This window comes from Sciurus carolinensis, chromosome 11 (genome assembly GCF_902686445.1).
Source record: "Sciurus carolinensis chromosome 11, mSciCar1.2, whole genome shotgun sequence".
NCBI lineage: Eukaryota > Metazoa > Chordata > Mammalia > Rodentia > Sciuridae > Sciurus > Sciurus carolinensis.
Window position 1 is genome coordinate 1,066,274 of NC_062223.1, and position 280,360 is coordinate 1,346,633.

At 56.4% G+C, this 280,360-nt stretch overlaps 4 protein-coding genes across 26 annotated transcripts; 1 reads left to right on the top strand and 3 right to left on the bottom strand.

The window, feature by feature from the left end:
* Positions 1-1,367: 1,367 nt before the first annotated feature.
* Positions 1,368-28,839, bottom strand: Tollip (toll interacting protein). 2 transcript variants are annotated; one of them, XM_047516038.1, is made up of 6 exons: positions 28,669-28,838; positions 19,485-19,634; positions 15,306-15,488; positions 14,202-14,354; positions 12,901-12,991; positions 1,368-4,098 (listed from the first exon to the last, which is right to left on the bottom strand). In XM_047516038.1, exons 1-6 carry the CDS (start codon positions 28,699-28,701, stop codon positions 3,884-3,886), a joined length of 825 nt encoding a protein of 274 aa, XP_047371994.1. In that variant the 5' UTR covers positions 28,702-28,838; the 3' UTR covers positions 1,368-3,883. The 2 variants fall into 2 exon arrangements, with proteins under 2 accessions (XP_047371994.1, XP_047371995.1); XM_047516039.1 differs by lacking the exon at positions 14,202-14,354 and having other exon boundaries at positions 28,669-28,839.
* A 65,313-nt stretch (positions 28,840-94,152) lies between these two features.
* Positions 94,153-147,178, top strand: Brsk2 (BR serine/threonine kinase 2). Of its 18 annotated transcripts, none has more exons than XR_007104069.1 (22): positions 94,155-94,562; positions 123,605-123,699; positions 125,834-125,919; positions 128,093-128,233; positions 128,517-128,633; positions 128,862-128,895; positions 128,989-129,057; positions 129,129-129,275; positions 130,644-130,675; positions 130,969-131,133; positions 131,295-131,392; positions 131,464-131,614; positions 133,488-133,553; positions 135,365-135,425; positions 136,115-136,322; positions 136,869-136,917; positions 139,693-139,816; positions 141,252-141,432; positions 141,505-141,594; positions 141,789-141,883; positions 143,943-143,990; positions 145,435-147,178. XR_007104069.1 is itself a non-coding variant. In XM_047519118.1 (21 exons), exons 1-21 carry the CDS (start codon positions 94,469-94,471, stop codon positions 145,222-145,224), a joined length of 2,274 nt encoding a protein of 757 aa, XP_047375074.1. In that variant the 5' UTR covers positions 94,153-94,468; the 3' UTR covers positions 145,225-147,178. The 18 variants fall into 18 exon arrangements, 14 of the variants coding, with proteins under 14 accessions (XP_047375074.1, XP_047375077.1, XP_047375075.1 ...); XR_007104067.1 differs by lacking the exon at positions 145,435-147,178 and adding an exon at positions 145,055-145,127; XR_007104068.1 differs by lacking the exon at positions 145,435-147,178 and adding an exon at positions 145,007-145,060.
* Positions 147,179-152,393: 5,215 nt separating this feature from the next.
* Mob2 (MOB kinase activator 2) lies at positions 152,394-214,453 on the bottom strand. Of its 4 annotated transcripts, none has more exons than XM_047519633.1 (5): positions 214,361-214,453; positions 159,907-160,067; positions 159,621-159,714; positions 153,909-154,033; positions 152,394-153,417 (listed from the first exon to the last, which is right to left on the bottom strand). In XM_047519633.1, the coding sequence occupies exons 1-5, from the start codon at positions 214,375-214,377 to the stop codon at positions 153,107-153,109; spliced, it is 708 nt and encodes a 235-aa protein (XP_047375589.1). In that variant the 5' UTR covers positions 214,378-214,453; the 3' UTR covers positions 152,394-153,106. The 4 variants fall into 4 exon arrangements, with proteins under 4 accessions (XP_047375589.1, XP_047375587.1, XP_047375588.1 ...); XM_047519631.1 differs by lacking the exon at positions 214,361-214,453 and adding an exon at positions 201,455-201,555; XM_047519632.1 differs by lacking the exon at positions 214,361-214,453 and adding an exon at positions 193,459-193,499.
* Positions 214,454-230,474: 16,021 nt separating this feature from the next.
* On the bottom strand, positions 230,475-246,365 carry Dusp8 (dual specificity phosphatase 8). Of its 2 annotated transcripts, none has more exons than XM_047518663.1 (7): positions 246,345-246,365; positions 241,038-241,344; positions 239,522-239,660; positions 235,077-235,243; positions 234,332-234,491; positions 234,052-234,175; positions 230,475-233,863 (listed from the first exon to the last, which is right to left on the bottom strand). In XM_047518663.1, the coding sequence occupies exons 2-7, from the start codon at positions 241,266-241,268 to the stop codon at positions 232,801-232,803; spliced, it is 1,884 nt and encodes a 627-aa protein (XP_047374619.1). In that variant the 5' UTR covers positions 241,269-241,344; positions 246,345-246,365; the 3' UTR covers positions 230,475-232,800. The 2 variants fall into 2 exon arrangements, with proteins under 2 accessions (XP_047374619.1, XP_047374618.1); XM_047518662.1 differs by lacking the exon at positions 246,345-246,365 and adding an exon at positions 245,636-245,985.
* Between the last annotated feature and the right edge of the window lie 33,995 nt (positions 246,366-280,360).

The following is a 280,360-nucleotide window of genomic DNA, read 5'->3' on the forward strand; positions in this document are numbered from 1 at the left end:
AGGGCACCCCGACTGCCTGGAGCCCAGGGGCCTGGCTGCTGGCTGCCTGCTGTGGAAGACACCTCCCAGTGCTTGCAAACGTCGTGTGGCAAGTGCTTGCTTGGCAGCCCATGTCAACCACATGTTCCTCCAGGAAGCTGTGCTTTTGCATCTACCCCCCGGGATGACACCCGTGGGTCTCAGAGGCTTCCTGGGCTGCATACAAGCATGGACCAAACCCCAAGTCAGCAGGGAGGATGGAGTCATGAACTCCCAATGCCCTGGCAAGGCCCGTGCCCACAGGTGGGTGTTTCCACACACTTGGGACAAAGGTGCCACATCTCCAATGTCTGTGCTTGTTCAGGGTCTGATCCTGCTCCAGGCCTGTTACCAGTTAATGCCCTGTACATTTCAGGGCATCAGACCTCTGTGCCCATCCACAAAGGGATGCCAATGGAGTGCCTCCCAGTGCTGGCACTGTGCCACATCCTGAGAAAAAGGCAGCAAATGGAGACCAAGTCCTCCTCCCAGTCCACTGCCGTCCGGCGCATCCCCTCCCCCAATATTTTACTTGGGGGCTTCCCAGCTTTCCTGTGGACCCAGCTCTGCACTTGGAAAAGTGTATTTGTGTTTTCCCTGGTGCTCGGTATTGTGTCACAAGAGCGTCAGAGCTCTTCAGGGTCAGTGGTCCCTGCCCCTCTGCAACACGCCCAGCACTGAGGCACACTCCACCCTTCTCAGCCGTCTTCAGAGTCCTGGTTGAAGATCACACTTCAGAACACCAGACTCAGGGGAGGCAGGGCCCCCAGCTGACGTGACAGTGGTGCTCACTGTGCCACGGTGGCCTGCTCCACCCGTCCCGCCCGCTTCAAGGAGAGGTCAGTGCCACTAGCCAGCAGAGAAGATGCTCACCACGACCTGAGGCTGAGGCAGCACTTCCTGCCCCAGGCTTGTTGGGAAGGCACACGGGGGCTGTTTCTGAGCATGGCGAGTGTGGGCTCTGCCCCACTGCTTCCAGGGTGATGCTCGCTCCTTGACTGGGCTCACTGGTGGTACCCAGTTCTGGCACACTACCAGGTCAAAGTGGTCTGGAAGGAAGAAGTTACGAAAAATGATACAGAAAGACACTTGGCAACGGGAGCCATAACAACTATGAGCCATGCCTACTGCCACCGTCACAGAGCCATACCCCGATCTCCTGCCTCTAGTGAAAACAAAAAGGCGGCCAGGCTAAGCCTTTATAGTTCTGCCTCCCCACTCACTTTGAGGGTCTCCCCCATGCGACCCTATAACTAGTGGCTATCACTGAATGCACTGCTGATTCTGCCTGGGTCATCACCACTGCACACCCAGGGGCCTCCTTAAAAAACACTCGAGAGCGAAGATGGTAAACTTTCCCTTAGAGGACTTTATTTCTCTATTTTTGTACGGACTGTTTATTAAATAAGAAGACTGAAAAGTAAAAATATATTTTACAATCAAAGAAAAATCTGGTTATGGACCTTCCCCACACAGCAAATAACCAGGGACACAAAGTTCTGAGACAAGCCCACCAACACCCACACAGCGGGTTTCAGCTGATGGCAGATGGCCATAGAGGGAAGAGGCAGCCTCGAGAGGATGCGGCGTAATCAAACCACACACAGTCCTTTTCATCACACACAGAGGCGGAAGCCAGAGGGCACCCGAGCCAGAGCACACACTGGGGCTGGCAGGGCAGGCCAGCCTCACTGAACATGGGGTGTGGCTCTGCCAATGGCCTGCATCCTCAAACATAGGGACAGGAGTGGCCAGACCCGGCAAGGGCCAGCCCTCAGCCAGGAGCCGGTGTGTGTCTGCCCTGACCTCTGCGACCTCTGCCTTTGAGCTGGGTCAAAACATTCCTTCCAAGTATGGCAACCTTTCACAGATACTAGACACAGGACGCGACCAGGCGGAGTAAGCAAGAACTGAGACCTGACACCCCCCTGCCCTGGACTCCCAACAGGAGACAGCGCACACAGAATGGAAGAAGTCTCACTTAACCAAAGTCTTCATAAAATGTGGTCTGTTTTCAGTCTATTAAAAAAATAAAGCATTCATGAAAAAGGAAAGGAACAGACCACAGTAAGTTCTAAGTCATATTAAAACTGCCATTCTCCTCAGAGTGCCAACCCATAAGTGTTGCCTCCACGGGCACTGCAGTGGCAGCTCTGGGGTTGGCTCTGGTGACGCTCTCCCTGGGACATGCCCTGCAGAAGCACAAACACGACACAGACAGCGATGTTAAGGCAGAAGCCAGGCACTGCAGCCACACCTGGGTCCTGGACGTGGGTGCTGCAGGCTGGCGAGCCCTGTGCTAAGTCTGCGGACAGCACTGAGCCAGCCGCCTGGGGAAGGCCTGTCCTGCCCACCACGCCTCCCACACAGGCCCGCACAGCCTGGAGTGGGGGACTTCAGCGGCTGGCAAGTTGGAGCAAGTGCTGGAGTCCACCCAACAGTGCATCTCGGTCCTCTCCACCTCCAATCCTTATTAAGAATCCACAGGGGCACCACCATCCTGCCTCAGGGTTACGGAAATGCACTCATGAACAATGCATCTGAAAAAAGTACCCCAAGGTAGCAGAAAGCACTGCTCTCTAGCAAAGCTTCAAACCTACATTTTTAGAAGGAAAGAGGCTGAACCTTTAAGCACTTTCTCCATCTAAATGTTTCATGAAGTTGGAAATGTTAGGCTTCACCTTCATACCTGTATCTCACAGCCAAAGCCTGGGTGCAAACACTTGGGAGAAGGAAAAGCAACTGCAGTTCAATGCAGAGGGCGGCAGTGCAGCCTGCAGCCATGCTGCTAGCTTCTCAGCACATGGCGAGCCTGAGTTGGGCCTAACACCAGGTGTCGCCCAGTCCTCCCCCTCAGCAACGCTGCAGCAGAACACCAGCTAGCCACACACCAGGGGCACGCGGCAGGCACGAGCAGCTCCAGCCTGAGAGGTCTGCAGACACTAAAGCCAGCTGGGTTTCTCCTCTACCACCACGGACGACAGTGCTGGTGCACAGCACTAACCCATGTCACGACAGCAGCAGCCAGGGACCAGAACAGTGGGACAGCAAACGCAGCGCAGCGCCCACTTTCCTCACTCCCAGTGGTGAGGGCCTATCAGGAAGAGAAGGCCCAGTGTAGCTCCAATGGAGTCAGAGAGCAGCCTCCAGCAGGCAAGGGCCAAGGCAGAGCTTGGCCACTACTCGGGCTCCCTTCATGTACCAGGTGTGTACTCAGCTTGGGACTGGAATCTGTCACTGAGGCCTGGAGGGATGGTGACCAGAGAGTCAGGCAAGAGGTCAGGCCTGCTGGCCGACACCAGGAAACATGGCTCACTTGCCTGGCACCAGGTGAGCAGCCTGGGCTCACACACAGCATCAGAAGGACGTGAGCTTTTGGCTTCAAGGTTGTAAAAATGGCCCATAAGTCAGCACATGTGGATTCTGTGCTCTTTACGCTCCTAGGTCAATCCCCACCAGGCTGAATAATTATGCCACTTGTCAACTCAGAAAGACGCTCAGCAATGTCAAACACCCTGGCAGAAGCAGCTGCTTTCTACGAGAATGCTTTCCAGAACAGTGTGAGAAGGGGAAACGCAGGTCCCCAAGCAACAGGAGCAGGGGTCTGTGCAGTGACGCTGCCACACCATCACTGCCAACCCGGACGAGGAGGGAGCTGCCCGACCCCTACCCACAGTCAAGAGGACTGCTGGAAACTGAGAACCCACATGCATCCCAAGAAAGGCAGGAGGGGGCAGCACAGACGACCAAGGAAGGGGTGCGTGGGTGGTCTTCATAGGATTCTTGTTGGGATGGTGACCCGGGGGAACCTTGGGTTACCAAGTCCAAAGGGCTGGTGGCGAGAGGCCATGGGCAGCAGGCAGGTCTAGGACTCTTCACCCATCTGCAGCAGGGAGTTGATGGCGGCGTCCTTGTTCCCTCTCTGGGCTTCCAGCACAGAGCGGATCACCTCCCTGTCCATGTTGGGGAACATGTCCTGGATGGCCTTCAGGTCCTCCTCACTACAGCGGGGCTGAGCAGTCACAGCTGGCGCAGGCATAGCCACAGGCACCATGCCAGGGCTACAGACAGTGGGCATTCCTGAAGACAGAAGATTGAGTGTGGGAGAGTGTCAGTGTCACAGAAGTGCAGTGTCTGTTTCTGCTTAAGAAGAAACAACACTTGCCTGGCTCCTGTGGGGACAGGCAATCTCAAGTTTCCTTGAACACTGACCTGCAGGCACACCCACGGCCCAGCAGCCCCCACACCCTCCACAGGCAGGCTGGGCTATCTTCTCCACTGGTGACAATTTGTAAAAGTCACAGGTTCCAAATCTCACATGAACTTACTTCACAATTACAGGTGACCACACATTCTGACCCTCCAAGACCTCAGGGACTCCCACTCCAGACGTGAATCCTGCCTGACAGAGGTCCCAACGCAGGTCTCAGTCTGGAGATGAGCAGAGTACCATGCCTGCCCCTTCACCAGGCATCCCTTAAATCTCGTGTCTACTGCCATCGGACACTAGTATGCCCTCCGCAGTAGGGCAAGGACATCAGTGAGGGAGAACAGCATGGCAAGCCCCCAGTAGCCATCAGGGCCACACACTGACCCCAGGACAAGCATCACACACACCAAGACCACCAAGCAAATGCTCCCCAAGTCTCAAAGCAGCCAGCAGCACGAGTGCCCTCAGGGAGGCTCTGCCAGGCACCTACAGCAGCTCTGCATGGTTAGCCTCAGGCCCACGCTGGGAGAGGCTGCCACAGAGGATCACAGAACTGGGACAGCTGAGCTCGCCCCTGCTACCCTGAGAGAGGCCAGCCTAGGATACAGGAAGTGCTGGCAGGGCTGGGTGACTAACAGTGACAGTTCCCTTTGGATTTCTGTCTAAGTTACAAGGGGTCACATCCTCATCGATTCTTTAAGGCTTTAAGTGTGAACAATCCTCCCAACCAGGTTCAAGGGAACAAATGTTTGAATAATTTCAGGACACAGCTTTCGCCCCTGGCTAAATTCAGAAGACCCTCAAGGCAGCATCCTGAGGCAAAATTGGCAATGAGACCCTAAGAAGTGCCGATGGGGTGGAATGGGCTGCGGGCCACTCCAGGGGCTGTATGCCTCCCCCAGTACTCCTACCGAACCAGCCAGCCTCCCAGCAGGGAAGGAACACAGAAAACCACCACTTCCCACAGCCCCCCAGGACTGGGCCCTGGCCTTGCCACAAGCTCCCCTTCACGCCAGTGCCTGCCTGGCTGATCTGAGACAGGCTGTGACACGCTCAGCACCCTGTACTGCTCACAAGAAGGGGGGAGACCACAGCAGGGGCAGTAGCACACAACTGTCATCCCACTGGGGTGGCCACAGTGGATGGCACCCTCCCCACTCAGCAAGTGCCAGCTCAGGAAGGACAGTGTTGCCATCACATTCAGGAATGACCTGACTCAGGAGACACTGGGCATCAACTTCTACCAGGGTAGGGCACTTCAGCACCAGCCAATACTACCAGGACAACTAAGGAAGGACCCAAACTTCCATAACCTGGGAGAAGTAGCTAAGTCCAGGACAGAGGCAGGGAAGGCACACGAGCTGGGTGCTTCCAGTGGTGCCGGAGTCAGGAAGCACTCAGAGGTGAGACACATCAGAGAGAGTGTCCAGACTGCAGCCAAACATGGAGTCACTGGGTGACAATGCAGTAACAAACCACAGTCCAGGGAGAAGAACCAACCGGACCCACACGGCTACAGCAAAGTCAGCGGACAGCTCAGGCTGATGCCAAACAGGCAGCAGTGGTGACCACAAGCAGATACCAAGAGAGTGTCCAGGCTCAGTCCTCTAAGGTGCAAAGGCAGTCATCTTGCCTCCCACACCAGCATGTAGGACTGAGCAGCAATGCTGAAGGTGGGCAGCTTTCCAGGGCAGAAGCTGGGCATGCCCACAGGGATGGTACATGAGGGGCAGCACAGCTGTGGGGCAGATGGTGACACCACAGGGTCTGCCACAAGGTCCTGGACACACCCCAAGTCTTGGGCCAGGACCTGGATGCTGCCCTGAGATGTCAGGTAGGGTCTCATAAGCAGGCGGCACCATCTACTCTGTGGCAGTCCCCAACATGGATGCTGTCCAGAGCAGTGGGATTTCCTCACTTAAAGGAGATGCACACTCCCCTGGGGGCAAAGGTAGGCACCAGGGGACTATGGTCTCCAAAGATTCTGGCAAGACATTCTTTTTTCTGTTTTGTGACTTTTCTATAAGAAGCTGTTTCAAAATTCAAAAATATACATCCAAAGAAGAGTTCGAAGTCTCTGTTTACAAAAAACCTAGCCTTTCCTAAAATAAACATTTTAGGGCAAACTTTAAACACATTTGCAAAGAGAATTAAGGATAGAAGGCAGAAAAAGACAAATAACATTTCCTTATTCAGAAGGTGATTTTCTATTAACCAAATATGCTTTGGTGTTGTTAACTAAAGTAGACAAAATTATATCATTCCCCCCACCAAAAAATGTTCAGGTCCTGACCTCCGGTGCTATGAATGATGGGGCTGTATTTGGAAACAGGGTCCTTGCAGATGTACCTGAGCTGAGCTGAGGCCATGGAGCATGATGGGCCCTTGTTCAAGACAGGAGGAGGACAGCCTCAAACCTCAGACATTGAAGATAAAATATTTAATCTTTAAAACAAAGTTGACCAAATAGAGAAGATGGTAAGAAATCATGAACAGAATCTCCAAGAATTATGGGATATCACGAAAAGACCAAGTTTAAGAATTATTGGGTTTGAGGAAGGCACAGAGAGACAAACCAAAGGAATGAACAACCTATTCAATGAAATAATATCAGAAAATTTCCCAAATCTGAAGAATGAAAGGAAAATCAACTACAAGAGGCTTATAGGACTCCAAATGTACAAAATTACAACAGACCCACACCAAGGCACATTATAATGAAAATACCTAACATACATAATAAAGATAGAATTTTAAAGGCTGCGAGAGAAAAAAATCAAATTACATTCAGGGGGAAACCAATACAGATATCAGCAGATTTCTCAACCAGACCCTAAAAGTTAAAAGGACCTGGAACAACATTTCTTAGCTCTGAAAGCAAATGGATGCCAACCAAGAATCTTACAACCAGCAAAACTTACCTTCAGATTTGACGACAAAATAAAATCCTTCCATGATAAACTAAAGCTAAAAGAATTTACAAATAGAAAGCTGGCACTACAGAACATTGTCAGCAAAATATTCCAAGAGGAAGAAATGAAAAACAATGATGTAAGTTAGCAAAGGGAAGAACTACCCTAAAGGAACAGCCAAATAAAGGAGAAACCAAGTCAAGTTAAAAAACCAAAAATAAGCAAAAATGACCAGGAATACAAATCACATCTCAATAATAACCCAGAGTATTAATGGCCTGAACTCATCAATCAAAAGACACAGACTGGCAGACTGTTTAAAAAGAAAGACCCAACAATATGCTGCCTTCAAGAGACTCTCTCATAGAAAAAGATACCCACAGACTAAAGGTGAAAGGATGGGAAAAAACATACCATGCACATGGACTAAGCAAAAAAGCGGGGGTATCTATCCTCATTTCAGATAAAGTGGAATTCAAGCCAAAGTTAGTCAGAAGTGATAAAGAAGGACATTTCATACTCCTTAAGGGAAGCATAAATCAGCAAGACATAACAATCATAAATATTTATGCCCCAAACAATGGCTCATCCATGTACGTCCAACAAATCCTTCTCAATTCCAGGAACCAAATACACCACATATGTATGACTTTAACATACCTCTCTCACCAATGGACAGATCTTCCAAACAAAAACTGAACAAAGAAACCACAGATTTCAATAACACAATCGATAATTTAGACTTCACAGACATATATAGAATATTCCATCCATCAATGAGCAAATACACTTTCTTCTCAGCAGCACATGGATCCTTCTCTAAAATAGACCATATGTTATGCCACAAAGCTGCTCTTAGCGAATACAAAAAGACAGAGATACTACCTAGAATTCTATCAGATCATAATGGAATAAAATTAAAAATCAATGACAAAATAAAAAGCAGAAACTACTCCAACACCTGGAGATTAAATAATATGCTATTGAATGATGCATGGATAACATAAGACATCAGGGGGGAAATAAAAAAATTCTTAGCGGTAAACAAGAACAAAGATACAACATATCAAAATCTCTGGGACACTATGAAAGCAGTACTAAGAGGAAAATTCACTTCATGGAGCGTATTTAATAAAAGTAGAAAAAGTCAACAAATAAACGACCTAATGCTACAGCTCAAAGCCCTAGAAAAAGAACAGATCAACACCAAAAAGTAGTAGAAGACAGGAAATAGTTAAAATCAGAGCTGAAATCAATGAAATTGAAACAAAAGAAACAATTGAAAAAATAGACAAAATAAAAGTTCGTTCTTTGAAAAAATAAAATTGATAAGACCGTAGCCACACTAACAAAGAGGAGAGAGAAAACTCAAATTACTAAAATTCGGGATGAAAAAGGAAGTATCACGATAGACATGACTGAAATGCAAAACCTAGTTAGAAGTTATTTTGAAAATCTATACTCCAACAAAATAGAAAATCTCGAAGACATCGACAGGTTTCTAGAGACATATGATCCACCCAAACTGAATCAGGAGGACATATGCAATTTAAATAGATCATTCTCAAACAATGAAATAGAAGTAATCACCAAAAGCCTACCAACAAAGAAAAGTTTGGGACCAGATGGATTCTCAGCCGAGTTCTACAAGACCTTCAAAGAAGAGCTCAGTCCAATACTCCTCAAAGTATTCCATGAAATAGAAGAGGAGGGAACGCTTCCAAATTCATTCTATGAAGCTAATATCACCCTGATACCAAAATCAGACAGAGACACATCAAGGAAAGTAAATTTCAGACCAATATCCCTAATGAACATAGATGCAAAGATTCTTAACAAAATTTTAGCAAATCCCATACAAAAACATATTAAAAAGATACTGCACCATGATCAAGTGGGTTTCAACCCAGGGATGCAAGGTTGGTTCAACATCCGGAAATCAATAAATGTGATTCACCATATCAACAGACTTAAAATTAAGAATGACATGATTATTTCAATAGATACAGAAAAAGCATTTCATAAAATATAGCACCCCTTCATGCTCAAAACACTAGAAAAAATAGGGGTAGTGGGAACATACCTCAACATTATAAAGGCTATCTATGCTAAGCCCACAGCCAACATCATTCTAAATGGAGAAAAACTGGAGTTTTGTTGCCTAAAAACTGGAACAAAGCAGGGATGTCCTCTTTCACCACTTCTGTTCAACATCATCCTTGAAATTCTAGCCAGAGCAATTTGACAGACCAAAGAAATTAAAGGGATATGAACAGGAAAAGAAGAATTCAAACTATCTCTATTTGCCGAGGACATGATTTTATATTTAGAAGATCCAGAAAATTCCAGAAAACTTCTAGAACTCATAAATGAATTCAATAAAGTAGCAGGATATAAAATCAATGCTCATAAATCTAATGCATTTTTATTCATAAGTGATGAATCCTCTGAAAGAGAATTTAGGAAAACTACCCCATTCACAATAACCTCAAAAAAAAAAAAAAAAAAAAAAAAAAAAAACTTGGGAATTAATCTAAAATCACCTCTAAAAGAGGTGAAAGACCTCTAACAATGAGAACTACAGAACACTAAAGAAAGAAATTAAGAAAACCTCAGAAGATGGAAAGATCTCCCATGTTCTTGGATAGGCAGAATTAATAATGTCAAAATGGCCATACTACCAAAAGTGCTATACAGATTCAATGCAATTCCAATTAAAATTCCAATGACCTACCTCATAGAAACAGAGCAAGCAATCATGAAATTCATTTGGAAAAATAAGAGACCCAGAATAGCTAAAGCAATCCTTAGCAGGAAGAGTGAAGCAGGATGTATCGCAATACCAGATCTTCAACTACACTACAAAGCAATAATAACAAAAACAGCATGGTATTGGCACCAAAATAGACAGGTAGATCAATGGTACAGAATAGAGGATACAGAGACAAACCCACATAAATACAGTTTTCTCACACTAGACAAAGGGGCCAAGAACATACAATGGAGAAAAGTTAGCCTCAACAAATGGTGCTGGGAAAACTGGAAATCCATATGCAACAGAATGAAACTAAACCCCTATCTCTCACCCTGCACAAAACTCAACTCAAATGGATCAAAGACCCTGGAATCAGACCAGAGACCCTGCAGATTATAGAAGAGAAAGTAGGTCCAAATCTTCAGCATGTTGGCTTAGGATCAGACTTCCTTAACATTACTACCAAAGCACAAGAAATTAAAAAAAGGAATCAATAACTGGGACAGATTCAAACTAAAAAGATTTTTCTCAGCAAAGGAAACTATCAGCAATGTGAAGAGAGAGCCTACAGAGTGGGAGAAAATCTTTGCCACACATACTTCAGAAAGAGCACTAATCTCCAGAATCTATAAAGAACTCAAAAAACTTTACACCAAGAATACAAATAACCCAATCAACAAACGGGCTAAGGAAATGAGCAGACACTTTACAGAAGAAGATCTACAGCAATCAATAGACATGGAAAAATGTTTAACCTCCCTAGTAATAAGAGAAATGCAAATCAAAACTACCCTAAGATTTCATCTCACCCCAATTAGAATGGCGATTATCAAGAATACAAGGAACAACAGGTGTTGGCGAGTATGTGGGGAAAAAAGTACACTCATACATTGCTGGTGGGGCTGCAAATTAGTGCAGCCACTCTGGAAAGCAGTGTGGAGATTCCTTAGAAAACATGGAATAGAATCACCATTTGACCCAGCTATCCCACTCCGCGGCCTATACCCAAAGGACTTAAAAACAGCATACTACAGTGATGCAGCCACATCAATGTTCATAGCTGCTCAGTTCACAATAGCTAGATTGTGGAACCAACCTAGATGCCCTTCAATTGATGAATGGATAAAGAAACTGTGTATATATATACAATGGAATATTACTCAGTCATAAAGAAGAATAAAATTATGGCATTTGCAGACAAATGGATGAAGTTGGAGAATATCATGCTAAATGAGATAAGCCAATCCCAAAAACCAAATGCCGAATGATCTCTCTGATAAGAAGATGATGATACATAATGGGGGGTGGGAGGGAGGCAAGAATGGAGGAAGGATGGATTATATAGAGGAAAGAGGGGTGGGAGGCGTGGGGGGAAGGGAAAAATAACAGATTGAGACAAACATCATTACCCTATGTACATGTATGATTACACAAATGGTACGACTCTACTTCATGTACAACCAGAGAAACAAGTTGTACCCCATTTGTTTACAATGAATCAAAATAAATAAATTAAATTAAAAAAGAGACAGGAGGAAACACACCAAAGGGGAGGAGGTCCTGGAGGGACACAGACGTGGAGGCAGGAGGGCCCTCCTTTGGGGCCTCTGGAGGATGTGACCCTGCCAGAGCTTGTTCTGGACTTCTGGCCTCAGGAATTGAAAGAGAACATTTCTGTATTTGAGGTCCCCAACCTCTCCCACCTGTGGCCCTGGTTGCAGCAGCCCTAGGACATGAAAAGCCCGTGTTCCCTACAGGTTCCTGCCCCTGTCCCCAGACCTCTAACTCAGGATAACAGGGCAACAGAAATCTCACACAAACAGGACCGCATGCCCTGGATGGAGCACTGCTGAGGTCCAAGACCAGGCCCTCCAGGCCTCAGGGCCCTGGCACTGAGTCTGCCAGGTCCCAAACTTCCATCTGGGTCTCTTGAGAGGGCCAGTTTCCCTGCTGAGACATCCTCTGTTCACTTGCCAAGGTTCTCTCCTTGAGCTCTTGACAACCACGGCTGCTTTAAAGCACCTGGGTCACAATGGGTCGCTGGGTCAGCCTCGTGCTTGGGTCTTGGCAGACATTCCAGACGTGGCAAGGTCCTGCCCTGGGCTCTGAAGAGCGCTGCCCTAGGTTCTCAACAAGAGCCTCATCACAGGCAGAGGCTCCCAGGTGTGCACGGGCTCCGTCCACAAGCCCCGTGTCCTCTTGTAAGGGCTGGCTGCAGCACGTGCGGGGCTGACGAGCCCTCCGCTCTGACTGGGCAGGATCCCAAGGGCCCCACACTGCTCGTCCGCCAGCACCTCTGTCCTGTGCCAGCCTGGAGCAGCACCACTGGTGTCTCCTGAGCCCAGGACCCTCCCAAATGCCCCTGCCCCACAGATCCTCCACTCCCACTGCCCCAGTCTCTGGCCTTTGCCCCTTCAGGGCAATGGAACCCCTGGCCTCTGCTCAGAACTAAGCTCCCTGGACTGTGGCAGAGAACCAGGATGACTTGGTCTTTCCCTGCCTAGTGGATGATACTGGAACACAGTTATCATCCTGTGCACCTTGACCAATTTCATGGCTATTCTGGTATGAAGGCCAGCTAGGCACCACTGTTGTCCTGGCCCCAGGTGGAAGGTAACCAAAGGTTACCATGAAAACTCAGAAGCACAGAAGCATACAAAGGTACCTTCCAGCTCGGTACGAGAGCCACCATGATGGCTAACATACAGGCAAGCATGGCAGCAGACACAACGCCAAAAGGCAGGGGTGCGCTTCACCAGCAGGAACTTGTCTACCACACCAGGCACTACGCGAGCTCGTGCCCACACCTGCAAAACTCACAATTAGGGAACACACAGACTGCTTCCTACATCGCGTATCAAGTTCCAAGGCAACCTGGACCCTGCTTCGGAAGGTCGTCTGCAAGGCACCACCCTCACCGTTCTACAGGGGCCCCAGCCCCGCGTGCATGCTGAGGCCCCTCCCCCACTTTCCTACTTTTATCAAAGCAGCAGCAGCACACAAACCTGCTATGGGTACATAGCCAACGCCCTGCTGGTACACAGTTGGCATCAGAACCACAGGCTGGGGTGGCATCATCATGGCAGCTGGCAGTGACTGAAACACATCAAAGACAATCATGGGGTCAGGGAAGAAGGACTACACCACGTGTCAAAACTTCTCTACTTCCAGCCTCACAGAGCCCGGACACAAGACCCAAGAAAGTGGAGCCCAGCATAGGTGCTACGGCCTCGTGCCAGCACACCACCTCCCCTGGGCCGGGAGAACACAGGGTGGGTGGCCTGCACAGGAGGTGCTGTGGACGTGCAGCACTAGGTGATGGGGTACAAGGGAGAGCGCAGGCCTAAGAAGGCACGTCTATGTACTTTAGGGTCTGTTTCTGAGAGCTCACGTCTACACCAGCGGCTTCTCTCTGCAGTCCTAGAGTTCAGTTCAAAACAAAGAATGTGCTGGGCATGGCACACTCATGATCCCAGTGGCCGGGAGGCTGAGGCAGGAGCACCGCAAGTTCAAAGCCAGCCTCAGCAACTTAGTGAGGCCCTAAACAAGTCCAGTGAGACCCTGTCTCTCAAATACAGAAAGGGCTGGGGATATGGCTCAGTGGTTACGCACTCCTGGTTTCAATCCCTGGTACAAAAACAAAAACAAAAACAAAAACCCTACCAAAACAAAAGTAAAACAAAGCCCCTGAACGGGTAAGTAAACAACGATAGTGTGCTCTATGCAGAGGCCTGTTAGAGACAGGAGACAAAACACTCAAGCGACCACAGACTATGCTGGGGTCCAGGACATTCTCTGAACATTGAGCAGTAAAGGCAGGGGGCCAGAAGGTGTCACTGCAGTGCCACGTCATCATACATGTAGGCTGGCCACGCTCCCTCCCACTCTCATAGCTTAAAAGTTTAAAATAACAAAAAAGAAAAATCCCCAGGTGACACAAAAGAGATGAGGGTGCCCAAGAGCCCAGACCCCAGTCCAAGATCCCAGGAGCCACAGCTGCCCCAAGGGTGGGAGTGGGCAGCAGCCAGGGGGCCGAACATGCTGGGCCTGCTGCTCCACAGAGCCGGGCCTCTGCTCTCACCCACGCTACCCAATGTCTTTGCCCAGACGCCTCGCCTCTTGGCGGCCAGTCACGGCCTCCTGGGGAAGGACCCACAGGCCCAGAACCTGAGGCAGTGTACCAGGCCTGGCTGGCTGCGTCACATCACTCACAGGGCTAGACCCCAGGCCCCAGGGCCTACAGGGACAGTGGAGGCTCCCCAGAGCAGGCTGCTCCCCCTGCGGACTGGCCGGCGGGCATGCTCACCGTGTAGGACATGACCAGGTTGATCATGCCTTCCTTGTCATCCCCCTGCCTCCCGCTCAGGCTGTACCACTCATCCTCCACCTGGCCCTGCTTCAGGGACTCGGGGATGGTGATGTGGGTCCAGGCAATGCGGTCATCCATGGAGAAGGCTCGCTGAGGATGAGAGGAGACCCCATCAAGGCCCACTGGTGACCCACATGACAGAAACCAGAGCTCTCCCTGCTGCTGCATGACCCCTGCACCAGCTGGCATCTGCATCTCGCCAGCAGGACAGAGTCCCTCCCAGCCTTCCTGAGGGAGCCTCCTGTCCAGTCAGATCTCAGACCCTCCACAACTGTCTGAGAGGCCCAGAGGCCAGCTCTCTGCACCTCCTGCCTAGTCACCACCACAGGATGGACCAGGCTCTCAGCAGACGAGGGAGTCTCCCCAGGGCTGCTAGCTCTCCCCTGCTACACCCACATGCCTACTGTTCCTCCCCAGCCCCCAGTGGGCTGATCCTTACTCCACTAGATACCACCTCTGCACCCCTGTGCACGGCAAGCACCAGACCAGAGGACAGTGCCGAGCTGCCACTTACAGCCCTACTCTGTTCCCTGTGTGCTCCCCTGTGGGCCAAAGGAAGAAGAAGGCAGAAGAGGCTAAGAGGAAGAAAGACTGAAGAAGGAGGGTGAGGGGAGGCTGCATCCCAGCTCCTCCTGGCCCTTGCCCTGCAGCCCCAGCCTTTGAGGCATGTGTGGCCTGAGCCAAACCTCAAAGGAGACTCCTGTAGCCACCTGAGCTTCCTGACTGGCCCTCAAAAGTGCTGCATACCTGGCTACTAACTTGGCCACTTGGATACTACTGGTGGACTCTGTGCCTTGCATCAGCAGGAACAGTATTACTACCAGCAAGCAACAGAATATAACTGGCTTGAAACTCAACCTACTGGTGAACAGCTGTCCACAAAGTGACAAGTGTTTGTGTTACTGGCAAAGTTTCCAAATAGATGCTGTCAAAGGAGCGGGAAAGCAGGGAGAGCTGAGGCCTGCAGCACAGTCACCTAGATCAGGTGTACAGGTCACCTAAAGTCAGTGGAGCAACCCGAAATGATGGTGTGCTGCTCACCTCGTCAAAGATCTCAAGGTAGAGTGAGTCCACGCCTGGGGGCACTGTGCACTGGATGACCTTGTTCCAGCGAGGGTTCTTGGCGCCATTGTGGGCTGTGGGTGTCTCGTACACCGCGTAGCCTAGGCGCAGGCGGCAGTAGGGGTCCATGCGTGTCATGCCGTAATTCTTTGCCAACTTTGCCTGAAATGAGTCAAGTTCAGCAAGATGAGTGCCCACCATCCACTGACACAAGAAAAGAGAGGGGCTGTGTGACTGCCCACCTCTATCAACTCTCCACGGAGGCATTTTGCTGGCATGAACTTCAGCCACCAGAGCTCAAGGTGCCAGGAGCAGGAACCACTGATGAGCATGCCCGCTGCCGTAACAAAGTGCCAAGGCCATGCCCAACCAAGGATGCCCACTCCACAGGTACGTCTCCAGCGTCCTCCTCAAAGGGGCCGAGGGGGAAGGTGAAAGGGAGGATGCCCTCAAAGGACTGAGTCACCCCAGAACCTGGTGACACCTACTGCAAAGGTTTCAGGATACTGTGGCCAGGGCTGCCTGGGGCTCCTGCTTCTTCTCTTCAGGAATGGGGTGTCGGCAGCAACTTGAGCCCTGTTCCATTACAGCATGGGCTCACAGGGACAAGAAGTGGTGGCTTTCCTGTGCCACAGGTCTCTGAATCACAGACCACAAGGCCCTGACTTCAGGCCAGATGGTCTGCTCAGCTGGAGTAAGTGTGTTACAAGGAGCAACACCAGCAATAACTATGAATGAGACGAGATGCTGGCAGATCACTATACAGCAAACAGGAACTCAAAGCGCATCAAGGTTTAAGTTTAAGACCCAAAGCTATAAAACCTCTACCAGAAAGCAGGAGAAAATCATAGCACTGCATTAGGCAAAAATCCCTTAGATATGAGCAGGAAAAAACCTTAAAAATAGGACTTCATCAGAATTATGAATACCCATTCATAGAAAGAAACAAGAAAATGAGGGGACCAGCCAAGGCAGGGAGAAATACTTGCAAATATCACATATGTGATAAAGCACTTGTATCCAGAACCTAGAAACTATTGACTCTCAATAAGACACACAACTCAATTAAAAAATGAGCAAAAGATCTGAAGAGATACTGATAGGAGGCACAACAAAGAATGGGCAATATCACAGGCCATCAGAGGGATGCACAGTAAAACTCCAACCACACAGAGACCACTACAAACCTATTAGGATGACTACAATGGAACAAAACAAGACAACATCAGACCAAGCCCCATGCTAAGTGCTAACAAGAGGAGGAGGAAGGCTGGGAGGAGGAAGGCTGCTGGAGCTCTACGTGCTATGGGCAGCAAAGCAAGGTGGCACAGCCACTAGGGAACCTGCCATATGAGCTCCCCGTCCCCACCCCCATAAACTAAAGTGCAGACTTTGGTTCACACAGAACGCCACCTGCAAATGTTCAGGGAAGCTTCAGCCCTACTGCCAAGAACTGGAAACACCCTGTGTTCCCCAAGCAGGTGGACAAACAATGGTGGTGTGGCCACACAGGGGTGGGCAGCCTACACACTTGGGCAACACAGCAGACACTGTACTCCAGACGCACCAGCTCCGACCACAGGTCAGGTGGCTGTGCGGTGCTGACTGCGAGGCGGATGGAGGGAAGGTTTCGAGGTGTTGGAGATTCTTCAGTCATGCTTACACTCATCAAAAACTCACTCAAGTGCACAAAGCAAAAATGAATGCATTCTATCATGCTAAGTGAAAGAAGCTGATCCCCAAAACCAAAGGCCGAATGCTTTCTCTGATAAACGGAAGCTAATCCATAGTAGGAGGTGGACAGTGAAGAATGAAGGAAATTTGGATTGGATTGTGCCGAGGGGAGTGAGTGGAGGGGAGGGGATGTGGGGATGGGAAGGAGGTGGAGTGAGATGGACATTATTACCCTGTATACATGTCTGATCAAACCACTGGTGTGACTTAGCACCATGTGTAGCCAGAGGAAGGAAAAGTTATGCTCCATTTGTGTACAATGTGTCAAAATGAATTCTACTGTCACATATAACCAATTAGAACAAATTTTAAAAATTTCTTTTAAAATGAATGCATTCTAACATGTCAATATTCTCAATGGAGGCTGACTTTTGGAAAATAGTGCAACTACTGCAAAACCTGCCACCTGCTCACCCTTTCCAGCCATCTCATTTCTTTCTTTCCCCTCTGAAACACCAAAAAAGCCTTTCCACACTGCCTGCAGACCCTTCTGGCTCACCCCATGCACTTTCTTGCTTGATCTGATGCTACAACAGAGCTCACCAAGGACACCACTACAGGCACCTCTGAGCCCAGCTCACCTCTGTCAGGACAGACCTCCTCTCCCCAGGTTCCTGGACTGGGCATCCAGCCCCAGCTGGAGTTCTAGCCACAACCCCTCTTCTGAGCATGGGCCTCTCCCCTCAAGTCCCTGGCAGCAAGATCTGGGTCCCAGCCTCCATGTATCCACTCACTTTAAATTGTCCTCAAGTGAACTGTGACTCTCCTTCCTCACCATTTTGGTTGACCCACTCTGCTCTCCCGGGGCCAGCCATCCAGGCCCTCCTTCCCTCACACCTTGCACACTCTACCAAGCCTGGCTGGGTGTCCCTTCTCAGCATGCAAGAGAAGATCAGCACGAGGTGCGTGCAGTGGCTCACAGCCCATGCTGGGGGACAGGGCACGGGGGCGAGAGATGGAGAGAAATTTTTTGGCCTCCACTTCTAGGAGGAGGATTACAGGACTGGGGAATTGGGAGGTCACACCTACAGGACTGAGAAGAAGGCAAGGCTGGACACAAGTTCCACTGGGGTATGTGGTGTGTAAGATGACCACTGGACACCAGGGAGATCAGGGCCCTGGTCTGTACCAAGGGATACATCTTTGGCTAGGATCTGCACATGGATGCTCACACACATGGGCTATTGGAGCTGCTTGGCCCTGTGAGTGGCTAGGAGGAGGAAGAATACAGACACGACCCTTCTGGGGGTCCCAGGAGATGACCACAAGAATCCAACAGGGCACCACTGAGCAGCCTTCCAGAAGCTGAGGGAAGTCTATCAAAAGGGAATAGGAGGACTGGGGTTGTAGCTCAGTGGTAGAGTGCTTGCCTAGCATGGGCGAGGCACTGGGTTCGACCCTTATTACCACATCCATCCATCCATACATACATACATAAATTGAAGGTTAAATTCATTAAAAAAGAAAAAATGGAGGAGGAGGAGAACAGGAGGATCAGGAATGGTTCTCAGCAGTGCTCTTATTAATGATGGCAGGCCTAGGCTGCAGCAGGGGGGCTCCAGGACTCTGGAGAGAGGAGACAGGCCAGAGGTGGTGGGCACCTCTGAGGCTCAGCCAGCCCTGGTATTTGTACTGTGAGGCAGGGCACCTGCAGTTACCCTGTCCTACCAGGTAGCAGTGCTCAGGAGGCACCAGCTATAAGTGGGAAGCAACACATTATTTTAGAACATACACCTGAGCAGATGTTTGAGACGAGTCATGAGGAAAGGAGGCTGGCTGTGAACAGCCTAGCACAGACTGTGGCTCAGCACCCAGTGCAGCTGAGTAGTCCGCTGGGCACACGTTATCTGAGGGCCTTCCTACAGTCCTGCCGCTCCACTCTCCGCCTGTGTCCATGGCTTTGCAGGACATTCTGAATGGTCAATAATTAGCTTTTTTCCAACAGTGCACTTCAGCTTTCATATGAAAGTCTCTTGAGCAACCCACAGACATATACTGTCTGTCAGTATGGAGCTGTAGGGCTGAGCAGGTGCCACTGACTGCAGGGCAGCAGTGCAGGGGTCAGTGGGAGCCACCCACATGGCACATGCTGGTGGGGCCATGGGCAATGCCAGCTCCCCCCACTGCTCTGAGGATCAGGCTCTCCTCAAGGAGTAGTGTCAGCAAGAAGCAGAAACCCACCAACATTCAGCCTAATTATTTTAATTAATTTAGGCAGAACCTTGGGAAATCATTAATAATTTTCATATGTGTTTTTTTCCCACATTGGATAGGTGTTTCAGGAAAAACTGGAGCCAGAAAAATTTCATTTGTTCACATGGGAAACAAGGCATAAAGGCCAAAATCCACATCCCCGTACCTAATCATGACATGCCTCTTCTCCCACCCATGCCACTGCCCGCAGTAAAGAGACCTGATACCCACCTGCACCACAGTTATGCTGAGGCGGCCCACAGTGCCGACTGCCCCTCCGTACTGCAGCTGCTGGGCGGCCTGGGCGTCCAATTGGACCTGCTGCTGCTGCTGCGTGGGCGTGATGCGGAGGAAGTCCTGTGGGAGCTCACCGATGTATACCTTGGGGCAAGGAGAGAAGTCAGGCCTGCAGGTCAGAGCAGGGCACCGAGCAAGCCTGCAGCACTCTCCCTATATGCCAGGACCAGTGTCCAGCCTCCCTCGCCTGTGTCCTGATCAAGCCCCAGACTGGGCTCAATCTCAGTTTCTCCATCTGTGAGTGAGAGCCAGGGAACCAGGGTTTCCAGCCTGATCCTTGCCAAGATTTCCAGGCTTAGGAAGTTCTCAAAGGCATATCAGAGCTCAGGTAAGCTTAGACCATGTTTCAGCCACTAACACCGGATTCTCATTCTCAAAAAAGGCCCACTAGATGGTGTCCTGGAGTCTCCCCACACTTCACGTCTGTGCCCATGATCCATTTCTCCTGGTACCATATCTAAAAGCCTGGGCACTACATGTCACTGGGTCAAACAAATGAGATGAAATTGGAACTCTGGATCTGAAGTTATTTGGAAAACCCCTTGTCTGATAAACTTTAAGTATTTCCACTTGAAGCATCTCAAATTTAAGAGGGGCCTGGAGGACAACAAACAGCACACAGATTCAGAAGGCCTCACTGCTCTGTTTTGGTCTCTCACCCAAACCTGCTGACCCACTTGCCCAGCCTTGAGGACAGGTGGGAGAAGGAAGGCCTAGGCTGGAGGACAGGAAGACATACACTCCAGAGCGGGGATTCTCCAAGACCTAAAGGGCTCCAAGAAAATAAGAGTTTCCAAGAAAAACAGAGGAGACCAAAGCAAGATTCAGAAGGGACAGACTCCTAAAGGGGGTCCTGGTTAAGGCTCACACCCAAGTCAAGAAGAGGTCAGGATCAACCAGGAAGTGAAGACCTGGAGGTATGTCTGGAGCCAAGGCACCAGTGGCTTCACAGCAAGGCTACCCTGGAATTGGTCCACCTGCCTGGGGTCCACAGTGAGAGTGCCCAGGAACAAAAGATTGGCCAGGGCAGCTCTGGAGTAAGCACACGCTTCCTGGGCAGCACATGCCCCTAGCTGCAGGAAGGTGTGCCACCTGAAGAAGGATACTGCTCTTCCTGTGCACAGATGGGACACAATCTGCAGTATCATGACCAAGAAGTACCCACAACCAAGGTCCGCTGAGGAAGCCTGTCCACCCCCAAAATTCCTGCAGAAGGGAGGGCAGGCAGGTCTGGCTGCTGGAGGAGAAGCTCAAGCACGAATGGGTCCAGACACCTGCCAGCATCAGTGTTGCCTGTGGTGTTCTACTGGCCAGGATGCATGCTCAACAGAAGCCCAAGTGTCACAGAAGCAAGTGTGTTCCCTGAAAACTGCTACAGGGAGCGCTTTGGGGCCCAGGAGCCACAACACCCTGTGTCTCCACTGTGCAAACCAGACATCCATGCCTGCTTGTGGTGGGCTTCCACTGACATGAGACAGGCAGGCTTCCATAAGTCTTACAGGTGGCTGAACTCCCAACATGCGCGGCAAGCACCTCTCCCCAGTGGCTCTGGCCATGGAAGTCCTGTCTGACTTCCCCTCTGGGTGTCCAGAGAACACAGACCAGTCAGAGGTCCACAACAATGGGAGGGCAAGGTTGTCTCCATCAGGAGTGTCTGAGCAACCCTGCCCCCCTGGAGCAGCAGCTCCTGCTGAGGACAGCACACAACCTTCACACCTCAAAGGCTCTAGCACAGGCTGGGCCCAAGAGGGACCTCACCCTCACAGAAGCTCCTGCTGGAAAGGGACTGCCACCTGTGAGGCCTCTGTTGCCAGGTGACAGCTGCAACTCCCTAGATGCGCAGCAGCCTCTCCTGGGACACTTCAATGGGTTACAGCAAGTCTGGGCAGAGCCTTGAGAAAGGCCCCATGACAGGAGATGCCTGTTCCTGCTGGCACATGGGAAATGCTGATACCTCCCACAGGGGCTCAGGGCTCACAGTCTCCCAGGCATCTAGACCACACTCTTGCAGTCTTCACACAGCCCGTATCTCCAGGCTCCGTCACCAGCATTGTCTACTCACCATGAATAGATTATTTTGCAGAAACAGACTCATATTAGCCAGGCACAGTGGTGCACAGCTATAACCCCAGCAACTTGGGAGGCTAAGGCAGGAGGATTATAAGTCTAAGCCCAACCTGGGCAACTGTGTGAGACCCTGTCTCAAAATAAAAAAATATAATGGGCTGAGAATTGGGAATGTAGCTCAGTATAGAGCACCCCATGGTTCAATCACCATATAGGAAGGAAAGAAGGAAGGAAGGAGGAGAGGGAGGGAAGAAGGGAAGGAGGGGGTAGGGAGGGAAAGGAAAGGAAGAGATGAGATGAGAAGAAAAGATAGAACAGCCAAGTTCTTGGAGTCAACACACAAAGGCTAAATTTCCACCTACTGATCTGAGAAAATGCCTACCACATGCCATATACTACAGCTCTAGGGCTGTAGCAGAGAACACCTGCACCTCCTGGGGACGTGCCCGGTGTAAGAAGACAGGTCAGCAGGTGCCCCAGAACTGGTCAGGGTATGTGGGTAGTCCTGGCAGCTGCTGCAGACATGGGAGTCAGAAAAAGTTGCTCAGAGGGAACCACACTGATTCTCTCCTTCATCAATCTCTTGTCTATCCCCTTCTTAGGAACGGGACCTCTAGGCAGTGGGATTCCCTTTAATTGTATTCTTCTGGGTCTTCATTATAGAATGGGACTGCTTTTCAATGGGGGAAAGGCATATTTAAAGAGCAGCTGTACTGCTACCTTTCAATAGACTTCTTTCACCTTCAAGTTACAAACAGGAAGGTTAACAAGGAGAGTGAGCATGACTGGGCAGGGAAGGGGAGCAGAGTCTATTCCCAGTAGAGAAAACCACCCACTCTGCCTAGGCCATGTGACCATGTCTCACACTGGGAACATGCTGCAGAACCCTGCCCAGTCTGCCTTTTCCAACCATCAGGAATCCCCCCAAAAACAAGAGAAGCCTGAGACTCCCAGGTTACAGGAGATGCAGCCAACACACACGAGAAGTGAAGGGCAGGGATCCCAACAGATAAAGGGAGCAAGCAGAACGTGGAGCTGACAGGCGTGGCCCAAGGCCAGCCATGTTCACAGTGATGGGCATGCTGACATTAAGTGAACTAGATGAGGGTCACTGGGGACTCTCTACCATCTCTGGAGCTTTTCTTTAAATACAAAATTATTCCAAACTCAGCTCATTAGAAAAAAATTTCAACTTAACCTAAAGAAAGGAAGGAGAGGGGTGTCAGTCATCACCCAACAAGGAAACTGGTTATGCAACCAACACACTGTCCACAGGAGAAAGACAAGCTTGCCTGCTGGTGCAAATCCCTGATGATTTCTCAATTTAGAATGAATTCGTCCAAATGAGGACACATTTCTACACCTTAAAAAGCTACCACTGCTAGCAAAATAAGTTAATGCTTCACAAGTCATGGGTGGGTTCAGGTGCTGACGCAAATCCTCTCAAATTAGTGGCAGTTCTGGAGAATGTCATGAATAATCATGTACTTCAAATTTATTTTTAAAATTCAGTGCTAATCCTAAAATGTATTTTTGCCATATTATGATGGAGATGTTTGAATGGTCACATGAAAATATATGCTTTATTCTAGCTCAAAGATTTGGGAATATAAAAAGACAGTGATTAAACTTGAAAATAAGCACAAAATGGATCTGTTTTATACAGTTTTGCTTAAAGTTACAAAATAAATATACTAAGTCCAATAGTAACAAATAATTTTAAATCCCTTTGTTAAGATCCAAAAATTCCACTTCTAGGGACCAGTCCTGTGGAAACACTTGCTCACAGGTGTGTGAGCACAGGTATGTTTGCTGCCTCTGCTTGGGAAAAGGAACAATCACCTGGGGTGCCCAGTTCCCCCAGCCAGGAGCAACTACATGACACAGACCTACACAGCCCTGAAAAGGAATGAGGTGCTCCTGTGCTCCCAACCTGACAAGGAGACGCCTGGGTCCCTGATGGAAGAAGAGAGGGAGGGCAGAAGGAACATGCTGGGCCTCACACCTGGTGCTGCCTGGTACCTGGCCACGGAGAGAGCACAGAGCAGTGAACCAGTGAGGAGGTTGTCTGACTCCACTCCTGGATGTACTTGAAAGGCAGCACCCACAAGATTTCCTGGCAGATGGAGGAGACAAGGCTGTCCCAAGGCTTTTGTCCTGAGCAATGAAGGGAGGAGTTGTTCACCTGCATGTCTGGAACATTCCAGGGGAAAGCAAAGAGCTTCTGGACTAGAGGTTCTGAGTTCAGGAAAGAGGTAGGAGGGGACAGTCACCGTCACCAGCACGCAGGAAGCCATTGCACCAAGGAGACCTCCAAGGGAATGAGGGAAAACTGGCCAGGTGCATGTGGTGTGGAAGCATCTGTGGTGGCTGATACAGAGCCAGGGGCTGCTGCCCCTGGTACACTTTCCAGAGCCAGAGCCCACTGGGGATCTCTGAACACAAGACAAGCTGCTGCTGTCCCTTCCTACCAGTTTCACAGCCATGCTGCCTCTCTGTCTCTTGCAGGTTCCCAGCCCCACAAACCAACCTGTACCCAGCTCCACTGTCTAGTTGGTGTGAAAGCAAAAATGGTACAGGGACCTTGCCACAGTAAGAGCCAAGTTTCTGACAAATGAAAACTAATCCATAGGGACCTAGCACACATCAGTCCCCAGACCAGGCCAGGCGCAGGCACTGCCCACACACCAACTCCACCCATCTTCACTCCAGTTCTGAAAAACTTTTGTGAATGGTGACCAGATCAAAGACCGAGAGTTATTGCTGCACTTAAAGTCTCAAATAATTTACACATCTAAAATCTCAATGGGCAAAAGAGAAGCAATGACTCGCAAGAGAGGCCGGGCACAGGTTTGAAAGGCAGGAGGCAGACAGAAACCACCCTTCAACAAACCAAGAGGAGAAGCAAATACCAACCAGACTCAACACACAGCAGAGCCAGTCCTCAGGAATTAAGGTCTGAAGGAACTTGAAGCAAAGGCAAAGGGATCCCGATGGAAGGTCTGGACACAAGGAAGAGAAGAGAGCAGCATGTACTTCAGCAAATCTCAACAAGCACTGACTGCATAAAAATGCTGCTGCACCCTGTGGGAGGGTCAAAAAAGAATGCAGGAACTGTAACACGGAGCACGCACAGCACCTGGACTGGGAAGAGCTCATTCAAGAATGCACCGAGGTCCTGGCACTGCCAGGCATGGTGACTATGAAGATTGACTTAAGAACCTCGTAACTTTGCATGTTAATATTTCTAGGGTAACCACTCAAGAGAACAAAACACATTACATATTTTCCAAACCAGTACAGAATTTAGTAATAAACTGATTTTTTTAAACCTATGTATGGTAAATCCAAAAAAAAAACAGAATAAAAGCACAAAAGTATAAAAAATATGTGTACATATGTATGTAACAATAAAAACTAATAGGTTCAGTAAAAAAGATTCAAACTTCTTAAATTCAACTTCTTTTTTTTACGAGGGATACTGGAGAGTGAACCCAGAGATGCTCTACCACTGAACTATATTCTCAGCCCTTTTTAGTTTTTGAAACAGGGTCTCACTAAATTGCTGAGGCTGGCCTTAAACTTGCAATCCTCCTGCCTCAGTCTCCCAAGTCACTGGGACTAAGGTTTGCACTAACACACCAGACCTAGATATTTGGCTTCTTCAGAATATATCAGTGGGCTGGGAATTTAGTTCAGTGGTAGAGCACTTATCTACCATGCATGAGGCCTGGGTTTTATTCCCAGTACTATAAAAAAGAAAAAGAGTGTGGCTGTTTGCTGTTGATGATGGACATATCTTAAACATAGATTCTGAGCAAACTGTAAGTCAAAGAAAAACACACACACATGCACACCAAATAAATACTCCCTAGATAGAAGACAGAGTAGCCATCCTAGTATCAGACAAATGAGCAAAGATGAAAGGCCAGCAAGGACACCACTTCGTGGCCATGGTCCCACTTACTGGAGGATCAGCAATGCTAAGTATGCATGTACAATTAACTTGGCCTCAGAGTCCCAAGCAGACATTCACAGCAGCCAGAGACACAGGCCAATGACCCAGCTGGTGAGCATGCCCTGCCTGCTCAGGACCTGCCCATGAGCAAGTCACCAGGGATGAAGGCCACAGACTCAGGCATGGAGGCTTAAAAATCATGGGCTCTTGGTACACTCAAAAAAGAGAAAGCCAATACAAACCTCAAAAGAAAACCAACTGCTTCCTCTATCCCTACAAAGTAAAGGGAAAGACCTGGGCAATTGGCCTTGCTTGTCCCGCCACACACTCCTTCAGGACAGACAGACAGCTCTGGCTGGCAGCAAGGCTCACCTTTACCAACAGCCCAGCTCAGAAACAGAGAATGGAATACCATTTTCGAAAACCACCCCATGCCATCCCTAATGAAGCTACACGTTCAGCAGGTCACCAATGAAGTCAAGACCAACACAGTCCTAGACAGGACTGCGCCTCCAAGGACCATCCAAGAGACACTCAGAGACAAGGGTAGAGCTGGCCACCTCCAGCTGCCTCACTGATCAACCACCATCTCCAACAGCAGGTCAAGATGAACCCCACACTGACCCCTCCTGACATGAATGCTAGCCTGGCTTAAAGCAGGTCTCCTGCCTACATACCCACATACCCACAGAGAAGCAGGACTCTCTGTCACTTGCCATTGCGACCCTTTGGAGCTTTCTAATAGACTAGGGTAGAAGAAAGATAGTAATTCCAAAGCACTGGCATTTTTCAAAAGTGAGGCAGATGCAATACAGGGTGTGGCATCCCTTAGTGGCTATTCAGGAAAAACTACCCTGAAGATGTACGTGCTGTTCTCCTGAAGCAAGAACTGCACTGGTTCTGCTAACACAAGCAAAGACTCCTCCCTTCAGACCTGCAGGATGTTGGGTATACACAGTCCTCCCCTCACCACCCCCAGCCCAGAGAAGGGACAAAGGGCCCTCCCAGACCCTGTCAGAGTGTCTGCTCCCCTTTACAGCCTGCAGGACTCTGCCTGGTACTCCATCCCCATCCATGGGAGGCAGTAGCCACAGAGTTAGCTTCCTAAGCACGAGTTCAGGCTCCCAGGCTGGAGGACCTGAACCATTACCTAAACCCCACCCGGGGCTGACACACAGGAGGCTGCCTGCCAGGGCTTAGGGCTGACCAGACACACGCACTGTATCACAGGTTCTTTTTGTTTGGAAGCCTAGCATCCTGTTAATCTTCACATCTCCATAACTCCATTTCTTGTAACAGAAAAAGTAGGGATATAATAAATATCAATACATTATGGCAAAGGTAAGAATTATATTGGACCCTAGTCACTGTCCCGACAGGGGCTGTGAGCAGGTCAACTAGAAGTAGCAGCTGTTGGGAAAGGTGAAGCAGCAGAGAGCATGTGCCTAACAAACCCATGGAAACACTGTTGCTGGCCAGATAAGGCTCAAGGGCCACATTCAGCCTTCCATCTATAAGATAGCCTGCTCAAGGCTGAACAACACATCCCCTTCTCCACCTCCAGAACTCATGCTTCCAATGGCTCCCCTCCTGACCCACCTGCACTCCTATTCCCCTTTCAAGCTGGGGAGCAAACTTTCATAGCACCTAACTCCTGAGTTAAGGCCTGGCTCGTTGGAGTCACCACTTACAGTACCTGTTCCTGTGCTACGCACCTGTGGTTCACTAAGCCATAGCTGCCCTGAATGCCATGGTCACTCACACTGTTGAATGGGTAAGTCACCATGTACCCCAAGTAGAGTCAAAGAACCCAGTCACTAATGCTGCCTTCTTAGAGCCCTGACTCAATGTTACTACATGCTTGCAGGTCATTAGGGTAACCCCAAAACACTTGCTGTGTCTGTACATAATACATATAGGTAACATATGAACCCCAAAACACTGAACAAGTAGAAAACTGCACCAAGCCGCAGTACTGGGCACCACAGATCCACCAAGTCTGAACATTGCCTGCACTCCCAATCGCTTGCCAGTGTGCAGGTTACGCCAGTTCACGTGGTCACAGCAGCAGAGATGGCTACCCTCACTAACAGTGAAGGCTAACCATTAACGGTTGCTCGCTTCATTCCAGACACAGAGTGCACCAGTATACTAATTTGAACTCAGTCCCACACCATACTGCGTTGGTTCCCTGGAGGTCAGGACAATTCCAGACCACACAGCAAGGAAGGGGCTGTCCTGCTGGCCACTTGCCTCAGTGGAGGATGTGAACAGTGGCAAGTACTGGTTCTCCCACATCTCTGTTGAGCAAGTCAAGTAGAAATGAGAAAACTGCCAACGCGACCAATCTGCTGTTGTCCCTAGGGTGGCTCTAGATGAAGACAAGGGAACAGTGAACACGGGGGCAACCCTGACTGTACTGCCTCTGGAACGCTCCCACACCAAGTGTGGTAAGTGTTAGGAGGTTCACATCAAAGGCCTCGCAAAGAGTCCACGGCAAAGAGTCTGCGCTCATCCAAGAAACACAAACAACAGTCAACACGCGGCTGTGAGGGTGGGGAGCCTAGGAACCCCAGCCTCTCGAGTGCGTTCAGTGAAGGGACGCTGCGGCAGCCTCGGCCGCGGCCCGGTCGGCTGGCAGGAGCTCTGCGGAGACCATCCACGCCAGCTCTCCAGAGGACCCGGCACCCCTGGGGAAACCCAAGCCCCGGCTCCAGAGAAAATTCGAGTTGGAAGGGTCTTCCAACTTCCCTGCTCCCACCCTCTCATCTGCAGATGAAGAAACGGGCTCGGAAAGGAGGCTACTAACTGGGCCCGAAAGGCGGTCCCCACGCCCTCGCTGTGTGCGGAGAGGACAGGGGGCACTGGAGTCCGCCCGGCGTGGGGCCCTGAGGGCGCCTACTCCGGCCTCCCACGCGCCCAGCCCCTGCGTGGGTCCAGCCCCACCCCGAGCTTCCGCCCAGCTCGGCGGGCGCCCGCGAGGGCCAAGGAGAGCCGGCGCCCGGCCGCCCGCGCCGCCGAGGGCAGAGGCGACCCGAGGCCCCTCCCGCCGCCGGAGGTCGCCGCCCCCGCCCGGCCCTCTCGGGGCCTCACCGGCCCGCGCTGCGTGCTGACGGTGGTCGCCATAGTGGTGCGGCGGCCCCCGCGCCTCGCCGACCGGACAGTGACGCGCAGGACGAGCTCTTCCGCGCCGCCGGAGCCTGCGAGCCGACGGTTGTACCCGAGGCAGCCGCCGTCTGTCAGCTGACGGCCGCGGTGCCCCGCCCCCGGGGCGCTCACTGCGCAGGCGCCGCGCAGGCACCGCCCCTTCCGGCTTAACTGCGCACGCGCGATCCAGGCTGGGGCGGGACCGGGACCAGTTCCCGGCAGGCGCCTGCGCAATGACTCTCTCCCTACCCCGCCGCCCTGCGTGACTCCCTCTCGCCTGCCTTCTGCGCATGCCCACCCACGGCCTGTCTGCCGCGGAGCGGGGGACTCCTTACTTCCGGCAGGTCAGGCCCCAGGCTGGGCGTGGCGATGCCACCTCCACTATCCCGAGTCTGATGCGCTGGGGAGGATGGTTTAGGATTGAGAGCAAACCACAGGGCAGCGAAACCAGCCGTCCCCGCAGCCCTAATTCCCTCAGAACCCTCTGGAGGAAGGGCGTTTACGTGGGAATGCTAAAGTGGACCCAGGGGAGACCTGCGCAGGCCTGGGGCGGTGGGGGCTTGAGGCAAGGGAAGGGTTCTCTTAGCCGGGCCACTGTTCCGACCCGCATCTTTCCAGGAAGCACTTTACCTGCAGCCCTGCCTGGCTTCAGTGGATAGGCTATGTCACAGCCTACAGCAAACCACCTGCTATCTGCAGGAGAAATGCAGGCCCGAGATAATGTCCATAAGAGGAACCCAAGTTACTCTGAAGGGGAGGCTTTTGTGACCCTTTCCTCAGACCAGATCCTGGAACTCAGGATGATGAGGATAATTCCCTCTAACCAAAAAATCTTTAAGAACAGGTTCCAATTAGAACTGATCAGAGTTGTCCTGGCGGCAGGGACTTGAAAATCTGATGCATCCTGCTGTCAGTCAAAAGTCAAGAGGTGGACCTGGGATTCTCTGGAAACTTCTCCTGGAGCCCAATAAAACTAGAGCACAGAAGAGGCACGGGGTCCCTCTCCCTTGAGAGTGTTCCTTTTCCCATCATATCCCTTCAATAAACTCATGCCTGTTACTCTGAGCGCCAAGTCCAAAATCTTTCTGAACTGATTGCAAGAATTGGGGGCCTGGGGAGGGGGGTGCTTCACACTGCACAGTTTCCAAGAAGATCCCAGCCCTGTAAGGCGGCAGGAGGGGCACAGATTTGTGGGTAAGTGAAGGAGCTGAGAGATCCCAAGCAACCACTCTGTTCTGCACATCTCCTCAGAGGATGTCTCCATCCTTACAGTTGTGACCTCCCAGTCCTCCGCAGGACTCTGCCATGGAAAAGCAGCCTTGGGTCTTTCCACCTCTTACCGTCTAGGGGTGCTGAGTTCATTGTCTCCGTTCAGCAAAGAATTGAAGAACAGGACACAGGGACAGCAAGCAAGAAGTTGGTTTATGGCAAAAGCCACAGAGACAGACGTCTCCAGAGAGAAGAGACCCCAGGGTGGGAATCTGGTGGGGAGTTTCGGCTTGTTCTTTTTATGGTCTCTGGAATTTCCTCCTCTCTTTATCTTCTCCCTGTCCACATGCTCCTCACTGTTATTGATTGGTGCCTCCACTGACCACGTGTCTGTTTTTCTATTGGGTCCCTGCTTAGGGGCACAAGTACGGAAGTATGTGACTGGGATCCCTGCTTGGGTCCACAAGTACTTTTGTCATCAGGAAGCTGACTTCATCAGGAGCCCCTTTTGTGCTCCTCTGTTCTGGCCCTGCCCGACCTCCCTTCTTGCTATCCTGCCCTGGCTTCCCAGGCCCTTCTATATCTCCCATATGCCTGGACCCATCCTCTGCATGCCACACAGGACTACGGTGTAGCATGAAGAGTGGGGTTGGGTTCTTTGTCTCCTGAATTTGAAAAATAAAATCCATGGACACATTAATGCTAACAGTTTTGCTAGAAAGGGTTGATTTATGACACATCAGATTGTGGGAGTCCCAGAGGGCAGAAAATGCATGCTGCCACTTTGGGGGCCTTCCGTTTAAGATCTCATACTCATAGGACCATGGTTTCATATTGTTTCCCAATGCAAAGTGGCGACACTGCCAATCAATAAAGTAAATAATTTGGCTCTCTGAATTAGGGTAGACAAGTGGTAGTTTATTCCAATTAAAAGAGACAGCAGTTCTGGTGTTTTTCCTGCTGGGCAAGGGGGAGTGTAGGGGAAAAAAGGTGCCTTGTGAGAGTCTAGAGTCGGCAATTTAATGTTAAAGCTAGGGGAGCTCATTTTGGTAATCTTTGGGTCCCTTTTTACAGAGATAGATTTGGGGTTTGACTCCCAGAAAGCATTCAAAAGCCCGGAGGTCCCTAGAGACATTACCTGGGCACATGGGAGAGAGAAGGTGAAAGAATTAAGGGTTGGTTGGTTGTGCACAGAGAGAAGCTGGGGGAAGCCTGCACACCAGGGCATGCATGGAGAAGAGGCATTTCTGCAGAGAGGGAGAGCGACCGCTGAGCTCGCACTGTGGAGACTGATGGGTCACCCCTCTCCTAAAGAGCTCAGTCAGACCAAGACTTCTTCTCAGGATCCAAGATTCATTATTCTCCAAGATTCTCCACCATGACCGAGTCACTCAGAAAAAGTTGGTGGAAGAAATTTCGTGCCCCGAGGGCTGCTGGGGTCGGACTCAGCACTGAGACCTTCCCTCGGCACTGGGGAGTCGCCCCATCAGCTGCTTTTAGTCCTCTCAAGCCTTCCTCTGTCCCTCGCACCAACTCTGTCCCACAAAAAAGAAACTGAAGCCAGTTAGGACCAACATTCCAAGCAGCGGGTGAAGGGGGATCAGCCCCGCCTGTCGAGCGAGCCGGTTATTTGCTCTCAAGTGGCTGACAGAGGGCTGACCTTTTGTTCCAGAGAGACAACTAAACATTTGGTGGCATTTAAGGTGCCATTGGTCTGTTTTACTCACCCTTCCATAGATCCTAGGTGAGCCCCCCAAATATGCAGCACGGAGAGTGGGGTTGGGTTCTTTATCCCATAAACTTGAAGAATAAAATCCATGGACACAAGGGTGAGAGCAAAGTAACAGGATTTATTAGAGTAATAAAAAGCAGAGCTCCCAAAGAGGGAGGGGTCCCAAGAAAGGGATACCGAAGAGGAGCTGCTGTCTAGGGATTTATACAGATCTATCGGTTCAAGGGAGTCCGCCCCTGCCCAATCCTGGGTCAGGCACGTCCACAAGGTATTCATGCAGCCCTGAGTCCAGTCAAAATACCAATCAGGCATTTTCCCTTCTTTGGAGAGGCATGGACTCTGCTCATATCAGTCCTGATTTGAAAATCGCCTTTTTTAAGTCTCTCAGCACATATCTGCAGCTGCTGTCTGTGCCCGCCGGGGCCCTCTCCCTGTCCTCACAGCCCATCTCCTCCTCCCGATGTCCAGAGGGCCACATCCTCTCCTTTCCCTCTCTTCTCAAGGACCACCTCTGCCAGTGTCGCCAGCCTTTCCCTCAGTATCGAATGTCAGACCCCTGGGTTCAGACCCTGGACGTGGCTCCACATTCCCAGCGGCTGTATCCAGTTCCCTTGCTCTAAATGCCACCTGTGTGATCCTGATGATCCTGAAATATGTCACTAGCCAGAACCTCTCTCAGACCAGATTCAGGACCTGCTTCCTCCCCAACATGGAGGGCAGATTTTAAGGTGGACCCATGATTTCTACCTTGTGGTGTCACAGGGGTGTGTGGTTCCCTCCTGCTGGTGTGGACAGAGGCTGTGACTTTCTTCTGAAGACAGAACCTGGCAGAGGTGGTCATCTGTCACTCCTGTGACTACCCTGGGCTGTGTAAGACTCTCCCGTAGCCAACTCACTCTGGAGCAGCTGCCATTTTCTGGGGTGAGAGGACTGAACTGCCATACATCCTACAACTTCAAGGAAAGGCTCCTGCCAACAATCTCAGGGAGCTGGGGTCCCTCCGCCTTCTGCAGCTGAGAGTGCAGCTCAGCAGAGGCCTCGGGTCTGGCCGCATGCTCCTGGCCAGGCCTGCAGGCCACACCCACAGAATCTAGGATCACACGTGCGTGTTGTTCTAAGCCACCAAGTTCATAGTGATCTGTGATATAGCCCAGGCAACTACTGGACCCCACATATCCACGTGGCTCAATCAGCTGCCCAAATTGTTCTCAATGAGGCCTGTGCTGTGCACCCCATTTAAAACCAGTCTTGCTGGGCGCGATGGTGCACACCTATAATCCCAGCCTCTGGAGGCTGAGGCGGGAGGAACCCACGTTCAAAGCCAGTCTCAGCAATTCAATGAGACCATAAGAAACTTAGGAACACCCTGTCTCAAAATAAAATATTAAAAGGGCTGGAGATGGGGGCTGGGGAGATAGCTCAGCTGGTAGCACAAGGCCCTGAGTTTGATCCCCAGTACCACAAAAAAAAAAAAAAAAAAAAAAGGTGGGGCCGGAGATGTGGCTCAGTGATTTAGTACGTCTGGGTTCAATCGCCAGGACAAAAAATAAATAAATAAATAAATAAAACCACAGTCTTCCCCTGGTCTTCCTCAGCATTCTCTGCCTCTACCTTGCACATTTATTCTTTTCTTCCACACAGAACCAATATCTTCTAATTATATATAATGTTCTGTTTCTATGTTAACTTTTTGTTACTATAACAAATACCAGAAATAATTGACTTAGAGACAAAAGGTTTATTGTGGAGGCTTTAGTCCATGACTGCTTGGCTCTGTTTGTTTGAACCTGTATTGGCACATGATGGCAGGGCACATGTAGCAAAATGTATCACCTCACAGCACCCGACAGGTGAAGGAGCAGAAAAGGAGGAGCCTGGGGTCCCACAATCCTCTCTGAAGGCATCCCTCACCAACATGGATACCACCCACAGGCCTCCTTCTTAAAGATTTCATCTCTTTCCAATATCTCCAGACTGGGGACCGACCTTTGACACGAGGGTCTCTGCAGTACATTCCAGACCCACATACAGCAGCTTCTCTTCTGCTGTGACTCATGTCTTCTGCGTCCACAGATGTGTTGTGCACACATGCGTGCTCTGTGTGCTGATGCTCTTCTGCTGTGACTCATGTCTTCTGCGTCCACAGATGTGCTGTGCACACATGCGTGCTCTGTGTGCTGATGCTCTTCTGCTGTGACTCATGTCTTCTGCGTCCACAGATGTGTTGTGCACACATGCGTGCTCTGTGTGCTGATGCTCTTCTGCTGTGACTCATGACTTCTGCATCACAAGTGAGTTGTGCACACATGCATGCTCTGTGTGCTGATGCTCTTCTGCTGTGACTCATGTCTTCTGCGTCCACAGATGTGCGTGCACACACGCGTGCTCTGTGTGCTGATGCTCTTCTGCTGTGACTCATGTCTTCTGCATCACAAGTGAGTTGTGCACACATGCGTGCTGTGTGTGCTGATGCTCTTCTGCTGTGACTCATGTCTTCTGCATCACAAGTGTGTTGTGCACACATGCGTGCTCTGTGTACTGATGCTCTTCTGCTGTGACTCATGTCTTCTGTATCCACAGATGTGCTGTGCACACATGCGTGCTCTGTGTGCTGATGCTCTTCTGCTGTGACTCATGACTTCTGCATCACAAGTGAGTTGTGCACACATGCGTGCTCTGTGTGCTGATGCTCTTCTGCTGTGACTCATGTCTTCTGCATACAGAGATGTGCTGTGCACACATGCGTGCTCTGTGTGCTGATGCTCTTCTGCTGTGAGTCATGTCTTCTGCGTCCACAGATGTGTTGTGCACACATGCGTGCTCTGTGTGCTGATGCTCTTCTGCTGTGACTCATGACTTCTGCATCACAACTGAGTTGTGCACACATGCATGCTCTGTGTCCTGATGCTCTTCTGCTGTGACTCATGACTTCTGCATCACAAGTGTGTTGTGCACACAGGCGTGCTCTGTGTGCTGATGCTCTTCTGCTCTGACTCATGTCTTCTCCGTCCACAGATGTGTTGTGCACACGTGCGTGCTCTGTGTGCTGATGCTCTTCTGCTGTGACTCATGTCTTCTGCGTCCACAGATGTTTTGTGCATACGTGCGTGCTCTGTGTGCTGATGCTCTTCTGCTGTGATTCATGAATTCTGCGTCCACAGATGTGTTGTGCACACATGTGTGCTCTGTGTGCTGATGCTCTTCTGCTGTGACTCATGTCTTCTGCGTCCACAAGTGTGTTGTGCACACATGCGTGCTCTGTGTGCTGATGCTCTTCTGCTGTGACTCATGTCTTCTGCATCCACTGATGTGCTGTGCACACATGCGTGCTCTGTGTGCTGATGCTCTTCTGCTGTGACTCATGTCTTCTGCGTCCACAGATGTGTTGTGCACACATGCGTGCTCTGTGTGCTGATGCTCTTCTGCTGTGACTCATGACTTCTGCGTCCACAAGTGTGTTGTGCACAGATGCGTCCTCTGTGTTCTGATGCTCTTCTGCTGTGACTCATGACCTCTGCGTCCACAGATGTGTTTTGCACACATGCGTGCTCTGTGTGCTGATGCTATTGTGCTCTGACTCATGTCTTCTGCGTCCACAGATGTGTTGTGCACACATGCGTGCTCTGTGTGCTGATGCCCTTCTGCTGTGACTCATGACTTCTGCGTCCACAGATGTGTTGTGCACATATGTGTGCTCTGTGTGCTGATGCTCTTCTCCTGTGACTCATGTCTTCTGCATTACAAGTGTGTTGTGCACACATGCGTGCTCTGTGTGCTGATTCTCTTCTGCTGTGACTCATGTCGTCTGCGTCCACAAGTGTGTTGTGCACACATGCGTGCTCTGTGTTCTGATGCTCTTCTGCTGTGACTCATGTCTTCTGCGTCCACAGATGTGTTGTGCACACATGCCTGCTCTGTGTGCTGATGCTCTTCTGCTGTGACTCATGTCTTCTGCGTCCACAGATGTGTTGTGCACACATGCGTGCTCTGTGTGCTGATGCTCTTCTGCTGTGACTCATGACTTCTGCGTCCACAAGTGTGTTGTGCACACATGCGTGCTCTGTGTTCTGATGCTCTTCTGCTGTGACTCATGTCTTCTGCGTGCACAGATGTGTTGTGCACACATACGAGTTCTGTGTACTGATGCTCTTCTGCTGTGACTCATGACGTCTGCGTCCACAGATGTGTTGTGCACACATGCGTGCTCTGTGTGCTGATGCTCTTGTGCTGTGACTCATGTCTACTGCGTCCACATATGTGTTGTGCACACATCCGTGCTCTGTGTGCTGATGCTCTTCTGCTTTGATTCATGACTTCGGTGTCCACAGATGTGTTGTGCACACATGCGTGCTCTGTGTGCTGATGCCCTTCTGCTGTGACTCATGACTTCTGCGTCCACAGATGTGTTGTGCACACATGTGTGCTCTGTGTGCTGATGCTCTTCTGCTGTGACTCATGTCTTCTGCATCACAAGTGTGTTGTGCACACATGCGTGCTCTGTGTGCTGATGCTCTTCTGCTGTGACTCATGACTTCGGTGTCCACAGATGTGTTGTGCACACATGCGTGCTCTGTGTGCTGTTGCTCTTCTGCTGTGACTCATGTCTTCTGCGTCCACAAGTGTGTTGTGCACACATGCGTGCTCTGTGTGCTGAAGCTCTTCTGATGTGCCTCATGTCTTCTGCGTCCACAAGTGTGCTGTGCACACATGCGTTCTCTGTGTGCTGATGCTCTTCTGCTGTGACTCATGTCTTCTGCCTCCACAAGTGGGTTGTGCACACATGTGTGCTCTGTGTGCTGATGCTCTTCTGCTGTGACTCATGACTTCTGCGTCCACAGATGTGTTGTTCACACATGTGTGCTCTGTGTGCTGATGCTCTTCTGCTGTGACTCATGTCTTCTGCGTCCACAAGTGTGTTGTGCACACATGCGTGCTCTGTGTGCTGATGTTCTTCTGCTGTGACTCATGTCTTCTGCGTCCACAAGTGTGTTGTGCACACATGCGTGCTCTGTGTGCTGATCCTCTTCTGCTGTGACTCATGTCTTCTGCGTCCACAAGTATGTTGTGCACACATGCGTGCTCTGAGTTCTGATGCTCTTCTGCTGTGACTCATGTCTTCTGCGTCCACATATGTGTTGTGCACACATGCGTGCTCTGTGTCCTGATGCTCTTCTGCTGTGACTCATGTCTTCTGCGTCCACAATTGTTGTGCACACATGCGTGCTCTGTGTGCTGATGCCCTTCTGCTGTGACTCAAGTCTTCTACGTCCACAAGTGTGTTGTGCACACATGCATGCTCTGTGTGCTGATGCTCTTCTGCTGTGACTCATGTCTTCTGCCTCCACAGATGAGTTGTGCACACATGCGTACTCTGTGTGCTGATGCTCTTTTGCTGTGACTCATGTCTTCTGCGTCCACAAGTGTGTTGTGCACATATGCGTGCTCTGTGTGCTGATGCCCTTCTGCTGTGACTGAAGTCTTCTACATCCACAAGTGTGTTGTGCACACATGCGTGCTCTGTGTGCTGATGCTCTTGTGCTGTGACTCATGTCTACTGCGTCCACAGATGTGTTGTGCACACATCCGTGCTCTGTGTGCTGATGCTCTTCTGCTTTGATTCATGACTTCGGTGTCCACAGATGTGTTGCGCACACATGCGTGCTCTGTGTGCTGATGCCCTTCTGCTGTGACTCATGACTTCTGCGTCCACAGATGTGTTGTGCACACATGTGTGCTCTGTGTGCTGATGCTCTTCTGCTGTGACTCATGTCTTCTGCATCACAAGTGTGTTGTGCACACATGCGTGCTCTGTGTGCAGATGCTCTTCTGCTGTGACTCATGACTTCGGTGTCCACAGATGCGTTGTGCACACATGCGTGCTCTGTGTGCTCATGCTCTTCTGCTGTGACTCATGTCTTCTGCATCCACAAGTGTGTTGTGCACACATGCGTGCTCTGTGTGCTGATGCTCTTCTTCTGTGACTCATGTCTTCTGCGTCCACAGATGTGTTGTGCACACATCCGTGCTCTGTGTGCTGATGCTCTTCTGCTGTGACTCATGACTTCTGCATCACAAATGTGTAGTGCACACATGCGTGCTCTGTGTGCTGATGCTCTTCTGCTGTGACTCATGACTTCGGTGTCCACAGATGTGTTGTGCACACATGCGTCCTCTGTGTGGTGATGCCCTTCTACTGTGACTCATGACTTCTGCGTCCACAGATGTGTTGTGCACACGTGCGTGCTCTGTGTGCTGATGCTCTTCTGCTGTGACTCATGTCTTCTGCATCACAAGTGTGTTGTGCACAGAGGCGTGCTCTGTGTGCTGATGCTCTTCTGCTCTGACTCATGTCTTCTCCGTCCACAGATGTGTTGTGCACACGTGCGTGCTCTGTGTGCTGATGCTCTTCTGCTGTGACACATGTCTTCTGTGTCCACAGATGTTTTGTGCATACGTGCGTGCTCTGTGTGCTGATGCTCTTCTGCTGTGACTCATGACTTTTGCGTCCAGAGATGTGTTGTGCACACATGCGTGCTCTGTGTGCTGATGCTCTTCTGCTGTGACTCATGTCTTCTGCATCACAAGTGAGTTGTGCAGATATGCGTGCTCTGTGTGCTGATGCTCTTCTGCTGTGACTCATGACTTCTGCATCACAAGCGTGTTGTGCACACATGCGTGCTCAGTGTGCCGATTATCTTCTGCTGTGACTCATGACTTCTGCGTCCACAGATGTGTTGTGCACACATGTGTGCTCTGTGTGCTGATGCTCTTCTGCTGTGACTCATGTCTTCTGCGTCCAAAAGTGTGTTCTGCACACATGCGTGCTCTGTGTGCTGATTCTCTTCTGCTGTGACTCATGTCTTCTGCGTCCACAAGTGTGTTGTGCACACATGCGTGCTCTGCGTTCTGATGCTCTTCTGCTGTGACTCATGTCTTCTGCATCCACAAGTGTGTTGTGCACACATGTGTGCTCTGTGTGCTGATGCTCTTCTGCTGTGACTCATGTCTTCTGCGTCCACAGATGTGTTGTGCACACATGCGTGCTCTGTGTGCTGATGCTCTTCTGCTGTGACTCATGACTTCTGCGTCCACAAGTGTGTTGTGCACACATGCGTTCTCTGTGTTCTGATGCTCTTCTGCTGTGACTCATGTCTTCTGCGTCCACAGATGTGTTGTGCACACATACGAGCACTGTGTACTGATGCTCTTCTGCTGTGACTCTTGTCTTCTGCGTGTACAGATGTGTTGTGCACACATGTGTGCTCTGTGTGTTGATGCTCTTCTCCTGTGACTCATGACTTCTGCATCCACAGATGTGTTGTGCACACATACGTGCTCTGTGTGCTGATGCTCTTCTGCTGTGACTCATGACTTCTGCGTCCACAGATGTGTTGTGCACACATGTGTGCTCTGTGTGCTGATGCTCTTCTGCTGTGACTCATGTCTTCTGCGTCCACAAGTGTGTTGTGCACACATGCGTGCTCTGTGTGCTGATGCTCTTCTGCTGTGACTCATGTCTTCTGCGTCCACAAGTGTGTTGTGCACAGATGCGTGCTCTGTGTTCTGATGCTCTTCTGCTGTGACTCATGTCTTCTGCATCCACTGATGTGCTGTGCACACATGCGTGCTCTGTGTGCTGATGCTCTTCTGCTGTGACTCATGACTTCTGCGTCCACAAGTGTGTTGTGCACAGATGCGTGCTCTGTGTTCTGATGCTCTTCTGCTGTGACTCATGTCTTCTGCGTCCACAGATGTGTTGTGTACACATACGAGCTCTGTGTACTGATGCTCTTCTGCTGTGACTCATGACCTCTGCATCCACAGATGTGTTTTGCACACATGCGTGCTCTGTGTGCTGATGCTCTTGTGCTCTGACTCATGTCTTCTGCGTCCACAGATGTGTTGTGCACACATCCGTGCTCTGTGTGCTGATGCTCTTCTGCTGTGATTCATGACTTCGGTGTCCACAGATGTGTTGTGCACACATGCGTGCTCTGTGTGCTGATGCCCTTCTGCTGTGACTCATGACTTCTGCGTCCACAGATGTGTTGTGCACACATGTGTGCTCTGTGTGCTGATGCTCTTCTGCTGTGACTCATGTCTTCTGCATCACAAGTGTGTTGTGCACACATGCGTGCTCTGTGTGCTGATGCTCTTCTGCTGTGACTCATGACTTCGGTGTCCACAGATGTGTTGTGCACACATGCGTGCTCTGTGTGCTGTTGCTCTTCTGCTGTGACTCATGTCTTCTGCGTCCACAAGTGTGTTGTGCACACATGCGTGCTCTGTGTGCTGAAGCTCTTCTGATGTGCCTCATGTCTTCTGCGTCCACAAGTGTGCTGTGCACACATGCGTTCTCTGTGTGCTGATGATCTTCTGCTGTGACTCATGTCTTCTGCGTCCACAGATCTGTTGTGCACACATGTGTGCTCTGTGTGCTGATGCTCTTCTGCTGTGACTCTTGTCTTCTGCCTCCACAAGTGGGTTGTGCACACATGTGTGCTCTGTGTGCTGATGCTCTTCTGCTGTGACTCATGACTTCTGCGTCCACAGATGTGTTGTTCACACATGTGTGCTCTGTGTGCTGATGCTCTTCTGCTGTGACTCATGTCTTCTGCGTCCACAAGTGTGTTGTGCACACATGCGTGCTCTGTGTGCTGATGTTCTTCTGCTGTGACTCATGTCTTCTGCGTCCACAAGTGTGTTGTTCACACATGCGTGCTCTGTGTGCTGATCCTCTTCTGCTGTGACTCATGTCTTCTGCGTCCACAAGTATGTTGTGCACACATGCGTGCTCTGAGTTCTGATGCTCTTCTGCTGTGACTCATGTCTTCTGCGTCCACAGATGTGTTGTGCACACATGCGTGCTCTGTGTGCTGATGCTCTTCTGCTGTGACTCATGACTTCTGCGTCCACAAGTGTGTTGTGCACACATGCGTTCTCTGTGTTCTGATGCTCTTCTGCTGTGACTCATGTCTTCTGCGTCCACAGATGTGTTGTGCACACATACGAGCACTGTGTACTGATGCTCTTCTGCTGTGACTCATGTCTTCTGCGTGTACAGATGTGTTGTGCACACATGTGTGCTCTGTGTGCTGATGCTCTTCTCCTGTGACTCATGACTTCTGCGTCCACAGATGTGTTGTGCACACATGCGTGCTCTGTGTGCTGATGCTCTTCTGCTGTGACTCATGACTTCTGCGTCCACAGATGTGTTGTGCACACATGTGTGCTCTGTGTGCTGATGCTCTTCTGCTGTGACTCATGTCTTCTGCGTCCACAAGTGTGTTGTTCACACATGCGTGCTCTGTGTGCTGATGCTCTTCTCCTTTGACTCATGTCTTTTGCGTCCACAAGTGTGTTGTGCACAGATGCGTGCTCTGTGTTCTGATGCTCTTCTGCTGTGACTCATGTCTTCTGCATCCACTGATGTGCTGTGCACACATGCGTGCTCTGTGTGCTGATGCTCTTCTGCTGTGACTCATGACTTCTGCGTCCACAAGTGTGTTGTGCACAGATGCGTGCTCTGTGTTCTGATGCTCTTCTGCTGTGACTCATGTCTTCTGCGTCCACAGATGTGTTGTGCACACATACGAGCTCTATGTACTGATGCTCTTCTGCTGTGACTCATGACCTCTGCATCCACAGATGTGTTTTGCACACATGCGTGCTCTGTGTGCTGATGCTCTTGTGCTCTGACTCATGTCTTCTGCGTCCACAGATGTGTTGTGCACACATCCGTGCTCTGTGTGCTGATGCTCTTCTGCTGTGATTCATGACTTCGGTGTCCACAGATGTGTTGTGCACACATGCGTGCTCTGTGTGCTGATGCCCTTCTGCTGTGACTCATGACTTCTGCGTCCACAGATGTGTTGTGCACACATGTGTGCTCTGTGTGCTGATGCTCTTCTGCTGTGACTCATGTCTTCTGCATCACAAGTGTGTTGTGCACACATGCGTGCTCTGTGTGCTGATGCTCTTCTGCTGTGACTCATGACTTCGGTGTCCACAGATGTGTTGTGCACACATGCGTGCTCTGTGTGCTGTTGCTCTTCTGCTGTGACTCATGTCTTCTGCTTCCACAAGTGTGTTGTGCACACATGCGTGCTCTGTGTGCTGAAGCTCTTCTGATGTGCCTCATGTCTTCTGCGTCCACAAGTGTGCTGTGCACACATGCGTTCTCTGTGTGCTGATGCTCTTCTGCTGTGACTCATGTCTTCTGCGTCCACAGATGTGTTGTTCACACATGTGTGCTCTGTGTGCTGATGCTCTTCTGCTGTGACTCTTGTCTTCTGCCTCCACAAGTGGGTTGTGCACACATGTGTGCTCTGTGTGCTGATGCTCTTCTGCTGTGACTCATGACTTCTGCGTCCACAGATGTGTTGTTCACACATGTGTGCTCTGTGTGCTGATGCTCTTCTGCTGTGACTCATGTCTTCTGCGTCCACAAGTGTGTTGTGCACACATGCGTGCTCTGTGTGCTGATGTTCTTCTGCTGTGACTCATGTCTTCTGCGTCCACAAGTGTGTTGTGCACACATGCGTGCTCTGTGTGCTGATCCTCTTCTGCTGTGACTCATGTCTTCTGCGTCCACAAGTATGTTGTGCACACATGCGTGCTCTGAGTTCTGATGCTCTTCTGCTGTGACTCATGTCTTCTGCGTCCACATATGTGTTATGCACACATGCGTGCTCTGTGTCCTGATGCTCTTCTGCTGTGACTCATGTCTTCTGCGTCCACAATTGTTGTGCACACATGCGTGCTCTGTGTGCTGATGCCCTTCTGCTGTGACTCAAGTCTTCTACGTCCACAAGTGTGTTGTGCACACATGCATGCTCTGTGTGCTGATGCTCTTCTGCTGTGACTCATGTCTTCTGCCTCCACAGATGAGTTGTGCACACATGCGTACTCTGTGTGCTGATGCTCTTTTGCTGTGACTCATGTCTTCTGCGTCCACAAGTGTGTTGTGCACATATGCATGCTCTGTGTGCTGATGCCCTTCTGCTGTGACTGAAGTCTTCTACATCCACAAGTGTGTTGTGCACACATGCGTGCTCTGTGTGCTGATGCTCTTGTGCTCTGACTCATGTCTTCTGCGTCCACAGATGAGTTGTGCACACATGCGTGCTCTGTGTGCTGATGCTCTTGTGCTCTGACTCATGACTTCGGTGTCCACAGATGTGTTGTGCACACATGCGTGCTCTGTGTGCTGATGCTCTTCTGCTGTGACTCATGTCTTCTGCGTCCACAGATGTGTTGTGCACACATGCGTGCTCTGTGTACTGATTCTCTTCTGCTGTGACTCATTATCGCGTCCCCTCTGGCCGCAGAGAGAGACACGACAAATGTCTGAAGCTTTGGAAGTTTATTGTGCACAGTTCCTCTCCTACGCTTCTCTTACCCCTAGCTTCTGCGCACTCCCAGCTTCCCTTCTCCCAGCTTCTTCCAGCTCCCGCGTACTCCCTGCTTCCAGCTTGGCTTCAACCTCCGCCTCCGCCTTCGCCGCTTCTTCCGCTTCTTCCGTCCCCCAGCTTCCCCCACCCACCAGGCTTATATACACTTCAACCAATCAGGGGAGAGTACACGAGGTAAACGCGGACAGCTGCAAGCATAGCATGGGTACACGACGGGTGCATCCTCTAGTCACATCGTTAACTAGCCAATCATTGGAATTCGCTGGTTGTTTACTGTATAGCTGGCCGCTTTTGGCTCAGCGTCAGGCGCCATCTTGACCATGCCCAAGTCTGGGGGTCCCGGGAACCCCCACAGATCCCCCTTCTTTAATATTAAACTAAGGCTCGGGACCGTGTCTGTCTTAGGCTGAGTGGTCAGCATATGTCCTTACCCGTCATCAAAGCCTGCAGAGCATGCTGCAGCTCCTGTCTTAGGTCGGTACACAGCCACCTCCTTCATTACCCGTCCTTGACTACCGGTCCAGCATCAAGAGCCATACGAATGGGGGGCTGTCGGCCTTTAGGGCGGTCATGGCCTGATGAAAAATATTTGATCTCTCTATTGGCTAGCTCATAGGTGCATGCCAAAACGAATGAAGAGAAGAAGGCCAAGGCAGAGGAGTACCACCATAGCTCCTAAGCTTGCCCGCTGTTTGACAAATCTATAAACAGAAGAAAAACCATATAGCCATATTAAATACAGAAACAATATACGTCCCAATGGAGTTACAATATGGGCAACACAAAGCAGCTCTCAGGGAATAAACGCATCCCAGTCCCAAAAGTTCTTGCAAGGTATCCACTTGTTTTTATAATGAGTCCATTCTCTGATAGAGTCTCTATGGTCTGTAAGGCTGCAGCTGCATTCTCGGCCAAATGATCGTTGTTATGGTTGTGTCAATGCTGCTACTGCAAGGACTGTGGTGGCAATGATCACGGCTGTTGCAATGTCAAAGCCTCTTCTGTTTCTTGATAATAGCACTGACAATTCTATATCTGCAACAGAAACTAGGACTGGTAGGAAGATAGAAATGTGCAAATTGCACGGGTGGCAAAAGAACCATTCCAGCATTGTGAAAGATAGCACACGGTTAGTGAACAGCCAAGAGGTGTCATTAGAAATGTTAGTTGGTAGAAACATAAAAGGGAGGAAATACACAAGCTGACGTGGGAGGAAAAGCAACATCATAGCTAGGGTCAGCAGAACGAGTTGCTCTACTCTGGGTCTGATTTGTAGTATGATTCCAATGGCAAAGTGCAGAAATTCCTCCTGTTAAAGCAAAGAAAGGCTAGAAATATCCTTGTCATCAAAAACAGCACGACCTGAAAAATCATCAGTAGAATTGACAGGCTTATAGAGGAATTGGTTAAAAGCAAGAAAAGGAAGAATAAAAAATGTGTTAGTTTAACAATGGCCCATAGGTTCCGGGTTTGCCTTTCCGTCTGAGTTTTTGTTATTGGAGGAAGGCTCAGACTCGCCACTGCGAGGAGGAGCAGCATCACTTGCATGCTGTAAAACTCTGATTAGCCTTTCTGGAATCCAGACTGGAGTCTGTTGATCCTGTGGGAAAATACAAACAGACCCTCGGACCCAACGAAGGACTGGATCCGGTCCTTTCCAACAACCTGTCAGGATATCTTTCCATTTTGCCCATACTTGAGGAGTATTATGGGGATTATAATGTCGATCAGCTGCAGAATGGCCATCCCTATCCAGAGTTAAGAAATTTAGAATGAAAAGAACTAAATTAAGTTTATCTTTAGGAGACTTGTAGGAGGCTCCTATTCCCCCTTTTTGTTTATTTAGACAATTTTTTAAAGTAAGATGTGCTCTTTCCACAATGCCCTGTCCCTGAGGATTATAGGGGATGCCAGTGACTAATTGGATGTTAAATGTTTGTAAAAACAACCGGAAGCTTTTGGAAGTATAAGCAGGACCATTATCTGTTTTAATAACTTTAGGTATGCCCCAGCCAGCAAATGCTTGTAGGCAGTGTTGAATGACATCTTTTACCTTTTCTCCAGAATGAGCGGAAGCCATAATGACCCCTGAAGCAGTGTCTACTGACACATGTACATACTTAACAGTACCAAATTCAGAAATATGGGTTACATCCATCTGCCAAATATGACCAGGCAGCAGTCCCCTGGGGTTAACTCCAAAGGATTGTACTGGAATTAAAGGAGCACAATGTTGACAATTTTTTACTATTTGTTGAGCCATACATTTAGATATAGGAAATTTTCTGCTCAAAGTAGTGGAATTTACATGAAATTTTTCATGAAAGAGTTTTGCCTGTTCCTCCATGGAAAAAACAAAAATTGATTTGGTGGCCATATCTACCAAGTCATTAGCATTGGCCAAAGGTCCTGGTAAATTAGAATGAGCTCTAATATGTCCTACATAGAATAGATGTTTACGCTGTAGGATAAGGTTTTGTAGCGTAGTAAAGTAAGAAGCTACCATGGACATGGAAGAAATATGGGGTACCGTTTCAAGAACCTGTAAAGCGTTAACAATATATAAGCTATCAGATAGAAGATTGAATGGCTGATTATCTGCTAATTTAAAGGCTAATATTACAGCTGCAAGTTCAGTAACCTGTGCGGAGTTGGGTGGAACTATTATGGTGTGAAGTTGTTTACCGATAAATACTGCACCTACTCCATTTTTGGAGCCATCAGTAAAAATGGTTACACAGTCTTTAAGAGGCTGGACACTAGTCACTTTTGGAAAAACTATGGGAGTATTTTTACAGAATTGAATCCAGGGATGTTGGGGATAATGGTTATCAAACTGAGCTGAAGTGGAACAATATAATACTGACCAATCATCATCATTATTAATTAGCCATTTAATTTGCTGAGTGGAATAAGGAGTTATAATAATAGACGGATGGATTCCAAAAACAGTAATGCAAGATTCTATTCCCTTGAATATTACCTGAGCAATAGCTTGGGGATATGATTGTAATGTTTTAGCTGGAGAGCTAGGGAGATTTATACTTTGCAGAGGTCCTCCTTGCCAAACTATGCCAAAAGGGGTATGCTTCTCTGAGATTATGATTAAACTTAATGGTTGAGTAGGATCACAACGATCAACGTAACACTGCTGAAGTCTATTCTCTACTAGCTGTAAGGATATCCGTGCTTCAGGAGTAAGTTTCCTAGGGGAATTCAAGTCAGGATTACCTTTTAATATATCAAATAAAGGTTTTAATTCCCCTGTGGATAATTTTAAATAGGATCTGATCCAGTTAATGTCACCTAAGAGTTTCTGAAAATCGTTCAAGGTATTCAATTGATCTGTCCTGATGGTCGACCTTGTTGGTCTGACTGTAGTAGCAGTGAGCCTTGTACCCAGATATTCTTGGATCTCCTCTAATTGTAATTTTTCAGGAGCTATCGTTAGTCCTCTCTTTTCTAATGCTTGAGTTATAAATTGTAATGCTTCTAACAAAACTTCTTTTTCTGGATGGCAAATAAGTATGTCATCCGTATAATGATAAATCAACAATCTCTTAAACTTTTGTCTAGTAGTTGTTAACGCTTTATCTACGTATATTTGACATATAGTAGGACTATTAGCCATACCTTGAGGCAACACGGTCCATTCGAATCTCTGGTCAGGCTGAGTGTGATTAAGAGAGGGCAAAGTAAAGGCAAATCTCCAAAAATCATTTTTGTGTAAGGGTATAGAGAAAAAGCAATCTTTTAAATCCAGAATAATAGTAGGCCAATTTTTTGGTAGTGCAGTGACAAGAGGGAGTCCACATTGGATGGGTCCCATAGGGTACATTTGTTCGTTTATGGCTCTTAAATCCTGTAATAACCTCCATTTTCCTGATTTTTTCTTTGTTAAGAATATTGGAGTATTCCAAGGAGAGGTAGAATGTTGTAAATGACCTGCTTGTACCTGCTCTTGTACTAACTTATGAGCTGCCTCTAGCTTCTCTTTTGTTAGGGGCCACTGTGGAATCCAGCGAGGCCTATCATCTTTCCATATTATAGGGATTGATGGTTTATCAGTAGCCCCTAGGAAAAACCCAATCCATGAGAATCATTTTTTGGTGGAAGTAAAGGCAGTGGTTGGGTAGATCCTTAACTATGTCTTCCTAATCCTTTTTTATCATCATAATTCATATTTTGTAACATATTTCTTACAGGAGTCCCTTGGTAAATCTGATCAGTGGTGAGTTTCATATCCATTTGCTGCAGGACGTTTCGTCCCCATAGGCTAATAGGAACGTTACAGACATATGGTTGAAATATTCCTGTGTGTCCCTCTGTATCTTTCCACGATAATGAGGAAGCACTTTGATTGGGGCTTTCTGCTACTCCTAAGCCTCTCAAGCTCTGAGCCGCTGTGATCAATGGCCAGTGCTTTGGCCAGACCATTGCGCTAATAATACTTTTGTCTGCTCCCGTATCTAATAAACCTGTAAATTCCATATTTCCCACTTTTAATTTTAGGAGGGGCCTCTGTCCCATATCCATAGTAAGGTTTATTAAAGTGGTTCCTGTTGATCCAAAACCTCCTTGTCTTTTATTTGTATTTTCACTGGGCCACAAAGAATGTCGACTGGGCAATATAAGCATTTGTGCAATGCGATCCCCTGGAGAGATGACCGTAATTCCTTTTGGTGAAGAGACCAAGGCTTTTATTTGTCCAGTGAAATCAGGATCAATAACCCCTGGGTGTACTATAAGTCCTTTTAGTGTTGAGGAACCTCTACCTAGTAATAGTCCTACACTGTTCTGTGGGATTTTTTCATGCCAATCAGTATCAATCATCTGCACCCCCATATCTGGGGTTAGTATGAGTCTGGAGGTGGCACAGATGTCCAATCCGGCACTTCCTGAGGTGGCTCTGCGCTCCCCTTCTCTGTGGGAGGATTCCACCGTCAGGGAACTTGTTGAATTACCCCGTATATTTGTTGCGGGCCCCGGGGAGGGCCCTGTCTCCCGTTTTTTTTTTTGAAGTTCAGGATTCAACCCTAGGAAATTATCCTCCCTATCTCTAATAGGCTGACAGGCACTATTCCGATGACTTCCTCTTCTGCATCTTGGACATAGCCCTGGGGCATAAGGTGTAACAGATTTTACTATAGTTATCTCTTATCTTTTGTTAGGGCATTATCTCCTTGCTGCTGATTTTGTGCATCTATTGAAGCGTATTGGCCTTCTCCTATTAACATTTCTATCGGGAAACCCTGCCACTATGTTTCTGCAAGCAGTTTCAACAGCTATTTCTTGGCACTGAGCTTCCCCAATTAGCCATTGTTCTCCAGATAACACTGCTCTGCATACCTGTCTCCAATAGTCTTAACTGCCTCTTTAAAGTTTTTCTAATGGTTGATGGTATCTCCATTTGCTCCTCAAATACGGGCAGGTTCTACAAATTTTGAAGCTCTTTTTATTAGGCTTAGGTTTCTCCTACCTTTTCCCCTTGTTCTTAAGTTTTCACTACCACTTGGTTATTTATTTTTTGGGGGTTCTTTATGTTAGACTTAGTTCCCTTTTTTCCCTTGTTCTTAGATTTTTTGAGCAATTATTTTCTAGGTCACCACCACTCAATCTTTCCTCACTTTATTCTCTTTAAGTGTTCTTTCTGTTACTATTAAATCCTGTTCATGAAGATCCCCCTTGTGGCACACTAAGCAGCTTTTCTTACTTAGCTGTTTTTTTTTTTTTTTTTTTTTCCCTTTAATGGCGACCCATTGTTTTTTAATAGTTCCCTGAGGGGTTGCTGCATTCAGACCCCATTGTTACTAATTTGAATAGCTTTAGTTATGGCAATTACAATAACAAACAGTGGCCTAGCTGCCAGGAGCAACGAGATTACTGAAAGGAAAACTATCAAGTGCGCATTAAAATTTTTATAGCGGCTCTTCACGTACTACCTAATTGGACCGCTCCAAGCGTGTTCCTACTTTCACTTTAATTAGACCGCGTTCCATGCGTCAGGACCGCTAATGGCGTGTCCCGATACCCCCCCGACCCGCGTTCTATGCGTCAGGACCCCGATACCTTTCAACCCGCGTTCTACGCGTCAGGACCGCTGATGGCGCGTCCCGATACCCACGTTCTACGCGTCAGGATCCTGATACCTTTCAACCGGACCGCACTCCGCGTGTCCCCAGGACCGCCAATGGCACATCCTGACACCCTTTAACTTTTTTATAACCGGTTTAACTTGTATACAAAAAAATTTTTTTCAAATATCTTACCTCGTTTTCTTTTATAAGGCCTTCATCTTCCCGGGTTTCGGCACCAGTTATCGCGTCCCCTCTGGCCGCAGAGAGAGACACGACAAATGTCTGAAGCTTTGGAAGTTTATTGTGCACAGTTCCTCTCCTACGCTTCTCTTACCCCTAGCTTCTGCGCACTCCCAGCTTCCCTTCTCCCAGCTTCTTCCAGCTCCCGCGGACTCCCTGCTTCCAGCTTGGCTTCAACCTCCGCCTCTGCCTTCGCCGCTTCTTCCGCTTCTTCCGTCCCCCAGCTTCCCCCACCCACCAGGCTTATATACACTTCAACCAATCAGGGGAGAGTACACGAGATAAACGCGGACAGCTGCAAGCATAGGATGGGTACACGAGGGGGGCATGCTCTAGTCACATCATTAACTAGCCAATCATTGGAATTCGCTGGTTGTTTACTGTATAGCTGGCCGCTTTTGGCTCAGCGTCAGGCGCCATCTTGACCATGCCCAAGGCTGGGGGTCCCGGGAACCCCCACAACTCATGACTTCTGCGTCCACAGGTGTGTTGTGCACACATGCGTGCTCTGTGTGCTGATGCTCTTCTGCTGTGACTCATGACTTCTATGTCCACAAGTGTGTTGTGCACACATGCGTGCTCTGTGTGCTGATGCTCTTCTGCTGTGACTCATGACTTCTGCGTCCACAGATGTGTTGTGCACACATGCGTGCTCTGTGTGCTGATGCTCTTCTGCTGTGACTCATGACTTCTGCGTCCACAGGTGTGTTGTGCACACATGCGTGCTCTGTGTGCTGATGCTCTTCTCTGTGACTCATGTCTTCTGCGTCCACAGATGTGCTGTGCACACATGCGTGCTCTGTGTGCTGATGCTCTTCTGCTGTGACTCATGACTTCTGCATCACAAGTGTGTTGTGCACACATGCGTGCTCTGTGTGCTGATGCTCTTCTGCTGTGACTCATGACTTCTGCGTCCACAGATGTGTTGTGCACACATGCGTGCTCTGTGTGCTGATGCTCTTCTGCTGTGACTCATGACTTCTGCGTCCACTGATGTGCTGTGCACACATGCGTGCTCTGTGTGCTGATGCTCTTCTGCTGTGACTCATGACTTCGGTGTCCACAGATGTGTTGTGCACACATGCGTGCTCTGTGTGCTGATGCTCTTCTGCTGTGAGTCATGACTTCTGCGTCCACAGATGTGTTGTGCACACATGCGTGCTCTGTGTGCTGATGCTCTTCTCTGTGACTCATGTCTTCTGCGTCCACAGATGTGCTGTGCACACATGCGTGCTCTGTGTGCTGATGCTCTTCTGCTGTGACTCATGACTTCTGCATCACAAGTGTGTTGTGCACACATGCGTGCTCTGTGTGCTGATGCTCTTCTGCTGTGACTCATGTCTTCTGCGTTCACAGATGTGCTGTGCACACATGCGTGCTCTGTGTGCTGATGCTCTTCTGCTATGACTCATGACTTCTGCGTCCACATATGTGTTGTGCACACATGCGTGCTCTGTGTGCTGATGCTCTTCTGCTGTGACTCATGTCTTCTGCGTCCACAGATGTGTTGTGCACACATGCGTGCTCTGTGTACTGATGCTCTTCTCTGTGACTCATGTCTTCTGCATCCACAGATGTGTTGTGTACACATGCGTGCTCTGTGTGCTGATGCTCTTCTGCTGTGACTCATGTCTTCTGCGTCCACAGATGTGTTGTGCACACATGCGTGCTCTGTGTGCTGATGCTCTTCTGCTGTGACTCATGACTTCTGCGTCCACAGATGTGCTGTGCACACATGCGTGCTCTGTGTGCTGATGCTCTTCTGCTGTGACTCATGTCTTTTGTGTCCACAAGTGTGTTGTGCACACTTGCGTGCTCTGTGTGCTGATGCCTGCGTCACACCCGAGGGTGACCAACATCCCCCAGGTGGAGAGCATGAGGGGTTTCACCAGAAATGCAGAGGGTCCGGGCACACCACAGGTGCTATAGCCGGGACCTGGGATGTCCTCCAAAGGTCCTGTGTTGAAGATTTGACCTCCAGGGCTGGGCTCTGGGGAAGTGAGCGGGTCACTGGGCGCCCATCTCCATGGATTCATCCCCTGACGGGTTCACGGTTGAATGAGCTGTTGAGAGGCGCTGAACACTGTAGGAGGAAGCAGGCCACTGGGCCTGTGTGCTGGAAGGGTCCGTCTCGTCCCCAGCCCTTTCTCGTCCCCAGCCCTCTGCTTCCAACTGCCATGTGGTACGCAACTCTTCTCTGCCACACCCTTCTGCCACAAGGCTTCCATCTTGCTCAGGTCTAAGCAATGGAGTCAGCTGACCATGGACTCTGAAACCTCAGAGTCAAAATAAATCTTTCTCCTTCAAGTTGATTTTCTCAGGTGTTTTGTCACAGTGATCAAATGCTAACTAACAAGACACTAGTAAATATTTTCAGTTTCTGAGTAGAGGGAAATGATGGAATTGCCTTAGAGAGCTTATCCACAAGCAGTAGGAACAACTCAGAAAGCAATGATATTCTATTGAATAAAAGCCATTTTCTTCAATACACAGTACGATTTTTTGCCTTTCAAATAAGGCCCATAGGACTCCTGGCCTCTGCCTGTGTGCACAGCTGGAGAAGCATTCCTCCTGCCCTTAGCGTAAACGTGTAAGAAGGTCTTATGCACTGCAAGTTCATCAGAGAGCCAAGGCTGCCAGATAACCACGTGGCCGCAGATACAAGAAGAGGCCTGCACAGGCTGAGAGGGATGGGGTGCCGGCCCTTGCAGCAAGAATTCAGCTAGTCGAGCTGGGAAATGGGTGGCAGCTACAGGTGAGTCGGTGAGAGGATGCAGAGCCCCGAGGGACTGGATGAGGGTAGGGCTCAGACTCAAGAAATCCCCGCAGTCCCGCAGGCTTGCGCTCGTGGGGAAAGCGGGTAACAGCCAGCATTGCTTCCCTGAGAGGGCAGGAGGAAGTCCACCGCAGCTGGGGAGAAGGGAACAGCAAAGACACCTTAGCCACCCGGGGAAGGGACAGAGACTCTGAAAGGACACGTGCCTGAGGGGCAGGAATATCGTGCCTGCCCAAGACAGACTGAAGCAGAACAGAGCAACCTCTCCTACTCCTACCTGCCAGGCTGGCAAGCACCACGCAGCAAGCCAAGTGGAGAGCTGCTGGGGCAGCTGTACCGGCCGGCACAGACCTCCCTGGAGATGACACGGAGGGCACCGGAACTGAGGGCACTGAGGAAAGTCTGCGGGCGCAGCAGCCACCCAGTGCCCTGAACACCAAGGGTCACTGAAGAAATGTAAAGCCTCTGGTGCATTAAGGGCAATTATAACAACAACAGACCTCAAACCCAGACCAACTCCTGTCTAGACTGACTTGAATCCCATGCTGGGCGTAGAAGAAGGAAAGGTGTGCCCATTTCTGCACAAAATCTCAGTCTCTATTAGCCTGGTGAGGTGTTTAGTTTTCAACAACAAAATCACAAGGTATGTGAAAAGGAAAGAAAAAATAATTGACCATCAAGAGGCAAAGCAATCAACAGAATAGATTCAGACAGGACATAGATGCTGGAATGTCTGGTAGAGAACTGTAAAATAACTGCTATGTTAGAGGTTTTAATGGAAAAAGTAGGTGACATGAAAGATCAAGTAATTTCAGAAAAGAAATGGAAACTATAAGACTCAAACAGAAATAGTAGAAATGGAAAATAGTAACAGAAATGAAAAATGCCTTCAATGGACACATCTTAACATAGGGAAGTAAAGAATCAGTAACCTGAAGATATGTCAATAAAAATTACCCACACTGAAAAACAAAGAAACGAAGAATGAAAAAAAAAAAAGGAGCATCCAAGATCAGTGCAATGGTGCCACATAATCAAATTTAGGCATTATTAGATTTCATTAGAAAAAGAGAGAACAGGGCTGAACAGTTGAGATATTGATGACCGAGAACTTTCCAAATTCATGATAGGCACAAACTACACAAGAAGCAATGAGCACAAAAAAATAAATAAAACACTTATTCATATCACATTTACACTGCTAATAACAAAGGCAAAAAAAAATTTTAGTATGGCCAGAGGGAAAAAAGAGATGCTTAATAATAATAATAATAATGATGATGATGGTGGTAAGAATGACAGCAGATGTCTCATTGGAAACAATGCAAGCCATGTGGCAATGCAGGCCCATCTTCAAAGGGCCAAAGGGAGGAAACAGACTCTGACGCCAACGGCACTACCCTCAACGCCACGTGGTGATGTGGTGGGAACAGTGGCTGTCCCGTGCTGGAGGTGGGCAGTGGAGGTGGAATGGAAGGGCCACGGACTTTCTGGGATGAAAGGGTCTGGGTCTTGTCTGAGTTATACCAGCAGGACACTTATCAACACCCACCCAGTTGTACCCTGATTTCCTGTGCATTTTGATGTAGATAAGTTCTATCTCAATAGTTAAATGTCTAAATCTCTTAAGAGGTCTTGCAAATTTATGAGAAAGATGAAACGGCAAAACACTGGCACAGAAACCACTGGTACGTGATGCAACGTCCACATAGAAAACCAACAAGACCACCAAGTATGAGAAAGGAGAACCGAGCAAAGCGACTCGGAACCCAGCTGTGTGCTGCCTCATTCCAGGCTCAGGCAGACACGAGCCATCCCAACCAACATCACAGCCGAAGACATGGTGAGGCAAGACTGGTCTCCGGGATGGCAGGGGCTGGCCGCGGGGTTTCCCAGTCATTTCTCCTCTGAACCTTCTTGCATTGTCTCAGACGTGAGCTTCTCGGGGACAGCTCACATCCAAACCATAACACAACACAGTGAGACTTAGAAAGGGTACCAAGTCTGGGTGAGAAACCAGGAGGTGGGAGGCTCCTGCATCCTTGAGGGAAGGGCAGTGGGTAGCAGTCCCCTGCAGCATGACATGGCCATGCCAAGTGAAGCTGAATGCGCCCCAGGAGCGCTCTCCACAGTGCATTCTGTGAACATTCCCAGCAGGCCCGGGGTGCCCTCAAAGCTGTTTGTGGCACAGGTGTTCATGTACAAGTCAGAAGCCTGCTTGAATCTTTGAATACTATGCAGTCAGGAGAAACAGCAAAGCTGATGCTTATGGAACATCTTGTGTACTTTTTTAAATTCAAAAATATATTAAGCAGCAGTTTTTAAGGTGTTGGACTCTGGGCAGTAAAGATCAACTATCCCTGAGAGACAGGAAACATAGGAGGTGAGCCCAGTGATTGTCTGTTTAGTGCCTAGGGTACTTTCAGGCTGCAGGGAGGGGAAACCAAGGTAAAGACCAGTTCTCCCTAAGCTCAGAAGGCAGGAAGGCCTGAGTTCTCAGGAAGGGGACCAGACAGGAGACAGAATGGGCAGTGGAGTCTTGCAGGGGCTCCCGGGGTATCTGCTGAGCACAGACCAGCACCCACATCTGGCAGTGCTGGAGAGGAACCATTCGGCAGGAGCTCACACATGGTCTGGAGTAGCTCCTGCTCCCACCAGCCTGGGTGGAAGACCACACAGTGGACAGAATGCCAAGCTGAGTGCTCAAGAGGGCTTGCCTTACATTACCAGAGGTGAGGGTCGCCATGCAACGAGAAGGAGATGGACACAGGCAGAGGACCTGAAAATCCTGGGAGCACATGCCTCATCACACGCTTCAAAACACGGAGCAAAACCTGATGGAGCCACCAGAAACAGACAAACAGACAAACAAACAAACCCACATGCCAGCCGGAGAGTTCAACACCGCTCTCTCAAGGTGTATCAGAACAGACATTTAGTAAGGGAAAGAGAGACTCCAACAATGCTGCCCAAAGATGTCGTCCGGCTGACATGGGCAGAAAATGTCAATCTGTAGAAGACTCTGCCCAACAACAGCAGGACACACATCTTTAAGTGCACATTGAACAGTCACCAAGGTAGAAGTTCTGGAACAGAAAACATGTCTATAATCATTCAAGTAACACTGAGTACATTCTCTGGAAAAAACAGAACTCAATTAAAAACCAACAATGAAAAGGTGTTTGGAGGTGGCTCACAATATTTGGAAACTAAATAACGTACACCTGAATGACCCACATTTCAAAGAAGAAATCAAAAGAAAAATCACACAGTGTTTAAAACTGAATAAAGATAAGAACATGGTTTGTAAAATGCAGCTAAAGCAGTACTTAGGGGGAAACCCACAGCATTAAATGCCTGAGTTAGGAAAGAAAAAAGGTCTCAAGTCACCAACATCCACATTCTCCTTTAGACATCAGAAAAAGAAAAGCAAGTCGAATTCTAAGTGAGCAGGAAAAAAGGACAAAACGGGGGACTCAGACAAAATCAGTGACCTAGAACAAAAAGACCACAGAGAAACGTCAGTAAAAACTAAAACATCGTTTAAGAAGACCAAAAAGATTAATAACCCCCTGGGTAAACTGATCAGGAAAAACAGATAGAAGGCACAAACCATCAGCACCAGGAGTGACCAGGCAGACATCACCAGGGACCCTACAGACATAAGGAGACTAAGGAGGCACGTTGCAGACAATCTCACTTAAGTTAGAGGTGCTGAAATGACAGGTGCATTCTTCAAAAGGCACAAATTGCCAAGGCTCTCTCAGGGAGGAATGGACGACCCAAACAGCCATTCCTTTATTAGAGGTGTTAAAAACCTTTCCACGTAGAAACCACAGGCTCAGATGACTTCAGTGGTGAGTTCTACAAAATTTGAGAAAGAAATAACACCGATTCTACAGAAAACATAAGAGGTGAAAATGCTTTCCAACTCATTCTATGCAGTCAGCATTACCCTGGTACCAAAACCAAATATGTTGCAAGAAAAGAAAACCACAAACTAGTATCCCTCATGAACCTAGATGCAAAATTCTTAATGATGGTTTCAGCAAATTGAATCTATCCATATATGGTGAGGATGATACATCATCATACAGCAGCATGATGGTCTACACTGGAAAATCATCAGTCAATGCAATTTACCACATTAATAAACTAAAAGAAAACACACCACCTTCTGAAGAGAGGCAGAAAAGTATTTGGCAAAACCCATTCCAGAAATTATCTCTCTGCAAAACAGGAGGAGGAGGGAGCCCCTTCAATCTGACAAAGTCACCCAGAGAAACACAAAGCCAGTGCTGCACTCCATGGGAACCAGTGAACGGGCCTCCCCAAGGCAGGAACAGGAAGAGGCTGTCTATTTCCAGCCCTCCTGCTCTGCATCCTACGGAAGCTCCTGGCCAGCACTAGCAGGCATGAAAAAGAAACAAATGTCCCAGCTCCTCGTTTACAGACGAAGAATGGCCTCTGTGGAGATTCCCACAAAACCTACACATAGCTCCGAGTTTAGCAAGGTGGCAGAGTTTAAGGGAAGTGAAGAAAAAAAGAAAAACTACTGTATTCATACAGCAATAAACATTCAGAAATTAAAATGAAACCATTTACAAGAACATCAAAGAATTCAATACTAGCCAGGTGCAGTGGCGCATGCCTGTATCTCAGCAGCTTGGGAGGCTGAGGCAGGAGGATGGCAAGTTCAAATCCAGTCTCGCCAACTTAATGAAGCCCTGTCTTAAAATAAAACATAAAAAGGGCTGGGGATAGGGCTTAGTGGTAAAGCACCCTGGGTTCAATCCGTGGTACAAATACATACATACTTACATACATACATAAATACATACTTAGGGGTAAATCTGACCAAAATGTTCAAGACATTGAACATCGTACACTGAAAATCACAAAATGCTGCTGAGAGAAATTAAAAAGTGGAAAGACGTTGTGTTCTTGTTCAGACTCAATATTTTTTAAAAGTTATTTCTCCCCAAATTGATATATGGATACACATAATCCCACTAAAACCCCAGCAAACTCTTTTCCTCCCTAAGGAATTGAATTGATGTGGAAATGCAACAGACAGAAAAATCCAGACATACTAAAATCCAGAGACACAGTGTAATCTGTAATCTCTACTTTTGGGGACTTGAGTTCAAGGCCAGCCTGGTAACAGAGAGGGAGGGAGGAAGGATCCAGAACAACTCTGAAAAAGGTCAAAACTGGAAGTCACGATACCTGATTATGAGACAGCACAGAGGCCTGGGGACAGGCCACTGTGGTACTGCCACCACACAGACCAACACGGATAACAGAACAGAGTGCTAAGTCAGAAACAGAGCCACACATAAGTGGCTAATTAGTTTTCTTTTTAATTTATTTTTATTGTAAACAAATGGGATACATGTTGTCTGTTTGTACGTGGAGTAACGGCGTACCATTTGCGTAATCATACATTTACATAGGGTAATGAAGTTTGATTCATTCTGTTATTTTTTCCTCCCCCCCACCCCTCCCACCGCTCTTTACCCTCTATACAGTCCCTCCTTCCTCCATTCTTGCCTCCCTCCCATCCGCCATTATGTGTCTTCATCTGCTTATCAGCAGTGAATTGAGCAGCTATGAACATTGATGTGGCTGTATCTCTGTAGTATGCTGATTTTAAGTCCTTTAGGTATAGGCCGAGGAGTGGGATAGCTGGGTCAAATGGTAGTTCTATTCCATGTTTTCTAAGGAATCTCCACACTGCTTTCCAGAGTGGCTGCACTAATTTGCAGCCCCACCAGCAATGTATGAGTGTACCTTTTTCCCCACATCCTCTCCAACACCTATCGTTGCTTGTATTCTTGATAATCGCCATTCTAATTGGGGTGAGATGGAATCTTAGTGTAGTTTTGATTTGCATTTCTCTTATTACTAAAGATGGTGAACATTTTTTCATATGTTTGTTGATTGCTTGTAGATCTTCTTCTGCGAAGCATCTGTTCATATCCTTAGCCCATTTGTTGATTGGGTTATTTGTATTCTTTGTGTAGAGTTTTTTGAGTTCTTTATATATTCTGGAAATTAGTGCTCTATCTGAAGTATGAGTGGCAAAGATTTTCTCCCACTCTGTAGACTCTCTCTTTGCATTGCTGATAGTTTCCTTTGCTGAGAGAAAGCTATTTAGTTTGAATCTATCCCAGTTGTTGATTCTTGCTTTTATTTCTTGTGCTATGGGAGTCCTGTTAAGGAAGTCTGATCCTAAGCCAACATGATGAAGATTTGGACCTACTTTTTCTTCTATAAGATGCAGGGTCTCTGGTCTGATTCCAAGGTACTTGATCCACAGTGAGTTGATTTTTGTGCAGGGTGAGAGATAGGGGTTTAGTTTCATTCTGTTGCATATGGATTTCCAGTTTTCCTACCACCATTTGTTGAAGAGGCTATCTTTTCTCCATTGCATATTTTTGGCACTTTGTCTAGTATGAGAAAATTGTATTTATTTGGGTTTGTGTCCGTGTCCTCTATTCTGTACCATTGATCTACCTGTCTATTTTGGTGCCAATACCATGCTGTTTTTGTTACTGTTGCTTTGTAGTACAGTTGAAGTTCTGGTATTGCGATACCCCTGTTTCATTCTTCCTGCTAAGGATTGCTTTAGCTAGTCTGGGTTTCTTATTTTTCCAGATGAATTTCATGATTGCTTGCTCTATTTCTGTAAGGTATGTCATTTTAATTTTAATTGGAATTGCATTGAATCTGTATAGCACTTTTGGTAGTATGGCCATTTTGACAATATTAATTCTGCCTATCCAAGAACATGGGAGATCTTTCCATTTTCTAAGGTCTACCTCAATTTCTTTCTTCAATTTTTTGTAGTTTTCATTGTAGAGATCTTTTACCTCTTTGGTTAGATTGATTCCCATGTATTTTATTTTTTTTTTTTTTGAGGCTGTTGCAAATGGAGTTGTTTTCCTCATTTCCCTTTCAGCTGTTTCGTCACTTGCATATAAAAATCTTTTAGATTTGTGCGTGTTGATTTTATAGCCTGCTATTTTGCTGAATTCATTGATGAGGTCTAGAAGTTTTCTGGAGGAGGTTTTTGGATCCTCTAAATATAGAATCATGTCATCAGCAAATAGTGACAGCTTAAGTACCTCTTTTCCTATTCGTATCCCTTTGATTTCTTTAGACTGCCTAATTGCTCTGGCTAGAGTTTTGAGGACAATGTTGAATAGAAGTGGTGAAAGAGGACATCCCTGTCTTGTTCCTGTTTTTAAAGGGAATGATTTCAGTTTTTCTCCATTAAGAATGATGTTGGCCATGGGCTTAGCATAAATAGCCTTTACAATGTTCAGGTATGTTCCTACTATCCCTATTTTTTCTAGTGTTTTGAGCATGAAGGGGTGTTGTATTTTGTCCAATGCTTTTCTGCATCAATTGAAATAACCATATGATTCTTATCCTTAAGTCTATTGACATGATGGATTACGTTTATTGATTTACGGATGTTAAACCATCCTTGCATTCCAGGGATGAATCCCACTTGATCGTGGTACACAATTTTCTTAATATGATTTTGGATACGGTTTGCCAATATTTTGTTAAGGATCCTTGCATCTATATTCATCAAGGATATTGGTCTAAAATTTTCTTTCCTTGATGTGTCTTTGCCTGGTTTGGGTATGAGGGTGATCTTAGCTTCATAGAATGAGTTCAGTAGGGTACCCTCCTTTTCTATTTCCTGGAATACTTTGAGAAGTATTGGAATGAGTTCTTCTTTGAAGATCTTGTAGAACTCAAATCCATCTGGTCCTGGGCTTTCCTTGGATGGTAGATTTTTAATGGCTTCTTCTATTTCATTGCTTGATACTGATCTGTTTAAATTGTGTATGTCCTCCTGGTTCAGTTTGGGAGGAGCATATGTCTCTAGAAATTTGTCAATGTCTTCGGTAGTTTCTATTTTGTTGGAATACAGATTTTCAAAGTAGCTTCTCATTATGTAATGTATCTCAGTGGTGTCTGTCGTGATATTTCCTTTTTCATCACGAATTTTAGTAATTTGAGTTTTCTCTCTCCTTCTCTTTGTTAGTGTGGCTAAGGGTTTGTCTATTTTGTTTACTTTCTCAAAGAACCAACTTTTTGTTTTGTCAATTTTTTGAATAGTTTCTTTTGTTTCAATTTCATTGATTTCAACTCTGATTTTAATTATTTCCTGTCTTCTACTACTTTTGCTGTTATTCTGTTCTTCTTTTTCTAGGGCTTTGAGCTATAATGTTAGGTCATTTATTTGTTGACTTTTCATTCTTTTCTGGAATGCACTCCATGCAATGAATTTTCCTCTTAATACCACTTTCATAGTGTCCCAGAGATTTTGATATGTTGTATCATCGTTCTCATTGACCTCTAAGAATTTTTTTATCTCCTCCCTGATGTTTTCTGTTATCCATGTTTCATTCAATAGCATATTATTTAGTCACCAGGTGTTGGAGTAATTTCTGTTTTTTATTTTGTCATTGATTTCTATTCTAAGTCCATTATGATCTGATAGAACACAAGGCAGTATATCTATTTTTTTGCATTTCCTAAGGGCTGCTTTGTGGCATAACATATGGTCTATTTTCGAGAAGGTTCCATGAGAAGAAAGTGAATCCACTCGTTGATGAATGGAATATTCTATATATGTCTATTAAGTCTAAGTTATTGATTGTGTTATTGAGTTCTATGGTTTCTTTGGTTGGTTTTTGTTTGGAAGATCTATCTAGTGGTGACAGCAGTGCATTAAAGTCACCCAGAATTATTGTGTTGTGGTCTATGTGATTCCTGAAATTGAGAAGGATTTGTTTGATGTACAGGGATGCACCATTGTTTGGGGCATATTTATGATTGTTATGTCTTCCTGATTTATTGTTCCCTTAAGCAGTATGAAATGTCCTTCTTTATCCCTTCTGACTAACTTTGGCTTGAAGTCCACTTTATCTGATATGAGGATGGAAACCCCTGCTTTTTTACTGAGTCCATGTGCGTGGTAGGTTTTTTCCCATCCTTTCACCTTTAGTCTGTGGATGTCTTTTTCTATGAGATGAGTCTCTTGCAGGCAGCATATTGTTGGGTCTTTCTTTTTAATCTATTCTGTCAGTCTATGTCCTTTGATTGATGAGTTTAGGCCATTAACATTCAGGGTTATTATTGAGATATGATTTGTATTCCCAGTCATTTGGCTTATTTTTGGTTTTTAAGTTGGCTTGGTTTCTCCTTTGAGTGGTTTTTTCTCTAAGGTAGTTCCTCCCTTTGCTGACCTCCATTGTTGTTTTTCATTTCCTCCTCACGGAGTATTTTGTTGAGAATATTCTGTAGCACAGGCTTTCTATTTGTAAATTCTTTTAACTTTTGTTGATCATGGAAGGATTTTATTTCATCTTCAAATCTGAAGGTTAGTTTTGCTGGGTATAGGATTCTTGGTTGGCAACCATGTTCTTTCAGAGCTTGAAATACATTGTTCCTTCTAGCTTTTAGAGTCTGGGTTGAGAAGTCGGCTGCTATCCGTATTGGTCTCCCCCTATATGTAATCTGATGCTTTTCTCTCATGGCCTTCAAAATCCTATTTTTATTTGGAATGTTAGGCATTTTCATTATAATGTGCCTTGGTGTGGATCTGTTGTGAATGTGTGCATTTGGTGTTCTGTAAGCCTCTTGTATTTGATTTTCCATTTCATTCTTCAGGTTTGGGAAATTTTCTGATATTATTTCATTGAATAGGTTGTTCATTCCTTTGGTTTGTACCTCTGTGCCTTCCTCAACCCCAATAATTCTTAAATTTAGTCTTTTCATGATGTCCCATAGTTCTTGGAGATTCTGTTCATGATTTCTTACCATTGTCTCTGTTTGGGCAACTTTATTTTCAAGATTAAATATTTTGTCTTCATTGTCTGAGGTTCTGTCTTCCAAGTGGTCTAGTCTTTTGGTGATGCTTTCCATTGAGTTTTTTATTTGGTTTATTGTTTCCTTCATTTCAAGGATTTCCATTTGGTTTTTTTTTTTTTTTTTTTTTTTTTTTTTTGAGAATCTCTATCTCTTCATTGAAATGATCTTTTGCTTCCTGCAGGTGCTCTTTCAGCTTCTTGGTATTATCATTCATTGCCTGCATTTGCTCTCTTATCTCATCCTTCGCTTCGCGAATCATCTTCATCATGTATAATCTGAAGTCCTTTTCTGACATTTCTTCTAACATACTGTCATTGGATTCTATTAATATAGAATCTAGATTTATTTGGTTCATTTTCTTCCCTTGTTTTTTCATGTTGTTCATGTAACTTCCCCTCTTGCAGTGCAGATCTGGGGTATTGTAGATTTCCCCCTGTACACTTATAGTGGCCCTATAGGTTTCCAAAACCCTTTCTTTAAGGGGAGATCAATATTAGCAGTGCCCAATTCAGACACTATGCAATCCTAGACCAAATAGTCCCTATGAGGACAATAACAAAATTGTCATAATAAACAGAATGAGTTCAAATATTATCTTCAGTAAAACAAACAGATTTGCAATAAGGTCTGCAGTTTCTAATGGAGGACAAAGAGGATGCAGAGGGATGTAGAATGTGACTGTTAATGGGATAAGAAAAGAATATACAGAAGTTCTAGGTAATAGAAAGGTTGAGAGTGTAATCAAAAGAAATTGGATGTTAGCATGCAAAAAAGGGAGAAAGAGACTCTGAGGGAACAGGTAAACAAAAGGAAAAGAGGGCAAGAAAAGAAAGAAATAAAAACTTAAACTTTTTCAATAAGGAGAAAAAAGAGAATCTACAGTATAACAGTCATACAGTAATGAAACCTCCCAGAGTTCAGTAGCCTGATGCATGAGAGGTACCTGACAATGATCTTCAAGCCTCCAGCAGGCATCTCAGGATGGGTTTTGCCCCACCTAAAGATCGGAGCTATGGCTTCCAGGATTATCCAAGATGGCCACTCTGGCTTCGAAATGTGTTGGCAAATGGGGAGCTGCAGCTCGGGGTGTGGACATGGTCAACAGGAGGTCCTGGAGGCAGGATGTGGTTGGTCAGGCAGGGGTCCTGGAGGTCGGGTGTGTTTGGTGTGGTTGTGGGATCCTGGAGGCCGGTTGCAATCAGTCAGTCTGGGGTCCTGGTGATAGGGCGCAGTCAGTCTGGGGGTCCTGGTGGCAGGGTGCAGTCAGTTGATGTGAGGGCCCCAGAGGCAGGGAGTGATCAGTCGAGCTGAGGGATCCTAGAGATGGGGCTCAGTCAGTCTGGCCAGGGGTCCTACAGGGCCTGGCTATTGTCTCAAAATGATGGCAGCCATGTGTAATCAAACCTGCAGGTACTGTGACAGTGAACTTCCAGGCAACAGCAGGCAGTTGGTGCTCCACCGGCAGTCGGCGATCAGTTTGCTGACTGTTGTAGGATGATCAGGTGAACCTCGTGCATTGGGTGATGGATAGGTATAAGGCAGGCAGGCAATGGACAGGCAAAAGGCAGGCAAATGGTGGATGATAGGTGCCTGACAGTGAGCAATCTGCTCTCAAAAAATGCATCGATATGCTGGCAGACCGCAGGTGATCACAGCAGACAAATGGGATAAACAGCAGGGGATCGATAAGCAGCAAAAACTGCCTTACCAAGAAACAGATATCCTCTGCTTGAAACCGGAGTTATGGAGTGACAAAGAACGCAGCCTCCCTCTAGTCCGCCATCTTGGATCTTGCTAATTAGTTTTTAAACATACTGAATTGTGGTCAAAAGAGTATGACATCAACTTTGACGCCTTGACCCCCTTCAAGTGTGCATTTCCACAGTTTTAAATGCATGCACTTTGCAAAGTTGGAATGCCCTCTGGGTAGGCCCCAGCTGCCCAGCCCACTGGCTGCCCCAGCCACTTTGCTCCGTCTCCATGTCTGTGACTCCTCTGGGGACTTGCGTGGGGAAAACCCTCCTGTGACTGGCTTGTTCACTGAGCACAGTGTCCTCAAGGTCACCCATGTCAAAATTTCCTTCCTGAGAGGTTGAGAAACATTCCACTGTGCAGACGGGCCACATCTGTGTGTCCAGCCATCTGTTGACAGGCTTCTGTCTCTGGACCGTTGTGAATAATTCCATGTTATTCACTCTCAGCCGAGAAAGGATGGTCTTTTTAGCAAATGGTGCTGGAACTCCTGGGCATCATGTGCAGAACAGTAGCCATGGTCCAAGTCACATGTCAATGAACAAGTTAACAAAGGATTACCTGTGGCTGTAAGTGCCCATACACCTTTCTGAAGGACATGAGAACATCTTTGTAATTTGGGGCTGAGTAAGGATTTCTTAGCTACAGTAGCCCCAATTTGGCTTATTTCTTAGGGGAGTGGGTACTGGGATTGAACCCAGGGACCTTAACCACAGAGCCACATCTCCAGTCTTTTTTATATTTTATTTAGAGACAGGGTCTCGGTGAGTTGTCCAGGGCCTCACTAAGTTGCTGAGGCTGACTTCGAACTTGCAATCCTCCTGCCTCAGCCTTCCAAGTTGCTGGGATCACAGGCATGCACCACCGTGCCCAGCTCCCAATGTGCTTTTTAATGAGATGTACTTCATTAAATTTAATAACGTTTACTCCTATAAAGACAGTTCAGAGAAGAAGAAAAAAAAGCAACAGACCAAGAGAATATTTGCAAATCACACATCAGATGAAGGATCATTGTGCGGAACAGAGCAAGATGCCTTCAAACTTCATAAGAAAAGCAATAGCCCAACGGGAATGGGCGGAAGGCTTGGGAGGATACTTGACCACAAAGAGAGGAAAGATGCATTAGAACTGCAATGAGCTGCCACCACACCAGACCCAGCTTCCAGCAGCACGGGAGGGGGGCCCTTGAGCCCTCCCCAAACCTGCACCCCTGCTGGGATGTCTCCTGGAAACATGGCAGCTTTCCCATGAGTCAGTGGTATCCAGAGCCACGAGGACTGGTCCCCAGGGCAGACGTTGGTGGAAGCCGCCTCAGGGCTGCTCAGAGCACATGGTCCCAAGGAGGGGGTGAGCTGGGCAGGTGCATGGCACAGAAGCACCTGTCCTCCAGCGGGACAGGACTGCAGGCTGCAGGCTGTGGTGCCTGCATGTCCCCTGCCCGTGCCCTGCCTGCTGCATGCACTGTGCTGCTGTGACAAAGACTCCAGGCCTGGCACTCAGCACAGCAGACACCCAGAGACTCTCCGACCTGGGCAGAGTCCCTGTCGGGGCTACAGGACCAGGCTCCCTGAGAGCCTGGGGGGCCTTCGCGCCTCGCCGGTTCTGGGGCCCCAGGTGTCCCAGTCTTGAGGCCCCAGACTCCAGTCTCTCCCAGGTCTTCTCATGGCCTTGTCCTCTGCCCCGGGACTTTGCCCACGTTCTCCTTCTCACTTCCATGCCCACAGGTGCACACGCAGGCACGCACACACATCTGTACGGGAACACCGCGGAGTCTGCACCTGCCAGTGCTGAGCTCAGTGTCACGCCAGCGGTCCTGGCTCCCCCTCTCACAGGCCCCGTCCTGGGCGCCCTCAGCTGGGACACAGGAGAGGGAGGCTGGGAAGAGCAGCCCTGGCCAGGCAGCTGCGGGAGCTCTGGGACCCCGGGAGGAAGGGCAGGGAAGATACAGCAGGCCCCCGTCTCTCCCTCAGGACCCTGTGTGGCACAGTCCCCTGCCATCTTCTCCCTCCCGCAGAGCCCGCCCAGCCACCCCACCACTGCAGGGCGCCTGGACCCAGACGCCACGGTCCCTCGGTCCCTCCTCCCGTCCCCTGCAGCGCCACTCAGTCGTGATCCACATGCCACCCACCGGTGTAAAGCATGCATGTCCGTGGCCTCCACACACCTAGAGCGAGGAACCCGTCACCACAATCAACTTTTGCACACTTTCATCACCCCAAAGCAGCCCTGCAGCCCTCAGTTACCCCCTGCCACCTCACCTGCCTCCTGTCTCTGCAGATCAGCCTGTTCCGGACATTTCGTGGGCCTGTCTGTGAATTCAGGCTCCGCTGTGTCTGGCTCATCTCAGCGGAGTGTCCTGGAGGTCCAGTCATATTGGAGCAGGTGTGAGAATGTCCCTCCTGCTGAGAGCTGAGTGACATCCCACGCTGCGGGTGGACTCGTATGTTTATCGGCTGATCCATCCAGGACACTTGTGTTGCTTCCACGATTGACTATTGTGGATGCTGCTGATGTGAACATCTGGACCCTGTTTTCAATTGGGTATCACTCCTTTTCAGGGCCAAATAACATTCTACCACAGGGGTATAACACATTCTCCATTAGCTGCTGGACACTGAGTTATTGTCGCTTTGGGATGTTATGAATAATGCTGCTATGAGCATGCGTGGACATGGGTTCTTGTTTCTCTTGGGTATGTTGGGAGGGCAGAATTGCCGGGACACATGGCAGCTCCGTACCTAGCATTCTGAACCACTGCCAGACTGGTCCACAGTGGCTGCACCATTTTTCATTCCCAATCCCTGGCTTCCATTTTTTAAAAACTTACTATTATGAGCCGGGCATGATGACCAGTTAAAAATGGCAAAGGATAGCTGGGCACCATGGCACATGCCTGTAATCCTGGTGACTTGGAAGGCCGAGGCAGGAGGATTGCAAATTCAAAGCCAGTGTCAGCAACTTAGTGAGACCCTGTCTCAAAATAAAACGCAAAAAGGGCTTGGGCTGTAGCTCAGTGGTTAAGTGCCCCTGGGTTCAATTCCCAGTAACAAAAAAAAAAAAAAAAAAAAAAAAAGGTGCAGAATAGCTCGGCTGGTAGAGTGTTTACCTCACAAGCACAAAGCCCTGGGTTCAATCCCCAGCACCGCGAAGTAAGAAGGAAAAAAATTTAAAAAGTTGCTCTCACGGCCACCCTAGAGGGCATAAGGGGACACGTGGTGTGGTGTGGATTCGCGTTTTCCCGATGGGTGATGCCAAGCCTCTTTTCCCTCTTTTTGGTGTGTACTGGTTATTCACTCATCTTCTTTGGAGGAAAACCTGTTCCTATCTTTTGTCTTTCTGTTTTTGTTTGTGGACTGGGCATTGAACCCAGGGGTACTTAACCACTGAGCCACATTCCTTTGTTTAAGCCCCTCTTATGTTTTATTTTGAGACAGGGTCTCGATAAGTTGCCTTGGGCCTCCCTAAGTTGCTGAGGCTGGCTGTGAACTCATGATTCTCCTGCCTCAGCCTCCTGAGTCCCTGGGATCACAGTCATGTGCCATCATGTCCAGCTAGCCTTTGCCATTTTTAACTGGGTTGTTTGTCTTAACATTGTTGAGTTCCAACAGTTCTCTCTACAACCTCCCTTTAATTTTGTTTTTATTTAATTTTTAAAAAAAATTTGACAGTACTGAGGCCTGAACCCAGGGTACTCCAACAAATGAGCCATATCCCAGTCCTTTTTATTTTATTATGAGACAGGGCCTCACTAAGTTGCTGAGACTGGCCTCAAACTTGCACTCCTCCAGCCCCAGCCTCCAAAGTCTCTGGGGTCACAGGTGTGGCCTCAGCACCTGGCAAACGTTCTAATGCTGATGAAGTCCAGTTTACCTGTTTTCCCCTTTTGTTGCTTTGCGTTTCTTGGTGTCATAACCAAGAAACTCAGGGTTATGAAGTTTACTCCCAAGTGTTCTGTGGCCTGAGGTCTTACGTTAAGGTCTCTGATTCACTCTGAGCTGACTGCTGACCATGGTATGAGGTTCGGGTCCCTTCCTAGCGACTACTGAGCTCCCTCATGCTCTGATGCTCTTCTGCCTCTGTGAAGACCCAGCCCTGGGCTGCCGCTGCATTATTGCTGTGGCGGTAAAGCTCCTGGACATGTCCATGCCCCTAGACAGCTGTAACTGCTCCCTGTGACAGGGGCTCACAGCACCTTGGAGGCTGGTGGGACCAGGTCCCATCAGATGAACGTGGGCCCCAAGGATACCCCAAGCACACAGCCAGCAGTGGCGATGCTCACCTGCTGGGCTCTGCGCTGGGGACTGCCTGACCCCCTGGGCTCTTCAGGAGAGCCAGCAGCCCTATTCCATGATGGAGAAACTGAGGCTGGCAGGCAGCAACTCGCCCATGCTCTCATGGGCAGTGAGTGGGTGACCAAGTCAGCAGGAGAGACAGACTCTGCAGGACGAGGGTGATCAGAGCCCCTCTTGCTGGGAGCCCCCAGTAGAGTGTTACGGTTGTGTCCAAAGATGTGCCAGACACCTAGTGTGTGCTATCAGCTGGCGATAGTCACATTGGGGAGTCTGCACATCGAGGCTGCTGGAACCTAGAATTCCTGCAACAGAGCTCAGGCAAAGCATCAGGTCTTCCTCTCTGAGCTGTCAGCTCATCCAGAGATGCTGCAGATGCACAGGCAGGGAACAAATGTCCTGTGCCACAAGCCTGGCTTTGTGCTTCAACTGGCATCCTTGGGCCTCCTCCAGGTGGAGCCAGCCTGTGTGTCCCTACCCGGCTGTGACTGGCCAGGGCACCCGGTGAGGTCCGCTAGGTGGCATGGTCAGTGGTGCCCTGCCCACACCAGTGTCTTCCCTGGCATCCATCTGTCCCCCACCTGTGCCAAGGCTATGCCCTCCTGCCTCAAGAGCATGCCAATGCTGGCACCGCAGCCTGTTCCTGCCACTGCCTGCTGTTCCTTCCTCTGGCCTGGGCCCCAGGTTCCAAATCCAGGGGACATGAATCAACCCCTGATTCCTCATCACTTCTCCCTCCCTAGGAAAGGCCTTGGAAACTCACCCCACAAGTCAACCCAATCAGTTGCGGCTCTGAACACGGCCAGCTTGCTGCTCTGGGAGCTGCTGCAGATGGCTCCAGGGTCGGGGCAGCCTGACCCTGGGGAACATGGAGAGGAGGGTCCCAGGCAGCCTGACCCTGGGGAACATGGAGAGGAGGGTCCCAGGCAGCCTGACCCTGGGGAACATGAAGAGGAGGGTCGGGGCAGCCTGACCCTGGGGAACATGAAGAGGAGGGTACCAGGCAGCCTGACCCTGGGGAACATGAAGAGGAGGGTCCCAGGCAGCCTGACCCTGGGGAACATGAAGAGGAGGGTCAGGGCAGCCTGACCCTGGGGAACATGGAGAGGAGGGTCCCAGGCAGCCTGACCCTGGGGAACATGGAGAGGAGGGTCGGGGCAGCCTGACCCTGGGGAACATGGAGAGGAGGGTCCCAGGCAGCCTGACCCCGGGGAACATGGAGAGGAGGGTCCCAGGCAGCCTGACCCCGGGGAACATGGAGAGGAGGGTCCCGGGCAGCCTGACCCTGGGGAACATGGACAGGAGGGTCGGGGGCAGCCTGATCCTGGAGAACATGGACAGGAGGGTCGGGGGCAGGCTGACCCTGGGGAACATGGAGAGGAGGGTCCCAGGCAGCCTGACCCTGGGGAACATGAAGAGGAGGGTTCTGGGCAGCCTCACCCTGGGGAACATGGAGAGGAGGGTTCTGGGCAGCCTGACCCTGGGGCACATGGAGAGGAGGGTCCTGGGCAGCCTGACCCTGGGGCACATGGAGAGGAGGGTCCTGGGCAGCCTGACCCTGGGGAACATGGAGAGGAGGGTCCGGAGCAGCCTGACTCTGGGGAAGTGAAGCAGCTCCTTTGGCAACCAGCCCCGTGAGTGGGAGCAGGCTCAGCCGGAAGCCATGAGCTGGGTCCTGGATACTCATGGATGTCTCCTTCCACCTGGGATCCCCAAGCCCCGGAACGTCCTGGCCTAGCTTTCTGGAGTCTAAGCTAAATGAGCAGAAGCTGGGGGTCGGTCTCTGCCATTCACATGTGGCTGCTGCTCAACCCTGTCCTCCTCCAGTGGGGAGTCCAGGTCTGGAGAGCTCTGCATGCCTCACACCCAGCCTCATGCTGGGCAGAACGTGAAGCCCACGGAGCGGCCTTCTTCCCAAAGGAACTGTTCCTGCAGCTTCTCTCGGACATGATCTTCCCAGCTCTGCCCTCCCTGGATGGTGCAGATGGCCCGAGCAAGGCGCTTCCAGGACCACAGCTGTGGTCAAGGCCCTGGACAACCTGCTGCACCCTGCTTCCTGTGGATCGTGCCCCTGCTCTGGCTTCCTTGGGATCCCTGCCTTGACTGGGGCATCTGTGGCATGGTTGAGAAGCTGAAGTGCTTCTGCCCCAGGGTCCACTCTGACACTCTAGGGCTGCTCCACACTAGCTAACTCCTCACACTTTATTGCTTTCTCCAGGCAGACTTATAAACAAAACAAAACAAAACAAAAAACACCACTCCCCCTTGGGGCTCTGCGTTCTCCTGCCGGACAAGAGGGACGCCGGCAAGTGCGGGGTCCTCCAGGGCACCCACGGTCCCACCAGCTCGCGCTGGGGCAGCTCCTGCTGGCTCCAGAGGGCGGGTGGCCAAGTCTCCAGGGCTCTGAGCTGCTGCTAACACCGCATCACTAGACACAGGAGGAGGCAGACCTGCAAGCGAGCAGATCCTAGTAAAAACAAAGGCGAGGCGGTTCAGAACTTCCCGCCACGGGTTTCCCCCGCGTTTCTGGGGCCGCCGACCGGTCGGGCGCCTGCGCATTGGCACCTCTTGCACGCCCCGGGGCATCCGCGCGGGGGACGTTGCAGGAGCCTCGGCCGGTGTTTCCTGGACTTCACACGGTGTAGGGGAGGATGTGAGCAACGCAGGTTAGACTTGGCGCTGTGCTTGTCCGTGGCTGCAGCGCTGAAAAGCGGTCTTCCGAAAAAGGGGGAAAGCGGGTGGGGAGGGCGTTTCTCAGGAAAACCGGAGGAAGGTGCAGGGGGAGGGCAGGGAAAGGGGCGGTGCTGGACGAAACCCACCGTCGTGCGCATGTACAGTAGGTAACGCATCCCACTATTATGTGTGATTATAATGCACCAATAAAAATAATTTAAAATAAATTTAAAAATAAAATTGGTCAAAAAAATTCTTCCAGCGAGAGCCTGCCTGGAGGGCCCCAGCCCTGTTAGACGGCTCTGGGTTCACTGGTCCGCAGCGTCCCACAGTGCTGCATTTGTGTACCTCCCGAGCCCTTGGGACAGCGGAGCCCTGGTGACGGCGGAGCGGGTCTCACGCTCCCCAGGGCTCGCCACCCTCCACTCGGCAGCGTTTCTCCCGTCCCCACTGACCTGATCCACGGCATTACAAACATGTTTATCCATTCATGCTCATTTGAGAATGTTCTTTGCCCTAGCCAGCTGCTGCGCGGGCCTCCACCCCTGGAGAGCAGCTCTGTCACCACCTGGCGGCCGCAGTGCAACAAACACACCTTGTCCCTGGGAGCCCGCGGCGTGGGGAGGGAAGCAGCCAGGCAGGAGGTGGACAGTGACGATTGGTTGTAGGGGAAGAGAGCACTTGGATTGCAAACTGCTTAGAAAACAAGCCCCCAACGAAGTCCCGGGGTTGGGGGGCAGGGCAAAGGCTTGTGTCATAAAATGAGAGATGAGAAGCCAGACAATTAGGGTGGATCAACAAAACACACCCCAGCAGAAAGGAATTAATAAAGGCAAAACAGAAATTTTAAAGTAGCAGGGCACAGTGGCGCAGACCTGTAATCCCAGATGTTAGAAAAACCGAAGTGCTGCAATAACTCACTGGTGCCCTCTAAAGTGGGTGGACAAAGCAAATCTTTACTTCTGGCAGCAGGGCTGCTACTGAACCTGGCTAGCAAGTCACCTGCCTTCTTATGTCTCTAACCCAGTGCAGCCCTGCCCATCACTCTGATTGGAGAAGCTTGGGATTGGCCGATTTTAGAATTAGGGCAGGCAAAAGGGAAGAGCTACAATTGAACCCAATTAAGGTTCAATAGTAGATTTGGAAAAGGAACCATCAGACTTTCTATTTCTCACACAGAGACTCAGGAGGCTGAGGCAGGAAGATTGCAAGTTGAAGCCAGCCTCAGCAACTCAGCGAGGCCCTAAGCAACTTAATGAGACCCTTTCTCAAAATAAAAAATTAAAAGGACAGGGGTTGTGACTCAGTGGTAAAGCATCCTCGGGTTCAATCCTCTATACAAAAAAAGAAAAAAGAAAATAAGTAAATAAAAAGACAAAACCAACAACCTTAGGGAAGAGGAAATGAAATGATGGATATTAAAGACTCTGTGTGTGTGTGTGTGTATGTGTGTGTGTGTGTGTCTTGGGATGAAGCCCAGGGTCTCCTGCAGCTAGGCAAGCACACTACCATTGAGCTGCACCCCTAGCCCACTATAGACCTTTTGAAAATTAGAAGACCATCCTTCACACGAGCTCATGCCAGTCAATTTGAAAATCTTGATGAAACTCATCATTGCCAAGGCAATGTCGAATATTCATTCCCTGACCCATTGGTTGCAGGAGCCAGGCTGGTGTTACACCAACCCTGCAGTGCCAGCTTTCTAAGAAACCCAGAGAGGCAGAAAACCAGGAGGAACCATGACCAGGCAGAGGGGAGATGATGGCCATTGCTCTCAAGGACACCACCGGAGTGGTGCAGTGAATTTCGAGGATTGTGCTCTGCCACCGACACAGGGACACAAAGTCAGCAAGAGGTGGACAATTCCCCCACGCCCATGCCTCCCACTGCAGACCCTGCACAGACACGCAGAGAAATACAGCACAAAGCCAGTCCCCGTGCAACCAGGCACACATGCATACCAGGGACCCGCACACAGACTTGCACAGACTTGCACGAAGACGCACCAAGAGAGCCCACCTGGTCGTACAGAGACGGAAGGACATGCCAGTGTCCAGGACCAGACCACATACAGGGGCTGGGCTGGGGTGGTGCAGCACTGGCCTAGCATGTGTGAGGCACTGGATTCGATTCTCAGCACCACATAAAAATAAGTAAAATAAAGGTATTATGTCCATCTACAACTAAAGAAGAATGCTTCTAAAAACCCACATGCAGATGTAGACGTAGACACCCATAACCGTCCACTTCACAGTGTACTATAGTCGCAGGAGTCACTCGGGAGGAAGCCGGATCCCACGATGCGGTCTCCCCGCCTCGGAAGACTGGTTCTCTTCGCTTGAATCGCACATTTCGTACGTGGGAAGACGTGTGGGGCTGCTTTCCTGCTTCCTAAACGCAAGCCAGTGAGCAGGATCGAGCAATGGGTGAAGGCAGCCGCGGGTCCAGGGTGGGCGGGGCTCCGGCCTCACTGGGCGGGGCTCTTACCTCGCAGGGCGGGGCTCTGGCCTCAGGCCCTTGATTAGTGCAGCCCAACAGGCTCAGCGTGGCCAGGCGCAAAGCCCAAGTCTGGATGGAGAGATGCCTGGGCGGCAGCGGGCTTCCATCAGCCCTACAGCAGCTGCCCAGCAACTTTCCCACGGCGTAGGGGCATTCCCTCAAGTCTGGAGAGCCGCGCGGAAGGCAGATTTGGGGCGCACGGGCATCCTCACCGCACGGAGTGTAAGTGCACTCCTCCTCCATCTTTAGTGATAATCTTTAAATTCTCTCAGAATGTCTCGCTCGGTTCTCACCCTGGTGCTCGGACATGCCTCTTGCTAGATTTATTCATAGGTCTTTGGTATTTGGGGGCACTGTCATGAATACCAATCTCCAGTTCTATTTCCAGTGGTTTGCGGCTGCTGTGTAAATAACTGACTTATGCATATTCATTTTTATGGTAGTAAAATATGCATGATATAAGATTTCCCACCTGTCCCTGTTTCAGTGCACGGTCCAGGGGCACCAAGCACACTCATCCTGCTGGACGGCCCTCACCACTTCCACATCCAGAACTTTCTCTCTCCCCAAGCTGAAACTCTGTCTCCCATATATTGACTCCGTCATAAGCACTTTAGTAGTTTGCTCAGGCTGCTGTTACAAAACGTCACAGCCTAGTGGCTTCAACCACAGAAGTTCACTGTCCTGGGTCCTGGGGGCAGGAGTCTGGGATCAAGGTGTAGCATGCTGGCAGGCAGAGGCTTCTGCCTGTGTCCTCACGTGGTCCTCTATGTCCTGATCTCCTCTCATGACCCCTCCCACTTTAACCCTATTACATCTTTTCTTTCCCTGTCTCCTCCAGGGCCACAGTCCATGGCGCTGGGGTTGGACTCGGGTTTCCATGTGCTCGGCACATCGTGTGACTGGCACCCCGCTTCCCTCTGCTTTCTCTTTCTCACAGCACCCAGCACTGAGTGCAGGCTCTGGGCAGCCTGGGTCCTGCCCCCACTCAGGGACAGCTGAGTGGCATGCAGGGCACAGGGCCGAGGCAGCTCCCTTCCATTCCTGGTTTGCTAGGTCCCCCCTTTTATCAGTGCATTATAGTTATTCATAATAGTTGGATTCGTTGTGACAAAATCATACACATGAAATTTGATTTACTCCTTTTCAACCCCTGTAACTTGCCCCTGCTTTCTTCCCCCTTTCTCCTTCCTCTATAGGTCTTGCTAGGATTTTTTTTTAACTGATGAATGAATGTTAGATTATCATCAAAAACTTTTCTGCATCTGTTGAGATAGTATGTTTTTTTTTTTTACTTTTCTCTGTTCACCTGGTGAACTTTGCTAATGAAAATTCCTCACCAGGGGTGCTCTGCCACTGAACTGCACCCCAGCCCTTTTTACATTTTGTTTCGCTAAGTTGCCCTGGAACTTGTGATCCTCCAGCCTCAGTTGGGGTTAGAAATGTGGCCCCCTCTCCTGGCTCATTGAGGAGAGCTCTGAGGTTCTTTGCTCTCCAGGTCCTGTGCTTCATGAATCTCTAGGTGGGCACTTTCCACCTTTACCACCTCTGACGTGGGGTGGGCTCTGCCAGGGCTGCCGTCTCATAGTCACCCTCGCTGGATGCTGGCTGTGGTTTGGGGTCCCCACCACAAGCAGGCGAAGGTGGGGCTCTTCTTGTGGGTGTGGCTGGAGCAGTGCGTGAACCCCAGAAGGAGATCCAGGACCATTTGGAGGGGGAAGAGGAGACCCAGCTGAAGTCTGGAGCCTGGCTCAGCACTCCGGGGGGGTTCTTCTTCTAGGCACCAGCATCAGAACTCTAAAAACCGGCTTTAGTTGCTTAGAAGACGTTCCTGCAGATGTCAGAGGCTGCTGTTATGGGAGACACTGCATGAGCCTTGGAGTCCTCTTAAGGTACCCAACTGATGCAGGAAGCCACCCAGCGACAGCAGGGGGCAGCGGGACCCAGCCTGTGTGGACCCAGCTCCTCCCGCACTGATCTAGGAATTTGAGGCAAGCTCAGCGAAGACCAGTGTGCAGAGTCCTGGCAGCAGACGTGTTCTCGGCAAGGTTCTCGTGGCAAAGCACCTGTGCGTGAACAGCTGGAAAGAAACCTGTGGGCAGCGGGACCTCACGGCTGTGAGAACACCTGAAGACCTCAACTAGGCCACTCTGCGGGAGCAACGGAGGCAGAGGCCAGACGTGTGCAAAGGGGTATTGCCAGGCAAGCGCAACCATGGGGCTTTTAGCAAGTGCTGCAGGGAGACCAGCTGCCATCCGGAAGGGAAGGCTGGACCCTCCGGGAACTCAGCCCTGACGGTGCTGGGCTGTGAGCCGTACTGACTGTATAGACTGGCCTCCAGCAGGTGCTCTGAAAACCACGATGACCTCAAGAGGGAGGAGTGGACACCCTGAGTCTGAGTCTAAGTCTCCCCTGGAAAGAAAATGAGGGAAAACAGATTTCTAGACGGGCATTGTGGGGTCTGACTCCTGTTGCTGGTTTCATCTAGCTCTCCAGGGCTGGTCTGCTCAACTTGACTGAACTTCAAAATCAAGACTTTTGTGGAGAAAATGAGGGCTTGCCGTATGCAATTGGCTGTCTATGTTCGGGGTAATTGGCTCCAGGACCCCCGAGAGCACTGAAATCTGTTCTTTAGATAAAACCGTGTATCGTTAGCACCCAACCTGCACGTGTCCTTCCCAGTACCCGTAAGCCTCTACCCACACCTCAGGCAGGGAGGTGCCACGCAGCAGCTGGTAAACCGTTTAGGGACGATGTCAGAACAGTCTGCCCATGTTCGATACTTTCCAAGGGTCCTTTTCCGTGAGTGCTTGAGTGTTGGAGGCAGAACGTGGATACGGAGGCCTCCGCACTCAGGGGTGCCTTCTGTGGCTCCAGAGCTCTGTGAGTGTCATTTCTGTATGTCTGAAACGAGGCTAGCAATGACTCTCGCGCCACGGACGCTCGCTCAGGATTCATTAGAGACACAAGAGCAGCTGTCCTCGGACTGTGAGCTGCCACCAGTGTTAGGACAGCTACTGATAAATGTCATGAACTTCCAGGTGGCCACTGCAGCTGCCCAGCTCTGCTGCTCTTCCGCTTGCCTCTGCAGTGTGTCCTCTACCCACCCCTTTCTCCACGGGGAAGAGAGCTCAGAGCGACCCAAACCTTCTCCTCACACTTACCCCTCGCCCAATAATTGCTGGTGGCCAAGCAGGTGACCTGACTTGATTCTGTATTTCTGTCTGCGGATTAGTTAGATGTTCTTCTGGAATCCGATTCCAGACCCCTGCGGCAGCTGCAGGGGCCTGCTCCGTAGTCTCTGCTCACGACACCTTCCAGGCATCACCAGCGGCTCCTGCTCCTCCTCCCAGGTGCTGAGGGGCTGAAGGCCCAAGTACCAGCACCCTCCTCCCGGCACACGTTCTGAACATGTAAGAACCAGGATGTAGTGGCCAGCCTGTGCAGCCCAGCTGGGAGTCCGGTGTGAATGTTGGTGGGCAACTATCTGGATTGCTGGGGTGAGCTGCACCCACCTCCCAACAGGGAGTCTAAATCACACATTGAGGCCACTGTCGGCAAAGGAAATGCCTATCAGGCATTGTGGGGCTGTCTCTGCACTGAGCTCCCCAGGGAAGACCCCTGCTGCCCCACAGGGAACGTTCCTCCAGTGTCGAAGGAGTCTGTGTTCTGCCAGTAGATGGGGGCAGTACTTGGCTCTTCTGTTGCAGGTGGCAGGATTCAAGTGGATCCTCACAAAGACCTCCAAGAGCTTGCCCCGCAGTTCCCTAGGGGACAGCCCATTGCCGTGCCTGGCCCTGTGGGGCCTCATGGCCTGCCTGGACAGCTTGAAGCTTGTGGCAGCCCCAGGGCAGGCTCCCTGGCCCACTCTCTGATTAGAATTCAGACGAGAGACTTTCAGTTTGACGGATTTTGTGGCGTTCCCTGGCCAGCAGCTCCGAGTCCCGTCCCTGAAGCTCTACCTGCTCTGCCTGGGCTGACAAGGAGATGACCACCTGCCATGGGGACAGTTGGTGTCCAGCTGCTGCCTCTGTTTCCTCTGCACTGCCCTCTACCTCCTGGAGGCCTGAGAGGTAGCAGGGGCCCAGTGATGTCCATGGGACCTGACCAGAGACCAAGAGGGTGAGCCTTTCAGGTGGTCACCTACCTCAAGCCTCCATGGCCTGCCCTGTGGGGGCCTCTGAGCACTTTTGGTCCCTCACATCGCCCACCTGTCCCCAGCCTCTCTCAATTCTGTGAACCCCCAGAACACCGGCTTTGCCTGCACTCTGCAGACCAGTCTGCCACTCACACCCTAGGTCCCAAGACAGGACAGAGTTGACCCTTTGCTTGTCCTTCCCACTGACCAGGGGCCTCAGAGGGGCAACAGTTCTGGAACAGTTCCAGGACGACCATGACTGGGTCCTCGTGCTGGGCCTGGACTCAGGATCCAGGAGGAGGGCTAGGGGAGAGGATCCCTCCCAGCCCCTGTGTCTGCAGGAGGGAAAGTCAGAGCTGGGTGCTCACAGGCCCTGCATTCTTAGACCTCAGTCTGTGACCAGAGAGGGCTCCATGGACGTGGAGTCCCTTCCTGCCCTGGCTGCTGGGCACCTCCTCCTGGGTCTGTGTTTGAGCAGCTCAGCCCTTGGTCTGCAGGGAGCCTCGCTGGATTTTGATCCCAGAGGTCGGGTCTTGTACAACCCACCTCGCTCACTGAGCAGGAGACAGTGTGGCCAGTGGCTCACAGCCCCTGCTGGAGCCTGTCATTGGCCAGGGCCTTCCTGAGTGTAGTCTCCCAGACCTCCACCTTCCCAGCCTCCTCTTGCAGTGGCCTGACCTGACCACTGGGGTCCCGGCCCACTCCTCCCCTTTGGAAAAGGAGGGAGGCTCCTTAGGTGCGCTGGGTTTGGGGTCCAGCTCTGGAGCTCGTGTCCCTCCTTCATACACTCACTCTGAGGGACAGGGTGGACTGGGAGTTGCCCCCAAAGACCTGTCCATGCCCTAATCCCCAGAACCCGTGAACCGGGCCTTGTGTGAAAAAAAGTGTCTTTGCCGATATAATTAAGTGGAGGACGAGTCATTCTGGACTGGGGGAGCTATGTCCATTGACAGGGTCCTCATGAGAGACAGAAGAGTCAGGTCCAGAGGAGAAGTGGTGTAGCCACAAGTCAAGGGGTGCCTGGATCCCCAGGAGCCAGAGCGGGCAGGAAGGACCCCCTGTCCCCAGAGCATCCAGAGGAAGTATGGCCGTGCCACACCTACAGACTTCCAGGCTCGGACTGGGAGAGAACAGTGGTATCTCAGTGGAGTCCCCAGTCTGTGGCCATCTCACACGAGACCCTAAGGGTGTGGCAGCAGGCCTGGGCCACTTACATGCCCTGTGCAGGGCTCTTCAACCATGCTGCTGGCACTTCCCAGCCACAGGGGCAACCATTTGGATGGGTGTTGCCAGAGACCACCTGACAGCCAGCCATGGCAGCTCCGAGCTGATGGCCAGCCACCCCTGTCGGGAGAGCGAAGTGGGCCATCCACACAGTGCGATGTCATCCTCCTTAAAAGGGAGTGAGGCTCTGACACACGTGTGGGTAAACCCAGGCAGTGCCAGGGAAGGACTCCACAGAGCGTGCCTAGAAAGGCGCCGAGGGCAGCTGGCCACCTCCCGCCTCCATCCTCGCAGTGAGGACCAAAGCACAGAAACACGCGGTGCTGAGGTCCACGGGGAGTGTCCGTGTGGTGGAAGGGCTGGCCTCATGCTGTGCTGTGAGCACTATGGATGGACGCCAGAGCCCAGGCAGGGGGAGGTGACCAGGAAGCACAACAGCCAGGCCCTCCATCCAGCGTGGTTCCTGCCCAGCCCTTCTGCACAGCTCTGGGAGTTGTATCAGCTCCTTCCCCTCCTGCCTGAGGACTCCGGATCCTCCACTGCCCAGGCTGCCCTCCTGTGCTCAGCTGCCCCATCTGTGCAGGGCTTCCTGCTCCGGCCGGAAGCAGTCTCACCACAGAGCCACCCTGCCTGCAGCCTTCCGCACGCCTGGGCTCCCCAGGGTCTGAGCGCCCCAGCCCTGGGCTCCTCTCAAGCAGCAATGTGCTCCTGGACTTGTGTGACCCTGGGCCCCACTGCCCACCTCTCGCCTGTGCCCTTGGGACACATACTTACCTCCCAAGGCTGTTTGGACGAGTGAGAGGATGCAGGTAAAGGTGTCTGAGGAACCTCAGAGCTCGGCTCAGACAGACTCGTTACTGTGAGACCTGCCACGGGTGGCGGGTCCCTGGAGTCCTGGGTTCACACTCAAGTTAGGGAATCAACAGGGACCCTCAAACGCAATTTGACAGACAATGTTATTGCAAAATAAGTGACACAAGTGAGTGCAGAAGAGTTTGGGGAGCAGCGAAGCGTGTTGAGGAAGGGTGGGTTCACCTAGGGAACCCAGGGCTTCAGGCTCAGCCCAGGAGCCTTCCTCAGGCTTGGTGACCAGCCCACTCTCCCGATGCTGCTCCCAGAAGCCCTTGCAGTCCCTGCATCCTGAGGAGGAGTAGGGAGGGTGGACAATGGGGCCCATCCAGGTCGGGGTTCCCTTCGATCACCCTGAACGCATGGGCACCCTGCCTGAGAGATACCAGCAACGTTGGAACAGAACCTGGTCCCTGACCCCTCACCTTCCTGACCTGCACACCAGGTGAGAGGTCCTTCAGACCTGTGAGTCCAGCAATGATCATCAGGGCCTCCTCAGTGCCCCTAAGTCCATCAGTGCAGAAAACAAAGCAGAAAGTGGGCACATTGGTTCTGCTCCAAGCAGCCAAGGCAGGCAGCAGCCTACACACCCAGGTCCCAAGGCCAGACTCCTCCTGACATGTGGCAGGCAGTTCATGGTGCTCAGCAAGACTGGTCTGAGAAGAGACCAGTGCTGCCCCAGGGTCAGACCCGAAAGGCCCCACCTGCTAGGAGCTGTGTGGGCCAGGTCCTGGGCAGGGCCCATGGGAACAGCCTGGAGAAGGGCACCATCCAGGCTCATTCTGTACTCTACACACGCCCTCCGTGGAGCCTTGACCCTGTGACCATGTCCTCTTGCAGGGCTGGGCAGGGCAGGAGAGGGCAGCAGCTTCGGAGGCTGGGATTTCGTTCTCTGAGCTGGCCAGCCCACCTGACCTGCTTCTAATCCGCACAGATGCGCTTGCGAGTTCAGGTCTATTAATCCCGAGTCTCTACTTCCTTGGGGGACAGCCTGCTTCTTCCACGAAATCAGCTTGCCCAGGCTCTGATCAGGAGGATTCCGCAGGGCTCCCAGGTGCCCAGAGCCAGGTCCAGGGCTGCTGCTGCAAGTCCTTCCTGGTTGCAAGTCAGGAGCTTCATCCTGGGTGGGGGTGAGCGGGGGGCACTGCTGCAGCGGCCACAGCTCAGCGAGGCGCTGCCTTCTCCAGAAATGGGAGGGGCTTCTCGGATTGGGTTCCGGCTGTGGGCGTGCAGCCACCCAGGCTGGTCAGGCAGGGCAGCAGGGCACCGCCTGCAGTGTCCCCGGGGTCCCCAGGCTGGCAGGTGGTGCACCTCACTTCAGACCCACCTGGACTCTGCAGAACGGAAAGGAAGACACCTGGTCCCTGCCCACCTTCAGGATGCAGGCTCTTTGGGACAGGACAGGACAGGATAGTCCTACAGAAGCCTCTGCTTCCCTGGCACCCTGCCTCAGCTTCAGGGCAAGGCCAGACCCCAGGCTGCCCACCCCAGGAGATGATTTCCCCTGGGGCGAGAGGGGAGGAGACTCCTGAGACAAGGCCTTGCCCCTGTTCAGAGCTCCATGTCTGACCGTCAGCTGCCTGGAGGCCACTTTTCTGGCCAGGCCCTGGCCTGAGGACAGGGGTACTGGTATGTCCTGTTGAGGCCCCAGGGTGCACTCTGAGGGAACAGAGCCTCCCCTGACAGCCCAGGGCTCCTGCCCACGGCCACCTGCCCAACCTCACTTGCTCACACCTCTGTGTGGGTGACTCACCCCCTGTGTACCTGCTCCCAGGTAGGGTTGCTGGGTCAGATGAAGGAATCCCCTTACACTGAATTTCAGGTAAATCATGAAAAATTTTCCAGCATATGCATGTCCTAAATATTGCAGGAGCTGTACTTACATGATCAAAGTCTTCCTTGTTTACCTGAAACTCAATGTAACCAGGCCTCCTGCATTTTATCTGCTGAGTCCTGCGTACAGTGCAGATATCTGGAAAGGGAATGATCGTTCTTATGTGGACAGAACCTGATCTGAATTCTCTGCAGGGGTCTCCTTTGTGGGGAGCCCCCTTGGTGCAAGACCCATGGGGACTGGGGGATGCATGACCCAGAGGCTAGTTTCCACTTCCTCCCTGAGACTCAGCCCAAGTCGTCTCAGGATCCAGGGGGAGGGGGCTACCCCCAGGGGAGCAGCAGGGAGCCCAGGCCTATCCTGAATGGGCAGCTCAAAGGCATCCTGGGAGTAGACAACCCAGTGCTGGGTGGGCTGTGTCCCTGTCTCTGAAGGGGGCGTTGTGGAGCAGATGGCATCCCCTGCTGGAACCGTTCAGAGCACAGGGTGGTGCATCTCCTCAGTACACACTCTCTCTGCAGGGCCTCAGACCTCATCCCCATCTGGATCTAGTGGATCCCAGGCTCATTTCTGCACATGCCTGTCCAGAACGGGTGCCTGGCAGGGACACACTTTTATACCCTAATGGAGGCCTGACCCCAGCCTGTGCCTGTGTCCCCCCTGGGCCCCAGAGAGGAACAGCAAATCTTCCAGAAGGAAGCTAGAAGCTGCAATGTGACAACGCAGAGGTGGATAGAGGGGCTTTCGGGGCACTGGCAGGGGAAGGGCTCTGGGGCTGGTGTGAGTCAGGCGATCACCTGCTGCCTGGGGGTCTGTGGCCCTCACGGCCACCACACAGGGTCAGGAAGGGAGCCAGGAAGGAACAGCAAGGCCCCCAGGCTTGGGGCCCCTGCCTTGGGCTCCAGAGAGACCAGAAGTGGCTGCTCCTGAAGGTGGGCTGCTGACAGCCCCCGGCCTCCCCCGCTTCCTTCTTAGCCATAAAAGCCCTTGAGCAGGAATTCTCTCTGCCACAGGAAAAGCTGTGGCCTGCTGGGTGCTCCCGCTTTGCTCGGCCTCCTAGGTCAGTGAGGGGCTGGCTCTCCACACCTCTTGGTTTGGGTGACCTTGTCGGTCTCACATGTAAGCCCAAGTGTGGTGGCCGTCACTGGCCTTGCAGCGGGTGGCTGCTGCCCTGGACTTTGCTACCCCGTGGTGCATGCTCCCCTTTCGGAGCACCCTCGTGGGACACCTCTGGGAGCAGCCAGGCAGTGAGTGCCCACAGCGGGGTGCCACAGCTGCTGCCCAGTGCCTGTCCCACCTCCCCAGCCTGTGCGTCCTCCACAGCCCCCACTTGGAGGCCCTGCACTCCTATCTCTCCACCAGAACGGCCCGGCCTGTTAGAACTGAGGTCTGAGTCTCATGCCTCATTCCCACATCAGGGCCTGTTCTGCTGACCAGAAACTAGACTCTGGTTTTAAGGGAAATTGCTTTTTAAGACCAGGGCTTGGAAAAAAGAAGGTTGCTTTTGCTGTTGTGGGCTCTGCCCTGGCGAGGACAGTCACCCAGTCCACACACAGTCCCTGCCCCACAACCCCCACTGGGCTGCTGGGATCAACCATCTGATGGAAACTGAGCCACAAACAAGCATTTGACCAAGCTCACGGGCAGGGGTGGCTGGGCATGCCCAGGTGGGCATGAAGTGGGTCCCGAACTCTGGGCCTGGCCCCTGGTCCAGTGGACAACCACGGGGTAGGGAGACAAGATGCCAGCAACACCTAGTTCCTGAGACTGGTGGGAGCTCAGAAATTCCATGGCTCAAGGAGCTCCTCTGTCCACACCATCTGGTGGGCAGCGTGGCTGCTGTCCTCTCACACCTGCCCCTTACTGTGGGTCCTCTGCCCCTCTGACAGCCTCTGGCAGACGCTGCACACAGGCCCACCCGGCTGCTCTGCCAGTGTCCAGAGGAGAGCAGGCACAGCCCTGGCCTAGGCACCTGCAGCCCCAGCCCCGACACAACCCTGTTGGCTGGGTGCCCACCTGCAGGGGTCTCTGCAAGTTGGGTAGAGAGTGGGAGGTGTGGAGACCCATGCACGGGAAGAGTCTCGGCATCCTCCACACAGCGGGGAACACGGGAGGCAGGCTGGCCCGCAGCCTCCACATGGCCCCGGTTCACCAGAAAATTGAGCTGCCTCCGTTGTTCCTCGGCACTTTCCAGCATTGCTGGGGCTCCTTGCGGGCACAGCCCGAGTGTGGGGGCACCGCCTCCTCCCCGCAGGTGGCTGCCTGCAGAGCTGCTTGGCTCCAAGCCTGGGCACCCACAAACAGGAAACACCATCTCTTTGTGCCTGGAGCATCTAAAGGAAATAGACTGCTCTTACTTTTCTTCCTGCTCAGTGCTTTTCTGTCTTGGGGAGGTCTGACTCTTCTTCCTCCCTCCAGGCGCGGGGGCGGGAAATCCTCTGGGAAACAGGCCGAGAGGCTGAGCTTGCATGGATGAGCTCGGCCGTCCCCTAGGGCAGGGATGGGGAGACCTGGTCCCCTTCACCCTCTCACGGGGTGGGACACAGGTGGAAAAGTGCTACCGGACCCTGGCAGTTTGCAACAGGAGGGTGTGTGCAGGCTGGCAGTGCTGCACTGGGCTCTGACGACAGCCGCGTCCCACCTGAAGAGCCACTGAGACCGGTCCTCACAGCAGTGGCAAAGCACACAAAGGACTTTGAGGAACTGGCTTGAACCAGCCTGTGGCCCCTTTGCACACGGCCATGAAGGTCCTGTGGCCACACTAGCCCGGTGCCTGCTCCAGGGGAGGCACCTGTGCAAGGGACAGGGTGCTGGTTCTTTGACGGGGCCATGGAGAAGGCCTGGGGACAGCACTTACCCCCACAGCCCTAGGTCAGGGTCCTGGCCCTGCAAACTGCACAGGAGACTTTGTGAGCCCCTGTGTGTGCAGTGTGCACTTGGCACTCTCGCCAATACCACACCTGCAGGCCAGGGTGGAGGCTGGGAAGGGCCTGCAGCCAGCGCAGAGCACCACAGCAGGAGGCTTCAACAGCAGCCATGGCCCCCCTCCTGGGGAAGGCAGATGCGGGATCCAACTCTCTCCTCCCTGGGTCCTCACGTGGTCCTCTATTCGCCTCGTCCTGTGCGGCCCCCAGTGGTGCGGATGAGGGCCACCCTAATGGCCTCATTTCAGCTTAACTACCTTGGGGATTCTACACGAGGCTCACAGCCGCACCCAACCATGGAAGCCTTTGCCTTTAGGGGACACAGAAGGAGCCTAATCCTGACCCATGCCCAGGACTTGGACTTTCTAAGGCCAGTTGCTTTCTGAAAAAAGAAAGGGCTGCTGAGGAGCTGGCTCCAGCTTGCAGCCCCAGGTCTCCTCCCGGGCATGGGGCAGGAGGCAGGAGGAGGACTGCATGGTTCCTTCAGAGGGGCTGTAAATCAAGGTCCTGGACCTGGGGAGGTGGGATGGAACTAAAGTCTCTCCAAGGAGCTGGGCGTATGGGAGGTGGGGCAGCAGGAAGCAGGTCCAGTAACCATGACAACCACCGAGACAGCCCTCACCCTCACCCATCTCTGGGGAAACACGTCAGGTCAAGACCAAGTGAGGGTTGTGGTATTCAAGGGGTTCTCAGAAACCAAGAAAAACAACCCTTAATCAATTCAAGTTTCATGGGAAACGCTAACTTTGCAGGAACCGAAATCCACCAGTCATTTAGGTATGGAGAATCGACACGCAGGGTTACCCTGTGATGAAGCAGGCAGCTTTCAAGAAATAGAGACTCAATCCATCGAGCCATTTAACTTTAATTATTAACATTCAACATGATTACGAGAGGTTTTCCTCCCTCGCATCTGAGGAAAGATCTGCCCTGCGCGTGGGGGCGGGAACAGTGCTTGATGTACTTCTCCTAATTCTGAAAAGCAAACAGTGATGACAATAAAAACCAAATTGAAGTCGTAAATAAACGTTCTCATTACAGACAGGAGCAGAGAGGCGGGAAGGCAGGGCAGGGGCGCCTTTCCCGTGCGCGGCGGGGACACCGATGCGGCCTGCTCATTCAACAAGTGAGTACTGAGGCAGTCGCGCTCGGGGATATTGAGCCACAACTCATCCGAGTCGGAGCACCCTCGCTTCCTGGTATTCCTGCCATCAGTCATCTGGAAGACCACACAGCGTGGGTTCTGCCCGTCGCCCTGGACTTTCCTTCTGTGTTGACTCCTGTGGCTTGCTCCAGAAAGCGTGGCAGAGGGGAAGTCCTGCGCCCGGGGCAGGGCCCGCACCGCTGCACTTGCCTGGCCTCCTTCCTCTCTCCTTCCCCAGTGGGCCGTCCCCAGCCTGCCCTCCACTCTGGCTAACCCCACTGTGCACGAGCCGGCAGGAGCCAGGACGAGGGGCGCAGAACCGGCTCTCCACAGTGGGGCAGTTCTCCCCGCTCCAGGAGCCTTCAGAAAGGGGGCCTCATTCTTTGCCCCGGGCCCTGGTACTGTGTGCCAGCGCAGGGGCACCCTGGCTGTTGGGCTCCGGGCTCCCTGCACATCCTGGGTCCCACCAAGCAGAGTGGGCACGGAGCCAAAGTCCTGGTTTTAAGGATATGATTCTCATTTTTCCTCCAGCCTGTTTTTAAACATTTTTAAATTGTGGTAAAATACACCCTAAATCCCCCACCTTTAGCAATTCCATGTATGAGATCCAGCGGCGTTCACGCTAAAGGAAAAACAAGAGGATGGTAGAGCCAGCTGGAGCCCCTGCCCTCCCAGCCTCCAACCTGAGCCTCAAGCCCAACCCAGGTTGGGTGGGGCCTCCAGGAATCTCACCTCAGAATTACTGGAAGGCGGTGGAGAGTCCTGGGCTGCAGCCTCCGCCCAGGGGCTGTGTCCCTGGTCTCGGGGGCCCCAGGTCCCATCTTTCCCAGGACAGCCCTTGCTGACCAGAGACAGACCTGGCTGGCACAGAGCCGTGTCCCTCCTTGCTTCCTTGCGCACCCTAGCTCTTCCCACATGCCTGGGTAGGCAGAAGCCAGGGGGTGGGAAGAGCAGAGGAATCTTCCCTGGCACTGAGGCCAAGGGCATGGGACCAGCCTGAGCTCAGGGGGAGGCCTAAGAACGGCTGTAGCCCACGGAGCAGCCTGGAGAGCAGCCAGGTGGGTCTGCGGGTGGGTGGGCGGCACCTGCCCCAAGTTCCCCTCATCTCCACTCCTTGTGACCTGATCTCGGGTGGGAGGCTGCGGGCCCTCAGGGAAGCATAACAAGAGCCACTGGGGAGAGAGCGGAGTCCTCTGGGTGGGCAGGGCCTGGGCACCTGCCTGGGCTTCATTTCCAGTGACAGGTAGAGCGGCTCCCTTGAGTGCAGGGCCGAGGCTCTGTGGGTGGCGAGTGACGGAAGAGGGAGATGGCCTCCAGGACACAGGAGAGTGGGCCTCCGAGGCAGGGGCGCAGGCAGGTCCGAGGAGCCTCCAGGTTTAGGGGTGATTCCCAGTCCACTCCGCCCTCTGCCCTCTTGTTTCCATAGCCCTCTGTCCTTGTCCCTGTCACAGCATTGCCCATGCTCTTTTAAGACTTCAGTCTCCAAATCGGTGGCTTCCCTTAACACGTATCCAGGCATTTTGTGACTAATACAGTACTACGGGCTCAGAGGGCCACACCCATGGAAGCCACCAAGACAAGGCACCAGGGAGGGTTGCGGTGAGGAGACAAGTGGTGGGAGCTGAGGCCCGTGAGATGGCAGGAAGGCCAGCCTGGCCTCTGCCCTGACAGAAATGGACCCACGGAAGTGTCATGGAGGAGGCCTGGGACCTGAGTCCCTCGCCAGAGGACTCTCTGAGCCGTGCTCACCTCATAAGAGACAATGAGAAGCCAGACTGCAGAGGGCTCTAACTGGGAACAGGAGTCGCTCTGTCAGAAGACACAAACCCTGGGAGACACAGACCCCCAAACCTGGCTCTAGAAGAAGCAGAGAATCTCGAGGACTGGGGAGGTCCTTCTGCAGTGGAGGACCCACCTGGCCTTCGCGAGACCCCGGTTTGAGCTCCAGCACCACATTCACAAACCAGACAGATCATAACAAGTCAGTAGGGTACACCCAGGCCAGATGGATTTCCTGGCGAGTTCCCCTAAACAATTAAATAAGAATACCAATCCTTCACAAACTCTTCCAAGAAATGAAAGGGGAAGGGACACTTCCCAACTCATTCCATGAGGCCGAACCACCCTGACACCAAAACCAGACCGGATATCAGAGGCCAGAAAACTAAAGACCAATATCCCATACGAATGTGGGTGCGAGAAGCTCAGTAACACATTAGCGAACAGAATCTGCCAAAAGATAAAAAAGTATCATACTCCACGGCCAAGCACGATTACCCAGGAATTCAAGGTGGGTTTAAATCTGAAAACTAATTAATGCAATCCACCATGTCTAAGGATAAAATAGCAAAAGCCACACGATCATCTCAGTCAACACAGAAGACTTCTTACAAAATTCAACAACTTTTTCATGATAAAAAAAAAATGTCAGCAAGCAGGAATAGAAGTGAACTTCTTCCACCTGTTAAAGGACACTGTGGAAAACCCACAGGGTGTCTGCCCACCAAAGGGCAGTTGGATTCTTTCTAATCGTGAGCTGTTACAAATAAAACCGCGATTTCTGGGCTGGGGTTGTGGCTCAGTGGTGGAGCACTTGCCTAGTGTGTGTGAGGTGCGGGGTTCAATTCTTATAGCACCACATGTCAATAAATGAATGAAATAAAGGTCTATCTACATCTAAAAAACCCCTGCAATTTCCTGTGTACGTCAGTTTCCATTTTCCTAGGGATTGCTGGATGGTAGTGAGAGAGCATCTAACTTGATGAGAAGGTGGTCAGCTGGCTCCAGAGTGGCTGTGCTGCTCTGTGCTCCTCTCCACCAGGCACAGGAGTCGGGGGGCTGGGGAAGGGACTCCCCCCAGCACGCCATGCCAGCCTTCTGAGCTCTGGTCACTCACAGTGAGCAGAGGTCCCGCCTTGCACGTCACCCTTCCTGCCTCTGACAAGTCAAGCTGAGCACTTTTGTGTGCCTATTTGTCATCCATATCGCTTTTCATTTGAAGTGTTTCATCCAATTTTTTTTTTTTTGGTTTAGTCATCTTATTTTTGAGTTGTAAGAGTTGTATTTGTGATGGATACAGGTCTCCTACCAGAGAAATGTTTTGCAAATATTTTCTTCCTATCTGTGGCTTTTCATTTTCTTCACATGTCTTTTAAAGCACAAATTTTTTTTTTAATTTTGATAAAGTTTGATTTATTATTTTTGTTTTATTTTACAGTGTGTGCTTTTTTTACATTTTATCTAAGAAACAAAAGAACACAAAGATTCTCACCTATGTTTTCTTCTAGAAGCTATATAGTTATAGCTCTTACATGTAGGCTTACTTCTACTTAGTACTTACACAAACTTGCTAATTCACTTAAAATAATGTTTGTACGTAGCATGAGGTAAGGTTGGAGGTTCTTTTTTTAAATTTATTTTTATTGTAAACAAATGGGATACATGTTGTTTCTCTGTACATGGAGTAACAGCATACCATTTGCGTAATCATACATTTACATAGGGTAATGATGTTTGATTCATTGTTATTTTTTCCTTCCCCCCACCCCTCCCACCCCTCTTTTCCCTCTATACAGTCCCTCCTTCCTCCATTCTTGCCCCCCTCCCACCCCCCATTATGTGTCATCATCCGCTTATCAGTGAGATCATTTGCCTTTTGGATTTTTGAGATTGGCTTATCTCACTTAGCATGATATTCTCCAGTTTCATCCATTTGCCTGCAAATGCCGTAATTTTATTTTTCTTTATGGCTGAGTAATATTCCATTGTGTGTGTGTGTATATATATATATATATATATATATATATGTATATATATCAGAGTTTCTTTATCCATTCATCAATTGAAGGACATCTAGGTTGGTTCCACAGTCTTGCTATTGTGAATTGAGCAGCTATGAACATTGATGTGGCTGTATCTCTGAAGTATGCTGATTTTAAGTCCTTTGGGTATAGGCCGAGGAGTGGGATAGCTGGGTCAAATGGTGGGTCCATTCCAAGTTTTCTAAGGAATCTCCACACTGCTTTCCAGAGTGGCTGCACTAATTTGCAGAGGTTGGAGGTTCTTTTTTTCTTGTGGATGTCTACTTGTTCCAGTAAATTTGTTGAATGAATATCCCTTCTCCATGGGATTATCTTGGTACCTTTGTTGAAAATCAATTGCCATAAATGTAAGAATTTTATTTTTGAATTTTCATCTCATTCTTTGGTCTATGTGTCTGTCTTTAGGTCAATATCTTACTGCCTTGATTACTTTGGCTTTATAATAAGACTTAAATCTGTTAGTGCAAGTTTTCTAGATATGCTCTTCTTTGAGATGGTGTGGGCTTTTCTAGGTCCTTTGTATTTCTTTATAAATTTTAGAATCAACCTGTCAGTTTCTAAAACAAACAAAAAACCCCATAAGCCAAACCTAGTTGTGGTTCTGTTTGCATGAGAGATCTACAGATTATTTGGGAGACAACTGCTAAATAATATTGTCTTGTAATCCATGAACATGGTATAACTCTCCCTACATTAGGTCTTGTTATGTCTTCCTCAGTGGTATTTTACTATTTTCTGTGTGCAGGTCTCATGCATCTTAAATCTACCCCTAAGCATTCAATGTTTTAAAAATTCTATTTGTAAATGGTACTGTTTTAAAATTTCAAGTGTTAATTGTCCATTGTGAGTATAAAGGAATGGAATTGATAAGGGATGGCTTTTTATCTCATGACTTTGGTAAAATCATTTAATTAGTTTTAACAGCAACTTTGTAGCTTAAAATTTTCTACAGACAATAATAAGACCTACAATTAGAGATCACATAATATTTCCCTTCCAATGGGTGTGGGTTTTTCCTTGCCTACGTGCATTGGCTGTGTCCTCTGTCTGTTCAAATGGAGCAATGGAGTGTATGTTCTCCCACCTTTATGACTAGAGGGAGGGTCTCTCACCACTGTCAGGTTCATGGTGTCCTGGGCAGTCGTTCTTTGTCAGCTAGAAGGAGTTCTCTTCTATCCCAACTTCTTTGAGACTTTCTCTCTCTCTCTCTCTCTCTCTCTCTCTCTCTCTCTCTCTCTCTTTTTCCTTTTTGTACCAGGGATTGAACCCAGGGGCATTTAACCACTGAGTCAAATCCCCAGCCCTTTTTTACTTTTTATTTTTGAGACAGGGTCTCACTAAGTTGCTTAGGGTCTCTCTAAATTGCTGAGGCTGGCTTTGAAATTGTGATCCTCCTGCCTCAGTCTCCTGAGCCACTGGGAATACGGGTCTGTGCCATCATGCCCAGCTGTCCCTGTGAGAATTTTTTTTCTACACAAATGATCCTGTGGCTTTTCTGTTCTAGGCTGCTACAGGTGAGTGATACCCATTGATTTTCAAACAGTAACTGATTTGGCCTTCCTGGAAAAAGCTTTACGGGGTCATATGCAGTCTTTTCACATGATGCTGGAATCATTTGCTGATGTGTTCTTAGGGATTTGGGTGTGCAGGCTCATAAGAGGCGGTGGACTTCAGTGTTTTCTCGTCTTGTCCTTATGGGGTTTCGGTACCAAGGCCTCCATGGTTTCGTATGGGTCATTGGGAAGTCTCTGCCTCCTCTGTGTTCTGACAGTGCTGTGTGCTGGGGTGTTGACCCACCAATGAGACCTCTCACCTGGACTCTTCTCAAGGGACATGGCCCTTTTGAACACTGGTGTGGATCTTCTTGCTCAGTAGCACTGGTCCCTCCTGGCTCCCGTCCCCACAATGTGATTGACTGAGAAAGCCACCAAGAACTGTGGCATCCACAGTTACAAGTGCCTCTCAGTTGCTCTCCCCCAGTGTGTTCCTTCCAAGGCTTCTGGGAACCAGGCCCAATGGGCCTGGCAGACAAAAGCCTGTGACGAGGGGTCACACTTCTGAATCCAGGGTTTGAGGTAAAACTGGGTTCTCTGCTTCTGCTGGTGGCTGGGGTCCGTGTAAGCTGCAGGCCTTTGCAGCTGAGAAAGCCCCTTTTATTTTTAGCAGTTAATCACAGCACGGGATGCCTAATGACATCATCTGCGAGGGGCATAGCCGGCCAAGTCGAACTCCTCCCCACCAGCATTGAGTGGCGTGATACAGCTCTCAGTGTTGTCCCTCTAAATGGTGGGCTGTGCCCTCCAGTGTTGCCACAGACCCCAGCAGCTCATCACCAACCTTCTGTGTTGCTGATTCACAAATCTGTACAATGAAATTCATGGGACAATGGAGGGCAGGACCAAAAGGAGTAGATTCATTCAAGAGTGAAGACTAGAAGCAGAATTCTTGCAGGTGCATGAGGGGCTACCACAGGGCTGTCACTTCAGTGCACTAGTCTCAGGGTTTATGTAGCACTTGGGTCAATGGTTAATCCTTGAGTAAGAACTTCCATTCAGGTCTGCCCTACTTCTGTTTTCTTGCCTTTGGTCAGGAGGCAGGAGGCTGGAGTCTTCAGGTCGAGGATGCTTGGGGGTGCGGCACTGCAGCGCTGTGCCGCATAGGCATCCACACTGGCCTGGGTCAGGCTGCTGGGCTGCGACAGGTGGGCATGCCCTCGGCCTGGCTTGCTGCACCTCAGGTCCACACTGGCATGGAGGGCTCCCCACGGCCACAGCCCATGCTTGTCACCTGTGCTCCAGTCTGCTTGGGCTGCTGCACCACAGCTCCAGGACAAGGATGTGGTGTCTGTCACAAAGGGGCTAATCTGCAACAGACACAACAGGACAGGTTCAGCCGGGAGCTGGCTCCACACAGCCCTGCACCTGGGCGATGCTGGCAGTGGTGACTCATGGACAGGCAATTAAACCAAGGCTGAAGACTTAAGGTGGACACAGGGGCAGGAAGAGAGCCCTGATTGAGCCCTGGGGACCGACCAAGGGTGCGGGCTGCACAAATACAAGACAACTGAGGAGTGACCAAGGAGGGAAAAAGAGGCCCAGCGAGATGGGATGGGGCAGCAGCGGACTACAAATGGGGAACAAGTGGAGTCCTGAAGGAAAGAATTTTGGTGACCAGACCAAGATGGTCAACAGGCCAAATGCTGCTGAGGGCATAAGAAAATGGGCCGAAGAGGCCAGGTGACCTTGACAGCACCACTTGGCAGGGAAGCCTCTGGGCATCTCCTGGGAGTCCCCTCCTCCACCAAGGCCACTCCTCTGCTCATGGATCACTCGTATTGTCTCCTGGTCTCCTGCGCTCCCTCGCCTTCCACCCAGTGACCATCTACCTCCAGCCATACCTCACTGCTGGACAATTTCTTCAGTCCAAAGTCCCACACACTCTTTAAATTCACCTAAAAATCACCACTGCCCCTGACTGGCAGGGTATTTCTCATCCTGAGAACCCAATATCTGACACCTGATGACCCTTAATGCATGACCTCCAAAGAAATGCAAGGTGGGGACATGGCAGGCTTGTGTAAGAGACAGTTTTTGAAGGCTGCCTCTCTTTCTGGGCTGGATTTGTAAACAGAGTATTCCCCTCTCCACTGGCCTCTCCAAGGGGCACTGGGAAGAACTTGGTCTTTCCAGGTCCACTACTGCAAACTCCGGGGTGGGCAGGAGCAGGTGGGCAGCTGGACATCAGCAGAGAGGGCATGCAGCAGAAAGGCTTGCAGGTAAAATGTCAGCATGCAAGAACATGCTGTAGATAGCACCACGGTGGTCAGTGCAGCTCCCCTGGAGGTCCACAGGTCCAGGGACCCCTGATCTGCCCTCGATTCTCTCCTACCACCTTCTTGCTGGGCCAAGTGCTTTTCTGAAAGAAGAGAATCCCTAAAGGTCTGGTTGCCTCTTTGGATTGGCCTGCTGTCCTTAAGCTTTCCCGAGGCTTCTCTGGACCTTGGACGCCTGTGCATCCTAGCCTACTGCTCAACCTGAAAGGAGAAAGCTGCAAAGCAAAAGTCTGGGACTTCAAAGTCCCTGCTGGTGTGGCACTGGGTGAGTTCCTTGACCCTGCGGTCCTGGTCAACATTGCAGAATCCGGAAATGCTGCCCCCTTATCCCGTGGAAACAGGAGCTGCGGTGGAGAATGGCTTCCAGGCACTGCCTCTGGAGGAGCAAGGTCAGGGCTGGGCATCGCAGTGGACAGCACTCTTGACTTGAATGCAATATCCCGCTCCACACACAGCCCCAGATTAAGTGCGGCGCGTCCGCCGATGCGCAGCACCCCAACCTACGAGCAGCAACCCTGCCCGCGTGCAGAACCCATCACCCCAACCTACATGCAACATCCCCAACCGCGTGCAGCAACTCTGCTCTGCATGCAGCACCCTGGCGAGGAGCGCGGAACTCCTTCCGAAACCCGGGCCAAGCAGCCACCTGCTCCCACTGCCCTTGGGCCCGCTGCCAGCACGATGGGGGGCGGGGGTGTGTGCCTTAAAGGCCGGCTGTCTACAGCCGGAGTACGGAGGCCGGGAGATTGGGTGGAGGTACCTTGGCTTGGCCTTGTCTCCACCTGGTCCCGCCCCAACCCCGCCTGGTCTTCAGCCTGGCTTCTCCAGACTCCCTGAGCGCTGGCGGAGGCGGGCGAGCGGGCAGTGTGGGAGGCGCTGATTGGGCAGTGCCTCTGATTGGCCGCTGCCGGCACCATTAGCCGAGATCGCTGCATCCCGCAGCGCTCCACCAGGCTCGGCTCGGCTCGGCTCCACTCGGCTGCTCGGCTCGGCTCGGCAGAGAGGCTCGGTTCGGCGGCTTGGCTCGGCTGGGCTCGGCTGCTCGGCTGGGCTCGGCTCGGCTGCGCGGCTCGGCTTGGCTCGGCTCGGCTCGGCAGCGCGGCCGCGGACGGGCGTGCGCGGGGGGCGCGGGGCGCGGGGCGCGGGCCTCGGCGGCGGCGGCGGCGGCGGCAGCCTGGTCCCCCCGCCCGCCCTGTCCTCTTGACGAGGCGGAGGCATCACCCCGGCCGGGCCTCGGACGGGCGCGGCGCGAGCGGCGCGGGGGGCGGCGGGGCGCGGCGGGGGCGCGGAGCAGCGCAGCCCTCCGGGGGCGCCGCCGGCCGGGTCAGCGCGGACGGCGCTCGGCGGACGCGGACGCACGGCTGGCCGGCCCCTCCCTGCCCGCGCCCGGGCGCCCACTCGCCGGCGCGGGGCCCGGGAGCGATGACATCGACGGGGAAGGACGGCGGCGGGGCGCAGCACGCGCAGTATGTGGGGCCCTACCGGCTGGAGAAGACGCTGGGCAAGGGGCAGACAGGTGCGTGCGCGCCGGCGCTGGGGGCGCGGGCCGGGCGGGCGGGGGGCGCCGGGCGCGGCGCGGGAGGGCTCGGACGATCTAGGGGCGCGAGCGGTCCGGGGCGCGGGTCGGGCGGGCTGACGGGCGGACGCACCTCCGGGGAGGCCGTGTGGACCCGCCGGGTGGGGCCGGGGAAGGCTGCCTAGTCGTGATGCTATAGGCCCGGCCCGGGCCGGCGGCCGCGAACAATGGGCGGCCCGTGCGCCCCCGTCAGCCCAGCGCCCGGGTCTCTCCGCGGAGCCCGGCAGGCCGCGCGGCTGCGGTCGGCCGGGCGCGGCCCAAGGACACGCGGCTCGGCCCCGGGGCGCACCGCGGCGGGGGCGCCCAACCCGGCCTGGTAGCGCCGGGAGGCCCCGCTGCAGGTGCGCGGGCCGGGCCGCATTGTGCACCCGAGTGCTGGGCCCATTGTGCCGCGAGAGGAGGGGGCCGAGCGGGAGCCCATCTGCCGTCTGCCGCGCCGCGCTAATAGGCGTGCTGCTGGAGCAGCTGCGCCCAGGCCGCGCGACCCCGGCCCCACTGGCCAGTCCCGGACCTCCCTCCGCGGTGGGGGTGGGAGAGCGCAGGGACCCGTCAGAGGGCTGGACAGCGCCTGCCTCTTCTCCCAGCCTCAGGCCTTGGTGTATGCGACACTGCGCTCCCCAGGGGAGGAAGAGAGTGGCTGCTACTGGGCCTGGACCAGGATCCAGGTCTGGCCCCTGGAGCAGACTCAGGGCCTACAGGAGTGGGCTTCCAGGCAGGTCCTGGATGTCTTTCCAGGATGGGTTGGGTCCCTGCAAGGCCCATCCCTGGGCCAGCAGTGTGCACAGCTCCCCTTGCATTTGGCCAACTTTCCAGGCCTGGCTGGGCTTGGCCAGCCCCCTCATCTGGTCAGCCAGGCGCGTTCACACAGTCCTCTTTGTGGGAGGCTGGGACTCAGCCATTTTCTTTCTTCTCCCAGGACCAGCCTATCTCTGGTGGCCCAAGGGTCCAATTGGCACTGACCACTTCTTTCCTTTTTGGAAAGTTCCCCAGAGCCCAGGGAGTGGAGGAGAGCAGGAGGTTGCCTGTGAGGGTGGGGGCCCAGGAGGCCCTCTGCAAGCACCCCAAGGCTGCAGGAGGCAGAGCTAGGCAGTTGTGTCTGGGCAGAAAGTGGGCCAGCCTGGGCTCCTGGGGAGGGCGGCAGTGGTGATGTAGCAGAGGCAGTGGCAGAGGCAGGAAGGGTCTGGGCCGCTAGGATCTGCCTCCTCCTGCCCGAGCCCCAGGGTCCAGCCCAGGGCTTGTGCCTGGGCTGAGGAGAAGGCACAGACGGCTGTTTCTCAGCTGAGTCCAGAAAAGTCACCTTTCCTGGGAAGAACAACTAGTTTGTGACATCCTTGGTGAAGGAAGGGCCCAGGGCAGCAGAGTGCAGGAGGCAGTGAGATGATCTGATTATCACACCAATGACTCGTTATCATAGGACACCCTCTGCGTGCGCCTGATGACAGTGGTGGATCATGTACGGTGCCCGCAGCCTCTGGGCACAGGACTGGTCTCTCTGCCCCCTGTTGGGCTACACTGCCCTATCGTTAATTACGGGAGGTTTCTTCTGACCAGCAGTGATGGCTGACAGGTGTGTGCCTGTGTCAGCAAGGCATGTGGTGTGGAATTTAGGAAGCAGCCCAAGCAGCCTCTCTCCCAGCATCTGGGAAGCAGCCCACCCTGAGTTCTGGTGGCCACGGTGCAAATGTGTAGCCAGGAAATCCACCACAGCACCTGTCTCTGTGATGGGTCATCTTGGTGGACGTGCACCCCATCTGTGTGTGTGTGTGCACACGCTTGTGCCAGGCAGAGTTGCTGTGTTCCAGGCCTGCCCTTTACCCTAGAGGGGGTCAGACTTCTGCCCGGAGACCTCAGGGGAGAGTGTGGGCTGTGTCTCTGTCTACCACCGCCTGTGGACCTTGTGGTCCTGAGGACTTCTCCTGCTGGGACCTTGGGCAGGTGTCCCTGGGCTAGTGGGAATCCATCAGCAAGGGCTCTGCTGGACTTTTCTGTGATCCAAGAAACTCTCGTTCAGTCACTGCTGGGGCTTGGCTCCTGCAGGGACACCAGAACACGGTCCCTGCCATCATTGTATCCCCGAGTCTGGACAGACAGGAATGGGAGACCCTTCAAGTCTAGGCAGCGCCTAGGTCCTGGAGGGCCTCATCCTGCCAGCTCATCCTGCCAGCTCAGTGGTAGACAGAGCAGGGCACCTACCTGCCCGAACTAGAGTTTGGCATGCCCAGGTGGGCTAGCTTCGGTAGCCCAGAAGGACTTGGGAGGACCTTGTGGGAGGAGGTGGGGGACTATAGGTCCCTCCTGGAGTCTTGTTGCACCTAGAGACCCTTCATCCAGAGGTGAGAGGGGGAGGCGCAGGAACAGGAACAGGGCTCTTGGGGAAGGGTCAGCTGTGCCAAGGATTGGGGATGGGTATGAGGGGCTGCCCTCCAAGTCCCTGCTGTCCAACTCACCTGCCTCTGGCTTGCCCAACTGCCGTCACAGCGGGTGGGGGAGGGGACCTGGAACATCTCCCAAGTGGAACCCTTGTGGCTGGTGAACGGGAGAGCTACCTGGGGGTGGGGAAGCCAATTAGATGGGGACAGGTGGAAGAGGGAGAGGGAGGCAGGTAGGAGAAGAAGGGGAGACAGGAGGGAGGCAGAGGTGAGGGACAGACTGGTGTGTGAGGAGAGCCCGGCAGCCCTGAGGGTGTCCCTGGGTGCTGCGGGTGCCACCTGGAGAGGAAGGGGCAGCAGAGCCAGGGAAAGGCACAAAGGGGAAGGAGATAGGTGCTGGGACAGGGCTGTTTTGGGAAGTGGCATGAAGGCAGGAGGGACCCACCTGGGGCACTGTGTGGTGCTGAGGCCCAAGGAACCTGTGACTGGCTGGACGGGTCCTGGTGACCTCTGCAGTGGTGGAGGTGATGGAGCTCCGTGTTTGGGGACACCAGTATCTGGTGGTCACCATGCCACCAGCTCACGGGCGGTTAGACAGTCCCCTCCCCCACATCAGGCCCTGCCGTCTGACCCAGCTCTTAAGTGAGGGAACTGAGGCTCAGAACCCAGTCTCCGGCAAGGGCAGCGTTCCCGGGAGGGAGAAAAGCCCACCATCTTCCCGCACAAGACAAGTTCAGACTTGAGTGCGGGGGGTGTGCAGCCGGAGGGGCCGTGCCAGGTGGGCAGCTCTCCCGTCCGACTTCTCTTCTGCTCAGGTCTCCACCACAACAGCTCGGGTGCCACCCCAGGCCTCCTCCAGCAGTGCAGACTGGGCCCCAGAGCCGTTCCAGGCTGGGACTGGTCTGTGGGCACTGTCCTGAGGGGACAACTTGGCACAGAGGGTGTGGTGATGAGGGCGGGCAGTTCCTGTCTGACCCACGGGGGCAGCGGTATGATCCTGCTGCATTGTCACTGGCATGGCGAGACACCCTGAGGGGCCAGGGGCCACTGGTACTGGAAGGCCATGCTGGGCAGTGGACACGACCTGAGCGTGCATGCCGAGGTGTGTCCTGAACTGCTGACCATGAGTGGGCTCTGCCTGAGGCCTGGAAGGACCCTGGTGTGCTGGGCCTGTGTGCAGTGGGCTGTAGCTGGCTCTCTGCCCTGACATTGCCCAGGTAGGGCTGGTCTGGACGGTCAGAACCCAGCGCCCTGCACAGATACCTGGGTTGCACATGGAGGCAGGGCCAGGCCTGGCCCTTGCTGTGCTGCGAGGCTTGGCCGGCCCGCGCCAGATCCTGGGGGTCTGTTTCTGGCAGATCCTTGTGCAGGTCCCGGGGTGAGCACTGCCAAGCCTGCCGCTGCTGCGGGTGCTGACAGGCTGCTCTTGAGTCCTGCCCTGTCCCGGCCTGCCCAAAGTGGCCAGGGCCCTGCCCTTGCTCACAGGGTGGCCAAGAGCTGTGCTGCCCGTCACTGGTGTGTGGACTCCTGACGTACCCGTGTGCCCAGGCTCCTCTCCCCAGCGGCCACCTCAAGGCCAGCAAGGCTGTCCTTCAGGACACCAGGGCTGCCTGCTGCTCCCCTACCTGCCGCTGGCCCTGGCCTGCCCTTAGCGTGGGACCTGTGTCCTGCTGTTAGTCCTGGTTTCTCTCATGTTTGTGGAGTGCCCTGAGTGCAGGGGGCCAGGTGGCAGCACGGTCTCTGCTAGGCACGGCGCTGCTCTGGCGTGTGGCGCCTTCTCTTGGCAGCAGACGCGCACCGAGTCCAGCTCTGGTGGTTGGGGGGCTGTGGCTAACGCTCTGCAGGGGCAGCAGAGCACCCCTGTCAGTGAGCCTGTGGTTCCTTTTGGACGGTGCCTGGGGACAGCCAGACTGCCTGCAGAGTCAGCATCTCCGTGCGCAGACCCTTGGGGCCTCTGGGGCTTGGTGGGGTGGTTGTGTTTCACTGACCTGGGGTCGTGTGCAGCCCTCCTGGGCTCTGGCCCCCAGGCGGAGAGGGGCTTTGAGCCTCAGGACCCCATCTGTGGAATGGGCCCCCAGGCTGGACGGTGTCTGGGCAGGACACAGTTGTCGCGTGCTTGCCGGCAGCAGGGGCATCTGGCAGCATCTGGCGGGCTCGTGCTGCCCTGCACTTTGCAGGGAGTTAAGGGGCTCGTGCTGCCCTGCACTTTGCAGGGAGTTAAGGGGCTCGTGCTGCCCTGCACTTTGCAGGGAGTTAAGGGGCTCGTGCTGCCCTGCACTTTGCAGGGAGTTAAGGGTGCCATGACAGCGTCCTGGTGCCTCAGGCGGTGGGTCAGGGCAGGCCTCCATGTGCTGGGCTCTAGGCCCAGGTTCTAGCCCAAGGTGGCCAAGCTGCCCACAGGCCTCCCCAAGGCCTTGCCCCAGGGAAGCCCTGTGCCCTGTGCTCTGGACAGGATGGAGGCTGGGCTGGGACAGAGGCCGCAGAGACAAAGCAGAGATTGTGCCAGCCCGGCCGCCTCTCAGCCCAGCCTGCTTGGCCCAGGCCTTGCTCTGCCGCCTCTGAGGGGCCAGTGTCCTGGAGCCCAGCAGCTGGAGTCAGGCCCTGCCTGTAGGGCAGTGTCCCCATCCAGCCCTTAAAGAGAAGCCTCTCCTTTCTGTAGCCCCGGGTGTCCTGCCTGGAGGTTGAGTCTCAGATGCTTCCTCGGGCCCAGGGAAGAGCAGGAGGTCACGTAGATTGATGTGTGTCGAGCCGGTGGCACTTGTTCTTGGGCCAAGATTAGGTCCTGTCTGCCCCAGGGTCCTGGCCTGTGTGACAGATCCACTTTCCCTGGCGGCCACAGCATCCTTGTGAGCCTGGCCAGGGTTGAACTGACAATTCTGGGTTGGCTGGGATGGGGACAGGGCCAGGCTGGGACTCCTGGGATCCTCTGGAGGGTCCCTGGGGGCAGGAGCTCCTTGGCCTGCATAGGGAAGAAGGGACCTCCGGGCATTCACACCTTTGCTGCCCACTCTGAGCTAAGGCTGGGCACAAGGGTCCTGAAGGGCAGGATTAGTCTTCCTGGCCCTCAGGCAGAGGCGGTAGGGCAGCCTGGACAGCTGCTGTGTGGCCAGTGACGCAGGTGGGGGCGGCTGCACGTCAGCTGAGGCTCGGAGCCGTGGGCGGTTTGCAGGGAAAGCCTGCCTGGTTAGTGGTGTGGCTGGGGAGCCCAGGGTGACCCGGCTGCTGGACAGCCCCTTGCCTGGGTGAAGGGGCTGGGACAGGGGTGGGCGGCCTTGCTTGGTGGGCCCTTAGTGCCCAGGGAGAAGGACTGTTGGGTCGAGCCACATGGCTGTGGGTAACTGAGGCCAGCCTCAGGGCCCATGGCCAAGGAGGGCCAACTTGCCGGGGTTGCTGCCATGTGGCTGCTAGGGTCGGAGGCTCACCTGCGCCCCTGCCTTGCTGTTTCCTGAGCAGGGGACCTCCCTGCCCTGGGTTTGAGAGGTGCACCATCTGCCCCAGGCAAGGTGCTGGCCAGAGGTGGCCACATCAGGGGCCTGGGCATTGCTGCTGGCTGGTGGCACTTGGGCTGGGAGGCAGCCTGGGTTCTTAATGTACTCACTTTGTCTCAGAGACCGGGGTCCAACAGCCAGGCGAAGCCCCCACCTCCTCAGGTAGCCCTGCCCTCGTCCTTCGAATGTCCCTTCTACTGGGCACACGGCAGGGCCTGCAGTCCCACAAGGGCCTGGCCAAGCCCTGGAGGTCTTTGGTGGGAGGAAGTACATGGGAGCCCCCGGAGTGAGCACAGCCCTGAGGCCTGGAACTTGCCCGGGGACCCAGGAGTCCCCTGACCGCTGAGAGCAGCAGGCTCCTTGTGCCTGCTATTTCCGGAGGCACTGAGCAGGTGGCTGGGCTCAGGTCTTCCGCCAGCCCCTGATGGGGGCTGCAGAGAGGATGTGCTGCCCTCCCACGGCACCAAGGCCCTGCAGCCGGCCTGGAGCTGGGCGTGGTGGTGCCTGTCTGGGGCCTGAATGAGGACACTGCTGAGGCCTGGTTATTTGCAGGCCCCAGGGGAGTGCTGCCCCCAGTACGTGACTGAGAGCCCGACTGCAGGTGGGGCTCGCTCGTCTTCCAGCCTCGGTTTCTCCACCTGTGAGATGGCCTCCGTGTGATGGAGAAGTGAGGCCCAGGGATGTCCTTGCCTGGGCTGAGCGGGGCCTGGTCTGGTGCTGCGGCCAGGGGCTCCCTTGGGGTTGGTGGTGTGCGGGCCAAGGGGCCTGGGATACAGCAGGAGAGACGAGGACAGATGGCCATTGTGCCTGTTCACCCCCTCAGCTGAGAGGATTTTCATCTGTGGGGCAGTGAGCAGGGAGAGAAGATGAGGGTTGTGGCAAAGTCAGTGGCCAGCTGTGCCCAGGCAAGGGGACGTGAGGCCAGCACAGTCCCTCAGGGCTCTGGCTGGCAGCTGCTTCTCCCCTGCCTGACAGGCCCTGGGCTGGTGAAGGGGCTTGTCCTGTCCCTGTTCCTTTGCCACATGCTGCCATGGTGACCCCAGATGCATCTCTGGATTGGCCTCGCCTGTCTTCTGCCCGCAGGCATGGGGCAGCATGTCAGCTGTGGCCCTTCGGCTCCTGGCCTTTGTGCTTGGGGCCCCTGAACCTCAGCCCTGTGGTTCCCGGGATGTCTGTGGAGTTGGAGCCATCGTGGGAACTGTGTCCCAGCCCTGGGCTCACCCTGGATCATGGCACTTCCTGATATGGATGCAGAGGACTCTCTGGAACCCACGAGCTCCTAGCCTTGGCTGCAGGACCTAGGGCCAGTTTTGCTTCACACCCCAGGCCCCGTGTTGAGGCACATCCCAGGCGGGGTTTAACTAAGCGCTCTGGCGTCTGGCTTGAGAAGTCAGCTCTTCAACCACAGCGCCTTTTGCCCTGGAAACTAATGGTGATTCCTAAATACCAGCAAAAGTCTAGTCCAGTGCAGGATTTTAACTTTGAAGGACTATCTCCTGAAGCCCACACCTCTGCTGACCATTCTGCACATGCTGTCCAGGGGACAGCAAGGGTCTGGGTTCCCCTCAGGCTGTGGCCAGTGCCCACTGGTCCCTGGGTGGGGACTACTCCCAGGGGTCCTTGGCCCCTGTGTCACCAAGGCTGGGTTATGGGTGGGCCTGAAGTCTGCGTTTCTGACAAGCCCCGACTGATGCTGATACTGGTCAAGGCCCTGCCTGGAAGGCCAGGAGAGGTTGTGGCCTATCTGCCTCCTCTTACTCAACCCCTGACCCCCAAATGGGCACCACCTTGAGTCCATCTACCATTGTTCATGGGTACCTAATGCCCCAGCACCAAGCCAGGGTTGGGGCAACAAGTGTGGACCTGAGTCAGCCTGGGTCAGTGGCTCCCACATTCCAGAATGTTCTCTGCATGCCAAGCATGTGGGTGCCATCTCAGCGGGAGTGGATGTCACACAGGAGCAGCCCATTTTAGTTCTGCTGTGGGGAGGGTGGGACTTGGCACCCCAGAAAACCCAGGCACCAGGTGGCCTGCACTCTTCACCCTGAGCCCTCCAGTCCCTCCTCCCTGGGGAGGGGATGGGTGAGGATCAGCGGGTGACCACGAGTCCCCTGGGCTGGACTGTGGGCTGGTTGTGGGAGTCTTCCTCCCAGGCTCCTCATGGGGCCGGACCTTGCAGGGTCAGCGCCTCAGGCTTGACTTGCTGAACGCTGGCTTCTGCCACAGCCCCTTACTCCCCACTGGCTTCCGGCTCCAGGTGCAGCCTCAGCCTCTGGGCTGGGGGCTTTCGCTCAGTTCACCTTCAGGGGCTCTGAGGGTCCCTGTGGGGGCACTGCAGCATGTCCAGCAGATGCACAGTGACGGGGTAGACAGGGAGCTGAGTGACTGCAGGCTACCTGTCCCAGCTGCTGTCTGTGGAGCTACTGTGCCGGCGGCACACCGACCTGTGGCCTCAACGTGTGTCACACATGTGACGCACACCTGTGAGCAGCTGCTGTGTGGGCACCTGGGTTCCTGCCTGAGGTCAGGGCTGTGCAAGGCAGTGGGCTGTTCTCCCACCTGTCAGTCAGGGCTCACACTTGGTGCACACGTGTGTTTTATGGTCTGTCTGACCAGGTCTGAGGCAGCCAGGAAGAACAGGCCACTGTTCAAGTATAGGCCCCTGTGGGGGGGGCCGCTCTGCAGTGAGCATGTCCCTGGAGGACGTGGACACTTGGCACTGCATGACCTTGGACCCCTGCACCCACTGCACTGTGCCTCCTGGTTAATGGGCAGCTCGGTGGCCCCCACCCATCTCTGTCCACTCTCCCTAGTTTCCAGGGAATGGCTTAGCAGGCTCCAGTGGTGCTGGGGCCCTGATTCTGCTGCCTCCTGGGTGGGTGGGTCGCCAGGCCCTGCCTGCTGCCAGTCAGGAGCTGTCCAGCAGGGCTGTGCTGAAATCCAGAGCTCCTGCCTCTGTGTGGGGACCACCCTCAGCTGTGGGTCCTCAAGACCCCAGCTGCAACAGGAGAGAGCTGCAAGGGGCTCAGGAGTACCCGGTGAGTTCCCAGGGCTGCCCCAGCTGCGGCTGCGGGTTCTGTGCTGCCGAGGCCTGGGTGTGCCCTGGGGCTCCTGTGGCCATGCAGGTGCGTCTGAGCTCTGCAGGCTGGGCTGTCACTGGTGGAGCTTGGTTCTGACGTTGGAGCTGCTGCAGCAGATCCTCCCCTGCCTGACTCTGGTTGGGAGACAACAGCCTGGAACGTGGGTGCCCTGGGGTGGGGCTAGGCACACAGTGACGCAGTCTGTTGCCTGGTGCCACTCCTGGCTGCCCTTGTCCTGGGCTCTTTGTGGCCTATGAGTGGACAACATTAGGGGTGTGTGGGATGGCCCTGAGGTGCACAGGGGCTTGGTAGAGCAGAGGCCACTGCAGGCTGGGCCCTAGGCTGCCCCATCTGAGTCAGCTGCTTGCCTGTACCCCCTGCTGGGAGGCAGGCAGGTGGGAGGATGCCAGGTTCCCCTGCAGTCCACTGGACAACCCAGGCAGCCCTCAGGGCTCCAAGGGCCCTCAAGGCTGTGCCTGAAGCCCCCTGGGTTGGGGCACTTGGAATTGGCCTGGACTCAGGAAGCCCCCCTCCTGCCCTCCTGGGCTGGCTTGGGAAAAGGAAATGGGCTTAGAAAGGACAGAGGCCTTGGGAGCCTGGCTCCCACAGAGGAGGCCTGGAGGCCGCTGAGCCGGCGGATCAGCACCGAGCCAGCTGCCAGCTTGTCTCGGATTGGAGGTTTGTGAGCTCTAAACCCAAATCCCGGGATTCACACCTAATCACAGCAGTACAGACAGTCTCCCCTGGCAAGTGCCAGTGTGACAAGTACATCTGCAGGTGGACACAGCCGTGTCCAGTGGGTGGACTCGAGTGCCAGTCGGAGGTCCCATCCTATTCCTGGAGGACATGCTGGGGGCCTGATGGGGCTTGTTGCCCAGCCTTTTCTCTACCAAGGCCCTGTCCACCCCGGCACAGTGGCCAGGGTTGGGGGAAGGGGTCTCACTGCAGGCCCCGGTGTCCCCATTGTTCCCTAGAGCCTTGTCCACTGTACTGGGGTCACTGCCCCATGGAGGCGGGGGTCTGCACCGGTGCCTGGCCCCCACCCCTGTCTTGCCACCCTCCCTGGCCCTGAGGCCTGGGTTCCTCAGACTGATCTTCCTTGTGTAGGAGGAGGGGGACGTGGCGCCTGCTGGGGTTTCCCGGCTGTCAGCAGCAGGCATCCCCAGCCAGAGAGGCACCTTGGCCATGTCGTCACCAGTTCATGGGACACTGTAGGAACTTCTGCATCATGGTCACCCGAGTCATGCTGGAGTCGGTCCTGCCAGGGAGGACTTCTTAGGGTCCTGGGATAAGAGGGCACCACTTCGCAGAGAGCAGGGTGGGCAGGGGGCCTGCTCATAGCTCCCCCCATGCTGGTCCCTTGCTGGTGAATGCTGGCCCTTGGGGCTTCTGTGGGAAACTGGCCCTGAGCCAGTGGCCCCTTCCTGGTAAGAGAAGCCCAGTGGGCACTTGGGCTCCAGGCCTGTCCATGCTGCCCAGGCTGAATGAGGCTGCCTGTCTGCCGCAGGAGCCCCTGTGAGCCTCGGAAGCAGGACAGCTTTGGGGCTGGGTGCCTGTGGTTCCATCTGTCTTTGCAGAGGACTTTCCATGTGGTCTCTGTTGAGGGACATTCTCTTGTCTTTGTGAGAATCCTTCTGGGGAGCCAGGCCTCTTCCAGAGGTGACCAAGGGCCTGTTCCCGCATCACTGTTTCAGAGGTTCCTTGCTGGACCTCAGGGGCTCATCACAAGGACGCTTGTCATCTTGGGACTGGACACTGAGTCTTTTCTGCCCTGGCCACTCCAGAACCAGCTTTGACATGCAGAATGGCCATCAACTCTAGGGGGTCTCAGGCCAAGTGTGTGTGTCCAGGCCCTAGTCTGTCCTCTCCCCATATGGACCCCAGGACCAGTGGGGCCAGCCGTCAGCTGTGCACTGGGCACTGGAGCCCTGTTGGGGGTGCCTGGTGCACGATCATGGGGACCATGGTGGCAGGGCAGTGTCTGGCCCTGTCCTGGTTAGTGTGGCCTTGGGACAGGTGGCCCTCCTGGTGGTGGTTGGCTTTATGGCTTCATAAACCAAGTCTGTGCCCATCAGGCCAGGCTTTGCATGACCTGGGATTTGCCAGCCGCCTCCTGTACCTGGTGTGGCCTGCAGACCAAGGCTGTGTGTCGCTTTGTGGTGAATTGGTCGTGGCTGGGCAGGGGCAGGCTGTGCGGGGCTCCTGCTCCCGTCCTGGGTTTAGATGCTCACCAGCAGGTTCCTTGAGCACCTTGCGTCTGGGTGTGTCCAGGCTGCTCTAGAGAAGGTCCTCCCTGGCTTCTGGGAGGTGGTGGATCCTGGTTTCCCTGATGTGAGTATTCCAGCACTGTGTCCTGTGGCACTGGGGCAGTGGCAGGTGCCTGGTTCCCTCCCTGGGGCGTGTGGCGGGTCCCTCTTCACGCCTCTCCGAGTTAAGCCAGAGGAGTGCAGGCAGGATTCGTGTGGTCCATGGGCATCTGAGCCGTGCCCCTCCCAGCCCCACAGGAGCACTCCACGCCAGGCTCCGGCCACCCTGGGGCCCTCTGCCTCGCACCCTGCTTCAGCTGGCCTCGCGCCCTGACCCGCAGCACCCCAAGGCCTACGAGTCACGGGATCTGGGGCACCAGGGCTGACCCCCCATGGGCCTCACTCCTCACGTTGCCCCACGTCCTCGGCCTCCCCTTCCTGACCTTCATTCCCTGTTACATCTGCGCCCCAGGGACGCCTCTCCCAGGGCTGTGGACTGCGTGGGATTGGGGTGCGTGGACGGAGTGGCAGCAGCCTTGGCTGCCTGCTGCGTCGGGGCAGGCACGGGCCGCAGACCCTGGGTGCCGATTGCACAGTGTGCGGCCCTCCGACCTCGTCCCAGCACCGTGGAGGAGAGTGGGTGAAGAAGGGCGGAGAGCCTGATGTGGCGGAGGCCAGCAGCCCCAGCGCCAGCCTGGAGAGGGATGGGCGAGGCCAGGCGTCCTGCCCGGGGTCTGGTGCAGCGCTGGCTCTGTGGCATGTGGGGCAGGTGTTGGTATTTGGGAGCACCGGGGCGTGGGCCAGCGGGCTCTGCCTCTCTCCTCTCCCTGTCCTTCCTGCCTACTGCCCACTAAGCAGATTCTATTATTACCCCACACTGGAGATTACCGCGCGGCCTGCTCCTCGGGGACAGCAGGCGCTCATGGGCGGGGGCTGGGCTGGTGTGGCTGTCCCTGTCGCAGTGGGTGACTGCAGGGCTCTGTGTGATTCCCTCCCTGGTGCGGTGGGCGGGGTGCGTGCCCATCCACCGTCTGTCTGGTTGTTCAGGTGGCAGGTCCGTCTGGGGGCCTGAGCGGCCTCTGGGACCCCGGAGGTTGTGCTGCTGCAGAGGGTGTGGGAGTGACTGGGCCAGGGGCCATGGCCAGACGCCGCCTCCTCCCTGGGCCTGGCCTGCAGCAGTCCACCCCGCTGGGGCAGACCCCGGAGCTGCTGCCCTCCCCCACCGCACACAGTGCTCTCAGGCCTGGAATAGACCTCCAGTGTCCCCGGAGAGTGGCCAGGCCTCGCTGCAGCCCCGCCGGTGCCATGCCCACCTCTCGGCTGGCTGGGCCTCATGAGTTCCCCACCCCTGCACCCCAGGCTCTGAGCACCTCCTCTCTTGAGGCCCCTCTATCCTCCTGCAGGGCCTGGCATGGAGCCAGTGAATTCTGGCTAAGTGACCTGGCAGGTGACTTAAGTGGGGCAGGACAGCTCTGGTTAATAAGAATCTAATGTGACCCTGGCACCATGGGGATTGGAGTGGGGTCCCTGCGCCCCTACAAGAACATAAGTCCAGTGTGTGTTGGGCCCAGGCTCTGGCAGGGAGGGCCCGGGGCACCCTGTCCACCCTGCAGCAGATCTGGGGCTCTGCTCTAGGCTGCGGGTACTGGGCCTTGCTGGTCCTCTGGGCCTGCTCCCCACTGCCTGCCTCAGTAATGGTGGCCAGAGGTGTCTCTGGAAAGAGGGACTAGGGAGGCTCTCTGCCCCTGGACCACTCAAAGATACTGGGCTCTGCTGGTGACAAGGCCTAGGGTGACTGGCTGGGCCCCACACCCCTGCGGAGGACATCGCTGAGGAGACTGAGCACTCAGAGTGGGTGAGACAGGGCAAGTGAGAGGGAGCAGGGGGGCAGGAACCTGGTTCAGGCAAGCGGACCCTCTGCCAGCTGTGCTTCTTGGAAGGGTGGGCCCGTCCCTGGGCTGCCACAGGGCCTGGAGGAGGACAGCATGACCCCAGCCAGCAGTTTGTAAAGAGGCCAGGAGGCTGGAGTTTGCATCCTTGGGTTGGGGCTTGAGGGCAGGTGCCCGGCTGCAGGCCCAAATCTGTGTCTGTATGATGTGCACGTGGGCAGTTGGTGTGGGGGTGCACACGTCTGTGTGTGCAGCCTGGTGCCTGTGGCTGCTGCGTGTGGGATGACAGGTGGAGGCTCCCTGGGGCTTCCCGAGGAAGGCAGCCCCGACCTCATCACCATGGCAACCCATCACCCATCCCTGGGGCCCTCGAGGCGGGAGGGAGCAGCCTGGGGCCCTGGGGCTCAACTGGGCTGCCCCAGGCCAGGCCTGTGTGCTGCCGCCTCCCTCCCTGCCCGGCCGCCCCAGAGCCAGGCGTGCTGAGTGCCCCAAGCCCAGCCGCCTGCACTCTGTCCGGCACAGCTGTCCTGCCACCCTGGCCCGCTTGTCCCCAGGGGGCTGGACAGCACTGTCCAGGGATCACTGACAGCCGCGCTCCTCTGGGCGTGAGGCCGCCCCCCCCACGGAGTCCCTGGGGCCTCCTGGTGGATGACCCTTCCCCCCATCTCGTCCCTGCCTGGCCCACGCTGACCTCCCTGCCTCCCACGCTGCATGTGCCTTCAAAGAAAGTACCAGCACCCCCCAAATACTTCTCTCCCTGGGGCCCCCAGGTCTGCCACCCGCAGGTGGGTAGCCAGTGGCCTTGTCAGCAGCTCCCCAGTCCCAGGTCTGGGCTGCCGGGAGGAGAGCGAGGGACCTTTAGGACAGCAGCCCAGGAAAGCAGCCCCCATGGCATTACCAGCAGCAAGGCATTTCACCGGGCTGAATCGCAGACACCAGTTAATAAAGCCTAAGGTGTCCACCAGCACCGTGGGGGCTGGAGTGGGGGTCCCCGCCCACCTCCACGAGGCGTCCCTACAAGAACATCATTCCAACGTGTGCTGGGCCCCGGCTGGGCCAGGGAGGGCCAGGGGCACAGAACAGGAACACAGTGGGGGCTGCTTGCCACTCAGTTCCCCACACACCCTTAAATCCATGGCTTCACCGTGCTCGTGGCCCTGGGTAGGGGCCGGGGAAGCTCTCAGGGCCCGCCTGCCTGGGGCCTGTGCTGGAGCGGTGTGCGCCCCACGAGGTCTTGCTCTCCGGCAGGGCCTCTGAGGCAGGTGGACTCCTGTGGGGACTGGCTGGGGAGGGTCGGCTTCTGTTGCATCACCCCAAGGTTAGTCCAGCTGCCTCTGTGGTCACCATGGCAACACATGCTGGCAGGGGCTGGGCCTGCTGAGTGACCGCCTAGGCGGGAAGGGGACCCCATCCTGCAGGCTCTCAGCCCTTCCACATCTCCGCAGCAGGCGTGAAGCCCCCATCCTGTGTGCTGATGACGCACCTGGGCGAGGTCGGGGCCCCAGGCCCTTCCACCCGAATCCAGCTCTTGGAACACAGCGTCTCCTCTGCCTCCACAAGGACCCAAGCCGTGGCCTTCTTGCTCTCCTGCCAGCCTGGGGGACCCATGATACCCAGCTCATGCCCTCAGTTCCACTGCCTGGGCCATCCTCTTGGCCACCTGGCCAGCCTCTGTCCACATGGCTGCCTGTGGACCTGTTCTCCAAGTCCCTGGAGAGATGCACCAGCCCCATCTTGAATTCAGGCTTTGGGAAATGGAGTCCAGTGTGAGATAACATGTCACGTCCACCCCAGGAGCTGGGGGACAGGCCTGAGGGCGGTGGTCATTGGAAGGGTTAGGGGCATGCAGTAGTATGGGGGGTCTTCACACCTCAGCCTCTGGCTGGAGGACCCTGTGTCTTCCCCACCTGTGGGCCCCCAGCCTGGGCCTCTCCTTGGCAGGCTTGGGGCCAGTGGGTCTCAAAGGGGCATACTGCATGGCCCCCCGCCCAGCCCTGACTTGTGGACTCCTGCAGCCCTCTCAGCAAGGCTGCACAGGTGAGGGCCAGTCGGACTCCCCCACCAGCCCTTTCCACCCTAACCCACTCTGGCTCTGCCTGTGGGCAGGGCGTGGCTGGAGGAAGAACTTCCTGAGTTGGGGTCCTAGCTTTTGCACCCCTCCTGGTGACTGGACCCTAGGGGGAAGTGACTCTGCCTGAGGGTTGCAGGGTTTGGGTCTGAGGTTCCCTTGCTTCTCTGTCCCCACCTGTTTCCTCCCTCCCAGGAGCTGTGCCCTGAGCCTGTGGGGCTTCTGCTGCCTGGGACAGTTCTCCCCAGTGTTGGTGGTTTCTTGGGCAGGCCATGGACCCCCTCTGTGCAGGCACTTAGTCACCGGCATCTCACTGTGTTTCTTTGGAGCACTGCCTGTCACACCCTCGGCTTCTTTGGGAACAGCTGGGGTGTTGTGGGTTCTAATTGGCTGACCAGAGCTCTTTATTTAGGGAGGACCCTGTCTGCCCAGTTCACACGGGCTGGCCATTCTACTTGGGGTGCTCGGAGCCCACAGCCACCATCTGCCGTGGGGTCTGCATGGCCTCTGAGGGGCCGGAGTATGTGCCACATGGCTCCTGCCCTGAAGCTGGAGAAGGCAGACCGTCCACAGTGACAGTGCAGGCCTCGCGGGCTGTGAGGGACGCAGGATGCCGGCAGCAGCGGCGGGCTCCTGAGACGGGATGCGCGTGCTGAGGCGGAGACCAAAGGAGCTCTCAAAGTCTGTGCGGCTCCTGTGCGTCAGCTCCGCCCCGGAGGACCACGCGACAGCTGCGGAGCGAGGCGCTGGCCTGGCTGCGACCACATGGCCTCTCAAAGCCGCTGGCTGAGGGCACGGGCTTCAGCCTCGCAGCTGCAGGCTCTGAGCTGACGGCTGGGGTGCTGCTGGCCTCCTGGGCTTCCTTGGGGCTCTAGCTCTCTCGGGTCTTGGGCCCGGAGTTGATGTGGGTGTGGGTGCAGGAGCCACATGCTATCTTGGGGGCTGGACGCCCACTTGGGCAGCACCCACAGTCCGCAGCCAGGACACCCCTCTCCACCCGGCCTACTCAGGCTGGTCCGTGGGCCTCCTTGGGTGCCTCTCCCTTTGGGCTAGAGGCAGAGACATCCCTCATCAGTGGCATGGGACCAGCCTGGGCACTGTGGGTTAGTGGGCAGCGGAAGCCAGGTGTTCAGAGCTGTGGCTGGGGTGGGGTGGGGCTGGGGTCTGAGCTGGGGCCCAGCTGAGGGGGCTGGAAGGGTGGGGGCGGGGAGCCACGATGCTGCCTGCTGGTTCTGCGCCTGTCGCCATGGCAACAGATGGAGGTTTGGCAGGAAAGAGGAGGGGAGAGCTTTGTGGGCGTCTGCTGGGGTTTAGAGACCAGCAGGGATCCTCGAGAGATGGGGGCCTCTGACCTTCAGTGGGGAGCTTCTCCCGGAGCCACAGAACTGCCCCCCATGATGGGAGGGTGGGCTTTAGGTCTGGATCTCCTTCCTTGAGTCTCCCAGCCCGGCTCCAGGGCTAAAGTAGCAGATTGGAAGGGACTGTGTCCCCAACTGGACAGTCCAAGGGTCAGGGCCCCAGCAGGGTGGGAGCCGGGCAGTGGGCATGGTCCTGCCTCTCCAGCCTTGGAGTTGGGGAGAAGGCATGACTGGGACACCAGCTTCGCCCCGTGTGACTGCTGACCACAGGGATACCTCCTTGGGTGGAAGACCATCTTGTCCGATGGTGGAGTCCCAGCTGACCCTAGCCCCCATCCCCTGCTCTAAGGAGAGCTCCCAGGTGGGCAGTGCCATATTCAGTGCCCACCTGGTCACACTCCCAGGCTGGGTCCAGCCCTGCAGGACACTCACTGGGTCAACAGCATTCTTGTAGAGTGGGGCTGGGCTTCACAGGCAGGCCCGGCAGTGCCTGTGGGGGCAGTGGGAAGGCCACCTGCACAGGTGCCCCAGGGAGGCCAGCTGCTCCGGCCCCTGGCCACCGTGGGAGGGCAGGCACCTGCACTGAGGCCTGTGTGTGGCGCTGCCCCGTAAGGGAGAGCCCTGCTGGCACCAGCCTGGCCAGTGCCCAGGGACAGACTTGACAGCCGTCCCGACATCGGGGACCCCCCCTTCCCCAAGAGCACAGCCTCCGTATGCCAGTCCCTGCGCCCGGCTGCTGTGGGGACAGTGGGATGGGGCTCTGTGGGTGGGGCTCTGCTGCAGGGGAGTGGACCCCTTAGGAGGTGCCCCCGGTGGTGGGCGGGCAGCATCTGTGGGCCTTCCCTCCATGAGGACAGTGCTGGGGATCGGACAGCAACCCCAGCCCAGATGCCACCCTCCTGGGTGGGTCTTGGCACCCAGCCAGAGGGCCCCTTTGTCCTAGCTGGCCAGCGTTTGGGGGCCCAGGACACAGTGTGGCTCCTAGTCCCCAGAGTTGGGGGTGGCAGGGGGTCTCTTGGTTGCCAGTCCCTGGCAGGGCAGGTGGCCACATCCCCGCCATGCCCCTTCCCAGACGGTTGTAGGCCTGGGAGTGGGTGGCCACCCCAGCTGGCCTTCCTGGGAAGGGTGGAGGGCAGGGTCTGGGCTTTGGCTCTGCATCTCCTAGGCCCCTGGTCTGGAGGGAGCAGCTGTCTGCACTGGCCCCAGCTGGCCCATGGGTACCTTGGGGACCCTGTGGTCCATCTTGGAATGTGCCCCCATCAGCCTGTTAACCTCCCGGATGACCCCCAGGCAGTGTGCCAACCCAGCCCCCGTGTTGGCTAGGGCCCTGTTCCTGTCACCTCTTCTACCTTTCCCTGTAGCCCCTGCTGGAGCCCAGGGGGTCCTAGAACTGTGGGCTTCCCCATCAAGGGTCTTTAGGGGATCTTAGGGGGAAACTGACCCCTCTTGATAGGCCAGGGACTCCTGAGGGCCAGAGCAGCAGAGGCCTTGGGTCTCTGTCCAGCCAGTGAGGGTCTCTGGTTGCAGCGTCCTGTGGGAACCAGAAAGGTCAGGAGTGTCAGGACTTCCTGCCTCTGTGAGGGGCGGGCCAGCTGCCCAGCCCACTCCCAACAGGGGCTGAGGCAGATGAGCAGAGAGCGGGCTGGGCAGCTGGAGCCAGGGTGGTGCTGGGCTTGGCCCTGGCAGCTGCCCTCGGGCTGAGACCACTGCCTGTCCCCAGCCTCTGTCTTGTGATCTCAGGAGGCTTCCTCAGGTGTGGGTGAGCGTGACCTTCCCAGGCTGACAGGTGGCCGCGGGCCAGCTGGTCTTTGACGCGTCTCTGGGCCAGCGGGCTGGTGAGTGGGTGCCTCCTGCTCCAGACCCGGTGGGTGAGCCCTACCGGCCCCAGGCCCCCTTTTGGCCGGGCACTGCCCGTTGACTTCCACCTGCTCCCAGGGCTGAGGGCTGATCTCAGGCCCCGCTGAGGTCCACTGCCTGGGGCAGGCTGGGCTTGGCTGGGCCTCTGTGGCTCCTCCCTGCAGGCCTGCAGGTGGCCCACAGGGGACCCTGGATCAGCTGGGCCCTAACAGTTGTGGGAGGGAGCTTCCACTGGACGTGCCTGGCATCCTGGCCCCTGAGAGATCAAGGGCGCCCCCCCGGGGAGAAGCAGAGTGTGTCCCTTGGCGGATTTGATAAAACCTTCCCACTTCAGTCGGTCTCCCCAGAAGGTAGGAGGAGGGGGCAGCCAGAGCAAGGCAGGTGTGGGCAAGGCTGCTGAGTGACCAGCGATGTGTGGGGAGCGGATGGGGCCTGGGGCCATCGTCTGAGCCAGCACCCCTCCCGGTGTCCCTTAAGCCTGGAAGGAAGGGCCTGGGCTTCAGGGTCTGTACGCCCTGCTCTGCCACTCTGCTGACCCCGGCCTGCACAGGGTCCAGTCAGGGTCTTCCTGGGCAGGGTGGGGGGAGCCAGGGTCCAGGGACCTGCTGCACCCCCTCCTGCCGTCTGTGGGTGGGATGTGGCCCCTGGGGTGGGCTCAGCCAGACTCTTGCCTGGGGTCCTGGTGCTGCCAGAGGAGGCGGGCCCACCCTTGCTTGGTCCATGCCCTCTTCCTGGGCTGGACATTAGCTTCCCTGTGCCTTCTGGAGTCTGCCCACTGGGTAACTCCCAAAGTGGACAGTCATGGGACAGGTTTCCCCTCGGAATGTCTGAAAGTCCTCTACTCTCAGCCTCCCAGGGGCCGTTCCTGGCACCTGCCCTTCCCTCTGAGGCCCGTGACTCGCCGCCTCCTTCCTGCCCCTTGCCCTGCCGAGCGCCTCGGAGTGCTGCCCGGTGGCCTGCAGTTCCTGCTGCGTCCTCTGCCCCGCCTCCTGCGGCCAGTGCCGGGCCCCTGCCCTGCTCCATCAGCAGCGTTGTGTGGAGGAGGCAGCCGCTTGCCCGGCCCCTTGCTTCGTGGGTGCTGCGCTCTGCTGGCTGGTCCTCCGTCCCACCACCCGCTCCTCCCAGTCACTCTGCTGGCTGCTCCCATCTCCCAGCCTGAGTGCAGGGGCCCGGCACCACGCGGCCCTCCCTTCCAGCCCCTCACCTGCGCCTGCGGCTGTCCTGGTCAGGCGTGGCTGCTGCCCCTCGGGCGTCCGTCCTAGCGGGGTGTCTGCCGCGAGCGTGACACTGGGTCCACAGCCGCGTCCTGGTCTGCGCCTCGTCCTTCGCTCCTCTTCCCGCTGGCCTCTCCCGGTCGGTCTGTTTTTTGAGCTCCCCGCTCTTCCCTCCTGTCTGGGTGCTGCCGCTGCCCCTCTGACCAGCGCTGTGATTCAGGGTCCTAGGCCAGGGGTCCCTGGGGTCCCTGCTGAGAATGTTCTGTGACTGGAGGGGTGCTTGGCTGGACGCGTGGCTCCCAGGGCTGGCGGTGCCTCTGGAGCCGAGTGAGCGTGAGAGGGCCGTCCTCGCCGTCTGCGCGATGAAGCTGCCACAGGCCACGTACGCACGGAGAGCGGCTTTATGGTCTAAGTGCGCGAGCGCCGTGGAATTCCTGTTTTGGTTTCTAGCCCAATAAACATCAGCAGACGTAGCCACACAGATAGAAGTCTGCTGGGGTCCTCGGGGATTTTTTAAAGCTTTATTGTTTTTTAACGTTATTGTATCTTTTAACCTTCGTTTTAGTTATTTATTGTCACGTGGTGCTGAGGATGGAACCCAGGGCCTCACGTGCTAGCGAGCACTCTGCCCCTGGGCCACAGCCCAGCCCATCCTCCGTGATTTTTAGTCACCAGAAGGACTGAACGTCCCGGGGGGCCTGACCCTGCGGGCTGAGCGAGGGCTGTGAGCGACGAGCCCGGGGCTCTGCTGCTGCTCTTGCAGGGTCAGCCCTTTGAAGCAAGATCCTCTGGTCCCTCTAGGACCTCTGCGCCCTGCCAGCGGGTGCTCTTCCAGGAGTGGACGTCAGTGGGTGTGCGCGGTCCCCTCTGGGGCAGGGATCCTCTCCGGATGCTCTGCTGTGGGTCTGGCTGGCACCATCGCGCCCCTGGTGGGGCCCGACGTGGTATGGGCAGCCGCCTGCGTGCTCTGGCCTTGCCGTCAGTTGCGGGTGACGCCTGGACGGGCTCTCAGCCCACAGGCGGCCATCGCCTCCCTGCCTTCTTTCTGGGGAGAAGCCAGGCCCTCCGGCCCTGCTGCACGAGCATCTCCCTGGCCGTGGTTGCTGTCTGTGCTCGGTCTGTCCAGCCCGCGGTGACAGGTGCTTTCCTGACATCCGCTGTGGCTCCGAGTCCTTGAGCTCCTCTGCCCGAGGTGCCGCTCTGCTTCTGGGATTCCAGCACCAGGACCTTGGCTGTGGGATATGCCCCGGGCCTCTGATGTGCTGTCCGTCGCCTTCCTTCCTCTGTTCCCGTCTGGACAGCCCCCACTGCCCCACTATAGAGGTTTTCCAGCCTCTGGAGTTCACTCTGCCAGTGAGCCTATCTGAAGGCCTTCCTCCATCTTCCCTCCAACAGGCAATGGCTACTCATAGTGCCGTCTTGAGACCCTCTCTGAGGCTCCGGGACAGCTGCCTTTCTACTGCTGTCTCCCCCGAGACCGGGCCACATCTCCCTGCGTCCTGAGTGCGGCTGGGCTTCCTGAGAATGAGTGGGCAGGTTGCCCCCGTGTGGCTGGTGGCTGGAAGTCCGTGAAGATGGGACTTGGGCTGGCTGGGGTCAGGCGTCTAGGGCAGTGCGCCCAGGAGTGGACATGGGCTTGAGTGTCAGCAGGAGAACTGCAGGTTTGCTGAGCCAGCGAGCCAGCTGCCGGAGCGTCCCCTCGGGCCCTGGTGTCCTCACTGCCCGGTTGTCGTCCCTCGGCTCTCGGGCTGGCCACCTGTGCTCGGCTTCCCTTTGTTCTGCCCCACCTCTGGGGCGGTTCACCTTTCTGTCCTTTTCCAGCGGTCGCCGTCATCTACCAAACGATTCAGCGCATCTTCTTATTTCCTCCTGCTTGGCAGAGGCCTCGTGTTAGGGACGCCTTCAAGTTCCCTACGCTGTGGTGACGAGCAGCGTGGGGCCTGCTCCTCCTCCCCTCCCTGGACGTCCCTGCCCAGGCACGGCTCCTCCTGTGCTGGTCACAGGGTGCTTCCCTGGGAGGAGGCTGGGCTGGTTCTGATAAGGAGCAAGGTGGGTCTGCAGGGTGGGGCCTTGGCCCGGAGCTGTGTGTGAGCGTGTGTGTCTGTCACTTGCTGATGGGCAGGAAATAGGTCAGTGAGGCCAAGTGGCCCTGGGGCCGCCCCACCCTACTTGGCTGGACCTTGCCGTGGGAGGTCTGTCCAGACCTGGAGGGAGGTGCAATCCCAGGGTCCTGTGTCCACACCTCGGGAATTGCTCCCTGTTTCAGCAGGGCCACCCTGGGGCCCGCCTGACCCCCTTTCCTGACACAAACGCCTGCAGCCTCTCCGGGGTCCCTGGAGACAGCCCTGCCCAGCCAGCCCCTCTGCAAGCTTTCCAGAGGTTTCTGGATGCTTCAGGATCTCCCTGTCGCTGCTGGGCTGCCTCTTCAATCAGGGGGCTCCACAGGGGCAGGCCTGAGAGCCAGCCTGCCTGGGATACAGCCTGTATTGCTGGCAGGGCCCTGGCGGCTGGGCTCCCCTCTGTCCCCAGAACGCTGTTCCGCACCCTCCTCCGTCTCCGGGTCAGCGGGCTGTGGGGAGCAGTCCTTCCCCTCCTGCCTCCCTGCCTGACTCCGCCCTGAAGCCAGCTTCGGAAGCACCCCAGGCTACACCTGGCCCAGGATGAGGCTCTGTTCCTCCCTGTGCCAGCCCAGCCTGGGGGATTGGGCGCACAGCATCCCATGGGAAACCAGGGTCTGTGTGTGCAGGGGTGGTGGGGGTGGGCCTCAGCCAGGGACTGACAGGGGCTCCTATCCACTGACCATCTTTCCATTGGGTGCAGCGCGGAGGAGGTCCTGGGGCAGCTGGGTGATACTTCTTAGGTCAGGAGCAGCTCTGAGGCCCTGCAGGCTGCCCTAGGTGGAGGAGGGCTCCTGGCCCCACTGGAGACTCCCCGGCTGGGGCTCTTCCTGGGAGCAATCCCAGACCCCTCCTGGAGGGGGTGAGTGAGTGTGGCACCCCACACCAGGGCTTCAGATGTCAGGATTCTTAGCCGATCTACCGTAGCAGGATAGTGCTGGGAGACCCCTGAGGCTGGAGGGGCATCCAAGGGCCCAACCCCGGGGTGGGGGGAGCAGGCTCCCCCTCCCTATGCATCCTGGGTTGCAGAGGTGGCTCTGCTCTGCCTGGAAGGGACTTGGGGTGGGGCCCAGAATCGTGGGGTGGTGCTAGGTGTCCTCCCTCCCTGGGTCGGGCCTCTGGGGGTTGGGTCTGCACCATGGCAGCCCACCCCCAGTGTTTGGGTGCTGGGCTGGGGCACAGCAGAGGCGGCCGAGCAGCTGCCAGCCAGTGAAATATTTCAGGGCTTAATTAATCTAATTTGAGCGGTTCCTTCTCGGAGCGTGAACAGTTGTCTCCCCGGAGACGCCTGCCCTCCCTGGCGCGCTGGTGGGCGGCCACACGGTCTGTGTGGAGCCTGCTCCTGCAGGCTCTGGTTGGGGCTCCCCGTGCGTGCAGTCTGTGAGGAATCTCCATCCCTTCTGCACTCTGTGCACCTGCCTGGTGGTTCCTGGTGTGCAAGGCAGTGTGGAGCCACTGTGTCCTCCCGCAGACTCCCTGGGCCTGCACGGTGATCTGGTCACCTTAAGGTGTGACCAGCAACCATTGCCTGGAAACCTGGATGTCTGGGTCGGGAGGGGGATCCCCAAACCGTGGAGACCAAAGTCACATGACCAAAGGCACCAGGGTGTGAGGATCTGCCCTCCTCCAGGCCTCCTCTCAAGGGTCAGCTTTTCCCAGAAGCCCATGTGGACCCAGCTGGCCCTAGGGACCAGCACTTCTGGCCCGTCCTGGGTGTGGGGTTGGGCTGTGACCTGAGTGTCGGTGGCTGAGGCCGCTGTGAGACTGCTGTCGGAGCTGGTCTTCCCGCCAGGATGTTCAAGGGCGGTGGCCTGTGGGCTTGGGCAGGACCCCGCTGTGTCTGCCCTTGGTGACGCAGCCTGGGCAGAACACCTGCCCCTGCCGAGCGGGGACTCAGTTTCTCGGGTACCCACCTGCGTCTGGCCCCAACACTCCCTCTGACACGTCCCCCATTGCCCAGGTTTGGGCTCAGCATTGTGGGTCCTTTTTCTCAAAATGCCAGCATGGTGCTGGCCCCTGTGTGGAGAGCCAGGCAGGCCCGGCTGCCGCATCATCACCCGCAGGCAGACGGGAGCAACTGCGTCTTCACCCAAGCGCTGCCTCAGTGCGGAGGCTGAGGAAGTGGGTCACTGCACTGCGGCTGCCCCGGGAGCTGGGCCACGAAGGTCCCAGATCGGGATGGCATCCACTCGGTTCCAGATGCGGGGCAGCCAGTGAGGGCTGCGGGCGCTACAGCACTCCAGTGCACTGGTCTCCAGGAGCCCTCCCGAGGTGGGCAGCTGCCTGGGCCTCTGCTGGCTCTGCAGTCAGCTGATTCAGGCCTGGGCACTCTGATGCGTCCTGACTGTGGGGAGCCTCACGCCCCAGAAACCGCGGGGAGGGCTGCCACTGTGGCCTTGCGCCCAGGGACCAGTGGACTCCACAGCAGGTCCTGCACAGCTTGAGCCAAGGCCCACCCCAGAGCTGCCGGAGGCCAGGCTCTCCTGCGGCGCAAGGGCTGTGTCCAGCACCAAGGACAGCACCCTGTGGTTCCTGGTTTAGAGCCCAGCCTCCCTCCCACCACCCAGGTGGTCTCAGACACACTGAGAGGGCAGGTCCCCGGCATGCTGTAGCTTACCACTCACGCCTGCCCACATCCCCTCGCTGGACCCCAGTCCACTCTCTTAACTCACACCCTCTTTGGCCAGAAAGGGGTGGCCCTCCAGGCAGATCACTCAGTGACCCTGGCGCCTGCTGCAGCTGCACGGATGGAGGTGGGGGAGGCGTGTGCCCTTGGGATACCTCCACCTAGAATCGGTCAGGCTCTGGGGAGTTGAGCCACTGCCGGGGGGACTCGCCGGGACTGGGGAGGGGCTGAGGGCCAGCAAGGGAGCGTTGGGATCGCCTCCTGAAGGTCCCGCTGGCAGCAGGTGGGGGCTGCCCTGAGAGTAGGGCCTGAGGCTTGGGGAGGGTCTCCACCACCACATGGCTCCTCTGGAAGCCCACCAGGGGGCCACCTCTTCCTTCCACTGGCTCCAGGCTCCTGGGATGGGGCTCATGTGACAGCCTTCTAGGTAGTTGCTGATACATGGTCCTTTGCATGGCCACATGCTCGGCACCTCCGAGTGTCACGACAAGACCCCAAGAGGTTGGGGCAGTGCAGAGAAGCGGCCGGGCTTGTGTTTCGAGGGCCGCTGTGTGGAGAGTCATGGGACCCCGGGGGACATGAATTGAAGGCCCGCACCCTGGGCCTTCCCCATGAGGCCCAGTCCCTGAGGAGGGTGACCCTGGGGATGGGGTAGTGATAGAGGGGCAGATGGAGTGGGAGCCACAGTGCTCTCCAGCGACTACTGCCCAGTGCTTAAGCCAGGTGTGGGGAGACCAACAGGAACTAACACAGGGACGTCATGAGAGGTGTGTGGCCTCCAGCTGGTCCCAGAGCCCCTGCAGCCCCAGGATCCACTTGGGATGTAGCGGGGACAGCTGGGGGGGGTCTGGGTGAGCCAGGAGCTCACCCAGGCCCCACGTGCCCTGCCTGCTGGCTACCTTGAGATGGAAGCCTTGAGAAGGGGCCTTAGTGTCAGGTGGCCTGTTCTGGAGTCTACATGAAGAGCCCACGTGTCCACTGCCTCCCCAACTGGTCAGCAACCCTGGGGGCTACAGAGGGAGTCCCCCATTGCCAGCACTGTCGTGTGCCAGGACCCGGGTCTGGTCAGCACCTGCTCTGATGTCAGCAGCTGGCTAGCACCAGATGCAGGCCTGCCCACTGCTCTCGGGGCCAGGCTCCGGAGCTGGGTGCGGGAGCTGGGTCAGCCCTACCAGGCCCAGGTAGGCCCTGGGCGTCCCTGGGGCCTGGAGCCCCTTCCTGCAGCAGCTGAGGCAGCCCTGCACCCCCGCCGGCCCCTCCTCCTGAGAATGCGCTGGCTGGAGCTGGGAGTTCCTCAGCCTCGGCTCAGGTCCCACCCTGGCGAGGCCCCTGCAATTATCTGTGACACGGTATACTTTCCTCTCTTGATGTGAGCCTGGTTTGTGTAAAGACAATAATTAGAGATAAAATCACAATTGGAAAATAAGCCCCAGCGAGTTGGAGGGCTGGGTAATTAAGGGTGATCCTGGGCTTCCCACCAGGAGCTGCCCCTCCCGCGTCCCACAGGCTGCAGCCTGAAGGAGGGCTCCTAAGGGCATATGCCCCACCCTGCCTCCAGGGAACCCGAAGGCCCCTGGGGCTGTGGGAGACTAGGACCGCAGCTGATCTCTGCCCAGCACACCAAGAAAGTTCTCCAAGGAGGGGCACACCGGGCTGTGTGGAGTGTGCGGGGTTTTTCAAGGCACAGTAATGGGGACAGGATTTTCTGGTCGGAGGGGAAACTAGTGAAGGAAGGTGGAGACAGGGAGGGAGAGGCAGGGGTCCGGGACACAGCCCCACGTGGCTTCCCTGCACCCTGGCTGTACTGCGCCCTCAACCCCCATGAGACACGTTTGTCTGAGCAGCAGGGTGGCCCACGGCCTGGCCGCTGTGCCTGCTGTCCTTACACTGGACTGCCTCCGCCCACGGGAGCCTCCTGGAAGAAGGCTGCCTTCCTGGCAGGAGCCTGTATGGTTGGCCCTCTGTCCTCCCGGCTTTCTAGAGGCTGGTGCTGTGACACCAGTTTCCCCTCCTGGGAGATGTGGTGGAGCCCAGGCCATGCCCAGCACATCTTGGGGTCACAACTGGTGTGGGGGGGCGGCAACTGCACCCTTTTAATATCCAGCTTTGGGAATTTGGCCCTTCGTTGCTGTCTGCGCCCTCCTGTTCATGTCCACTTCCTTTGTTCCTGAAGCAGGACCACATTTCCCACACCATCACGTAACCCCTGTCATCAAGGTTGTGTGTGTGCACCTGCATGTGGGTGTTCATACAAGCACATGTGTGTGCACACGGAGGTGTGTAGATGCATGCACATGGGTGTACATGTGTGTGCCTGCATGTGGGTGTTCATACAAGCACATGTGTGTGCACATGGAGGTGTGTAGATGCATGCACGTGGGTGTACATGTGTGCGCCTGCATGTGGGTGTTCATAAAAGCACATATGTGTGCACATGGAGGTGTGTAGATGCATGCACGTGGGTGTGCATGTGTGTGCCTGCATGTGGGTGTTCATACAAGCACATGTGTGTGCACATGGAGGTGTGTAGATGCATGCACGTGGGTGTACATGTGTGTGCCTGCATGTGGGTGTTCATACAAGCACATGTGTGTGCACATGGAGGTGTGTAGATGCATGCACGTGGGTGTGCATGTGTGTTCCTGCATATGGGTGTTCATACAAGCACATGTGTGTGCACATGGAGGTGTGTAGATGCATGCACGTGGGTGTACATGTGTGTGCCTGCATGTGGGTGTTCATACAAGCACATGTGTGTGCACATGGAGGTGTGTAGATGCATGCACGTGGGTGTACATGTGTGCGCCTGCATGTGGGTGTTCATACAAGCACATATGTGTGCACATGTGTAGATGCATGCATGTGTGTGCACACATGAGTGCATACATGCACGTGTAAGTGTGTGTGTTGTCCCATTTGGGGCCATGAGCTCTGAGACCAGCATCTCCCTGAGGTCGGTCAGCCAGCCAGTGTCCCACAGCCTCCGTGTTTGAGCCGTGCTGTGCTGGAATGGCTGTTGGGTTCCCCGGGCTGCTGCGTTGTGAAGTCATGGCTCGTCCTCTAGCACATTTACATCCACTTTTCCCGCTCCCTGAGCTGTGCAAAGCCAGCTGAGGCTGCACCCCCTGCCCTGCGGTGGCCTGGTGTCTGCCCCTCCCTCCCGCCCACCCTGCCCTCTTTATATCCTGGGAGCACAGGGCTGCTTTCTGTTCTTTGCGGTCTGATGGGACAGGAGATTCTGAGCCCTTCTGGGCCATTCTTGCCTCTTCTTGTTGCCCTGTGGTCTTCTCTGGCTGTGTCCTCTCAGGGGCGGCTCTGAGGTGTGATCTTGTGAATCGCAGGAGCCACTCCAGCGTGGGGCTCTTGCCCTCATGGCTGTGCCCTGGCTCTCCTGAGCCTCCAGCTCCTTTGGGGACTTGCTGGACCTTGTTTGACCTGCTGGCCTCACACAGAGAGCCTCACATCTGTCAGGAGAGCTCCCGGCATGGGGGGCACCCCTGTCCTGCTTGCTGTGCGGAGGAGCCACTGCCAGCCCTGGGGTCAGCTGCGGCGCTTGCCCAGGTGGCTCTGAATCGTGGATGGGCAGAGCTGTGGGCGCCAGCTCCTGTCGCGTGCTCTGCCTGTTGTCCGAGTGGCAATCACAGACTCTCACGCAGGTCAAAGGCAGCTGACCAGAGGCCCCAGGAGTCGGCCCTGGGCCTCAGCAGGCTTGGAGCAACCCTGTGGAGGCCACAACCCTCCCCACCTGCTTCTGGCAGCAGCAGTGGCTGCCCTGGGGAAGGCGCCAGGGATCCTAGGCCAGCTCCCTTCCGGCTGGCCAGGGAAGTGTCGGCCCCCTGGGGGCTCTGGGCCAGGCCTGGAGGAGGTGCCTGTGTCCAGCCTGGGATGCAGGCTGGGGGAGGTGGTGGGGCTCCCAGGGACCTGTGGGAGCTGATGAGCTGCAGAAAGCAGGGCCACCACCACCAGCAGAGGCAGGGACTGTGATCAGTGACGGAGACCAGGGTCCCAGGGGACAAGGCGAGATGAGGGGCAGGGCCGGGGCAGTGTGTCCAAGCACGTGACACACAGAAGATCAATTTCCCACCTGAGACCAAGGGCTCTTACAGATAGATGGGAAACAGGCACACGCGTGTGTGTGCACATGCCAGTGCGCCTGCAGGCGAGGGCACAGACGGCAGGAAACCCTGGAGAGGCCACGCCTGCAGGGCTCTGGCCATGATGAGCGAGGTGGTCTGAGAGCATCTGCCCCTAAGGGGCCCCAGGGAGGAGGGTCTTGGTCTGCAGAAGGCTGGGAGGCACTGCCAGGGAGTGGCCATGGGCCTGTCATGGTGTCCTGGGGCACAGTGAGGCGGGCCTCAGGCTCAGGGCCTGTCTTTGCAGGGGTCTGTGGTGGAGGCCTCAGGGAGGTGGCCTCTGCCTGTGGAAGGGTGGGGGCTCACCTAGACCTCGATTCAGGGAGGGATGGGCTTTGTGGGGCAGTGTGCCAGCCCTCCACAGAGCCGCTCTGCCAGATACCAGGGAGCACCTGGGGCAGCCGGCGGCCGTGGAGTCCAGCAGGCTTGGGTGCTCGGGGAGGGAGGGGCCTCAGAGGAGTGGTGGGTACCTGCTGGCAGGGCAGGAGGTATGCAGTGCAGCCCTGAGCGGCTGAGCCTGGCCCCTCCCTCCTGCAGGCCTCGTGAAGCTGGGGATTCACTGCGTCACCTGCCAGAAGGTCGCTATCAAAATTGTCAACCGCGAGAAGCTGAGCGAGTCCGTGCTGATGAAGGTGAGCTGGCCGGGTGCAGTGTAGGTGGGGCCCAGGTGCCAGCTGGGGTGGCCTCCGGATCAGGGACAGGTGGCTCCAGGACTGCCTCCTCCCCTCTGTCCACTCCTCCCTGGCCTGGGGGACAGAAGGTGCCTTTCTGACCTACTGGGTGAGGCACCTGTACCTCAGTTTCCCCTTTAGAGCAGAGGAGACCCTGTCTGAGGAACCCACCCCACATCAGGACCAGGCTGGCCGGGTGGGGCTCCAGTCGGCCTCACGTGCTGGGGTCTGGTCACTGGGACTGGAGCAGCCCCCACGGGGGGAAGGCTCCTGGGGTCTGTCCAGCTTCTCTGTGGACTGCCAAAACCTTGGGGCATGTTGAGGCCTGACCTTGGTGGGGCAGAGGTCCCTAGACCCTCGATGTGCCAACTACAAGGGTGTGGGGTAGGGTGGGGCCTCTGCAGTGGCCAGAGGGTGGTCCCCCTTGAGCAGGGCTGAGCTCCGATAGTGTCCTCGTTCCCTCCCTCCCTCCTCCTCCAAGGTGTCTGCTGTTCTAGCCATGCAGGTGCACAGGGCCCGGGAACATCTCTGCAGCGCAGATGTGGCCTGGACCAGGCTTGGGTGGGGCCAGGACAGGGGACAAGGACAGGGATTAGGTCAGGGTTGGGAGCAACGGGTGAAAGTGACCAGGACACAGGGATTTGAGACTGTTGATGCGCGAGACCCGGTTAAGTTTTTAAGGATGCTGTGGCTGCTGGGGGCAGGGATGGACGCAGCTGCTGGATTGGGAAGGGAAACCAAGCACCCAAGGGAGGGGTGGGCGGCTGTGAGGGGCGAGGACAGCAGTGCAGTGGGAGTCCTCCTCTGGCCCTGCCTCGGGCTGCAGCGAGGCTCAGGAGGGCCAGAGCAGACAGCGCCCGCTCAGGTGGGGCTCAGGGCGAGAGCTGAATTTGGGAGTGAGTGGGAGGCATAGAGCCCAGTGGTTGTGGGGGCTGCGGCATGGGGAGGGGCCTGGCACCATGGGGATGCATACGCAGGCCACAAGGGAGAAGGGTGTGGGGACAGGTGCTGTGAGGGGCACCAAGCTGCTGCCAGCGGATGGGGGACTCCTCTCTGCCAGCTTCCGCAGGGCCGAGCAGGTGCAGAGGAGGGTGAGGCCCTGCCTGCAGCTCAGAAGCAGGCCTGCAGTGACCTCCACCCGCCACGCTCTCAGGGCCCCTTCTGACCTGCCTGGGGCCTGGGGCAGGCTCTGTGCTCCCCGCCGGGCAGTGGCAGCCAGGACAGGCTCCACCACACCTGCGGTGCTGCACAGCTGCACAGGTGCTCACACACAGGTGCTCACACAGGGCTGCACAGGTGCTCAGGTGCTCACACACTGGTGCTACACAGGTGCACAGGTGCTCACACACAGGTGCTCACACAGGGCTGCACAGGTGCTCAGGTGCTCACACACAGGTGCTACACAGGTGCTCACACACAGGTGCTGCCCAGGTGCACAGGTGCTCACACACAGGTGCTGCACAGGTGCACAGGTGCTCACACACAGGTGCTGCCCAGGTGCTTAGGTGCTCACACACAGGTGTTGCCCAGGTGCACAGGTGCTCAGGTGCTCACACACAGGTGGTGCACAGGTGCACAGGTGCTCACACACAGGTGCTCACACAGGGCTGCACAGGTGCTCAGGTGCTCACACACAGGTGCTACACAGGTGCACAGGTGCTCACACACAGGTGCTGCCCAGGTGCACAGGTGCTCACACACAGGTGCTGCACAGGTGCTCACACACAGGGCTGCACAGGTGCACAGGTGCTCAGGTGCTCACACACAGGTGGTGCACAGGTGCTCACACACAGGTGCTGCACAGGTGCTCAGGTGCTCAGGTGCTCACACACAGGTGGTGCACAGGTGCTCACACACAGGTGCTGCCCAGGTGCACAGGTTGCTCACACACAGGTGCTGCACAGGTGCACAGGTGCTCACACAGGGCTGCACGCCTCTGGCCACCTGGGCTCATGTGCAGCGAGTCCCAGACTGCACAGCGGCCAGGCCAGGGCCCCTTCCCCCCATGCACCCCAACACAAGGTCAGATAGCGTGGACAGATGGGGCCTGGGAGGGGCGCCCGCCGGCCGCGGCCTGACGCCCACCCTCCGGCAGGTGGAGCGCGAGATCGCCATCCTGAAGCTCATCGAGCACCCGCACGTCCTGAAGCTGCACGACGTCTATGAGAACAAAAAATATTTGTAGGTATTGCTGGGCGGAGCGCGGGGCCGGGGCGGAGCGCGGGCTGGGGCGTGGGGTCCGTGTGCTGGGCAGCCAGAGGCCAGGGTCCTGCTGCACCCGCGAGGGCTGTCCGGGTCTGCTGTGACCAGTGGAGGAGGCCTTGGCCCCACTGCTTCTTAGCCAGACCCATGGGACTCAGAGCCATCGATCTGAAGCCATGGGGGTGGGGACAGAACTTCCTGGAGGAGGGGCAGGGGTCTGGCAGGAGCACTCGGACCCTCCTAACGCTGGCCCTCTGAGCCTGTGGTTCTGCCAGGATGGCCACAGCTCCCTACTCCCACTGGACCCTCTACCCACAAGCCTCCCTCAGGGGGCCTGGGGTCCCCAGGTCAGCTGATCCTGTCACCACCATGGTCACCTGAGGCCACAGAGCCTCCCCAGCCTGGCAGACCCAGGTGGGAACCCCAGCTCCCCTGGTCAGTGTGTGGACCATACCTGGCCTCATTGGGCTTGTCCGGGAGTGGGGTGAACCAGTTGCTCGGGAGCAGGGCTGTGTGCAGTGCTTCCCACATAGACGTGAGGGCCGAGGGAGGGGTGCAAGCAGAGAGCACTGGACATCCTCCAGCCTGGAGCCCCTACCCACTGCCCACCTTGCCAGGGCTTCCCGCAGACCCAGCACCAGGCCGTCCTGGGCAAGCTCCTGAGCTCTCGGACCCTGTTTCCTTGTCTCTGGTGCGGATAGTGCACCGATGGCCGACTGAGTGTTTACCTGGAGGCAGGAGAGCCAAGGGCCCTTCTCAGCCGAGGATGGGGTGCGGCGGGCAGGTCTCTGTCACCACAGGCCTGAGCGCCATGGCAGAGTGGGCCTGGGCCTCTGACCCGTGACGTGGGGGCTGCCAAGGGGCCCAGCAGGGGTGACTCCTGCACCTCCTCCTTCTGCCCCTACTGGCCTATCAGGGTGGGGGCAGGTGGAGACACACCTACTTTGCAGCATCTAGGTGGCATTTGTGAGTCTGGGGCACGGGCAGGGGCGGGACAGGCCCAGCGTACTGCCCACACTGCACACAGCTCATCCTGGGCTCCCACCTCTGCCTGGTTCCCGTGGAAGGCTGAACCGGGCACCTGCGTGGGAAGGCAACTCTGGAGAGGCTGCCCAGCGGGGAGGAGGGCCAGGGAGAGCAGGTGGGACATAGCCTGGCCAGAGACTGAGGACGGGGAGGAGCCCAGGGGGAGGCCAGGCAGCACAGGTGTGCTCCTGGGGTTCCCAGCCCCAAATGGGCCACTGTTCTGAGGTCCAGCAGAGCACCATGTGGCCTGCGCTTCTGCCCTGCTCTGCATGCTGCCCACCTTCCAGACCAGCCTTCCTGCCCAGAGTCCCTATGTGTCCACCTTCTCAGTGCAGACAGGGTCCTTATGCTGCAGGGCCTAGCCTGTCCTCTTTGCCACTGCCCCATGCTGTCTCCTGTCCTGCCTCTCCTGTGCTGTCCCTCTCTGTCCACCTGCAGTCCCTGGCCTGCCTTAGGGGCCTCCACATGGCATGTTCTGAGCCCCTCCCAATCTGAGTTGGACATGCGGCCGCTCCCTTGAGGTCACCAAGCACCAGAACCCACACTACCAGAGGCCCCTGCTGCCCCTACTCAAAGTTCAGCCCGTAGGGCTCTACCACGTGGCTAAGAGCCAGCAGACAGGAGGGGACAGGCAGGCTCTGCTGGTCTGGGCAAGTTCTGTTTGGAGGCTGAGGTCCACTTCTCTCATGCCACATTCAGAGGGGCATCTGAGAGGGCCAGCCCCCACCTTGGGGAGGCACTGCCAGCCACCTGCTGAAGCCTGGGTGCCCCCTGTCTGACGCCCCGTCTCCTCACACAGCCCATGACCTCAGCCCTGCCCCCTTGCACAGCAGCCGAGGGTGCCTGGCCCCTGGGGTGGGGCTGGACAGCCTTCCCTGCAGCTGCCTCAGGGCCACTGAAGTGTGAAGGGTGGGACAGGGCAACGCCTGAGCACTGCCCCCTCAGAGCCCAGCCCACCTGCACTGCTGCAAGGTCCAGAGAGACCCGGCCTGCTCTGAGAGGCACAGGCTGGGGAGCTGTGGCCCCTGCCCTTCGCCAGACCCTGGGCTCCCTGACTTGGCACAAGAGGGGCAGTGTGTGTGCCTGGATGCGGCAGGGCAGGGCGCTGATGCCACCTGTCCTGCAGATACCTGGTGCTAGAACACGTGTCCGGGGGGGAGCTGTTCGACTACCTGGTGAAGAAGGGGAGGCTGACCCCCAAGGAGGCCCGCAAGTTCTTCCGGCAGATCATCTCTGCGCTGGACTTCTGCCACAGTCACTCAATATGGTGCGGCCCAAGCCCGAGGCCAGTGTGTCCACTGCCGAGGGACAGTGTCTCCACCCCAAGGGAGCCACCCAGGGCTCTTACAGCCACATTGTCGGGACCCAGCACGTGGGGCCAGGACACCTCTCCCCTTCCTCTCAGGCAGGCAGCTTGGGATGGGCTGCCTTTGGTCCAGCTCAGGGTAGGGGTTTGAGGGAGGGCTGCTACCCGCTGGTCACGGCATGTCTGTGAGGCCCAGGAGAGGGTGTGGGACCATGGTGAGCCAAGCCCAGGCCTCCCTCCCCAGTCACAGGGACCTGAAGCCAGAAAACCTGCTGCTGGACGAGAAGAACAACATCCGGATCGCAGACTTCGGCATGGCGTCCCTGCAGGTTGGAGACAGCCTGCTGGAGACCAGCTGTGGGTGAGTGCTGCCCTGCCTGGCCACTGCCGCTGGGCCTCTCCTGTGGGAGCAGCTCCTGTCTGCGCGGCGGGAGGAATGGATGGCAGTGGTGCCCCGGTCCAGGGCTCAGCCCCCACCCAGCATGCAGGGATTTAGGTTGTGGGAGCCCCAAACGGGGCATCCTCCCGGGGCCTGGCGGGCGGTGGCAAGTCCTGGCCTCCTGCCCCCTGACCGCCGCTTTGTCCTCAGATCCCCCCACTATGCCTGCCCAGAAGTGATCCGGGTAAGTGCCCGCGGCGCTGGCGGAAGGGCCGGTGGGTGGGCTCGCCCCCTGACCCCCGCCGGCCCGCCCGCCGACCCAGCGCCTCGCCCGCAGGGGGAGAAGTACGACGGCCGCAAGGCGGACGTGTGGAGCTGCGGCGTGATCCTCTTCGCCCTGCTGGTGGTGAGCGCCCGCCCCGCCCCCGCCCCGCCCCGTGCCCGCGGGCCGCCGTGACCGCGCCTGCCTGCCCACAGGGGGCGCTGCCCTTCGACGACGACAACCTGCGGCAGCTGCTGGAGAAGGTCAAGCGCGGGGTGTTCCACATGCCGCACTTCATCCCGCCCGACTGCCAGAGCCTGCTGCGCGGCATGATCGAGGTGGACGCGGCGCGGCGCCTCACGGTGCGTCCCGCCGCGGACGGCTGAGGGCCGGCCTGGCAGCCCGCGTCCCTGTCCCGGGCAGTGCGGAGCGCCCCAGGGGGCTGGGCGCCTCAGGGCGCTGGGGCACCGCCCTGTGCCTGGGCGTGAGCGTTGGGGAACACCGGTGTGCCCGGGTGTGCCCGCTCTGGCATGTGTGCCAGGTGTGGGAGAGCGTGTGCCAGTTGTGGGTTGGTGCGTGCCAGGTGTGGGTCAGTGTGTGCCAGGTGTGAGAGAACATGTGCCAGGGTGTGTGTGCCAGGTGTGGGAGAGCATGTGCCAGGTGTGGGCCGGTGTGCCAGGTGTGGGTCTGTCTGCCAGGGTGTGTGTGCCCCATGTGGGAGAGCGTGTGCCAGGTGTGGGTTGGTGTGTGCCAGGGTGTGTGCCCCAGGTGTGGGTTGGTGTGTGCCAGGGTGTGTGCCCCAGGTGTGGGTTGGTGTGTGCCAGGTGTGGGTCAGCATGCCAGGTGTGGGTTGGTGTGTGCCAGCTGTGGGTTGGTGTGCCAGGTGTGGGTCAGTGTGTACCAGGTGTGAGAGAACGTGTGCCAGGGTGTGTGTGCCAGGTGTGGGAGAGCGTGTGCCAGATGTGGGAGAGCGTGTGCCAGGTGTGGGTTGGTGTGCCAGGTGTGGGTTGGTGTGCCAGGTGTGAGAGAGCGTGTGCCAGGCGTGGGATTATGTCAGAGGTGGGTGTGTGCAGATGTGAGTGTGTCAGGGCAGTTTGCCCAGGTGCTCAGGTGGGTGGCAGGCCTGTGCCTGTGTGACAGGGGAGTGCTAGTGACCATGCTGGGCGTGTCCCCCTAACTGCTGTCCTGCCTCTGGTGTCCTGGGAAAGCCCCTGGGCAGTGTGAGGCCTTCCCCAAAGGCGGCTGCCTCAGGTGAGGGGCCCTCTTGGAAGGATGGCCACTGCCCACAAGAGAGGAGCAAGTGCCCTCTGGGCTGATCTTTTCAAGGAGAGGTGCTCTGTCCCTCCCCCAGGCAAGCTGTCCCTGAGTTGGTGGAGAGAGGGCCGTAGTGGGGCTGCCCCGGCCTCCTGACCACACCTGCACCCAGCCCTCCCAGCCACCTGGCCCTCCTGGCTTTGCCTCCTTTGGGCTGCTTTGCCTCTCCTGCCCGTGGACTCCAGGAAGGCCTGGCCAGGGCAGCTGCCTGGAGGGCTCTGCTGGCTCCTTGCTCCCTGGCCCTCAGGCCCTGCCCCTGCCCCCACTGCCCTCCTTCCTGGTTGCGCTCCCTCTGCAGCTGGGCAGGCAGGGCAGGGGTGCTGGCCTGCGGCCTGGCCCTGCCTCCCGCTTTGCTCTCACCTGCCTCCTAACGTGGGCGCCCCTGGTACTAACTCCCTTTCTCTCTTTCCTTGTAGCTAGAGCACATTCAGAAACACATTTGGTATATGTAAGTAGCTTCTCTGACCACTAACGCCCGCTTTGCCTGTTGCTGTGGCCTGGAGGGCCTGCAGGAGGGGGGAGGGCCCTGGCCAGCGTGGGCTGCCCCGCCTTGCCGTCAGCTGTCCTGGGCTGGTGTGGCAGGACGCAGGAGGCCTGCAGGGGTTGGGCATAGGGACAGCAACAGGACTCAGGGGCCCAGGCGAGGGTGGGCCACCCACCCTGCCGGCCACCTCGGGTGGGTGGAGTCGCCTCCGGCTGGACCACTCCAGCGAGTGAGCCCTGGTGCCCTGTCGTCCACAGAGGAGGCAAGAATGAGCCGGAGCCAGAGCAGCCCATCCCCCGCAAGGTGCAGATCCGCTCGCTGCCCAGCCTGGAGGACATCGACCCCGACGTGCTGGACAGCATGCACTCGCTGGGCTGCTTCCGAGACCGCAACAAGCTGCTGCAGGACCTGCTGTCTGAGGAGTATGTCCTGGGTGGGCAGGAGGGGCCGGCATGTCACTGGGCTCTACACTGCTGCCCTGGCAGCTTGGGGGCAGGCGGCCAGAGGCAAGGTCCTCATGGTCCACAGGCAGGCACACGTGCCCAGGTGTGCCGACCCTCCTGGCGCCTCTCGCCCCACGCAGGGAGAACCAGGAAAAGATGATTTATTTCCTTCTCCTGGACCGGAAAGAAAGGTACCCCAGCCATGAGGACGAGGACCTGCCCCCCAGGAATGAGATAGGTACGAGCCTCCATCTGCGCTCGGGTCCTGGGGCCTGCTGGCGGCCAGGCCTGACCCCTGTCTGCACACAGACCCTCCCCGGAAGCGTGTGGACTCCCCAATGCTGAATCGGCACGGCAAGCGGCGGCCAGAGCGCAAGTCCATGGAGGTGCTCAGCGTGACGGACGGCGGCTCCCCGGTGCCGGCACGTCGAGCCATCGAGATGGCCCAGCACGGCCAGAGGTGTGTGCCGGCCCCAGCGCCCACTCCAGGGCTGCACCCTCCTAGGCTGCCCTAGACCTGGCCTGCTCTCTTCCCACTGGCCCTGAGGTCTGGGCCAAGGCCGCTGGCTGAGCTGAACGGCACGGAGCTGGGGTTGCTAGCAGGACGCGCAGGCTGAGCAGCGCTGGGATGAACTGGGCTGAGCTGGGCTGAGATGACTGGACTGTGCTGGGCTGAGCGGGACTCAGCGCGGCTGGGATGGGCTGAGGTGGACTGGACTGTGCTGGGCCAGGCTGGGCTGGGCTGAGCTGGACTCAGCTTGGGTGGGGTAAACTGAGCTGAGCTGGGCTGAGCTGGGCTGAGCTGGGCTGAGCTGGACCGGGCTGGACTGGGCTGGGCTGAGCTGGACCGGGCTGGACTGGGCTGGGCTGAGCTGGCCTGAGCTGGACCGGGCTGGACTGAGCTGAGCTGAGCTGGACTGGGCTGGACTGAGCTGAGTGGGCTGGGCTGGGCTCAGCTGAGCAGACTGGACTGGACTAAGCTGGACTGGGCTTGGCTGGACTGAGCTGGACTGAGCTGAGCTGGGCTAGGGTGGGCTCAGCTGGACTGGGCTGAGCTGGGCTGGACTGGGCTGATCTGATCTGGGCTGGGCTGAACTGAGCTGAGCTGCATTGGGCTGAACTGGACTGAGCTGGGCTGAGCAGGGCTGGACAAGGCTGGTCTGGTCTGGGCCGTCATGTGATTAAGCCATGTTCAAAGCTGCCAGCCCAGCAGGCTTGGCCCTCCTTGGTGTTTGGCCCTCTGTGGGTGGCCAGTGGCCAGGGATGTGAAATATGGAGGAGTGCTGAGTGAGTGTGGTGTCCCCTAGGACCCCTGGAGGGAGAAAGGGTGCCTGGGACCTGCAGGGCTGTGGGGCGGGGCTGCGAGAGGGCTGGGCGGGGCCTCCAGCAAAGGCCCAGCCTTCCCTCCCCAGGTGGGAGGCCTGTTGTCCAGGACAGACGTTGGCCTGGAGGTCCCAGCAGCCCTGGCTGTCATTGGCCAGCCTTGTGGTCTGGGCCCCAGCACCCTACTGCCCCCTCTCTCTAGGGGGCCTTGGGGTGCCAAGGACCTCGCCAGAGGAACTTGCCATCAACTGGGGACTCACAAGGCGGCTGGGCGGCCATCAAGATAAATTTCCCGGGCCCCACTGGTGGCCCCATGCCCTCCTGCGGGGTCAGGACTGGCTGGGCCATCAGCCCAGGCTCCAGCCCTCAGGGGCTTCTTCCAGTTCTCCAGCTGCCAGGCTGGGGCGGCCAGGGCCCCCGACCACGCTTCTACCCTGGTCTTCTCTGGTGTCCCGCTTGCCGTGGGCATGCCTCTCCTTGGCAGGACCCTCCAGCAGCCCAAGTGCATGCCTTCTGCTCTTGAAGCCATCCCCTCCCCTGGCCCTTCCAGGGCAGGCTAAGGGCCATCGTGAGCCCTTCCCACCCCGCATGGCCTGAATTCCTGCCCCGACTTCCAGGCCTGGCTGCCACGGGATGGGGCTGCCCTGGGTCTCTGGAAGGCCCTTTGTCCTGGCACATCCAGCCTGCTTTCGCTTTCAGCTTGGCCACTTGGCACTGGGCCACAGGGGCCACTGGCCGGGACTGGAGGGGTCCTGGGGCTGGGGTGGGGGCCGGGCATCCGCCAAGCCTGGCCACCCTGCCCAGCAGGTTGCTCAGGCAGGGCTTGCTGTGGCTCTGGCCCTGTCCTCTCTCGCCGTCTCTTGCGCTGGCCTGGGGCTGCTAGGTCACGCCCCGCCTCAGCTGTGTGGCGGTCTCTCCTGTGTGGCCCGGGCGGCAGCCGGGCCTGGCAGCGACCTGCGTGCGTGTGGCCGTGGCAGTAACTCTGTTTTCTCGCTTTGTTCCTGCTGTAGTAAAGCAATGTTCAGTAAAAGCCTGGATATCGCTGAAGCCCATCCCCAATTCAGCAAAGAAGACAGGTACACACCCTGCCCGTCCGTCCGCCCTCCCAGCCCCAGACACACAGCCCCTGCCTGGCCCGGCGGGCAGAGGCGGGCCTGGCGGCGGGGCTGGGCCGCAGACGCTTCCTGCCCCTGCTCTCTGGGAGTGGAAGGTCCAGGCAGCCAGGGGAGGAGCCCGGCCACCTGAGCTGAGCCGAGCAGGGGTGGGGTTGCTGGGGCAAGGCTGATGGCCAGCCCGCGTGAAGGACCGCACGCAGCGCTTATGCGGGCCCAGGGTGGGGGCACCACTGTGCTCCCCACCCTGGGAGCCCACGTGGCTGCAGCAGGCCTCCCTTCTGCTGGCCCTTGTCCTTGGTCCAGCAGGCCTGGCTGGCCGTGGCTGCTGTGGCCCCGCTGCCCACAGCCACTCCATTCCCCTTGTAGGTGGCAGCAGGCGGCAGCAGCCCCCTGGGTGGTGGCGCTGCCTGCAGGGCTGCCTCCCAGAGCTCTGGCCTCCTCGGGCCTCGTCCCTGAGCCTCCTGTGCCCCGAACCCTCCCTCGCCCGCACTCCACCCGCTGTCCCCGGAACCGCGCTTTTCCGCCCTGGCAGTCGTAGCTCAGTCCCTGGGGGCAGGACAGGAGGGCCTGGCGCAGCCTCCCTGCCTCCCGTACCTTCCTCTCGCTTTCCTTGTGCCGGTGACAAGGTCCTGGCTGGCCTGGGGAGCCGGGCCTGTCTTGCTTGCTCGTGGCTGCTGCCCTAGGGCCCACCCCACCCCCCTGGACGCCTCTCCAGGGCCCGGCTCCCGCACTGCACCTGGGCTCTGCCCTGCTCCCGGCAGAGGGTCTCGCTGCCTCCCTCGCCCTCGCCGGTCCTGTGGGGAGACTTGGAGGTTGCTGCCACAGGGCCCTGCCCACAGGTGCCCGGGGCCAGCTGGGAGCCAGGAGAAGGCCAGGGTGGTTGGGGTACAGGTGCCCTCAGTGGCTCCCTGAGCCCAGGAGCCTGGCCTGGGTGTGGGCCGGGAGGCCCTTTGCAGCTGGACTGGCCAGCAGCGGGCAGACTGGGGCAGTGTGGGATGGCCTTTTACTCTTCTGTCCTCTTCTCTCCTGTGGCTGCCGCCCCACCCCGTCCCCTCCTCTAAGGACGGCAGGTGCGCTGCCCAGGGCTGAGACAGCCTCTGCTGGCCCTCGCTTTTGGTGTGGTGGGGCCAAACCTGGCGCCTCCCTCAGGGCAGCTTCTCCCTGGTGGTGTGGACATACTGTCTCTGCTGCGCCCAAGCCAGGTTTTCAGCTGAGTGGGGCAGTGGTGGGACGAGAGGAGGGCTCTGGGCTGGCCGCAGGCATCTCTCATGGACATGTATGGATGTGGAGGGCTGGGCTGGTGCCCAGCTGGTGGCCACACACCCGTCGCTGTGACACCTCAGCCTTGGGGGGCGTGCGCAGGCGGCAGGCCAGTGGACCCAGCAGGAGGCGTGGCAAGGGTGGGGCTGGATCAGCTCACATCAAGTCCCCACCTTGCCCCTTGTCCCTCCGTCCACCCAGGTGCCTGCAGACCTTGCTGAGGGCCTCTGGGCACCTTACCTGTGCCAGGCCTGGGGCTGCTGGTGGTTCCCATGTGTGGGGAGGAGCCCCAAGGACCCCAGCCGCACCCTGGGTGCTGATGGGTGAGGTCGGCAGGATGACCCTGGGGCACAGTGTGCATCCAGGGACCCTCCTGGGCTTGGCAGGTGTGCACCAGGCCCCAAGGCTTGGGGCTCTGGGCCGGGCCTCCCGGCCACTGGGGGTCCACCTGGGGAGAGAGGAGCAGGAGCCCCTCCTGGCCAAGTCACCGCTCTGTCCTCTGCAACCCCCAGGTCTCGGTCCATCAGCGGTGCCTCCTCAGGTCTTTCCACAAGTCCACTCAGCAGTCCCCGGGTGAGTGACCGTCCATTCTGGCCTCAGTTGTGGGTCTGCCATCCGTAAGAGCACGGGGCGGGGGCGGGCGCAGGCCGGGACGCAGGCCCTGCCGGGCTGGGCTGGCCCTCGCGGCTGCTGCTCTTGCTAACTGCACGTTCTTCTGTTTTGTGTTGTTTGTTTTCTCCTCGTCACTGTTTTTCTTTTGTGGCAACCCCTCCCTGGCTGCCCGTCCGTCCTGCTTGGGGTCCTGCTCAATGCTCTGCGGCGGGGTTGCATGGGGTGGGTGGGGCATGGGGGTGGCTGCATGGTCCCCTGCCTGCTGGTTCTCTGCTCCCTTGTAGCCCACTAGAAAGTCCATCCTTCCCCCCCCGCCCCCTGAGCTCCCCTCCACGGCCTGCCCCCTGGCCACCTCCCTGGAGCCTGAAGCTTGCCGGAGCACCTCGCGGCCTGGACACGTCCTCCCTCCACAGGCCGCCCCACGGCCCAACCCCAAGACCCAGACCTTGCCGTGCAAGGCCAAGCTGACTGACAAGCCACTACAGGGCACCAAGTCCAACCCGCTCCCTGCCTGCACCCAGGCCCGGCCTCCCATCGCCAGCCTCAGCCCCCCGCTGGCCTTGCCCCCCGGGCCCCCGGCCCTGGCAGCCCCTGTCCGGCTCCCTCCCCCTGGGACTGAACCGAACACCAAATCTGTCCCCACCATACAGGTGACCCCTCACCCCTCGCCGAGGGGCAGTCCCCTCCCTACCCCCAAGGGGACGCCCGTCCACACGCCAAAGGAGAGCCCGGCCGGCACACCCAACCCCACGCCGCCGTCCAGCCCCAGCGTTGGAGGGGTGCCCTGGCGGACGCGGCTCAACTCCATCAAGAATAGCTTCCTGGGCTCACCCCGCTTCCACCGCCGGAAACTGCAAGGTCAGGACCAGCATGGGCCGGGGCAGGGGATTGGGGCAGGGCACAGGCTGCAGGCGTTGCCTGCCCACAGATGGCAGGGCCCGCGGGCTGCTCTGCAGTGCCAGCGCCCTCCCAAGGCTGCCCTGCGCCCCATCCGTCCCCCATCACCCTCTTGGGGGCTTGTTCTACCAGAAGCCAGGCAGCAGCCACGTTCCTCAAGGCTCACACTGGCCTGGCCAGCACCTCTGTTGGCATAGCCAGTCTGTCCTCTCCGGCTGCCTGAGCCCAGGGAGGAGGGCCGGCCGCCATGTATGTGGATGGTTGGCAGGACGCAGGCCCTGGACTATGCTGGGTGGCTGCCGTGGTGCTGGGTGCCAAGGGCCCGTTTCTCTGCCCAGCTGGGTCTGGGCTGGCTGGAGGCTGAAGGAGATACAGCTTAACTTCAGCACCAGAGGCTGGACAGCTCCCTGCAGTCGGAGGGCTGGCTGGGCAGGGACTTGGACTTGGGGGAGCCGGGGCGGGGGCTGAGCATCACCTCCCTCTCCTCCATTCTTCCCTTGTGTGCAGTTCCGACGCCTGAGGAGATGTCCAACCTGACCCCGGAGTCCTCCCCAGAGTAAGTGGCTTCTGGAGGCCTCCTGGCCTTGGACACCAGGCCAGCTGGGGAGGGACTCTAGGAGGCCTTCCTGCTCCCCATGATCCCATTGCAGGCAGGGCCTGACTTGGCTGCTGCGTCTCAGCCTGGGACCCCCCTGGGGCGAAGGTGCGCGGGGGCACCGTGCTTCCCAGGGCCTGTGGGATTGTAGGGACAGTTGGGTCTCAAGAAGTCAGGCTGTGCTGAGGATGGACAGCTGCAGGGCACAGGACCCAGCCCAGCAGGAACACGGGTGACGCAGCAGACACATAGAGCATGGGCGGCTGTGGCAGAGGCTCAGTGAAGGGGGAGTGGGCACGGTGAGGACTGGCCCTGACTGCTCTTGAACCCTGAGCTTGAGGAATGGAAACCGGGGCAGGCAGAGCTATGACCACCCTGCAGATACCAGCTGCCCACATGGCACGTCCCACAGTGATGGGCCTCTGGGGGTGAGATGCCTGCCAGTGTCCAGGCCCTCTCTCTGTCCTTCACAGTGGCCTCTACTGGCCAGCTCCCTGGCCACTGCTGATGTGCGAAGTGTGGTGTGAACCTCTGCGGTGCAGCTGCAGGGAGCAGCCAGGTGGGAGCGGGGGCCCCTGCCTGCAGCCGTGGGCCGGCCGTTGTCAGCACGGGCAAGACGCCCGTCACTGGTGCGTGGCCCTGGGGGCCAGCCAGCCTGCGCTGAGCCTGTGGAGCCGCGGACTTTCTGTCAGGCCGAGGTGGCCTTCCCCAGGTGTCCAGGCAGAGGCACAGTGGCCAGCTGGGCCCCTCGGAGCCCTACTTAGTTCTGGTGCGGCCCATGTGCTGCAGGTGGGGCTGCTGCTAGCTTTCGGCCTCCAACTTGCAAGTCTCCCATTTTTTGGAAAAGTTGGAAGAACAGCCCCCACTGCCTGACTCCAGTGCGACAACCCCGCCTCTCTCCATGGCGGGGCCCCTTGGAGCCTGTCCCCTCCCGGGGCCTGCTCAGATGTAGCAGCCCCAAGGTTCCGGACACCGTCACCTCCACACTGAGGACTTACCCCAGCTACTGTCAGCCCAGGTCGGTTGGGGCTTCCAGAGAGACAAGAGGAGGACAGGTGCCCTTGATTGTTCTCAATGTAGGGCAGGTGGGCTGGATGCTCAGATGGGCTTCCATGTGAAGACTGGAGAATTCCTTCCTTGGGGGAAGCTGATCAGGCGAGGCCTGCTTCCTTAGGGGGTCATCTGCTCCAGTCGGTCCCTGACCTAAGTGCTCCTCTCATCCCCAAATCCCTTCCTGTCCAAACCCTGGCTGGACCCCTGTGTGACTCCAGAGCTCCTCCTCTGCTCTGCCAGTGCCCCGAGAGCTCCCCGTCTTTGGACGCTGACGTGGGTACTGGGCACAGTCAGCTGGGAACCTACGCTAGGAGCTTCAAACAGGATGACCTGGGGCCTCGGGCAGCAGGAGCGCAGATGGGCTGGTGGGAACCGCTGTGCTCAGGGATTGCCGCAGCGGGCAGGGGAAGGCCATGCTGAGCCTCGGGCCAGCCCAGGGCGGCGCTGCCCAGGCAGGCCCCCGGCCCATGCTGCTCCCACCGTCTGCCCTGGGCCCAGATGCTGGTGGTGGCGTTGGGGACGCCTCTCTCCTGCCACCCACCTGGCATGGCCACCCAGCCCTGTGGGCACCTTGGACACGTGTCCACACTGCAGCTTCCAGGCAGTGCTGGCTGGGGACGGCTGCAGACAGAGCCCTAGAGCTCGGCCTCTCCTGGTGTCCAGGCAAGAGCTCTGCGTGTGGCTCCACCGAGCGACGTGTGGTGTCCGAGGGTGACTGGGGAGGCTCCCTCCAGGCTCTGTGCTGGTGGACGGGCTGGGTCCCCACGGGTTGTCTAAGGGAGAGGGCCAGCAAGGGGCAAGAGGCTGTGCCATCTGCCCTCGCTCAGAGGTGACCCGCACGTTGCCATCTCCCCCGGTTCCCCCTCCAGGGGGCAGGGCCCGTGAGCACAACTGAGGCTGGGGGCTGCCCGACACTCGGCATCCAGTCTGCCAGGGAAGGGGCTCCACTGCAGAGGGCGTCTGTGACTTAGGAAGGGGTGCAGAGTAGGCAGATGGCCTCCTGCAGTGAGGACAAGGAGCAGGACGTAGGGGGCCATGTGTGCCCGGGCCTGCCTGGCCCAGCGGCTGAGGCCTGCTGGGCAGCAGTCACCGGGTGCTGCGCAAAGCTGGCAAGGTGCGTCCATAGGCAGGTGTAGAAGATCACGCTGGCCCTGGGTGGGTCCAGGAGCCAGGGTCTGCGTGGCCGTGAGGAGCTGCAGCAGGCCCCTGCTGACCAGCCTTAGGTGTCTGAGGGGTCTCTGTTCATAGGTGGGCCTGGCCTCCCAGGTGGAGCCATCACTACCATCCCAGGACGCCCACGTGGCCCCGCTGTCCGCGCAGCGTCTCTCCCAGGCACAGCTGCGCACCAGGCTGGGCAGAGCAGGCCGCTCCAAACCTAGGGACCTAAGCAGAGGGGCAGGGCTGGGGGCTCCCACGGCTCCCGTCCCTGCCTGGCTGGGTTCCAGCAAGCACAGCTGAGGCCTAGCAGGGCCTCTGAAGCAGGTCCAGGGGGCGGAGGTGGAGCTTGGGCTAGGGTTAGGGTTAGCGTGGGGTCAGGGCTACGGTTTGGGGCTGACTTTGGAGAGATGGTTCTGAGTCATGGCCAACAGTGCTGTTAGGTGGTCCGTGAGCCAGCAGTGAGACAGGGTCAGGGCTGGGGCCTTGGTGGCCCTGGCTTGCAGTCATCATAGCCTCTGCCCCCAGGCTGGCCAAGAAGTCCTGGTTTGGGAACTTCATCAACCTGGAGAAGGAGGAGCAGATCTTCCTGGTCATCAAGGACAAGCCCCTGAGCTCCATCAAGGCCGACATTGTGCACGCCTTCTTATCGGTGAGGCTGCCCTTACCCTTAGGTCCAGCCCTGGGCAGGCAGCTGGGCTCGGAACAGGCCTGGATGCCCTCTTGGCCACGTGCTCTCCTCTTGGACAAGCATTGCCGGGGGCCCCTGGCCTGCAGCAGGAGTGGGGGGCTGCTGTGCAGGCTCTGGGCACAGGGTGGGCCAGAGGCTGAGGGTGAAGGCAGGTGGCCATAGAGCTCAAGGGAGGCTGTGACCCTGAGGGCACTGTGTGGGGTCCTGCTGACCTTCTGTGCACACCTGTTTCCTGTGCCTGTCCTCCACCCTTGGTTGTAGGCCTCAAACAGCCCCCACCCTGCCCACGGAACCCAGCGGTCCCCGTGAGGGTGGGCCAGGCTTGGGGTCTTGGGTGGGTGTCTCATCGTTGGGTTTGAAGAGCAGAAGGACCCTAAAAGGCTTGAGCAGAGAGACTGTTTTAGCCAGGGCGTGAGCTCTTGGTCCCTTCGGGGGTCTCTTCTCCCTGCTGAACCCCCCACCCCCGACTTGGCCTGTGTCCTGTGTTGGGACTGCCTTGTGCTGGGCCAGGCCCGCCTGGGCCTTCTTAGCCCATGTCCCCACCCTAATCCATCCTGGTCCACCATATGCTGGCATTGACTCAGGAGAGCTGCCCTGCACTGTGGTCATCCACACTGAGGGTGTCCCCTGCAACCTCAGGATGGACTCCCTGCCAGAGTAACCTTTCCCCACTGGACACACTACCTGAGGGGCCCTCAAGCCACTACCTGTGTGGCTACAGCTAAGGGCTTCCTCTGGTGCCCTGGGGATGGCTCTGAACCCTGCCAGGGACACCTGGCCCAGGCGAGCAGGCAGCCCCTGGGCTAGAGCAGACACCTGTTCTCTTGAGCCCCTCAGCACTCTCAGGCCTGGGCCTGTCCCCTCCCAGCCCTGTTCACCACATGGACATCACGTCCCTGTATGCTGCTACTAGGTCACCAGGCCAGACTCAGCCAGAGCCAGGGTGCTTGTCCCCTCCCCAGGGCCGGCCAGAGCCCGGAGCTCATGTTTCTGCCCGTGCTGCTGTGTGGCCCTCTTAGCTGGTGCCCAGCACTGTGGATTTGACCACGCCGTGGGGTGACTTAGCTCCTGCATGCCTGGGCTCTGGTCCACATCCTCAGCGGGTAGCTCTGAGGCTCCCCTCAGCTCCTGGCCCCCAGCCTCGGGCTGCAGGGTCCTCCTGGTGGTCTGTCCTGGGGAGAGCAGCAGTTTGCGTGCTCCTGGACAGGCTGGGGCTGTGGACAGTGACTGTTAGTCTTCACCTACACCACACCCGTCCACAGATCTGGAAGCAGGCCCCGCGGGCTGGGTCCGCGGCCTGGATTTTCTGGGTGGAACAGGGCAGAGCTGCAGGGCTGGCTGCCCGGCTGCCTCCCAGCAGGCTGGCTGTGCTCAGGCCGCCCTGTGTGCTCTGCAGATCCCCAGCCTCAGCCACAGCGTCATCTCGCAGACCAGCTTCCGGGCTGAATACAAGGCGACGGGGGGCCCAGCCGTGTTCCAGAAGCCGGTCAAGTTCCAGGTGGACATCACCTACACAGAGGGTGGTGAGGCCCAGAAGGAGAACGGCATCTACTCTGTCACCTTCACCCTGCTCTCAGGTGAGCCCGTGGCCGTGGGCAGCTCTGGGCGGCCCATGCTGCACAGGGACGTGACCCTCCCCTCTCCCCTAGGTCCCAGCCGCCGCTTCAAGAGGGTGGTGGAGACCATCCAGGCCCAGCTGCTGAGTACCCATGACCAGCCGTCTGCCCAGCACCTGTCAGGTGAGGCAGGGGCTCAGCTAGGGCACCTGTGGCTAGCGAATGGGGCGTGGCCAGTGGTGCTATGTGGACGGGAGGTGTGAGGGCCCAGCACGGCCTCCCTGCCCCAAGCTGTGGCTGCACCGCTTAGGAAGCAGGGCCCCTCCCTGGGCACAGCGGGCTGCAGCACACTGAAAGGTGCCTCTTGTCCACCGTAGAACCCCCCCCGCCAGTGCCAGGACTAAGCTGGGGTGCTGGGCTTAAGGGCCAGAAGGTGGCCACCAGCTACGAGAGTAGCCTCTGACGCTGGCAGGTAAGGTGTCCGGCCTGCTGCCGGGGTGGGGAGGGGCTGCGGGCAGGGCCTGGCAAGAGCCAGGCTGGCCCTGAGAGGGGCACTCTATGCCCACTTATCTGTCCTGGCCCTGGACAGGCCAGGGGCCCAGCACCCAGGCAGCTGGACACGAGGGCAGCCTGAGCAGGCTCTGGGAGTAGAGACCAAGGTCCTGCCCCTTGGGTCTCCCTGCCACAGCACCCTAAGAGGGCTGGGGCTCCCTGCAGCTCCTGACCACCTGAAGCCTTGCCTTGAGCAGCACAGGGGCCTGGCCACAGAGCGGGGCACTCGGGAGGGCTGCTAGGCCCAGGCCAGCAGGGGCATCCAGGCCACTTGGCATCTGATGGGGAGAGGCAACAGCTGCACACCTGGCCCTGTGCACGGCACACGCGTGAGGGCCCCTGTGTCAGGCCAGGGGGCAGGACGTGGGCACATGCATGGCTGTCTGTTAGACAGGGGTTTGCTGAGTGGTGGTGTGCATGGGGTCTCTGTGAGTCGTGCCAGTGGTTGGGGTCTCGGGGACACAAAGTGGCCCAAGCCCAGCCTCTCTGAGCCCCACAGGCCTGCGGTCTCCACAGCTGGGGCCTGTCCAACACTTCTGTGCGTGTGTGGGGTCCTGGAGGTCCTGTCCACCCCCACCCCCATCTCATTCCATCTTCCTCCCATTGCCTGTGGATGTGCCTCCAACATGCACCTTGTCACCCCACGGTGACAGCCCTGGCCCAGGCCCCAAGGAGCCTAGGAGCATCCCCCGCCCCCCGGGAGCCAGCTGGTGTGGTGGGCAGGAAGCAGGGTGGGCCAGGTGCCCATGCAGGCACTGTTCTGGGGCAGGGGACATGCAGTCGACCTGGGGCAGCCTCTGCCTCCTCAGGTCCTGTCTTCAAGCAGAGGGGAATGGAGGCTAGAAACAGCAGGCAGTTTGGGGGACTGAGCCGAGGAACGAGGCGGTGGCAGCTGGGAAGGGTGGGCACGTCTGGAGGCAGACCAAGCCCTGGCGGAGCATGCTGTGTCTGTGTGGCCACTTGGCTGCTGAGGGCCTTCTCTGTTCCCAGCACCGTGAGCAGAGCCCTGCCCTCCAGCCCTGCCCTTTGTTGCACACTGTCCTTGAGACTGTTGGGTGCCCACTCTGGGCCCTGTGTCCCCTCATGGACCTGGGATCCCACCCTGTCCCACTGTTGTCCACCATGGGTCTCCTGTGCCCCAGCCCTTCCCAGCGCCCTTCTCCACACACCAGTGAGCTTAGCTCCAAGCCCTGCAGAAGGGCCAAGTGCAGCTCCTCAGTCATCTCCTGTCCTCCAGACCCTGGTGGTCACTCTGACAGGGACCCCAACCCAGGTTGTGGGGGTGGGGGAGGCTAAGAAGCCCCCAGTGAGCAGGCCAAATGAACATGTCCAGCTCTGGGCAGGCCCCAGGGAGGGCTTGGAGGGGCAGTTCCCACCCAGGACTCTGCTACTACCCCAGCCCTGGCCCCTGCCAGCAGGACACGCCTAGGTTCCTCAGAGGGCAGGAGAAGGTCAATGAAGGGGTGCCCAGACAAGTTGAGGGGTGAGTGGGAGCCACCCTCATGAGGTGTCTGAGTGGCAGAGTGAAGATGCTCAGTGGGCTAGTGTAGACCCTGCCAGAGCAGTATGTTCATCCTCAGCCTGACAGGGGACAGAGGGGAAGGCAGCCAGGCAGACTCCAGGGACAGGGCTATGTCCAGCCTCCTGGCTCTGGCTGCTGGAGGACCTTCCACTGCCACGTGGCTCCTGCCTCAGGGCACTTCCTGCTCTGACCCCAGCCACTAGCTCAGCTCTGTCCCTGCTCTAAGCCTGGCCCTCTTGGCCCAACCCTGGGCCTCTGCCCACTCCCAGCCCCACCCTCTGCCCCACCACTCTGGGCCCCGCCCACTCCTGGCCCCGCCCACTCCTGGCTCCACCCTCTCCGGGCCCAACCCCTCTGGGCCCTGCCAGAGGCTGTAGGTGGCCAGCCAGCCAGCCAGGTAGGAGTGGGCAGCCTTTTTCACTCTCTCCCTCCCTCCTCTTTCCATTCTGTGCTTCAGACACCACTAACTGTATGGAAATGATGACGGGGCAGCTTTCCAAATGTGGTAAGAATCCCTCACCTCACCTGCACCTCAGCCTGCGGCCCCACTGCTCACCCCTACAGCCCCCGGCCAGTGCTGCCCTGTGCCCCTGAGGCTGCCTGGGTGCTCGGTGAATGCACAGGCACCCAAACACCCAATCCCCCTTCCCCGCGACCCCCGTCTTCCAGGAGCAGTGTCCATCCCTCACTCGCCTCCCTGGGCAGTCCCTGTCCATCCCAAGGGCCAGGGCAGGCACAGGAGAGACCCCAAGGCTCGGAGCAGGAAGGGGTCCCCATACCTGAGGTTGGTGAGGGTCCAAGGTTCAGAGTGGAATCTGTCCACTGACTGTGCCTGGCAGGGAGAGGCGGGGCCTGCAGTGCTCTGGGCTCAGATGGAGGTCAGGTTAGGAAGTGGAGTTGAGGTGCCCATTGGCCTACCTGGGCAGTGAGCATGGGCCCCAGGAAGGGTGGTCACCCTGTTTCTGCCCCATTCCTCTTTCCTTCTGGGACCAGGAACCTGGCCCTGGCTGCCTGTCCCCAGCCCCCTGCCTGCCTGCCTATGCCCTCCATGCCTGTCCACCCATCCGTCCATCTGTCTGTCTGCTGCTGAATGCTCACACTGGCCAGGGGCTGGCTTGAGGCCTCCTGGGAGGTGCGGCAGGCACGTTCCCTTGCTGAGTCCTCAGGTGCTGCTCCGACCTGCCCAACCCTGTGCAGGCTCTTGCAGGGGCAGTCGCTGACCTCAGGGTCCTGCTCAGTCTTCGCGTGCCTAGCCGCCCTGGCCTTTACAGCACTATTTCCAGAATTGGGGTCAGCCAGCCCACAGGCCCCAGGCTGGGGGGAGAGGAGGGTTCCCAGGCCTTCGCGCCCCTCCCGGTGAGGGAGGAGCCCCGCCGCCGCCGCCTCAGACACCTCCTCGGGCTTTTCCTTCTGTCGAGGCCCCTCGGTTCATTTGTGTGTTTGTTCTTCTCTCTCCTTCCCTCCCTTCCTTTCCCCCTTTCTTTTTCTTTTCTCTTTTTTGTCTCTGTTCTGTGTACCCAGGCAGCCCATTGAGTAACTTCTTTGACGTAATTAAACAACTTTTTTCAGACGAGAAGAACGGGCAGGCGGCCCAGGCCCCCAGCACGCCCGCCAAGCGGAGTGCCCACGGCCCCCTCGGCGACTCCGAGGCCGCTGGCCCTGGAGGGGACGCCGAGCACCCGATGGGCAAGGACACGGCCGGGATGGGGCCGCCCGCCGCCCGCCGCGAGCAGCCTTAGACACTAGTCCCTCCCCAGCACAGCGCTGGCCGCGCCCACCGCCAGCGCCCAGTGTGGACCCGGCCACGCGGCCGCCCCGACGTTGCCTCCGAGCCTGGGAGCAAAGGAGAGCGCGGCCGCGGCGCGGGGGCGCCGCTCGCTCTCTTTTCTCTCGCGGTCTTTGTCCCTGCCTGTCTCTGACGACGTCGCTTGTTTCCGCTCTGATACCAGGAATTATCCCGAAAAGCTAACATGCCACCTCCAGGAGGCCACCCTCTGCTCCGCGCGGACACGGGCTGACCGAAGGCAGCTGCTGCGGACCGCCCTCCCTCCTCCTGCTGCTGCCGGGCGGGCGGCGAGGCCAGCCCACGTCCACCGCCCTGGCCCCCGCGCAGCCCCGCAGGGCCCGCGGGAGGAGGGCCCGGCTCCGGGATGCCTCCTCCAGCCCAGCAGACCCGCGGCAGGGACAGCCTGCCAGGCCGCCTCTGGGGCGTGGCGTGGCGTGGCAGGCGAAGCCGCACCTGGAGGCCTCCCGGCAGCCTCCTGTCCTCCGCACCTTGGCCTCACCAGGGCCACCTCCTGTCTCGTCTGCATCCATTTCTGCACCGCCTCACTGGGGGCAGTGGGCGCGCCTGGCTTTGAAGGTCCTCCCTGGCTGAGTGGAACAGACCCTGCGGGCACCGGAGCTGCCAGGGCTGGCCAGGCTGTGGGTGCTGGGCTGAGACCAGTATTATTTATTTGCTATTTTAATTTATTGAGTTTCTTTATTTCTCTGTTCTCTGTTCAGGGAAGGGGTGGCGGCAAGCCCTCCTGCCGTCTGTCCGTCCGTCTGTCTGTCTGTCTCGGGCAGGGTGGGTCAGGAGCCAAGGTGCCCTCGGAGGACACAGCCGTCGGGGGCCGGGGGCAGTGGGGCTGGCTGGTAGATGCGCGCTGGCAAGCTACTGTAAACTTTAAAGAATTCCTGCAAGATATTTTTATAAACTTTTTTTTCTTGGTTGTTTTTGGAAAAGGGTGAGGGGGTGGGGGGAGCCCTGGGGCAGGGCTGAGGTCCTGTGTTTTGGTTCTTTGCTCTTGGTTATTTCTATATACATATACATATATATATATTTAAAGAACAGCGGGTTAGCTCTGCCCCAGGTTTTATTGCTGCCTAGAAGCAGCTCCAGCTCCTTTGGGGGGCTTGGGGCCAGGTGGGGTCTTGAGCAGGGCCGCTGAGACCGCCCCCTGCTCCTCTGGCCAGGCCAGGCTGGATGACCTTGGGTTTGTGTCTGAGAGTGAAGGGGTAGAAAAGAGGGCCCTGGGCTGGCACCCCCCTGACACATGGGATGGCAGGCCCACCTCGGGGCTCTTTTTATATTTAAAAAAAAAAAAAAAAAAAAAAAAAAAAAAACCAACTAAAAAAAACCTACAAAGGACAGAAAGAGTCAGTGGCGTGTGCCTCTGCAGCGTGTTTCTCCTGTACATGGTGAGGCTGGGGGCCTGGCCTACCCTGCCCATGCCCGCTGCCCACTGCAGACCCGCCTTGCTCCACCCCGCCTTGGCTTCTGTCCGTGTTCCTTTCTGTTAGGCCGGCCCGGCCCTCCAGTCTGGCACAGGCCGCAGGCGGGCAGCAGGAGGGCCGGTGGCAGGTTGGATGCATGCCTTCGCCGCGGGAGTGCACCGCTCTGGGTCTCCCCTGCCGCCCTCATGTATAAATTTTAGTGCTTCTGTTACATTAAAACGCCACCACAGGCTGGGATTCCAGACATAAGACAAAAGCAAACACCTGTAACAGCAAGAGCCACGCGGTTCAGCGGGAAGGGGCTTATCCAGGAGACAGAGGGTACGAAAGCAATACCTCTCGTTAGCCTTCCTCTTTTGTACTTCAGACACACGCGGACTCACGCAGACGTCCCGGGAGTGGACAAGCCCCAGCCAGTGTATCCCTGTCAAATAACTGTGAGCAACTTCAGTTCCGGAACAATAAATTCCTTCCGAAAAGACACCTGATGCGAGGTCTCCGTCCGGGCCGGGTGGGCATGGGAAGGGGCAGAGGCACCTAGAGGCCGCTCTCACCCTGAAGTAAGCCAGTGCAGGCTCTGCCTGCTGAAGAGAACAACCCCTGCACAGGGGTCCAGGCAGCTGTGGTCAGTCACATGCTGGGGCATCTCCCCAGACTGCCTGCTGTTAGAGCCAGGGCTGGCATGGAGCTTTGCTGGGGATGGGCAGCGGGGAGCAGGGGAACACTCTCCTCACCCCTGCAGCTCCAACACCACCCTGGGACCTGCACAGGTCACCAGCACCTGGCCTTCTCCTGGAGAGTAAGCCTTCCTGCTCTTTGCTCGGGCAGAGTTCAGGCCTGGCTCAGAAGAGGGTCCAAGGCTGATGGAGGATGGCCCAGCTGCACACTCTGTGGAGGGTAGCTGACCATGGGACCATGTCCACCAAGCCTAGCTGCCCCTCTTCCATGACTGCATAAAGGGCAGATCCAATTCCCAGTGCCAGAGAACTCCCAGCCCCATGTTTGGGAGTGCTTAGGAGTCCCCCACGGCCTGAGATCGGGGCAGTCTTATGGGGGTCTGAGCAGAGACCACCATGACCGCAAAGCCACCATTCCTAGGCATGTCTGCAGTGTGGCCTGGTGCAGTGCCCACCCCTCACCCCACCATCTCTAGAGCAGGGCTGCACCACACCTGCCAAGAGTGGGGGCTGTGGCTGGTGGGGCCACCCTGTGCCCGTGGAGGCTCTGCACGGCTCTGAAGCATTCCTGAACCGTCTCCCCCCTTGGCTACCGCCATGGGTCTCCTGGGGTGGAACAGCACGGCTGAGGCCCTGCTCTGAAGTTCAGCATCCAGCTGGTGCACCATCTTGACAGGAAGAGCCTGAGAGCCTTAGTTTTTGCCTTAGTTGTGAGCTCCAAGTCCAGGAGCAAGAGTGCTGCGGTGAGGCTGGGGTCATCCTCTGCGCCCCTGGATGTCCCTGTGCCCTCAAGGGAGGTGGGCTCCCAGAAGGCACTGAGAGCAGCTGAGGCCAGACTCTTGCCGTGGCATGCCGCACGATTTCAATTGATTCTGGCTTTAAGGGAGGATTGAGGAAGGAATCGGGCTGTCCCGATCAAGCAAGGTGCCTGGTCTTCTGGCTCTGGGGCTCCAGGTTGTGCGCCATGGGCAGGAGATCTTGGTCTGTGGTCTGTGGTGCTTTTCTGAGAGCTGACCACACAGACCCCTCTTCCTCCTGCTGACCCCTGGACATTGAGTCTATGGTTATGTTTATATGCATTGGATTGGAGTCCCAGAAGGAAACCAGTTTACTGAACAGACCTGCCAGCTTCCTACCTGCCCACCTCCTGACCCTGTGGCCCTTCAATCCCACTCCTCCCACCAAGCTCTCTTGTTTCGGCCAACAGAAGCCAAAGCAAGCTCAACCCCAAACTATTCATATAAAAAATAGAACAGACACGAAGGGGTTTCCCATGTGTCAGACACTGTCCTGAGCACTTTAGACGGAGCATGGAGCCAAATGGTCCTCAGCGTTATTCCTGTGAAGGAATTCCGATGAGGACTTGGCAGTTCTCAGGTATGTTTTGGGTCTGTGCCTACCACTGCCTGGCCTCGGTGCTGGGGTCCCAGTGAGCCAGCGATGGGTCTACAGGTGGACAATGGGGCTGAGAGCCGGCTGGCACTGCAGCAGGGCGAGAGTTGCCCAGGGAGGAGGGCAGAGGAGCAGCAGGCCTCTGCTCTGGGCGCCGTCCCAGCCTCGGTGCCTGCTTCCAGGTGACCTGAGTACAGAATGGAGCAGCCCTGGGGTCAGGCCTGGGAGCTTGAACCCTGGTGTCAGGAGGCCTGGGAGCTTGGGGGAGGTGGATCCTTGATGTCCCACAGGTCAGCTGCAGGGTGGGCTGTTGCAGCGGCCCTGCCCACTCATCCCGTGCCAGGGAGCTCATCACGAGGCGGCCAGTCCTCACAGATGGCCGTCTCCTGTCCTTTGTCCCCTCTCCCTGTGGGCCAGTGCCTCCCCACCCCCTTCTCTGACTTCTCCCCTCTGCCTTTACAATTTCCCTCCCTGGATCTCCCTCCCCGACTTCCTGTCACCAACCCAAGTTTCTTTTGGTGGCATCTGGCACAGGGTGGATGGAGGTCAGCAGGAAGCTGAGGGAGCGGGCAATGGAGGACATCAAGGCAGCCACGCCTGAGGAGAGAGAAGGCGAGGGCTGACAAGTGAGGGAGGAGCTCTCTTGACCCAGAAGCCCAGCACCAGCCTGGGGCTCAGGAGGGAGGCGGAGTCAGGGCTAGGCACATGCCCAAGAGCTCCGTGCACGATCATCTTGTTGAGGCCTTCACAACAGGCCCTGTGAGTGCCTCGTGGCCCCTTTGCAGAGGTGCCAGGTTCCCACACTGCTACCCCCAGAGCAGTCTGACACATGAACCTTGAGCTGGTGGGGTGGCTGAAGTGACCTCACAGCCAAAGGCAAGTGCTGGCAGGGCTGGACGGTTTCCTTAGCTACCGCTGGCTGCAGACTCGGGCCCAACAGGCGTTTACCTCACCCAGTCCCTGACTCTCAGGCCTAGCAGGCAGGGTTCTGACGACAGCGCTTCCTCAGAACCTCACGGTGTCTCCCTCTGCACGTGGGCTCGCTCCGGGAGGCGAGGGGCTTCCCCAGGCCCTCTGTAGACGCTCTTCTCCCTACTTTAGCTCCTGTGGAGATGACCGAAGGTGTCTACCAGCACACACTTAGTATCTTCAAGAGCCCTCGGTGTGAGTGCACTCTGACCTCTCCACCTTTCTGAGGTGCTACGAAAGCTCAGCCTTTCCCTGAGTGAATCCTCTGCCACTCGCCCGCCCGGCTGGCGAGAGCTCCCTGCTGCTCAAAGCTGTCCCCATGGCCTCCTCCCGCTTAAGCTGCACGAGCAGCAGGATGGGGCTTGCTGCGTGCAGGTCCTGCTTTCCACAACACGCAGCACGGCTCGGCGGCACCTGCTGCACCACAGGCTCCTTGCTAGCTCCACTCACAGGACAATCGCAGAAACTCCGTCTCCTCAGAGATGAGCTTGACCCTTCTCTGCCACATCCCTGACTCTGCCAGCCACCTGCCCAGGGACTCGGTCTTCCCATCTCTGCCCACTGCCCAGTCCCACAGCCACTTTCACAGTTCTAGGTATTTGTTACAGCAGTGCCTCACTCCTGGGACCAAGAACTGCCTTCATTTGCCAGCAGCTGAGTGGCTTAAGACCAATTTGTCACCTTATAGTTCTGCGAGCCAGAATACGAGTCTTGTCAGGCTAAGATCGGGTTTACAATCAGCATGGCTGGTTCCTTCTGGAGGCTCCTGGGGACAGCTCATCTCCCCTCCCAGCTTCCAGAGGCCCTGGGCTGTGCTGCTCCCCCCGCCCCCCCACCGACAGCGGCCTCCTTCACGGGGAAGGATGCTCATGATGCCCGGGGCACACTGGGCCCACCCAAGTCTCTGGCCTCAAGGTCAGCCAGTCAGGAACTGACGCCCCTGCAGCGTTCACCACTGGCTACGTAAGCACTGACTGCGTGACGCAGGTTCTAGCAATCAGGTCGTGGACTCTGAGGAGAAAATCGTTCCACCTTCCAGGACAAACTTAAGGGCACCCACTGGGATTCAGCCTGGGCTCTGCCATCCTGCAATGCAGGGAGAACCAAGGGACCCTGCATGCAGGCAGGGAAGACATGGTAGAGGCAGGAAGGCTTCCCCAAGGCCCCGGAGGTGGCCGGGACACCGTGGGCCTTGCAGCCAGAGCCATCAGGTGGCCAAGAGCACATGGCACTGTCCAATCACCCTCAGAAGAAGCAGGAGACATCCCCAAAGGGCTGACTGTAGCCTCATCCAGCTGCCCCTCCCCTCCCAGGTGATGTGTGGCCAGGAGTCCTACAGTGCCCCAAGAGTCAGGACGACATGCATCCCGGACACTTGCCTGCGGCTGTCCTGTGATCCCTATGGAGACGTGTCACCCCTCCATCCCAGTCCCCACCCCAGCCAGTCACAGAACCCAGACACTCCCCACCAGCAGGCTCCTCCACCTCCACCAGCCCCCACCAGGGAGCCAGGTCAGTTCCTAAACATGCTGACCCAAGCTGCAGGTCACATCTCCCCACAGAGCTCAGCCCAGAGCCCAGCCCCCACACCTCCTGCCCTGGGAGCTGACAAGAGGGCATCCCTGCGAGGCCAGGCTCCTCCCTGCTCGTGCCATCCCTCCCCTGGGAGCCCCACGGCACCCTAGCCAGCGCAGACCCTAGCCAAGGTGCCTGAGCTAGCCCCCACAGTCAAGTTCTACGACAGGAGACATGCTGGGCATCACCCAGGGTGGGAGTCCCAGGGGGCTCCATCCCTGGGACTGAGTCAGCAGGCTTGGTGTTGGTCTAAAGAAACCCCAGCTGACCCACTGTGCAGCTGATGATGAAAGAGACAGGGCAGGGCCCATGTGGGGAGGCAGTGGGGCCAGGCTGTGAAGACCCTGGGTGTCCCTCGACTTTCTGGGGACCCTTGGGGCTATCAGGTTGGGGGCAGCTCTCCAGGGTGGGAGAAGGAGAGACTGTCCCCAGCAAGCAACAAGGAAGCCGCTGCCAAGGTCCAGAGAGCAGGCAGGTGGGGCTGGCCCCGGTAGCGGTAGGGAGCTGAAAAGACCCCCATGGGAAGCAGAGAGGGAGGGCTCTGGCCACAGTGCAGGGAGGTGGAGGAAGGGCCTGTCAGGCACAGGCATGTTGTGCAGGCTGAGCTGCAGGGCCTGCCGGAACCCAGGTGGGCCAGCAACTGAGGGGCATATGCAGAGGTTGAACCTTCCACAGGGGCAGCCGTCCTCAGTCACCAGGCACAGTAGGCCTCCAATGGGGTGGGCCAAGGTCCTGAGGTCTGTGCTGGCCAGGCCGTGCCCCTGCACGGGCTCTCTCCCTTGCCCACTAGGTTTCCAGACCAGCTCCAGGCCGCAGCTCAGGCCCCTGACCCTGCTTCCTCCCTCGGCCCTCTCACGTCTACATCCCTGAGCCCACAGCCCCAGCCAGAATGGCCCTGCAGTGGAGTGCGGGAGTTGACCCTCAGACAACCGCAGTCACACGAGAGGGTGCCTGTCCCTGCACGAGGGTGACACAGAAGGCAATGTGGTCCCGGCAACTGGCACTGCTCCTGGACACGGGCAGGGCTGCCCACTCTGAAGGGGAGCGACCAGGCTGAGGACACACAAGGCTCTGACCTGAGAGGATTCTTTTTATTAGGACTGCACAGATGAACTCAAGCGGCTCTCTGCCTTCTGCTGACAGCTGCACCTCCCAGCAGGGCCTGAGCCCTCTTCTGGCTCCGCCCCGGTACCTGCACACGGCAGGCCCCCCTGCATCAGGGAGGCAGCAGGAAGGGATGACGGCAGCAAGCAGCAGGCGGGCACCCTTGCAGATCACCCCAGGCCTCCCACAGCCGGCTCTGCTCAGAGCCATCCGAAGCCAGGATCCCAGCAAGGGCAGAGGAGGGGCGCGGGGAGGGGGTCTCTGTAAAAGTGAGCCCCACCCCCAAACAGAGCAGAAACTCAGGTATGCAGGCCAAGCCCTCTTGGAGGGGATCCACCTACCACGAGGTGTTTCTTCCCAAGCAGTGGAGTCCCCTAAGGAGGGGCAAGGGGAGGGCAGGGGCCACAGGGAAGACCCAAGGGAGGAACACCCTACAGAAGACTCAGCCCTCAGTCCAATAAATGCTTATTGAATGCATGAATGAATCCAAGGCTCTCCGCCACCCACGGCACTCATCATCCAACAGGGGGCAGGAAGTGCGCGGCCCAGCAGCACGTCTGTGAAGCCCACACTCGGGCAGCCTGGGGCCTCAGACCTCACCACCAACGTGCCTGGGCACGTGTGCGCACACGCAGACCCACGGTTGTCTCTTTGCACATGTGCACCCCTGTCCGGCCCTCGGGGCTCATCTCTCCTTCACGTGGTTCTGTGCCCCCGGGGCCCCGCTGCTGGTCCCATCCCCTCCACCACCGCCCCCACCGGGGCCGCTGCACAGCACCTCGGTGAGGTCGTCCAGGACGGCGGTCTCTTTGGGGTCAAGCAGGTTGAACTCCCTGGCGAAGAGGATGAAGTGGACATAGAGTGTGTTCAAGTGTCCGTGCAGCTCGAGTGCCAGGGTCTCCTTGAAGTGGGCCCAGTAGATGTGGCCCAGCACATGGAACAGGTACTTGCAGATCTTCTTCACCAGGGACTCGAAGGAGCTGGGGAATTCTCTGCCTAGGGGGAGGCTGGGTGTCACAGGCCTGCGAGAGGCCAGCCTGGAGCACACACACCTGCTGCCACTCCCTGGCCCTGACGTCCACCAGGGCAGTCCCTGAGACGGCAGAAATGGCAGGGGCTCAAGCGACACTCAGTCCCAGCCCTCCCCGAAATGCATGTGTCTGGAGTGGGGGTGCCAGCTGCGTCATGCAGGCCACCCCATGCCACCTGACGGGCACTCCAGGGCTCTCCACGGGGCCAGGAAGGGGGCGAGTGGCAAGCGCAGGGCACTTCCTGCCACCAGGCATTGTCCCTCTGGCAGTGCAGGGCCATGTCCAGGTCCTTCTTAAGGCCTGCACTCACCTTGCTGGGCTGAGACCTGCCGCAGACGCTGCCTCTCTCCACAGCCCAGTCCCTCCTGTGGCAGGCCACCCAGCGGCTGGCCCACGCCCCCGGTCCCCAGCCCCGGGAGGAGCCCCTGCTGGCCCTGGGTAGGCTGAGAGACGCACCGTATTTTGTGGGGAAGACATCCTCGTCGGTCACCAGCTTCTGCACAGAGCTCATGACGAAGTCGACGTACTGGGGCGCCGTGCACTTCACCTTCTTGCCCCGCTCGTCATGCCAGCAGTACTGCCTGCGGGCAGAGACCAGTCAGGGCGCCCGCCAGCAGCTCCCGGAGAGCTGGGCTCAGGTTTGGCGACTGAACACACACACATGGAGAACCCACGCGCTGGCTTCAAGTTTACTGTTGAAGTGGCGTGTCATTTTATATTGCTTGGATTCCATCTCTGCCGGGAGGCAGCCTGGGACTGAGGATCTGCCAGGAGGCCCAGACCCTGGGTAGTGTCCTTCCCCCACTGCCAAAAGTTGCATCCTCCCCAGTCAGTGGCCTGACCCCTGGACACCCGCCCCAAGCCCCGCCCCAGCCTGAGCATGGGGCCAGTCCTCGTGTGACTGCTAGCCCAAGGAGGCCACTGCCTGCAGCAAGGACATGCAGGTGTACGCCACCCACACCTGCAGCCACACTCCCATTCCACACCTGGGGGCCATGCTGTCCACTGCACCTGGCTGCCCGGGCACCTCTCTGAGAGCAGGGCCCAGTGAGGGAAGTACACAGGCCTCTCACTGGGCACCAGTCATGGGGACAGATCAGGGTTGTCACTGCTGAGATGGGGTCCCCGTACACATGGCCCGCAGTCCGCTCATCCGCTCACCAGCTGGGGGCACTTGAGGACCATGCTGCTGTGGACACTCCTGAATGGGTTTGTGTGGACACAGTGTTCACTTCTCTAGGGCAGATGCCCAGGAAGGAATCATGGTCACAGTCAGCATGTGCTTCCTCCATGAGCACCTGCCAAGCCACTGTGCAGGTGGCTGCAGAGCTGTCTCCTCAGGCTCATGTCCTCCAAGCACCTGGCACCTGCACTGTGTGCCACATGTGCAGCAAGACCTCATCCTGGCTGGTCTGCACCTCTGACTGCTCCTGGCGGGCAGGAGCTGTGCTGAGCCCTTTACCCAAGGTGTCATGGCTGTGTTCCCAAGCCTGGGAGCTCTTCTGGGCTGGGAACACTGTCCTTCCAGCTGTGCACAGCTCCCAATCACTGGTGCACCATGGTCTCCCACCCTGCAGTTTCTTTTCTTTCTAGGAGAAGTCCCTGGCATGAACTTTCCCACCAGTGGACAGAGCTCTGGTGTCAAGTCCACAAACTCTCCTAAGTGCCCTGTGTTCTCTGAGGACGTGTAAGGACCAGGTGGTGTTCTGTTCCTTTCTCCTGAGTTCTGCAGCTGCAGTGGTTGAAAAACTATCCCTGTTGCTGAATTTCCTTGGCACCTTGTCAGTATCAGGAGGCCAGTGAGTTTCTGTCCCCTGGCCAACACCACTCCGTCTTAACTCTGTGGTTTTGAAGTAAATCCTAACCCTGGGGACCCCACCGACTCCACTCTAGTTTTGGAATCGCAGCTGTCCTAGTTACTGTGCCCATCCACGCACATTTCAGAATCAGCTGGACCACAGTTGCAGACCCTGCTGGGTTGCACTGACCTAAAAGGACTGCCTGCGGGGAAACTCACACCCTCGGCAGGCTGGCGCGTGAGCAGGTCCCTCCACCCATGCAGGCCGCCTGTGATCTGCGTCTGCCGTTTGTTCTCCACAGGCACAGACCCCGCAAACACCAAGTTCACACCTTGGAACAGCATGTTTTGGGAGCTGCTGTGGGAGTTACTGCATGATTCAGGTTCTAATTGTGCATCGCTAGCACACAAAGCTGTTGGTTTGTTTTGCCTGCTGACCTGACTGAATTTATTTTTTTTTTGCTTGAAACTTGAGGTTTTCATGATCGTGTTTTGCACAAGTGTGGACCTTTTATCTCATCTCCTCTTGCGGATTCAGGAGAGCTGTGAAGCACCCTGTGCTGTGTGACTCACGGGAGGAAGATGTTCTGCAGTACGCCTCACTGCCTCCTGGCGTCTGATGGGCGGCAGCCCTCCTGTCCCTCCCACCCAGCACTCGTCCCCCTCAGCTGTCTTGCCTGGGGTGCATCAATTCTACTGACCTTTTCCAGCACCACATTTTGGTTTCAGTGACTTCCCCTGTTGTTTTCCTGAGTCAATTCTGGTGATTTCTGCTCTTATTATTTCTTTTCCTCTGCTCAATTTGGGTTGATTTTGCTTTTTCTAGTTCCTAAGACTGAAGCTTACAGATTTGAGATCTTCCTTCTTTTTCTGAAATAAGCACTAGGTTCTATGAATCTCCCACTCAGCCTTGCTTTGGCTGGCTAGGTCCCACCAATTCTAGTATTTTGTATTCAGTTTAAATAGCTTCTACTTTCCCAGAGACTTCCTGCCTGACTTTGAAGTGTCCGTGGATCTGCCTGTCATCTGTTACTGATTTCTGGTTTCCCTGCACTGTGCTTGGACAACTTCCTTAGCATGACTAGAGTCTTTAGGACATGTGGAGGGCTCTCCTGTGGCAAGGATGTCATCTACTTTGGTGGGCCCCCTGTGAACTTGAAGCTGCCCAGACTGGAGTGTCCTCAAACTTGCTGCAGGCTGCACTCCTGAAGCTGAGAGGAGGCTGGGATCCCCGTGTGGGTGCCCTGGTCTCTCCTGCAGCTCTGTCTGCTGCAGGGAGCCTGGGACCATCATTTCTGCTCGTGGAGTGGACCCTTCTCCAGCATGCGATCTTCACCCCACCTGCTGCCTTGCTGTCTCTGTTGGTCTGAACACAGCCACTTCAGCTGCTCTCTAGGTGGTCTCCTCAGCCTGTCCCCTTACTCTGCATCCCTTACTATGCACCTACCTCCTGACATCACCACATTTAAAGTGGCTGGGCACAGTGGTGCATCCCTGTAATCCCGGCAACTCAGGAAGCTGAGGCAGGAGGATCACAAGTTCTGGGCCAGTCTCAGTGACTTAACCAGGCCCTCAGCAACTTCAGGGAGACCAGCTCTCAAAATAAGAAATAAAAAGCAGTGGGGCTGAGGCTCCATGAGACAGCACCCTTGGTTCAATCCCCAGCACCAAAAAATTACAGTGACACCATGGTCTGAATGTGTGTCCCCCAAATCCATGTGCTGAAGCCTCAGTCCATGGTGACAGTGTTGGAAGTGGGGCCTCTGGGAGGTGACCAAGCCCCTGCGAGGGGACCTGTGCTCTCATAAAAGGCCGAGAGCCAATCACAAGAAGGCGCCATCTAGGACCCAGGACATCCTCAAAGGTATCAGATCTCTGCCCCTTGATCTGGAATTCTTGCCCAGAGCTGAGGAGCAAACACTTGTATGTTTAGGAGCTGTCCATCTTCAGCACTCGTCACAGCAGCTGGACAGAGACCCAGGCCACAGGGTCTGCCCTCACTGGGCAGGTCTGCGGCCACTGCATGCCCAGACTTCCTTCCCAGTCAGGGATGTGGACTTTGGAGCGGCCCTTCCCTCCTTCACACTTGTGAAGTGATGAAGCTTTCCTGGTTCCCCAGGTCCATGCCACTGCCCTCTCCTCTGCCTGAGTCAGCATCAGCCAAGTCTGCACACTGCTTCACAGCTCAGTCCTTTGGGGCTCATCCTGCTCCTTGAATCCAGAGGTCTGTCTCTGTGAGAAACTCCTAGTCATGATCTCTGCACGTCTTAATCCACCTTCTCTCTTCCCCCTCAGATCCCAACACTAGCAGTGGGTCAGGTGCCAGTAGGATGAAGAGCTGCCCAACCTGGCATATGCCCTCCCATGATCCAGGCATAACGGCTGGCCTTGAGGACAGCAAGGGGCTCTGTGGATCCCTAACCAACTCCCTTTTCCTTTCAAACTAGTTTAAGTTTCCATTCCTTGGTCTCAAAAGGTTCCTAGGAGGGGATTACAGGAATATTAATTAATATACAACAAATTCATTGAGCAGGTTACACGCAAGAACAGGGAGGAGAGCTTCAGCTGCTCTGGCCCTATAAGGCACACTGGACACGGTAGAGGGCATTCCTAGAGGTCAGTCAGTCCCACACTAAACTCTGCATGCTTTCACGAGGCTTGAGAAGACTGGACCCCATGCCACAGGGCACAGGGGTGCAGAGAAGCTGGGGAGGTGCTGCTAGTCTGCACAGGGCGCCCTGGACACTGCCTGGCGGGCAGGCATCCTCCTCAGCCAGGCTGGACACACATTTTTAAGAGCTGCCCTCACCTACCATCAGGGTCTGTCATGGGGATGGTCCCTCAGAGGCCAGCTCTGCCCCACTGGTGCCAAGCCTGCTCTCAGTAGACTGAAAGGAACTGTGCCATCCTCCCCAGGTGATGCCCAGCTGGAATACCTGATTCTCCTGGGCAAACAGAGTGTGGAAAGTCAGCTGCTGTCTGCACCCAAAGACAGAGCTGCAACCCGCCAGGGCCATGTAACCAGGCCCAGACAAGCTGAGGCCCGGGAGCCACCTGCCACCTACAGTGCTGAGGCTTCTGGTGGGCTCAGCTTTGTCTAGGGACTTCTTCCTATGATGGGAGCCCGGATAGCTGTATACTTAGGCAGGAGGGCTTTCAGGACAGCACATGTGCACACACACTCACATGTGTCCACCCGTCCTGAGCTGCAGCATCCTGAGGACAAGGAGACATCAGAAACACCATTTGACCAGCTATCCCACTCCTTGGTATATACCCAAAGGACTTAAAATCAGCATACCTCAGTGATGCCACATCAATGTTTACAGAAGCTCAATTCACAATAGCTAAGCTACAGAACCAGCCTAGGTACTCTTCAAAGAAAATGTGGTACATATAACAATGCAATATTATTCAGCCATGAAGAAGAATGAAATTATGGTATTTGTTGGTAAGTAGATGGAACTGGAGACTATCATGCTAAATGAAATAAGCCAATCCCAAAAAACCAAAGGCCGAATGTTCTCTCTGATATGCGGATGCTAACACACAATGGGGTGGGTAATAGAAGTTCATTGGATTAGATGAAGGGGAATGGAGGGAGGGGAGCGGGGATGGGGATAGGAAAGATGGGAGAATGAGTGGGATGTCACTTCCCTATGTTTGTACATGAATACAAAACCAGTGAAACTCCACTTCACGCACAACCACAGGAATGGGATCCTCATTAGAATAAGCCATACTCCATGTATGTATAACACAGTCAAAATACACTCTGCTGCATGTATATCTAAAAAGAATAACACAGTACCAACAAAACCTTCTGAACCTCACTGCACCAGCCCCAGGCTAAGCCTGCTGAGCTGGCCTTCTGGCCCTGGCCACTCCCAACCCCAGCAAAGCACTGGCAGCACCTCCTACCCCAAGTGCAGGCATGGAGCCTCAGGGACACCGCCTACTGTGGAGCTGAACATGTACACGCTTCCAGAAGAGGGCAGAAGAGGGTGCCCAGCCCCCACAAAACCAGTCTGCTCACCGCAGTCCTGGAGCCCCACTCAGGACACGGAGGGCTCTGAAAAGGGACCCTTGTGGTGCTCTGCAGCCTCAGGGAGCCACACCTGGGTGCTCCCTTTGGAAACCTCCCTGCCTATTAGCCTCAGCAACTCCTGGCACCTCCTGTACCCCAACAGGGCCCCTCACAGCTGGGCCAATGGCTCCTCAGGGACAGGATGGTGTGGAAGAATGCCCAGCCTGGGACTCTGCAGGGGCTCCAGGTGTGGACCAAGTTTGAGAAGCCAAGAGCCTGGGCAGAAAGGCAGCAACGCCCAGCCCAAGCCTCCCGGGAGGGGCTGTGCCAGGCCATCACTCACGTGTTACAAACAGCCATTGTCTGACATGTCTCTCCTGTGCAGAACTCCGAGATTGTGCTATACTGTAGGTTGACGTGGTGGAAAAATGTCGTTGCTGGAAGAGACGGAAAGGGCAGGTGAGAACACCCCTGCTTCCGGTGGATGTGTGCAGGGCCGCACCTTCCCCACACCCTCCCCAGCAGATGGGTCGCTGAGACCAGCTTGGGCACACTCAAGAACACACAAGGAGGGAGGAGGGGCCAGCCCTCCCCACATCACTGTGGCCCTCCCGCTGGCCTGCACGCACTGTTGCTGGCCAGCCACTCGTTGAGGTCGATCTCCCGGGGCAGCACCACGAGCTCCTTGAACTCAAAGTCAGTGATTCTGGACTTGGTGTGTTCTGGCTCCAGGTACACCTTCTTCTCCTCTGCAGCCGGCTTCTTGCCGTTGGGCTTTGCTTTAGACTTCCTGCCAACAGAAAGGACGGTGTGGTCACCACGTGCCCCGCTGGACCCAGACCACACAGGGCCTCAAGGAGGGATCGGCCTGTGGCAGTGGGGTAAGCTGCCAACACCTAAGCCTGCAGAGGGAAGCCAACCCCTCTGACAGAGCCCAGCAGGACCGGAAGCTACACGGTTCCAGGTGGGAAGCTGTCCGACATGGTGCCTGCCCTGGACCCCATCCTCAGGGGGTTTTGGCCTGGCTTGCAGGCGCATCAGGCCTCTTGACTGGCTGGAGGCAGGACCCCAGGACAGGCAAGTGGTAGCCACCTGAGCACAGGCTGCCCTTCTGGGGGTGTGACCACAACTCTGGTCTACACTGTGGGCCTGTGGGGCCACTCTCGTGAGTCTAGGTCCCTCCGCAGGCAATCTCACTGTGCCTGTGTTCCCTGGAGACACATGCACTGAGCCTGTGTCTCCCTGTCTCACTGTGTGTTCACATTGAGGCTCCAGGGCAGAACATAGCTCAGGGGTGGGGCAACCTTACCCCAGGTGACAGGAGCCCTGCTGCTGGGCACCCCAAGAGCATAGAGGCATCCTTCATTCATTTCTTTCTTTTTTTTTAAATATATTTTTAGTTGTTGATGGAACTGTATTTGTATTTATTTGTTTATATGTAGTGCTGAGAATTGAACCCAAAGCCTCACACGTACCAGGCAAACGCTCCACCACTGAGCGGCAATCCCAGCCCCATCCTTCCTGGCAGCCAATGGACAGCAAGCACAGGAGACAGCCTCTCCCTGAGTTCTCACTGATGCGCTCAGCTGGGACACTCCCACCTGCTACCCTGCATCGAGTCCACTGGAAGACCCTGCAGGGTGCCCACAGGTCAAAGTAAGGTAGAGGTGGTGTGGAAGCCCAGCCTCCTCTAGGACCCTCCGGGACTCCTCATTGAGCTTCTCCCCCAAAAGACCTTTTCTATGAAATTGTCCTGCTATGTTAACACACAGTGCGCTTGTCATGGCTATTTTAAAGTGAATAAATATATCTTTTAAAAATGTCTTGTTTTCATTTGAACTGGGTAAACAGCTCCCAAGCCACAATGCAGAGCATGCTCAGGTCCTGCAGACGGTCACCTCCTCCAGTCCAGCTGTTCCAGTAAGTGCTGCAGCAGCAGTGAGCCTGCACATGAGGCCCTTCCACCCACCAGCCTCTTAAGAGGCACTGAGACGGGTGCTCCCACCAGAGTGCCCTGGTGGCTGGGAATGCCTGGCCCGAGTTCTCTGAGACTAGGCCAGTCAGGAGACTCATCTGACAGTCTCTGTGTCATGTGGCAAAGTCTGCACTGGGCACAAACGTGCCTAGGAGTAGAGAGCTTTCACTTGAAGCCTCCACACTGAATTCCCAAAGCGGCTGCTGAAGGGGCAGCAGATGCTCCCGTCAGCCCACCAGCCTCGCCCCGCAGACTCCTGTCATAAGGCCTTTTGATGCCTCCTGACATTAAGATGTGGCAGGCAGGAGTGCCTCCCAATGGCCTCCAAGGACCTCGGTGGCGCCAGCGAGGGACCAGGCTGCAATCCACTGGCTGTGCCTGTAGGAGGCTCTCTGACATCTTAGTCTCCCAATGGGCTCCTAGGAGCAATGCCTGAGAGCCTGCAGGGAACATCTCTAGCTTGGTCTCATCTGAACAACTGAATTCTTCAGTGGTCAACAGGATTTTGAAAAAAACAGTTAGTCAATATTGTCATGAAGCCTTGTGACCAAAAGAGGCCACCTGAGGAGGGCTGTCTGGGAGTGCTGAGGCTCCACTGGACAGATGAAGGGACAAGGGTAGGCACCCAGTTTCCCTGCCCCCAGTGATGCCGCCTGCTGCAAGGAGCACAAGTGCTGAGCAGGGGGCCAAAGTGGGTCAGAGAAGTCAGCTAGGAGGACCGTCCCCGGAGGGGCCTCCTTGGGAGTACGCCCTGCTCCATGGGGTGGGGTGGGGGCGCTGGGAGAGCTGCTGAGCCACCTTGGGGAAGAAGAGTGTGCTAAAACGTGAGCACAGTGGAGAGGCAGGGGAGGCGAAGGTGGCCCTGGCCTTGGCCCCAGCATGCCCCTCCAGGTTGCGGGTGCCCAGGAAGGAAAGAAGGCACAATCCTGACCCTGGCTTCTCCCAAGGTGGACAGCTAGCTGCTGCCCCTGGCTGTCCAAGTAGAGATTAGTCAGGTGGGGCGTGTGCTGGGCACTTGCCTTCCTGCCCATCTCGAGCACAAGGCACTGATGCCAGCCAGGGCACTCGGTGCTGGGAGGTAACCTGGCCTGCTCTGTGCCTGTCCTCCAACAGCCATGGGAGGCCACAAGGGAGGCAAAAGGTCTTTGAAACCCTCTGACCATGTCCTATTTTTTCCCTTGTATTTTGAAAGGCTGCTGATGGTTTATTTAAGAGAAAGAGGAAGAAAAACACTCCCTGAATGCCAAGGAAATGTTTTCCTTTTGGCATCTCAAGGCAGATCTTCGCCTTAAAAGGCGACTGTGCTTAGCCTCCGGGGCAGAGCTGGGAGTGGCCAGAGCCAGGCAGGGGACAGGACAGGGCTCTGGGGCTCTGGACACACAGCGAACTCTGTCAGAGAGTGGTGGGGGTCTGCTGGGCGGAGGCGCAGTGTGCATGCACCACTCTGCAGCCACCTTGAGGCTCCTGGCAGGAGTTCTTGGGCCCACAGCTCTGGCCTGGCATAGTAGCTCCCAGGCTTTCCCAGAGCTACTGACAGGGACAGGCCCCAAGAGGCGCTCTGCAGAGATCCTCAGGACACTTCCACTTCCTGTCCCCAACACTTCTCTGATCCCTGCTATTTGGCCCCAGTGGAGTTGAGTTCACGCAAACAAAAAGCTGAGCCCAGCCTGGAATACAATGCTGGGCACGTGGGCCCTTCTTAGGAGGCACTCAAGCTCCACACCAGCAGGGTGGATTCTCTCAGGATCCGGGGCCTAGTCCCCACTGCCACCAAACTGACCTCCATCTCCTACGTACCTTGCTCTGCGGGCAAGTTCCACCTGAGCCAGTGACACAAGTTGAGCCCAGCTCCCAATGGGGGGCCATAATTGCATGGCAAGATGGGCTGCAGTGGGGCCAGGCTGCCACCAGGCTGCCACCAGTCTCTTGCTCTGTCCCCTTAAGAGCTGCAGGGAGTGGGATGGGACAAGGCAGAGGTGCCAGAAGGAACCAGTGGTCTCAGGCCTTTGGCAGGGGCACCTCGGGGAGGCTGCCCTAGGAATAGCATCCTGTCCTCACACCTCGAACACTTTATAGAGGCTGGGACACGCCCCAGAGCCAAGGCCAGCCTCCACCTGGGTTCTCAGAGGGGTCAGATAAGGGCAGTGCCTGCCTGGAGGCCTGGCCCCCCAGGCGGAGCCACAGAGGCTGTGGGCCATGGCTGGAGGGCAGCGAGCATGTCCATGTTGGGCACCGGCACTTGCTTACTTCCTCCAGGACCCGCCCTTCCAACAAGCAGGCAGATGCAACGCCACGTCCCCAGAGCTCTTCAGTTTCACTGTCCCTATCACCCCAGCCCAGCGGGGGGAGGTCCCCAGAGCCCAGTGCACTTTGGGACAACTCTCCTGGATCCCCATCACAGGGCTCACCTGGTCCTGTGGGGCAGGACCAAGGGGACACATAGGGTCCAACCTCTGCCTGAGGAAGGACCTTGTAAGTATGGATGGAGGGGACTCCACAGGACAAACACACCCCATTCCAACTTTCCTTCCTTCCCTGGAGGGGTCCTAGCTAGGTCCCCTGACCCAGCCCCGGCTGCTCTGTTCTGGGTGGTCCTGGCAGACAGGAGACTCCCAAACCCCACAGTGGGCTGAGGCTGGACCCTCTAGCCAGTGCCGCCCTCTGCAGACATGCCTCGACCCCACCGGAGTCACCTTCTGCCTGCCCCCATGCACTTGCCGGGCACTGCCGCTCGTCCTCCCTGCTGCTGCCAGGGTCTGTATGCCCCCCGACTCACAGCACCAGGCGTACGTGGCAAACCTCCCCTGACCCTCTAAGACCCCATCAAAGGTCACCCCGATTTCTGACAGCCACTGGCCTGCGCGGTGCTCCCAGCTTCCTGCCCTGGCATGCACTGCCACCACTGGGGGGCACCATCGCAGGCATGCCCACTCGCCAGGAGCAACGGGAGCTTGCAGGTTCTAAAAACAAAATGAATCTTCATGGCGTCTGTGACAGGTAGGGGCTGGGGGTTGCCAGCACAGAGCAAGTGCAGCTAGAGCAGCACAGGGCAGGGGTGGGTGCAGGAGCAGCTGGGTCTGGCACTACCCCTCGCCCTGTGCTGGGCTGCCTTAGCTAGGCCTCTCTGAGCCCCACCCTGCCTTCCTAGGCCTCTGCCAGTGTCAGGACAGCAAGGTTCCCCAGGAGACAAGCACAGGTGATTTGGGGGAATGCTTGTGGGAAGCCAAGAGAGGGTGGAGACTGAGGGGGACGGCAGCGACCTAGGAGGCTGGGGATGGCAGGGATCAGGTCAAGGAAGTCCCTTACGGGGCATTTCAAGAAAGGAGGAGCTGGGTAGGGGGTGGGCTCAAGCCTCAGGAGGGAAAGTGGGCAGGCCTTGCCTTCCCAAACCCACTGCTCAACCCCTCCCACACTGTGGGGGCAGGGGTGGGCACGAGGGGCTGGGAGTGCAAGTTCTGGAGCTCGGCCCAAGAAACAGCACTGTTAGAGGAAGCCAAGTGGACGGCACGGTGTGGGACATCTCCAGAGGCCTGTACTCTCAGTGGACAAGTGCCAGCTGAAAAAGGCGAGGCCCCAGAGACGGCTTCCCTACCATCAGGCCAGGTAGACCAGCCTTCCCTTGAGGAACCAGCATTCCCAGGCTCTCCTGATACCCCAACAGCAAGAACAGACAGGACAGATGTCCACCAGAAGGGTGCCCATCTCCTACCCAGCCTCCCTAGGTCTCAGGGGGCCTGAAAACGGTCTCCAACACCAGGAGGCACCCCACACACCTGGACAGTGTTGTCGCAGGCCTCCCCAGGTCCTCCCAGCCCCACCCGACTCCTCCCTGCACCTGCACCTGCCAAAGGGACACACGAGCTCTCTTCTAGGAGAAACTATGGCCCCCAGGCAGGTGTGCCATTACGTCAGGGCTGTGAGCTTACTGCGTCTGGACACAGCATGAGACCCACTCCTGGAGACACCCAGACAACAGAGAGGGCAGAGCCCTCAGCCAAGTGTCCAGGAGAACAGGCGCCCCACCCACATGCAGCCAGTGCTCAAGTGTGCAGTGCTGCACACCCTGCCTTAGGGAGGCTCCTGGCTGAGTTGCCCCCTTCCAAGGGGCCTCCCTGACTTCTGCCATGGCTTCCCCGGTGGCTGGGACTCCTGCAGCCAGGCTATGACAAAGCCGCTCTATCCCCCCTGGAGCTGACCTGGCGTCTGCTCCCCACTACACACATACGGACATTCGTGTGCATGGTCTTCCAGAATGCACTGATCCAGACTGGACTAATGATGTCACCAACTCGCCCACATGTTTCCAGAATCTCACGTCTTCACATTAAAGTCAGACGGCTCAGTTCTCTAGTTTCCACGTAGGCCCACTGTGAAGCCCCCCTGCCATGGCGGACCAGTGGTCATGCTGCAGCCAAGAGAAGGGCTGGCAGTGCCTGGAGACAGCAGGACACACGGGAGCCATGTGCCCAAGAACTCTGGCCATTTCCTAATGGACACCACCAGCAGGCTCTGCCCCTCAAAGTCTCACCAGGAACGAGTTTTGAACCCTGTTTCACTGGTTACAATGAAGTCCACCTTGGAAAGTCTGCTTTCATTTTCAATGATGACCGGCCCAGAGACTGGCATGGCTGCAGGGAAATCCAACACATCCTAGCACAGCCCCAGGCACCTGGAAATCACAGCCAGGCGCAAAGTGCACACCAACACACTTACACACTAACACACACGTGTGCCCACGTACCAGGTAGGTCAGAGGCAGAAAACTCTCAGAAATGACACTTTGGGCAATAACCCTTCAGCAGCCAACCTCCCACGAGACACCTGGGGTGCCCCACATCACTCCTCTGGACCTGGACACCAAAGAACAGGCTGTGGGGTCACTCCTGCTTCGGACAGCCCAAGTCCCTCCCAGTTACTGGCAGGAACAACAGGCTAGACACACCTGCTGGTGGTGAGAGGCACCTGCTATACAGGAACATCTGGAGGGGACCAGGCAGAAGTCAGATGTCCTAAGTCCTGAGAGACTGAGTCAGTACGGTGGGCACTAGGGAAAGGCTCCCCACAGGGCAGCAGGAAGTGCAGGCAGTTAAGAGGAACCTTGCGGGGTAGGCCGTTCTGGCCGCAGATCCTCATCCATCCCACAGGGACTCCCCGCTGCTTTGCCTGGAAGGAGCTGAGGCCAGACCAGCTACCCCAGAAGGACCTCTGTGGGAAGGTGGTTACCTGAGCACTCTGCTGACTGCCTGAAGTACCATTTTGCAGCGGAGTCCAGTTTTGGGGGGCTGGTTGAGCAGAGCTCGGTCTGCGGGGAGACTGCAGTGATCTCTGAGCATGGTGTGGGAGAGCCGGGGCTGGGAAGAAAAGTAGGGCCCAGGCCTGCTGCTCCGGGCTCCCTCCCTCGGAAGTGCCCTCCGCCCTCGCTCTGGGCCAATGAGGAGGCCTGCAGAAACAAACAGTTGTTCCCTCAACAGAGCAAAGGGCCGCCAGGGCCGGCCAAATGGGAAACAGGGAGGGCCTGAATTGCCTTTTCAGAGTTATGCAGAGCTGGCTGGCAAGGCGGGGCCAAGGAAGACCAGAGGAGAGGACAGGGCAGTCCTCAATCATAGCCAAGGGCCCTCCGATGCCACCTAAGGTTGATGCAGCCTAAGCCTGTTCCCTGCCCAGCTGAGCCAAGCCAAGAAACCAGCAGGCAGGTGGGGACCCTCCAGCAAGACTCAAGCCAGGGACAGAAAGGCCAGTGAATTCATCTGCAGAGTGAACATGAGACACTCACTCTAGGTCTTTGGGTCAGACAGACTGGCTCCTGAGGTGTCTGGAGGGCACTACTCCTGCAACAGTGGATGGTCAGCTGAGGCCACCACTGAGGGCCAGAAACTGACAGAAAGTCCAGGGTGCTTTCCTACTGGGGCTTGAGAAGTTGCAAGGCCAAGGCCTCTTAATGGCTAGTCTGCGCACAGGAGACCACCAAGGCCTAAAAACCATGTACCTGGGGGTGGTTCTTCCACCCACTCTCAGACTGGACCCCACGGAGCCACGATGTGGTCAACATGGGCTCACGGCAGCTCCACCCACTGAACCCAGACACCCTGCCTGCCTCCCAATGAGCAGAGCCCCTCCATGGCAGGTGGCAGGTGGGATCAGGCTGACAGTATACAGAGTCACCTGGAAAGCAGCAGAGGGATGTAAGGGAGGGAGGCTCACAACCCAATAGCCAAGAGAGCTCTGTCCCGTGATGCCTGCACTTCCCTGCAGAGCGAGCACGCAGAAGTGGCGCACACAGACCCAGCCTAGCACTGCCCAGGAGCCACGGGGAGGACTTCCCTGGCTGGCTCCCCTTCCCCAACAGGTGGCAGCAGTCTCCCAGGCCATGGTTCCATTCTCCCAGTCAGGCCACCAACAGCCACAAGAGCAGCCTGGGAAGGCACAGAGCCACAAATCGTGCACTCAGGAGGCTTCTCTCTGTCTAGTGTGGGCAGCCAGGTCCCGTGATGCCAGTGGTCCAGGCACCACACTCGTGCCAGCCTGTTTGCCAAGGCAGCACCACTGACAGTGAGAGGAGCCATGAGACAGGCACCAGGGGATGCCCATATGGCAAAAGGGGGCTGGTGGGAGACCAGGAGGTGCATGATGTGGACTTGGAGCCAGCAGGGGGCAGAGCCTGCACAGAAGAGAGAGCAGACAGGCAGCCTGGGGTGGGCTCAGGAGGGGTGACTGAGGCACATGGGTTGGTGAACAGCAGACGCTGTTGTGAAGGGGGTGGTGGGGGGAGACAGTGGGCCGAGGGGGAAGCAGGACAAAGCATGGGTAAGGGGGCATCCATCCAGAGTCAAGCATACCGGACTAGAGAATGAACACAGGGTGAGGAGCACGGGACGCCCTAAAGTATCAGGTGCAGCCAAGTGCCACAGCAGCTCCTGAGGGCAGTAGCCAGGGTGTACAGGTACTGCTAGAAGGTCCCTGTTTCTCCCTGAGGGGACAGAGCAGGAACTGTCACCCACCCAAGCTGGGCAACTAGAGGGCCTTGCTGAGAAGACAGACACACCTGGCCACGAGGGGCTGTGCAGGCACTGGTGTGGCCTGGCTTTTCGCCTTAGAAAAAGAGCAGCCCCAGGACCCTCAGGGCAAAGCCAGCCAAGGAGAAGGCTGGACGAAAGCCCACTGGATGAGCAGGGTGGGGCAGGACACACAGAGCCATGAGCCTGCATGTGTGCAAGTATTTTATTTGTAATGAGCTTATAGTTTCAGAATAGATTTAGGTTTACAGAAAATTTGCAAAGATAGGACAGAATCCCCAGTTAACCCCTTATATCAGGATGGTGCATTTGTTGACAATGAATGAGTCAATAATACATTGTTACTAGCTAAAATCAAAGTTGATACATTGTTACTCGCTAAGCCCACCTTGGACTCATTCCCTCTCACTTCCCTCTGGACCTTCTGTCCCAGCACCCACCTGACATGTGGTCCTGCCTCCAGGGCTCCTCTTGGCTACCATAGTTCATTTTTGATTGACGACCTGAGTGGTTTTGAGGGGCTGGTCAGGGTCCCCGAGCTGGACTTGTCTGGCATTTTCTCAGAGCTAGACCAGGGCTGTGGTTTAGGGAGGAGGACCCCAGAGGAAAACCACCCTTCTCGACAGCCCATGCAGGGTCCCCTCTGTGAACACTTAGCACTGTGAGGCTGCCCTGGCCCTGGCCAAGGTGCACCTGTTAGGTCTCTACTGTACAGCAACTCTTCCCTTCCAGGAAGGAGGCAGCTCTGGAGGGCCACAGGTAAGGGTGGGAGTCACCCCTCACCTCCATGAGGGCAGAGCATTCACCTGACTTTCTTGGCGTTCTCCCCATGTAACAACTGGCCTGCGTGTGGAGGCACAGGCTGGTCTCACACTCGTGAGGTGCAATGTTCCTTAGTTCTGTGAATCCAGCCCTCCAGCCCTGGCTGCTGGGAGCTGTCCAGCTGGTCCCTGCACTCTGTCCCTGTGTGTGGTTTGGGCCCTTCCTCACTCTCTGGCAGTACAAGAAGCACAGGCTGGATCTGGACGCTCCCTGTCCCAGCCCTGATACCAGCCCCTTCTCAGGGGAGTCCTGGTTCCTTCACTGCAGAAGAGTAAAACCTGAGATCTGAGCAGGGTGTGTGGTGGGTGTAGTTTCCAGGCACTCACCACAGCATGGAGCCGCGCGTGTGTGTGCACCTGCTGAACCTCCATCTGTGAGTGAACGCCTGCACCTACTGTGTGCTAACCCAGAGGCTCGCCCTGATGTCCCTAGCTCAGGTCCATCACCACGAGGGCCATTTCAAACTGCCCCCCAGGAGGAGCCACCTGGGGGGCCACCTGCTTTCCAATCGTGGTGTAAAACAAGAGGTGGGCTTGAAAGCTGTGGAGGCAGCAAGCACCAGACCACACCTCACTCAGGCATGGGACAGCCTGGCTGCTCCAGCGCTTAGGAGATGTTCCAGTTCATATTTGAAGAAAGGGCTTAAAACCAATGACCAACATGACTACCTTAAGAAGCTAAGGAAGTAACGTGTGGTGGCCACACCTGTCACTGAGCAACTAGGAAGGCTGAGGCAGGAGGATGGCAAGTCCAAGGCCAGCCTCAGTAACTTAGTGAGAACTGTCTCAAAATCAAATTTTAAAAGGGCTGGGGAATTTAACTTTGAGGTAGAGCACTTGTCTGGAATGCGAGAAGTCCTAGATTCAATTCTCAGTTCAAAAAATAAAAAGCAGCAGCAGCCACCACTGAGGAAAATATGCATGTCAAATACAAAGTAAGCGAGAGGAAACACAAAGAGCAGAAACCCATGAAGCAACAATGAAGAATCACACTCAAAGTTAGCCCTTGACCACTGCAGAGAGCCAGTGCATATCCCAGCTAGAGAGGTGGAGCAAGGGAGAGGCTGGACAGGCCATGACTCCCACATCAGATATGCATGAACCCTACAGACAATAAGGGGTAACAAACAATCTGATGCTGACAGAAAACGGTATGCAGTGGAGGCCCGCATAGACCGTGACCAGGACCAACATGGGAAGGAGTAGAAGGGTCAACTTTATCACTAAACACCTTCCTGCGATGCAAAAGGTGGATGCAGGTATCTGCTGAACAAAGCCTGCAAACTGCGTAACGAAGGGACGCACACTCTCAGCAAGTAGAGGACCAGCGTGACCTGCGGGCAAAGGGCATCACCAGATGAGCTGCAGAGCACAGATGTGAGAGAGAGAGAGAGAGAAAGAGAGAGAGAGAGAGAGAGAGAGAGAGAGAGAGAGAGAGGGAGGCAGGGCTGGAGGGTGTTGGTTATGCCTGATGGTACTCAGTTTTCTCAACACTGTTTATTAAAAAGACACTATCTTTTCCAGTAGAGTGATTTCACTCCTCTGTTAAAGTCCAGTTGAGCACATAAGTGTGGTCCATCCTGGAACACTATTCTGTGAATCCGTCTGTTGAGTTTTGAATGCGATAGTCATAGATGGGTCTTGAAATGGGTGCGAGTCCTTCCATGTGGCTCTCCTTTCGCTAGAATGGCTGATTACTCTGGGTCCGTTTACATTTCCATGTACACTGCAGAATCCTGTTAATTTCTAAATAAGTAAAATAAACTGTGTTGGATTCTGGTGGGGGCGTGCTGAATCTGCGTTGGATTGGGAAGGCTGACATCTTAACAATATTGAGTCTTCCAGTCTGTGACAATGGTAGTTTTGCTCATTGCATAGGTCTTTAACTTCTGTCAGCATTGCTTTGTGCTTTTCAGTGAGAGGCTTTGTACAGTTTTGTTGAAATTGCTCCTATATTAAAAAGTCCAACTGGAAGTAAGACTCTTGTATGCTTCATTCTGTTTGCAGACCCCCACAACGGACACCAGCAGGCCGACCAGCAGCACGCCAAAACCACAGTGCAGCAGGACCCGGCCACATCTGGGACCAGCCTGCGTAACTACCACAGTGGTGAAAGAGAAAACAAAATACGACCATTGCATTTCTACTAAAAATAAATAAAACACAGTGCAGAAGGACTGCATGGCAAAATATTCAAGCTGACTTTTGGCAAACCAGGAATAGAGAGAATGTTCTCAACTGACCAAGGGCACCCACAGAAACGCCAAGCTGACACCAAAGGCATGGCTGAAAGGCGGGCCCTCCTTGGGTCAGGCAAGGCAAGGGCTCACGCCCCCTCACACAGCACTGTGCTGGTGGTCCCAGCCCCACAGGAGGAAAGCAGCAGAGAAAGCCCTGCACCCTGGAAAGGAAAAGGTGGGCATGCCTATGACGGAAACACCCAGGGAAACCGCACACCTGCTAGAGCTAGCCAGGACATCCAGTAAACCACAGGAAGCCAGGCCAGTGTGGAATGACATTCACAGGAAGCTCCTAACAGCAGCAAACAGAATGAAGCATACAAGAGTCTTACTTCCAGTTGGACTTTTTAATATAGGAGCAATTTCAACAAAACTGTACAAAGCCTCTCACTGAAAAGCACAAAGCAATGCTGACAGAAGTTAAAGACCTATGCAATGAGCAAAACTACCATTGTCACAGACTGGAAGACTCAATATTGTTAAGATGTCAGCCTTCCCAATCCAACGCAGATTCAGCACGCCCCCACCAGAATCCAACACAGTTTATTTTACTTATTTAGAAATTAACAGGATTCTGCAGTGTACATGGAAATGTAAACGGACCCAGAGTAATCAGCCATTCTAGCGAAAGGAGAGCCACATGGAAGAACTCGCACCCATTTCAAGACCCATCTATGACTATCGCATTCAAAACTCAATAGACGAATTCACAGAATAGTGTTCCAGGATGGACCACACTTATGTGCTCAACTGGACTTTAACAGAGGAGTGAAATCACTCTACCGGAAAAGATAGTGTCTTTTTAATAAACAGTGTTGAGAAAACTGAGTACCATCAGGCATAACCAACACCCTCCAGCCCTGCCTCTCTCTCTCTCTCTCTCTCTCTCTCTCTCTCTCTCTCTCTCTCTCTCTCTCTCTCACACACACACACACACACACACACACACACACGCTTGAGTCAGAGGCTGTGCTGCAGCTCAGCAAGCACCTTACCACGCTCAAGAGTGGGCAAAGCTTGTGTTAAATACACCTCACCAAAATTGACACACTATACACTTCTATTCCAAACACTGTTAAAAAATGAACAGGCAAGAGCTAGGATGTGGCTCAGGGGCAGAGACCTTGACTAGCATGTGCAAGGCCTGGGCTCCATCCCCAGCACCACAGATAAATAAATATTCAAACAAACAGCCTTACTACAACACTTAAAAACACAAACAGGCAAGCCACAGGTTGCATGTATTTAACGCATTCTATCTGGACTACGTAAACTCAACGATAAAAAACCCAATTTGAAGGACAAAAGACAGAAAAGACACTTCACAAACAAAGACACTGGTAGAGCCAGAGAGTGCTCCTCATGGTACCTGGGTGTTGGGGAAGTGCAAGTTCCACCCACAATGAGATGCCAACGGAGACTCACAGGAAGGCTCCAGACCTGGAATACTTCACCTCAGTGAGAGGCAGAGCAACCAGAGCGCTCACACACTGCTGGCAGGGGAAGGACATGGCTTAACTATTTTTGGAACCAGCTGGCAGCCTCTTTTAAAGTCAAACACACCTCTGTGAGCCACTGCCTCCAAGGCTCAGCACCTACCCAGAGAAATGAAACATCTACCCACACAGAGACCAGGGAGTGAAGCACCCCAGATGTCTGAGGCCAGGGGACAGCTGGAGAGGCTGTCGTACTTCACAGGGTACCACTACTCGGCCAGCACACCCCCAGGAAGGCATAGTCCATGGCTCAGCCACACACACATCACGTGCAGTGAAGGCACCAGCAGCAAGAGCAGGTCCTCCAACAGAGGCCACCTCTCCAAGAGAGCAGGGCAGGGAGACCCCGGGTCAAGCTGAAGGCACCCAGAGGCTCTGGGGGTGAAGGGATGCCTGTGTCTCCCAGGCACGGCTGCAGGGGAACCCAGTCACAAGACTCACTGAGCAAGGCTTGCAACCTGTGACAGTTGTCCTTTGTACTCAGTGCCAGGGGTTTAAAAAAAAAAGAAGTCTGTATAAAGGAAGGAGAGAAGGCAGGGCTGAAAGGCCACACATCAAACACCAGCAACCTATGCAGGACACTCCAATAAACTCACTGGACTGGACAGTGAAAAAGTCCTTTGACAAACAGATCACTCAAGTAGGCGAAGGAAACCATACCTTCCCAAGGCTGTGGAATGCTCTGCATGAGGACACTACTGCCATAGACTGACACGGGCCCTGACCCGAGTTTCTCTACTGAGTCCCAAAGCCCAGGTGTGATGGCATAGCAGGCTGCTGGGAGGTGATTAGGGCTGGACCATTGTGTCAGAGGGATTGGTCCTCCTGAGGCACCAGTGGCCTAATGAGAATGATGAGAAGAGGAAGATTCCAGGCAGAGGCCAGCAAGTTGCAAACACCCTGGAACAGCACCAGCTGTTCACACACTCCTACAGAGAGGACACCACCACCCCCGTAGCTGTCCTGCCTTCAGAAAAAGACCTGAACACCAAGACCCCATCCAGAGCTAGGTGCCCACAGGAGGAGCAGGCCGGGTTCCCACAGGCAAGACAAGCCGGTCTCTCCACAGAGCAAATGCAGAGAGGTCAAGAGTAGGACAGAGATGGTGGGACAAGGGATGAAGGGATGAAGCTCCGGGCCTGGCCAACAGCATGTGCCCAGCTCACCTGCTGTCCGACACTCCACCCCAGCCAGCACATGCTGGGGCCTCGGGGCTGGCTGAAGGAGGTACTGGATTCTCTGTGCTGTTTTCACAACTTCTTGTGAGCTTAGGATCACTCAAAAGCGTCAAGCTAAACAGCAGAGATTCCCAGAGCCTGTCGACCAACCACAGGGCATGAACCTTGTCTGAACACACTAGGAGGGGCAGGAACGAGACACTCGGATGGCGCTGGATGCCCCAGGTCCATCAGGAGTGGCTCTCCAGCGAGGAAGAGCACCTCCGCCTGCATGTACAAGTGGAGATACAGCAGAAGAGCCAGGCACAGCCAGAGTCTGCTTCAAAAGTGTGGGCGGGGAGGACCCACGACTGCGCTGGGTGGGCACCTAGAAATGGCACACGCAGTCCCCTACCCCTAACCCCAGTCCTTCAGAGAGAGAGGCCTCCCTGACCACCCTCTCCTAGCTCATCCTCAATGGCAATTTTCCTTAACAGCAGAGCTACCAAAGCTGGGCAACTCAGAGTCCCACCCCAAGGCAGACACCAGGGCACCCAGAGGCAGCAAGGTGAGCCCTGCCCCACGGCTGCAGTGCAGACATGGCTGTGGCCCAGCACCTCAGGGTTACCATGCTTTGCCAAGTACACATGCAGCTTGCCCTGGGTGGCTCCAGGTACCAAGCCCGGCTCTGGGGACATAGTCACCAGTGCCAGTGTACATTCTCTATAAAGGCATGGGTGTCTGTGGCCAGTCAGCCTGTAGGAGGTGGGGCAATGGTGACCCCCCATGGCAACCCAGGACTCCGAAGAAACCCCCAGACACTCCTCTGTACCCACCCCCCTGAAACTAGGCAGCTAGAAACAGCAGGGTCAAAACCCACATGCAGGGCAGCTGGCACAGACAGCCCTCAAGAGCACCCCACAGCCTTCTGTCCAGAGGACAGGCCTCCTCTGTGCTCTTCAGCACACAGCGCCTGGTGTCCAGGAAGGCTGAGCACACCTGACCTTCAGTGAAATAACAAATCACAGCAGCACACCCAAGCCAGCCCGGCCAACTCCCTGCCCAGTGTCCACTGAGTGTTCAGGAAGCCGTCAATGTCCACAGAAACGTCCCCTCTTCCCTCCCCCAGAAGCTCCTGCTGGGTGTAAACCTGAGGTGGGGCACTCAGGTGACAGGCAGCAGGTTCTAAGTCCCCTAGGCACCCAGCGAGATAAGAACGCACATGCTCTGGAGATCTGGCAGGAGGGCCAGCCAGGCACAGAAGTGAGCTTTCTGCACCTCCTGTCCATTTTTTTTTTTTTTTTTTTTGGTGCTGGGGATCGAACCCAGGGCCTTGTGCTTACAAGGCAAGCACTCTACCAACTGAGCTATCTCCCCAGCCCCCCTCCTGTCCATTTTTAAGAGAAAGTCAAGATTATAGCTGCTGATGACTATGACAATGCCTTAGAATGACACGAAATCTCCAGGCAGTGAGGAGGACGTGATCAACTGTCAAAACCCCAAGGTTGAGCAGTGCATCTCTTCACAGCAGCGAGACACTCACGCAGTCCCTGCACGTCCCAGCCTGCATGGAGCCCTGCCTCCCTGCCCACTTGACTCCAGCAGGGTCTGGAAAGGACAGCTCCAGCTTCAGTCTTGCACCTAGGCAGTGGCGCAGGCTTGCTCTCAGGGCAGCATGGAAGCCAGGCTGGTCCACCAGCTCTGGGCAGTGTGATCTCTGGACAGACAGCTGGGGTGCAGCTGCATAGCAGGGGTACCCAACAGCTCTGCATGGGATTGCCACTAAAGGAATAAATGGAAACTGGAATCTGAACATGAAGTAGCTTTTCCTTGCCACCAAGGAGCCCCTGCCCTGTGTTCACATGTCAAAGAGGGCAAGTGATGTCTGTGGCATCTATCCCAGTGCACCTAACCTTGCTGATCTCAGGGCTGAGGGGCCAGGCATGGCTAGGACTTGGATGGGACAGGGATGGAGGCAGATTCCAAACCAAGTGAGTGGCAAGAACAGCTTTCAACAGAACAAAACAGAGGCCATCTACTGCCATTGGAGCCACAGGGACCAGGATTTATCTTCCACCTGAAACAATATTCCACTGGGCAAAACACGTGAAACGGCAGTCCTCAAGACCCTGGATGGACATCAGGCAACAAGGTACAATGGCCCCTGTAAGAGGGGAGCCACACAGTGCCCTCAGTGCCCCATCTCCTGCCTGATGGAGTCTGCATAGCAAGGACACCCCGTGGAGTCCAGTGTGCCTGAGTTGAGAGACACGCTGGGGGTCTGGGGAGGGCACAGTGCTAGAAGTCCCAGGGTCTTCTCTTCTTCTGAGAGAAGCTGCCAAGAGCCCACCAAGTCTTCAGCCAAGTACCACCTACAGTGTAAGGAAGACGCGGAGGTGAGCAGAGCCACCTGAAGAGCAGGGACACCCTGCAGGTCCACACTGTACGTTCGCAGAATGTCAAGTAAACCCACTGGAGATTTAAAAGAAAAGTCACTTCCATGGTCCCTCCTCACTGAGCACCTACGTGACTCCATGATGTCCTGTGAGGTGTCCACTGGCCTCTCACATTTGGCCAACCCCTCCAGGCCAGAGACCCGCTCTGTCCTCCCAGTTGCTCGGGAGTCCTTCCTGGTGCCCCTCATGGGCTTCACATCCCATCCACTGATGGACCCTGATGGTTCGGTCAACAAAACACACCAGGATCAATCTTTCCCTCATGTCCCTGAGCCAGGCACCCATGGGCTCTCAGTGACCAGAGCAGTAGGAAGTGTTCCCTGCTTCCTCTCTTCCCAGGTTTTCAGAATGACCCTTGCAAACTTAACTTCAATCTCATCCTTCTGCTCAGAAACCCCCACGGCCCCCAGGTCTTGCAGAGAACAAGCCTAAGTCCTAGCGGTGGCCTGGACTGCCCTTCAGATCCCCACCTCTGTGTTCTCACCCATCCCCCAGATCTTGCTGCAGCCACACCAGTCTCTGCGATTCTCAAAGCACCTGAGGGTGCTCTGGCTGGGCCTTTCTTCCTCAGATATCCCACAGTCCTCTGGCTCACAGCCGTCACCCACCCCATCCTGCCCTTTGCCCTGCACTCCACAGACTGGCATGCTGTCCTGTTAGGATGGAGAGCTCTAAGACAGGGCCCTCATGTCCACCATATTCCCAGCACCCAAAACAGGGGACAGCAGGCAGTTAATATCTTCTGATAAAGGAAGAAGTACCAAGGTCAGGAAGCGCCCTTTAAGCACAAAGTAATGGGTGGGTGGTGAGAAAGTCGGAACAGCCCAATCCATGAACCAAAACCTGATCCCCTCTTTCCACACCTTCCTCAGTCCTGCAGGGCCTGAGCCAGTCCCACACTCTGTTCCTTTGGTCCCCTGATGGGTGTGTCCGAGGCTGAGGGGTCAAGTAAGGGGCTGCAGACTAATTATAGCTTGACCGTCACCAAGAACACTGGCGAGGGCAGGCCTCCCTCAGAGGGCAGGCAGTGACCTCTGTGCTGCCCCAGGGGCTCACCAGGGGCTCAGTTGCCCATGCAGACCACATGCCTGGAGTGGCCATTCTGGCATGTGGGGAAAGCTGGCCTTCAGAAGCCACACATCTCGGTCCCCAGGGAACTCGGGATGGCTCCCATGGCTGCAGCAAGACGCAGGGACAGAGGAAGTTTTGCAAAGCAGGATCTGACCTGCTACAAGGTCATGTAGCTGGGAGGCACCAAGCTGCTGCCCAAGAGCCACTGGAGGGAGGTCCTCATGGCCCATCTTGGCAGTTCTTGGCCTTCCCTGCCCAGGACTGGTGCCACTTCTTGTGCTTCACCCCACACTTGGTGCCAAAGAGGCGCCTGTGGAGGAAGAAACACAGGCCCTGGAGGGGGAAATGTGGAAATGCCCTTTGATGTGACCACTCTGGAAAAGAAAGCAGACTGTCACAGGCCCTGACGGGCTCACAAGGACACATGGCTGCACACAGGTGGGTGGGGTGGGCCCACCAGGGTCTCGGCAAGGAAGGCCCCACCTTCCTCTGGCTCCCATGACCACGAATGGGGCATCATCAGAGAGAGGAGAGCCTGCTTGTCGCCCTAGGGTCAGTCCCCCACTACAGAAGAAGCCTCACAGGGGTCTGCAGGCCCCCAGTCTATGGAGTCACCTGCTAGCCACTGGGGGAGACAGCCTCGCCCTGACCAGTATGACCTTGGGCTTCCCAGGAGGACGACTTGGAGGACGACTGACACCCTGTACCCCTGCAGACACTCCCAGAAGCAGGCACCTGCCACAGAGAGCACTAGTGTGGCCAGACCAAGGGTGCCCCACAAGTGGGACTACGGGCAGCCCCTGGCACCCTGGGCACACCAAGCGTAAGAGCACATGGCTGCTGGGGCCCGGGGCTCCTTACAGCTTGAGGTGGACCTCCACGCCCAGGTTTGCCCTGGGAGCCTCAGGTCACTGCCGTGGAATGCCATGCGGGAGCCACTCTGGCCCTCCCCCTCCATTCTCTGCCCTCACTGAGGGCCCACCACGGCCCCAACCCAGGACTGGTGAGGCCAGGGCTCAGTGGTGATGTCCAACCACTTCAGGCTGCGGGAAGAGGCAGGCGGGGCAGACCTGCAGTAGGAGAGCCCTGAGTGGGTGGGGCTCAGGCTGGAGGAGATGGGCTCTGTGGACAGCTGGAAGGGGAGTGCAGACCATGGGAGGAACCTTGAGAACCCCGTCCACCTGGAGAGTGGTGTGGCAGGGGTCAAGGTGAGGTCTGGACCATACCTAAGGACATGGGAAGCCCTTGGCAGGACTTACTGGGAGATCTGATATCACACAGGCCATGGGGCAGGGAAGGTACCGGAAGGTGGGACAGCAGTTTGGGGTGGTGGACAGAGGCAGATGGATCTGCAGCTATCTGGATATAAGCCAGAAAGAGCTGGAGTCCAGTTCCTGACTCCCCACTTAGATGTCCGTGATGACCACGCTGGAGACACCACAGGTGACAGCTGCTCAGCTCCATGTGGAAGTATTAAGGCTACACCTCGACCCTACCCCACCTAGAGGTGGAGATGGGCTGCCCCTCCGTCACCAGGCAGCAGTGATGCTCCCAGACTGCTCCATCCTCAGGCATGGGGTTCGTCTCCCCACATGGCCACAGTACAGATGCCAGGACGGCTGGTGTCTACAGCAGCCCACCCAGGAGCACAGGTGCCCCACATGCACCCTCACACATGTCTGTGGGGCCTGTACCACTGGACAAGCTCCCAGGGCACCAGAGTCACTCAACCCAAGAAGCAAAGACCACGTGTCCAAGCAGCCCCTTCAGAGCCCTGCTGCCACTGACACAAAGCCCAGGTGCCCTCCAAGGACATGCCAGACAGTCCAATTAGTACTACACTTGCGGTCCTGAGCTCCCAGGTGGCAATGGAAGGGGCAGAGGGGCTGGCAGGGATGCACCTGGCCAGGCTGTAGGAGCTACTCCTTGCAGACTGCATGCCTGGGGACAGTGCTCTCAGGAAGAACTCCAGAGTGACTACTGTCCCTAGCTCAGCACGGGAAGTACACCTGTGTGGCTTTTCTGGTAGCAACAGCTCTCCCCGCCTTCCTGTTACCAAGGGATGGCAGGAGAGAAGGCACTTTCCAGGCAGAATAGCCAGACAGCTAGGTGGACAAGAGTACTGCCCACTATCTGGGGGCAGGCACTCCTGGAAGAAGGAGTCCACCTGGCACACTTGCGGCGCCCAGGAGCCAGAGAGCAGCAGGTGGCGGTGGGCACAGTCTTTCTTCTGCTCAACTCCAGAGGACCCAGTGGTCCTTTCTCAGTTGCCCAGGAGGCCAGCAATTGCCACGATGGGCTGTGCCCTTCCAATCAGGGGGAGGGCAGCTTTCTGAGGCCCCCTTGACCTCAAAGGCCCCAAACACACCTGCACACAGGGTGCTCCCACAGTCTGAGGCTCCCAGTGCCCACCGGTCTAGGTGCCCCAGAACTCAGACTGTAGATAGATGGCATTGAAGGACCCTGGGTAGCAGCAGGCCACTCCACTTGTGAATTCTGTCCCATAGCTCCCTCCAGGAGGCACAGGCAGCCTGAGAATGCAGAGGGGTAGAGTCGGCAGGGAATAGTGCAGGACAACCACAGCAGCACACCTTGGACCCTGGGAGAATTCCTGGACCCCTGTCTCGTAGGCCATGGAGCATCTACACTCACTGGGCCAAGGGGTGTCCTCTGTACAGTCTGGGAAAGACCCAGACCCTGTTCCCTGATCACATGCCAGCCCCAACAGTGACTCAGGGAAGACTGGGTGGGATAAGGATACTCTGTGGGCATGCCTTGGGTGTGAGGGTCAGGCACAGATACCTAGGGGCTCCTCTAGTCTGATGACTACATGGACCATGGGCTGACATGCCAGGAAATGAAAAGAAGTTTGCTCTCTGGGACTCTGCGTGTGCTGGGTAGCACAGTGACTGTCTGCCACAGATGCTCTGATCCCCCACCTGGGCTACACAAGCTGGGAGCGGGCCCCACACAGAACCCCTGCCAGGGAGGAGGTCCCAGCAGTACACTCAGGCAGCCTTCCTCTCAAGCCCAGCCTAGCAGGAGAAACCATCGGAAACAACGGAAAGATGGCGGAGGGGAGCTGGACTTTCATTTGAGTTTTGAAGCTGTTCTCCTTTTATTTCTTCTCTCAAGGAAACATGAACATGCCTTTCAGACTGCATGCCTGAGACCTTGGGTCCAGGGTCCCCAAGTGACTCCTTAAGCCATGAAACCCAGGACAGGACTCAGCAATACTCCCAGAAAGAAACCAAACAGGGCAAATGGGAGGTGTGCCCAGCGTCTGACCAAGGCCTGTCCCAAGGAAGGTGTTGGGGTGCAAAGAGTGAGTCCCCGGGTAGCCCACACCTGCAGCCCTCAACCTGCCTGGTTACTGCTCTACTGGCCATTGGCAATGGTTTCCAGACCTGGAAGACAGACTCCAGAGCTGGAAGGTCCAGATCCCTGAGGACCTGGAACGCAGACTCCTGGAGACAAGGACACAATTCTTTTTCTCATTTTAAGTAGGTAGCAGCTGGCAGAGTGCTGGCACCTAGGAGAAGCCAAGGCACGGGGCATTTGTGCATCAGAGTCGTATGCACAGTGCCTTTCTGTTTACTGCCTCAATGGCTCCTCCTGACCCTCCAGATGCTCAAGGCAGACAGCAGTGGTGAGGACGGTCCCCACCAAACAGACCCCAATGCTGCCAAGTTCCTCATCATCAGCATGGGGTGCGGCAGGGCCACAAACAGTGCACAAACAGAAAGGGACCCCCACAAGTGGGTGAGGAAATCCTGCAGAACAGAACCCACCCCAATTTGTCATGTTCCCCACCAATAAGCCTCCCAGAACAGCATCTGCATTGCCCAGCCTCCTGGGGACACCTACAGGCCAGCACGCCTCAAGGCGGTATGTGCTTGTGGAGGTGTGGTCTCTGCGCACAGTGTGTTCTTTCTTCTTTACGAGGCTCTTTTCCTGCCTCCTCAGCCTGAGACCCCAAGGCCTGGCCAAGTGGCAGCACGTAGGCCCCTGCCTGGGGCCTGGAGGATCTGCTCTGCACGCTGCCCGGTGCCTTCCCTCACGCGTCGCCAACTCCCTTGCTCTCAAGGCAGAGCCACCTGCACAGGAGCTGCCAGCCCCACCCCCTCACTCCGCAGACAGTGTGCTTCCTTCTCAGCAGCCCTAGCACCGACAGCAATCCTGGGAATGCAGCGGGAGGAGCGGGCGGGTGAGTGGAAGATGCAGAGCTGAACCTGCGGCTCACTGAGACACTGCTGGCCCCTGTTGGTGCTCCAGTGTGCTCCTGACTTCAGCTCTGCACCCACATGACTGTCTAGTTCACAGACAGCCTTCCCAGAGGAGGGCTCCCCACTGCCAGACTCAAGAACCAGCCTTCACTGCACTGCTCTGCTCTCATTTTTGCAAAACTGGCACAATAGACACAGTTTCCAAATGGCTGGATGAGTCCCAGGTCCACACAAGCAGCGAGAGGCCCCAGTGTGGCTCCTGGCAGTTCAAAACGTTTCCACTTGTGAAGCATACAGGTCCAAGGAGGGTAAAAAGAAGCAGTTTCAGAACATGAATGCAGAAAGCCCCAAAGCACTACCCGTGAAACAGCTGGATACCTAAAATGGTAAGCTCAGGGTGAGTGGGTGGCAGGAGTTCAGCTCCGCTCTCCCATGCCTGGTTACCCCAGTCAAAAGAAGACAGAAATGCCCAGTGCTGGCAGCAGCTGCAGACAGGTAGAAAGGGAACATGTGGAGAAGAGACTCAGCCCAGGAAAAGGAAGACCAAGAACTCGGTGCTGTACATAGGGAGCAAGCCACCAAAGCACAGTCCAGGCAGGAAAAACTGGTGAGCTGGGTTTCTCAAGGCCAAGAACATCTGTGCTTCAAAAGACACCATTAAGTAGAAGAGCCACAAACTAGAAATCATTCACAAAAACAGCTGATAAAGATTCACAGCAGATGAAGAACTGCCAAAGTCAACACCAAGATGACAAACCCACTTTAAAAGTGGGCGAAAGCTTTTTAATAGAGATTTCCCCAAAGGTGGAGGAACAGCTAAGAAGCGCATGAGAAGTGCCTCACATCGTCAGTCAGCAGGAAACACAAGTCAAAACACAGTGAGCGCACTCACGCTTCGGACAGAGAGAGCACCAAGAGGGACAGTCACCAGGGCCGGGGCGTGGGAAGCTGAGCCTCACATGCTGTAGAATGGTGGGCCACAGCCGCTAAGGGCTGGGCATGGTGGTCATGTCTGCCATCCCAGTGATTCAGGAGGTGGAGGCAGGAGGATGGCATGTTCAAGGCCAGCCTGGGCAAATTAATGAGACTGTCTCAAAATAAAATAGAAAGGCCTAGGCTTAGTGGTAGAGCAGACCTGGGCTCAATCCCCAGTGCAAGGTGCCAAGGGTTCTCACACCCTTGTGGCCCTACCAAGTCCACTCCTCTTGGAGAGACAGATACACACATCGATTGGACCCTTAAAGCTCCTAGCAGCTTCACTCTCCTTCCTCAAAAGCTGAAAACCACCTGAAGCCGTTCAACAGGTAAAAGATCATCAAACTGCATCTCATGCATAAAAGAGACAACTTCTCAACAGCCACAGCAGCACCAACCACAGTTGGGACTGAATGCCAACAGTACCATGCTAAGAAGACAGGCAGAACGACATCCTCTGCCAGTCCCTCTTGCTGAAATCCCAGCAGGAACAAAACAGCGCGGCTGGAGGGTGGCGCCAGAGAGAGGCCATGGCTTCAGGCGCGAGGGGTCCACACACCACACAGGGACTGCCGAGTGGGTATGTGGCTACACTTCTCTGTCAGAATGTACCAAGGCAGGTGGCCTACAGTGCCAGACCTTACTAAACACATAGGTAACTCTGAAGCAAGCCTATGCAGATGCAATATGGAAAGGGCAGTGAGCCAGGGCACTCAAGTCAACCGCAGGTACACAGGAGCCCTCTGCATGCCCTACCCCCTGGGTCACACACCCACCACACAGCTGCAGTCGGCAGGAAGTCATGAAGATCCTCAGGCAGCAAGCCCAGGTCTTGCAGGGGCCAGGCTGGACACCAACTGCTCTGCTGAGGTGAGCAGAAGAGGGAGAAAGGTTGCTGCAGTCCACACCAGGGCCAAAGCCAGAATTTCAGCATGATTTAGAAGATGGAGAAATGCACCACCACACCACCTTGGACCTGCTGTCTGGGGTTTATGTCAAGCCAAACTCCAAATGGTAAAAGTGGCTGTTGGAGCCTACCTAGCCATCCTTGCCTGGTACCAGAGGAGGATCGCAAGAGGGCATGCGGGGTTCAGGGGCCTCAGCACCTCTTCCCTCTCACAACCTTAGGCTCTTCCAGGACAGGCAAGGAGATGGCGGAGCAGGGTTCATTGCCATGGTCCAGACACGTCTATGTGCCTGGGGACAGGTGTGGGGCAGGGTGGGGAGAGTCATTCCCACGGTCCAGACACATCCATGTGCCAGGCAGGTGGAGAATGAGCCCCACACTCACCTGCACAGAGTCCCAGGTGGGTCAAACAAGCACAATGTTCACTATGCCTGGGAGCTCACAGGGCTCCAAGGCAGGTCCACTCTGCCTGTCATCCACCCCACCACCCTGCTTCACCACGCAGCTCAGGCAGCCAGGAAAGAGCAATGGCAGGCCCTGCCAAGCCACCCCATCCTGCCTGACTGGTATAAAAACCTCAGCTGCAAAATTTAGCCCAGATCAGTCCCACAGGAAGGAGGTCTGGAATCTCACATGGGCAGGAGGCAGCAGCTGTGAAGACACAGCACAATGGAGCAGAGCTGGCAGGAGCTGGCCACCCACAGGCTGGGTTGCAAGGTCCCTGAGAGCCACCCCTTCACGTTACGTGCTAGACAAAGGGCTCCCACAGCCCCTTATGGAAGGTGCTCTAACACAAAAACTGGAAATCAACGGAACGACTTTCACTGCAGGTACCAGTGGGAAAGGACAGGGTGTCTTGCTTGGAGGGCTGGAGAGGTTTCCACAACCAAAGCTCCCCACCAAGGATCGGAGGGCTGGGAATACCATCTGCCACAGGTCTGGAAGGGTCCAGGGCTACCACCCGGGCAGGGCAGCCTCTCGTGCATGCCTGCAAAACACGCAGTTTGTCCCACCGCAGCCAGGAGCATGCCTGAGCTAGAACACTAACAAGGCGTGAGTCACCAGCCTTAGAGCGGGCCCCGGGATCCAAGAGCTCAATACTAACCACACCACTAGTCAGTGCCTGGCACTGGCCTTGCCCTGCTGTGGATGCCTGGTGAGGGACATGCCCAGGGTAGACCCCAAGCCTGGTCAAGCTGTCTGTCCCACGTTGTTCTGTACAGCAGAAGATGAGGTAGCCAGGCAGGCAGGAGGCTGGAAGGGAGCCGGACAGCAGCCTCTGCACAACACATTCCTCTTTAACTGGAAATGCTGTTTTGTCTGTGAAGTTAGAGGGAAGGTGCCAGATGTGGGCGGGCCCCACATTCCAAGAGAGAGGAAGTTAGAGGAAAGCAAAGCAGGAAGTACAGCAGTCAGCACATAGATTCCCAAAGGGCGGTCCACTGAGGACAGGGTGTGCAGAGCTCAGTACCAAGCACCCACGGAAACAGAGGGCTGCCCACTGAGTGCTGTCCAGTGAGTGCATGGCCACCTCACTGAGCCTGGCCCTCAGCCAGAGGGTTCCTCTTCAAACCTAGGCTTGCTCAGGACACTCTTGGACCCCAGTCTCAGGACCTATCTTGGTCTACTTTCTGCTGCTATGACAGAATGCCAGGAGCTGGGTAATTTATAATACAGTCTCTGGTTCTGAGAGCTGGGGAGTCCAAGAGCATCACAACCAGTGCTGGGAGGGAGCCTCCGAGCTGTCACCCCACGGCAGAATGCTGAGGGCAAGGGAGGACACGAGGAAGCAGGAGGGGACTGAGCTTGCTGTTACAACAAACCCACTCCAACAATGAGCCGCTGACCCTTCCTGAGGGCAGGGCCCCTCAGCTCTTCAAGGTCCGCCCCCCAGCATACCACACTAGAGGCCAAGTTCTCAACACTTGAGCTTTGGAGACACACTCAAACCCCAGCAGCCCCCATCTACTCCGATGGCTCACAGGCTCTGGAAGGCTTCCTAGGCTTGTGACCTGTGCACACGACCCTCCAAATAGCCGTCATTCCAGAAAGTTCCCCTCACCTCCACCTACCATTCCTCTGCCCAATCTTCCCACCCTGTCCTGGGATTCTATGGGCTCAGTGGGAGCTAGAAGTGTGGCTGCTGCCTTTTGCTGGATCCTGGGCAACTAGCCCAGGCCAGCAACTGTGCAACCCACATGTGCATGAGTTCCTCATGTACAGAAGGCATCTGCAAATCAACACCAAAGAAAAGACACCACACCAAAGAAAGGGTTAAGGGCAAGGAGGAAACATCCACAAGAGGAGAAAACAACAGGCACAGAGAGAAGGCTGGGGTCTTCAAGGTAGCAGCAATCAGAGACAATGGCTGCCAACTCTTTCCACAGCAGCAGGCACAGGAGTGACAGCTCCCTAACAGCCACCTCTCAGAATGTCACAAGGTAGGACCCCAAGGCCTTCAATGGGAAAGCCCAACTTCAGCAACTGATCACAGACACTCAGTCCAGAATGTCTAGTGAAGAGGACAGAGTGAAGCACCATGCACAGGATGATGTCACCAAGGTGAAGGCCCAGTGCCCACAGTGGGCAGGCCAGAGCACAAGGTCGGATGGCACTGTGGTGCAGGCAGCCCGGAGGGTGCAGAGGGAGCCTGGAGGTGGGTTTCACTTTCCTTGAAGGCCAATGAATGATTAGAGTTTCCATTACACACAATGGGGCATAATGAAACTTGACACAGATTCTACTTTCTTTGTATATGTATGGATTACTGGAATTTCTCATTTGAAAATATATCATCACTGTAATCAAAAGGAAAATATTATTTTAATTGTTGAGAGAGAGATGAAAAGACCTAGAAATAAAATGCCAATAGTAGGGTTTCCCCCCCACCCCCAGTTCCAGGAATCTTGCTTTTATAATTGAAAGATAAAATTTAATCCCTATATCCTAAAATAGATTTGAAAATTAGCAAAACTTTTGGTACTTGGCTAAAAAGTTAGACACACACTCACCATGCCACCCAGAAATCACCTCCTCACCATTAACCCTCAAGAAATGGAAACGTGTCCACATGAGATTTGTTAGCAGGTGACCAAAGGTGCTAAGGTAGGCATGGCTGAAAAGTGGGCACTCGTGTCCACAGCCAGAGAGTGTACAGCCTATCAAGGACACCTACAAGGGGAGGAGTTCTGAAGCAGGAGGAGCCGATCCTGGCATACAACCACACAGTTGGCTCGGGGTGAGCAAGAAGCTAGGCATGGTGTGCACAGAGCCCTCAGCACCCTGTGACAAGGAACAGCAGCTGTCCCTGAGCACAGAGGAGCTGGCAGGTGGAGCTGAGGCAGGTGAGGGACTCAGGGGATGGACACAGATTGACACATTCCAAGGTTGTTTGCACAATCGCACACGCTTGTTGAAATTTGCTGAACTATGTGTGGAAACTGGGGGGGGGGTTGGTGTGTAAACAACACCTTAACCAACAGATCACACACATACACACCTTTGCAATCGAATCCTGAAGCTGCTGAGACCAGAATGGGCCTGACTGCTGGGAAGACAAGGCAAGGGGACCCAGGCTGCAGGGGAGACCCTGCCCACTACCAAGATGACCCATATCATCCGAGTCTGGTTCTTAAGGAAATATAAGATTGTGGGTGAATTCCTTCCATTCCTCATGCTTTTTTCTCCTCCAAATGCTGTGTGTGTGTGTGTGTGTGTGTGTGTGTGTGTGTGTGCATTTTGCAGATGGACACAATACCTTTATTTTATTTATGTGGTGCTGAGGATCCAACCCAGTGCCTCACACCTGCTAGGCAAGTGCTCCGGCGCCGAGCCCCAGGCCAGCCCTCCAGATGTCCTCTGCAGAGGGTGCAGCGGGAGGGTGCAGTGGGAGGGTGCAGCCGGAGCACACGTTTGCTCCCTGGCAGTCATCAACAGGTGTGTCTGCTATCACAGTATCTGTTTAACTGTGTTCAACACGGTCTTTCTGAAACCTGGCACCAGGGCACGACCTTCAGGAAAGTTAGTTACAAGGACAAGTCCCAGTCACGGTGCCTGGGAATGAGAACTCCCTCTAAAATGAGCCCCAACTGCCCCCTCGCATTTTCCAAGTGGTTTCTTAGGGTGACCCCGGAATAAAAGTCTCATCTGATAGTGGCCAGCAGCAGACCCCAGCAAGTCACATTGTGCTGCCCACTGCCTCTGTGTCCCTCCTCCTCCACATCCTCAGACCTTCTGTCTCTCCACACTGGCCCCCACAGAGGATTCCAGAAGGAGACTCATGGGCAAATATTTTTATTCCACGCTCACAACTCATGCACTGGCTTCTGGAGTCCATGCTGGAAATCCTTCTTGGACAGCATGTCGAAGACTGTCAGTTTCCAGGGTGGAACCTGAATTCTTATTCTGTACATAGCAGATGACCTGGTTTCTCTTTTGTTTTTCCTCTGTGGAAATTTTTAGAACCCTTTGTTCACTCCTGGTGTCCTACAATGCCATGATTATATCTTTCCTTCACTGTGCTGGACGCTGGGCAGCCTAGTCAACCTGAGGGCCACTCCTGGGACTCTGGAGAACTGCCGTGCCCCTTCCTCCTGTCTCTTCTTTCTGGACTGCCCACTGACAGCGGACATCCTGTCCATCCCTGGCCTATCTTTGCTCACTGGGATTCTAAGCCTGCCGTTTTTGCTCACTCGCTCCACCTGCTGGGAACATGACTAACTTCATCTCCCATGATTTTCAATGCCCAGGCACCCTCCCAGCACTCTGGACAGCTGTCACCACCCTTCCTTCTCATGGTTGCTCTGCAGCCCACGGGCTCTGAGGAGACCAAAGATGGTCCTGTATTCTTTGGGTACAGCTGGTTCATACTGTATCATGTGCAGTTAATCCCCAAACACCTTGATCCCCAGGGGGCCTCACAGCAGGCTATCTGGCTCCAGGGCGGGGCTGTGTCCCCTCCCGCCCTGTCAGAGCTTGGAGGGCTTTTCTCTGGCAGGTCAGATCCTAACCTGGAGGACAGCAGCTAGGGTCCTAAGGACCAAAAGTGGGAGGGCTGTGGGCAGGGGATGTGGAACATCCTCCAGGCTTGATGTGCATGGTGGTGACCTCCAGGACAAACCAGTGACCCACACTCGTCCACAGGAGAGTCCTCCAGATGGAGAAGACACAAGCGCCCCCGTCAGAGGCCCAGGCCACACCCATCGTGTGCTCATTCTGTAGTCCCTGCTGGCTCAGCCCAGGGAATCTGCGTTCCACACACTGGATGACCAGCTTTCCAGCTTCGGTGACTGGCTGCTGTCTCTTCTCCCTTCTTTGTCCCTGCAGTTTCTGGCAGGCCAGGAGCAGGCCCCATATGCTGCAGTCCACCCTCTGGCCAGGACAGGAAGAGTATGTACTGTGTGACACGGGCAGTGGAAGCCATGAGTGTCCACCGGGCCTCACCTTCCTCAAGGCCCCATGGAACTGCCAACCGATGCCCACACCCACTTCTCCACTCACAGAACAAGCAGCTGTGAGGAAGCCACACCCTGTGGCAGGACACCTGGGCAGCAGCCCTGGACCCAGCATCTCTACTGGGCCCCATGGAGCACACACTCCAGTCTGTTGGCATGGACAGAACGCCCATCCCAGCTCAGGTGGATTCCTGACCCTCTGTGGAGAGTGGGCAGGGGGCAGGCAGGCTCCATACATGCCCCCGCTCCCAGTCAGCAGGTGGGCCCAAGGCAGAGCCTCCCATCATGCTTACCCCATGGCACTTGCCTATGTGGTCAAGGACCAAGGTCTTCCCCCAGCCCAGAAGGCTGAGGACTTCCTGTCCCAGGCCATGGCCACACTCAAGCACTGACTCAAGGCTTCAGAACAGACACATTTCCATGGAGGTGTCAGAAACCAAGGACCAAAAGCACAGACCTGGCACCCAGCTGGTCTCTTGATCCAGAGCCCTGGGCGTGGGTGGCAACTCAGTGTGCCCTACCATGACGGGAAGGGCACAGCAAGCCTGGATGCTGGAGACAAGGGGCTGGTGCAGGCCTCACTACCTTCTCACACTGTTGGATAGGCTGCCCTGTACTAAATGCTACATCAACTGGGCAGCGTGTGCTCCACAAAGCCCCAACCCTCTGGTGGAGAGCCCTGGGGTCCCTGGTTCTAGAAGTGACCTGGCCCCAGCCCAGGGCACTGTGTGTGAGCGGGCAGTAGTGGACAAACTTTGAATGGGGTTGCTAACTACATGCAGGACCTAGAACTCAGGTCAACCGTGGAGCACAATCAGACCCCTCTTCTGGGTCCCCTTTCAGAAGGGGGAACCAATTGCTGTACACTGACAAGCCAGGCAGAGCCAGGAAGGATGGGGTATGGGGATGCAGGGGTGGCCGCAGTCTGCTGGAAACTGTTAAACAAATTTCTGGCCCTGGGGTTGGGGGTCAAAACAAACAAGGCCAGAAATGGTCCAAAGAAGACGATACCATCTGTACCTGTTGGATGGTCAGAGGTGGAAAGTGACGCCATCCAGCATCAGCCCACGTGAGCACGTGCCCCTGTGCCCACATGCCCCTGTGGGGACAGAGGTGCAGACCCCAGGCCTGGCTCTTGGTCATGCAGGCATGTGGTGCAAACAGCTCCGTGGGGGCAGCTGCATGGCGCTGGACCTCACTCCAGGCCCTCTCCACAGGCATTCAACTTGTTCCAGCCACAGTACCCCTTTTCTCCACCACTGACCCCACAACGTGGCAGGGGTGGCCTCTCTACACAGAGTTATACTGATGTGGCCAGGCTGCAGTGGCTACCCCTGACACTTGCGACATAGGTCCACCGCCTGGGTGGTCAGTAGCACCCCTTTGTGGAGATGGGACCCACCAACATGAGGCTACAAGGTCCTAGGAAGAAAAAAAACAGTGGTTGGCCCTTGTCCCCTCCTCCTCCAGTGCGTCCTGTGATGGGCCACAGGCTGCCGATCTGGGCCTGTGTGCGCCACTGCTACCGGATTCAGCAACCTGGAGAGGTGCTGGGAAGACACAAATCAGGTCACGAGCGCCCCTGATGGGGGCTTCCAGAGCTCCTTCTGAGGCATCTGAACCCCTCTGCCCTAAGCACAGGCCTGGCTCACCCAGCACCTGGCCTTCACCTGTCTTGGGAAGCTCTGCCTCCTGCTCACCTCCCTCCCCCACCTCCCAAGTATCGCTGCTTCAGGAGCACATCTTCAGGTCTCCCCACATCCCCATCAGGGTGCCATTTCCAGGGAAGCTAAGTGATGGTCCGAGGCCTCTTGCCATCTGTCTGCTGCATGCTCCACTCTAAACCAAAGACCCATGTGATGGACTTCCGGTGAGAGTATGAGCACAGGTGGACCTCTGCACTGAGGCCGGGCCTGGCATGCAGGTAGTGAGAAGCACCCAGGCCAGGGCCACCTTGAAGTCTGCAGGCAGCATCAGGGACCCTGGGCCAGGCCAAGGGAGACACCAGAGAAGGGCCCAGCACAGCACCTGGGTGGTGTGCCATGGTGGTCATGAAACGCACCCCCAGTTCCGGTGCGTGGCACTGCCCTGGGCCAAGCAGCACACATCCCCAGGGCAGAGACAGCATATGGAGAACTCAGTGAATTTCAGGCAATGTGTGCTGTGGAAAAGCATGTGATGGAAAGAGGTGGAGAGACAGGCACTGTGACACATGCCTGTCATCCAGTTACTCAGGAGGCTGAGGCAGGAGAAGTGCAAGTTCAAGGCCAGCCTGGGCAACTCAGTGAGACCCTGTCTGAAAATAAAAGGATTCAGTGGGAAAGAACTTGCAAAACAGGGCGGGGGCAGGAAGAGGTGGCCAGGGCAGGGGAGGGAGTGTCCACCAGAAGTGGGAGGTCAGGGAGAACCTCTCTGGGAAGGAGACATCAACACCAAACCTGAAGAACGGGAGGCACAGGCCCAGCAGGTAAAGGCCCCAGGGCACAGAGAGCAAAAGGACAGGATGCTTGAGAGCCATGCGTGGGGTCAAGGGTGAACCCAAACACAGAAGGAACCCACAGGACTAGAGGGAAAGAATTAACTCAATTTAAAAATGGGCAAAAATCTATGGAGACATTTTTCTGAAGAGGATGAGGATGAAGATGAGGAGTAGTGCCTCGGTTTTTCTATGTGAGCTCTAGAAACAGTGGCTTGCCCCAGGCAGCAGGCACCCAGCACCTGGAATACGGACACTAAGACCATTTCCCATAACCAGCAACCAGCACAGCTTAGTTCCAGGCACAGGGCAGCAGGGGCACAGAAAAACTGGACCCATACTGTCAAAGCAGAAATGGCAGGATGGGTCCTGGGCCCAGCAAGCCAGGGCCCTGGCCGGGACCATGTGCTCACCAGTCAACCAGGACAGCTCCAATCCATGAAAGCACAGCACACCTAAAATCTCATTAGGTGCTTCTAGAAGACCACAGGGGTCAGAGGACTAATGGAAAGGACCGAGCACCTGCCCTGATTTTCGTGGGGTGACCAGCAGCCAGCAGGAAGCAATTCCTCTTCAAAGACACCTTCCAGCTAATAAGGAAGGAAGACAAGGAGAATATCATGCCACCACGAGTAGGGTCCAGGGACTCCATGGCCTTGTCAGAGGACAACAACTCACATCGTCCCCAGAAGAGGTGGCCCATCTCATGCTGAACCACCAGCACCTGCGAAGGGGTCTGGGTCCTGCCAAGGTACAGGCCCACTGTGAGTCTAAGGAAAGCGAAATGTGGTGAAGACACAGTCCAGATGGGCAAACAGGCATGGCCTGGCTTCCTCCAGGGAAGAGCACAAGGAAAGAGCACCCAGCTCAGGAGGGGCTGGCAGCAGCACAGGCAGCACAGGCCCGCTGCAACCAGGAGCTGTATCTGGGTCTCCACTGGAACAAGCTGAGGGACGGACGGGAGGGAGCCAGACAGTGAGACAGGGAGAGGAGCTGAGCAGGCTCTTGGGAGGGAGGGAGGAGGTCAGGGGCGGGCCTGGCCCTGAGGACGCCTTTACACTGCCAGAACACATGGACACCACGCAGGGAATCCCACGCCCGCTACACAGTCACGTATCCTCCAGGCCCAGTGGTGCCACCCTGCCTGCGCTGTCCTCAGAGCCAGCCCCATGGATGAGGTCACAGACACTTCCTTCCTTCTTCACAAGCCACTTTGACATGAGAAACAGCCCTTCCAAGACTCCTGTCACCACCCTCCAGACACCCGAGACACCACCAGGGCCAGGCCCTCCATGTTTCTGGAAAGAGCCAAAAAGCCTGCTTCCTGTGGGTGAAAGAGGACGGTGCCAATTCTGGGAGAAGTGCTTCTCCCTCTGCAGTGGTGCACACATGGGTACACCCATGCACACACGGACAGGCCCTCGGGGCTCCCAGGTGACAGAGCTGGTGACCAGGGACCCAAGGGAGCCTGGGGCAGGTCTGGATGCCAGGACACCTGGAAGGCTCCTCAAGCTTAGGTGGGCAGCTGGCCCAGGCCATGGAGTTGTGGGCCAAGAGCACCTTTCTAGGGAGGTCCTAGGCACTGCCCGCCTCACTGTGCTCCTGCTCCTCCGAGAAGGGCTCTGCTGCAGGGAATGCTGACACAACAACAGGCCCCAGCACCCAGGGCTCAGCTGTGCAGAGCCAGACGCACAGTGGGTTCCCACAAAGGGCACCACTGCTGTCCTCACAGGCCCCTGGCTATGCACAGACCTGCATGAGACAGGGGTGAAGGGTGAAGGCGGGAGCGGGTGTCTGGTGCCTGGCTAAAGAGGAGGATGGGATAGGGCAGATGTACAGTACACCCCCACCCCAAGAAAGGAGAAGTGATTGAAAAAAGAGTAAACCCCAGAGAAGTCCCATTTTCCTTCCTTACCCGATCAGACCCGAATGCACAAGCATCAGACCACAGTGCCAGTGGCCAAGTGTCCACGGCTTCAGGCCGGGGCAACTCAGGGAAGTGAAAGATGCACCTGCTCTCTCCCTCTTCAGGGAGAAGAGAAATGCAGAGTGAATGAAATCTTACGTCCAAGCCTGGCTGGGAAGCGAGGTGGGGCCTGGGAACACTGCGCAATGGAGGCATGTGCCAGTGGCTGCACTCTGGACTGGACTCCCTTTCAGATGTGGTCGCTGCCAGAACCTGGCATGGCCTGTCCCATCACGCCATCAGACAGAGACTGTCAGAGTGTGGGCGGTGGAGGTGGCCAGAGTGGTGTGTTGCCCAAGCAGGTCTGCTTCCCTCTCACCAGCACAGTAACCATGGGGCAGTGTCCAGTCAGGAGGGGCAGGGCAGGGGACAGTGCCAGTGAGGAGGCACCACAGGCCTGAGTCATTCTTGCATAGCATGCCTGCCACAGGCCTCAGTCCCTCTTACAACGTGGCCTCTTTGACCCCTGCGATACCAGTCATGCTTAACCTCTGCAGGGGGTCGTGCCAAGGCCATTTCTATAGCCCTTCTTCTCCTTCACAGGGATGCATGAAGATGGCAGCCTCAGATTCAATTGCCAATGCCAGACCCAGGGGCCACGTGCTCCAAGTTCAGCTAATGGAGCCTGCCTGGCTCCCCTGGACATGTTGGGGGGCTCCTCCAAGACAGATGGCTAGGCAGAACAGTCCTACAGATGTCCTGGGCCACAGGACATGGGAAGGGCCCTTCTGTCACCCTGGGGTGCCCACCAGAACTGGGGAAAGGCATCTGAGGCCAGGGGCCTCAGTGCCCCTGTCCACATAGTTCTCCACCCTCATTGAGCACACATCCACTGGGCACTGGCCTCAGGACAGCCCTGTGAGACCCTGGGATGCAGACCCCAAGAACTAACTGGCCCTGCCTCCCAGGGGAAGGCTAGCACATAGAGGTCAGGAGAAGGAAGAACTGTTGCAAGCAAATACCACCAGGGTAGGGAGGACTCCCAGCATGTGGTTGGATGGGAACAAGAGGTAGGGGTATGAATCTGAGACCCTTCCAAGCAGCCTCTAGCCACTCCAATAGAAAAGCAGAGAATAGGGACTCTGGCCAGAGAGACAGGATACCGGTAGAAGGGACAAGCCATGACGGGGGAAGGGTGAGCTCTGGAGCCAGTAAGGCATGTCTGGTTGTTGCCAGGCTGGGGAAACCAGGAAGACTGATATGAGCTCAGGCATTTTTAAAGACCTCACACCAAAACCAGGAGTTCAGGAAGAGGCTGTGCTGCAGAAGGAGGGTGACCTCTAGAAACGGATGTGGTACTTCCGGCTCTCAGTCACAACTGTCGGCAACACAGGGTGCAGCCATGACTCCAACAAGCAGCAAGGAGACTGACGTCCTTTGGACAGCTCAGAGTCAGGCACAACTCAGCTGGCAGAAGAGGAGGAGCAAGGCCTGGCTCTTGTTCACTCACGAAGGCTGCCTCTGGAGCCTCTCCCAGAGAAGTGTGTGACAGTTAGTCCAGGTGCATTTATCTGGGGCTACCTACGGCTTCAGGGACTGCTCTGCCCTGACCCAGGGCCAGTCACAGTCCAAAGCTCCCTGAGCATCCTTCTTCTCCTTCCTCTGTCCCATTCTCTTTTCCCATCAGACACTGGCAAGTCAGTGTGCCTCAAGGTGAGTGGGGCCTCCAGACAGCAGCCCTGCCCCTGCCCCTTAGGCCACCACTGAGGGACACGCACTGAGGTGCTGACCCACTGGGTTGGCAGGACTGGAAACTGATGCCTCCACTTCCCCAGCCCATGCTCTGCACCGGCTGTTCCCACAAAGGTCCTCCCCACTCCCACACCAGACAGCCAACAGCACGCAGGTGGGGTCTGTGCCTCCAGGATTCCCTGGCTCACCCCACCATGTGGCCAGAGCCACCTGCATGGCCTCTTAGTGGCTTGTCCCTTCTACCTTGTTCCCACTTCCCAAGGCACTGGCTCCTGCCTCTAGCTGCTGCTGAGTGTCACGGGTCTTGATCTCACCCCCGAGGGGCTGCCTTTCACTCTGAAGGGCAGCATCTGATGACCAGAGCTGCTCAACTTTAATGTAAGTCAAACCATCCATCTTTTCCTATATGTTTAGTACTTTCTGGTCCTGTTTTAAGAAAAGTTTTCTTAATCTGAGGGTCAAGATTTCAAACAGTGCCATCCCCCACAAAATATGATGCAAGCCATAATGTGAGCCATGGGTATAACTTTAAAATTTCAGTGACCACATTTCAGAAGTAAAAGAAGCTGGACATGGTGGCACAAGCTGGTAATCCCAGCAGTTTGGGAGGCTGAGGCAGGAGGATTGAAAGTTCAAAGCCAGCCTCAGTAACTCAGTGAGAACCTGTCTCAAAATTAAAAATAAAAATGGGCTGGGGATATGGCTCAGTGATTAAGCATCCCAAGTTCAATCCTAAGAAGGAGGAAGAAGGAAGAAGGAAGGAGGAGGAGGAGAAGGAAGAAGGAGGAGGAGGAGAAGAAACAGATGAAATTGATTTTGATGTATTTTATTTAACAAAAGATCTAAACTATTACTATTCTGACATGCAACCAATATAAAACAATACTAAGAGGGTGTTTTGCATCATTCTTTCCTAAGTCCAGTGTCTCTTCTACAAGACATTGCCAGAGGTCATACTGGGTGCTTTTGGCCTTATGTCCCACTGGTTCAGTTACTCTATCTGTGCTGTGAGGGCTGGGTCCCGAAACCCAGTTGGCCGTGCAAGGCTCATCAGAACTTGCTGTCAGCATACCCTCCCCCCGCCTCCAGCCCCCAGCCCCTGTTGATCAGTTTCACCAAGCATTTTTCACTTTATTCCTGTTTTCACAGAATCAGCCTCTGGCCTAACAAATCTCTCTTTGAGGCTTCACCTCCTCTCTGGCAGGCCAGGCCCCATCTCCCTCCTCCTCCTACCACGTGGGCCAAAGGCAAGCTGAAGGCTCCAAGCTGCTCTGGTGTATTTGCATCTGGCAAGTCTTGTAATACTTGTGTTATCTTTCAGCAAAAGCCATTTTCTAAGTCTCATTACAAATCTGTCTTTGTCCCACCAGTTACTCAGAAGTGTGCTTCTATGGTGAGCTCTATAATGGAACTATAGAACACTCAAGAAAGAAACCGAAGACCTCAGAAGATAAAAAGACTTTCCATGCTCATGGATAGGCAGAATTACTACGATTAAAATGGCCATACTACCAAAAACAGTGTACAGATTCAATGCAATCCCCATCAAAATGCCAGTGACATTCTTCACAGAACTAGAAATAACAGCCCTGAAAGTCATTTGGAAGGATAAGAGGCCCAGAACAGTCAAAGCAGATGAGCAAGAAGAGTGATGAAGGCGGCATCACAATACCTGATCTCAAATCATACCACAGAGCTCCGCAGCCAAACAGCATGGAACTGGCTCAAAACAGACAGGAAGATCAATGGAACAGAACAGACACACCTAGACAGACCGCATACTTACAGCCATCTGATTTTTGGTAAAGGTGACAAAAATGCATGTTGAAGAAAAGACAACCTTCTTAACAAATGGAGCTGGGAAAAGCAGATATCCCATGCAGAAGAATGAAATTAGATCCTCATCTATCGCCTTGCACAAAAGTCAAATCAAAATGCACCTACGACTTGGGAATTAGACCACAACCATGCAACTGTTAGAAGAAAACAGGGCCCGCACTCTATCATAGAGGTACAGGCACTGACTTCCTCAACACAACCCCAAAATCTCAAAAGTAAAACCAAAACCACTAAGTGGATGACATCAAACTAAAAAGTTTCTGTACAACAAAGGAAATGATTAACAGACTGAAGAGAGAGACTACAGAACGGGAAAAAAAAAAAATTGCCAGTTACTCTTCTAACAGGGGATTAATATCCAGAATATGTAAAGAATGCAAAAAAATTGATGCCAAAGGAACAAAACAACCCAATTAATAAATGGGCCAAAGAACTAAATAGAAACTTCTCAAATGGAAATACAAATGGCCAACAAATAGATGAAAAAAAATGTTCAATATGTCTAGCAATTTAGGGAAAGGCAAATAAAAACCAAGATTTCATTTCACCAGTTAGAATGGCAATTATTAAGAACACAAACAATAATAAATGCTGGAGAGGATGTGGGGAAAAGGTACAGTCATATTTTGCGGATGGGACTATCAATACACCTAATATAGAAAACAGTGTAGAGATTCCTCAAAAATCTAGGAATAGGTCCACCTTATGACCTAGCTATCACACTCCTCAATACTTATCAAGAAGAACAAAATCAGCAGAATATAGTGACAAAGCCACTTCAATGTTTACAGCAGCACAACTTCACAACAGCCAAATTATGGAATAACCCAGAAGTCAACAACAGATGAATGGATCAATAAATTGTGGTATATAAACACAATAGAGTTGTACTCAGCCATAAACAAGAAAGAAAGAATGGCATTTGCTGAATGGAAATGGAGAAAATCTTCTAAGTGAAATAAGCCAGGCTCAGAAAATCAAGAGCCAAATGTTTTCTCTCACATGTGAAAGCTAGAGCAAAATAAGGGAAAGAAGGTGGTAAGGAAGGGGACTGTCTTATATCACAAAGATATAAGACAGACCACTGGAGTAAAGGAAGGAGAACAAGAAGGGAGGAAGGAAGGGAAAGGGTAGAAAAATGGAATGAAATAAACAACAGCTTGTTGCATACATATATGAAGGTAACAAAAAGAATTTCACCTGTATACATGTACACATATATATGTAGAAAATCCAATCAAACTTAAATAAAGGTGTGAAGGAAAGATCACTAGAAAAGAGGAGAAGGAAAGGGGGAAGTGGGGGAGGAGGGAAAGGAAGGGGGAGGGGGGAATAGGGATTGAAATCAAATTCCTTGCATGTATTGTTTTGTCAAAATGATCTCAAATACTATGTATAATTATAATGCTCTAAAAATAAAAAAAAATTAAAAAGAAGTGTGCTTCCTCGTGTCTACGCATAAGGATTTACTACCTCGTCAATTTCTGGTTCAATGCTGCTTTGGTCAGAAACATGCTCAGAGTGATTTCAAGACCATGAGACTTGCTGAGGTCTGGGCCGGGTCTACACATTCCTCTAGTTCATGAAGGGTGTGTGGCCCACAGGTGGCACACCCTCTGCCCTCTAAATCAGTCCGGGTGTGCTCCTGGGCCTCAGAACTCACTTGACTTTGGGCTAGAGCTAGCTGAGCTGTCCTTCCCAACACTAATGCTCTCCCTGAGATTAATGGAGGACCTTCCTGCAGCTCAGCCAGCAGGGCTGCTGTGTCCTCCCCCAGGACCCAGGAAAAAGAGGAAGGGTGCGCCTACCAAGTCCTTCAGTGACTAGAAAGCTCCACCTGCCCCATCTGTCTAGGTCCCAAGGCTGTTGGCACAGGGGGGCTGGAGTTGAGGCACCCAAGCGCCAGGGCCAGAGAAGTCATGCAGGGTCTCTGTGCGGGAGTCAGGCAGGCAGATGGGGGTTCCCTGGCTGCGGACATGACTGAGCACAGGCCAGGTGCACCAGTAGAAGAAGGAACATCAGAGGGTGAGCCAGGCTGCCCCATGGCTGGGCACATGGGGTGAGCCTGGAGGGAGATGGATCTGGACTTTGTCACATAGGCAACAGGGTCTGCCAGAGGGTCTGCTAAGTAGGATGGCATACTCGTCTCCTCTATGATGGCTTTGTGGAAGGTCCAAATAAAACCAGGTCACAGGTCCCCTCTGCCTTAGGTACCTCTTCTAAGAGGAAAGGGCTACAGGGTGGGTCAGCCCAGGAAACAACAGGCTTCTGAATCAGACCCCACAGCCAGGAGCTGGCCCAGGGCATTCAGGACACAGTGCAACCCAGTCTCTCTCACCAGGGACATGGCCAGGGTCCTTATCTTACAGGGTTTGGTCATTGCCCTGGAGTCCTACAAATGTCATTTCAGAGTACATATTATTATTTTTATTGGAAATGACAGAAAATAGCTGTGTTAGGCTGGGGACAGAGCTCAGTAATAGAGCACTTGCCTAGCTTGCAAGATTCCCTGGTTCAATTCGTAGCACACACACATACAAAAGACAAAGAAAAACTACACTGCAGCAGGGCTCCTGCCCCGCCAACTGCACCTGGCAGATGACACCAGTGTTCAGAAGGGCAGGGGTCCAGGAATTCCTACTTTTTCACACCTGTCTGGGCTGGGAGGACCTGGCCAAGATGACAGCAGAGCCAGCAGAGGGCACCAACAGGTGCCTGGAGGCAGCTATGGCTACCCATTGATCACACCCCTGAGCCATCAGTTAAATACAAAGCACCAGAAGAAATGCAGAGGCCATGGTTGTGGGCAGAGCTACTTGACTCTGAAATCAGCAGGTTGGGTGGGGCACCCAGGGGGTGGTTCCTCTGTCCCAGAAGGACCAGCACACAGAATCCAGGAGCAGCCCTGTACCACAGACTACCACACCTGCGGGCACACAGAACACCTGAGCCCAGCACCTCCATCACCTGCAGGGCCAACAAGCGTGGTGAAAGCTTACTAGGAGCCCCAGTGTTGTCCCTCCTCCCCTAAGCAAACACAGCTTCTACTGCAAAGGCTGCAGGTACAGCCACCACCTGCCAGCCAGAGACCATCGTCCTCACACAGCAGGGATAGTGATGGAGACCCAGACCTGACAGAGCAACCCCACATCACAGCTCCTGGCAGACAACACTGTGGCCTGCTCCATGGGACAGCCAAGGCCATGCCTTACACCACTGTGTGTGAGCCTCAGCCAGTCCCATCCCAGTGCCTTGCTGTGCTGGCAGGGGCAGGGAGGATGCTGTGCACAAAGAAGTCAGAGTAAGATGGTGTTATCAGCAGACCTCCCTCACTGGCCCCTTGCTTGTGCCATTCCACCCACAAGGCTCCCAGGTATGGGCTGGACCACTGGACCTCCTGGACCACTGCCATGTGCACACCAGAGCTGCTCGATGCAAAGCGTGGGAGGAGCCTACTGGAGACGGGCAGCTGTGGCCCACCAGTGAAGCCAGACTGTTGCCTCCTGAATGCAAGCTGCACAGTGGACCTGGACAGGACAGGTATCCCCTGGCAGGGACACAAGCATCTTTTACCCCACGACTGCTTACTGACTCTGGGGCCACAGAGGTAGGACACAGCTTTAGCTCAAAGTTCACAGTAACTGTTCCTGGTAGTGGGACAATTTGCTTTTTGCTTTCTGTGCTTCCTACTCCTATGATAGACATGAAATGCCAAGTCCCACAAGACAGGACCTTGTCCCCCTCCAGTGTCACCTACAAAAGACTTGAGGCACACCTGTTATCATTCCGTGAGTGCAATGAACAGTCCTGAGTGTGTGCCCACAGCAGGCTGGGGGAGAGGCACAGACGAGCTGTCCTGACCCCTGGAGGCGCACAGGCTGGAGGGCAAGGAAGTGAAGATGGCATGGAGGAGTCGTCAGGCTGGCCTCGCCTGGCTCCTGACGGCTGCAGGGACCACCAGAAACGGCACGTCTAAACAGACACACTCAGATCTCGAGGGAACGCACGCTGCAATCGCCTTTCTAAGCTGCCAGAAGGACCTAGTGGCACCCAACACTGGCAGCATCTTTCCAGAAGTTGCCCTTTCTTGTACTGACACAGTGCAAGGCCCTGGTGGCCTCTCTATGCACCTTCCCGTCTGTCCTAAACACCAACAATGAAACACAACAACAGTGACAATGGCCACCTCATTTTCTTTCCTGCCCCCAGGTGCCCGGGTGCTATGCCAGAAGCCTCTGCAGGAACCGGCCTGCCCCACCCTCGGTAGGGCAAAAACGGTCATTCCTGATTCACAGGAAAGCAGTCAGTGAAAAGGGGTCCTGTGGACCCACATGCCAGGACCAGTGGCAGGATACTGTCCTGACTGCTATCCCCTCACCAGCCATCCACCAGACACTGTTGCAAAGGCACTCACCCAGATGACGCCAGGGCACCGAGAACGTCCTGCTGCTGAGCCCACAGTGTTCGCCACTCTGCTGTGCAGGGCTGACTCAATGGCATCAGCTCCTGTGTGTCTCTCCCTAGGGCCTGTGCTGAGCGCCCATTCACTGGTGAAGCTCACGGGGTCTGCTGGAATGGGCAGCCAGGGAACCCGGCAGCGTCCATCAGGCCATGGGCAATGCAGACACATGCAGGAGAGAGGAGCAGCCCCTACAGCAGCCTGACCAAGCAGCAAAGTGCAGCGTCTACCAGTGGGGTTTCTTGAAGCACCAGGAGCAGGCTGCTCTGCCAGCATGGCCCCTTCCTCCTTCACCCACATGACGTGGCGGCTAGTAGGCACCCCACAGTGCTACGGTAGATCAGTCTAGGCTGTGCAGGAAGCGCTGAGCACCCATATCCCTCAGATCTGGGCCTGGGGTTCAGGAGCTCTTCCTAAATAAGGAATCACCCTAGCACTTCTCTCCAGGGTGTATCCTTGCCCCGCGGTGCCTTCACAAGGCGACACTAAGCTGAACGAGCCCGGAAGCCAGTGGACCTCAGCTCCCCACAGCACAGACCTGTCAGGCCTGGTTTCCAGGCTGGCACCTGGCCCTGGGGTTCATGCCTGCCTTGCCCACTGAAGTGAGGTCTGGTCCCTTCTCAGTTGGGCCCCTCGGCCTGTAGGTTGACCTAAGGGGGAGACAGCCTGATCAGGTAGGGAGCAGCCTTGCCCAGGAGGTATATTTATTTTAGCAGCTTCTAGCTAATCAGTAGCTGGGACTGGGTGGTGACCACTAGCTCCTCCCATCTCCTGGAACCTGAGGACAGCCCAAGGGCACTGAGAAAGCCTATCATGTTCAGAAGCCAGAACCCACCCAAAGCCTCCAACCCAGCAGCCCTTCAGAGTGGGTCAGCAGCTGCCTGCACAGAGAACTGCACCTGCTGCCAGCTGGAGCCAGGCCTCCTCTGCCACTGAGTCTTCTTCAGACGCCCCTGGTTCTCCCAAACACCTGCTGGACAGACTCAAGGCATCAACCTGAACTGCCAGCCCCACCCAGCAGGTCTAAGCGCAGTCACCTGCCAGTGTCCCCATAGCCTCCCGCCCTTAAAGGCACGCAAACTGGCTGCTATTTGCAGGCTGTGGCATGGTGGCAGCACTAGTCTTCATGGCTGGAGGGCGAGAATGAGGCAGGAGGAAAAGCCCAGGTGGCCTGCAGGCACACAAGCTGACCTGGGCAGAAGCAGTTCCGGAGCGAAGACAAGCACATGCAGAGGGTAACTGCTCCGTCCTCACAACACTCCAGTGACACTGACAGAAACCAGCCAGGATGAAGGGTGGCACTGCTTCCTCAAGGCAGGCAGGTGGCCTGCCCCTAAGAGAAGGGCTGGGTATCCAACATGGGCATGTGTCCCCATTCCAAAGTGAGGTGTCTCCTTTTAGAGGACAGGAAGGCTCTGAGGAGGTGTCCACCTGTGGGCCTCACTGCCTTGCCCTGCACTGCTGGTCACAGACCTGACCTCAATAAACACTGAGAAGGAAGGAAAGAAGGCAGGAGAAGAGCAAAGGGAGGAATTTAAAGGCGGGGCAGGCGAGTGGCCACCCCCTGCCAGAAATCAGGGAAAGAGAGAAAGGGGCTGGGCCTTAGGGAGGCAGCCAGGGCTCCCAAAGGAGATGGGAAGGAACACAGGGCCTGGCATGCACCATGAAGCTGCACAGCCCTTGGGGAGCCATGCTGACAGGAGCACGCAAGACAGAAAAAGCAGATCTGCCTGCAGAGGGCCTGAAAGGTCAGCCTGAAGGCAGCACGAGGTCACCACAGGGAGGCACAGTGCGGCATGCCTGCCGGCAGAATGCAGGACACTCTGGGAAAGCTTCCAGCCAGATGGACAGAGGTGGGCGCAAAGGCAGGTGCTGTCCAGCTGAAGGGGCAGAGTAAGCCCACCTGCTGCATGCAGGGAGAGGGACAGGCCTTCTAAAACACTCAACCGAAGAAGGCAAATGCTCCAGCAGGGCTGGGGCGAGGCAGGGCTCAGGCGAGGCAGGCTGGGGAGAGGCAGGGCTCGGGCACCACCCTCTGCTCACCACAGTGGCCTTAGTGCTTCTCTGCTGCCCACAGGGATGCTGGCATTTGAGCACGTGGTGCCGTGTGTCCTGTGATGGCACATAACAACAGCACGCAGAGCGACAGGCAGGAGAGTGGCCCCAGGTAAGAAAGCCTGGCCACAGTGCTTGGGGCCCAGGGTGGTGGGCCTCAGCAGCCCTCCCACATCCACAGACATGCTGGTGTCACACAGCCTCCGCCAGGATCCCGGGGTCACAGACCAGAAGGCATGGGCCACTCAGGAATGGGACCAGGCCGGAGGCACCCAGGCAGCTCCTCTGCACCTGGCCATCCCTTGAAGCAGACCCTCCCTAGAACTCCAGTTCGGCAGTGCTCGAAGCAGCCACTCCTACCATGGGCCTGCGCCCCAGCCAGGCTCCGGTTAGCGCTGAGGACCCATGGGCCAAGACAGTGCCACGATTGCCCTGAAAGAGCAGGTGCTGTGCCCATGACTGGTCCGCTCTCAGGAGCTGTGCTGCCTGTGTGGACGAGCTCCAGGGGAGGCGGCTCAGGGAGGTGGGTGAGGGCAAGGCCCAGTGCCCACTGCTGCACACTGTGCTCTGCAGGTGGGGAGGACAGGCAGAGTTGAGTGCCGGCTGCTGAGGACCAGGACCAGGCAGGTGGGGCAGAGTGGGAGTAGGCAACACTGGGGGTCCGGGATGAGGTTTAAAGCACATCTGCCAACTTTCACCCTCTGAGGACCTGGCTGCGGTGTAAGCAGCCTTCCTGAAATAAGGAGACATCAGAGCAGCCACAGCAACATGCGGGAACAGCAGTGGGTCCGCCTCACCTCAGCCTGAGGGGAGTGGGCCAGCACCACGTCCACATCACCTGGAGGACTCTCATCCTCCAAGCCCTGCTGGCAAGGTCAACTCGGCCACTTCAAGGGTGAGGACAGAGGCTGCCCACCTGGGCCCTGGGACCTACTCTCCACACCTGCATGCAGAAGTCAGTCTCCCTGTACCTTTCCTGACGGGCCTCACCTGCCCCAGAATGGAAGGCTGGGGACTGCTACCAGCACTCCAGGGACACTGGGATCTTGGGAACAGCTGGCCCAGCATACCCACTTGTCCCCACACGGCCCCCAGCCCCAGAGGCAGGCTGTCCCCTTCCACTCCTGCGCCCAAATCTGGGCACTCCGATGCCTTGACCAACAAGAAACTGTGGAGGCAAGGCTCTCAGCCTCCAACGCACCCACTGTGGTTCCTGTGGTGGAGGCCCAGCACTGAGAGGCCGAGAGCAGCAGTGCCTGAGCGGGATCGAGGCCCACAAGGGACCCCGGGCAGTACCACAAGCACAGAGGGCCCCTCACCATCATCCCTCTCAACTGCAGGGTGGAGTGCTGCACAAGCCCAAAGAGGTGTGAGGCCACGGGAGAACCACCAGGGGAGCCGATGCCAGGGAGGGAAGCAACACACTCTCCGGTCACTCTGTACTCCAGCAAACGGACTCCTCATTTAAAATGGTTAGTGTCGACACATGCTGGGACTCATCCTTCCAAAAGGAATTAAAGGTTTTTTTACCTTTGATTTCTAAAACAGTAAACACTGACGACCACTCACCAAACCCAGTGACTTTTAGTACGTGACAAGTCCTGGAGCAGAGTTGGAGCGCCTACGCTAGCCGAGGAAACCCTCCATGGGTGACAGCCCTGCTCCGCTGGGAGACAAAGCAAGGATCCTAGTGGAGAGGCACCGGAGCAAGGCCCTCCAGGCCTGCCAGCCCAGCCACTGCCGCAGGCAGCACAGGAGCACCCTGGGGGGCTAGAGTGGGAGAGGAGAGTCCTCCTCCAGTTAGGACACTCCAAGGAGTAGACAAGCAGGAGCAAATGAGCAGGACCCAACCTCACCCCAGCCCAGGCCTCAGCCACACCCATGCTAGAGATTCACCTGGTGTGCAGGGCCACAGTCTGGCAGCTGACCCTGGCCCCTGCGGCACCAGACCTGCACCTCATTGAGCTGGCCTTTTACTTCAGGGAGCAGCACCCCTCAGCCATCAAGCTGTGCTCTCTGTGCGTTTCCTCATGTGCAGGGCCTGGGTTCCATCCCCAGCACTGGAGAGAGAGAGTGTGAAGCTGTGCTCTCTGCATGTTTCCTAGCATGTGCAGGGCCTGGGTTCCATCCCAGCACTGGAGAGAGAGAGTGTGAAGCTGTGCTCTCTGCATGTTTCCTAGCATGTGCAGGGCCTGGGTTCCATCCCAGCACTGGAGAGAGAGAGTGTGAAGCTGTGCTCTCTGCATGTTTCCTAGCATGTGCAGGGCCTGGGTTCCATCCCCAGCACTGGAGAGAGAGAGTGTGAAGCTGTGCTCTCTTCTGCATGTTTCCTAGCATGTGCAGACCCCTGGGTTCCATCCCAGCACTGGAGAGAGAGAGTGTGAAGCTGTGCTCTCTGCACGTTTCCTAGCATGTGCAGACCCCTGGGTTCCATCCCCAGCACTGGAGAGAGAGAGTGTGAACCTGTGCTCTCTGCACGTTTCCTAGCATGTGCAGACCCCTGGGTTCCATCCCCATCACTGGAGAGAGAGAGTGTGAAGCTGTGCTCTCTTCTGCATGTTTCCTAGCATGTGCAGATCCCTGGGTTCCATCCCCAGCACTGGAGAGAGAGAGTGTGAAGCTGTGCTCTCTTCTGCATGTTTCCTAGCATGTGCAGACCCCTGGGTTCCATCCCAGCACTGGAGAGAGAGAGTGTGAAGCTGTGCTCTCTGCATGTTTCCTAGCATGTGCAGACCCCTGGGTTCCATCCCCAGCACTGGAGAGAGAGAGTGTGAAGCTGTGCTCTCTGCATGTTTCCCAGCATGTGCAGGGCCTGGGTTCCATCCCCAGCACTGGAGAGAGAGAGTGTGAAGCTGTGCTCTCTGCATGTTTCCTAGCATGTGCAGATCCCTGGGTTCCATCCCAGCACTGGAGAGAGAGAGTGTGAAGCTGTGCTCTCTGCACGTTTCCTAGCATGTGCAGACCCCTGGGTTCCATCCCCAGCACTGGAGAGAGAGAGTGTGAAGCTGTGCTCTCTGCATGTTTCCCAGCATGTGCAGGGCCTGGGTTCCATCCCCAGCACTGGAGAGAGAGAGTGTGAAGCTGTGCTCTCTGCATGTTTCCTAGCATGTGCAGATCCCTGGGTTCCATCCCAGCACTGGAGAGAGAGAGTGTGAAGCTGTGCTCTCTGCACGTTTCCTAGCATGTGCAGACCCCTGGGTTCCATCCCCAGCACTGGAGAGAGAGAGTGTGAACCTGTGCTCTCTGCACGTTTCCTAGCATGTGCAGACCCCTGTGTTCCATCCCCAGCACTGGAGAGAGAGAGTGTGAAGCTGTGCTCTCTTCTGCATGTTTCCTAGCATGTGCAGACCCCTGGGTTCCATCCCAGCACTGGAGAGAGAGAGTGTGAAGCTGTGCTCTCTGCATGTTTCCTAGCATGTGCAGACCCCTGGGTTCCATCCCCAGCACTGGAGAGAGAGAGTGTGAAGCTGTGCTCTCTGCATGTTTCCTAGCATGTGCAGGGCCTGGGTTCCATCCCCAGCACTGGAGAGAGAGTGTGTGAAGCTGTGCTCTCTTCTGCATGTTTCCTAGCATGTGCAGGGCCTGGGTTCCATCCCGGCACGGAAGAGAGAGAGTGTGAAGCTGTGCTCTCTGCATGTTTCCTAGCATGTGCAGATCCCTGGGTTCCATCCCCATCACTGGAGAGAGAGAGTGTGAAGCTGTGCTCTCTTCTGCATGTTTCCTAGAATGTGCAGACCCCTGGGTTCCATCCCAGCACTGGAGAGAGAGTGTGAAGCTGTTTTCTCTGCATGTTTCCTAGCATGTGCAGACCCCTGGGTTCCATCCCCGGCACTGGAGAGAGAGAGTGTGAACCTGTGCTCTCTGCATGTTTCCTAGCATGTGCAGACCCCTGGGTTCCATCCCCAGCACGGGAGAGAGAGAGTGTGAAGCTATGCTTTCTGCCCAGACCCACCACTGCTTCAAAGTCACAGCCAAGAGCCAACGAAAGCAGGACATCACCTGCTTGGAGGACTTGCCTGGCCTCGTTGAGGCAGTTTACCAGCAGAGCTAAGGCAGGCAGATCCATGGTGTTCTGGGCACGTGCATGGACACATGGCTGGGAAATACATACTTCCTGTCAGCATCTGTATCTGGGGATCCATCAGTGGCTTCACCAACCCAGGACCAAACACAGTTTTTAAAAAACTATGCCTTGAATATGTAACAGTCATTATTCCCTAAACAATGCTATTCACACAGCAGTTTCTTTGTGTCAGGTATAACAAATCACCTATTGATGACATTAAGTACACAGGAGGACCTGCATAGGTTCTATGTGAATGAACAGTCTTTCGTGTAAGGAACTCAGTCTCCAAGGATTTGATATCCCAGGGGTCCTAGGACCAAGCCTTCCAGGAATACTAAGAGATGACTATATAAAATTGCAAGTTCATAACATTTCCCATTTAACATCACAAGGTCTTTGTTGGTTTATTACATTTCATATTGCATTTTTTAAAACCTGGTTACTATGTGGAAGCTAGAGTGGAAAAAGGAAAAGAAAGATGGGGTTAAGGATCTCATGAAACTCAAAGGGAGATCAGTAGAGGAAAGGGATGTGGGGGAAGGGAAGGAAGCGGGAACATGTGGAGTGATATTGGACAAATCCTACCATTATATTGTGTGCATGTATGAATACGTAACAACAAATCCCATCATCATGTACAAGTATAATGCACCAATGAAAAACTGTAGAAAGAAAAAAATCATCTAAGTACTGGGAGAAAAAATATTTAAAAATAAAAATGGTGCCTGGTTACTGGCACCACTGAGGCATCAGTGTGAACCTACAACTCCCACAAGACAGTCTCCAGAGGTGAGCCCAGCAGGACCTCTGCTGTTACCCAGAGTGATGCTCAGGCCCCCTCCCTTCCTGTCCACAGCCTGTCCCCACCCTCCTGCCTGGCTTCCTCTGCATGGCCAGCAGGACTTGCAGCAAGGCAGCTGGCACACAGGTGCCAGTACAGATGCGCAATCTACAGTACAATCCACTCACCAAACACTAAAGGCCAAAAATAAAATAATAAAGACTATACTCAACTGTAAAATATGAAATAAAAACAAGTACCCATGCCCACGCTGGCTTGGGGGGTGGAGGCAGCCACTCCCACCTCAATCCTGAGGCACCCTCAGGGACCCCTCAGGGTTCTCCCACCCCTACCCCCTGCCCCCAGCAGCAGGGAGGTTCCCTGGTGTAGGACGAAGGCGGCCACTCAATTTGACCACGCTCTCTGGTTCAAGGTTTTATGCCTCACAATGCCACTTACTGCTTGTCACATGGCACCTAGCTTGCCACACGTGATGACACCAAAAGAGGCCATAGAGTGGGAAGGCAGGTGTGCCAGGAGAAGACCTACAGCAGCTCCGTCAGGCAACGGTGTCCCCTGTGGAGGACCTGGAGGCAGGCTGGGGACCCGGCCAAAGGCACGCATAGCTAGACCCCACAGGGACAAGCCAAGCATGCTTGTACCACGCCTGAGCTAATTTTACACCACTGGGCTCACTCCCAGGGCAGCTCCAAACTCAGGCATCTGGCTCTTCAGGGCCACCTGGCACTCACAGGCTTTTCCAAACTAGGGACACAGCCTAGCAAGGTGGGAGCTGATTGTCACGGTGCAGATCCCCCAAGGGCTCCTGAGGCTGTTCCCCAAGGTGGGAAGGAAAGGGGTGCTGCTGAAGGGCAACTAAGAGAAAACCATGATCCCAAAAGGACACAGGCAACAAGCAGAGTGCAGACCTCTACTCCTACCTCCTGCCCCGCCACCTCCCGGTACATGGGGAGGAGCTACTTCTCTGTGGGTGCTCCCTGTCCTGCCACGCCAAAACACTCAAGCTGACCCAAGTCACCACCAGTCAACCCACCAGCAAAAGCTCAGCCGTAGCACAAAACACGTGATGTGGACTTACCTGTACCCCTGCTGCCCCAGCATACATCCACCAAGGGCCACGGGAACCTCTGACAACCATGCAGCCAGGTAGCTGCACATGCTGACAGAAAACCCCAAAGAGAAGGACCGGGAGACAGCAATCTGCGCATGGCCAGGTCCAGAGACACAGGACCCACACCAAGAAGGGCAACGGACCACATGTGGCCTGGATGCCCTGCCAACATCTCCTCCTTCTCTCTTGAACCATCCATATTTAATTTTGTTCAATTGTTTCTACTTCCGTGTGCCAGGCACTGTCCCACAGAACTGCAGTGAGCACCAGCGAGTGTGCCCCAGCTACAAAAATCCCATGCAGAAAGAACAACAAACAGCAGGCAGGCAAAGAACAGGAGGCACTTCTGCCCAGACAGCAGGAGCAATGCACACCACCTTCTCTCCTGGATCAGCGGCTGGAGGCTGGGCACAGGGATCCCCAGCAGGAAACTGGCCCCTCTGAACTCCCCAGCATGCCCCCAGGAGCCAACTAGAAGCAGCAGAGGAGCAGGCGAGGGTCCGGGTCTGCTCACCACCACAGGCTCTTCAAATTGAACCCCATACAGTACCACAGAGCTGTGTCTACACAAACACAGGAAGTGGGGTTTGAGTATTTGTTTCCATGGCCACTACATGGACAATAGAAAATGCAGGGCATCCCCACCAAGGTGACCTCCAACATCCACCTTCCTACACCTGATGACCACAGAAGAGACCACAACCCCTCCTGCTTTTATAAAACCTCCTCAGTTTTATAGGCAAGCACAACCTCATCTGCAGTGCCAAGCACACCGTTTGATAGCAAGATCTGGCAGGCAGCCCTGGGCACTGGCTCCCCAGACCCGGGAAGAAGCCTTGCCAAGTAGTGGGTTCAGCCCTGTGACACCAGCCTCATACTGTGCCTGACATACCTGCACTGGGATTCACAGCCACCACCTGCCAGCCCTGCTCAGCAAAGCCTTCCTGCAATGCCTCCAACGGGCTCACACCTTGCCTATCTCCTATTGCTTCAAGGACACTTGGTGTGGGGGCTCCTAGGGGATGCTCCAAGCAGGACACAAGAGAAACCAAGTGTTGCTGAGGGTGATCATTGCCCTCTTTAAAGAAAACTGGAAAGCAACATCCCCTCAACAGAAACCTCTGCAAACCCAGCCCAAGAGCCCTGGTGGAAAGAGTCTGCTTCTGAGATCACGGCTCACAGAGGGCTGGCTGCCTGCTGCGCAGCTTGGCTGCAAGACCCTCTTCCAGCACACTTCCGCACAGCCATTTCTGCTTCCTGGCCACACCTTTCCTCCTTTCTCCTTGGAAAATCCCTACTCACCCTCCTTACTCGCTCCACGATGCCTTGTTGTGCTAGTCCTGGCTCTACTCTGCCAGTGTGAGAACCTGAACGAAGCACTGATCTTGGAGCCCTTCAGGGTGGCCAGAGAGCTCAGGACTGGGAGACCCTGGCCAAGGAAGAGCCCAGCTCACTGCTGGGAGAGGCTGGGTCACAACAGCATCAGCCACGACTGCAGAGTGGACACAACCCAGAGGTCCGTCCATGGGTGAATGGAGGAGCATAATGTGTGTGCCTCCAAACAGTGATCTCCTGGGGCAGCAAAAAGGACAAACTGCAACACAGACGAACTTTAAGAATGGTACACAACATGACAGTCCAAGGCCAGACATCTGACTCCTCCTGTATGAAAGGCCAAACCTTAAACACCCTGAGGCAGCCTTGCCTCCGGCAGGGAGGACAACCCAAAGGACCAGGGGGTTCTTCAGGGAGGGACACCAGCACTCTAAAATTAAACCAGGATGATGGTTACGAAAGCCTGTAATTTACCTAAAAATTATTTAATTGTACACTTAAAATAGCCAAACTTTGTAGCATGTAACTGATACTCCAGGAAGTTGCTGAAACAAAGCTAGACTCCAGCAAGTCCAGTCAGTGTCAGTCACCGGAAACAGCACCTGTGAGAGAAGCAGGGAGGTGAAGGCGGCCACCTGCATACAGGCCTTCCCTTAGAGCACAGGCTGCTGAAGGCAGCTCCAGACAGGCTACAAGCCCTGGGGCCACATAGCAAATACCTGTCAGTTGAGTAAAAGTCACCACTGTCAACTGCACTCTACAGAACAGCCAACATTGAGTTCTGCCTCCTCTTGCCAGTGCCAGAGAGCTCTACAGGCCCCTCACCACCACACCTGCAGCCAAGAGCAGCAGGAGAGTGCCACTGTGAAAGTGCCTGCAGCTCCAAAAGAGCCAGCAGTGTCCCAGGGAGACTCCCTTGAGGCCTGGTGCAGAGGGTGGAGGCTCATGGCTGGGGTGGCCTGACAGGAAGGACAGTTCGCTCCCATTACTCAGGAGAGAGGAAGTTTGTTCCCTCCTGACTTGCAGGTGCTCAGGAGTCTCTGTACTGTGCTTTCTGTTAGAGCAAATGTAAACTACAGCCATACCTTCTGTTCACAAATGCCTGCTGCTACAAGCAAAGGAGACAGAAGCATCCCCTAAGCACCAAACAGCACACTAGAGTTCTTCCTCTCCCCGACTTCAGTACCTGTCCCCACTGCCTAGAACAGAAGAGCAGTTGACTACACAGGTGGCAACCCTATTGATTTATAAATCACTTTTTGTAAGAAAGGAAAAGGAAGGAAGGAAGGAAGAGAGTCTGGACAGGACTTCAACAGCCAGCTCAGAGGAACGCCAATCAGAGGAAATGTACAGGAAGAGAGGCTGAGGGCCACACCTCACAACACTCCAGAAACGTCCTGGCACGGTCCCGCCAAGTCCTAACGTGCCCAGTTCTGCCCTGGCTTCCCTGAGCATGTTTTCCTGCAGAGCCTCCCTTCCTGGGAGCAGCTGGAGCCCGAGATAAGGCTGCTAGAAGCTCAGCAGGCCCGGCTGGCCTCCCCTGGTGAAAGGGAAGATGTGGTTTCACCTGCCCATCTGCAGACCACTCCTCTGGTTCTAACAACTGTTACCCAGAAGGCAGTGGGCACTGTTGGCTGTTCCCCTGATTCCACACTTTGACACCCAACATGAACTCATCCAAAGAAACCCTTTCTTAAAACAAAAAATCTTTTTAAAACATAAGAGAACTATACTCTGAAATACCTGCTTGACACTGAATAGTTTAAATTAAGAAAGTATCAAGAAACTGAAAAGTTTCCCAATTTTTCCAGACCAACCCCTAGTTAAAGGATTAGTGGCAAATGAAGCCTACCACAGAGCACACAAGCGTGCCTGGGTGGGAGGTAGAGCAGCCCCTTCACTCACTACTGAACCCCTGCTGGCTCTCCTCCAGGGGAGGAACCTGATCAAGTGAGTAACGGGCAGATGGGGCAAGATCTGGGGGTCTCGTGAGGCCCCCTTGCTCTGCACCTTGCACATCTTCCTGTTTTCATAATAGATGTTCGGTAGACAAGTGAAATGAGCAGCAGGAGGAGGGATGGAGGAACACCTGGGCCATCCATCTGGGCTCCCCAATCCTAGGACACCAACTTGAAAATAGGTTCTCAAGAAAGAACCTGACATGAAATACACCACTTATAAAAGAGGTTCTTATTCCAGGGACTGTTAAGAGTTTATGGTTCCCAATGTTCCATCTGCAGTCCACTAAATTTAAAACACAAAAAAACATAGCCACACTGCCTCTTAATCCCTCTTTTTAAATCTTCATTGTCCTGTCAGAGCTGCCTCTGGATTTTTACAGCCAGGAGCAACAAATGCTCCTTCCCTTCCCAGGGCCTTGCAGCCTGCCTCTAGCACCTGTGCTGGCCCCAGTCCAGAGTAGGAGATGAGTGCTCAGCTGTCCTTCATTGGAGAGCTACTTGTCACCAAGGTCTTGAGAAGAGTTACAGAACTCAGAAATCCGACATGTCTGGATATTCACCATGATGACAGCGAAGTTCACAAAGCACAGATGTGGTCAGCTTAAAGTCTTCCTGCTGGTCGGTCTCCAGCACAAAGCACCTGCTACCCACCAACATAGACACGTAAGGGTCACACACTACAATGGGCGGCTTCCTCAGTCGTCCTCCTGCCACCAAGTCCTGTGGCCACTCCAAAGCGGATTTGCTCAGTGGCCAGGTTGCCTCTAACCCATAAATGAAGAGAGCAACTGTGCGATTCGGGAATAGGGTGAACACAGCTGTGTGCCTTCCAGTCTCAGAGCCCGTGGGCTGCACAGGCCTGTACATGAGGTCTCTCTGTTACTGACAGCTGCCAACATTCACGACATGCCGAGCATGCGCTGGCCTTCACCTCAGTTTACCCTTTCTCAACCCTGTACTGCAGGTTCCACCGTTTCCTTGTGACAAGCAGGTCTAGAGAGGCGCACGCTGCTAGTGGGCAGCCAGGCTGGGCTGCTCTGCTGCCTCTCTCCGACCCAAGCTGCCCCGCGCCCGCCCATCCTGCACTCCGACTTGGCCCCTGGTCTGCCCCTCGCTGGACCGCATGCACACAAGGAGAGGGCCGCCTCCACGGCCGTGGCCCTCCGTGGGCAGCCCGCACGCCCCTGCCCTACCACCCAGGGCCCGCGAGACGCCGGCCGAGTGTCCAGCAACCCTGCCTGGCTTTCCGGGCTCCGGGGTCCAGGCCCTCGGACAGCGCCAGCCCCGCCCCCGGCGGGCCCCGCAGGATGAGCCGCCCGGTCGCCGCCGCGGGAAGGGCCGCCGGAGCGTACGGAGGCGCCGCGCCCCTCGAGAGGACGCCGCGAGCGCTCGGCTGGACGACTGCCCAGGCCGCGCGTCCCCGCCCCGGCCCGCCGCGCAGCCAGCGGACGCGGCCTAGGGGCAGCGGAGGACCCGCCCGGCGCCCGCCGTTCCCCGCGCGCCGCAGGCCGGCGCCCAGCCCGCCACTCACCCCATGAGCCAGTCCATGGCTGCGCGGGGCCCGCGCCTCGCTCGGCCTCAGCCCCGCCGGCGGCCGGAAGTAAACACTCGTCGCGCCCGCCTCCGCCGGAAGTGACGCGCGCGGCCTGCTGGGACGCGTAGTCCCGGAACCTGGACGCCGAGGACCGGACCCCGACCCGGACCCCGAACGCCTCGGACCCAGACCCGACCCCGGACCTCGGACCCTGAGAACCCCGGACCCCGAGCGCCGCGGACCCGAGTGCTCCAGACGCCGGACCGCAGACCCGGGCCCTGAGTGCTCCAGACCCCGGACCGCAGACCCGGACCCTGAGTGCTCCAGACGCCGGACCGCAGACCCCGGACCCTGAGTGCTCCAGACTCCTGACCGCAGACCCCGGACCCTGAACGCTCCAGACCCCGGACCGCAGACCCCGGACCCTGAACGCTCCAGACGCCGGACCGCAGACCCCGGACCCTGAATGCTCCAGACGCCGGACCGCAGACCCGGACCCTGAGTGCTCCAGACTCCTGACCGCAGACCCCGGACCCTGAGTGCTCCAGACGCCGGACCGCAGACCCGGACCCTGAGTGCTCCAGACCCCGGACCGCAGACCCGGACCCTGAGTGCTCCAGACGCCGGACCGCAGACCCGGACCCTGAGTGCTCCAGACCCCGGACCGCAGACCCCGGACCCTGAATGCTCCAGACGCCGGACTGCAGACCCCGGACCCTGAATGCTCCAGACGCCGGACCCCAGACCCAGACCCTGAGTGCTCCAGACCCCGGACCGCAGACCCCGACCCTGAGTGCTCCAGACCACCGACCCTGAGTGTTCCAGACGCTGGACCACAGACCCCGCACCCTGAGTGCTCCAGACCCCGGGCCACAGACCCTGAGCACCCCGACCCCCACATCCTGAGAACCCATGCCCTATGCTGAGTGCCCCAAGCCCAGAGCACCATGGACCGAGAGCAAAAGCCCTGAATCCCCAGAGCCCTAGACTTGGAACCGCTTGTGCCCCAGGCCCCAGACCCTAGATGTCCAGCAAGACCCCAGACTCTGGGTGCCCAGGACCCCAAGAGCCCCAGACCCCAAGAGTCCTAGACCCCAGACCTTGAGCCCTAGACCCACAGCTCATGCGCCGACCCTAAGAGCCCCGGGTCTGAACGTCCCCGGATCCTCAGAGCCCCGAGCCCCCTGTATCCAGACCCCCAACCGTGTTCTGAAACCCCAGAGGTGCTGCCTCCACCTCTGCAGCCCAGACCCAGCGCCTGGATTCGCAGACCCCAGCTCCTGAACAGGCCGATGGTCGGGCTCGTGCTGCCTTGCCGCTGGCCCCTGGGGCGCACCAGATGTCAACATGCCCCTGGCTGCCTCTCCAGGACCCCAGCGTCCCTCTCCAAGTCACCACTCACTCCACTGGAACCAAGACTGTACTGTGCTGTCCCTGTGCCACCCCAGCCATCTCCTTACACCCACACTTGTCCTCTAAACTCTCCAGCTGTCCTTTGCACCCTCAACTGTTCCCTAGCTCCATGAACCATACCCCGTGGCTCCTGGCTGTCCCCTCTCAACTCAGATACTCCTCTCCAGCACTGGGTCCCTCATGTGGCCAGTCATCTGTCCCACCAGCTGCTGTCCCAGGCCCTGGCCAGGATCAACTTAATGGCTCCTGTAAAGGGCTGGAGCCCCCGTTCTCTTCCTGCTGGAAGGTGCTTCTAGGAGCACAGACCCAAGCAGAGGGACCTTGGCAACCTCATCCAGGTGGATGTCCTGTGGTGGGTGACACTGAGCATCAGACAGATGACAGTCTCAGGCCAGCTGCTCACCCTCCCTGAGGGCCACTGCCAGGATGCTGAGAGGTGTCTACTCCTCCTTTACCACCTGAGATGACTAGTGAAGAGAGGGAAGGCCATCTAATGCAGGCCGTCTCAGGAAGTGAGAGAGCAAGACACATACTGACCTCATTCTCACAGCTGCCCACATGGCCATGTCTTCCCTGTCCCTACCCCAGGACTGCCTTCTGTTAGCTAGCCACAGTGGGCAGCATCTTGACCTAACAGCAGCCCAGCCCATCACTCCCGAGGGGAGTCAGTTCTTGTGATTCTGCCTGCTTGGGCTTCCTTGGTTTTCCCTTAGCTGCTGCCCTGGACTGCTCATCCTAGGCTGTGCTAGTCTCTTCCAGTTACTAACTGGGGGACTTGGACAAGCTGTCCAATGTCCCTTTGTCCCAGTGTCCTTTTCAATGCAGTGGGGATAATAATGCAGTCCTGCTTGGTTTAATGAAGGCATGTGTTCTGGGAGCCGCTGGTTAGGCTGTTTACTCTCGTGTGATCGTCAGTGTGTGTTGGACCAGGCCGCCTGGCCTCGCTCCCAGGCTGCAAGGCTGCAAGGCATGTCACTGTCCTGAACACTGCCGGCAATGGTAGCACATAACACGTATGTATCGAAACAGGTCTGTTTACACTGGCATCACAGACACGTCAGTAATGCCTTATGTAAGCCATTATGACATCACTAGGCTCTAGGAATGCTTCAGCTCCATTGTGCCCCTCCCCCAGCGCTGGGGAGGGAACCCAGGGCCCACACATGCTGGGCAAGTGCTCCGCCACTGAGCTGTGCTGCACTCCTCCATTGTAATCTGATGGGACAACCACTGAACAAGCAAGTGCTGCTGACCGAGTGTTAGGCAGTGCCTGACCTGTCCTGGTGTAGTGGAAGGTGGGCAGTGGTGAGGTGCGATGGGTGTTTGAGGGGTGTGGCCCACCTGCTTGTGCAGCCTACCCAGGCCTGAGCCTGGCCCCCTTCTCTGAGTGATCATGCACTCTGACGTCAGCAGGTGCCCAGCCTTCATTAGCAGTTAAGGCCCGGTATCCTGTGGTAGCCCACAGTTTTACAGGGATCCTGATTGAGAGCCCAGTGACCAAAACTTGAATCTCAGAGAACCATAATGCATTTCTCTCCAAAACCCCAGGTTCCTCCTATCTGGTTTTTCCATCAGAGTTGGCCACCATCTTCAGGAGGCACCACAGGGTCTGTCCAGCCGTAAGTGCCATGTGAGAGAACTGCTCAGTTTAGCTGGCAGCCCCAGCTAAACCCTTCAGTCTGGGGCACATTCAGAACTCCTGTATTTTGGGGTTTCTTGCTAACTGTATATGAACAGCACATCAACAAGCATTGCTCAAAAATAATAAATTCTGTCCAATGCCCGTATCCATTTCCTTCTCTCTTTTCTCCTGCCTTTTCTCTCTTCCTCTCTTACTCCTAGGTCCTCCTCATCTTCCTTAGTAATGGCATGCTGAGCAACCACCTCATGTAGTCAGGGTAGCCAATGAAATGTAAATGGAAGTTGTTGGATGAGTTCCTGGAAACACGTTTTATCCTTATTCTCAAGCCCCAACCATGCCCCAATCCCCTGCTTCCTGTGAAGAATAGGAAAGTAATGGCTGCAGCTCTTGCAGCCATCTTAAAGTATGAGACAGGTAACAAAGGCAGAGCAGAAAGATAGAAAGAACTAGGGTTCCTGCTGAAATTCTGGAATCTCCACAGCAATCCTGAACTTCTTACCCAAACTTTTTTTTCCCCTTGGGGTCTACCGGGTATTGAGCTCAGGGGCACTCAACCCTGAGCCACATTCCTAGACCTATTTTGCATTTTATTTAGAGACAGGGTCTCACTGAGTTGCTTAGTGCCTTTTGCTGAGGCTGTGTTTTAGAGAGCTTTTTTGCTGCTGTGACTAAAAGATCTGACCAGAACAATTTGTGAGGAGGAAAGTTTTATTTGTGGGCTCACGGTTTCAGATGTCTCAGTCCATAGAAGGCCGACTCCATTCCTCAGGGCTCGAGGTGACGCTGAGCATCATGGCGGAAGAGCATGACAGAGGGAAGCAGCTCACATCATCAGAAAGCAGGGAGATGGGGCTGGGGCTGGGGCTCAGTGGTAAGAGCGCTTGCCTAGCATGTGTGAGGCACTGGGTTCGATTCTCAGCACCACATAAAAAATAAGTAAATAAAATAAAGGTCTATCAACTTCTAGAAATAAAAAAAGAAAGGAAGAAATCAGAGAGATTCCACTCAGCAGATACAAATATATCCTAAAGCCACACCCGGACTTCCACCTCCTCCATTCACACCCTACCTGCCTCCAGTTACCACTTGGTTAATCCCATCAGGGGTTAATTCACTGCTCAGGTTAAGACTCTCAAACCCCAATCATTTCTCCTCTGAACCTCCTTACATTGTCTCATACATGACCTTTTGGGGGACACCTACCATCCAAACCACAGCAGGCTATCTTTGAACTTGTGATGCTCCTGCCTCAACCTCCTGAGCTCCTGGGATCACAGGCATGCACCACCGCCCGTGACCCCACACTTATTCTAATTGAAAAGATCGGGTTTAATCACTGTTTGTTCCGATTTCTGCTACTCGGAGTTAAGACAATTGTCTGATTGATATGCCCATAAAAAGCTTGCCTTTTCCTTGTGGTAAGATGCGCAAGGTGCAAAAGCCCGTCCTTCACTTGGAGGTGCCTTCATATTCCCAGGTATCTCCCGTGTCACCTGGGTGGCAAGTTCCCGAATGTTCATGGGGTATATCCCTTTGGCAAGCACGTGTGTTATTTTAGCATCTACTAGGTCCTCTGCTCCGGGGCCTGTCAGCAGGACATCATCTGCATAGTGGGGTGGCATGACACCCAAGCATGCCCAGAGGATCAGGAGCACCAAGCTGTGTGCCCGCGTGGCAGGACAGTGCGGGCCCCCCAGGTTCTCCCTTCCTTGGAATTGGGAGGGGAGTGACTGGTTGCTATGCTTTCAGTGTCACCTGAGGGTCCAGCCTTGGAAACTTGGTCCCCAGGGTTGCCAGGCTGGAAAGTTGTGTGCACTGTAAGAACTGGGGCCTAATGGGGGGTCCTGGGGGAATGCCACAAAGGGAATTAAGGTAGTTCTCTGGAGACTCCGAGTTTGCTCTTGTGGCGGGACTATTATCCAAAGAGTGAAAGTAAATAAAATAAAATTAAAATTAAATAAATAAAATGAAGAGAAAATAAAATAAAATAAAGTAAATAAAAATGGAGCAAGCCTGGCCCCACCCGCCCTCTGGCGGTTGGGTTCACCCTGGGTCCCGGGTGTGTTCTGCTGTTGCTGTAGGCCGTGTGGAGATGCAGCCCAGGGGCAGCCCTCACGGAGCCACGCTGTGCTCTCTAGGCCTCCAGCCCCCAGAACTGTGAGCCAACCAACCCTCCTCACGTTGTAAAGCTAGCCTGTGTCAGGTGTTTTGTCATGGTGACAGCAAGCTGAGCACCCCTGATAGGCCGGTGAGTCAGAACTGCTCACGCGCCACAAGCCCCCTCGTGCGGAAGAGCATGCTCTGCCTTCCAGCTCGGGAGGGCCCACTCTCGATCAGCCGCAGACCACAAGGGAGAAACTGGCCTGCTAGAGGGCCCCTCCTCCACGTCCTTCAGGCCTGGGGGCCTCTCTCGGGTCCTCTGGATATAAAGTCTCGCTCTTGGCTTACCATTTTGGCAAGGGGTTGACTCCACAGGGTTTCTGCTCAGCCCTCCTCCTTTCCACTCATTCCCTCATTCGACAGAGTAAGCGCTGGGGGCCGACCGGGCACCGGGCACTTAGGAAGCGTGGGAGAGCAGAAGCAGGCAGAAGAGATGACCCCTGCCCTGGTCACGGAGAGGAGCGGGAGAACTCTGGGAAGATCCAAGCCAGTGAGAGGGACAGGGAAGGCTGTGCGTCACGGGTTGGTACACATCCTACGCTGGCACCGCAGAATGTGACCTATTTGGGAACAGAGGTGGGGGATGTGATTAGCTGGGATGAGGTCATAGTGGCGGGCCCTTGGGCCCCTGGGACAGTGTCCTTATAGCAAGGGAGAATCTGGACCCACAGACAGAAGGAGATGGAGAATGTGGAGGTCAACAGGCGGTGGGGGGCGGGCAGCAGACTCCTGCTCTGCCCTTGGGGGCCTGCCCCAGGGATGCACACCTCAGTCCTTCCAAGCCACTCCTGGGGCCTTTGTGATGGCCTTTTGGGACTGACAGACCCAGGGCCTGAGACTCACCTTCATTATAGGCACGTTCCTTCTGCCCAGGTTTGAGGGGCGCCTGGGCCAGGAAGCAAGGGGCTTGGCTTGCCCTGCTGTGCTTCGCCCTGCCCTGAGGAGCCCTGGAAGGCGGGACCCATGGGAACCCCACCCCGAGACAGCAGCCCCACTGTGGGGCAGAGGCTGGACACTCCAGGGGAGGCCATGCAGATGGCCAGGTTTCATGGGGAGACTCCCTGTTAATCGCTCACTCAGACTCAGGCTGAGCCTGCAGGTCCTCCCCTCTGCCCTTCCCTGGGGTCTCCCCTCTGCCCTCCTTCAGGCCCGGCTCTTCCCCAGCAACCAGCTGGAGACACAGTTGGTCGGTGCCCAGCACCCCCTCCCTGCCCCCGGCTACCCCACTCTGGGGAGGGCTTGGCACAGGGTGGGCCTCGTGACACGCACTCCTACCCTAGGAGCCCGGGAACAATGGCTCCCCCTCACCTCGGGAGCTGCTTCTTGTGCTGGGACGGCCCCAAGCCAGGCTGAGGGCACCAACAGCTGCTAGGGCCTGAGGGCAGCAGAGAGGCCAGCACGGTCACAGCGGGTCCTGTATCCCTGCCACCCACAAAGGGTCATGTGTGCTTCATCTCCTGGAAGCCTGGGGCTGGGCTTTGGGGGAGGCACTGCAGGAGGCCTGTGTCCTTGATGCCCCCCCACTGGCCTCGGCCTCCTCCAGCTCTGAGGACACCCTTCTGCTGCCCTCGCCACCCCCACATCATCCCCACACCTTAACATGAAGACTGAGGCTCCTAGAGGGGCTGGGACTTCCCCAGGGTCACTCAGGGGCAGGTGGGGAGCACTCACCTCCCCAGGACATCCCACATCCCAGCAGGTCCCTCCTCCTGGGGCCATGAGAGGATAGCCGAGGTGGTGTCCCCTAGAAGCAGGCTGGGCAGGGTTCCTTCCTGTCCAGCAGCAGGAGGGCTGAGCTGTCTCTAGAGCCCCTGGGCTTTGGTGTCCCCTCCACAGAGGGGAGGAAGCCCCCTTCTTGGTGCAGTTGGCTTAGCACTGGGCGCAGGGGTTGGTTTGCCCAGAGCTCACCAGTAGAGACACTAATAATCTGTCACTTAGGGCCATTTCCTCGCAGGCTCCAGGTGAACACTCCATGTGTGGGACCCCAGGAGCATCTCAGCACCCTTGCAAAGGTGTGGCCAAGTCACCTACCCCAGTCGCACTGCTGGGAGGTGTGGAGGGACAGCTTCTGCTCTAGAGCTCATCACCCCGTGCTGCGCCTCCTCCGCTCCGACTGGAGAACAGGGTCACTCCCTGAGCTGTCCCCTCCACGCCAAGCCCTCCCAGGCACGTCCTCTCCCAGAACTGCAGGTGGCGGCAGCAAGGTCTGAGAACCAGGGAAGTGACAGTAGTGCTTCTGCTCCCAGGAAGCCCCCTCACAGGGGGAACGTGCTCCTCAGGAGAGGCAGTCGGCTCCTGGAGAAGAGTGGCACCCAAGTTCAGGACTTCTCTGTCCCAAATGCTCATCATCCTCAGAGAGTGTGCCTGCCCACCCCTGCTGAGATGTCAGGGGTCTCCTCGGGCTTCCTGTCGGTAGACTTAACCTTTGGAAAAACTAAGTTGGCCTGTGGGGGTTCCATGAGTTTCCTGAGGCTGCTGTAACAAATAGACACAAGCAGATTGCTTCAAACAGGAGAAATGGACCCTCCACGGCTTTGGAGGCCAGCAGTGTGAACTCCAGGTACCTCAGGCCTTGGGGAAGGGGTCTCACTGCCTCTACCCAGCTTGGGTGGCTAGTGGTGCTCCTGGGCACACCTCTGCATCCCTGGCCTGTCCACCCATCCCTATAACCTCTGCCTGTCTTCACATGCCTTTCTGGTGCCAGTGTCCCTTTCTTCTTATAAGGACACTCCTCAAAGGTCAGGGTCCCCCACTCCAGTGCGACCTCAGCTTAACTGGGTCACATCTGCAAAGGTCCTATTTCCAAATAAGGTCCCACTTGGGGGTGCGGGGGTTGGGACCTGAGCACCACTGTTTGGAACACACAGTTCACCAGCAACAGGAAGCTCCTTAGTCACATGAACAGCAGCAGCCAGGAAGCTTGGCCTGAGGTCTGGGCGGGGTGCCCTCAGTCCCCCAAGGCTTCAGCTGTGGGTTGCCATGGGTTGCCGAGGGGAGTGACTCCTCACTAGCTGAGTACAGGTCCCCAGTGCTGGTTCAGGCTGCTTGGGGAGGCTCCAGGCTCCTGGGGGTCCTCCCCACCCAGCCCTCAGTGGCCCCTCTCAGAGCTTGGTCACCCCTGCACAATGTCGCCTGCACGCCCTCTCCTTGGCCCTCCCACAGCAGAGGAGCGGGACCCTGACACAGAGGCAGTCATGTCAGCTTGCTGGCCCTGGACAGTGGACATGACTTCAGGATGGGAGGTCCTTCTGACAGGAGCTCATGGGGGCTCTTGGGCAGGAGGTAAGCAGGTGAGCAGGCTGAGGGAGGGGCTGTGCCCATTGGCAAAGGATCCAGGTGGTCTGTAGACTATCACTACTCAGGACCCCCAGATCCCCATTTGCAAAGGGAGATAAACACACAGATGTCCAAGTGGCGTTTCCAGCTCCTGGTGGCTGGTTCTGGCCTCTGGACTCTGGCATGTCCCCAGTATGAGCTGCGAAGGTCTCCATGGCCCTGTTCTCCGGGTCAAGGACAGGACCCTGGGTGCCAGCAAGGGAGAGGAGGTTTTGGTGCAGATACAACTGAGTCCCCACACAAGGATGTGATTGCTCCCGGCACGGAAGCCCCAGCACTCCTCTGGTCTCACCAGAGCCCTGGCCCTGGTCTGCAGGCCCCATTCCAGCCCAGGTTGTCCTCCGGCGCCTCCCTACCTCATCTCCCGGAGGACCTGCCTGTGGCGGAGAGGAGGGGAGGTGCAAGAGTGATGGGAAGGGGCCTGTCCTCCCTTCCTGGGGAGGAGGGTGTCCAGGAAAAAGGGGTGTCCATCCTGGCAGGGTCTGCAGCAGGCCAGAGCAAGCTCAGGGCAGGAAGAGGGTGAGGGCGCAGGGCCCCAGGGGAAACCTGAATCCCGCAACTCAGGAAGGAGGCAGTTTCCCCAGGTAAGTCCAAGATCTCAGGCGGAATCTCCCAAAGGAATTGCTGCACGCTCCTCCCTGCAGTCACTATGCACAAGGAACCCGCCCCCATCCTCAGCACCTCACTTCTGGAAACTGCAGGGTGGTGGGTCACCTGCCCGAGGTGAGTGCAGGGTAGGCAAGCCCCCAGCACACAGGGACCAAGAGAGCTCAGGAGGGCAGCGTGAGATGGCCGCAGGTTACCCTTGAGGACTGTGTCCCACAGGAGCGCCTTCTGGCCACACCTCAAAGCAAAGAGGCCACTACCTGCTGGGTTAGGAGTTGCCTGTGGGTCCTGCCAACCATGCCTCCAGCTGCCCTACCCAGGGGACCAGCACTATCCTCTCTGGGGAGCTGGTCCCTACAGTCCAGCCCTTTCCAGAGTGCAGACCTGCAGGTCAGATCTCTTTTTCCTCAGGACAGGGTCCGTGTTCCTTAGGAGCTGACCTGGCCTCCATTCCCTCCGCAGCTCTGTGGACCTGCACAGCACCTGGTCGGAGCGTTCCTGAGGTCCGAGCCAGCAGGAGCCCTCATGTGGCAGGTGTGGGCATGCTCTTCCCATCTCAAAAGCCCTTCTCCTGGAGGACTGCCGCTCTCCAGGCCCCTCTCCATGCCCTTCCTCCAGGGAGCCCCGCACGCCCCTTCCTCTGGCTAGGACATCTTCTGTACACACCACCATGAACCTGGGGGCTCATTCCACTGCACTGGGGCTCCTGGGGCTGTGAAGTGAGGTGCCTCTCTTGTGCAGATCCCAGCACCAAGAGGCCCGGGAGAGTAAGCCTTCCACCCCCTACCCCCACTCCCACTTTACAGATGTGAAACGCAGACCCTGGGAGGGGCGGGACTTGTGGGGCTGAGGCAGCAGGGTGGACACAGTCTCCCAGATGCCTGGTTAGAGGAGAGGGCTGTTTGTCCTGCTCCTGCTGCCTTTCCTGGATGGGACACAGGTCCAGCTCTGCTGTCCTGGAGGCCTTGGGAGTCGGGGAGCTGGTGCTCAGCACCATCCCCGACAGCCGCCACGAGCCTGGAGTCAAACTGGGCATGGGAAAGACTGGGCTGGTGGAGCCTGGGGCCAGGGAGGGGCTGGAGTGTGACCCGAGGCAGAGGTGTAGAGCAAAGGCCCATGGGGATTCCAGGCACCCCCAGGTCTGGCTGCAGCCTGGCATTGCTGCAAAGGCCAGGCCTCCCCCTGGGAGACCTCAGAGGGCTTCAGAGGCCTCTAGCCCCTCTCCAGCTGGATGGGGCCCAAGGGGGAGGGGAAGGAGGGTGAGCCAGGCGCAGGAACAAGAAGCCTCACTCTCCCAGTCGCTCCCTCCAGAGGCCCTCACGAGACAACGAGACACCCGCCCACTAGCTCTTCCCTTGCCCGTGGCCTGCCAACTGAATGTCACTGCTCCAAAGCCCACTGCACTCCCAAGGCCTCCCTCCTCCTTCATGCAGACTGGGGCAGGGCAGGCTGGGTCCAGGATATGGCTCCTGGCAGGTGGCAGTGGAGTAGACAGGCCCCAGAAGTCAGTGGACTCAGCCGTTCTCCGGGTTCTGCCACCAGCCAGATAGGGCTCACACTTGTCCACTCCACTCAATGGAGCTGAACCACTAGATCATGGCCCCAAATGCTAGCTCTCCCCCTCAACAGACTCCCAGAGAAACTTTGGGAATGCACATTCCTGGGTCTGTCCCCTTGGAGTCTGGTTCTGGCCTCCAGAACTCTGAAAGAAAAGTCAATGTTCAAGCCAACAGTTCCAGCAGCACCGTGAGACACAAGGTACCTAGGATGCCACTCCTAATGCCAGGCCCTGCTGGGCGTGGGGGTGGCGTGGGGACAAGTGTGGGTGTCTGCTCTGCTTGGAGGTCTTCTGAATCAGGCTCTCTCTGGGGCCAGGGAATCTAGCTGGGAGCATGACCAGGCTGGCAGGCCAGGGAAGTCACTTTCCCAGGGAGGAAGGGCTTTGTAAACAGCCTGCAGAAGAGGGGTGGGAGGGGACTGAGGCCGGGGGAGCTTGGTGAAGCCATGCAGGTGAACTTGGCATTTCCATGTCTGAAGACCAAGGAGGAAATGTGGCTGGAGATACAGGTGGGGAAGTTGACCGCCGAAGCCCTGGGCGTGGCCCACCCGGAGGCTAGGGCAGGCGCGCGGGTGGGCACGGCGGAGGCTGCGGCGGGAGGACGCGGGGGGCCTTAGGAGGAGAGTGGGAGGGTGGCGGGGCCGCAGACTGGGAGACCCGTGGCCGAAGCCGGGCCGAGTTTTCCTCTTAGCCCGCGGCCCCCGGATCGGCACGAACACGGGCAGCAGGTGGCGCTGCGGGCTGCTCTCTGCCTCCGGGCTCGGGGAGCGCGGGGTATGCGGGGCCGAGGTGCCGCGAGCGGCGGAGCCCGAGGTCCGAGCCAGCTCGGAGAGCGCGGTGCGCGGCGGTCGAGGCGCCTTTTCCGGAGGAACGCGGTCCGGGGACGCCGGGAGGGGGCGCTCGCCAGCCCGCGCGGGGCACGTGCTGCTCTCCCTGCCCGAACCCCGCCGCACTAGCCGGGGCGCTGCTCTCGATGCTCGCTGGGCCTGGGGACCCGGGGGGCCGAAGCGCCGAAGCACGGCTGTGGGGGTGAAGGGCGCCGCGGGGCGCGGGTCAGGTCTGCGGCCCCTGACCTGCCTCCAGGCTTCCCGCCCCCGTAGCCCGGGCTACGTCCACTGTCGGCAAAAGCGGGGTGGGATCTGGCCCCCCGGTGTGGGGGCTCCGGAGCAGGAGTACTATGGGGGAGCTTTCCTCGCTCATCAGCCACCGCTGCCCTGAGTACCCTGACACTGGGCCGCCGATGTCGCCGCCAAGCCCGGCAACCCAGCCCACTAGCAGAGCACGACAGTCCTTCCTCCGCTGGGCCTTGACCTCGGGAAGGGGCGGGGCTGCCAGTCGCCTGCCGGGAAGGCGATGGCCCCAAACGCCCCCTGCCGCACCTGGTCCCGCTACCCTATGTCCTGCTGCTCCCAGAGTGTTCGGTTAGGGTTGGCTCGCTGTGCGTTATCGGCTGCCCAGGGGACATCCACTCGCGCTTACCAGCCCTACGCCAGCCCCGCAGCAACCAGCCTTACTTCCCTCCTCCCGGCTGACCACCAGCAGAGATCAGAGAAGGGCACTTGGATGGGGAAACCCAGGGAGGGCGTGTTCCTCTGTGCGTGTCCGCTGGAAGGCGCTAGCTGGATGGGAAGGGGGTCTTGCCTGTGGGTAACTGGACTACACCTAGGTGCCCAGCCCCTAGGTGATGAGCAGGAGGTGGGAAGAGAATGCCTGGGCCAGAGAGATGCCGCCCCAGAGCACTGCTGCGCAGCCAGCTCCCATTAGCTTCCGTGTGTCTTTGGACAGGTGGGCAACGTTCTGCCTCAGACCTGGGGGAGATTCTTCCTAGATGATGGAGTAAAGGCCCTCATCCGGGATCCTCCTTCCTGCAGGTTCTGGGCAGGCTTGGGGTTCACCTATCCCAGGCCTGTGGAGTGTGAGGGGTGTTGGAGGGGGTCTCCCAGGTCAGGGGATTGACTAGAAAGGGGCAGAGAGAGATGGGGCACTGGAATCTGCTTTCAGCTTGTCCTGTGGATGTCAGGAGAAGGAGCTATTGCTCAGACCAGAAGAGACCCAGAGCCCAAGGCAGGGAGCTATGATGGGCGCAATTCCCCATCTCTCCCAACCCACGCAGCTCCGAGGCTGGGCTCTGAGTCACTGATCTGGCAAGGCTGAGCAGGGCTCCTGACTTCCCCCTGCTTCCCAGGTTCCGGGTGCAAACACCCATGGACTGGGGCAGGGCAGGTGTTTTTGACCTGGCCTTTGTTACCTCCTCTGGCTCCAGCACCCAAGCTTTGTCTCCTCCCCACCAGGCTCTGGGGCGCTCATCCCTTGTCCCCCGCCCCCTCCTGTCCCTCCCCCACCTCTATTTCAGGCCCTCCTTGGCTATTTATAGCTGTGCAGACAATTGCATCAGCCTGAGTCTGGCTTCTGCCTGCCGAGCCAATAGTGCCCGACCCTGGCTTGCCGCACGATTCCCGGTGGGAAGAGGAAGAGGCCTTCCCCTCTGCTCCCAGCCCTTCCGCTCTCTGCTCTGCCCAGGAAAGGCCTCCTGTCCTCTAATTTCACATTAGTGTTTGCAAAGGCACTGAGGAATGCCTCTGGACTGAGCAGCTACCTCCCGACAGAGGCCCTTCATGGAGACTTGCTGTGGCCCCTTCCTACTCCAGAGTTCATCTCCTCCAGCCCTTCTCCTCAGAGAAGGCTCCCCGTCCCAGTCTGCTCATCCAGACCCTGCCCTTCTTGAGAACAGCCCCTTGGCAGCCGCTGCCCAGCCGGGGACACTGTCAGGCAAGTCCTTGTTCAGTTTGGGAAGGAGGAAGAGAACTTACTAGACCCCTGCCTGGGTTTCGGCAAAGGCCTTTGCTGGCATCCCCCTGCTTTGTGGCCTGGGAGGCAGTGGCACCCCACTGGCCAGGTGTCTACCTCTCTCCTTTCTGCCTTCATCCACAGGGGTTCACTCCCTTCATGGAGCTATCCTCACCTTACAGGTCAGCCCCTCCTTCTAGGAACAACCCGCCGCTGGGGACCCTGAGCCACTGGAGGCTGGGAGTGGCCTGGGACTGTACTCTGCCTTCCTGTTCTATCCCTTACCCCTTCCCAAAGGATGCGATTTCTCTGACAGTTGTCTCCCTGAGCTCAGGCTGCCCAGGAGGACGACTGCACTTCCCCAAGTACACAGGCAGCTGCAGTGAAGCCCCCACTTGCCACCCACCTGTCCAGCCCCTGGCACCCTTCCTGGGAGACGGGGCATTCACAGCTGTGTCCATTATCAAGCCCCTCAGAGACTCCATGGCTTCTCCTTCATGGTGAAGTCCTGTACCCACTCAGGGTGAAGCACTTCTGACCCAACTGCCATTCTGAGCCAGGCAGGGTGCAGCCCATTCCCAGGGCACCTTACCCCTGCCGGAGGCCATCAGCCTCTGTGGCTCCTCCCCTGTGAAGCCCTCCCTCCCATACTCTGGCCCTCTGCAGCACCCCCCAGCCTCTTCAGGTGCAGCCTGTTTGGAGGCCAGGAAACCCTTCTGAGGGTCAGCCTCCACTCTCTCCCGCCCAGAGCCCCTTCAGTGCTGAGCCTTGGCAGTTCCTGGTGAACATGCCCACAGAAGCTCTGGCGGGCTGAAAGGGCTGCGGGGCTACTGAGACCCGCTGTTCAAGGTCAGGCCCAGGACTGAGGCCTGGGAGACAGGGATCAGTATAGCTCCAGCTTCACCTCTGACCTCTGAGAGACAAGCCTGCTCTTCTCTCTGGGCCTTGGAGGGGCTGCCCTGGGCTCTGTGGTGGCATCCAGCCTCAGGCCTGCTAGTGTGTGGCACGTCTTCTGAGTTCCACCTGTGTGCACGGACCAGGAACCTCCCTACAGCACAGCGGGAGAATGGGGATCAGCACACAGCTCCAATAACCGCAGACTTGGGAAGGGGACCGCTGCTCCCCCTCCCTCCCACCGAGCATCCCCTACCTCCTATCCACTCACCCATTAGCCATTCTACTTCCTGCCTGTCCACCCACTGCTTCAACCCGCCCATCTGCTCATCTCCATTCCCCCATATCCTTCTATCCCTTGTCCACCCATCCAGAAGCCACCAGGGGAGAGTAGGTAGAAGCAGGGAGTCAAGGCTTTGGGGGAGCCTGCGGGCATTCCCAGCATGATAGTCAAGGGCAGCTGGAGCCGGCCCAGCGTGTCCAGCTCTTCTGCTGCCCTGGGTCAAGCTGACCTCCTCCTGGCGTAGTGGGAAGCGGCCCCTCCCGACTCCTGTTGGAGCCTGTGCTCCCAGGTGGTCGTCCAGGAGGCCCTTGCACTGCACCCCCTGCAGCGCAGGTGCTCAAGAGCAGCGGGCGCAGCACACCGCAGTGTGCCCGAGACATCAGCAGCTTTTCCAGTCCTGGTTTTATTGACTCCTGGGGGCTGTCAGAGTTATAAATAGATGTTCTTGAGCTAAAAATAGCCTGGCTAGAGTCAGACCATGCTCCCAGCTTCAGCCTCTCCAAGGACTCTCAGGATTCAAGGACCTGTCTGCCGCAGCCTGTGAGGAAGGCTAGCTGCACCCTCGTCCCCTCTCTTGCACACACACATGTGCACACGCAGCACACACAGACTTGCGTGTGTTGGGCCTGGCATCACGTGGCTGCTTTGAAGTACATGTTTGCTTGCAAAATGGGAAGCGTCCCTGGACGGGTCTCCAGACCTCGCCTGGGACTGAGGACTCAGTCTGCTGAGGAGCCCGCCTGGGAGCTCCAGCCTTTACCTAGAGTGGTGGCTGGCACATGGTGAAGGCTGGCTACAGGCTGGCTCAGCCGCTGGACTGACTGCCGAGCCGATGTGGAGGAGACACAGGGAAGATTCTCCGGAAGTCCGTCCTGGGGAGGTGGGAAGATGCTCACAGCCAAGCAGCTGGGATGCCCAGGGCAGCGCTCACGCTGCGGAGCCTGTGCAGCTGTAGCACACTGGGATGCTCTGGGCAGGGGTGTGTGTGTGCAGGCCAAGGCCAGGCTGCTGCCTCCAGGGAGAGGAGCCCAGTGGCTGGGCACCTGGCAGGACACACGGCAGCACTTTCCACCAGATAGCCTGGGTCCTTTTGATCCTGGTACCGTGCACAAGTGGTACTTGGTAGACCCCATTTCTGATGGGAAAGCTGCTGCATGGAGCTTGATGCAGAGGGCCTGTGGGGTGAGAGCAGCTGGCAGGCAACCGAGTTTAGGTAGCAGTAACGACAATCAAGAGTGTGTTACATCCTAAGGGTGTGCCTGAGGCCGGTGCTCCCCATCCTGACCCCTGGGGACAAGCTGCCCCACCCCAGCAACTGGCTAGCGTGCTTTCCAGGTTCAGCCCCCCAGGGTGCCGACCTCAAGGAGCCTCCAGTCCGCTCCCCAGCCCCCACCCCTGCCCACCACCTGCACGAAGAAAGAGGCAGCCAGGCTCTGGGAAAACATCCGTCTCAGGATTTATTACAGCACATTGTTTTCAAATACAAAAGGAGGGAACAGGAAAGTGCGGCCCATGGGGGCAGGGGTCTGAAGGGCAGCAGGCTGGCATCCCAGTCCTCAGGGACCGGGAGCCTTGGGCGGGGGACTGGCCACTTCTCCTGCGCTGGACTTTCCAGCAAATAATAGGAGGGGCCAGGTCCATTCTGGGCCTTCTCAATGCCAGGCAGTGCCAGGTGGGCGGGTGGGAGGGGAAGAGGCCTGGACGGGACTCGGTGACCCCTCCTTACCTTGGACAGTAGGTGGAATGGAACCAGGGAAGAGCTTGTGCCCAGTCTCCCTGGCACACAGGAAGTGGCAGCCAAGACCAGTGTCACAAGAGTGAGAGCAAAGACAGACTGCCAGCCCCACACTCAGGACAGAAGCCACACTGGGGAGGGCAGGAAAGGGGCCTTGGGACCTGCCCCAGAGTTTAGGGGCCCAACCAGTGGCCCCAGACCACTGTCTCCGGGACAGCAGAGGGGTGGGTGAGGAGGGGGGAGCCAGTGCATCCTCCACACCCAGGTTCACCTCAGAAACCCAACACGACAGATGGGAGGCAAATTTACATAATTATTAATAATAATAATAATAATTAACCAATAATAATAAATACTTAAACCTCTAATCCGTAGATTGCAAATACAATGATAGCTTATTTTTGGGGGGACAGGGTAGGTGGGACAGAGGGCAGGAACAGGACTTGTGCTGAAAGGAGGGACAACAGGAACACAGGTTGTAGGTCAAAAGAACTAACAGAAAGACGCAGCTGAAGGGGGGGGCGGCAGACTGCAGCACCCCAGGCCTGCTGCAGGAGCCAGTCCTGCCTGAGTCTCCCTCTGGCCAAGCCCCTGGCCTCTCCCAAGGTGACAGCCGAATCCTAGACTCTAGGCCATCTGAGGGGCAAGGACCTGTATCCTACCCGGAAAGCCCAAGAGGCTATGGGGCAGTGACTGGGGTTTCTCTCTTGCCCTCACCCGAAGCTGACCCTCCTGGGCCAAAACGCCACCTGGGGATGGGGCTGGCATGTCACCTTGAAGATAAAGGGAGTGTCCTAGAAAGGGGCATACTGGGGGTTTCTCTCCTGAGGCCCCTGTGGGGTAGGGGCAGAAAAGGGGAACTTGTTCAGCATCTGCTCCTGTCCAGGGCCTTCCTCTGCCTTGGGATGGCTCTCCCAAAGTTAAAGGCTGCATGCCCTGGAAGCAGGTGGGTTTGGCAGGTGCTGAATGCCCCGCACAGGGCAGGCCTGTCTGTGGAGGCCTGCAGGTGTGTACACCTGAATTCCAAGACCTGTGTGAAGCGAGGCTGGTGCTGGGCTGGGTTGGGGAGGAGCCCAGAACACAACCCTGCACCCACCCCCTCCTGGCCCAGAGCGCAGCTCGGCCAGCAGAGCCAACACTGGCTACCTGGCTCCTCCTGCCTGACATCAGTCTCCGCTGTGCTTTCCCCGTGGGCAGGAGCTTTAGGGGGCACCCCCAAAGGAGAAGAGATGGGAGCAGCCTCCTCTGAATGGAGGCCATTCTGAGGATGAGGCCTCAGGCAGGCCTGGCAGGCTGTTTCCAGCCCATCTCTGCCCTGGGGGCTCCCTTACCTGACTCTCTGGAGTCCCCTTTGCTAAGCCCCTCTGAGAACCCTAGCCCCTCTGGCCCAGTGCTCATGAACACCTGCCAGGGAACAGCCATGGGCGAGGTGAGCAGCAAGGTGCCCCTCAAGCCAAGACTTGGCACCTTGAACTGGGCGGCACCAGCTCCCGGGGCCCTCCCCCACCTATGGCTTTGGTGCAGAGCCCAAGAAGGGAGAAGAGAAGGGAGATAGGGAGAAAGGCGGGGTGGGGGAGGAAAGGGAGGTTCTGCGGCTCAGTTTGTGGCAAAGTTTTTTTTTTCTTTTTCCCCTTTTTCTTACATAAAAAGTGCATGACAGCTGGCAGCCTCTTTGCAAGGTCAGCAGTGTTTCCTGGGGAGGGGGCGGGGAGGGGCCCCAGCCTGGCACCCCAGCTTGCAACTGAAGGTGGCCTCGTATTGCTTAGAAACGTGTGTTTCAGTTTAAATACCAGTCAGTAAAAATAGAGCTCGAGGCCCGCCCTGCACTGTTGCCAAATCATTGCCAGAATGAACAGCTTAAATAAATAAAAAAATCGAAATATTTACTTCTCGATAAAAATCGCAGTAAAACCATTTACCTTTCTTTGCATTATATATAATATATATTTATACTGGGCCCGGCTGCTGGCGGCCGAGCGGGGAGTGCTGAGGACAGCAGAGGCACGCGGGACCCCCAGAGGGGTCAAGACACCTCGATGACCTCCACGCTGCCGGAGAAGCTGGCCTGCTTGCCCAGACCGGGCAGGTCCTCGCCCCGCGCACGCCCCTCCACCATACCCTCCTCGAACTCCATCTGGCAGCTGCGCCGCTTGAATTGTGTGTCGGGGGCTGGCTCATCGGGCCAGCCGGTCCGCGCTTCCCGGGGCTCGGCCCGTGCCGCCTCCCGCCGCCGCAGGTCGCTGCCTGGGCCTGGTACGCCTGCCACGCCTGCCCTGCTGAAGGCTGCAAACCGCGTGCCACTGACCCCCTGCGCGCCCTCGGGGCTGAAGCACCAGGGCCCGTCTGGGGACGGGGTGCCAGGGGAATCCAGGGGAGGCGCCCAGGTTCCGGCGCCAGCCGGCTGGCCTGGTCCAGGCAGCCCAGGGACCGACAGGGCTGAGAGGCCGTGCCGCGGAGTTTGCCGGGCGGTGTCACCGAAGTTCAGGCCGAGACCATGCGCCGGAGAGCGTGCAGGAGAGCCGGCGGGAGGCCGGGGCCGCCGACGGGGACGTAGACGCGTCTCTGGTGCTGCATCCGGGCTGTCCGGGCTGGGCGAGGGGAGGCCCAGCGTACCCCCAGATGGGCTGTCCAGCTTACAGAGCTTAGGGGCCTCGCCAGGGTCAGGCGGGCCTGGGCACTCTGGCCGCCGGCTGGGGGCATAGGCCGACTTGATGTCCAGTGAGAAGGAGCGCTTGAGGCGGTTGGTGTCTTGCAGGCGGTCCGAGGAGAGGTGCAGACCGTGGAGGCCTTGCTGCAGTGCACTGGTAGCCGGAGCCGTGGGCACCGGGGCCTCCCCGCCAGGGCTTGGGCTGCTCTCCCTGGCTGCAGCGGTGGCTGCCTTCCCGGTGGCAGCGCTCTCTGAGGTAGGTGGAGGCAGCCGGGGTAGAGGGACCCCTGCGGCGGGGCCTGGGAGGGGTTCAGGGGTCCCGGGGTGGGGCACATCACCCTGCAGGGCAGCCAGTAGCTTCAGGCTCCGCTCATACTCCAGCAGCTGGCCCAGGAAGTTGAAGTTGGGCGAGATGGACGGGCGCCGGTCCTTTACAAATCTGGAGCAGGAAGGAGAGGAGGCTCAGTGGGAGAGGCTTTCCCTAGGCCTGGCACGAGGCTGATGGGTGCTTACGAACTTGGGTTTCCCCTGGGGGCCAGGGCAGGAGGTTGGGCCGTTCTGATGCAAGTGGGTGGAGAGGGGAAGGGAGGGAATGCCGCGAGCCTGGGACCCAGGGGTGGGGAGTACCTGTAGGCATCATCAGAGGACATGCCCATGGTCTTCATGATGTAGGCGATGGCGATGGTGGCAGAGCGGGAGATGCCAGCCAGACAGTGGACAATGACTTGGCAGCTGGACAGCTTGGCTTTATCTGGGAGCAGAAGCATGGGGACCAGGTGAAAGCTGAGACTGCAAGGCCCCTCCCCACCTCTGGTAGCAAACCTTCCCCCAGCGTCCCAGCTACTTCTCAGGCACCCCTCCCTTGCCTGAGCAGAGTGGCCAGTGCTGGGCCTCCTGGGAGCCTCACCGATGAACTCGATGGACTTGTCCAGCCAGGGCAGCAGCTTCTCGCAGTAGTTGTCATTGATGGGAATGCGCATGAAGTGGCTCTCGCAGATGAAGTCCGGCTTGGGGCAGGAGTTGCTGGCGTTGAGGACATAGCTTATTCCGTTTTGGGTCATCAGATCCTGGAGTGGGAGGAGGACAGGTTGGAAGGGGTGGCAGAGATAAGAGAAGCCCCTGGTGGGGTGAGCGGCCGCTCCTCCTCTCTGCAGCCTGAAGGACCTGAGTGTTGGGAAGCTCCGGAGCCTGGCTCCCAGGAGCTCCCTCCCACCTCAACCACAGGGCCCACAGGCCTCGTGCTGGGGCTGGGGCGCCGCTGGCCTCCTCTGCCGCCCCGCCCACAGTCTGCGGTAGGCTCCCAGGAATTTCATGGTTGCCTGGGCGGTGGCTTTACCCTTTTCCCTCGTCACCATTTTTAAAACACGGGATTCTTTCAGAGCTGGCAGGGGCCCAGTGACATCAGCAGTTTGGCATGCAAGCTCCAGCCCCACCATGGAAGGGCTGGGAGCCGGCCTCTCCACCCAGCCCTGCGGGGTGCCCCGCCCCCTGCTGCCAAGGGCTGAGGCCTGGGTTGCCTGTGCCCCCACCACATGCTCGCCCACCCCGACTCGTCCGTTGCCCCTCCCCCCCTCCCCAGACTGCCCCAGGGGTTAGCCCTTGAACCCCCACCTCTTTCCCTCATCAGCCAGAGCCCCTAGCAGTGCACACACCTTGTTCAGGACATCTTTCTGAGAGCCCAGGTAGAGGTGAGGCAGGATGCGTGTCAGGCCCACACTGGGTACAGGCAGGCAGGGCTGGGAGAGGCTCATGGGCAGCAGAGCAGCCGGCTTGCCCTCGCAGAGGCCAGGGAAGCAGGAGGAGAAGGTGGCAAAGCCGCCTGTAGGAGGAGGCACGGGAGGCACGTCAGGCCGGCTGGCCAGCTGGGGCAGGAGGAAGAGCCCCAGGCACTGCATCTGCTGCCCAGGCTCAGCCACACCCCACCGACCCTGCGCAGAGCTGGCCAGCCAGCCTCTGGCCCGGGTACCTGGTCTCCTGCTGGCAGGCCTCTCTGCCACGCTGGGGGCGCGTGCTGTGCCCATTTACAGCCTGCACCTACGCCCACATTCCTCCTCATGCTAATCAAGGGACGGCCCCACTGTGGACGCTGCTGTGACGCCCGTAAACGTGGGGTCGAGGTGGCCAGCCAGCACAGCACGCGACGGGCCCAGGCAGGCCTGGCTCAGACCTCCACAGGGTCTCCTGCTGAGGGCAAGGGTCACACAGCCTGGGAACAAGTGCCCTCCTCATCCCTGCGCGCCACTGGCCCAGGGCCAGGCCAGGCCTTCCATCTCCTCACTGCACTGATGCAATCCTCCCTGACTCCACTTGGCTGGCAGCCCCAGGCCTGGGCTCCAGTGCCAGGCCTCCGAGGTAAGGGCTTCTAGAGGGCCCTTCCCTGCCCCAGGCATGACATCACCCACTAGAATTGGCACAGCCCGCAGGGACGTTTGTGTCCTGGTCCCAGCTCTGCTCCACCCAGCAGGAGACGATGGAGCAGCTGGGAAACCTGGGCACAGGGAGCATGCTGCCCCTTTGCCACAGCAGGCGTGTGCCCTGCCACCTTCCATGTGTGCGCAAGTTCCAGGCCCCAGACCTGGAAGGAACCCCTCTGTCGCGGGTCGAAGAGACTCAAGCATGAGTTCCTGGCGGCTCCGACTCAGCCACAATGGGCAGAGCAGGCCTCTGGCCTGTTTCCTTATCCTGCCTGCCAGGATAGCATTGCTGGAGGCTTAAAGATGACAGTGACCAAGAAGACATGAGAATGGACCTGGCCACACCTGACCTGGCTGGGGCGACTGCCGAGTCTGACCAGAAACCAGGCAGCACCCAACCAGTGGCCACCAGTTCTTGGTAGAGTGAGGTGAGACCTATGTAGCAGCATCTGGGGTCCCATGGCAAGTGGGTTCCTGTTTCTGGCCTCAATCCAGTCGTCCAGCACATAAGACAATAGCTAAGGGCCACCCTATCCCATGGGAGAAGGCCGGAAAGGGGAGCAGTGTCTTGGGCCCCTGGGAATCCTGTGCTAGTTCCTGTCCTGGTCTGCAGAAGAAGTGGGTGCCAGGGACCTGCACAATTCCTAAGGACAGAGAAGTCTGGCACCTTTGCCTTCCCCCCTGGCCCAACTCACAGACAGATGGTGTACCCTCCACCCAGAACGTCTGCTGTGTGGGTTCCCCTATGCTCAAAGAAGGCTTGACTTTTGGGGGCCGTGGAGGTGCCCCAGGGGTGTTGAGGCACCAGCTATTTTGGAGGAGAAGTGGTCTTTTCCTTAGGAACTGCTGGCTGGACAGGGAGGAGCAGGTGAGGTTGGCACCCTGCAGCTCACAGGTGCCGAGAGGAGGCTGAGCTGGGTGCTGTGTGGGGAGCTCCTGCTCACAGCTCAGAGCCAGGGTAGCCCACATGTCCCCGCAGAGGGTGGGTCTCTCCAGCCTCTTCTCCAGAGCATGCCTCCTCCTGACTCTCTCCCAGGGGTCCTGGGCCGTGTTCTGGGCTTCCTCTGCTGCCTGGCCACGGTGTGGGCTGAGGATTCCGTCTGAGCTCTCCCCACCTCCAGCCCTTCCCAAGCAGGAAAGGTACTGGCAGGTGTGGCCCTCTCAGTCCCTCCTCAGGGAAGCTTCCCAGGACCCCCAGGCAGAGCCAGGCAAGCTGGGTGTTTCTATAGAGTCCCTCTGGATGCCAAGCCCAGGAGCGTCCCTCAGGTTCCAGGGATTTCAGAGCTGTCCAGGCTCTGGAGATGGGTGACAAGGGAGGGGCACCAAGTCTGAGTACCTAGGTCTCTGTGGGGCCTAGGGAGCCCCCCTAGCCTCCAGCCATTCCCCAAGGACACCTTCCTACAGTCGGCTCCTATTCTCTGGGGTCATGGAGGGCACCTACCACCCACCTGCTACTCACAAGGAAATCCCAGACATGCACCAAAGCACAGGTGCTGGCCTCAGTGCTGCCAGACAGAACCCACGTTCACCTTTCCTGCTGCCCTGAGAACAGTCACAGGCACGCTGCTGCCTGCATGGGAGCAGAGCACCCGGACAGGGTTCCCGGCCACCCTCAGCTCAGGGAGGGCTCTTGCTGCAGCTGCCCTCGGGGTTACAGGGCCTTCTGGGGGTCTCTGGACTAGGCTGCAAGGGCTGGGTGGGAGCACGGTCCCAACACCACCAGCCCTCAGTCTGTGGCACCACACACCTGGCAGGTGCTGGCTCCAGGGAGGGCCAGCAGCTGCTCTGAAGAGTCAGGCCCCTCTCCTGTCCCTGCCCCTGCTGGACCTGACAGCCTGTAGCGGCGATGGAGCGGGGTTGGGGGTCACAGTAGCAGACCCTGGGATCCCAGTGCTGCTCCTGCTTGCCACACATCTGCCCTGCCCAGGAGGTGGTCTCCTCCCCTCCACTGTGCCACACTCTTCTCCCCGGCACTCCTCTCATCCCCACTCAGGAAGGGTCTGGCTTACACTGTCCCCAGCAATATCAGAGGAGCAGGCACCAGGCATGCACTCCTGCTGAGCAGGGAAAGTCCCTCCCTCACTGTGGGCGGGCAGCACCCCTCCCTACTCCCCACCCCCTCCCATTTCTACTGTTCAGGGAAGCGCTGGCTCAGAGCAGGGGCTGTGCCCACCTCAGGGCGGAGAGCCGAGGGCAAGGCCAGGAGGCTGTCCTGAACTGGATCCTGATTTAGCGTCACCATGAGGCCGCCTCATGTGAAGGGACCACGCCTCCTTCCTGGCTTGGCCTTTGGAGAACTGGGGATAGACTCAAACCTTGTAGGGATGGACGCCCGGGATGGGAAGAGCAGGTGGAAGCTGAGAGCTGAGTGGGGTGGGCAACAGCCAGGACCCAAGCGTGCCCTCCGGGCAAACGCGCCTCACACCCCGACCTCTGCCCCCAGGGAGGCAGGCCCTTCTGAGTTCTGGCCCCTCCCTGAGCAGATCAGGGAGGTGTGTTCTGGAATCTCTCCTGACTCCCCAAAGACCTCATGGTTCCTGTTTCTGGCCAGGGTGGCAAGCTGGGCCCCAGAAGGGCTCCTGTTATGCCCAGGACACAAGTGAGAAGCCCAGAACTTCCCCCACCCCCGCCTGGCCTCCAGTGGAGACCTCAGGGTGAGGACTGGATTCAGGGGTGTGCGACGTGTGCTGTGCTTCGGCTCCCAGAGCTCACACGTATGAACCAGAACCACAGATGCACCCAGACATCAGAAGTGGGTCACACACAGCCGCGGTCACCAGGCGCAGTGGCCACGCTGGCCCGGCAGGGTGGGAAGTCAACTCATCTGGACACACGAGAGACAGCAGCAAGCGCCCCGTGTGGGGCGCAGAACCCCGAGCCTCCTAGCTGCCCCTCAGGGCTGGGCTATGATGGCACCTCACCAGGCCTGCCACTGCCTGGCTAACACCGTCCTTAGGTCCCCAAGGCCTGGAAGCCTCCTCACAGGCTGGGTTGGAGGCCATGGTGCCTGCTGGTCGCTCTGATGGAGGGCAGCCTGTCTTAAGCCTCCACTCTCCACCTGCCTGCAACCCCCAGTGGTGCAGAGGTTGAGGGGAAAGAAAGCTGATGAAACCCCCAGATGCTGGTGGGAGGGCAGGCACTTGGGGCCTCTGGCACCTTGAGGTGGATCCCACAGAAGCCCTCTCACCATTGCCTATGAGTGTGCATGAATGTGCACGTGTGTGTGCTTTCAGCCTCCAATGTGGAGGCCACAGGGCCAGGCTGCTTTTGGAGCACAGGTAACCCCAGGCAACAGCCCAACCAAGTAGGCTGTTGCTGGGCAACCTGTGGTTAGCTCAGGCCTGTAGGGGGACCTTCTGGTGCAGACCAGTTCCAGCTCAGACCGGGGTTTCCCAAGGGTGGGGACTCTGCCTCTGCCCTGTGACCCACAGCTTGGGTCCCTTCCCCTCTCTACCAAGAGCTGACCTTGGGGTTCCCTGCTGTCTACCTTTCTGCCTGCCATCCAGGGCACAGGTGTAGGTTACGTGGGGCCTGAAGCGAGAGGGCTTGAGAACTAGAGGTGCTGATCTCCCCACTGCCCCAGCAGACCCTGGCCTCCCTGGACACCCCCATCCCAGCCAAATGGACAGTGAGGGAGAGGCAGGGAGGAGAGGGTATCCTGGAGGGGCCCCTGTTGCGCTCACCTGTGAGGATGGCCACACTGTCGAAGCAGCCGTCTAGCTTGCTGAGCAGGATGGACAGGAAACTGTCTGCTGCCAGCACACTGGCGTCCCGTGTGCTCTGGTCATAGACCACCACGTCCTGCGGTTCTGTGGCCTCCACCTGGGGGCCGTGAGGGCAGAGGTCAGGCGCCGCAGGCAGCGGTCAGGTATTCTGTCCTGCCGCTGCCAGCTGCCTCTGGTTCAGGGGGAGGGCCAGAGGAGGGGGTGCGGTCACCTTGCTGCCTGGACACAGATATTGCTGCACTTGGGCAGGTGCAAACACCCATGGCCACACAGACAGCATCAGACCAGGGAAAGACAGAGGGGAATCTTGCCAAAGGAAATGGACAGGGTGGCTGTCCACTGTGGCCAGGTCCATGTCCTGGAGACACAGGAAGTGACAGGTCCCGTGGCACAGGTATGGGGCCTGAGCTGGATGCCAGGGTAGCTGAGGCAAAGGGAAACCCGTCCTCAAGGTTCTTGATGGGCAGGGTTCTGGGATTTCAAAGCGGTGCCCCTGGGTCTGGGCTCAGTGGAGCCGACTGCTGGCTGGCCTGACGGAGGAACTGAGGCTGTGGGAGGACTCCCCCTTGCCAAGCCAAGATGCCGGGCTGGAAGCTGGGGTTCCCACTGCCGTCCTTCCCACCCCGCGGACCAGTCTTGGGCCAGATGTTGAGCGTTTTTGCTTAGACAGGCTGAGGCCCCCACCCCGCAAGCATATTCAGTCCTTAAACCAGCTGAGCCACCAACCCCGGCCGGATGATGTCATCGGCAGCCAATGGGATCGCACTCTGCTGGGAGTCCTCACCGGGGCGATTAATCACAGGATTCCCTTCACTGGAGCCACGGGGAGCCATTCTGGCCTCCAGTGGGGGCTCCTGACAAGCAGCCAGCCCACCTGGGTCCTCTCACATCTAGCTCAGAGTGGAAGGACGGTGGCCGGGACCCTTCCTAGCCTCCAGGCTGCGGGCACAGCACACGTCACCCAACCTAAGGTGGTAGGGGGAGGTGCCGCTGCCTGCCTGGGTCACTGGCTCAGTGTCCCACCCAGTAGCTGGATTCGGGGGTTCTGGGGAGAATGAACTGCTCCTTCCCGCGAGGACATTCCTGAGGGACCACAGAGAGACTTCTGGCTCCCTGAAGACTGCAGAGGGTGGGATGCTAGTGGACCCTCCCCCGGCCCTCACAGCAGTCGGTGTGGCCACCCCACTGTGCCTGTCCCATGTGTGTCAGCCCCTGCTACCTGTCTCTTGCCCTGCACTCTCTGCACCCTGTGAGGGCCCACACCTGAGTGAGGGCAGACCAGTGGGCAAGCCCATCGCCTCCAGGTGACCTAAGTGGGGACACAGGTGGGAGGCTGGGAGGTGAACACAGCAGAGCCTGGCGGCCCCGGAGGAGCCCAGTGTGGGTTCAGGGCAGAGGGGGAGGGGTCTGTCTCCTAGGGAGCCGGGCTGTGGACCCGGAGGCGGCAGGAGCGCTCCAGGGTGGGCTGCGGTACCTGAACGCGCGCGGCAGGCTGGATGAGCTCGGCGATGGTCACTTTGCCTTGCTGCAGCCGCCGCTTCACCAGCTTGGAGCAGCAGATGTTGACAGAGCTCAGCACGTGCCAGCTGTTGTACTCCACGAAGGAGCGGCTGTCAATGACCAGAGGACCCCCGGGCCCACCCCGCAGCAGGCTGGCCAGCTTCTTGGCATCCATCACCTTTCTTGGGAGCCGGTCCCCAGCCATGGTGGGGCAGCGTGCGGTCGGGAGGGTGACCCTGAAGCGAGGAGGGTGCAGACCGTCCTAGCGCATGGTGCCAGACCTGAGGGAGAGGCAGGCTGTCAGCGGCCACTGGCCCAGGGGGCCGCCAAGGGCTCCTGGGCAGGCTGTGGCCGGGACGGGGACGGGCACCCATGAAGCACTTCATCTGATGGACCGGTCTTACCCTGGGTGCAGAGTCCACGGGAGACCCTGTCCAGCCCCTGCACTGTCCAGTCCTGGCATCAGCAGCCGCTCAGGGCACAGTGAGGCAGAGGAGGGCAAGAGGGCCCTGGTTTGCATCTATACTCCTGTCTTCGGAACCTCTGCCCTGCTGGCTCTTCATCTACCCACGGCAAGGAAGATGGGTCCAGAGCTTGCCCTTGCCCCTCTGCCCAGCTAGCTGCCCTTGCCTCTGCCCTCCCTTCCTTGGTACAATGCCACAAGGCCAATCCCTAGAGGCTCATCTCCAAGTGCAGTTCCCTAAGCTGATAATCCCAACCCTGGTGGATGGCGGGGGCTGGGGCTGCCTCTGTTAGCTAATGGCTCCTGGATGCTGCGTGCCAGGGTGCCACAGAGGGTGCCTGGACATGAGGACAGAGACTGCCCTGTCCCAGTTCTGCAGGCTGAGGTTTGACCCCCACTACCTGCTGCACGGGGGTGGGGCAGGGGGGCGAGTGCTCAGCACAGCAGTGCCAGGGCCTCAGGGCACCTTCAGGGGCAGCCTGGACACGGGAAACCCTTCCTGCAGGCTTGGTGACAGGCCTCTGCCGTTCCCCACCTGTCGGGTCCTATCTCCCCTGTCACCTGCCAGCACTAGCCTTTCTCTAGATGCCCTGCGGCTTCACAGACCCGCAGGAGACAGAGTGTCAGATGACAGGTTTGCCTTACATATGGGGAGACGCAGGCTCAGGGCAGGGGTGAGACCTAGCCAAGGTCACACACAAGGAGGCTGGACAGAATCCAGGGCCCTGGGTGGCCTTGTCCCCAGTGCCACAGCAACCTTTCAATGGGGTGGCACGCTGACCCTCAGCACATTACGAATGGTGACCATTCAGAAGACATCCAGGTGCAGGCCTAGGAGGATGGTGGGGGAAGGCCTGAGGCCCAGAGGGAGGGCAGGGGAGGGCAAGCCCGCTGTGGCGGCCCTGCAGGGAGTGGAAGGGTGGGCAGATGGCTGAAGGCTAGTACCTGGTCCCTGCCCTGCCTCCCAGGGAACCCTGGAGCTGGAGCTTGGCCCTATTAGCCACTATAGTATTGTTATTTGCAGCCGAGGGGGACTCATTAGCAACTTAGCACCTCCATTGTCACCATGGCAACTGCAGAGGTGCCAGGCAACGGCTGCTCCTGCCGCAGCAGCCACAGAGCAGGCTGCTCCCAAAGCAGCAGGTCACCCCTCCCGGCTGGCTCCCACCCCTCACAGCAGGTGACAGAAGCTGGGGCCTTCACCAGCCCCAGTCTGTGAGGAAGCCTGTCCCCCACCCTGCCCTACCTAGTCTTGATTCCCAGGACCCACCTCCTCGGAGGCTCTCTTGTTAGCATGGGGAAGGTCTGGCCAGAGCACCCCTCCTGCAGGAACCTCTGAACTGTGTTGCCCCAAGAGTGCATGCTCACAGGGTGGGGGGCTCCTTGGGCCTCAAGCGTCGAGGGGCAGGCCCTCCCCTTGGCCTTCCCCAGATGCTCTGATCAGAGTCAGAAGCTGAGCGGGGCAGGTTGGGGTGGGGAGTGGAGAGGTTGGGTCAGCCCTGAACTGGTCAGCAGGGCTAGGACAGGCAGGGGGAACTGAGGCAGGCCAGCACCCCAGCAAGCCTCCCCAGGCCTGACTGCACCCCATTCCTGGGAACCAGAGTGGGAGAAGAGCTGTCACCCTGCTATTCCAGAGCCCGGGTAGACCCTCACTGAAGGGCTCTGGGGAAAGGGGGTCCCAAGTCCAGGGCTGCGACCCTCCAGCCCCCTCAGAGCCCAGCCTGCCTCCTGGGCCTGCACTGCCCTCTGCAGATGCAGGAACGCGAACACACCCCTTGCACACTGGCTGAATCTGGGATAGCCCTACAATCTACCTCCTCCTGTGTGCAATTGCTCACACAGGACTGCGGGTGCACACATGAGGCACTGGAGCATGCATACACACATGTGCACGTTAGCACACACATCCTCCCCTCTGCATACCAAAATCCCCTGAGCATCTCAGCACACCTGTACCCGGCTCTGAGACCGCCTCACACACTGGGCTCCTACACCTAAGGTCTCCACACGTGTGTCCCTGAGCATGTAGGTGACAGCCAAGTGCTGGGGCCTGCCACAGCTGCCTGCACCCTCACCAAGCTACCTCCTGTTCACACCTAGTGACAGGGAACTCACTACCTCTAGAGAGGCTGCAGGAGCCATCAGCCACTGGAGGACAGGAGCGGTGTCTCCCTTCCCCTGCTCATACCTAGGTGGCCCTCGGAAAAAGAGCTGACAGCGGAGGACCTAGCTGCTGAGTGCTGGCTCACTGTCCCCCCAGCAGCACCTCTGGAGGCCCGGAAGGGAGACTGGGGGGGTCGTCCAGGAGGCAGGGGCTCCAGTGCTCACAAGAGTCAGCCCAGTGTCCCTCCTCCCCTCAGCTCCCTGGGGCAAGTGAGGACTTCGCTTGCTTTGGCTGGGATAATGTTAAGGCCATGCAGGGCCAGCAGCGGACTGGAGAAGTGGTGTGCAGGCCTCCTCAGTTCCCAGGAACAGGAGCGGGCCCAGCCTGGGGTGGAGGAGGCACAGCATGTAGGCACTGGAGAGGGAGGCCAGAGCTTTCCCTTCTTTCCCACCTGGCCTCTTTACATCCCACTGATGGACAGGCTTCAGTCAGTCACTGTCCCCAAAGGTTCAGAGGTGGCCGCGGTTCACAAAGTCTTGTGACCAGAGTCTAGCCATCTCTCCCTTGCTGTTGGTTTAGTACTTTCCCTGCTTCCTCTAAGCTGCCCCTCAAGGCCTCCCAGACCTGCCAGGAACCTGGCAAGACTCTTTCCTGGGTCTCCTATGCAGTTCAAACCTCTGGGTCCAGACATCAGCATTAGCCCAAGAGAACAGATGTCGGGAGGGATCCTGACACAGGCGGACTTGAAGCTCTTTCTGCATCTCTGTTCACAGAACTCTGATCTCAGAGGCAGCCTCTAGGGTCTGGAAACCTCCCCAAGGACTGAGGGTGAGAGCGAAGAGAACTGCTCAGCAACTCTCCTGAGGCCCCACTGGAGGTATTTCAGTCAGACCTAAAGATGAACTTCTACCTTCTGGTCACATGATCTGCCCATTAGTGGCAGGTGCTTGTCAACTGAGGAGCAAATGCTCAGGACTCTCCTCCCTGTGCAGAGCCAGGCACTGCAAGCTACCCTCATGTAAAGAGCTGCTCTGGGAGCAAGCAGGTGTCAGGGTGGTCTGTGGGGGCCCTCTGTGCCAGACCCCCAGGGGCAAAGGCATGCAGCAAGGAGACTCATCCCCTGCCCTGCAATACCCCACCCCATTCTGAGGTGCACGACGGAACACCGCAGTGCTAAGCCGCTCCCACCACCCCCTTCTCCGTCCCAGAATACCCCCTCCCGCAGCACTGCACCACCAAGGCCCCCAATTCCCCCTGCAAATCCAGCGCATCTTTGCAGCAGGGAGTCAGAAGGCTAATTCTCCCAGCACGGACGACCTGGTGGGGGCTGGGTCTATTGTTGCTCCTCCCTCTCCTGGCCGGGCTGTTCAGCACCCGCAGCTGGCCTGCACCCCTCCCCAGGTGGGCAGAAGGCCTAGGAGGCTGGCTGTGCGGGCCCCTCCCCCAGCACCGCGGCTGCTTCTGCAGCCGGCAAAGATGGTCTTTATTCCGCAGAGGCTGAGCACCCCAAGGTGCGGGTGTGGAACAGCCTAGCCAAAAGGAGGATCTGCAGGTCCTCCCCGCGCAGATGTGAACTGAGCCCTTTCCTGAGGCTTCCCGTGGGCCACAGGCCGTTCTTCCTGCGGCTGAGGCTCCGCATCTCCCAATCCACCCGCAGAGGACGACCTTCTCCCATTCTGGCCCCCAACAGGGGTGCCGCGCAGGGGCTCGGACAGCTTCGCGCTGGATATCAAATGACCCTTCTGGGTCCTTCATCCAAGCCCCTCCCCGCCCCCACATAAGAAGGAATTTCGGGGAGAAGCAAAGCGGCTCCCGGGCGTGGGCCGGGCGGGGGTCCGCAGCGCGTCCCCAGCGATCTGAGGCCGGGACTGGACCCTAGTCCTACACCCTCGGACTGGGGCCGCCTCCTCCCGGGCGCCCGCCGAAGGTACCCAACGCTGCGAGGGTGTCGGGCGCTCGGGTCGACCCCTCCCCGCCGGCGCCCGCTCCCCGCCGCGCCGCTCACCTGGTTCTCGCTCGCCGCCGGGACGCACCGGGGACCCGCGCCGCACTCAGGGCGCTCGCTCCGCTGCGCGGCCCATGGGCCCGCCGGGGGGCCACGCAGCCGGGGCAGGGGCCGGGGGGGCGCACGGGCCGCGTCGCCGTCGCCCTCGCCGCCGCCGCCGCCGCCGCCGCGGGGAGCGCTCGCTCGGGCCGGGGAGCGCGCACTGCGGGCGGGCACGCGCGCTCGCGGCGCGCATCCCAGCCCGCGGCTCCGCGGGCGCGGCCGGCGGCTCCGGCTCAGCTCGGCTTCGGCTCGGGCTCCGGCGTCCGGGTGGGGCGGGGGCCGCGGAGCCGGCTCAGCAGCCTCGGGAGCAGCGAGTGACAGGCCCGGGGCGGAGGGCGGGGCCGCCAACGGGGATGAGGTCATGCCGAGCGAAAAAGCCCCTGACGTCACCTGCAGCCAATCAGCGCGCGCGGCTCGGGGGCAGGTGACGTCAGCCGTGCCCCGGCCGGGGTGCAGATTAGAGGCGGCGGCCTCGGGGGCGGGGGTGCCGGGGCTCGCTGCCACCGCCCTCGGCGCTCACCTGGCACCGACTCTTAAAGGAGCTACGCGGCGTCCCGGTCCTTTGCCCGGAGACCGGCGGCGGTACTGGGGACCCCACCACCAGGAAGCCTTTCCAGCCCAGGGGTCCGCGTGGCCCTGGGACCCCCCTGCCTCGCTGCGCACAGACCCGCGGGAGGTCCTCTGGTCCAGGTCCTGGGCGCGAAGGTCCTCTCCCTGCCCGCCTGGGCTGGAGCCGGAGCCGGCTTCTCTCCTCTCCCCAGCCTTTGTTCACGCGGACCCGCGGCCGGGAGAGCCTTCCCCAGCCCCCGTGCGGCCCGCGAGCGCGCGCACGGCGGGTCCTGCCGGCGAAGCGCCTTACCTGCAGCATCCACGTTTCCCTCTACGCGACCCCTGGAGGCGGGAGCCCGGATCTCCACTTTGCTTAGGAGGAAATCGGAACTCGAGAGGCTACATGGTTTGCCTCAGGTCACAATCCCGTCAGCGCTGGAGATGAGCCGTTTCCAGGACCCAGCGTTCTCCGGGGTGGCGCTACTCCCTAGCCCTTGACGCTTCCAGTGAAAACTCACCCCTCTACAGCCCTCCGCGACCACCCTAATGTCACCCATGCAGACTGGGGAGTGTCAGCCCCAGTCCACCACTGTGGAAACATAAGCGCGTCCAGAGCACTAACAAAACATAGATAATTACACCTCGGCGGCATTGGGCCTGAAGCATACAGGGGCCGGGCACACGGGAGTGGGAGGGGGGCGCAGTCCTGAGGCCACCCCAGGGGACCTGCAAGTCTCAGGAGGGCGCCCCAGGGACAGCTGTGGCTCCGGAGGCCATAGGTGTTGTTGGACGAGGGCCCTGGGAGGCTCCAGAGGGTAGGCCCACAGTCCTTCACTCGGGTGCACCAGGCCCTGGGCCCTGCATCAGACCTGAGAAAGAGAACAGAGAGCCCTGCCTGTGGGAACTGAGGAGTCCTGGGAGTCTCTGAAGGTCATGAGTTGCGGAGGGGGGATGTGATGGGACACCTCACTTTTAAGAGTGCCCTTGACTGGGCTGTTGGATGGAGCATAGGGGCCATCACCCTGCAATCTGGGTCCCCAGCCAACCTCTCTCCTGGGGTTTCCAGCCTGGGAGTGCAGTGTCTTCACTGGAGGGCGGTGGGAGGGCTGGAGGGCCGCCCGCAGTCACTGCTGATTGAATGGAGGGTCTTAGGAAGTGAAGTAGGCCGATGGACGGGCCAAGCCCCTCTGGAACTGAGAGCGGAGTGTTGAATGAAGACCTGGCACTGTGGGCAGCAGGTGGGTGCTGGCTGGACCCTGCAGGGGCCTTCTTCTTTCTGGCCCCTTGTCTCCTGTGTACACAGTAGGTGTTCAGGGGCCGTTGTGGCTCTCTTTCCTTCCCAGCTGAAGAGTCCAGGCTTTGTGTGTTTGGGGCAGAGGGGAGAATGTATTCTTGGCTCAGAGCTAGTGCAGGACACGCATTTTGAGGGAGACTCCTGGAAGGAATCCCTGGGAGTCCCTGGACTATTTGGGGCTGGCACTGGGTTCAGATCTTCCCTCTCTCCCTGCCCCAAGCTGGGCCCTGAAGGAGGAGGCCTTGGTGGAGGTGGACCCTGAGACTGGAGGTCAGCGGGATGCTTGGCCAGGTCAGTGTGGGGTGGGAGATATGGCCCTGCTGGGTTTCCAGTTATTCCTTGTTTGATAAGTGGGGAAGCTGGGCTGGTGGAGAATTCAGGCAGAGGCCACATGGTACCAGGAGGAACATGCATGGTTCCTGAGAGGGCAGCCGCAGGCCTCGAGGACCTGGCATCTGCAGGTGTGCACCACTCACTGTTAGGCTGCCACCGGCCATGGGGGGCTGTCACCCGAGCGGGTGCCTGTCCAGCTTTCCCCCATACCAGGTCTAGAATGAGCCCAGTGGGGAATGGCACCCCCAGGATGTCCATGTGGGCTGCTGCAGGACAGGGCAGGATCCTCTTCACCCCAGTGCTATGTGGTCAGCAGTTGCAGATGCCCTGGGAGTGGCCACTGGTCCCTCAGACCTCTGGTGATGTCCAGGGATGCCTCACAAGGCCTGAGCCGGGTTCAAGCTCTGGCAGGGTGGAGGGGTGGCACTTGGCTTCCCCTGAGGCCGTGGGCTGCCCCTAGAGGAAAGGGCCATCTGATTGTGGCTCTTTTATTACCCTAATGGACATCTCTCACGTAAACAAGCCATTTAAACCTTGGGTTCTGCCACCAACAAGGTAGAGGTAGGGCCCACTGTGGAGGGGCAGCCTTTTCCCTCCCCTGGGCACTGCTCCCTCAGGACCTGGCCTGGGCAGCAGGGACTCCCTGTAGCAGCCCACAGCGGCCAGCTTCTCCACCTGCGCAGGCGTGGATGGGGAGGGACTGCGGTGGGCCCAGCGTTCGCGGTGTACCACTTTGCATGCCGCTGTGCCAGGAGCGGGCTGCCCACTGGGTCCTGGCACCCGCGGGGGGATCGCCAAGCCGGAATGGAACTGAGGTCGCCGTCTCCGGGTCCTGGGGCTGGCAATGCCCTGCGTGGGCCGGGGAGACGCAGAGGCTAGGGCAGAGATCAGGCCAGCCATAGGTCGGGAACCCTTGCAACTGGTCTGGCCCCGGCGGCGGGAGGAGCCGCTGGGCGGCCAGCGCGCGCCCTCTGCTGTCCACAGGCCGCCGCGCAGGCTGGCCGCCATCGTCTCCACGGCTGGGAGAGTGCCAGAGGTCAACCTCTTCCTGAAGAGTAGTGGGTTTCTGCTGATTTTAGGTTCATTGTTTCCAGTAACGATGTGTAATGCCCACCCATGCTGTTCTGTCGCCCAGCCTGATGTTTTCAAAGTCAGGGCATACTTAATGAAATGCTCATCTCAGGTCTTCAAGCAGATGGTCGTCCCCCACACCCCAACCTCACTTGTTTTTAAAAAATTGTTGTGCTGGGGATGAGCCCAGAACCTTGTGCATGCGGGACAAGCACTCAGCCACTGTGCTACGTTCCCCACCCACTTATTTTTTATCGTGGTCAACTACAAAAATGGCCACCTTAAGCACGTTTAACTGTGAGTCCAGTGGCACTCTGGACCTAGCTGTGCTACCATCCCCGCCATCAGTCCGCAGAACCCTTCATCTTATGAAGCTGAACCTCTCCATCAGACACCAGCTCCCCAACTGCCCCCCACCTCCTGGCACCACCACTCAAGGAGCGGGTATTGACAGTGCCACCCATGACAAGACCCTGGGCCTTCTACCAGCCTATCCCACTAGCTGGTATGGCCAGTTCTCCAACTGCAGGGATCTGGAAACATGTTGTGTGTGTGTGTGTCTGGCTTCTTTCTTGCAAGGAAGCACCTTTAGGATCCTTGTGATTCTCTGTGTTGCTGCTTTTCCATACCTGATGACAACTGTCTGTATGGTGAGGTCCTTTATGGTGCACAGTGCCATTCAAACCACTTCTCTGTTTTTATATATTAGGTTATTTTCATGGTTTGGCTATTAACAATAGTGCACTGCACAGCATCCTTTCATATGTCTGTAACACAAATTTCAGGTTATCCCCTTTCCTACCTTTGTTATTATGACACAGGGAAACTTACAGATATATAGAGAACCATGTCAACATTTTTTCCATTTTAATTTCAGATTAGAAAGATACCAGTAAGGATGCAGGTGAGCCCACCCTCATCAGTAAGGGTGCTGGTGAACCCACCCTCATCAGTAAGGGTGCAGGTGAGCCCACCCTCATCAGTAAGGGTGCAGGTGAGCCCACCCTCATCAGTAAGGGTGCTGGTGAGCCCACCCTCATCAGTAAGGGTGCAGGTGAGCCCACCCTCATCAGTAAGGGTGCAGGTGAGCCCACCCTCATCAGTAAGGGTGCAGGTGAGCCCACCCTCATCAGTAAGGGTGCAGGTGAGCCCACCCTCATCAGTAAGGGTGCAGGTGAGCCCACCCTCATCAGTAAGGGTGCTGGTGAGCCCACCCTCATGCCCCTTTGCAGAGGCAGGTGCTGCTCAGACTTGTGGATGTCTTTATAGTTCAATTGCACACACAAGTCCCTGTGTGCAGCAGGTAGGTTTATGTTATGTGCTTTAAGGTGGTGCACACCTGTAATCCCAGCAACTCAGGAGGCCGAGGCAAGAGGATGGCAAGTTCAAGGCCAACCTCAGCAATTTATCTAGGCTCTGAGAAACTTATATTTTAATATAAAATATGAAAAGGGTTGGGGATGTGGTTAAGTGCCCCTAGTTTCTATCCCCGGTATGAAAAAAAATCATTCCCATCTGTTCATCCCTGTTTTGAAGTAAGCCTCACTCTTCTAGGCTTCTTGCTTCATAGTTCTCTGTTGTAGGAACAGTCTGTGCGTCTAGCCATTCGTGACATCCGTGTGAAGCACTGCCGTGGGGCAGGGCTGATGGACACCTCCCAGCTCCTTGGCCAGCTGCTCTGTTCAAACTGCAGAACCTCAGTCCCCGAAGCCTGCTGAGCCCAGGTCTGCGTGTTAACAAGTCAAGCGACTTGCATACACATTCAGTATTTGATTTCCACTTTTACACAGTTTTGCTTAATTCCAAACATCATTATATAGTGTGAGGCCCTGGGTTTGATCCTCAGCACTGAAAAAAATTATATAGGAAAGTTGATTTTTCATTGGCAATTAAAAATTGTGGTAAAATACATGTAGCACAAAGTTACCATCTTAACTTTTTAAGCACGCATTTCTGGGGCATTAAGCACATTCACGCTGCTGTTCAACCATCACCACTGTCCACCTCTAAAACCTGTTCATTTTCCTGAACTGAAGCTCTCTCTCGGCCCCTGACGCCTCGTTCTGTCTCCATGATCTGAGGACTCCAGGACCTCATACAGGGGTGCTGTGTGTTTACCCCCTGGGGCGGGTTCTTCTGGCCAAGTTGGAGGCTCGTCTGTGCTGTAGTGATGTCTGAGCATCCTTCCTTTTATGCTGATGGACACCTGGGTAGCTCCCACATTTGGCTGTTGGTGTGCACGTCTGGTGCACCTTGGTGCCCATGTATCTGTTCCTGTCCCCACTTTGATTTGCTGGAGCATGTGGTGACTCTGGGCTTACCTTCTCAGGAAGTGCTGGGCTTTCCCAGGTTAGCACTGCACTCTGCCCCCGGTAGCACTGCCCCAGGGCTCTGGAGACCCTTCTGAGATGCGTAGTTCTGTGAGTTTTAACGCAGTGCAGATCCCTGCCCAAGCATCCTAATCAAGATGCAGAGCGGCTCCATGCCCAGCATGCCTGCTGGGTACCATCTCCTCATATCCTTCGCCCCTGCCCTGTCTCCCTGCAACTGTGGATCCGGTCTCCATTCCGTGGTCCAGCCTTCCTGTCATGCAGGGAGCCCTGAGATCTGGGGCCCTGAGTTCACCCAGGTGACTGCGTATCCATGGCTCTTCCCTTTTCACTCTGAGTGTTGCCCGTGGCTCAGACGGATAATCGCCCTGTCCACTTATTGAAGGTATTTGTGCTGCTTTCAGTTTTTGGTCATTGCAAATACAGTCACTCCAGACCTGCACATACAGGTTGTTGTGTGAACAAAGGTTGCATTTCTTGGGTAAGTAGCCAGGTGTGGGGTTGCTCCCAAGCTGGTCATGGCGGTGTGTCCAGTGACCCCAGCTGCTCAGGAAAGTGAGGAGGGAGGATCACTGAGCTCTGTAGTGCAAGGCCAGCCTGGGCAACACTGCTCCCTGACCACTTGCAAACCAAGTGTCCATCAGTATAAGAAGGAAGGACGTTTCGGCACATGCCACAACACTGATGAGCTCAAGCACATGGTGCTCAGTGAGGTAAACTGTCACACGTGGGTAACACCTTGTGTCTTTCCTCGTGTAGGGTCTCCACGGCCTTCAGATCCAGAGACAGAGACCCCGTCTTAAAAACAGGCATGATAAATATAAAGATATAGGTTAAAAGTAAAAGGAAGGAAAAAGATAAGCCATGTTAACACCAGAAAAAAGCTGGACTTACTAAAAAACGTCAAGAAAATTTTTAAAAAAGTGGTTCACACCCGTAATCACAGCAACTCTGGAGGCTAAGGCAGGAGGATCACGAGCTCAAGGCCAGCCTAGGCAGCTTAGCAAGACCCTGTTTCGAAATGAAAAACAGAAGGATGGGGTGCAGCTCAGGGCTAGGCACTTGCCAACGTGGGCAAGGCCCTGGCTGCACCCCAGCCCAGCAGCACACCCACACACCCACACACCCACACACCCACATGCCAAAGCAACACAGCACAATCAGCAACAACAGAAAAGCAAGCCAGCACCAGACTCTTCCCGAGTGGCCTTGCCGATTCTATGTTGACCTTTGAGAAGTGGCCTCAGGTCAGCTTCCTCGGAGGTGTAGGGTGTGCCCTCCTCAGCTTCCCAGGGCTTGCTACCTGGCTCTCAGAGTCCCCAGCCGGGGAGGAGGGCTCTGGTTTCAACACCCCGGTCGGTACTTGGCATCGGGACCGCTCTGCGGTGCGTTCGCTGACTGAGTGGTTTGGAGGAGAACACTAGAAAGTCCTCTCCACAGGGTTACCTATTTAGTTTTTACAGATGCCCTTCTATGTTTAGGTTTCCACTCAGGGGTCGTATTTTCATATCACAATTTATCTGGTGATGTATCTTGGTATCTTGAAAGGCTCTTTTAAAAACTCGTAGTTTCTTATCGTCACCTGTCTGCAGGATGCTGCCGATTTAGCCTTCCTGAACCCTCCTGCCGGTGCCGGCAGACTGCCCGGGTTTTCCAGCAGACAGTCATGCACCTGTCAATCCGACTCTCATGTCTTTGCAGACCTTACGTTGCTGGTTCCTTCTCCCTGTCTTGTTGCATTGGCTTGATTACCATTCGTGGCAGGGTTGGGAGTCATCCGTCCCTAGCAGACACACAGTGGGGCTTAGTGAGAGTCTCCTTGAAGGCGGCAGGCCTGGGGAGGCAGGTGAGGGAGCTTGGAGCCAGCGAGTGTCATGACCTGCAGGGCAGCTTACTCCAGGGAGATAAATGGAGAAAAGACCATCTGACACATGAACAGAGAAAGAGCCAGGCTTGGTGGTCCCGCCAACCCCGTGGAGGAAGACTGGCCACAAGCAAGTTCAGCACGTTTGTTATAGAAGTTTTGTAATTAAAAGGGTGATTGTGGGAGAGTTTCTTCAAAGCAAGTGGAGCCGAGGTCATGAGTATGAGCAGCCCAGTTAGAGTTCAGCTTGTGCCCATGACTTTCTCCCGGCCCAGCAGCTGGTGTCTGCAACTCAAGGTTAAAAATCGAACAGCTCCGTGGCTGGCACAGAACCTACTGGACCGGGTGTCCCCATAGTGACTGGGCTGTCTCTTCACACCTTGGCACCGAGAGTTCTCCAGAGAGGTGTCGCCTCTGTCCCAGGAGGGTTGGAAACCCACGATCCAGGCACCACTCCTGACAAGGGAGGGGAAGCAAGCACAGGGGTTTCCTGCCACACTGGCCTTAGCGGTGGTACTTCTGGAAGTCACAGCTGGTTGCTGGTGGCTTGTCTGTGTCATCTCCAGGATCTGTGAGGAGGCTGCCTCTCAGAATGGTCTGCAGGAGGAGGGAGGGAGGACGGTGCACCTGCAGACTCTGCACCTGCTGTCCTCGCAGGCGAAGGCTCGCTCACCTCCCTAGGAGCTAACTTCCCCACTCCTCTGGGTCATGCTCCTGATCCCTCTGCGCAGTGGCTAGGAAGGCCAGCACATCTGAGTTGGGCCGGGGAGCAGCAGCTCCCGGGGCTTCTGATGCTGCCCAAGGTCCAAGGCTGCCTCCCTAGGCAGCAAGGCAAAGAACTGAGGCCTGGACAGCAGGCTGAGCAGCTGTGGGAGGCCCCCACGCTGGGTCCTGTACCTGGAGATCTGCTCTGTTCCCCGATTGTGAGGGCTGTCCCTCCTCCTCCTCCTCCCTCTCATCTCCCTCCTCCCCCTCCCCCTCTTCCTCCTCTCCCTCCTCCTCCGACCCCCTCTTCCTCCTTCCTGTGGTGCTGGAGATACAACCCAGGGGTGCTTAACCACGGAGCCTCATCCTCAGCCCTTTTTATTTTTTATTTTGAGAGAAGGTCTCACTAAAATATCGAGGCTGGCCTCAAACTTGCGATCCTCCTACCTCAGACTCTGGAGTGGCTAGGACGACAGGTGTGCACCACTGTACCTGCTGTGAGGACACTCTTTAGTCCCTGATTGACTCTCGTGGCTGTCCACCCACAGCCAGCTCTCTGGGCACTCCCTGGCTGCCTTGGGTGACTCGCTCACCTGAATGTCACATCCAGAAGAGTGGCACAGGCCCTTTGCTTCATCGGTGTGTGATACCCTGCTCCACGCCAATGCTGCTTTTTCTGAGGGTTGAATCAGGGTGTTGGGCTGTAGGCTGGGCTGTGGGAGTGCTCTTGGTGGGCTTAGCTGGAGGGTGCTTGACCTTCCAGAGGCCCTTTTGTTGTCAAGAACTACCTGCTGCCCCCTTGGGGATTCCCATGGCTGAGTTCTCTGTTGCTGTCCTGGATTTTGTCTCTTGTGGAGACTTTGTCTTGTTTTGGGTGGAGGGATCTGTTTTCCTGCAGAACATCTTTAGGCTGCAAACTGGCTTCCACACAGGGCCTTGGCACTAGCAAGGGGACAGGAGGCCCCCACTGCAAAGGCAGAGCCCGACAGCACACCAGTTGTCTTGGTTGAGGGGCGGGGTCTTCCCCCGTCAGTCACTGGTCATCGGGAGCAGCCACAGTCCTTAGGTCTGGACCTGCTTGTATCCTGGGAGTCCATGGGGTCAGTATTATGGAAATCTCCCTGGCTTGGACACACTGTGGCCATTGAAACAAATCCCAGACAGCAAGGCTGCAGGGCAATTTTGGGGCTGCACAGGAGACCCCTGGTGGCAGCCACCTACCTTAGGAGCAGTCCTCTGATGCCCCCAGCACCCAGACCACCACTCCCAGCTGCCTGTTGGCCCAGATGGCTGGTTCCCTCCTCTCCCTGTCTGTACAGGTCTTGTTCATAGGGTCCCCCAGGTCTCCCAGTTCCTTTCTCAGTGTGCTGACCTCACTACAGCCTGGCCAGCTGCAGGTCCCTGCAGGCTGGAGCAGAAGCCAGGCCTGGGACACTGCCGGTACTTAGAAGGGCATTCAGGGCATTGCCCCCAAATATGGGAAGGTCAAACGTGCAGCTAGCACTCGCAACTCCCCCATCCCGCGCCGGGCCCGTACACCTGCCGGAATACTACCCGACCCACTGCAGACACACCTGGGCACATTGTCCCTCTCACTGTCATCTCCAGGAAGCTGCAGCCCCCTGGGTGCCCCTGTCTTTAGTGCCTGCTTCTTTCTTTGGAATCCTAACTGGCCCCATCTCAGGACAGGCCTTGCTGAGGGAACGTCCCTGCTGTGGCTTTTGGGGCCTCTCCAGGCTTGGTAGCTGGTGGTCCATGAAGATCAGCTTTGCTGGGCAGATGGGAAGGAGACTCAGGAGGCTGGAGGCCTGTGGTGGGGCCGGGACTTCCTGTGTGACAGGCTGAGGCTTGCATGAAGAGCAGTTGGAGAGGGGGTCCTCAGCTGTGTGCCCAGGCTGGGGGGCCCCAGCCCAGCCCCTCCTGGCCTGTGCGGATCCCTCATCCATGCAACACACCACCTGTGAGGCCAGGTGACCCCCACCCCTGGCCTCCCCTGCTCTCTGTTATTGAACTTGCGTGTTGGTCTCGTGTCCGAGCTGGACCCTCTCAGAGTGGACGGAGTCTGCGCTGGCTCTGTGGCCTCCTGCTGCTCCAGCACTGACACAGGGGCCCTCCCCCTTGTGGGAGGGGCTCCGTCAGCCTCTGCCCTGCACCTGCTATGGTTCCCCTGGCCTGCTGCACACGGCCTCTGCCAGCTGTGGGGACGAGGTGCCACGCTCAGGCCGCTTCTGGAGACCTCCCCGAGGTCACCATTGGCCACCTTGGGTGGGCGCTGGACCTGAACCTCACTGACCCACAGCTCGTGTGCTCTGCAGTGGCTGACGTGAGGGTGAGGAGCTGGCAGAGGTCTTTGGGAGCAGGAATGTGCACATGGTGCATGAAACAGCACCTGCGGGGACACAGAGACCAGCAGAGACGGCTGTGAGCAGCACTGGTGAGAGTCCCGAGAAGGCAGGCGGCGTGGGGAGACCCTCCACCCCCGAGCACCCCTGCCCTTCACGCCCTGGGCTCACCCCTCTTCCATGGCCTTCACCCCCTTCTCTCTGACCTTCCCTCTCCCACACACCAAATAACCAAACACCCTCCAAGCCGGGGTTCCAGAATCTGCAGAAGGAGGCCCAAGTTCAAGGACAGGGAGGGGGAGAGGACATGCACTGGACACTAGAAGCTTCCCTGGGGAGCTGGGGACTGTTGTGACCTGAGTGTGTCCCACGTGTTGGGACATAACTCACAGGGTGAGGGCATCGGGGAGAGCCTTTCAGAGGCATGCAGTCCTGCGGGCAGAGCGCTCCTCAGCGGGACCAGAGCCCATGCGGAGACCCCAGAGCGTGCCCTCAGTTGTCACCAGTCAGATTCAGCCACACCCCATCTTGAACTCTCAGGAATCACTTCTCCTGTTGCTAAGCCACCCCCTGCATAGCGTTTGTGACAGTGCCCGAGATGACCAAGACCGCACCGTGAAGGAGGCCATGGTGACCCTGCCATCGCTTTTGCCCCATCAAGATGCACCCCCCCAACTCTGTGCAGAGCATGGGGTGTGCGGTGAGGGCCAGGGCGCGTGGGTGTGTAGTGAGGGCCAGGGCCCTTGGGTGTGCTTTGAGGGCCAGGGCCCGTGGGTGTGCGGTGAGGGCCAGGGCCGGTCACTGGTGTTCCTGACAGTGACTGCCCGGTGCATGGAGGGCCACACGTGCCGGGACACTGTACCCACAGGCCTCTGGTCTGGTTCATGGTGTGTGGAGATCACAGTATAGTCACAGGTATTGGTCCAGTGTGTCCCCAGCCCTGAGAAAGGTAGAGACAAATACACGAACACAGTGCGTGTGGGGTGAGCGGCTTTATTAGGTGTTTAAGGGCAGAGGTCTGAGCTCCTAGCGACTGCAGAGCAAGCCGTTTGAGAGCCCTCTGCTGTGCAGGCTGCCTCTGCTGGGGCAGGATGGGGATGGGCGCTGGCAGCAGGGGTCAGAGAGTCAGCAGAGGCTGGAGGGGAGGACTGGAAGTCATTCTCCGTGGGAACCAGGGCCTGTGGCACTTCTTGGCAGGAGTCCAAAGAGAAGTGTGCACGTTTGGCCAGGGAAGACCGGAGAGAGGACTGTGGGTGGAGAAGACCAGCTCAGAGGGGGCCAGGAAAAGGTAGGGAAAGCCTGGGCACCAATCCCGGACTGCCGAGCAGGCATGGCACCAATGTAATAAGAACCCTGCAAAGCTGAAAATCAGATCTTGCACTGGCAGCACACGGGGACACAGCAGCTGGACTGGCAGCAGCAGGGCTTGCAGCAGCTGGACTGGCAGCAGCAGGGCTTGCAGCAGCTGGACTGGCAGCAGCTGGACCCACAGCCTGAGGAGCAGCAGGGCTTGCAGCAGCTGGACTGGCAACAGCAGGGCTTGCAGCAGCTGGACTGGCAGCAGCTGGACCCACAGTCTGAGGAGCAGCAGGGCTTGCAGCAGCTGGACTGGCAGCAGCAGGGCTTGCAGCAGCTGGACTGGCAGCAGCAGGGCTTGCAGCAGCTGGACTGGCAGCAGCTGGATCCACAGCCTGAGGAGCAGCAGGGCTTGCAGCAGATGGACTGGCAGCAGGAGGACTTGCAGCCCCCACAGGAGCCACAGCCCCCCTTTGAGCCCCCACAGGAGCCACAGCCCCCCTTGCTGCCCCCACAGGAGCCACAGCCCCCCTTGCAGCCCCCACAGGAGCCACAGCCTCCTTTGCAGCCCCCACAGGAGCCACAGCCCCCCTTGCTGCCCCCACAGGAGCCACAGCCCCCCTTGCTGCCCCCACAGGAGCCACAGCCTCCTTTGCAGCCCCCACAGGAGCCACAGCCCCCCTTGCTGCCCCCACAGGAGCCACAGCCCCCCTTGCAGCCCCCACAGGAGCCACAGCTGGAGCAGGAGCAGGCTGGCACACAGCAGCACACGGGCTTGCAGCAGCACACGGGCTTGCAGCAGCACACGGGCACACAGCAGCTGGAGCCACAGCCCCCACAGCTGGAGCCACAGCCCCCACAACTGGAGCCACAGCCTCCACAGCTGGAGCCACAGCCTCCAGAGCAGCCACAGCAGCCCATGGTTCTGGTGGTGGAGGTGGAGTGGGTGAGAGGAGCAGGTGGAGAGGGAGGAGTGGGGTGGAGCTCCTGAGCTGGGCCTTTATGTACCAGGGTCAGGTCAGGCTGGACATGTGGTCACTTCCTGGTTCCTGTTTGTGCCATTTTTAGGCCCTCTTTCTCCTGGGTCCCTCTTGCCCTCAGGTGCTGGTCAGGTGCCCAGTGTACCTAGCTCTTTTTCCATATTTGTGTCCATACTGGAGGGAGTCCCCAGGGTCCAGCCCATTCCTGTTACCTGAAGAGTCACAGTTGACTAAAGACGTAGCAGTTTTAGATCTACAAAGCGTTGGAGAATAATGTATCAAGTCACATAGAAGACATCCAACTTATGGAAACAGTCGCAAACTGGAGGAAGCCTCTTGGGGACCTTTTGTTTCTGTCCCGACTTAATGAGTTCCTGGGTTTGGAATCGCACTCCAAGGCCTCGTGCTCCCGGCCCTGAATGTGGACGGCCTCTGCGCTTACTCCGCACGCTCAAAACTGTTTAATCGGCAGTGCGTGGCCGTTCTCCTTTTGCCAGTTTCTCTGGAGAGACGGGTGAGGCCCCTCTGGTGGGTTGTGGGCGCCCTCCCTGATCTCTGGTGGCAGTGCCATTTCCTCCTCCAGCCTCCTTGCTGACCTGCCGAGCCAGCCTTCTGTCTCCTCCTTGTCGCTGCCTCAAGCAGCACCACCACCTCCTGGCGGAAGGCTCCTGGAGCGGCCAGCGGGCGGGCCTGCCTTTCAGACCGGCCGTCCGTGGCCACCGCAAGGGTGCCAGCCGTCCCGAGGGCTGCAGCCTCCACGCCTCACACCAGGAGCTGGACCTCGAGGTCAGGGAGGGCCGCTGCCTCCCCTCTCATTTCGTAGGCTGCTTTTCATTTCTCTTTTGCTTCCTCCTCCATCCTTGGCCACTTCACAAGCTTGGGCTCCTGACTATTGATGTCTGAAGTTCTTGGAACTTTTGGATTCTGATCAATGACGCGTGCCGACGGCAGGCTCTTCCCAGGCTGCAGCTTCTCCTTCTCCTCCTTCTCCCCGACCCCTTCGCCTGCATCTTTCTGCTCTCCCTTCTTTACTGAGTTTTCACTGGAATGTGGTAAAGCGTGTGTGTGTTGGGGGGCCTTGGGTATGCAGTGTCCCCCTGAGACTGGAGAGCAGAAGGTCTGCCCCCAGTGTAGCAGCACTCAGAGGGGGACGTGGGGCAGTGACTGGCTCTGTCTGCAGGGGACTCAGCAGAAGGGACCACTGGGAGGAGGGGGGAGCTGCAGGGCTGGGACCCAGTTGGCGGCAGTGGTCCTGGGGGGCACTCTGGGGACTCAGTTCTGTTCCCGGCCGCTTCCTTGCTTTTCCCTTCCTGGCTGAGCTGAGCAGCTTTCCTCCTTCACACCCTTCAGCCTTGATGTTGTTCCTCACCTCAGGCCCAGGACAGTGGGGCCAGCTGACCAGGGATAAGACCTCTGGAACTGGGAACCACAACCAACCTTTCCTCCTTCAAGTTATTTTCCTCAGATGTTTTGTCCAGTGACAAAAAGTTGGTGGACAGTGTGTGTGTGTGTGTGTGTGTGTGTGTGTAAAACTTTGAAAGTCTGGAGATTATTTATTTATTTATTTAGCAGTTACTGAAGCCAGAATTGGGGACAGGCAGTTAGTGTAGAAATAGGGGATCGGGTCAGATCAAGGAAATAGGGCCATGAAAGCCATCTGCCTCTGGAGGTTGGAGACCACCCTGGGAGAATGGAATGTGAATGGAATGTCAAGGCTCTCCGGAGCCCATTGATAACCAAATTTACCTGCCCTTGTCAGGGACCTCAAGCAAGGAGCTGCTAATTGATGCCCCCTGGGCTCTTAACTGACTGAATCACTCTGGCCCTCCCCCTGCCCATCCGCTTCTCACTTTATACAAAATCAGGCCTAGGCAGGAAGGAAAGAGATAAGGGGGAAGGAACAGGAGAATAAAACCTATAAAAAAAGGACAAGATTTGCTCATCCCATGGATTCCGCCTTTGGGTCCCCTTCTTCCACGCGGGAGAAGTCTGCTTTACTTTTCTTTAATAAAGCTTCTTACTTTCTACTCTACGCTTGCCCTGGCGTGCTTCTCTGGCGTTATACTATCGCCAAACCACATCCCCAGCCCTTTTCAATCTTTATTTTGAGAAAGGGTCTAAGTTGCTGAGGCTGGCCTTGAGCTTGTGACCCTTGTTCAGTCTCTTGAGCTGGATTACAGGTATGCACCACCATGCCTGGCAAGTTTGGAATGTAAAAACTACCTAGAATTGAATTTTGCTTATTTTTTGAAGCAGGGATTGTAATGTATAAAGTTGCTCCCCCGCCCATTCCGTTGCAGTTATTTTCCCCGCCTCCCAACCACTTGTCAATCTGTGAACATCCTAACTAGCTATTGGTTCATCAGTCAGCTTGCAAGTGTCCTTCTCCGTTATTGGTGCCCTGTTAGCCCGGCGGAATTCAACCTTCATCTTTCCTCTCTTGCTTCTCTCTCCTACATGCTTGCTTTTTTTCCCCCTCCTCGTTTTCCGCCCTCTCTCTAGCTCACGCCCTTTCTTTTCCTTTCTCTTTTCCTCTCATTTTCTCTCTTACCCTGCAGGGAGACACTCTGTTTGCTTAATAAATGCCCTTATGTGATTTCCTGTGTCCGTCGTGGATTTCTGGGAGCTATTGTTGAGCTGCAACTGAGACTGGGCGTCTGGAGCGCCAGTTCCGTCGGAGGGGCTGGAGCTACCGGGGTCCCAAGCTGAGCAACATTTTTCCTTACAGGGATTCCCTCTGCTCTTTTTTTTTTTCCATGTGGATAAGGGACCTGGCCAGCACCATTGGGCTGTTCCGCAACCGCCCTCTTTCTCTCATCTTTTCAAGCCCCTGGGCTTCTGCCTGCTCTGTGGGTCTTTTGGAGTGTCCCCATTCTAAAATCCTGCTGTGGGAACCAGGACAGCTTGTAGTGAGCTGAACAGCCTGGGTGGTGTACCTGTGGATTCAGCTTATCAGTTTTTGCAAAGAATTTTTATCAGAATGTTTATTATACCTGAGCTGAACTTGCAGGTTAATTTGGGGGAGAATTGCCATTGAATTCTTATCTGTGGATGTCATATAAATTTTAAACATGAAATATTTATATGTTAAACATAACATGTTATTTTAAAACATTTTAGGCATATAGTCACATGTCTACAGTCAAATGTTTTCCTGCACTAAGAGTTTTCCTTGTTAGAGTCATTCTTATACACCCCACCTTGTTTTTTTTTCTGGTTGCTGTTGGAAATGGTACTGAAGCCAGAACTGGGGACAGGCAGTTAGTGTAGACATAGGGGATAGGTCAAATCGAGGAAATGGAGGCCATGAAAGCCATCTGCCTCTGGAGGTTGGAGACTTCTCTGGGAGAATGGAATGTCAAGGATCTTCGGAGCCCATTGATTACCAAATTTACCTACCCTTGCCAGGGACTACAGGCAGGGAGCTGTAATTAATGTCCCCTGGGCCCTTACCTGGCTGAATCACTTTAGTCCATCTGCTTCTCACTTTTCGCATCTCACCTGCAAAACTGGGCCTAGTCAAGTAGGCAGGAAGGAGAGATAAGTGGGGAGAGAACTGGGGAACAAAAGAGACCTTAACCTATAAAGATGTAGGGCATGCTCAGGTCTGGGGATTCTAGAACATCAGGCATGGCCCCCTTCTCCCTCCCGGGAGAAGTCTGTATTATTACCTTTAAATAAAACCTGCTTAGTATGCTTGCCTTGGTGTGCTTCTCCAATGTTCAGACTTCAACATTAGAGGGAGCAGCACTCGTCACTGGTAAACGGTGGTATCAGTACCTTTTAAAATTGTTTTCTAACTGCTGTTGATTGTTTTTGTGTATTTACTTGTTCTCAGCAACATTGCAGAGTTCTATTTTTAATTCCAATGACCCATTGGGTTTTCCTGGTTTTCTTTGGTTGTCTACACTGACACTCATCTTAGTGAATTTTGGAAGCATGTCCTTTTCCTTCTTCATGACTGTGTGCGTGGCTCACTGTTCTGACCAGGACAGGGCTTCAGGGCGCAGTGGGCGGCCGTATTCCTGGCTCTGGAGGGAATGCCTCCAACACTCTGCTCTTCGGGGGCATGCACGTACGTGCCGGGGGCGTCTTATTGGATTAAGGGAGGTGGCTTTCATTTCTAATTTGCAGGTCCCTTTTCCCGTGTCTTGAGCACGTGTTGCACTTGGCCGAATGGCTTTCTGCAGCCTGGAATGGCCTTGTTTCCCCCTTGGTGACGGGGTGGATTTGGGGACAGGTCCAAAGGGTAAGGAGCCCTTGCAATCTTCCACTGCAGCTCGAGACCACTCCGCCCCTTTGGCTGGGAACGCCTCAGGGTCAGCTGGGTGCTGCAGGGTCAGGCTGGGTGCCCCCACCGCTGCGGCCTGCTCTCCCCTCGGGGTGAGGGGCCCCGCCCGTCCTTGCTGGGAAGCGGGCGCAAGGTGGGAGCGGTCCTCGGTGCGCCCCCTGGCGGTTGCGCTGGTGGCTGCTCGGTTCTTGGGCCCTCCATCCCTCCCTCTGGCTCCTCACCAGCTCTGCTGGACGTTGTGGAGTCTTAGTCTTCTCAAAGGCCAGATTCTCTCTGTTGGTTCTCCTCAGTGGGTGTGTTACAATGATCTCGTCCATTTCCGCTCTTCCCTTTAGTGATCCCTGTCCTCTTTTTCTTTTCTGTCGGCCTTTCCCGTGTTCTCAGCACGGGTGTTTGCTCATTAACTTCTAGCTTTATTTTCCCCACAACTATCTAGAGGGAAACCTATTTTACTGGGAGCTGTGGGTGTAGCTCAGTTCTGACAGGCAGTATTTTCACTGTTATTCAGGTGGTCGCCGAGGTCCACAGCCTGCTTGAGCCAAGGTCTCCAGTACCCTCCACATCTGCCGGCAGTGCTAAGTCGCTGTTTTCTTACCATCAATTGAAGGATAGTGAACGTATTAAAACTGCCCCTGTGGTTCTGGAATTTAAACCTCGTTATTCCTCCTGGTTTTTCTTAGCAGAACTTGAGGAGCATGGACTTAGGGTGGCCAGGTCCTCCTGGGTGGACAGCCATAGTGATGCTGGCTCCTCCCCCCCCACCCTGCAGGGCTGGAAGGTACCTTCTTTCCTGGGAGCTGGTGGATGTCTCCCAGCTTCCCTACCCTACCTGTGTGCTCCCCTCTTCTGTGACCATGTAGATGCTGCTTTCAAATCATCATCTTTTTTTTTTGGTTCTGGGGATTGAACCCGGGGGAACTCAACCACTGAGCCACATCCCCAGCCCTTTTTTGTATGTTTTAGACACAAGGCTTTACTGAGTTGCTTAGGGCCTCTCTAAGTTGCTGAGGCTGGCTTTGAACTTGTGATCCTCCTGCCTCAGCTTCCCGAGCTGCTGGGATTACAGGCGTGTGCCAGGGCACCCATCTTAGAACTGACCATCCTTGGGTGTCTGTTCTTCACCCCGGAGCTGTGGCCCTGTGTTGCGTTGTGATTTGTGATACATTTAGACTTGCTCCTCCCATCCTTCACATCTGACTCTTCCACTTCTAACATTTCCTTCTCTTATTTAGGGCTAGGGATGGGGAACCCAGGGATGTGTGTGTGAGGCAAACCTCTTTCCGCTGAGCTACATCCTTACCCTGTGTTTCCCTGTTGAGTGGCAGCCCTCTGAATTCCATGTGCGTGTTTTTTTGGTACAGAGGACTGGACCCAGGATACTGGACCACTGAGTACATCCCTAACTCTGTTTCTTATTTTCATTTGAGATGGGCTCCCTAAGCTGCCTGGGTGGCCTGGAACTTGCATCTGCTTGCTTGCCCCCTGAGTAGCTGGAGCACAGTCCTGTGCCACCGAGGTTCCATAGCATTTTAAAAGACAACTTTTGTGTGTGGCGGCCACCTGGTCCTTCTCCGCTGAGCGGTGCAAGGCCGGTCTGCTCTGGACCTGCGCAGCCCTGGTGTGAGGCAGGTGGCTTTCCAGCTTGTCTCCCCCTTGTTCTTCCACCCACACACTCACCGCTGTCCATCTAAGCGGTCACTGCTGGCAAAGCCCCCATGCTGGCCAGTCACTCCAGGCACCCTCCGCTCTCTCTGGAAGCTCTGAGGAGGCACCCGCAGTTCTGCAGGAAGGCAGCCCTCCAGCCTTCCCTGGAAGTGCGCCAGCCGTGGAGGGCATCCTGCAGAGCTGGTGGTATCCCTGCTTGTCCCGCTCCTGGGCTTCTGTGTGCAGGTCAGTTGACCTGACCCCGGAGGTGGCCGCCCTCCTGGGTTGCTCCGAGGGCGCGTGTGTGTTGGATTCTTCCACCGCGTTCCACACACTGAATCCGGGGCTTGGGAATCCCCCGCTGTGGGGCAGTCTTGCTGCGCCCACCTCTCCTGAGCACCCTCGGAGATGTCAAAGCTACTGCTCTGCTCCTGTGTCTTCCCCGCCGTCTTAGTGGGTTCATGTTAGCTACACATAGCATCGGGATTCATTTTGACACAATTATAAATGCATGGAATATAATTTGCTCAAATTCAGTCCGCAGTACTCCCTTCCCCTCCTCCTTATCCCCTCCCCCTCTTCTTACTCTACGGATCTTGTTGCTAGTTACTTACATTTTTTGGATCACGTCTTGTGGATGCGCACATGGTGAAGTCCCCTGTGGCACAGTCATGTGCACGGAGGGAACAGGTCCGGTTCAGTTCACCGTCTTCCCCTCTCCTGTGCCTCCTCCCACCCCTCAGTCCCCTGATCTTTCTTTCACTTTGATGGAACCCAGGCCTCCTGCCCCGTTTCTTTTCTTTCTCCCCCTTATTTTAAAATAGCTTCTGCATATTCTGTGTCTTTAAAAAAACCACATTTATTGAGATAAAACCCATAGGTTGTACAGCTCGTCCCTCTGAAGTGTGCAGTGGAGGGTTTTAGTGCATCATGGACTTGTGCGGCCGTCCCCACAGTCAGCCTTAGAACCCCGGCCCGGCAGTGCTGTCCTACTGATGCTGTTCTGTGGTTTGGACCGCTGTCATGCTGCCGCTCGGCAGCTGACGGGCAGTTGGTCATTTACCCTTGGCTATCGTGGGTGGCGGCAGAACTCTCGGAGGTGGGGCTAGTGGGAGGAGGCTGGGTCATTGGTGTGCGCTTGAAGGGTTATTAGGACCCTGGCCCCTCCTCTTTTCTGTGCTTCCTGGTGGTCCCGAGGTAAATGGGCCTCCATGCACACCAGCCTGGACGTACCATGCTGCCACAGGCTCAAAGCGACGGACAGTGACCGTGGACTGAAACCTGAGACCACAAGCCAAAACAGACCTTCCCTTCCTTTATGCTGACCATCTCTAGGGGTTGGGATTAGCTGAGGGAGAGCACTTGCCTAGTATATACCAGGACTCGCAGTTTGTTACTGTCTAGGGTTCACTGTCTCCGCTCAGCACAGAATCGGAGAACAGGACACAGGACGGCAAGCCAGCCGCTGGTCTATGGCAAAAGCCCTGAGTCAGACCTCTCCAGGGAGAAGGGCCCGGAGTTGGAGTCCGGTGGGGAGTCTGGCCTGTTTTTTCCATGGTCTGGGATTTGCTCCTCTCCTTGTCTCCTCCCTGTCCACGCTCCTCACTATTATTGATCGGTGTCCCTCTGTCCATGTGTCCCTTTTAGGTTTTCACTGGGTTCCTGCTTAGGGTCACAGGCATGGAAGTGTCTGTGTGACCGGGTCCCCCTGGTGTCCCCCATTTTTGTCAAGCAGGAAGCTGACCTCACCAGGAGCCCTCTCCTGCTCCTCTGTTCTGGCCCTGCCCGACCTCCTTGCTGGCCATCTGCTTTGGCTGCCTAAACCCTTCTGTATCTCCCTCAGTTTGACTCCAGCACTGCAAAGAAAAAAGGTAATCATCTCAGACATCTCGTCATAGTAGTGGACAGCTGACTGATATCCATGTGTAGGAGAGAAGCAGTCTTTTCCCTTCCCAGCTTGTCCAGTGTGGAAGAGGTGGGCACTGGCATTCTGAAGACTCTGCTCTGTGTGTTGCCCAATGCCTTTGGCTCTTTCTTCTAAGCAGCTGATCATTGAAAGGTGCCACACACACCAGAGCCCTTCTAACCAGCCAGTTCCTGTCCACCGGTCTTCTCCTCTCCTGCGCCTGGCATTGGTTTCCAGCTAATTTCCCCTGCAGAGACATGGCGTGCTGACCACGGAGTCAGCCTTTGCCATGGCCAGGTCTTCTTGGCTCGCCTCTGTTAATTTCCTTGAATATTCTACGGGCTCAGGAAGAATGTGTATTCCGGAGCTGTTGGCGGAACACTTCATGTAAGTTATTTTGGATCTGTTTGTAAATGGTGAGGTTCAGGTCTCCAGACCTGCCCTGATATTTCTATGTCTGTTTGTAGGCAAGTTACCAAGATGGAAACATTAAACTCTACATTGGCTACATTCTTGTTCTTTTCCCCGTGGGGTTTGTCATGGTTTACCTTATATATTCTGAGACTATTTTGTTATGTACATAAAATCTCACACAGCTAGAGCATCCTGGCTTATTTAAGTGATCCTCTTTGTTGCTCATAGAATTTTTTGGCCCTTTTTTTGGTCCTGAGGATTGAACCCAGGTGTACTTAACCACTGAGCTACATCCCGGCACTTTTTATTTTTTATTTAGAGAAGGGTCTTGCTAAGTTGCTTAGGGCCTTGCTCAGTTGCTGAGGCTAGCTCTGAATTGGAGATCCTCCTGCCTCAGCCTCCTGAGCCAAAAACACAGGCACGCGCTGCTGCACCTGGTTTGACCTTTAATTCTATCTTGCCTACTATTAATACAGCTTTTCTGCAAGTTGTATCTTTTCCCATCCTTTTGTTGTTAACTTTTTGTATCCTTTTATTTTAGATGCAGCTTTTGAATTTGCATATAGGTGAATTTTTAAAAGAAAACAGCTAGTCTAGCTAACTTAAAAGAGAGCACGTCTTCCATTTACTTTAAGTGTCATTTCTGAGATGTGTAGGTTTGCACCTGCCGCCCTGGTTTGTGCTTTCTGCCACATCCCCTAATCTTTTTGACCCTTAGGATTTGTCGGGTGTGTTTGTTTCTTTCACAATTTTTTTTTTTTTTTTTTGGTACTGGGGATTTATCATAGGGGCCTTAACCACTGAGCCACATCCCCAGCCCTTTTTATACTTTATTTTGAGACAGGGTCTCTCTGAGTTGCTGAGGCTGGCTTTGAACTCATGATCCTCCCGCCTCGGCCTCCCGAGCTGCTGGGATGACAGGTGTGTGCCACGTACCCGGCCTTCTTCCACTCTTCCCAGGCGGGTCTTCCTCTCTCTGAGCTTCCCTGGCGTGCTCGCTCCTCACCTGGTGTTCTCCTGGTTCCGAGTGTTGGTGCTGTGCCTGCCCTGCACCATGGGTCTCTGTACGTGGCCGTTGTCCTGATGTCTGAGGCAGGCCTCAGGCGGGGATGTTCTTGTCGGGAAACCCTCCAGGCTCCAGGTGCTGAACTCAGTTTCATCGTGAGAATTTCCAGGGAGCGCCTGGTGCTCCTCCGAGATTCTCTGGTTTGGGAGTCAGAAATCCCTTTGTCTCTGTGGACACCAACTCTGGGCAGGGTGTGGGAAACTTTGTCTCAGTTGCTGGCAGCGTGGGACTTGCGTCACTGCTGCGGGAGCCACCGTGTGCCTGTTGTATATGGGGGCATAGGCACAGCCGTGCTCCACTGCACGGAGCCCCTTCTGGCATCGTGAACCCCATTTCCTCCCCACACCACCGAGTGGACAGTCCGTGTCCTCTCGAGAGCCGGTGGGTCCTCTTCTGCCCGTGGCTGAAGCCCCCAGCCTTAGTTTCTGTACTCGCCAACCTCCTCCCTCAGCCTCTCCATATCTCAGGGGTCCTTGCTCTGGGGTGGTCACTCCACCCTGCATGATACGCATGATCAGGGTTGGCCACAGGTGTGGGTGGACCCCTACCTGACCACGTCTCTCCTGTGGTGGACTTTCCTGTCCCCCCCTTCCATGCTCTGCTGGCTGGAGAGCCTCCTCAGCAGCCTGTGCCCACCCAGAGGTGACACCCTGCTTCTGGACCAGCATGTGTCCCCAGCCCCAGGCATCAGCTGGGTGGCATGGCAGCACTGGAAGATGGTAGTGTGGGGCGTTGCTCTGTGTGAACATGCCAGGCCCGCTGGAGGGCACCCCACCCAAGCTGCAGATTAGCCACCACGGCGGGAGGAGGTTGGAAAGAAAGCACTCACCAAGCACACGGCTGGTTTGCACAGCTCAGAGGCTTTATTAAAAGGAACTTCGTTTGTTATTTTGTTTTTTTTAAATAGAAGAAGTGGGAGGCAACGGAAGGAAGGAGATCTCTTGGAGAAGTGAGTCACGGGAACAGGAAATGTCCAGAGGACTCCGGTGCCAAGGATGGAGAAGCTGGGTAAACAGTCCTCAGTAATCACCCAGGAACCTTGCCTGGCTAGGGTGTGGGACCCTGCATCTGAGAGTCCAGGAAGAGGCAGGCGGTGGTTAGCTGTGGCTGTCAGCGGGGCACCTGCTTCTAGGCTGGCCTCTCTCCAGCACCTAGGACATATGCTTCTCTGGAAGGAGAAAAATGGAGACAGAGCCCACAAGAAAGGGAGGTGGGGCAGGAATGAAAGGCAGGAGAGGTTGTGGTCACTTCAGGGAGGCCGGTGGACAGGAGTGAGCCAGGGACCACAAATGGTTTCACTAGGTACTGAGAAACCTAGAGACCTGAATTCAGAGATTTAGATCTTGCACTGGCAGCAAATGGGGACACAGCAGCTGGACTGGCAGCAGCAGGGCTTGCAGCAGCTGGACTGGCAACAGCTGGACCCACAGCCTGAGGAACAGCAGGGCTTGCAGCAGCTGGACTGGCAGCAGCAGGGCTTGCAGCAGCTCGACTGGCAGCAACAGGGCTTGCAGCAGCTGGACTGGCAGCAGCAGGGCTTGCAGCAGCTGGACTGGCAGCAGCTGGACCCACAGCCTGAGGAGCAGCAGGGCTTGCAGCAGCTGGACTGGCAGCAGGAGGACTTGCAGCCCCCACAGGAGCCACAGCCCCCCTTGCAGCCCCCACAGGAGCCACAGCCCCCCTTGCAGCCCCCACAGGAGCCACAGCCCCCCTTGCAGCCCCCACAGGAGCCACAGCCCCCCTTGCAGCCCCCACAGGAGCCACAGCCCCCCTTGCTGCCCCCACAGGAGCCACAGCCCCCCTTGCTGCCCCCACAGGAGCCACAGCCCCCCTTGCAGCCCCCACAGGAGCCACAGCCCCCCTTGCAGCCCCCACAGGAGCCACAGCTGGAGCAGGAGCAGGCTGGCACACAGCAGCACACGGGCTTGCAGCAGCACACAGGCTTGCAGCAGCACACGGGCACACAGCAGCTGGAGCCACAGCCCCCACAGCTGGAGCCACAGCCCCCACAGCTGGAGCCACAGCCTCCAGAGCAGCCACAGCAGCCCATGGTTCTGGTGGTGGAGGTGGAGTGGGTGAGAGGAGCAGGTGGAGAGGGAGGAGTGTGGGGTGCAGCTCCTGAGCCGGGGCCTTTATACTCCTGTCTGGTGGCCTCACAGGTCCCATGGTCACTTCCTTGTTGCTATTTCTATGATTTTTCTAGATCTCTATTCTTTGTCTCTTTGTGGGGGACTTCCTACTGGCTCTGCTTTCTGTTTTCTCAGTTTGTCTTCCTTATTTATTTGGGGCCCTCTGATTGCAACTTCAACTCAGGGCTGTCAGGTGTGTCATCAGGAGCCCAGCTTTGTGGCCACCTGCTGACAACATGTGACCTTGAAGTGACAATATCCTGCCCAGCACTCTTCCCTGTGCTGTTGACTTCCCCAGGACAATATCCACTTCAGCTCTTACGGTTCAGAAGTCATCGAGGTCTTACTGGGAACAACAGGAAACTAAAGGAGAAAACAGCTGCCCGCAACCCTGCCGCCCACAGGGAGACCTGGCTGACCTCCGTGAGTCCCCACGCGGCCACTGAACGCACCTGCTTCTGCCTTGGCCACCCCACGCCGCAGTCTTTCTGCAGATGCCCTTTCCCTACTGCACACCGAGAACAGCTCGTTCGCCACCAAATCCCTTCCCTACTCCAGTTTCTGAAAATCCCAGTTTCTCTGGCTGTTTTCTCACTTCTTTGTTCAGACCACCACCTACAGTGCTGGGCCAAGCTCCCACTTGAGTAGGGCCTGGCCTGTGCCCAGCACAGACCCCTTGGACCTCCTGGGGTAGGGCCTCTAGCCTGGAGTCTCCCTGCTTGTCCTTACCCAGTTGCTGAAGCACTGAAGGACCCCCTTGACAGTGGGCGTCCCTCGTTGTCCTGACAATTCCCCTGGGTTGGCCTGAAAACCTCTACCTTTGGGTCATGGCCCTGGTCTCCACACCTCTGTCCCTCCAGGTACAGGAGAGGGAAACCAAGCTCCTGTGTCCCCACAGACTGATGCCCCAGGAGAGACCCTGGCTGGGACTGGCCCCTCACCAGACCCAGGGAGGCTGGCCTCCCCTCTCCCCCACCCCACAGGGCCCAGGGCCCTGGAGAGGAGGTGAGGGGTCTGTTCACTCACCATGTGCTGCTTCATCTTTGGGAGCCCCTTCCTTACATGTGCTGATGATGGGCTTGTGGCCTCAGCAGGGTTGGAAACCCTGAAGGTAGAATCCTGAAGCCCCCCTGCCCCCCGACCAGCAGCCTGCTCCCAGGGCTGGCACTGAGCTGCTGGAGGATTGTAGGGCAGGTGCGCCCAGGAGCCCAGGGCTTCCCCTGCTCCCACCTGGTGACCCACTGTGCACCCTTAGCCTCTGGGGAGATGAGGGGTGCTCACCGAGCCCTGGCTGGACTCACTGCCCAGCTACGTCCTGGGCCAGGTTCCAGAAGGGCAGGGCTACCTTCAGGAGGTAGATTGGCAGGTGGGGCCTGATGACCAGAACCTCAGGTGCTGAGACAGACCCCCACCCCTATTCCAGAGCTCAGACCAAGGGCGGATCCTCTGTAGGGTCACAGTAGGGGTGAGGGTCCTGAGCTCTGAGGGCCAGGGGGCAGAGAGTCTGTGAAGGAGAATGGAGATTGGGAAAGTAATGTCTTGAGCCACTGGAAGCAGAACTTACCAAAATTACGGGTTCCAACAGGCATCCTAAGAATGTAGTTTATTATATCAATAATGGCCCACTTTAAGAAAAATATTGGCTAGTTCAGTGACCCACCAGCTCCCTTCCCACGCCTGGCCAGCACAGGCGGAATGGCCTTGGTCAGCTCGAGTGAAGTTGTGAATGGGACCCGTGGCTGGCACTCTGTGCCTCTGCCACCCTCGCCTCAGTAGGCGGGACATGCTGCCACCAGCCGGATTGGTCATGGCTTGCGGGGGTGACCACAACTCGCTTGTGGAGTCTGCGCACTGGGGCGGAGACCTGGCACCTGATGCCTTGCTGCGATGCCACCATCTCCAGGACGTCGTCCCCAGGTCCTGGGAACTCTGCGGTGGCTGGGGCGCCCCTTTTGGGAGAGGCGGACGACACCAAGGGGAAAAAGGCAGAGAAGAAGCGAGGGAGGGAGGCGCTTCCTGCAGTGGCCCCGCGGCCGGGGGCCTCTAGCCACGCGGAGGGCTCTGAGCGCAGTCGCTGCAGACGTGCCTCCTCGCCCTCCATCCCTCCCTGCTGCCCCACCTGCCGAGCGCGGATCCTCCGCTGGGCCCCACCTTGCTCCCGCCGCTTCGCAGGAGCCCGCGAGCCCTGGGGGAGAGCGCAGAGGGACCGGGTCGGCCGCAAGCCAGGAGGTCGGCCTGGGGCGTCACCACCCGCGCCTCGCCCGCCGCCAAGCAGGGAGCGAGTCAAGAGAGTTGGGAAAAGCAGCCGCCGGGATGCTTCGCCCGGACCGGCGCGCCTCCCGCGCCCCGCGCAGGTTCTTGGGGCAGCTGCCCGGCGCCCCAGACGGGGCTCAGCGCGGGAGCTGCAGGGGACGAGCAGCGGCCGGCCGGGTGCCTCTGGCGGGCGTGCCCGTCCAGGGCCTGGTGGCTCGCCCTGCTCCTCGCTTCTGCAGGCTCTCCTGGCTTACTTGCCCTCCGCAGGATGACCCTGGGAATTGAGAACCGTTTGTCTGGAAGCCGGCCCACGACCACCGCCAGAGGGATGACTCCCTCACAGCCCCATGCTGGAAATGTGAGGAACAGGTGGAAGAAGAGGCTGAAGGCAGATCCAGCCTCAGGAAACGTCAGGCGGGTTAACCTGAAACCACTGGCTGCCATCGCAAAGAGTGGTGCGCAGGACATTCTGTTTCTGCCTCAGAAGCACCAATGCCTTGTGGCCCACGACATGCCAGGCAGGTGGCAGAGTTGAGTGCCATCAGAGGTTCATGGACTTACCAGGTCTACTTCCCCTAGGGCAGCAATGGCAAGCTCAGGCCCTTCCTCCTGGTCAGCACCCTGGCCAGCACCCTGGTCTCACCCTCAGGACCTCAGCCTCCTGGAATCCACCCTGGGGGCAGTGCCAGCCTCTCCTGCTATTTAGTGCTTAGAGTGAGCTGTGTCACCTGGTGACCCAAGGTGACAAGAAGCAGCACAGAGGCTGGACACAGGTCATTCCCTCCTAGTCCCAGACGACTCTGGAGTCAAGAGATGCAGAAATGGCCTGAATGTACAGTGGCCTCCCCGGAAGCCAGGTGGTGGCCTGACTGCAGCACCATGAAGTGATGGTGACAAGCCCGGGTTCACTCTGTCCTGGAGTGTCTACTCAGAGTCCTCTCCCAGCTCACTCTGGCTGGGAACCGACTTGGGAAACTGACTTGGGAAACTGACTTGGGAAACTGACTTGGGAACCTGCAGAGGAAGGTGGCTTTGACGCCCAGTCTCTGGGCTCCTAGGGAACTCCCACTTCTTTGAAATCCAAAGAAATGAGCATGTGTGAAAAGGCAGCACCATCTGAAAGCAGCACACAGGCCACCGGGCGCCAGGAACTCCCAGGACTGCCTGCAGGCTCGGCCAGCCTTGGACAGTGAACCCCTTATCAGCAGGGGACTGGGTTTTCATTGGGAATTGGTAGCAGGGATGGAAAGCTCAGGCAGAAGGAGAAATCTCCGATGTGTCAGGAGAATGTTCTTTTGAGATGAACCCACAGCCAGTTTGAGGCACTCTTGGCAGGGCCCGCCTTACCTTGCTCCCTTTGGGGTGGCCCCCATGGTGTGCCCAGGTGGCCAGGGCTGAGTTGAACTCTGGGACAGCAGCCAGGGCAATGAGAGCCCTGTGTCCACAGCTGGAAGAGTCAGTCATAACATCCCCTACGATGCTCCCAGGAGGCTGCACTCAAAGAGGGAGGGAAAGCCAGGGCCTGTCATCTGGGACCTGGCAGCTCCGGCCATGCTTCGAGGCACAGCTGACGCCCTGGCCATCAGCCCTGATTCAAGGTCTGCTGTGACAGCAACGTCACCGTGTGGGATCCACCAGACGGCAGTGAGGCAACCCCAGAGCCACCGGAGCTGTGCCTCATTTCCACACGTGGCCCTGAGCTCTGGCTGGGCGGTTCCAGCAGCATGGCCAGGCCTGGGGAGCTGCTGCACAGAGTTGAACACTCTGTGGCTTAGCGCTTACAGAACAATTGGGCCAATGCCCTTTGACTTTGTAGAAACAGAGAAGAGGTAACTTAACAGGAAAGGAGCCCACAAAAGCCTGTCTCCAAAACCAGGACTCAGACTGCAGGTCTGTAAGGAGGCTGTGGGCTCCCCCGGGCCCCCACCTTCCAGGCCACATGGAACGCAGTCTGCTGACCCTCGGTGGACCGCCTCACCTGAGGGAGCCCTGATGGTCCTTGACAAGGTCGCCTCCTGGGCACCACTGAGCTTGTTACCCGTCGCTTCCTGCACAATGCAGGAGGAGGGTCAGCATTTGCAGGGGTTGTGAGCGAATTTGGTTTATTACATCTAAGGCTTCAGTATTGTTTTTTAAAAAGAAAAAATCCTGTACCAGAGTTCTGTGTGATTTGACAGGGCAAAGCATGTGCAGGATCTCTTTCTGCGTTGTTTCTTACATATGCAGGCGGGGCTACGATGATCTCAAAGTGAGAGTTTAAAAGGCCCAGTGATGCTAACGTAAGGAAGAGCTAAAGGACGAGGCATAAATGTTTGTAAAAGGGGGACTTTATGTCTTAACATGGACCATATTTTGCCTACTTAAATATGACCTCAAAGACAACAGAAGTTGCTGTGTGAGTTGTAGCTCACTCCTGGTTCTATGCCTGCATTCATCCTGAGACACACCGTAGATTAAATACAAGGGTCAAAATATGACCCTTACTTTTTAAGAGTTATAAAAATATAAACCACATTTTAACAGAAAATTAAACCATACTTTAAAAAAGCAAACTTCGCTACCTGAGATCAACTCTTTTTTGTCTTAAGCAACGCTTGCTGCTGGAGGATTTTAAAACGAAAATAGTTCAGAAATTAAAATGCTGAGAACACTACCAATAGGTGCAGGGAGTGTCGCCCCCCCAGGGGCCCACAGACCCGGGAGCCTGCAGGGCAGGGGTGTGTGGTGCAGGGCGGCTCAGCCAGAAGAGGGGTGAGCACGCCACACTCCAGTGCACACCAGCACCTGTGCAGAGACACGCAGGACCTCTGCGAAGGCCGTGCTGCCCGCGGCCCACCAGGGTGGGCTAGGCTGGGCAACAGGATGAGGGAGCTTCGAGTCACACTCAGTGGATGTCCTTGGAGTTGGGCTTGGTGGCCAGGCTCACTTGCTACGGAGCAAACGGGTTGATCCTGGGGCTGTCCCTGAGCGCTCCTGTTGCTCCGGCTCTGGGTCAAGTTCTTGAATGGAGGCTGGTACTGGAAATCCAGTCGAGCTCCTGAATACAGACTCCACGTGTGCCGACTGTTTTTCTAATGAGGAGCTGACACTGGCAACAAGAAGCCTCTCCGCACAGAAAACCCATTTGCTCCTGGACAGCTGTGGAGGCCGCAGGCCCCTCCCCTCTGGGAGAGTGAGCTGCTCTGGATCCTGGTGGGCTTGGAGGCAGGTGTCCTCAGGGAGCTGCCCACCCATTTGCAGGATGGCCCTGTAGGGAGAGCCCCACATCCAGCGTCCACCCTTCTGGGCCTTTGTGGCTCACCATCCAAGCTCTCTGTTGGAGATCAGTGCCTGGGGAAGGGGTGGCCACCACATCAGGGGGCCCGCTCGAGTGCCACCCCTCTAGGCCTGACCTTCCCACCCCTCTCCTGTCTGCCTTCTCTTGACAAATCGAGTGTCGGAGCTGTTGGGCCAGGTTTGGTGGAACTGGAGCCTCGTCAAGGGAGGGGTCTGTGGCCAGCAAACAATGCTCGGGTCCTCCAAGCTGTGTAGGGGATAAAAGGACGTGTTCTGGGGACCAAGACAAGGACCCTGCAGCAGTGGAGGGGACTTCAGAGTTCACCGGAAACGGAATCCGGTTCGGGTCACGGGATGCGACTGCGGACTGCCCCACTGGGCAGGCGCTTCGTTCAGGTCACGTGTTCAGAGACTTGCATGTTGTGAGCCCTTCCCAGAAGCAGATGTCTCTGTCATGAAAAGAGGCCAGGTGCGTGTTCCAGGAGCGGGCAGGTTGGTCCAGGGGCTGGCCTTGAGGTGAGGAGCTCCTGCATCCAGGGCATTGAGCTTGGTGTAGCACCAGGAGACTGCCAGTCAGGGCGGCAGGGTTGCAATCAGCACCTCTTTCCAGCTGGCATCAGCAAATGGCTTTGGTGTTCAGGGGCTGTGCTTACCTGGACTCAAGCAGCCAGTCAGGACACGTGGCACTGGGGTTCAGGGGCTTCCCACGCTGGCCAACACACTGTTTCTTGAGGACAGGGAGTACCAGCTACCTTGAACAGAGAAAGGGAAATAACAGAGGAGCCGCAGCCTTTGGGGAAACCCAGTTTGGAAACCAAGAAGGCAGAAATGTGCTTGGGTACAACAGGGGCAAGGGTGGGAGGGGCCCTGGGTGGGAGGGGCTCGGGTGGGAGGGGCCCTGGGTGGGAGGGGCTCGGGTGGGAGGGGCCCTGGGGAGCACTGGTAGGCTGTGGCGGCTGTAGAGTGGCCCGTCTGCACCTGAGGTTTCAGCGAGGTCCAGAGCAACCCTGCAGGAGTGTGAGGAGAGGCAGGGTCTCCCTGACCTGCTGAGGCACCTGACGGGTGGCAGTGCGGTGAAGGTTGGAGGCAAAACCCTACGATACCCCAGGTCTGGAGCAGGGAAACACTCCATTCGGCGCGTCTGTGAGGGCCAGGCCCTGTCCAGCAATGGGGAGAAAGGGCCAGCCTCTGTTCTGGGACACACCTAGAGGCTGCTTTCTGCAGGAGTGTGCCATGCTGGAAGCTGGGTCTACAGGGTTCTCTAAATTGGTCTCTGTCCCCTGCTTATCAAGGGCGGTGACATGAAGCAGGTTGGCTGGCACCGAGTCAGCATATCCAGCCCCCTGCTGGGTCTACTTGATTCAAGGTCCCTGTCCAGTGTCCCCAGGCCAAGGGCTCTAGGGTCACTGAGCCATGCTGAGCTCTGAGAATTAGATAAAGGAGGCAAACGGAGAGATGAAGGATCTGCCCAGGCAGCTGACAGTGTCAGGAGCCACGGGTGCCCAGACATCTGTCCCTAAAGATGCAAGCCTGGCCCCTCACTGTTCATGTCCACCCAGGGGAAGCAAAGAGCAGCAGAGTCTCAACCAAGCCTGCTCCAGGGAGCCAGAGCCCAGCTCACGGGCGGGCACAGGGGCCTGTCTCAGTGGGGCCTTTGTGCCTTCCACCCTGCCTGGCCCCCAGGAGGACACCAGAGGCAGCAGGATGTGACTGTCTGCAGGAGGCTCTTCTCTCAGCCTCTGAACTACAAGGAGTGTAGTTCCAGGGACTTCAGGCCTGTGTCCCCCTGGGGACCAGGGGTGACGCTGTGGCAGGTCCCTCCTTTGAGGACAGCGTGCTGGCGGCCCATCCTGGTGTGCCCTTTCTGAACAGCACTACTGGGTTGTGGCGAGACTCCTGACAGGAACTGGCCTCCTGGCTGCTGCGCAGTGTGTTTATTGCTGTCCACTGCTGTCCACTGAGGCAGCTGGTCTCTAGACCCCCTGGTCTTGCCCACTGAAACATTCCACTGACCAGCGGTTCCCGCCTCTGTCCCACTGGGTGGCCACCACTCTTCGTGTCCATGGACTTGGCTGTTGTAGAGACTGGGGCCGTGGAACCAGGTGCCCCCCATCCTGGCGGGGTTGTCTCCTGCGGCATGATGCCCTCCGGGTCATTTGTGCTGTCCGTGCGGGACCTCCTACCTTTGGAGGCAAAGTACTGCTCCTCTGTTTGCACAGAGCACATGTCCTTTGTCCATCATCTTCGATGGACACTTGGTGTCCCCTCTTGGCTGTTGTCCCGGGTGGTGGTGGACCTGAGAGGGCCAGTGCCCCTTCAGGATCCTGCTTCCACCTGGATGACTGCCCAGAGGGGCCCCACGTCCTGTGGCGGCTCCCTGGCTGGGGGAACTGTCTGCCGGTGCCAGCTGCTGCCCCGTCCTGTGTGCCACCAACGGCACCCAGGCGCCCCTCTCCCTCACCTCCTTGTGGCTTCTGGACAATGGCTGTCCTCGCGGGTGAGAGGCCTGGCTCGCTGTGCTTGGGATTTGTTTTCCTGGTGATTGAGCTTGACTGTCCTCGACTGGAGACATACTGGGAACCTGTGGCCACAGGGGCTGCTCCTCCCGTCCCCACTGAGCTCGCTCTCCTTGGGCCGGTGGAAACAGACTGTCCTTGGTGCTGAAGGCTCGGCCTGGGTCCTGTGAGCTCTGGGACATCAGGATGCTCACACCCGGCTGCCACCTTTCAAAGCTGTCTCCTTGTCACAAGTCGCTCTGCTCCCGCCAGCTCGGCTCTTTGGACGACCCCACCTGTTTGAAGTAACGGAAGGTCACTGTCGGTGTTCAGGCTCCCAGGAAGGAGGGCCCGCCCTGGGCCCACGGGTGCTCTTTTCCAGGCACCCGAGGTCTTCGAGGTGCGTTGAACCCTGGCAGCTCGGATGCCTGAAGCCCAGGCAGTAGGCCCTGGCGGGTTGCAGCATCCTCCCTGCATCTGCTGAGCCAGGCCAGGTCCACGGGGCCCCTGGAAGATGCAGGAGCTCCCCTCTGGTCTGTGACTAGCCCCAAGGGCCCACACCTGCTCAGCCGAGCAGTGCGTTGGCCGAGAGTGACCGGGCCAGAGTGGCCCTCACCTGCCTCTTCGGATCGTCCAGGGCTGCCCCTGCTGGGCTCTTGGCCCCTGTCTCAGAGTCCTGAAAAGACACAAAGCAGAACTTTCCTCCCGGTGGCAGGTCGGTTCCCATGGGGTCTCCACGGGGTCTCCCCATCACCTACAGTTTCTGCCCGTGAGCAGATTCACATTCTGTAAAATGCCGAGGAGGTTCCCAAGGTCAGGGGGAGCTGGGGCCTGAGGCTCCGTCCTGCCACTGTCTCCTTCAGGACTTGGGGCTGCACTTGGTGTCCTCATCTCTCCTGTTGGTCCTCTTCTCGCCTGCTGGGAGACGGCCCTCCCCAGTGACTCTGTCCATCTGTCCTCCAGCAGTGATGTCTGTGTAAGCCCAGAGACCACCGGGACCACTCTGACTTCATCCTCTTCATCCTCCTGGGCCAAAAACAAGTCATGGTGTTTTTCTCATAGGTACCCGAGCGGTACCTATAAATACAGCACGTTGGCAGGAGGCTGCACACACACCCCACGTGCTGTCGCGAGGAATCCTTCTCTCAAACCTCTTCAAGACCCGAGGTCTCCTGATTAGAGACACAGGTGTCCATGGCCTGAGTCTGCTGCACAGCTGCTGCTGGCTGGGCTACTGCTGGTTTCCAGAGGCCCCAGACACCACGGTGGTCTCTGGTCAGAACTGAGGCTATAGTTCTAGTGCCATCTGGGCCTATGCATTGTCCCAGGGGACAGGAGCAGGCCAACACAGGTCAGGAGCGGTAGCAGAAGGAAGGCTACTCTGGAGGGAGGAGCCGGGGAGAAGCCTCTGGAGCCGCCCATGCAGTGCTTCCCACCAAGTCCACAGGAAGCACAGGAAGTGGCCGGGGCATCGTAGCAGTTATCACCACCATCCAGACGGGAGACCCAGGGGCGACTGTTACCACATGCCAGCTAAGTCGTGTGTCCAGTTCATGCAAAACCAGCTCGGCTGGCAGAGTGGCTCTGGGTGACACGTCTACTAGCAGGATGCAGCGGCCCGTGGCTGAGGGGAGTGGTTCTGAGACGGTCACGCTGCTGCCCTCCTCCCTGTGAGAAGGGGGCACCCAGGACACTTGGTCTTCGGGGAGCATGCAACCCAGTGCCAGCAGCGTCTCGTCCCTGTATGCCCCTCTCCTGCACTGTCCATACACACTCCAAAGCCAGCTTGAACGTCCTAGTGGCTCAAAGGACAACATTTGGGCAGGACTGTGGCCGTTGCTGAACCCTCTCTCCACAGAAGAACTCTTAACGCTGGGCATCTCCGTAGAACAGCATTTCAGTGCCCTGGAAGCTGACCATAGGAGCATGACAGTCCTGGAAGCTTGTGACTCGGAAGTCGCTGCTCTTTGTGAGAACAGCAGCATCTGAGGAGTTCGAACCCCGATGTTCCCGTCCACCACAACCAAAGGGGCTGCTTGGGTGTGGTGGTGACCCCTGGGGTCAGGTACGCAGGAAAGGGCCGACATGGGTGCTCTCCACCCTGAGGGGGAGCCGGTCAGGCAAGCTGAGGATGCACACTGGTGTGGGAAAGACCAGAGAGGGCCAAGCTGTTTGCCACCCACCCAACCTCACAGCTGCCGAGGAGCTGAAGACCTGGCAGGCAGCAGAACTGGGGAGGAATCCAGGTGCCACACTGCACCCAGCTCAGGCCCGGGATGCAAGCAGGTCCCCGGTGACTGGAGGTGCTGGGCCAGAGCCCAAACCCATCACTGGATCAGACTTGAGGATCTGGGACCAATCCCGGGAAGCCAGGTTGAAAAATTAAATCACGAACACAAATATTTAAAGGGAATAAAAACACTAGAAAGATTTCACAGATTCAGT

What these genes read in the sequence shown, in the direction of transcription:
- Mob2 (XM_047519630.1), bottom strand. Translation starts at nt 166,585, where the DNA reads ATGCTCAGAGATCACTGCAGTCTCCCCGCAGACCGAGCTCTGCTCAAC. An exon ending in CGAGTGGCTGGCCAGCAACA is followed by an intron (nt 159,715 to 159,906) that starts GTGCGTGCAGGC and finishes CGTCTCTTCCAG; the next exon opens with CAACGACATTTTTCCACCAC. An exon ending in TGTCTTCCCCACAAAATACG is followed by an intron (nt 153,418 to 153,908) that starts GTGCGTCTCTCA and finishes GCCTCCCCCTAG; the next exon opens with GCAGAGAATTCCCCAGCTCC.
- Tollip (XM_047516038.1), bottom strand. Translation starts at nt 28,701, where the DNA reads ATGGCGACCACCGTCAGCACGCAGCGCGGGCCG. An exon ending in TCAGCACGCAGCGCGGGCCG is followed by an intron (nt 19,635 to 28,668) that starts GTGAGGCCCCGA and finishes CCTTGCCCCAAG; the next exon opens with GTATACATCGGTGAGCTCCC. An exon ending in ACCTGGTCATGTCCTACACG is followed by an intron (nt 12,992 to 14,201) that starts GTGAGCATGCCC and finishes GATGTGTTTCAG; the next exon opens with TCACTGCCAGCTGCCATGAT.
- Dusp8 (XM_047518663.1), bottom strand. Translation starts at nt 241,268, where the DNA reads ATGGCTGGGGACCGGCTCCCAAGAAAGGTGATGGATGCCAAGAAGCTG. An exon ending in CAGTGTGGCCATCCTCACAG is followed by an intron (nt 235,244 to 239,521) that starts GTGAGCGCAACA and finishes CTCCTCCTACAG; the next exon opens with GCGGCTTTGCCACCTTCTCC. An exon ending in TCCTCTGATGATGCCTACAG is followed by an intron (nt 233,864 to 234,051) that starts GTACTCCCCACC and finishes TTCCTGCTCCAG; the next exon opens with ATTTGTAAAGGACCGGCGCC.
- Brsk2 (XM_047519118.1), top strand. Translation starts at nt 94,469, where the DNA reads ATGACATCGACGGGGAAGGACGGCGGCGGGGCGCAGCACGCGCAGTAT. An exon ending in CAATTCAGCAAAGAAGACAG is followed by an intron (nt 133,554 to 135,364) that starts GTACACACCCTG and finishes TGCAACCCCCAG; the next exon opens with GTCTCGGTCCATCAGCGGTG. An exon ending in GTCCACTCAGCAGTCCCCGG is followed by an intron (nt 135,426 to 136,114) that starts GTGAGTGACCGT and finishes CCCACCATACAG; the next exon opens with GTGACCCCTCACCCCTCGCC.